General features: G+C 38.6%; 1 protein-coding gene across 1 annotated transcript; it reads left to right on the top strand.

The window, feature by feature from the left end:
• Window positions 1–51316: 51316 nt before the first annotated feature.
• Window positions 51317–248831, top strand: HCN1 (hyperpolarization activated cyclic nucleotide gated potassium channel 1). Its single transcript, XM_059833840.1, has 8 exons — window positions 51317–51699; window positions 75974–76397; window positions 159420–159581; window positions 183876–184094; window positions 212538–212684; window positions 230081–230321; window positions 245864–246028; window positions 248020–248831. Exons 1-8 carry the CDS (start codon window positions 51317–51319, stop codon window positions 248829–248831), a joined length of 2553 nt encoding a protein of 850 aa, XP_059689823.1.
• Window positions 248832–288358: the final 39527 nt, after the last annotated feature.

The following is a 288358-nucleotide window of genomic DNA, read 5'->3' as shown; positions in this document are numbered from 1 at the left end:
TTCAACATTACTTTACAACTCATGCCAGTACTAGCTAGTGTCCCACTAGCCCCATGTTAATTTGTGGCGTTAACGACACTAAGAACATGCAGAAACTGGACTCACCATAGAAAGCCCAGATTAGACCTAGCACAGGTTTGGGCAGTGACTTACTCTATTGTTTCCTGCCTTCCTGTGATAAGTGTAACTTGTATGGCAGAAGGTGTCTCTCCCTGTTGACAGTGGAAGGGCTTCAGCCCCTTTGTTGCAGTTAGGGTGAGGAACATGCCACCTCTAAGCATGGTGCCCTCAAATGCACTGCAGCATCCTGGTCAGGGATCGACTCCATAGCTGTGACATGCAAGGTACAACTGCTTCTCAGTTACATTCCTGCCAGAGCTGTGGCTTCAGGTGTGGTCCTCACTGTGGGGAGTGCAACTGAGGAAGGACTCTTTCGCAGCACATCTGGCCTATGCTCTGTAACCAGCCTAGGGGACGTCAGCTCTCAAGTCAAAAGGCACCGGAGACTGTACCTGGCTAACGGTGCTTGAACTGTAATGGAAGAATTCAATGCTAATGAGCAAATTAATCTCAGTTTCAATTAGGAAATCTTCTTCTCCAGTGAATAATCAAAATCTACAGCTGGCCTAGGCATCTCAGAGCCATAACAAACTGATGAGCCTATCACACAGTCTCTTCTTATGACATATGGGTCTGTGTTAACTGAAAATAAGAGTATGTGAAACATGGCTAACTGCAAGATCAATTTTATGGGGGGAAAATAAATACACATAGCAAACTATCTATGTATCTATTTATACATAGATAATATATTTAACTACATAAAAATAAATATAAACAGAAAAAACATGGATGTATTGATATATAAATATATAAAAAAGTAGGTATCACTAGATATGTAGTAGATACCTATACAAATGGATATATTGGATATCTTTTTCTATATAGCTACCTATTTATGTATATAGATATATCTAGATATACCTATATAAATATAGATGACTATTAAATAGATATCTGTTTAAAATATTTAAACATCTAGATCTAAATATATGTGAAGAATATATATAGAAAATACAGAAGTATATTTTAAATTTTAAAAATATTATATATGGGCTACATTGTACTTATTGCAGAAACAAAGGCTTCAGTGTGAAGTGGGACATGCCAAAACACCTACATAGTGAAAAGTCAATGAAGAAAAATGCATCATACTTTGGATTTGACTAGAATATTTCATGTCAATGGGAAGCTTTTTCCTAGTATTTAATAAAACGTTAAAGTTTTTAATTTAAAATTACAGCATGTTCCCCAAATACTAGACAATATTTTGGTTTTTTTCTCCCAGATTTGGGTTCACTGAGTATTCTGAAATCAACAGAATCATCTTGGGTTTGTGCTAGTGTTTTTGATGGTTATTAATTTGGTGATCATTATTACATATGGCTGAAAAAAAAAAATCCAAGATATCTGGTAAGCCAGAAGAATCTTTCAGCAATGGAGTTCAGATACTGGCCAATCCAACCACCACTGAATGGCTTAAGGGATACAATACTCCTGTTCAGTACTACGTAACTGGTAGAACTTCTCAGCCTTGTAAGTAATCTGTTATTTCAGCCTGGAATCTCAGCCTGCTGCTCACTGTGTGTGACTCACTATGAACTTACAGAGCTAAAAGGCTAGTAGACCACTACGGTATAAGGTATGTACTGATGAAGTTAATGAGCTGCAGGAGGAGATAGCTCTGTCAAAGAAAAAGCAACAGCAAGAGAACTTGAAAGAGGTTGCATAAACACCAGTGCTCAGGAAGCCAGGTGGTTTTCCAAGGATGACCAACAAGCTGTTTTACAAGAAGCATCAGTCTCTGTTTCGAGTTTTGTTTGCTGAGCTCAAAACCCATCACATGGCCCTGGGACCTGGAAGGGAAGACCAGACTCCAACAACCAGGATGAAGAAAGAGCATGCTGGGGGAAGTGGTTGTCACCACACAGAGGAAGGTAGCCATGGTCAGTCTCCTGCAAGGATCAGAGGCTTGGCTTGCAGAGAGTACCCTGCCTGCACAGGGCTAAAATCCAAGTTCTGCAGGATGCTAAGTCAGCTTCCTACCTGTTATGCTCTTGCAGGTAGAGCCTCCCTTTCAAGCTTTTTCAACATAAAATCAGTAAGCAAGTAGTAACAAACTCTTCTCTATCCCTTTCGATTCTGGAGGATTCCCCCCTGTTGCCTCTGAATCCTGGCTGTTCGCTTCCTGCAGTCTCCCACCTCTGCTCACCAGACAGGAACAGTCTCTCCTATGCACTTTTTTTCTTGAATTTACCCTATGACTCATCATCCATAAACATAACTTAAAGAAAAATAAATTACTGTTCATCAAAGAACAGAAGGAAAAAACCAGGATGGGCTTTACAACGTTAACTGCATGACTATGCATATACTATCCATGAAAAAGACTACAAGTAGCAGGCAGAGGGATGAAGGTGTTAGGCACACATGCAATGCTTCTATCAATACCTAAACTTATATGGACCTAAGTTCTTAAATAGCTTTCACTCAGACTTAAGCCAACTACAGTCAAATTATCAACTTCTTGAGTCTTGTGAGACTTGAGGTCTTTCTGAAAGGGTTATTGCTATCATGGCAGTCACAGACGTAAAGTAGCATCTCACTACATCTTACTCACCACCTAGAGTAATGCCCTACCGGTTGATACCCTGTCAGAGATGCTCTGTCAGGATTATCTGCTCATTTCAACATAACATTTAAAAAAAAAAAAAACAAAAAAAACCCACCAAAGCAAATCCTTTTGAGATCACAAATAAAAGGCATACCAAAAGCCTTAGAATCACGAGCCTGACATTTTTTAAGCTGAGAAATAGTTACACAATACTTCCAGAAGCTTCCCTGGTCCATGCAAGACCTCTGTCGTGGGCTAGAACCTTAGCCTGAGCATAAATGGAACACATTTTTTCCAAAGAAAATTACAATTTAAGTTGTATGGATACACAAGCAACCTGGATCAATTCCCATTCTCTCAGAGACAGTGCTGGCATCTTTAGCAGCTAAGGTTCAGAAAGATGTAAGACTTGCTTCTAAAAGGCTTTAATGTATTAAGTAATCCTGCTCTAGGAATTTGTCATTGTGATGATGGGTCTTCTATATAAATTGACAAATACATAAATTATAAAGTGTTTCACATTACTCCTCTACAAGAGACTTAATTTGTCCTGGACACGCCAAGACTTGTACTGTATTTAATATACTGAGTTTCTCAGAAGTATCACAGGTAGATTATCTCTTTTGTATGGTGCACTCAGAAGTAGTGAATGGCTATCATCTACAGTCAGAAGAAACTAAATAAGGGCACAGAAAACAAAAGAGATTCAGAAGAGAAATATTTTGGAAAATAAAGTTCTCCGTCTCGGATAATAAAAGACGTCTGCAAATGGAGCATCTTATTTTATTACAAATACATTCAGCAAGGAAAGTAATTATACAAAGAAGAAACAAGACAGAAACATTTAATTGCTTGTAGTGTATGCATGTTTTGTGAAGAGCAGGGTTAGCAAAATAAGAGAACAATACCTTCCTCAGAAAAATGCAAAAATGCAAAAGGTGGCATTGGTAATGTCACTGAGAGTCAGGTGTCCTAATTATGCCCATCTGTATAGTTTATATTTTGTTTGTGAGTAGAATTAAGTCACAGTATTATTCCCATGCTTCAAATTCTGTATATTAAGACAGCCTTTCCAGGATCAAATTACTTCCACAGAAAACATTTCTCTACCAGAATGCATACATAAAGTTTGAATGGGGCACAAATTATGGACATTAAGCTATCACTCAAAGACTTCTGGAATTACCATGCAAGTACCACTTTGATGCTTAGTTACTTAAAACAAATTAAAAAACCCCAAACAAACAAAACACCCTCACTGAAAAAGAAAATACTTAATAAGCATTTTTCATTGCTTTTCAGGTGCAATGCTTCCAACCCTCCCTCTCACCAAATAAAACAAGTAGAAGTGGAAAAGCTTTAGAGAATGGCTTCAAGGATGAAGAATGCTTTCATACAAAGAGAGACCAGGGGTCTTCGTTGTGTAAGAAGATACCAAGAATGGCAATGATAAAATCCCACATAATCATGAAGAACTGGAGGGCACCAAAATTACTAGCTAGGAGACCAAAACACCCAGAAAGTTTCTATTTCACACACATGTTTTATGTCATGAAACTAGTTAATACAGTCTGGTCAGTACAACAGTCTCAATCCTAGTTCATTGTGTTTGCTTGGAAATGTGTTTGACTTTGTGTTTGTATAATCTACATAGCTGTTTTAATTTCATTGAAGAGAACAATTTGGCTTTTTGCAAAACTGGACTATAATAGAAATAGCAGTATTGTATGAAACGATGTTGAAGAAACCTTTTCTTCATCCTTTAGGGTTTGTTCCCCAGAAGTGAGATATACATATGATAGTTTGTGGAAGTCTTTTTTTTGATACAATTTTTTCCAGCATAAGAATAATTCTGTGAATCCAGATCTTTACTTTTATATTCTGTTGTCTTCAAAAGTGATTATATGCACTTTACCAAACAGCTAAACAGCTATCAGAAAAATACGTATAATGTAAACAATGCTAAGTTACATTAAAGAAAGACATACATTTATTTTTAAATAAAAGTACAAATAATAATTAAATGCATAGCAAACAAATACAATTCTTGAAACAATGTAAGGCATAAAACCATCCTAATCAAAACTAGAAGAGTAATATTGTAATTAATGCAACACCTCCCTGGCAATAGTAATAGGGGCTATTGGGCAATTCTTGAAATAAGCCTTCTCTGGCAAATTGTTAAATTTCCAATAAAGGCTTTGCAACTATTTTAAGACAACTATTTGACATTAGGAAGTACTAGATTTGTGGATTAATAAAATGAAAAATTCTTGCTTTTTTGTTCTGTTTGAATAGCTTAAATACATCTGGAAAACCTAAGTCCATTTTATCAAACTAAACACACCTCAAATCCAATAAATATCATAGGCAATAGACAAAACTAAATCATTTCTCAAGCCACATAACTCCTAGGAACGACTTGTTTTGATCATAGATGACAAATAAAAAGTGACTATTAGATCATTATAAAGCCTCTTTGTGTGAGGTAGTATGAATGAAGTATTTTCACTGACAGGTGTTGAAAGTAAACAATTATTTAGAGGTTACCAGAATTCAGAACAAAAAAATACTACTTTTTTTTAAATTTTTCAATTTGCTTTCATATGGAGGGATATCCAGTACACCTGGAATTGACTGCCCCAGGGGTGGAAACACAGTCCTACCATTTGTCATGGATTGATACAGAGTGCATTGGAACAAGGTGAAGCTCCCGAACACCTGCAGTATATTGATGACATCATTGTGTGGGGCAACACAGCGGAGGAAGTGTTTGAGAAGGGGAGAAGAATAATCCAGATTCTCCTGAAAGCTGGTTTTGCTATAAAACAAAGTAAGGTCAAAGGGCCGGCACAGAAATTCAGTTTTTAGGAATAAAATGGCAAGATGGGCATCTTCATATCCCAATGGATGTGATCAATAAAATAACAGCTATGTCTCCACCAACTAACAAAAAGGAAACACAAGCTGTCTTAGGTGTTGTGGGTTTCTGGAGAATGCATATTCCAGGCTATAGTCTGATCGTAAGCCCTCTCTATCGAGTGATGCGGAAGAAGAATGACTTTGAATGGGGCCCTGAGCAGCAGCAAGCCTTTGAACAAATTAAACGGGAGATAGTCTGTGCAGTAGCGCTTGGGCCAGTCCGGACAGGACAAGATGTGAAAAACGTGCTTTACACCTCAGCCGGGGATAACAGCCCCACCTGGAGCCTCTGGCAGAAAGCACCTGGAGAGACTCGAGGTCGACCTCTAGGGTTTTGGAGCCGGGGATATAGGGGATCTGAAGCCCGTTACACTCCAACTGAAAAAGAAATACTAGCAGCATATGAAGGAATTCGAGCTGCTTCGGAAGTAGTTGGTACTGAAGCACAGCTCCTTTTGGCCCCTCGATTGCCTGTGCTGGGCTGGATGTTCAAAGGGAAGGTCCCCTCTACGCATCATGCGACTGATGCTACATGGAGTAAGTGGGTCGCACTGATAACGCAACGGGTTCGCATGGCAAACCCCGACTGCCCGGGAATCCTGGAAGTGATCATGGACTGGCCAGAGGGCCAAAACTTTGGAGTGTCACCAGAGGAGGTGAATTGTGCTGAAGAGGCCCCTCTGTATAATAAATTATCCGAGACTAAGCAATATGCCCTGTTTACAGATGGATCCTGTTGTATTGTGGGAAAACATCGAAGGTGGAAAGCTGCTGTGTGGAGTCCTACACGACAAGTCACAGAAACTGCTGAAGGACAAGTCTTGCTGAAGCACAAGTCTGCTGAAGCACGAGTCTTATGAGGAGCAGCTGAGGGACCTGGGGTTGTTCAGTCTGGAGAAGAGGAGGCTGAGGGGAGACCTTATCGCTCTCTACAACTACCTGAAAGGGGGTTGCAGAGAGGTGGGTGTTGGTCTCTTCTCCCAAGTGACTAGTGACAGGACGAGAGGAAATGGCCTCAAGTTGCGCCAGGGGAGATTCAGACTGGATATTAGGAAAAAGTTCTGTACTGAGAGAGTGGTGAAACACTGGAACAGGCTGCCCAGGGAGGTAGTGGAGTCACCCTCTCTGGAGGTATTCAAGGAGCGTGTGGATATGGCATTGTGGGATGTGGCTTGATGGGCATGGTGCTGTGTGGTGTGGGTGGGTTGTTTTGGTGTGGGTTGTGGTGTGTTCTGTGGGTTTTTTGTGTGGGTTTGGTTTTTTTTTTTTTTTTTTTTTTTTTTGGTTGGTTGGACTTGATGATCTTACAGGTCTTTTCCAACCTTGGTGATTCTGTGATTCTGTGACAAGGTGAATCGAGTCAGTTTGCAGAGGTAAAAGCCATTCAGCTGGCTTTAGATATTGCTGAATGAGAAAAATGGCCAGTACTTTATCTCTTTACTGACTCATGGATGGTGGCAAATGCTCTGTGGGGGTGGCTACAGCAATGGAAGCAGAGCAACTGGCAGTGCAGAGGTAAACCCATCTGGGCTGCTGAATTATGGCAAGATATTGCTGCTTGGGTAGAGAACCTGGTTGTAAAAGTACATCACATAGATGCTCACATACCCAAGGGTCGTGCCACTGAAGAACATCGAAACAGTGAGCAGGTGGACCGGGCTGCTAGAATTGAAGTGGCTTAGGTGGTTCTGCATTGGGAACATAAGGGTGAGCTATTTATAGCTCGATGGGCCCGTGACACATCAGGACATTTAGGAAGGGTTGCAACATACAAATGGGCTCGTGATTGGGGCGTGGACTTGACTATTGATGCCATTGCACAGGTTATCCATGAATGTGAAACGTGCCATAATCAAACAAACTAAGTGGCTAAAACCTTTTTGGTATAAGGGAAGATGGCTGAAATACCAGTACGGGGAAGCCTGGCAGGTTGATTATATCACACTACCACGAACCCGCCATGGGAAGCAGCATGTGCTTACAATGGTGGAAGCAACGACTGGATGGATGGAAACATACCCCGTGACCCATGCCACTGCCCGGAACACCATCTTGGGCCTTGAAAAGCAAGTTTTATGGTGACACGGCACCCCTGAAAGAACTGAATCAGACAATGGGACTCATTTCCGAAACAATCTCATTAACACCTGGGCTAAGGAGCATGGCATTGACTGGCTGTATCACATCCCCTATCACGCACCAGCCTCTGGGAAAATTGAACGATACAATGCACTGTTAAAAATTACACTGAAAGCAATGGGTGCTGGGACATTCAAGCATTGGGATACACATTTAGCAGAAGCCACTTGGCTAGTTAACACTAGAGGCTCTGCCAATTGACCTGGCCCTGCCCAATCAAAACCCCTGCACACTGTGGAAGGAGATAAGATCCCCGTAGTACATATAAAGAACTTGCTGGGAAAACCAGTTTGGGTTATTCCTTCCTCAGGAAAAAGTAAACCTATTCGCGGGGTTGTTTTTCCTCAAGGACCTGGGTGCACTTGGTGGGTAATGCAGAAGGATGGGGGAGTCCAGTACGTACCTCAAGGTGATTTAATTTTGGGTGAAACTAATCCACGATTTGAGTTACATGTTGAATTACAGTTACAATTACAGGAATTACTATAGCAGGAACCACCTGAACCAATGGAGGACAAGCCTTAGAAGAAGCAGTGCAAATGCAGCAGAGACCTCACCTGAGCTAGCTGTGGTGCCCAATAACTTTATGCAATACAACACCTCTGCTGTCCTGAGTGACCACCATAACAGATGGAGCCCAAAGTCATGGATTAAATGAACTCAGTGGACAGTTTGTGGACATTTGTGTATATTTATGGACCCTTTACAGACATTTCACAGGGGTGATCCGTAGACTAAGGGAATGATATCTGTGTACTACATGAAAGGATGGGAAGGGTGGTGGTAGGTAGAGAATGTGTTGGATGGTGTGCTACCTGAGTGTGACATAAATGGTATGGAATAAGAGGTGGAGAACATTGGGCGCCAAAAAGGACTGTGGTGGTTTAAGCCCAGCTGGCAACTAAGCACCACACAGCCACTCACTCACTCCCCCCAGGTGGGATGGGGGAGAGAATCAGAAGAGTAAAAGCAAGAAAGCTTATGCGTTGAGATAAAGACAGTTTAATAGGTCAAGCAAAAGCTGCGCAGGCAAGCAAAGCAGAACAAGGAATTCATTCACTGCTTCCCATGGGCAGGCAGGTGTTCAGCCATCTCCAGGAAAGCAGGGCTCCATCACACATAACGGTTACTTGGGAAGACAAATGCCATTACTCCGAATGTCCCCCCCTTCCTTCTTCTTCCCCCAGCTTTATGTGCTGAGCATGACATCATATGGTATGGGATATCCCTTTGGTCAGTCGGGGTCAGCTGTCCCGGCTGTGTCCCCTCCCAACTTCTCGTGCACCCCCAGCCTACTCGCTGGTGGGGTGGGGTGAGAAGCAGAAAAGGCCTTGACTCTGCATAAGCACTGCTCAGCAGTAACTAAACCATCCCTGCTTTATCAACACTGTTTCCAGCACAAATCCAAACCGCAGCCCCATACTAGCTACTATGACGAAAATTAACTCTATCCCAGCCAAAACCAGCACACCTGCAAGTCTGTCACCTGTCGTATTATGGATATTCTTCTAACCAAGCAAGGATTCTCATAACTGAAGTGCTACGTGACAAGAAGTCTGAATTGATTCAGGATGGGGATGTCAAGAATACTTGCAGCCTGAATATTACAAAAGGGTAGGGAGAAACAAGACATTTAGGAGGCTATCTTAGTTCTTCTGTTATTAATTTCATCTGTTTCCTTGAGGATGAAAACATTTCTTTTCAATAGCCTCAAAGTACAATACATGAGTAAACTAGAAATCTCATGAATGCAATGAACTTTTTTCTTAGTAGCTTGGTTATCACTTAGTTTTGTCCAAGTTACAATTGAATCAACTACTTTTCATCTAAGTAGTTTTCTGTGTGTATCATAAAATCCTTGCAGTGGTATTAGTTTTTAGGGTAAGTATTTTCATCGAGTATAGGAAGTAAATGAGAAGCAAGAGATACTAAGAAACATTAGAGAGCAAAATAAACTCCCTGTGATGCCGGAGGAAGCAGTTAAGGACCTGCTATGCCACGTGGACCCTGACAAGTCTATAGGGCCTCATGGCATCCACCCAAGGGTGCTGAGGGAGCTGGCGGAGGAGCTTGCCAAGCCACTCTCCATCATTTATCAACAGTCCTGGTTAACGGGGGAGGTCCTGGACGACTGGAGGCTTGCCAACGTGACGCCCATCTACAAGAAGGGCCGGAAGGAGGGTCCGGGGAACTACAGGCCTGTCAGCCTGACCTCGGTGCCAGGGAAGATTATGGAGAGGTTCATCTTGAGGGCGTTCACAGGGCACGTGCAGGACAACCAAGGGATCAGGCCCAGCCAGCACGGGTTCATGAAGGGCAGGTCCTGCTTGACCAACCTGATCTCCTTCTATGACCAGGTGACCCGCCCAGTGGATGAGGGAAAGGCTGTGGATGTTGTCTACCTGGACTTTAGTAAAGCCTTCGACACTGTCTCCCACAGTATTCTCCTGGAGAAGCTGGTGACTCGTGGCTTAGACAGGTGCACTCTTCACTGGCTAAAAAACTGTCTGGACGGCCGAGCCCAGAGAGTTGTGGTGAATGGAGTGAAATCCAGTTGGCGGCCGGTCACAAGCGGAGTCCCCCAGGGCTCAGTTTTAGGGCTGGTCTTGTTTAATATCTTTATTGATGAGCTGGATGAGGGGATTGAGTGCTCCCTCACACCAAGTTTGCAGAAGACATCAAGCTGAGCGGGAGTGTTGATCTGCTGGAGGGTAGGAAGGCTCTGCAGAGGCATCTGGACAGGCTGGATCGATGGGCTGAGGCCAATTGGATGAGGTTCCACAAGGCCAAGTGCCGGGTCCTGCACTTTGGTCGCAACAACCCCAGGCAACACTACAGGCTTGGGGACGAGTGGCTGGAAAGCTGCCCTGCAGAAAAGGACCTGGGGGTGTTGGTCGACAGCCGGCTGAAGATGAGCCAGCAGTGTGCCCAGGTGGCCAAGAAGGCCAACGGCATCCTGGCCTGTATCAGAAATAGTGTGGCTAGTGGGAGTAGGGAGGTGATCGTGCCCCTGTACTCGGCTCTGGTGAGGCCCACACCTCGAATCCTGTGTTCAGTTTTGGGCCCCTCACTACCAGAAGGACATTGAGGTGCTGGAGCGTGTCCAGAGAAGGGCGACGAAGCTGGTGAGGGGTCTGGAGCACAAGTCTTATGAGGAGCGGCTGAGGGAACTGGGGTTGTTCAGTGTGGAGAAGAGGAGGCTGAGGGGAGACCTCATCGCTCTCTACAATTCCCTGAAAGGAGGTTGCAGAGAGGTGGGTGTTGGTCTCTTCTCCCAAGTGACTAGTGACAGGACAAGAGGAAATGGCCTCAAGTTGCGCCAGGGGAGGTTTAGACTGGATATTAGGAAAAATTTATTTACTGAGAGAGTGGTGAAACACTGGAACAGGCTGCCCAGGGAGGTGGTGGAGTCACCATCCCTGGAGGTATTCAAGAATCATGTGGACGAGGCATTGTGGGATATGGTTTAATGGGCATTGTGGTGTTTGTTGGTTGATGGTTGGACCTGATGATCTTACAGGTCTTTTCCAACCTTCATGATTCTGTGATTAGTGCTGGTGGCAGTGTAAAGAAGTGTTTTCACCTAGTATTCTTCTCAGGTCTTTTCTGTGGCCTCTTGCAGCGTAGAGGCTGAAAAAGCACTAGACTCACTGTTAAGGGAATTAACAGATAAAAAATGACTTTCAGAGGTCTTAAACTCAAGCCCATATTTGCTAACATCTATTCATAAAGTCAAAAAAGCTTCAGTGGATTTTCACAACATTCAGGACATGCAAATGTGAAGCAAGCGTTACTCAGATTTACTCTGACGAGTGACAGAACATGGCCTCAGATCAAGTTTGTAGGACACCTCCAATAAACTGCAATGGTCTTCTTTGAATTCACTGCAAAATCAAGTGTGACAGGAAACAGCTGAGAAGGAAGCTTAAAAAGCCATCGCATTATCCGATTTGACTACGTAAAAATGGGGCAAAGTTCAATTCAGATAATTCTGCTATTTTTTTTGTTACAAATGCTTTCTGTTACTACAGCAATCAATACAAGAATGAGAAAGACTGACAAGGTGAACATGAAAAAAAATGTTAGATGGAAAAAAATGGCTTCAAACAGTTACTTATCTAGATCTTGGTTTTCCAAATTTAAAATATGATTTAGATGGACTGTGCAACTAAGTACAGTGTTGCAAGCCAGTGTCATGTTAATGTTAGTATATTGACAAGTGTGAAGTTCAGACCTCACTTTCAATGCACTCTGCAGTTGCAAATGACATTTAAATTATAGGAGCCCAATTTCAACAGATTGATTTCTTCCATAAAGTCTGTGTGTATTGCGATTTGTAGACAGTTGTGGGAAGAAAACTGTGGAAGGTGTTTCAGAGAAAAAAGCAGTTGCCTATACTGAATTCAAATAAATTAACTGACAACTGTGAGAAAGTATATTTTGAATCAGGGACTTAAAGCTTGCTAGACTAAAACAGGTAATATTTTTGAAGGTATATGAAGCAGAAAATGTCAAGATGATGAAAAACATCAAGCTGAACATTAAGTTGAAGAAGAGCTGAACAATTTAAAAATTCAAACTCCTAACTTAGGTTACAAGAGTCATGATTAGTGAGTCTCTAGAAAACAGAGGTTAATACTTTTAGTCAAAGAGTTAAGTATGAAAAGTGCATAAGTATGGCCTCAGGAAACACAGTAGTATTGATTAGTTAACTATTCCATATAAACTTTAGATTAGGCAGAGTCTGAGCCTATTATTTTTACAGCAGTGCTAAATCATTAATCTCTTCCTATAATCTCGCTTTTAGCATTTGAGTGTATTGAATCACGCAACCAGAAACTCTGTCATAAGCAAAATTCACCAAATGACCACGGGTTGATTAATTCTGGAGCTGCTTAAATCCAAAGTCCCAAGTGTCTTACAATATTTTGCATTTACAGAGCCATGTAATGTAACTTATAAAACTACACACATTGAAAGTCATTAGTACTCAAGTACTGTAGACAAGCTAAAATCTCTAAAATTTACCTTAGGAAGATATTGTGGGATAAAACCTCTTTTTACTGCTATAAGCTAATATTGTTCTGTTATTCATCTGAGAGCTGCATAATCACACTACTTATGCAATATAATTTCATTTATATGGCTTTAATATCACATCTAAGTTCCCATTTCATACGTCACATAATGAAATTTGTGGAGAAAGTTTGGTCTAGCTGGAAGCATGGATATTCTGTATCATGACAAAGGAAGGCTCTCTGACATGTGGGACATGAAGGATCTCAAACACTAATCAAATTATTACCAAAAAAATATCTGAGCTACTAGAAAAAAGTATGTTTTCATCCTATGAATAACTGACAGCCATAATTGTAAATTATTCCTTTTTAAAGCATTTCTTGTCAGAATGAAAATTATACACTTTATTCTGCAAGGAATAAATTTTGTTTTGGAGGGTTTATTTTAAACTATTATGTTCAAGTCTAGTGAACAAAAATTTCATAGGTGTCAAATTAAGTTGACTTCTCCTCTGTCCTTTCAGGCAAGCATTCACCGGGACTGAATCTGTAAAGCTAATCCAACTGCTTTAACTTCTAACAATCCTATTACGTGGTAATGGACTTTCCCTTTCTCAGAACAGAAAGTTCTCCAAACTCACAATTTCCTTCCTTGCAGATGGCATGGCAGAGAGCCTGTACTTCACTGCACAGATACCTGCAAGCATCAGGGAACTTGTTGGACCACAGCCCTATGGAAGCTAACACTGTTACATCCTTTCTGAAAATCAACCCAAAATCCACATAGATTACAGTCTGCTGACTGCTTCTGGTCTACAGCTGATCTCAGAGAGCCACTAGAGAGGCACACTCAGTTGACTGGGAATCCAGTTAATGCATCCAGAAACATGCTGTACTGAATTCTAAATATACAAAAACCTGGTAATTTTTAATAAGACTGGAATGGATGAAGATTAGGCATTCTGGGGTCTTGCTCTAGAGCCACCAATCTGGACTGCAGTGGTTTGGCATTTACAGACCCTTCTGTAATTTTCACAGAAAAGGAAGAAAAAAACATACCATGGTGACATCTGTCAACTTCAATGAATACAGGCAGACTGACCTGAAGCGTCAAAGCTTACACATTTCTTTCTGTCTGTCACTGCCACTCTCTGGAGCACACTCACTGATGGTTTCAGTATCAACTCTAGCAAACCCTTCCTTTGCATTTCAGCCACATTCGCATCCTGATCACATCCAGCATGCCTCATGCTGCAGGTTTTTAGGGTCACAGCCCAGACTGACCTGCTGCCTGCAGAGGTGGCAACTGGCAAAAGCTTGCACCCTATCAGCAAGTTTGAGATGTTGTCAGACACAGGGGGATATCCAGCATTTTATAGAAAAGCGATTATAGCTGATAACAGTCGCTGCTGAAGGAAATGCAGCTTCTACTGTTCTTCCTGCTCCCCATCTGTGTGTTCTATACCAGACACAACAAGTAGCAGAAACCATCTTGTTATACCAGTATACAGGTCCTGAAACACTACATTTCCAGCAGCATTTCTCACCATTGTAAAAGCCATATGGAGCAGGCTACTGACCTACATAATGTACCGCAATGTTTAAAAGGGCTGGACTTCATCTTTTTTGAAGGAGAGAATCCTCGCTGCAAAGGGCAGTCAAATTGGTTAAGTGCAAATACCTATGGCACACAGATGCTATGTTTGAACAAGAACTGAAGGACGTTAAGTTTTTAAAGTAATCAAGTGTGAGATGCCTTTCCCTTACCAGACACTTCCTAGTCAATTATGGTAGATGTTTGCAATAAACCAGAGGGAATTTGCAAGACATTCTTCCCCAACTTGCTGTCCATTCTAACCCTCCTGTTCCTTAAGCCTGCTTGTTGGGTGCTGCTTCATCTTTAGCAGCTTTACAGGACAGGACTCTCACTGTGTTAGGAGTACCAACAAAGAAGGTCCCAGTGCGATCCAGAACTCCTAGTCTCCTTAGGACACAAGGACAACACCTAAAGCACTTCTATTCAAAAATCAAAGAACAGAATAAAGCTATAACAGTGTTATAATGGCTTCTGCTTCTATTTATTAAAATAACTCTCCAAGCAAGATCTATCAAATAAAGCTAAGCTTATTTTTGCCACAGCAGTCATGCTTTTCAGCTCACCATTTGATCCCTCTTTTGCAATTCATTGTTCTTTCTTGCAGACTAAGAAGCTTGACTCTGTCTCCCCATCCAGTCCATTCTGAGATTTGCACTGGAATCCGCCTGTTTTGTTCTTCTCAGCTGATTCGTAAGGTGCATGACTTGACTTGATTTAACAATTTCTCTCCTGTTAAAACTTTGTCAGGAAAAGACCTTCCCTAACAATTATAGAATACATCTGATTTTGGGTGGCAGTTGCAGTACTAACCACTACTGATTTACATTAGAAAATTGTCTTCTGGGTAATTTAAAAGATATATTAAACTAAATGAAAACCATGGATGAAAATACATGCAAGCCAACTCAATGCATTCGGGTTATGTCAGACTTGCTACCCAGCCAGATTCATTTGTTCATGAGCAACACTTACGAATAAAAGTTCTTGGACCTTCCTGCATCAAAGTAAGTTTTTCTAACACACAGAACCTGCTAGAGTAATTGGAAACTATGCAGGTGACACACTAAACCGACAGCTAGGTTGTAAGAGAACATGGTGCTGCTTCAGCAGTATTTCAGTTTCATTTTCACAGCATCACAGAATCACTGAGGTTGGAAAAGACCTGGAAGATCATCAAGTCCAACCATCAACTAACACCACCATGCCCATTAAACCATGTCCCACAAAGTCTCATCCACACGTTCCTTGAACACCTAATCACACCTATTTTATCTATACTACTATGGGTAGGAGACTAGAGGAAATTTCAGGGTTACATGTTGTAGAAAACAAAAAACAGTGTCTTCTGATAGAGATCCTCAAAGTTCTCATTACATGCTGAGACTATGCAACACAAATTACAGGACACTTAGGTAAATTCAGTTAAAAGGAGATAATGAGTTCTACCAAGAAAAATTGTATTTCTGCCCTGGAGTTGATTATCCTGGGGCACACAAAACAGTCAAAGAGGTCGGGACTGAGTTAAAATGAGCTTAAAGGTATTTACCTTGTTGCAGCAGATAGCTGAAATTTGAAGCATTGCCATAGTGTGAGCAGATGTTTCCTTAGGTTGATCTAAGGAACCTGAAATTAAAATAGGCTTTACTGTACAGTAGAGATTTACTCTGAATGTTTTCTTAAGTTCTGTGTCTCTCAAGAAGCAGTCGCTCTTTATAAATGCATTAAGAACCAATTTACTTATGTTTACATACAGCCATTTCCAATGTTAGCAAGCACACTTAAATTCTCCCAAGACAGAAGCAACTCATATTAAGTCACAATTCTGCTCACAATTGGTCTCCAAACTGTTGTATTCACTAATGGGAGCCAACAGCTTTGGGAGATGTACAGAACCTACTACTGAGGGGAATCTCTCACTGAATTGGGTCCAGAGAGGGCACATATGCTCTGCAGCAGAGCAGCAAGGACATACATTGACCATCAGAAATGAGGAAGAAAAATTTCAGGTAATTCCTAGATATTCAAAACACTAAACCATTAGCACTTACAACATCTTCAGACACATTTTTCAGTAAGCTTTATTTCCTGCTAGTTTCAGTCTTCTGGACCAGCTAGGACTAGTTTGATTTCCACTACCCCATCCCAAATCTCCCATTTAACAATTCTTATCATACCAAACCAAACAAGGGCTTTATGTCCTAAGAAACCAAACCACCTTGTGTCTGTCTTAGATGGACTAGGGCAGCTCCCACTCCCCTAAAGCTTTTTGCCAGCCCCAAGTTACAGTTCATCCTCTTACAGGCATTTATTCGTCTTGAGTGCAAGGATAAGCAGCTGCAGAAGGTGTTCCATTGCATTTCTGTCTTGTGTTTTTCCATATGTGTTTATGCATTGTATAGTATAGGCACTAAGAGTGTCAATACTTCCCAGAAGCATCAGATTCACTCTTGGTGGACACTACAAAGATCCTCTGTGGGTCTGCAGCTGACAGGGACCTCCAGGTGAGCACAAATAGAAGCACTCATTACCAAGTGCATAAAACCTTCAAATTCTGCCCAGATTTTTAAGCAGAGAAAAGTGTGTCCAGGGAACCCCAGATGTGACAATGATTCACCAGGGAGGCTGTGCGTTAGTCTTTGAACAGATTCAGCAAACTTTTTTTGCACATTTTTTATTTTTAGGGAAGAGATGAAAAGAAGGAAGTCACAGTATGATCTCTAGCATCCCAGTCTTTTTCTTAATAACTAAAATTACCAGACTGTTATATAGTCTTTCAAAGACAGCTTAGCACAGGAAAAATATTTTGCATCCACTCACATGCAATAATATGCATCAGCTATGCAGGCATTCTCCATTCAATATTTAACATATTTTACGCTATGATCTGCAACAGCTAGTGTTTATTTTAAATAATATTTCAAGTGTGTTACTAAACTAACATAATTAATGGCTGAGTGGAACATTTTACAGGTAAAGTAACAAAGGTTTAAATTTAACTAAAACATGGAAACTTTGAACTGTAAATACATTTGTTGTACTTCAACATAGTGGTTAGTAATGGATTTTCCTTCAAAAATCTTAGTTCTCCTTTTATATAATATAAATTATAAGTGACAGATACTAGGTAAATCTAACAGACTACATTTGGTCCAATGTAATTAATCCTACTTTACATTGTTTTAAATCTTCATTAAGTACATTCAATGAAGTGATTGCAAATGTTACTAATACATTGGAGATTCACTTTCAGATTAGTATGGTTTTGAACTTAAATGCTTGTTGCAGGAGAAGGCAACAAGCTAGCAGTGTTGGCTCTACAGTAGTTTTCATAAGTTTGGGCAGATCTTAAAGGTGTGGCCTCATTTGTAGCCAGCTAACTCATTACTTTGAGGTCATTTTTTCATCCCATGCTGCACTAACACATTTAATTCCTCAGAATACTTGGCTCTTGCAAAAAGTCAGCACAAATTGAACAGAATATAAAAGTTTTCAGTATGTAATTTTGCTCTGATTTTCATCTGTACTTTCTTAAAACTGGAAATGTAAGCTTTAGGCAACTGCTGCATCCTTTTGTAGTTTTCTCTTGTTTAAGCACTGTTTGCCTGAATGACAGCCTTCCTGGATCTTATGAGACCCAGTTTTGAAGGCTATGTGCAGATTTCATCTTTTGATTTTAAGACAAGTCTACTCCATGAAAGGAAGCTGTAATCATAGCTGATCATAACTTTCTAATTGCAGCTGCAGAAGTTAAAGGACTATAGAGCTTTTAGAAAAACATGGCACCTCATATTTCACATTTAAGTTTTGCAGCAGAGTACCAATTTAAACCCTAATTTAATTCTAAGTAATTCCATTGAGGGGGCTTCAAATACAGGCAAGTTTGGCTCTATATTGTTAATAGAAATAGTTCATTATAACTTTGTTGAAATCTGTGCTAAAGATAATAAGCCAAAAAAACTAATAAAGCAAATTATATAACTTTGGATATCAGCAAGTCTAAATTGCAACTCTTCATTCCATCTGAAGAAAACCTATAAAAGATACCTATTTAAGTAAAATCAAATTAAGATCTTAGAGTTGGTTGTATATTCAAATGGATTAATGCCATAATGCTTTGTGCTGTCATCATTATCTTTTGTAGCCTGCACAGAGCAATGACTATATTTTTCTTGAATCCTGATTTCTATGCTGATTATATATACTGACCTCACTGAGGTCATCCATCTGCCTTCCAAGTGTTGAATATTTTTGCTCTTCACATACAGCGTTTACTTTGTACTTTCCCTGCAGGTGACTCTTCTCCATACATTCAGTGAATTGCATACACAGCTGTACCCCAGACCTCTTTATATTATTAGTATCTTTTCATTACAGCTAGTGTCAGCTGCCATGGGTTTTACCAAACCAATTCACCAGAGCACACAAAAAAATAACATCCTCAGCACCCAGCAATCTGAAATCTTGAGTTGCCTTCATTTCTCTAAATTCCTTTAAACATTATTCAGAACAGTCACTTCCTTTAAACTTTAGCCTCAATTTTACACCTAAATCCCCTTTGCTCAGGAACGTGCCATGAGCTTATGGTACACTCTGAGGATGTTCCTTATCATATATTAACTTACATAACACATGTTTACTGTGAATAAAATAAATTCAATATCAACCCCTAATGAATAAAGTAAATTCAATATCAACCTCTAATGAAAGCCAAAATTTAAGAAATAACTCTTCGCTATTTTTAGCTGTAGTTATGTAACTCTAGTTTTAATTCCATAAGACAGAGAAATCTACATGGTGTTGCAGATATCCCTTCCAACAAAAATTCCATCAAACTAGTTCTCTTCAAAAGTAATTGTGCACCTTTCACCATTTATCAGTTCTCCGTTTCCTTCTGAAATTCTCTATGGGCATGTGTAAAATGATGTAGAACCCTTCAGGATTCTGGCTTATTGTAAATCATACAGCCCCCTGCAACTATATTAAAGCTAGTTACAAAGATGTCAGAGCCAATGTCTTTCTTGATAATGCCAGATGAGCTAAAAGGGGACAATGGTCACAAACAGGTGCTTGGAAGGCTCAGGGTGGACATCAGAAAAACTAGTTTTTCACTAGAATGGTAACCTAGCAGTTAGAAAAGCCTACTCAAAGATTTCTGCAATTTCTGTCCCTTGGAGATTTTCAGATCTCACCTGGGCAAGGCATTGGAGCAACCTGATGGAGCTTTGAAGCTAGTTGTGCTTGGAGACATAAGGTCCAATAGCCCCACATGTCCTTTTCAACCAACTTTTCTACTTTATGGACCCATATATAAACAAAAATGCCGCATCTTCAATTTTTAATAGCAAGTGTCAAACCGGCACACTGGTCTGCTTAATACCTTTCAAACAAATTTTACTAGTTTCAATTGCAAGTGCTTCTGAGTACATAGACTAGAAGATTGAAAAAGCTGCAAAGAATATCTTTCCCATTACTGTTATCATGCAAAAAGCATCAGATTTGCAACTCAAATATGAAGAGTAGGAAGAGCAAGGTAGTATTGCAGCCAGGAAGGCAAACAATCTGTTGGGAGTTGTACGGGCAGGTACAGGGGGCTGTTTTTCATAGACATTATTGGTCTTGGTTACATAGCATGACTTCAACTTTTCCTGAAATCCAACTTACCAGAAGTTGCATTGGCTAGATAAGTTGGGGAATAGGAGAAATCTCTTGACGATTACATATTGGACTGTGAAGAGCATTTATCTGCATACTAGCAAAAGAATGATTTCTCTTGCATTGTGTAAGATGTGAATGGACTTCCCTAAAACTACTTTAAAAAGCCTCTTGTCATAGCACGAGAGGGAGAAATATGCGAAATCTGTGCCAACTTTTAGTACTCAGTTTGATGCTCATTGAAAACATCATCAAAAAGAAGCTGCAGCCAAAAATGTGTTTTGCCAGAAGCTATGGAACAGTCAGTTACTTTAAACCAGTGAATCCAGAAACAAATTTAGCAAGATTATTACTTCCTTCTCCTGCCTGTAGTATGTTGATGCTCCTTTAGTAACACACCTGGTGATACTCATTCAGGAGTATCCTTCAAACACAACTCATATGCTAAAAGAGTGAAGAGATTTTTCTTATGAATTTTTCCATGGCATTTCAGTCATCTGAGTAGCTTCTAAACTCCTGCACTACAGCAAAGAATTGTCTACATCCACATGTTCACTTTGGAAACAAAGGAAGGTTTTACTTTTTTTTCCCCTTCCTGTTAGCCAAAGCTGAGCGCTGCATACATCACATGAATAAAACATTCCCTCCCTCATTTCTTATGTGCTGCATAGCACATAATACAGGAATCCAATACATTGATTTTCTTTATACAGTATTTCCATAGCAGCTGATTTAAAGAACTTATTTTGGAGCAGTTCCTTATCTACTGTTCCTCTCTTTAAAAGCATTTTCTATTTAAAAAATTGGCTGAGAACATTAAACTCTATTAAGAATTTTAATTTTGCTTTCCATGGTTTTATAAGTTTACAGTTTATAGAGAGTTTGTACTTTATACTGGTCAACAACTTGATGCAGTCATAAATACAATTTCAAAGCACTCCAGCATTTTGGAAAAATGAAGAACAACAACAGAGGCTATGCTACCCAGTTCCACAGTAGCTGTGGAACTCCACCGCAGGTTATTCTGCAGATCATATTAACTAAGCATAGGATTATGTCATAACTAACTATCATGATTTTAACTTAACTGTTTTTTATTCGCATTCTAACAGGTTTACATTATAATTTATCTTTTTAGTAGAGATGCACCATTACAGTTCCAGATGAGAGCAATAGCTGTCCAACTGTACTGGAGTACTTCCAACTGTGTCACTTACCTCACTCACGTTTCAACAGGGTCTCTAAATCCGTTTGAAAAAGCCTTCAGAAACAGATGGATTTGGAAGGAAGCTTGAATGTGGATTCTGAGTAACCAACGTGCAAAACAGACTCATTTACCACTCATTACCACCTGGATGCAAAAATCTAGAAGGGTAACATTGTGAACAAACAGACAGAGATGCAAATTCTACTTAATTTACTCATTATGTTGGGAAAGCACATGAACACCAGTTTACCTCATAATCAAACATCTGCAGGTTTAAAGCAAGCATCCCCTTATCAAAAAAAAGGAAAAAAAATCCCCAACCATATCAGTTTCATCTAACTCTGAATGCTTATCCCCATGTTCAAAACCAAAGTCTTTATCCATTGGAAAGTACATTTAGCTCTAAATTTGAAGTGGGGGCTTCATCACTCCGCATCTTTTCTGTCTACAAAGTAGCAATGTAGTGTAAGCTAGTTATTGAGATTCCCCCTCTACAGTCACTTTGAAAGGTACCTCCAGAGAGCAATTCCACCTGGTTTGGAATGTGAACCGTAATAGACCACTGATAGAGCCTAGACAACTAACAAACCAGAGACCACTTTACAAGGTTAAAGATAAGTGAAGATAAATTCCATGCAATGAAAAAGAAAATGAGGAGGGTTTGAGATGACACTGAAGATCAGAGTTCTGCTTTGCAGGTGCTCTTTTAAGAAAGCAAGCTGTAGCAGAGATTCCACAGGCACGTTGATTTGTTAAACTATACAGATAGCTGGCAAGTATAACTCCATGAATAATCATGAATACAATAATTTGCAAGTACAACATGTTATCTATGGAAAGAATTAGTTCTTCAAGGTCGGTCCTTTGAAGATGCGCTTGTACAACCTGTTGTAAGTAGAGATGACCTGACCTCAAACCAGTCACAGAAGGGCAGTTAAGGTGCCAGGCTAGAGAAAATAACTCTGCAGAAGTTGAAAGGTAAAATAAGCCAAGTAGAAGTTAAACTGAGGGCATTTGAACCACAGCCTTACTGACCTACATCCCAACTACAGCAAAGTATAAAGCTCTGAAAAAAACATAAAAATCCCAGAGCAGAAGCATTGGTTCCAGACAGGGCAATGTGAGAAGAGAGAGCTAACAAATGCAGCAGCTCCAATTAACATTATGTTTTAGTTACTGTCTTTAAAGACCAATTTTACTAAAGAAACAACATTCAAATTTCTGTAAGAAAGATCTAAGACTAGATCTCTCACCTAAAGTCTGGAGCACAGTAAATTATCCACTTCCTAGTCCAAAACAACAGTACACCTTTGAGAAGTAAAAGTTAATAGCCATACTTAATACAGAGGTGTGTTTGTAATAGCACCTGTATTTCATCAGAATAAAATAAAACAATCAATAGATTTCTGTACATCCAACTATCTTTTCAGCCCAAGTGAAAAAAGGAACAGAGTTTGAAAGCTTCAGTGCACACTCTTCTGCTTCCAAAATAAAGGTCACAGAGTCTGAGTGTTCCCACAATATATGTAGTGTCTAAGCATGCCTCTACTTGCAGCTGAGCAGCATAAAACACCCTCAAAATTGAAGAGGCTGTCAGATGCTTTGCTGCTTGTGCTTACGGTCAGTGCTACGGCACACTGGTGTAACCATGGATAACACTGCTCTGAGAAACAGCTGTGAGAAGCTGTGAGAAGTGTGAGACTACCCACCCCACGCACCTCTTTGCTCAGGAGCTACATTTAAGCTAAGGCATGTGCCCTCAGTCCTTGCTTGGGCTGTCCTCTGGTGTGCGTTGGTCTGGACAGAGCCTGACGTGCACATTTGAGTTGGTGACCTGACCTTGGACCTCCCCCATTACTATGAACTTGCCCAGCAATCTGGTTTCTCAGCTGAACGCAGCTGCTACCAGACCTGTTCTGCTCACTGTGTTTGGGGACTGGGCCCTGCTTGGTGAGGCTGCACCAGCTGCACTGCTGGGTTTGGTTCCCTGTCCCTTCTGGAGCAAGCAGCCCTTGGTGCTCTCTGACAGTAGCCTTGGGAGTGACGGGGACTGTGCTTGGAAAGGACAGAGGGAAAGTTGATTTAAGGAGCTGCCTGTGCATGGGACACATTAGCATTTTATTTCAGATCAGGTATGATGCTGAAGCAATCTTCCAGTTCTCCTTGCTGCTGTGTGCATTACAGAGCAGCCTCTGATGGGAGAAAGTGAATTCCTCTCAGGAGATGAGCTCTAAGTGCTAAGAGATGAACAGTCTATGGGACCAGTCTGGAGTGTGCTCACTACATTGCTCACTACATGATGCACCTTTTAATAATGGCAGGGGATACACACCAAGAAAGCATGAAGAATATAAAACATTTTGCATAAACATGTAATTGTTTAATATCCCAGCAATGGGTATGTAATCTGCATCTATAAAGTTAGTTTGGTAGAAGCCAAAAGTTGCAAGCATATTTCTGACATTTTTATTTATAAGTAGAACTACACAAATAACAGTTGTTGCACAATTATACACGTTAGGATTCCAGAAGGAAACTTTGGAAGAAATCTCATTGCAGAAGTCTTCCCAGGTTTTCTGCCATGTTCAAAAATTTAATATTCAACCTCATGTAAATGACCACAAGTTGTCAGGAGCTTGGAAGTACTCTGTGGCATATGTAAATTGAGCTGAATGGCACCACTGACATTCTCAATGGACACTCTCACAAATCATCATTTTCAGTGGCACTAATTTGCAACCTTATTGGCAGCCTCAGAAGACTGGAGACATTATGTGCTGGGTAACATGTACTAAAAGGCAAAAGCCTTAACCCAACTTTGGCATACAAAATATGAATAAACCAATGAATTTCAGCCACAAGGAATTAACTACATTATTGTCTAGAGGTGATCATCCTAGATTTTCTGAATGACACCTTGCTTGTGGGACCTGGATGAGGAGTATTTCAGCATCTGCTTTTACTTTTTTAGAAAGATGCAACGAGAATTCTAGGTCTGTCAAACTATGCTTCCCATTTGTATTTATCCTTTTAGCGATACATAGTTATCACACACATGTGATATATATAAAGGACTTTTCCTTTCGGACCCTTTCCAATCCGCTCATTAAATTTTGTTTCAAATCTTTTAAAGTGAGTTTTTGAGTATGTAATTACTTTTCTAACAAAGCAGGAAAGATATTTTGCTACCAATCACACAGGAATCTTACAAAATAATAATATAGTTCATTTAGTTATTGATGAGAAACACATGCGCAAGCAAAACAGACACAAAAGTAGTAAATTAGCCCAAAATTTCACACTTCTTTTTTTTTAAGCATTGAGAAATTATATTGGAGACATTAATAAATTTTTGGGACTTGGTATAATTTTTTAAATTCACAGAAAAATGAAGATTCTCAGACAGGTCCGTTAAGAAGTAGGAGCCTAATCCAGCTGCTATGAAATAAAATGCAAAGATTTACTATTAAGAAATTGAATTTTGCTCTCAAGAATTAGTATAGAAACATAATGACATTGCTTTGGAAAGTGTCTAGCAGCTGCTTTCAATATCCTTGGTTTTGCCAGGATTTTTTATGATATTGCAAACAGCTGCTCTTCTAATACACACTATGCCTGTCATCTGTCTATCAAATGATTTCATTTTGGCATAAACAAGGAACAGTTTGGTCTCAAAAATAGGACATAGACAGCAGTCAATAAGAGCAGATTCACAGAACCTATTCTCTGTAAAGAAGGATTCATTATTTCTAGCTCATCTGCCTGTAAATTTCTTTCTTGCAGTAGCTGCGTTTTGTGTTTGCAATTGGAGTGACCTCCATCGCAATTTGCAGCTGCAGGCTGTTGAGACTGTGTTATATACAAGGTGGGTCTTTTGGCTGAGGGGTGAGGGAATCAGCTCTCTTTAATTGTGACTGACAGGCAGTTACTTGCTAAGGTATCATCAAAGGGCAGTGCTGATTAAGGAAAGGGCTTATTGGTTGTAAGTGCTCTGTACTGTTTGAGTGCCCTGAGCTTCATTGCCCCATTGATATCCAAGTTACAGTGACTCTATCATTTTCCTTGCCGGTGCTCTTTTACAGGGCTGAGTTCTAACATCCTCCCTGTTAGCAGCATAGTAAGATGGACAATCTAGCAAATAAATATATCACTGACAGTGACATAGTTTCTAAAAAGTAATGTGAGCAATGGCAATGATTGGGAAGCTAGGGTACGACACAGTGATAGGTTTATGAGCTAGCTGCTACCACTCAGAAAAGGAAGTTTAAAATGATAAAAGGCTTATGAAAAACTAATTTTATGAAAAAGTCCATAAAGATGTCATCTCAGTGTGCAGAAGCAGTGAAAAAGCAAATAAAATGTTAGGAATAATTAGGGAAGGAATAGAAAATAGAGAGCATCATTATGGTACTACATAAATCTATATAGCACCTGCAAAAACAGGACCTGTGGTTTGGTTCTTCTGTCTCAAGAAGATTACAGTAGAACTGGAAAAAAGAAGAAAGAGAAGCAAAAAGGGTGATCAAAGGCAAGAAATACCTTCCATAAAAGGAATGACTGAACAAAATAGGTCTCCACAGCCTAGACTGATTCCTTAGTGGAATCATTAAGGTTGGAAAAGACCTGTCAGATCATCAAGTCCAACCATCAACTAACACCACCATGCCCACTAAACTGTGTCCCACAATGCCTCGTCCACACATTCCTTGAACACCTCCAGGGATGGTGACTCCACCACCTCCCTGGGCAGCCTGTTCCAGTGTTTCACCACTCTCTCAGTAAAGAAATTTTTCCTAATATCCAGCCTAAACCTCCCCTGGTGCAACTTGAGGCCATTTCCTCTTGTCCTGTCACTAGTCACTTGGGAGAAGAGACCAACACCCACCTCTCTGCAACCCCCTTTCAGGTAGTTGAGGAGAGCGATGAGGTCTCCCCTCAGCCTCCTCTTCTCCACACTGAACAACCCCAGTTCCCTCAGCCACTCCTCATAAGACTTGTGCTCCAGACCCCTCACCAGCTTCGTCGCCCTTCTCTGGACACGCTCCAGCACCTCAATGTCCTTCTTGTAGCGAGGGGCCCAAAACTGAACACAGTATTTGAGGTGTGGCCTCACCAGCGCCGAGTACAGGGGCACGATCACCTCCCTGCTCCTGCTGGCCACACTGTTTCTGATACAGGCCAGGATGCCGTTGGCCTTCTTGGCCACCTGGGCACACTGCTGGCTCATCTTCAGCCGGCTGTCAATCAACACCCCCAGGTCCTTTTCCAATGGGGGAGGAAAGATGTCATGAGAGGTCTATAAAATCATGACTGGCAAAAAAGGAGGTGAATTCGGCTTGACTCAGTGGGGACACTGCATGGACAGTCATCTCATCTGGCAACCATCGTCTCAGTGCTTGACTGGAGACTCTGAACAAGAATCCCAATGAGTGGTCATGTAAGTGCAGGAAACCATCATGCCAGAAAAAGAAAGAAAATACAGTACAAAAGTTGGTTAGTATTAGGGGCCTAAACTGATTGCAGGCTGTATCTCTAAAGCATGGTATAAATGATTTACACCTTCTGCCAATTTGTGCCTCAGCAAAAAATAATCCTATCAGGTTTAACACCCTTCATCTTTATTGGTATGGTGTATTTCAGGGAAAGGTTATCTCCAAATATAATTGAATGCATTTCTTAACAGGTGTGTGCTATTTGATACTATTTACTTCCACTTTTTAGCATTTCAATTTATATCAGTTTCAAACTAAAAATACTCTAATTCTTTAAAATTATTATCATCAAATGCAATGGGAAGACTTTGATTTAAAAATTAAAAATTAAATGCAATTCGTGTGCATTTGCCAGTCTTATGACTCATGGTTTCACGTTGTTTCATTTAAATTGTTGTGACAGTCAGCTCTGTAGCTACACTAAAATAGAGAGGAGGATCTAATAAGAGTAAAATAAATATTTGTATGTCATTTCCAGTACAAGAACAGAGGATGACAAACAAGCACTTGCAGCTGTTTCCTCCACTCAAAAAAAATCAGGTAGAAAAGAACTGTATTTTAAATTCATGTATTTTAACTTCTTTCATTAAGGGAGAATGATAGGGACAATTACACTGGATGATGAGAGAGGAATATCTAGCCTTATGTTTCAAGGCAGACTAGAAATGGGGACATGTACTTGGGGAAATAAAAATGGCTTGAAAGGTAAAGGAATACAGAAGATCCAAATACCTTCCTCTGTCAAAATCTATACTTTTAGAAAGTGTAAGAACTTAAACCTTACAATGATTTTACATGATTAAGAATCCAATTAAGTGACAAAATATAGTACTAAATTAATTAATCCTATATTTAAATGCACGAATGCCAGCTGCATGTCTATACTCTGATTTAGAGATACAGATTTAAAAATCAACATATAGACATTTAAATTAAAACCTCAGAACCTAGAATCCAAAAATAAGTCTTATGTTTTACTAAAAATCCCCATTTGGAAACTAACCTCTAAGCCATGTTCACAACTTGGAGTTTTGTAGTGTTTCACGGATTTACACTTATCTTTGGGTCCTCATAAGGACCATGTTCAACAACTTCATTCTGCGAGCACAGTGGGGTGCTAGAAATAAAGACAGAGGCTGCGTTCTCAGAAGATAACGTGCTCCCACAGACTGGCCCATGACTATGGAGGAGATGACCACAGGAACTATAGACTGTCACAAACCTCACTATTTTCTGCTGCAACTGCAAAATGTGTTCCTACAATCTGGCTTTATATCAGACAGACTGATATATAGATCAGTCAGATTGATATATCTATTTGTGCACATCAATAGTACATAAAAATACAGAAGACACTTTCCCACTGCATGCATTTCCCTCTCAGGGGAAAAAAATGAAAGAATAAGTACGTAGGAGATGGTAATCAATTTGCTTAATGCATTACTTGAAGGCACTCAGGCTTAAGTGAAAACAATAGCAAGAGTGGATGAAGCCTATATTAGCAGACTAGCATATAAAAATAAATAATTGGTAGAGATGTTACCATCCCACTAACACCTTTTCATAAAGAATATTCATTTCTGTGAAATTACCGTTCTATGCTCATGCAGTAAAAATGTCTGTCTGTTGGTTTGTTTTTCCTTAAGTTAGTTTGGTTTTTTGCGAGTTATTTCACTAAGCTTGACTCAATGAAGTTCTGGACAGCTGTTACAGAAACAATTAAACATTTCCCTCAGTTCTAAGGTTCAATGCTCTAGATCTGAATTTGCATATTATTGTAGCCTACCATAATAGCTTTTATGATCTGGGTATGTTTCTACTCTCAAGTTGTAAAATGCTGACTTGTCAGGTGCTATTCCAGCAAGTGTTTCAAGATTTCTTAACTGTTATTAATGTTCTCTTAAGAATACTACTCTCATGTACAAGCACAAAAGGCAGACAAGATTTTCTCTCTGAAAATTTGGATAAGCAAGTTCACAAATCATAAAAGTCTGGGTGATAGATAGGGAGGAGGTATTACAACAGAGATACACAAACACAGTTCACAATATTCTGTTGCATTTGATGAATAACAATTCAATTAAAACAGGCTGTCATTTATATATCTCACATGCAGCTTCTAGTACAGAGAAAGGTGGCAGAAGGTGAGCGTACCTACATATTCACCCTCCAGTGTTTTCAGGTCTGCAGCATGGGCCTGAAAAACTCAGAAAATACTATTTTTTTGTTCATTTATGTGACGTCATTATGTTTAGCCTTTTGAATATCAGGCAGAGACCCACAATGAAAATATTTAGTGCAAGCACTGTGAATGCAATGGTCAGCATGGGCAGAAATAACAAGTTATTTTTTATTAAGTTATTTTTATGAAGTTATTATTAAGTAGTTTTGCAGTTCATTTAGACAGAAAAACTAAGCTCTGTTATCTTATTGTAATAAAGGTGCCAAACTGAAGCTGTCTGTGACAGTTCTAAATTGTATCTCTTAATCTGAAACACATACATAGCTTTCTGGACAAAAAAAAGGAAAGAAAAAAAAATAAAGAAGTTGGGCCCAAACAGAACTTATCTAAACATAGCTAAATAGCCGCAAATCTTAACCCAAAGCCACACTGAAAGTTATGAGGCAATAACTTTCTCAAGCTAAAGGTGGAAATTAAAGGGGCATTAAGAAGGAAGCATGGTATTTGAAGTATTGCACAATAGAAGTAATTTATCACTGTATCTCAAAGAATCATTTCAACTAAGCTAAATCCTGTATGTTTAGTATTCAGGAAGTTGACAGCAAAAGCAAAGTGGAATTTTGTTTATCCATAGTAACAATTGATGCATTATTCCTGTGCTAAAATAATCAGCTATGTGAGACACTTGTTTATGCAATATTATACGCTATCACTGGGAATTTACTTGATGCTGGGAAATCTTTTTGAGCATCTAGCAATTGCATTTCAAGATTACTAAGCATCTACGTTTCAACAGCATAATGAAAAGATTATTCTGGCTGCTTTTGGAACTGTATGATCTGAAAATAAGTTCACATTGAACATGGGCATTTCTGTTTATTTATAAATCACTACAACTTTTGTTTTCTGCATCTGGATACTCGGTTCCCACTGTGACAATGTAAATGGCAAGCACACCTTGACAATCATCTCAACCCTACTCATGACTCTGAATACCTCCCTGTAATTTAAGAGGAACCCAGAAGAGAGGTGGATGTTGAAGTAGCTTCCAGCAATTACAAGAACCATCAGTTTCAACACTTCTAACTGCTTTGATGATCCCAGACTCATTCAGGCATTGAACTCCCAGTGATTTCAGTAGAGGTTGAAGTGCTTTTGAGGATCTGAGCCAGAGTGCAAAATATCAGTGCTAAATTAGCAGGCAATCTTCATTAACCAAATGGCAGTAGACAAGTTGCCTTTAGATATTTGCCTTTCTGGTCTTTTTAACAGACAGAAACGTTTAATTTGTACTGATATATCTTGGCATAAAGAAGAATTCCCACCCCCATATCTTCAAGTCCAATCAATTACAGTAAACATAAAAAATAGTGGGGGTGTAATATTATCAAGTTCAAATAATTTGTTAGCCTTTGGTTTTAAAGTACAGCTTCACGTCAGTGCTCATAAGTGGGACAATTCCCATCCCTAACCACTGGGAGGTAGCAGATGTACTATGCATTCATTATTTAGAGATCTGTAGAACTGCTTGGTACATCACCTCATATATAACCCTGTTGATCCATGCTGCCTAAGGATGTTTCTGTTGTCTTTAGAATTACTTAGTTTTGTTGAAAATGTTACATTAGATGCAGTACAATTAAAAAAGACCCTCAAATATTATATATATAAAAACTTAGATATAGTGGTTAACATTTCTACAAGAAAGCTAGTACTGAAAATGTTAGTAAACTAGTTCCTTTTTGACATTTGTTTGCAACATCTGTTGGAAAAATGTTTCAACGATTTGGATTCCACATAGGGTTATCTCTAAATATGGTAGCTATTCTCTTTTCTTGCTCTTGTTTTGTATGAATATCATGTTTCAGATGAGAGAGAATTTCTGGGCACTATAGATGTTGCCATTTTACTTAGTGAAATGTAAACAAACAATTAAAAAAAATCGCCAATTCAAACACTATCCTGATAAAATATTTTTCTTTGTATTTTGGTTTTCTAGAGTATAAAAAACCAGTACTGCTGTAACATTAAATAATCAGGTCTACTGGGTGACTAAGCACCTTAATCAAAGAAATTAGTCTAAACATATCACAAGAAAAGGCTACTGTAAACATTTCAACAGTTCTTTGTTGTTCTGCAGATATCATGAGAATAGCTCTTTCTTTCATATTGTTTATTAAAATGTAAAAAAGCCCACTTGCACAAATGAATTATGGATAAGAATGGAAAAAATGTGTCATACTAAAAATGTAGCTGGATTTTGTTTTCTCTGAATAAGATCATGTGAGCAGCTCCACTGACTTAATTTACTCTGTTCAGTAAGGACAGCAAGATGAACAAGAAGTGCTACAACCAGACAGTAATTTAGGGTTACATCCTGAGCTGGTAATGCCCAAGACTTGAATTAGATGCTAATGTGTTGGAGTAAGGGGGAGTTACAAATAATGTGCAATTCTCTTTCAACATGCTAATTCTTATCAACTTAAAACAGCAACATAGCTTGTCTTTATAATTTTTCCTTTCCCTTGAGAAAACCTGTAATTATTTCCTCTACTCGATGTATTTATTAAATAAATCTAAAGTTAATTGCATGGTATATGTTACTATCCCTAACTTGTCCACAATATACATTGCTTCCTGGACAACAGCTGAGTAAAGTGAAAGTTCACAGCAAAATTTTAGAATGACATTTCTTCCCACTCAATTTTATATATATTATCTTATTTCAAACTGAGCTTAAAACAAACTGGGTTTTGCTTCAGAAACATAGTTTGAAGTTGTGTTGTCCTCCTTCTACTAAGACTTTGGTGTGCTTCACATTGCACTTTGAGTAATATAATAATTGATTATTATTAGTAATAAGTGATATCATTATTATGAAACTATGTTTTTATTGTGTGCAGTTTTGACTGTCAACAAAATAATGACTTTGAGTTAAAATCTGCCTATGTTTATGCTGATATTCAGTAATAAAGAGCGCACCAAAAGCCAGATACCTGAATTTTAATCAGACTGGTTTTATTTGATTTCAAATACTACTCCCAACATAAACAAATGTTTTTAGAACGCTATTACTTTGCTCAGCTAGATGCTTATGCACAATTTATTAAAATTCATCTAAAATGTTTTGGTGACAAGGCAGAACTAGAATTACAGAATAATTTCAGAGCTTCCTGAGTTCACAAAGAAACAAAACAAAACATAGTTCTGAAGTAGTTTATGGGTTTAATTTTGTAATTTCCATTTTCAATTCTAGGTGAACGTGGGAAACAAAAAATCTTTAAGAGCTTCACCTTATAGTTTCGATGATTATTTTTTAGTCTCATAATTTTAACTTAATCAGATAAAAATTCAAAGTCTTGCTGGTTTAGTAGACTCCAACACTGGGAAATGCTCTGGAAAATCCTCTCCCTTATCTCTTGTTTTCCCTTGATGTTCTATTTTAAAGTGTTGAACCCTAAGTAACACATCAAAGGTGTGCTATAGTCTTGGTGAAAATCAGTATTGCTATGATATCAGACAAAACACACAGCTATACAGTAAAAGAAACCCCTTTACTGATTTTAGTAGTCTTTCTAAATATTTATATAGTTATTTATTTTATTTTAATTTATTTTAGGGTGTGGAAATGTTGATAAGAACACCACTTAATAAATGCCAGATTCTAAAAACCCAGAAATGTAGAATAGATTTTAAAAGTTCCTCTAGAATTCTTCTCAAATCAAAAGCTCCAACAGACTATATTCACTCTTGAAAAACAATCAGTTTTCAACAACCATCTTATTTCCTAAGCATGGCTGGTTAGCAAATGTGGTGAGGTCCACTTTTTATAATAAAATGAGATCTGAGTAAAATTATTTTCTCAGCTTCATGAGGTTTTTAACCCCTTAAGCTCTGCTACCTGCTTGGAAAGTAGGATAGCAACACCCATTTTGCAAAAAAGGAATTTAAGATTTATTAAGCCAGAAAGAAGGAAGCTGGAGGTCAGTGCTTAGGACTGTCATTCCTGAGGGAGAAAAAACCCCTGTGTTCTATTACTCTTCACAGAATTAGCCCTTTATTTCATCCACTGACCTTCTAGTATTATAATTCCAAGAAGACCTGGCCAATTTTCCATTGAAGTGAAGAAGGTAAAGGGTGGAAGCTCAAGCCTTTCCTTTAGTTCGTTTAATCTCCATATCCTCAATTGTTTTATTACTAGCTTGCCTGTGGATTTTTACAACTCAGTTATTTTCATACCTAGGAAATCCAAAAAGCTTTCTTCACAGTAGTGCAAGATCTGCACAGAAATCACTTCATCATTGAAGATCTCATCACAGCGTGGAGTTGCCTTCAGTGAGGTAGTTCTGAGGACAAAACCTTAATTAGGGGAATGATAGAGGAAGAGACTATTGGATTTGGGAAAAAGTAAGTCTTACTTTTTTTGGTGAACAGCTATGATGGTGAATTCAACCCTTTCTGCAGAGAAATTTGTGGAGGAATGCAGATGACACTGCAATTTTATTATGTCTCAGAAATACTTTTGGTAATTATGCGATCAATATTGAAAACCTCTTGCCATAAGAAGAGTGCACATTTTATTGAAAAATAGTGTGTCTATAAATCATTTTTTTTCTATACTTAGATTTTAGGAAGGCGCTGACATTCACTTCTTATAAATTTTATGATTTGCTTAAGATTTAGAAAGCAGTTATGCCAAAAGGTTTTGAAAACAACCATCAGCATTATTTCTTACTGGTATAAGCTTCAGATAGGAAATACTGGCAAGAGAGGACAAAGCGAGTAAATTAATAATTACTGTTACATGGTAGACTTTTCTCACAGAGTTCTAGTGCTGAATTTGATTTATAATGTTTTTTTGTTTGGCTCTATGAGACACCAAAACCACTCACTTTGTTCTATTGATTTTTCAAATAATATGTTACATTATTTAGCCTAATATGCTGTGTTTGAGAGAATTTGTCTCTCGGCTGTCTATAGAATGTGACACGCTAATTTGAAACATTTGCTAGTAGTTGATAAAACAGGCAAGTAGATGTTAAAGAATACCAGGTAGTGTTTTATTCATTTCAGAAACTTGATGCCAACTGGCACATCAGCTTCCATTTATCCTCAAGGAAATGCTTTGCAACAGAGGCTCAGGAAAAGCTGAATGATTTATTAAGTCTAAGCCACACAGCCCTGGTCAGTCCCTTTCCAAGCTCATTCTCAAGCCAATGCCCTCAGCTACATCCAGTTTTATTACGCTGAAGAGAAAGTTTGTGGAACATACAAAAATCTATTTTAGGGCTGTGAACTCTGTACCATGAACCCTTTACTCTTCCTGTAACAATCATACATATTCTGCTATCACTGATGTGAGGTCAAGGCACACACTGAGCTGTGATTTGAGATTTACCAAATAGGACAGAAGAAAGATTTTAGGGTAATTTCTTCATATTTTGGCATAGTTTTACTCAAGTAGGAGTGAAAGTTATAGTCTTTTTTGTTATAGCAGGAAACTTCCATGTGGCAGCCCTGAAAGGAAGAGCTATTGATGCTACTGCAACTGAGCCACGCAGATGTTATCATTATCCACAACTCAAAAAATTCAGTGACATTTAAATTATTTCATGTAAAACAAAACAAAACAAAAAGCTTTTAATCTTATTAGTAAAGACTGAAGCTCAAAGACTGCAATATTTCTCTAGATAATTTTTGGCAGTGCTATTCTGCCTAGATTGAATTCAATCTGCGTGCAAGAGTCGTAGCTCAAAGATTTTCATCCTTACAGTTTATATATAGAATTTAGCATATAGAATTTACTATCTATTTGAATTTGACTCTATACTTTGTAAAATTTAAGTAAGACACGTGCCTCAGAGACACGATGAAAATGTCTGTTAGAATTAGATTCTCCCACCACTTGTGTTGAAATGAGGCCATTAATTCCATTGATTTCAGTACAATAATTTCTAATATATATATTTACATTTAAGACGAAACATTGCATGTTTTATATTACAGACAGTGAAGGAGAAACCTCTGGACTTGTGGTTGATATATTTAGCATAATCCTGAAATCATACTTTACAGTACATAATCGCATGCAACTTTCAGATTAGCCAGTGGGGTGTGCCAAGTTAGTTAAGAAAAGTGAAAATTTAAAAACTCAACACTGAATTCATGAATTGATTGTTATCAACAGGTTTGGCAGCTGATTAGCTGCCCTTGATAAGGTTAAATGAGACAGGATATGTAAGCTATATAGGTAACCCAGATCAGCAAAGGGAATGTGCAACGGCAAAGGGAATGTGCAATCCTCTTTTTCAAATATTTCTATTGGTCCTCTTAAGAAGTGGCTGGAATTTTAATTTAGGTCGAAGTTGCAATTTAGCACACTTCAAAGGCAAGTTTGGAAGCAATATGAAAGCAGAAGCCTGAAGAGATGTCCGTACAATGGGCATCAGGGTATACAAAGATGCTCACTATGATAAATAGGCAAAGGACTGTATATTGATCTGAAATAACACTGAGATTAAACTCAGAAAATTGTAGCTCTCTTGTACTGGAAAGTAATTCTACCGAGAGTGGGATATTTTTCCACTCATCATCCAACCTCTGAGTCTTTAGAAAAAAGAGTTTGGGGAACAGGAATGACTAAATTAATCTTCTGAACAATCAGAAAGGACTGACTACCATTGGATATCCTGCTTAGATTTCATGATGTCCTGATGTGTTTCTAATTTACTGAAAAAGAGTTCCTGAAAAAGGTTTTGGTCTGGTTTTCTTTCCTTTGATAAAGGGAAATCGTGGTCAATTGCCACCTTTTGGTGTAATCTGTGTCTGTACTCAGAAGGCTAACCCAAACCCAAGGTATGGATGGATGCAATACTGTAAGATTAATATTTGCATCTCAGTTTCCCAAGTTATTGAGGTCTGTGTCAAAACCTGAGCATGTGCATGCTCTCCGTGAAATCAACAAGACAGCACAAGCTTAATCATTTGCTGAATCACAGAGTAAATTACTGTAGGTAGGCAAAATTATGTATGTGATAGTCACCTAAAAATTTCAGGAAACTGCTTACCAGTGCAGATAGATTAGGCTTTAATAATTTATTAAGTTGTAAAAGTTCATTTTAAAATAACATGGTTAAAATGGGCTTTAGTGCTTATTTCTAAAAGTTACAGAAATAATCCTGCAAGCTCTGCAGTGTTACATGTTTCTGATAGATGCCAGTAGAATATCTTTAAAAGTATGACCACAGTGACCTCCCTCTGAGCTTTGAATTGATTATCTTGTATAAGCAAGATAAATAATCTTGTGCAGTATGAGATTTTTTTTTTTTTGTCACAGAATGCTTTGATTTATGACTGAAAGTGAGGTGACCTGTATGACTGCATTCTCTTTCAGAGTTTCACAAAAAAGATCACTTTTTATCTCAATGACCATGGATCAAGGCATACTGATAAAAGCTGAAGAACATTTGCAGTGTATAAAGCCCTACCAAACAGGTCAGTGGTCAAACAGTTGATTTGACGCCCATCACACCCCTCCAAGGTGATTTACCTTCTGGCCTGTTTGTCCTGTTGGACAGTTGGGGTCAGGGAACCACACAGATCTGCTTAGGAAAGATTAGCATATACATAGGATTTAGACGTGGTTTACCCTACAGAAATGAAAGTAGGGGGATCGCACTTAAACAGCAGAAATATATGAATTGCTATCATGACAGAATTCTTAAAGATAGTTAAAAGTATGGCCAGGCTATTTTCCTTCTTTGATGACAGCCAGACCTGCTCTAACTTTTACAGTCAGCCAAAGTCTTTGCCTTGTTTCCAGTGATCATTGGATCCCACAGCCTTTGCAATGTCAACACTCAGTGCTTACACAACATAGCTTGCGTTACTTCGATATTAATAACATTCAGCCTTAAGGATTATCAATAGTCCATTTATCCATATTTACAAGTTAAAATAATGAATTTCTACTGTTTTCTGAGATACTAGCTGTTCACTCAGCATTTCCATATATGTAGTCTCAAACCAGTATCATATTTCAAAATAAAAGCAGCATAGATGACTCACTGTAAGCAGAAGTATCCAAGTCTATTTATGCAAAATGAATAGACCCACATTTTTAAAGACCCACTATTTTAAAGACAGCGTTATATAAAATCCTTTAGTATTATTAACAGTAGAAGTTCTGACCCATTAGATTGCTTCTGTAGATTAAAATTCAAGCTGTGTATTTAACATTTGAACTTTAAAAGCCAGAAGAGAATTTTAATGAATGTTTTTTCCCTGTGAAGATTTTTTCCACAGTCCTATGGGTATTACTAGAATTGCACCACTGCTATTTGTATTTTTTCTTACAGTCTCCTTCTAAAAGTGTATGTTCCATGTTTTTCCTGCTCCTGTTTCCGTGTGGTAGGCAAAGATATTCCATGACTCAAACAGCATTAGCAACTGAATAAGCCTTTGAGTATACTGAGAAAAATGGAGAGATGGTAACAGCCACGTTTCACAGCAGTAGAAAAAGTGCTTGTGTAGCATTCATTGGCATAGCTGAGCATATGCTCTCCGTGGTTCTTTAGTCATCTGCTTGGAGTGGGCAGCAGTGCTGAGGAAAAGACAATCTGTCTCTCTGTTAATAAAAAAGTATCTCTATAAAGTAGAGTTGATTAGTATAAGGGTAAACTGTTCAGTGACTTAGAAACCAAGAAACATGAAAAAAATGCATGATCACTGTAAAAAAATACTACCTTTTCCACTTGAGCAGCTCAGATATTTATGGTATACGAAACACAAATAGAGTAAAGCTTGTAGTACTTGAATACTTGAAGACAGAATGCAAGAAATGTAAAATATTTTAAAATAAATACATCTGGAAACTTTAACAAGTTATAACTTACTTAATTTCCTCTAAGTATAATATCACCTCCTTTTAAAATGTGCCTGCAGTTCAGTACTGCAGGGATGCACAAACCAGCTTTGAAAGAGGCAATGGAATAGGTCTAAAAGTGTTAGCGTGTAAGCTAAGCAACTCTCATTTCTCACCTGAATACCTTGACTCACATAGGGCTCCATGCTGCTGCTACTAGATCGTTTCACATAAACAAGTGCAACTGTGCAGATAGCTTGACTATCTCTGTACTTTTCTGTTGGCTGCAGGGCACGCATATTCCTCATATAGATATGAAACGGCAGGTGGCTGAGCAAATAGAAGTGAAGGTCCTGTTCAGCAGTGCTACCACGTTCGTTCTTACTTTTTCTCTCACGAGAGAACACGCTGCTGGCGTTTTATCAGACAACAATAGTGACAACATAACCACATTGTGAATGGGACTAACACCTCCTTCTTTTAATAAGATCGTCCAACAGTGAAATCCATTTGCAACGCTGAAAAAAAAGGGGCAGAAATTTTGCAAGTTGCACAAACCCACAGATTTTAAATTTTGTATTTTTCCTGTGCCAGGAATCTGCCTTAGGCTGAATAATAGCAGACGGACAAAACAGCTCAGGTATTTTTTTAAAAAGGGTTAGACAAAACAAAGTATACTGCTTTTATATCCAGTTGTGGTAACTTTTTTTTAGAATTTCCAAAATATCCGAGATTTTAAGAAAAATTTCACATTGGCTGAAGTGTCTTTTGGTCAGGAAATATGCCCTGGTCTTTCTTCCAAATACATATTCAAATTTTTCCAGTCTGAGTCCAGAGTCAGGAATGGAACACACTGAACACACTGTACTCCTGTTGCCAACAAATATTTATTAAATCCATTAGCAAAATGTCTCTCCTCCCTGTCTAGCACTGACTCCACAGACAATACCAAGTTGGGTGGGTGTGTTTATCTGCTCGAGGGTATGAAGGCTCTGCAGAGGGATCTGGACAGGCTGGATGGATGGGCCGAGGCTAACTGGATGAGGTTCAACAAGGCCAAGTGCCGGGTCCTGCACTTGGGTCACAACAACCCCATGCGATGCTACAGGCTTGGGGATGAGTGGCTGGAAAGCTGCCCTGCAGAAAAGGACCTGGGGGTGTTGATTGACAGCCGGCTGAATATGAGCCAGCAGTGTGCCCAGGTGGCCAAGAAGGCCAATGGCATCCTGGCCTGTATCAGAAGCAGTGTGGCCAGCAGAACTAGGAAAGTGATTTTCCTTTTGTCCTCAGCCCTGGTGAGGCCACACCTCGAATCCTGTGTTCAGTTTTGGGCCCCTCACTCCAAGAAGGACATTGAGGTGCTGGAGCGTGTCCAGAGAAGGGCGACGAAGCGGGTGAGGGCTCTGGAGCACAAGTCTTATGAGGAGCGGCTGAGGGAACTGGGGTTGTTCAGTCTGGAGAAGAGGAGGCTGAGGGGAGACCTTATCGCTCTCTACAACTACCTGAAAGGGGGTTGCAGAGAGGTGGGTGTTGGTCTCTTCTCCCAAGTGACAAGTGGTAGGACAAGAGGAAATGGCCTCATGTTGCGCCAGGGGAGGTTTAGACTGGATATTAGGAAAAATTTCTTTATGGAGAGAGTGGTTAAGAATTGGAACAGGCTGCCCAGGCAGGTGGTTGAGTCACCATCCCTGGAGGCATTTAAAAGATGTATAGATGTGGCACTTAGGGACATGGTTCAGTGTGGACTTGGCAGTGTTAAGTTTATGGTTGGACTTGAGGATCTTAAAGGTCTTTTCCAATCTAAATGATTCTATGATTCTAACTCTATGTAGGAGTTACCTCCCCTCTCTTAGCTGGAGAGGTTTGGTGATGGACCTAGACCTTTCAGAGTTACAGATGAACATAATTGTGAGACAAAGAAAGGAAAAGTGTTTAACTAAAAAAAAAAAAAAAGAATACATACTACTGCTGGCATTGTCAATCATTAATTTTAAAATCAGAGAGTGCCTAAAGTAATGTCTCCCATCCTCCTGTTTTTGTTAGTGGGATGTTTGCCAGTTTTCAAAGAACAAAGGAGTACAGATCCTCACTGACGAATTCTTAGTAGTAAATACATATGGTTTTATGATATTAACTCGTGTACTTTGATCATAGGCAATTTTTGAGACATATACATATGAATAAACTCATGTCTACACTAAACACATCTCTCACAATCCACAACATACAAAGCCTAGACAAAAGCCTAGATTTTGTTTATAAATGATGGCATAGCACATTTTAAAGCATTACAGAGTGCTTACTGTGATTTTCAGAAGCCATAGTTCTTGCAAATTGCACAATGCTCTCTCTCATGCAAACATAGATAAACATATCAGTGATACACGGATTTAAAAAAAAAATTATTAAGCTTTTAATACTTAGAAGAGTGAAACTCTGAACATAAAATACAAATTAGAACATGATGTTTCCTCCAGTGTTTCAATGCATAAGAGGGATCCATCACAAACATCTAATAATTTTTAGATGGAGAAAGACAGACATGGATAGCACTTGGGGACTTTCTTACTCATGTTAAATAGAAAGTGCTCAAATACAGCAGTACTAAATAGCAGTAGAGAACTAAAAGAATGGTTAATGAATAGCCAATACTAATGAAGACACAGATTACAAAACTATCCAGGTTGCTGAAAATACAGAATCCAAGAATAAAATCTACCAAGCCACTAACTTACAGATTATTAACTGGGAAGTGATTCTTCACACAAGTGACATTCAGAGAATGTACTACTAGATCACCTACAAGATGATAAAAAGTGTTAGGATTCTCATTTGATTAGAAATATTCAGCTTCATCAGTTTTGTAATTATACTAGAGTAAAAACCTTGCTCTTTTGTAGACACAAAATGAGAACAGCACAAGAAGAATCTATTATAGTCCCTGTCCAGACAGGCTATACTTCTTAAAGACGAGAAAAAAGGTGAGCCAAAAAAACAAACCCAAGTTTAGGACATAATAGCTCATCAGCAAAATCATTCATATCCTTTGCAACTTGTCACCTAAAGTTATTCACACATTTCAGAAAAAGCAAGTTTTAGATACAGAGCTTTCCAGACTTTTTTTCTATTGCTACCACTACCTAGTTTCAGGTTGTATTACAGTCTTCCACTTATCAGATTTGACTTTGAGCTTGAAATATTGTACTCTGAAATTCCATGTGTTTCTTACAAAAGGAATTGAGATAACATTGTATCATCTAAGATCAACATCATCTACCATTTGTAGAGCACTACTGTCAGAGAAGGCTGTTGTGCTTTTGAATGCCATTACTAACAAGCAAGATAGGAGAACTCTGTATTACTGAAGTGCCAGATACCCGTTTCCTATGTTTATCTGTGATTGCTGTACATGGCATGTATTTTTTCACAAGCTTTGAAAGTCTTTGAGGACATTCTTCACCTTCAATTTATGCTCCTTCTATCTCAAGTAGTATCTTGTTGCAATCACTTTGAAAGATCACATACACAGGCATGTGACTAATTCTCTAAAGACATTTTCAATTTTTTATCCTTTTTATAATATCTTGCTTCCCCTGATGCTTAACTTTACCTGACAGGACTAATAAAGTTCTTATTAGTTCCTAAGATCGATTGACAATTTTTCAGGTAAGGTTTGAAGGCAAATATGCACTCTTTGTTATTCTCCCCTTTTCTCTGTGTTGATTATCTTATTTTCAAATGGAGGATGTTCATTGTTGAAGATCTGCCCTCTTCTTTTCCCTACCGAAAAAAACCCCACTCACCAAAAAAAATATTACAATGTCCTCCAAGTTTTGCTAAAATAAATTAAATACTGTAGAAACATTGCCCATGTAGTGGGGTTTTTTTCTGGTTAACATTTGAGTCCAGTTCTTTCATCACTCACACAGATGAACAAGGACACTTATATGTGCACAATGATCCCCACTGTTCTGTGTGTCAAACAAACACCTTTTCATATCTCCATGTATGCACAGGCACAAAGATGAATGGTTGTCTAGCAATTCCATCCATAAGTGTTTGTGTCTGTTTAACTTCTATGCAAAGTAGTCTTTAGCAGTAATTTTTACTGGACTGAAAGTCACTTGGGAGAATACAGTAATTAAAAAAAAATATTCTTAAATAAAAGAATAAATATATAGAAAATGCTATAGGAAAATAATATTAAAAGTGACTTCGTTTACTGAAGCTTTATGTATACTTATCTTACTTTACTGTTGAGGATACCTGCTATGCATATCTTTTCATAAAAGTTACAACTGTTATGCATTTTTTCCACTTACTTTCCTTTTAAAAAGACAAAATCTTCATATCTTTTTCTGATAAAGCTTGGAGGGAATGTCTGTAATCATCTTTCCCTTAATTTTCCACAGTTGCCACCCCTAGTTCAGCAATACTTTTGTTACAAGTACATTGATAATTACTGCCAGCATTAAACTTGAAGTCCTCTGAGCTGGCTTGGATGTTATAGTGGTTAAGAGCCTCTTTATGCTTCATGTTCCTAATGTTTCCACCATGACAGCCCTGAGGAAATGACTAACTTACATCACTCAGTTCATAAAGTTTGTGTTTTCTATTCAGTCTTACTTTTCCAGAAGACCTGAACTTGCTACAGACATGCGTGGTCCCTCATAGTTCTGCGGAGTCTTGCATGTAAGGCTCCCAAAGGCATGGAATTCACTAGTTCACTTACAGAGCACCACTAAGGCTGCCCATGTTCCCTCTCCACAAGATTTATCGGCCGTGCAGCCATCTGTCACCAATCACCATAGTCCCACTATTGTCAAAAAACAACTTCCCATCAGCTATCCAACCATCTAATTTTAAGGTGTATGTGTAAGGTCATATGTGTTTTCTTGCAGCAGTGGCCTCGGGAAAGAAAAGAGCAACCGCTTTTTATTTTCCATTCTTGCTGCTAATTGATTTAGATTATTATTTTATTAATATTTCTCTTCAATAAAATGACATTAAGCCTGTAACAGGTATGAGTCCATTACAGCAGTTTCCATTTCTTCATGTATTGACATCACAACTGGAAAGGAGAAAAATAATCTTAGAGGTGGAACTTCTTTATAATCACTGATTTAATCTACTTTCCAAGTAGTAGAAGTCGAAGAGTATGGGAAGTCGAAGAGTATGGGAATCTGCTTTCAAGACTAAACAGCCAGTGTCTGCAGTAGCAGTACTTTCCTCCAAGTATTTATGGCAACTCAGAATATTATGTTTGTTCAGCTGAGCATATTGTATTGTTTGCTTCGGCCAGTTGTGATAGCTTATTCCCCTCCTCTGCAGCAGAGATGCCTTTAGCTGCAAGAAAGTTGCTGGTGTGAACTTGGGAACAGAAAGGCTGACAGCAAAAACTGGGACAATCCTTCCGGAGTTGTTTGTTTAGTGTCACCATTTAGACTGCATCTCTGAGGCAGTGCAATCAACAGGGAATAGTGCTGTGTGTTCTTCTAATTACACATGCTAGTAATTGAAATGCGCCTACCACCAGCACAGCTAGCTATGAGTAATACGAAGTACCTCTGAAAACCAGCTACATAAATAGTTATCTCAAAGACAGCAAGTGAGATACATCTCTAGATTAGTGCTGGGACCATCTCTGGACTCCTCTGGACTCCTTTTTAGTTGCTGGTAAAACTGAAGATTTAGATCAACATTAGAAAGATTTATACATTCCCACTGTTTCCCCCAAGGTACTCATTAAAAATACAGTTTTCCACATTTTGAATTTAAAAAAATATTCTGGGAAGTTGTAAAAACCAGTGTAGATTTAAAGAATTGTTTTGAAAGTCTTCAGTTTGGGTTTTTTTTTTTCCACCTCGTTGGCTTAATAGCTGAAATTCCTTGATTTTCAATAACTTGAAGATCTATCTACAACTTAGAAACAACTGGAGCAGGTCTTCTTTTTTGTAAGCACTTAGCAACCATCAGCTTTCAAGATTTTAGATTATTCCTTTAAGAAAGATTCCAAGAATCTTTTCAAAAGCCATATATTTAACTTAATGAGTATTATATTGAAGACAGATAGTAGTCCTGCAAGACATTGCAGGACATCAACAAGATGGCATTTTCCATCTATCTTTAAAAGCACCCTACCAATTCTGATAACCTGAGCAAAGTTAGGATGAAAAGGTGAACAAGATTGTTGATTTCTGGAAAATCATGACTATGGAAAGAAAATTATTTAAAAGGCAGTGTAGTATTTGTCATAATACATGCATATCGCAGCCAAATATTTGACAACATATACTTAGTCATTCTGTTCTATGCTGATAGTCACACAGTACTGAAATATACAAGTTTAACAAAGCATTTCTTTATTTGGTCCTGGAACTTCCAGAAGGAAGAGATTTTTAAATCACAAGAACTTGTTTTTGTGGAGTGATTACATGATTATGTAGGAACACTGTGTGCAACAGGAGGAAAAAGCTATTGTTAATGCTAAGTTGCACTCCACAGGAATTACAGGTATTTTCATTTTTAGAGAAATGGTATATTTTTTCTTATATTACAGAGAAGGGATCCAAGAAGCCTGAATATACCTGTGGCCCAGCATAGTATTTAGCACTCTGAATAGTACCATGTGACCTTTCACAGCTGTGTACACTAATTTTAGAAATGTTTACAGGATTAGGCTGTGTATTAAACAGGTATCATGTTTTATATAGAAGTTATTCAGAAATGTCTACATCTTTGTGTCAAATCATAGTTCTTCAAAACAATCATAAGATAAATGTTATTTTAAAGAAAGGTAAAAGTTTATACGGAGTCCACTTGCATATGAACTAAATGAAAAAAGAATTATTTTTATCATAGCAAAAATGTAAAGTACATTGTCAAAGCCATTTAGCTGGTCAGCTGAACATTTGTCAGAGAAAGTGATTTCTTAATGATTTCTAAAGCACTGCAAGTACCCAGCAATACAGACAGTAGCAAAGATTAATAAACAATTACCTATACACCTACAACTCCAACAACAATCAAATTAGAACTTGTATTCCACCGTTTACTTTCCTTTTGTGGCGGTGTTGTCTCCATAAAGACTCAATAAAGATCTGGCAATTTACTAAAAAGGTAATAAACATTAGCATTAAAATACTGTTCTTCAAAAAACATAAGCACTCAGAGCACATAAATATTCTATCAAATTTAGAAGTGATTTGCATAAGTAAAAGACACTCCAGAGAGTTGGTAAAGAACAGCAGGAATTTTCTGCGCTTTAATTTCACCCTGGGACATGGGCAACAATAAGACCTTCCGAGTTGTTGTTCTGAAGCACCACACCCAGCGGCTGTAGGAGGGCTTCCAGCATTCAGCACCAGGCCAGAGCTGAACACCAAGGTTCCCCAAGACGTAAAAGACGGCTGTGGCACATAGTAAATAAATATGCATGTATTTCTGTAGAGTAAGTGTAATTGAGTAGACAACTTAGTAGATCTCAGTGCACTATGATTATTCTTGGCTACCAGAGTTTCATATGACGCAGTAGATGATCAATAGGAAGACTATGCTTCTGTTCACACATACCATGGTGTGCTCCTATCGGTACACACGAGTGTGTCTTGCACCCTAGGTCATGTGTCTCTCTCTAAAAGACTTATTTCCCAGAAAACATGTTTCTGGAAAACATCAGATCACTGCTTTTAAGAACAGGCAACAGGGAAGAAGCTGCCATTCACACTTAGCAGCAAATTTAGGTGTTAATTACCTGGTCAGGCAAATTTAGGACTTGAAACTTCTACAGATCGAGCACATCTGCTCTTGTTGATCTTTACAGAAATCAGCAAAACCGTATTTACATCAGTGTTCATTGTGGATATTCATAGAATCATAGAATCGTTTAGGTTGGAAAAGACTTTTAAGTCCATCATGCCCAACCATTAACCTAACACTGCCAAGTCCACCACTAAACCATGTCCCTAAGCGCCTCATCCATGTGTCTTTTAAATACCTCCAGGGATGGTGACTCAACCACCTGCCTGGGCAGCCTGTTTCAGTGTCTGACAACCCTTTCAGTGAAGAAATTTTTCCTAATATCTAGAATAAACCTCCCCTGGCACAGCTTGAGGCCATTTCCTCTTGTCCTGTCACTACTCACTTGGGAGAAGAGACCAACACCTACCTGGCTACTACCTCCTTTCAGGTAGTTGTAGAGCGATGAGGTCTCCCCTCAGCCTCCTCTTCTCCAGGCTAAACAACCCCAGTTCCCTCAGCTGCTCCTCATAAGACTTGTGCTCCAGAGCCCTCACCAGCTTCGTCGCCCTTCTCTGGACACGCTCCAGCACCTCAATGTCCTTCTTGTAATGAGGGGCCCAAAACTGAACACAGGATTCGAGGTGTGGCCTCACCAGGGCTGAGTACAGGGGCACGATCACCTCCCTGCTCCTGCTGGCCACACTGTTTCTGATACAGGCCAGGATGCCATTGGCCTTCTTGGCCACCTGGGCACACTGCTGGCTCATCTTCAGCCGGCTGTCGACCAACACCCCCAGGTCCTTTTCTGCGGGGCAGCTTTCCAGCCACTCTTCCCCAAGCCTGCAGCGTTGCATGGGGTTGTTGTGGCCAAAGTGCAGGACCCGGCACTTGGCCTTGTGGAACCTCATCCAATTGGCCTGGGCCCATCCATCCAGCCTGTCCAGATCCCTCTGCAGAGCCTTCTGACCTTCGAGCAGATCAACAGTTCCGCCCAACTTGGTGTTGTCTGCAAACTTACTGAGGGAGCACTTGATCCCCTTGTCCAGATCATTGATAAAGTTATTAAACAAGACTGGCCCCAATACTGAGCCCTGGGGAACACCACAGCTGTACAACAGGGTGAAAATCACATAAACACATGGACAGCTACCACCTAACATTCACACTTGTAGGTGCACTTGCTTTGTGAAAGTTTTATTAAAGGGATACTAATGATTGCAAAAGTAAGATTCTTCCTTCTTAATAAACACTATGCAATATTAATACAGAATTTATTGGCAAGCATTTGTTGCCAGTGAGTAAGTGTGACTGAATATTCATGGAAAGTAATGTAAGTAGGGTGGGACCAAACCAAAATTATTTTATTGCGAACTTCAAGCTACCAGACACAGAAAATGGTACATATTATGAATTTGGATTAATCCTCAATTTAGCTTGCACAGCTAGTCCTGTAATTGTAAATATTATTTCCCTTCCTTGCTAATCCTGCTTTAGCATTTGACTTGATGGTGATCTGCTGTTGAGAAGTAATCTTAAAAAAATCTCACAGAGCATAAACTAAAACTTGAGAGACAAGAGCTTTGTTCTGCAGTGAGGTGCATCTTACTGTGTCATCTCATTGAAGTCCCGCTACTTCTCAGTGTCCCTGTTTCTTCACTGAACAAACTACATATGCGTCAATACATAGGCTGTTATTTTTTTCATTTCCAGAGCTGGGCTATTCTCAATATGTTCAGGTTATATCAAAATGAGAAAATATGAGAAAATGAGAGAAGCGGGACTGTATTTACCATAGGCATAAAAATTTACTATGTTTTGCAGAAGAGAGGTAAATTCATTTTGAGGTATCCATTAGTATTACAGTTACGGAGTCAATATAAAGCACTGGAGTTAATGATGTTATAAGTTTGATGGAGTCCAGTAAGTAATCAAAATTATTCAATACAAACAAATAAAAGAGCTTACTAAATTTTTAGTAGTCATCCATTAACCTAGGACATAGCAAAGAGATACAAAAGAAAAAGGTTTTATTTTCCTTGTTCTGCTAACACTGATTTCTTGGAAATTTCATTTGTCAATTTCATTTTTTCAATGTCTTTCCTGACATAGTCACAAACTCAAAATCAAACATGACAGAAAACAAGCTACATCTTTAGCTAAAGCGAGCCTGTGACCTTTCTACCATACGTAGCTCTGGTGCAGTCTTCCAAACTATTCACACACACCATGCCCCATTACTTCTCTTTCTGTGAAACCAGAATGTTCTCATCTAAACTAACATGTTGGCCTGGGCCTCAGGAGAGGTCAATTTCCTGGCTGAAAACAACGTAAGTTATTTTGACCTGGAGAAGAATCCATTCTCCCACATAAAAACTACAGGTTATGAAAATCCTTTTTCATCCTTACAATCTCAGGATTACTATTAAAAATTGCAAGATGCTGAGATGTTAAGGCCATTTAGACCATGCAAATTCTTAAGACAAATAGTACTCGAACATGCACAAATAAGTACACATTTCTTCTACTTAGAATAAAAATTATAAAAATCTAATGTTTGCTCACAGGAAGCACAAAATATCAAAATACCAGTTTTACAAAGAGATTTGTACCTGTGTAGTTTATATATATGCTGTGTTTAAGAAGCATGCAGAGAATGTGTTACATATAGTGCAGGTTATTTTCTCTCATTAACAACTTCTCTTAAATCATATAACATTTTGATGTAATACACCACTTTCGGACCTATATAATGCCACCAAAGGAGATACAGTATTTCCAGATTCTTGTACTGTAGGAAGAGGGGGAAGCTAGGCAAGGGTAGTCATTCTGGTAGGTCTGTAGTCCATGCTAAGATAGATAAACATCGACAAAATGAGACATTAAATACAAGAAAAAGCAAAGTTTTATAAAATAGGAAATTGGGTGTTCTTGTTGTACACAATTTTCATGATCCAGAGATGAAGGACCATCACCATTAATACAATGTTACTGCTTCTCCAATTAGAGGAACGTACATCAGAATCTGCTTACTGCAGCTGTAAATATCTCCATTTCACTGTTCAAATTTACTCCATTACAAGCCTATTTTCTCCTGTACATGGCTAGTTGTTGTTTAGCTTATGCTGGGAGAGACCATTCAGGTCAAGGGCTGAATGCAAAAGTCCTCTGAAATAAGGAGTAAAGAGGTAGAAAAATTGCTTGCTTACAGAGAATAAAGTTAAGGTTGCAACATATACACAACTGAAGCGTGGAAAGTGTCAGTTCTGGTGACGCTGATGTGGTGAACTGTGTGAGTACATCTAAGTCACAGTGTGACTTAGCCTTTTCATCCTTTGCCTTCGTGGGTTTCTGTCAAATATGATATGAACTAATTCTTTCACAAAGCTGCAAAACAATAATAATTTCTTACTTTTTAATTATCGTTTGGTGACAGACATTGGATGAGGGAAGGAGGCGGACATCATCTGGGGATAAACCAGTAAGAGGGTTTTGTCTATCAGCAGCTGTGCATGAGGCATCAGCAGCTGTGCACACATTCTTCACTGTTTTAGGATAAAATTATACAGAAAAGTATCACTCCAGATGGGGAAGGTTTACGTATGTCAGCCCTCAACCAATCACACTGCGAGCATATTCCTTCCTATGCCAGTCACTGCCCAGCTTCCAGCAATCCATCCCGGTGCATCTACACTTGCCACCTTCTTCCACGCTAACATCATTTCAATGTTAACATCTTCCGCACTTAACATATTAACATCATCTGATCCTTGTGTGTTTGAGCGCAGTAGGCATAAACATTCTGTTAAGAGCTGGAATTGCTGAGAAAAGCCCTCAGATCCAGTTTTGAAACACAGCTCCCCAACGCACCTGATTTGCACCGTGCGAATTGTGGTGTGCAGATCTGCACATCTGTTTCTCCATCAGGTTTAAGCATCTGTTTTGTAAAGGACAAAGTGGATAACAATGACATGACAAATACCGTTGAAAATACCGGAGCCAAGCTTGGGAGACTTTACTCATTCTTTCTTACAGTACTTTTAATTCGCAAAATGAAAAGTGTCTTGAGAATGTGTGAAAAACAAACCTATGTCAAGCCAAAGGGAGTCCCAGGCCCTACGCATATGTGTTGTAATACCTGCCTTTATGCTTTTGCAGGTATGCGTAACACTATAGCTTCTGTGATACCGTCTGCAGATATTGATTCTCCATCATTCTGTAACCCAAACAAAGTCACCCTCTGTAGGGGTAAACGTCAGCATCTTTCAGTTTTCAGAGCAGAGACCAAGGCCCTCCTCCTCGCTCATGGCTCATAAACAGCTGCTTACTATTGGCAGAACTGCTCTCTTGGATGCTACCTCACACCACAGCTCCCCAAATACTATACACAATTGTTAGCATAATGAGTGTAGGGATACCCAAGGCAATACATATCCTACTTCCTATGAGAGTACTTAGGAGTATCGGGAGCTAGAAATGCCTCCTGCTTCCTTTCTGTCCAACAGCCCTTCTCCATCTCCTGGAGGCTTCTTAATGATAACTGACATACTTCAATGTCAGCTGGAGCGAGCTGAACGTGGACTCCAGATCCCTGTTTACACACAAACAAAACCAACATCACCTCTTGGCATATGTGCAAAGCTTCTCTCCGCACTTGGGTACACCTGCCATTTCATGCCTTACAGCGAGACAGGCGGGTGCCCATCGCGGCACGGCCCTCCCGGCGGGAATCGCACCCCGGCGCGCTCCAGCCGCGTGCGCAGCAGCCCCCGCGTCACGCGCCCCTACGCTCGCACGCTCAGCCGTGCGTTTGCAGCCAGCGTAAGGTTCGGGTACAGGGCAACAGCGGCTCGGAGGTAGTGAGATGCCATCTAACCGGAGCAAAATGTTTTGTGTGTGAAAACGGATGTCACTCAAAAGCCGGCCTTCCCGCCTCACTCACACCCCCTCCCCCTTCCTCGCTGTCGTGCACGCACCGCACCAGCAAACGGCAGGTTCTGACTTCACGTTCAGCAGCATGAGCCCCAAATGCTTCTGCTACCTCCAGTGCCGTCACTCGGCCCCACGACCAGGCAGACGCCCGACTCTTGCTGGCTTCCAGTCGGTCTCCTCCCTCAGAAGCAGCCGAGAGGCTTCGCAAGAGGCAGGCGAGCCTGTGGGACCCCTCCGCAGCTTCGCTCCCCGCCACCCTTTCCCGCTCTGGCTGCGGAGGCACGCCACCACCCCGCGCCTCGCCCCTCGCTTCGCCCAACCCGAAACACAAACCCACCCGTGTTCCTCTATTTCTGTTGGCAGCGCAGGCAGCGCCGCCGGGGAGCCCCGCTCTCCGCCTCCCCGCGCCTCCGCTCCGCCCGGCGGCCGCCGCCTCAGGCGGCCCCGCGCCACACCCGCCGCCGCCTTGTGGCGGGAGGGCAGCCGCGCCGCGCCGGGCCCCCCGCCCCGCGGGCCACAGCACTCGTGCCCACGCGTCGAGCCACCGCCCCGAGGGCAGAGCCCGCCTCCCCCCCGCCCCGCCCCGCCCCGCCGGCTCCGCCCCTCCCCTCCCCTCGGCCCGGGCGCCTCAGCCCCTCAAGGACTCCGGGGCGCTCAATGTCAGGCGGGCGGCGCGGCGCGGCCGCCGGCAGGGGGCGGGCGAGGGGAAGCGGTGCCATCCCTGCGCGGAGCGCGGCTCAGAGTCGGCGGCGCTGGCCATGCCGGGCGGCGCGGCGGCGCGGAGCTGAGCCCAGCCCAGCCCAGCCCAGGGCGGCCGAGCCCAGCCGCGCCGCTGAAGGGCACCGGCGGCGGCGAGGCTTCTCCGCGCTCTCCCGCGGCTGGGGCGCGCCCGCCCCGCAGCATGGAGGCCGGGAAGCGCAGCTCCTCTGCCGGCAGCCGGGACGATGGCAGCGCTAACGCCTTCCCGGCCAAGCCGGCGGCGCCGGCGGAGAAAGCCCAGAGCAGCCCCGGCGGCGGGGGCAGCGGCGGCGTGAAGGAGCATGGCAACTCGGTGTGCTTCAAAGTGGACGGCGGCGGGGGCGAGGAGCCCGTGGTGGGCTTCGAGGATGCCGAGGGGCCCCGGCGGCAGTACGGCTTCATGCAGCGGCAGTTCACCTCCATGCTGCAGCCGGGGGTCAACAAATTCTCCCTCCGCATGTTCGGCAGCCAGAAGGCGGTGGAGAAGGAGCAGGAAAGGGTTAAAACTGCGGGGTTCTGGATCATCCACCCCTACAGCGACTTCAGGTGAGCGCGGGGCTCCCGCCGCCGCACGGGAGGTGGCCCCGTCGCGGGGGGCAGGGCGGCGCTCCCGCCGCCTCGCGCCTCGCCCGGCGCAAACTTCGGCGGGCTCCGGCCTGGAGGCGGGCGGCGCCCCGCGGGGGCGAGGAGCTTCCCCGGCGGGCGGGCCCGGCCTCGCCCCTTGCCTCCTTCCCTCCCCGCGGGCAGCCTCGCTGCCCCGCTCGGCGGCTACAACTCTGCCTCCTCTCTCCGCCTCCCCCGCCCGGGCGGCGGGGAAGGGGCTGGAAGCCGGCGCGGGGCCGCTGCCCTGCCCGCCGCGCGGTCCGTCCGTCGCCGCTGGGGCGGCCGCGGGGCTTGGCCCGGCCCGGCGCTCTCCAGCGTGCTGCACCCGGGACGGCCCCGCAGGCCCCGCGTCGGCCGGGCGCTGCCCGCAGCCCCCAGGGCTGCACCCGCGACGGCCCCTGGGGGCTGCGGGCAGCGCCCGCCCGACGCGGGGCCTGCGGGGCCGTCCCGAGCTGGGCGCGCCGCGGGGGCTGCCGCATTGGCCGCGTCCGTCGGGCGGGGGGCAGGCGGGGGGCGCCGCCGGAGCGGGGCACGGCCCTGCCCCGGGGTGGGAGAGCTCGCCGGGGTGCAGGCAGGGGCACCAACAGAAACGCAATTCCGGGGTCCGCGCTGGGCACACGCCGGCCCCTTCCTCAGCAACCGGCGTAAATGCTTTTTCAAGGGGTCGCACGAAGGAAGCACGTCTCGGTCAGAGTTGCAGCACAATAACTTTATCCAAGCTATCGCGGTGTGGGAATCTATGTTTTCGTAGGTAGACGGGTAAATGGGATGCTAAATTAGCATTGCTTTCGCGGTAGCTTGAAGGTACGCCAAATTGGAATGTTCATATGAAGAGCGGTGCAAAGAAATTCCCGGGAAGAGATACTTCCCTTTAAAATTACATTTTAAGTGAGGGATTATTTTATTGTATTCTCTATGCCAGCTGGCTGTATGCTGTTGTAAATTTAACACTCTCTACGATATTTGCTGAAGGACTATCGGTGTCATTAAGCATATTTAATCAACAGCTTGAAACTGAACAGCCTGCATGTATACAGTAAGGCAGTTGCACTGGAAACCATGTTTAAAAAAGGAAAATCCAGGAGGTTCAATAGTTACACGGATCTTCTAAGAAAAAGTAGGTTAAATAGAACATGCTTCCAGTGAGAACAGGAGGAAATACTTTCCAAGTCCAGGTTTCTGCGGGACTGTTCAGAGTGAGGTGTTATGCAGTGAGCTGTGCTAGCACCTTGCAGTCAAGCCCGAGAGCAGTACAGCTCCAAGAGTGGAGGAGCAGGGCGGCACTCAGTCATGACTCGAAATATGCTTCAAATCCCTGCCTCTTTCCTGGCTCCCTGGAGGCAATAAGCTGCACTCATTCTTTTCCTGGAGTACCTTTTCCCCCTCTCCTGCCAGCTCAGCTGCACTAGCAGGTGCATTAAGGGGGGAGAGAGCCAAGAGCCCACCCACTCCCTTTCTGCCAGCCGGAGGGGGAGACAGCAGGTCACATCTGGTGCTGTGGTAGCATGCGTAGGGGATTAGAGGGGTCTTCTAGCCTTTTACTTACCCGTGTGTGCATGAGTAACTTTATTCATGTAAGGATTCTGTTAAAACGAATGAGATTATTCTTGCGAGTAAATTCTCTTGTTTTGTTGCAAGCTTGGTTTCTGAGCGAGGTGCACAGCCCAATGGTGTTTTGGGCAATAGGAGGTTATGCATCATATTGTGCAGCATGTAACTTTTTAAGCTGATGTGTGAAATAGGTGATAAGTATGTTGGTTCTGTTTCATTACAGAAATACCTTCTAATTCTGTCCTAATTCTTCCTGTGGGAAAGTTCAGAGATTGTAGCGTATGTTTACTTATTTTTTTCAGCAGGAGTAAACAACACTGTATCGTTTTCAGGCCTGTTGTCTGCATATTCTTAAATTAACTGTGTTTTCTGTGGGTTTTATTCTCTCTCTATTTTATTAGAATGGAGGTGTTTGTCTTTTTAACTAAGTTCATAGTCTCTCATTAGTCTCGGGGTGATGTGGCCTGATTCAGACCAATTTTTTAGCCAGTAGGACTGTTTCAGTGAGAAACGAGAGATAACTTGTATTGTTTCTCCTGAAATAATTGCAACTGTATAATGGTACTACTCTTTCTGGGTCGCAGTGTTTATAGAAACAGGTGAAGAAGTTGTACTATATAGTATATTCGTCTTCCTATATGGGAATTGCAACAATGCTAGTAAGTGCCTCCTAACAATGTCTCTGTACCAGAACAATTGCATATATAAGGATGGAGTTGTTCTGATTTAGTTTTGCATGTGATTTTGTAACAATGTAATGCTCTTATGTAGACAAGCCTTAAAGCATCCAAAGAGACAGAGGTATTCTAATTTCACTGTGTTAATGTTGATACCACCAAGGGAAAGAACTCAATTTTCTACCCAAATAGCAAGAAAATGGTAAAAAGCAGAGTACTTTACAGTATCCAAGTGGGAAGATTTAGAATAAGGTTGTAAATTTAGCCATTATTAGGATTTTTGTAGCACATATGAAAACAGACATCACAGTAAATTTTAAATATAGGCACACTTAGGAGGATATTGGGTTAACCATGGAAGACATGGGAAAATTCTGGTACAGGCTCCTGTGGACTCTCATTTACTTTTGTTTTCCTAGTTCTGGATGCTTGTATGCATTTGCTGGGATACTTTGGTGCATTTGATTACATTTCTTGATCTCATTTTCATGATTATTATAAAACTTTGTATGTTTATCTACACCGAGCAATATTTTGCTGTGTTGTTGGGGTGGGGGTGGGGTGGGGGGGGAGCAGAGAGCATCCCTGCACCCTCCTGCCCCTGTTTTTTGATGTGAACAGTGTGTAAGCTGTGTCTATAAACTTGGTGCTCTGTGAATCGTTTACTCGTGTCCTTGTGCGGCTTGGTCTCTTAGTTTTATGGCTCTCCATCCTGCCTGTGTTTCAGGGAGGAATTGGCTCTTCATCAGGCAGATCACCCTTGGAGAATTACATTCAATAAGTATTACGTAATTTTTCCACAAGGGTACCATTTTGTTCCTGGGTGTCTTTTCCCAGTCTTCCGAGGTTAATGTCTAATTTGGAAGCTGTTATGTAAACCGAGCACCTAATGAACATTAAACCCAGCACAAGACCTGTTTATCTCTTCGCAGCTGTGATTACTGCGTCTCTAAACGTGGACAATTCTGTGTAATTGCATGACTCACAAAAGTGAATTTATTGTCAGTGTTTTGGTTCGAGTTGATTGAAGTCCTGCATGCTTTCTGTGAGATATCGAGTGCCTCTGGCCATCCCTGCTCACGTGCGGAAGAATGAGCCCATGGGAGAGCATTGCCGGTCCAGCCCAGTGGCGTTGCAGCTGCCGGATGAGAGCAGCACGAAGCCAATGGGAGATGGGAGCAACTGTACATGGTTCTGCTGCTGCCATACGCTTTTCACGCATTTCCTAGCAGAGTTGCAGTGGGCTTTGGTGGCTTTGGGTGACTTTTACATGTTAGGGCCTTCTGGTATTAGTGGTATTAGTGGAAATGTATGTGGCTGATTTTTCAGACAATTAATTACTCAGTGTCCTTCGGCACGTCAGGAGTCTCTTTAATGCTCAGAGGGCTTGCTTGCATGTGCCTGGGCCGTTGGTCTGACCCTCTAGCATCTCCCTCCCTCCCTGTCTATGGGTACAGAGAGAAACTCATGCTGTCATGGAAGTCTTGGGTTTATTACCACATCAGTTAGGGCATCTGTAGTCAGAAATCTAAAAAGAAAACAGAGTTACTACCTCCAGAGTCACACGGGAGAGGCATCTTTTGACCACAAATAGCAATGTATGAGAGAGACTGAGTGGGAATAAGATGTGTATGAGTAAATGTAGCCTTCGCACTCTGATGGTTACAGTTCTCAGCTTGGTGTTTGGGAACAGCCTTTGACTGGAAGTGGGGACAAAAATTTCAATTGGCTTCAAGATGGAGTGAAGTAAGACTGTGATGTGGAGTTGTCTGGCAGAGTAGCAGGTAAGGAGGTGCAGTGCAGGCAGTGCTGAAGGTCTTTTTCCTGCGTAGATGAATACAAAGTATGAACTGATTTACAACAATAGCAAAAAACTACTGACATTTTATGTCGAGAGAATCTCTCTGGGTAACTTCTCATCTATTCAAGGAGCACAAAGCCTTATTTTAACGATAACAGAAAAGTAAAAGCAGAGTTAATTCTGAAACTTGAACAGAAAATTTTGGAGCATAGTGAATAGTAAAGGTATGCCAGATTTTTTTAACGTGTGGCATTCCAGTATCAAAACCTTTTTGTATACAAATTTGAGGGTTATTATGTACACGTATGAGGTTTATCATATAAATCTTCACAAATCATAGAAAGCTCTATTGATGCTACCTTGTAAGTAAATTTAATGTCAGGTTTCAATGGGTTTTAATCAGTGTGAAAGACACAATAATATTTGCATGTGTACATCTAGGTACTTACGGAAGAATATTTTTGTGTCTGTTGCGATTAAAAATCATTCTGTTATTTTGTGCAGTTTTATGCAACCCATCCATGTTGTCATGCACACGTGCAGCTTCATTTTTCAATTACGTATGTGCCAAACGCTAAATCATAATTGCAACATCTTAGTGTGCCTCTTGTTTTTTATTATACTGCTTTCCATTTTAAACTTACATTTGCCTTATGAATCCATTTTCTTTTTCATTTGTACCTATCTTTTGGACCTGCCTTTGACCACCAGCATTCACCCTAACATGGTAGACTGTGCATGTTATATGTGCAGTTCACATACATATTTCTAAAATTTGTGCATGCATTGTTTTCAAACCTGTTCTTCCTTGGGACTGGTCTTCACTCTATGTGTTATACCTATCATCTATATTTTAAGAAGCTTAGGGTAAGCACTTTGTCCCTCTCTTTTGTCACGTCTGTAATGTCTCAGTTGAAGCTAATGAGATTTATCTTTTTGTGGACTGTCACATACTTAATTTTATACAGAGCAGTAGAGTTGGAAGGTAATGCTATATGCGATGAAGACAAAATGTGTTGTACCATACTTAAGTGTAATTGAGACAGATATATGTATGCAAAATTAAGTCTATAAATCATGTTGGTTTATATTAAATATATCAGATACAAATTCATGTGGGTTTTAATGGATACGTTATGTCACTGGTAGTGTAGGAGTATGAAATGTCTGGAGTTTTGGATTCTGAAGGTAGTCATCTCAATCTTGTTGCTCAGGATTTGTCATGAGGTTCTCCTACAGTATTGCGACTTTTGAATTATTTGCTAATAAACTGATAATCGTGGATTTGTAACTATACCGTACACATGCCTTGCACAAACACATTTCTTTTTTTTTGTTTTTAAATTATTTATGTTTTTATGACTGAAGCACAGTTTTAGCTAGGGCTATCTTTCATGTATCATTTCCAAATACTATTGTGGCAACTATAACTTTTTATTTCTATTGAAGAAAAACTTTGTACAGTTAAACTGCTCCTGTTACTTGAACATTCACTCTTTGCGCATGACTAAACATAAAGAACCATTTAGTATTAAAAAGATTATTAGCAGTGCTTGGCTTTTTATTTGCTGCATTCCAACAATTTTTGCACTTTACTTCTGTAAATGCCCAAAAGGATATAGTGACAAAATTGTAGCATTAATCTAAATAATGCATTTATAATGTCTGAATATTCTTTCTGACAGTAAATTATATATTAAAAGTTACATATTAAGCATTATAATAATTGCAGGTAAAACTCCTGCAGGGAGTTGCAGGTAAAATGCAACTCCCATAAAGGTAGGCTGAAGAGAAATATGATAACGGTCCTCAAATGCGTAAATGGATATTACAAAGAGGAAAGAAATTTCATAGAAGTAATAGGGTGAAATTGCAGAAACAAATATCTAAATTGGACGTTTAGGAAGCAGGACCAAAAATAAGCAACGAAATAGTCTATTGGAAATGCTTTGATGTGGAATATGGGCCAGAAATGCATTAGGTTGTTTTTCATCTTCAGTTCCTATTATTTTTAATATTGAATAATATATCATTATCATTGGCTGTCACTGATTCATTTGTTATGAAATCTAGTTGATGCAAGCTAGCTACTGGCATTTCTTTTTGTACCAGCTGTAAGTATGTATGAGTGAAAATGGATATGTAGAGGTGTACATTGTGCTTTTGGGCTCATGAAGCCATGTGTTCTTGTCCCCTTTGAGATTTTCTTCAAGAACCACAAAAGCAAGCCAGCTGAGTCCACCTGAGGATCCAGCAGCCACTCACCTTCCAGAACTCTAAAGGATGTGGGAAGGATTATGCCTCTGTTTGTTCCAGGAAATCAATTCATTTTATTGATAAGACATCCTTCTGTCTCTAGATAATATAGAATACTAATGCATAGTTTGAGCTCACATACATGTTGAACGTTTCCCAATTTTCAGTATGTTCATTCTAGTCCTGGAATAACAGTTGATTCATTGCATTTTCTTTCACACTTTTGACATGTTATATACTTAGAGTAAAGATTACAGAAGAGACAGAGCTCAGGAAGCGTAACTCAAATAATTCCTCAATTCTCTGACGTACTTTTAATTTAACTTCGGATGTTTTGAAGATCGGTGGCAGCACCTATGAAGAAGTGCACAAGTACATTTTTTTTCTGCAAGATGCTTAATTTCAGAATATTCACCTTCTAAATATTTTAGAATACTCACAACCTAAATAAAGGCAAATATGTTCATCATAATTTTTAGATGTATTTAAAAAACCCCAAAAGCCAAGATCAAACCAAAATGTTACAGAATTCCTGTGAGTAATCTAAAATACGATGTTTTGGGGAAGTTATATGCGAGTCTTTAAACTTTGACCTGGGATGCTCAATATCATGAGACTTCCTCTTCTGTTTTCTGATTGTTTGTTTTGACTGCAGTGAGAAAAAAGTGCTTGATTAATATTATCTATATATACTTATCAAAATTCAGATCTCATAAGATCAGCATCATGCTTGGGCCTGTGGGGAAAAGTACAGATTCTGTTATTCCCATTGATCATTTCAGCAAGACTATACATTTTTGAATGTGTACTGGCACTTCATTTGTTAGCTCACCAAAGTAAGCAACGCTTTTAATCGAGTCAATAAAAGTTTTTTCTTTATATTAGGTTTCTTGGACTTGAGTATATGGAGGGAACTGTGAATTGGAATACTATGTAAAAGCATGGAATAGTAAATAGAGGTCTGGATTTAGGATTTGGTTTGCGGGGTTTGGTGACTAGAAAGCTAAATAAAAAATGAGTAACATTTGATAAGTTGCTTAGGCTTTTTTGTGGTTATATAATCAAGTTGAAATTTCAATGGCTCAGTTTCTGATTGTTTAGCCTGGAGTAGCAGAAATAGAGATGTGTGAAATCAGAGGTCACTTAAAAAGTTTGAATCTTTACCTCTGCATTTCTGCCTACCTATCTAAGATTGGCGACATTGTAATATTTAATTAAACTTTGTCAGCTTTTTTGAGAGGCTCGGTTTGAGGGTACTGAAAGGAAAAATACTGTTTTTAAAGAGGAGAGTAGAATATGAAAATTAGTAGAGAAATTTACTTAATTTGGTTGTAAATAAGAGGCATCCATTCTCACCTCTGCTTTCACTCAACAGCATGCCCCAGAGCTGTCTTCTGTGTCAATGTACAATTTTTGAGAGAGGGGAAACTTTTAACCTACTTTGCAATGTTTAATTTTTAACCTGACAGTGCAGTTCTTCTTAATTGCTTGAAAGTCCTTTAGCTGTCTATTCCCTGATTCTTTCCCAGAGGCATGATTTAATTTTAAAAATTGTAGTGTATTCAGCTCTAATTATTGGAGGGCTCGTTCTAGACACATAGTAAGGTATGTTAATGACCAAAAACTGTATCAGCCGGAGTCAATGTCAGTACTGCCTCAAGGACACTGTCATTTAGCTTCCATAAAATCTCTGCTAATATCTTTTAATCTGATGATAGTCAGATTCAGGCAAGCTGCATGATATTTTGCAATAATCTTATTGCCTTGGTTTGCAGTGCAACTGGAATAAGTCTGCATTAAACTTGTGTTCAGAAAATGTTCATTTGATTACAAAAGATATGCAGTTTGTTTCCATTACATATTTTAAAAATGCCAAAACAAACCCCAAACCATTTTTTATTGACGCCAGCGACGTTCCAACAACTGGAGATGCATCATGTGGCTAAGAATAAGATTTTGTTCTAATTTTATTAACTAGTATGTTGTTTATGTGGATATCTTTTCTAGAGAAGCACGTTATTTAACAAATAATTTGATACACTATTGGAATTTAGCGTGCTGCTGTTATTAATAAATTTTCTATCTCTAAAAATGTCATATTTATTAAAAATTCTTAAGACAGGTATTTTATTTTCAACTGAAAAAGCACAGGTTGCTTTATGCTCACAGTCAAAGCTAGTGTTTTTTTTTTTTTTTTTAAGTATGTAATTTAAAATAGCCAATATACATAAAAATTGTTTTGACTGTAGGGGTTTTTTTTAGGTAGTAGTACTCTTTTTCATCCAATTCTCAGTCTGAAATCCACTGAAGCTTACACTTGTGCTAAAGCTCCGGTATATGAAGAGCCCCACAGAAATAAAATGTGCCCTTATGATATCAAATCTTCCAATTCTATATGTAGCATAGTCTGGTTGCCTCCATTTTTTTTCTCTCCTGTCAGCAAAGTATGGAAGTATTGATGTTTCCTTGGCTCATTCTGTTGTATCTTACAGTAACTTACCAGATCCTCCAAGAAGCACCTCTCTTTATGGCATGACTGCAGCAATAGGCAGTGTGCTTCTGATATGATCTGACATTAAGCACATCTGTAGATTGCAGTAAATTTAGGGTAATATATCATAGGATCCTAATGATAAATGATTATTCTAACTTGCTGTAGGTCAAAGCTATGGAAAATATACAGAACTTTTATAAGATGCACAGAGTAAGATCTATCCGACTCTACCCAGGAGATGGAATAAATGTATGGCTGTAAAACTGTGGGGATGCAATCAAGCTTTCACATGACTACTGAGAGGTTTTCCATCAGGCTCTTGAGTGACTTCTGGCTGTATGTTCATTCCAGAAGGTCTTAGATTTCTGTCTGGTAGAGAAATTACTATGAAACCAGTAACAGGTAATACTATCCTGTAAAACATCTTATTACTGCCTGACAGTACACACTTGCAAGCTTCTGGGTTCGCCAAACACATGCTGCCCTACAGGTTCCTTGGGATGGCTGCATATGAGCTTGTTTGCACTTGATTTCTCAGTGAAGGTAACAGCCAAGCTTGTCTGTCACTCTGGTTCACCTTGTCTTTAGTGCCAGAGAAGCTCAGTAGTAACATAAAGATTTCCTTTTCCAACTAGGGATTAGTCTGTTAGATGTAAACTTGGAAACAAAACATAAGTAGCAAAATAAATCAAGCATATACCTCAAGCTTCAGTTAATAATTGGGTACCTTTCTCATTACCCACCTTACCATGTATACTTCAGAGATGTCCTGTTTTTCAGAGCTGTGTGTCCAGTGTTCTTGGAAACTGTTACCTGGGTGACTACCTAAATACTGAATCCTGCTTTTTCTGTCTTTTATTTATAGTATTTCTTATGGTCTAATTTTCAGGTAGTGAAATCCTGTTATAGGCAACTTGCACTTCTCATTCGAAAGTTAGCAAGAGCATGGTGATGTAGTCCCTGATAGATTTGTTTTTTTTTTTTGAAAACAACTTCTCTTTTCCCTCATTCGGTTTTCCCTTCTCCCTCCCTTCCTGAAGATATAATGAATTCCTTTATATAAATGGAAGTGATGCATTGATTATTTTTTCTAAATTTGGTAGCTCTGCTATGTAGTTTTCCATTCTTACTGAGTCTGTTAGCTAGTAGATACAGAGCTGTTTGTTCAAACTAGCAGGGAGAGGTTAGCCTAGGTATTCTTCATAGTGTCTTGGAGTTTGTAAATAAATACCTTGTAATAATTAAGAAAAATATAATTGTATGCACATTTTTTATTTCCCATGACTTGGGCAGGTTGGCAACTTTATGTTGAGAACTGCAACCTGATGCAATTGAACATGCTATTACCATAGACCTAGTAACAAGATACTTTGCTGAAATTGTCCCCTCAGCCTGTTTATTGCCAGCTTGGGAATTCTAGTGTTGCATACATCTATCACGTTAAAGATATAATTATAAGAAGCACACTTCTGTAATGCAAAGGGAGTGTGGTATCAAGAGTAAGCATTGCCAGATGGTAGGCAATCTAACAGAGCATTTAAAAAGGGTCAAAATTGAAAATGTCTGAAATCCGATGGCTTATTAAGCAATAGATGTTGCATGTGTGGGACAAGTGAGAGATAAGTAACCTAATTTATGTGCCCACATGACCAAAATTGACTTTTAATTGCATGCATTCTGTCAGTAAATATCTGAAATACGTGTTTTTACTAACTTAAAGGTGTTTTTTGAAATTTAGAACAGAATATTAAATGTACTCATAAACTGCTGGGTGTTGAAAAGATGAGTAGGATTTGTACGTGTTCTTATTGTGTAATTATTAAGTAGTGAATTTATTATGATGGCTGATCTCTCTGAAATGGAAGAAGTCATCTAAAAACAATTTCAAGGTTTTTGATGTTGAAAAGAATTAAATCCGGGACCTAATAATTGTATTATTTCATATGCATATGACTTAGCTAGATGTGAACTAAATATGACATAAATGATTGCTGAATCCAGCTGAACGTCTTTGGTTTTAGTTTGCTATTTAAAGGTATGAGCTATGAGTTTAGAATTTCTTGCTTCCCTTTAAACTGTCCTCTGTTCTTGTTTCCTAAAGGTAGATTTTCCTATAGTCTGCCTGTATGCTGTGCTCTGTCTTTCGCATGCAGGCTAATTTTCTTTTGTCGAGAGATGATTCTCGTTAAGACAGGTCTGAGGAATACTCCTTCTGTATTATACAACCTGTCAGTGTTATTCAGCAATTTCCACCTCCACCCACCTCATTCCGCAGGACTGTATGAACATTGCTCGATGTGACCATGGTTGTTTCTGTCAATTCTAAGCTGCAGCCAACTTTGACATTCTCCACAGGATAGACCAAATTTATCTTTCTGTGGAAGGAATGGGAGAGCTGCAGTGAACTTCCACTCCCACACTTGTTCCTCACAGCGTGACAAAGTTCAGACTTGCTTAAGGGAAGGAGAGCTAGCTTTATAGCCCAGGAATGCAGGTACCATGAATCTGCATAAAATGGTAGCAGATGTTCCTGCTGGGGCTACTGACTTGTGATTCCATGAAGTGTCATTGAAAAGCAGCTCATCTTAACACTGAACGTACATACTGTATTATATGCCACTGGTAAAATGAGCAAACGGAATATGATGCTTAACTTGGTTTCATGTTTCCAGTACAAACTTTTCCATTTCTGGAATGGCTCTGAAAATGTGAGTTTTACCCAGTGCTCTGCACAGAGTGTGCAAATCTATAGGATGTTAGATGAAGATCCGAGATGGAAGTCAGAAGCCTGTCTATCTTTGGATTTCAGAACAAGCTAAGGACCTAGATACTTGTAAGCATCTGGACTCTGTGCCTGAACATCTTTCAGAATTCTAGCCATAAGGAGCCATAACGGTAAAGCTGATTTTTAAAAAATGTCACCCATGGGTGATCTGAATTTGCAGAACTAGTATATCAGAATAATTTGAAGATGCTTCATGTTCCATTTCTGTCATATTATATATTTTGATTTGCAGTTTACAGATAAATATATTTTCTAAGATTATGATGACAAGTTCTAGTAATCATTTTTTGTCATTAACTTCTTGCTGTTCTCCACCAGTGAATTATTAACATCTGTTTGGCTGTTCTAATTATTACACGTCTTTAGCTTAAACATGTTTGAACACTTCATAACTCACTGTCCTCCAAAAATGAAACATAAATATTTGACTAAATTAAATTTTGTCTTTCTGAGGAATATTGGCTTGTGGCTAAAACCTCTTCTGAGATCTCCCAAGTAAAATGTTTTCATTTGCTGAAAGCCATAAACCTATTTATTATATTTAGACAACTTCATTTTGAGTGAATATGGATGGGAGATAAAGATGGACATCTGGTGTTTTATTCACCACGGTAAAGGGAAGCTCTTCTTGTTTTAATGTATCAAAGGAACAGTCATCTCTCTGCATGGGAGTAAATAGCTTCCTTGGTACTTTTGCTGTTGTTTATAGTTCAGGTCATAGGTCCCTGACCAAAGTTTCTTTGAGTGCTAATTTTGGAGCCGCTTATCAGTGCCTACGATTATAGGCAACTTTACTTGCAGGCAAACACTTTCCTCTGTCACCCTTAACCTGTACTATGTGGCTGATCTTGAGAGCAGCGCAGGGGCTATGCTGCTCTGAAGGAATATGGACTACTTCGTTTGAATGCCAGAAGATCGGAGAAAGAATTTTTGTACCAAGTGACTTCAAAGTCAATTGTGAAAAACAAGACACGCTACCAAAATATAAAGTGGAGAAGTGGATTATTAAATAATTCCCTTTTATATTTTTTCTGTTAAATATTTATAGGTGAAGCATATAACAAAGCCTGTGGTTAAGTTTGAATGAATTTTCAGATCTTAATATCTTTATCAATCTTTTATTTTTCAGGCTGAAAACTGACATGTTTTTCTGAAGCTTAAAGTGACTTCCTCTCTCTTTTTTGAAAAAAAAAAAAAGGCAACTGTGGAGGAAGAAACCTCATAATATACATATTTTGTATAAGAACTCTACTTTAGATGATTCTGTCTCAATGAAGATAGAATAGAATTTTAAATTAATATATATATTGGTAACAAATATCTTCCAGTGGCTCAACAACCATTTTATATGACTAAATTAAAACAGTAATTAAAAAATTTATTTCAAGCCTATAATCTGCCATAATTCAATAAATACTTTCAACACATAGTTTGTAAATTTAATACATATTGTTTTTAGAAATGGATCTTGACTATCTATTTCAGTGTTGTGTGTACTTGTGGCAAAATGTAATGGAACCTCTTTTTTTAATTACAGCCTAACAATGGATATGACCTACAGTACTGCTGCTGGCAAAGATGTACTGGAAGGAGAAAAGGCTTCATTGCATGTAAAGGCAAACTCTTGGAGTGTTTGATATTGCAGGTCATCTCCTGTTCTGCGGATCAAAAAAACATTTAATAAATAAGTATATGTAGGTTGTTTTGTCAGGTTTTTTTTGAAGGCATTTGACTGTTTGCTTTTTTAAGAATAACCAAAGCCATTTCATTGAAAAAAAGGTCTTTGTTTTCTTATATTGAATTAAATTGCAAAAGGGCCATTCAGCAATCTCATTCCATTACACTGACCAATGTTCACAAATGTGAGAGGCAAATCTGGTTTGTATTCCAAACCTCCACCCTTCACTGAGCTGCTCGCAACGGCAGTACGTAAGGTTTTGCTTAGGCCTGTTTGCGTGGAGCTTGCTGGAGTATTAGAGGGTAAATAGCATGAAAAGACGCCAAGAGGAGCAGAGGTAAAACCACCAAGATCATGATTACTTAGGCCAATAGCCAGAACATCTTTGAACATCTTGTATTCTCTTTCTTGTTTGCTTTGTTTGCTTTTCTTGGTTTTCCTTTTTGTTTTAAACAAGTGGTTATTTGGTCTTTCTGATCACTGCTCTGTCTAGCTGCAAAATCAGCTGATTTGTTTTGGCAATGCAGGCAGAGCGCTATGCTGTAAAAAGGATGGTAAGACTGGAGTGTGCACTTGGTAAACTGGGAAATTTTAAAGAAATGTTAAAATTACATTGCATCTGCTTAAATACTGTGGAAGGCAAATGGCTAGCCGAGAGATCTGGGTACAAGCTGAATAATGAAAAAAATGGGGATTTCTGAGTATAGTTGGTGTAAACAGGAGAAACCTGCAAGAGCTGCATTTTCTTTCTGGTAAGGAAAGATGTTTTAGTATATGAAATATGAAATTTTGTTTTGAAAGATAATGATTAAACTGAATATTAAACTTCCTATATAAGCATTCTCCTTCTTACCGACTCATTAGTGCAGAGCTCCTAAGGTGTGTCACCCTGTAAAAGGGGAAGCATAATAAATACACATGGGGAAAGGTATAAGCAGGCTTGTGGAAGATTACTTCTTTAATTTCTTAAAATATTTTGTGTTGTGTGCATTGTATTTTCAATTAATTGATGTTTTAGGTAGATAGTGGATGGGGTAGATAGTGGATAGTTTTAGTGAATGAGGCTGTGGATGTTGTCTAACTGGACTTTTAGTAAAGCCTTCAGCATTGTCTCCCACAGTATTCTCCTGGAGAAGCTGGCGACTCGTGGCGTAGACAGGTGCACTCTTCGCTGGGTAAAAAACTGGCTGGACAGCCGAGCCCAGAGAGTTGTGGTGAATGGAGTCAAATACAGTTGGCGGCCGGTCACAAGCGGAGCCCCCAGGGCTCAGTTTTGGGGCCGGTCTTGTTTAATACATTTATCGGTGATCTGGATGAGGGATTGAGTGCACCCTCAGCAAGTTTGCAGACGACAACAAATTGGGCCAGAGGTGTTGATCTGCTGGAGGGTTGGAAGGCTCTGCAGAGGCATCTGGACAGGCTGGATGGATGGGCCCAGGCCAATTGGATGAGGTTTACAAGGCCAAGTGCCGGGTCCTGCACTTGGGTCACAACAACCCCATGCAGTGCTACAGGCTTGGGGACGAGTGGCTGGAAAGCTGCCCCGCAGAAAAGGACCTGGGGGTGTTGACTGACAGCCGGCTGAATATGAGCCAGCAGTGTGCCCAGGTGGCCAAGAAGGCCAACGGCATCCTGGCCTGTATCAGAAATAGTGTGGCCAGCAGGAGCAGGGAGGTGATCGTGCCCCTGTACTCGGCATTGGTGAGGCCGCACCTCGAATCCTGTGTTCAGTTTTGGGCCCCTCACTACAAGAAGGACATTGAGGTGCTGGAGCGTGTCCAGAGAAGGGTGACAAAGCTGGTGAGGGGTCTGGAGCACAAGTCTTATGAGGAGCGGCTGAGGGAGCTGGGGTTGTTCGGTCTGGAACCTGAAAGGGGGTTGCAGAGAGGTGGGTGTTGGTCTATTCTCCCAAGTGACAAGTGATAGGACAAGAGGAAATGGCCTCAAGTTGCACCAGGGGAGGTTTATTCTGGATATTAGGAAAAATTTCTTTACTGAGAGAGTGGTGAAACACTGGAACAGGCTGCCCAGGGAAGTGGTGGAGTCACCATCACTGGAGGTGTTAAAGGAACATGTGAATGTGGCATTGTGGGACATGGTTTAATGGGTATGGTGGTGTTACTTGATAGCTGGACTTGATGATCTTACAGGTCTTTTCCAACCTTAGTGATTCTGTGATTCTGTGTTTCTGTGATAAATTGATACAATGAATTAAGTTAATTAATAAAATAACAATTCAATAATCATACTATTACAGTTTTCGGTGTGTATTTTTGCGCGTGTACATGAATGTCTCCTGTATATCCACTCAGGAATCAAAACTGTTCAGACCAGATGCTGGAAGTGCAGAGCAGTTTCCATCCTCTGCTGGAGAGAATATAAACCTGTACATTTACTTTGCATAGCACTTCTGGGATGGATACTTTCAATAACAATATCATGTCTTGGTGTTCCTCTGCTCTGACAGAAGAAAAGGGTGAGAACTGCTCTCCAGTTTAGTGGTTGCCTTCCCTGGGAAGCAGGTTTTGGTTCCCGCTCTAGTTTATATTTGTTTAGGGAAAGAGAAGATGTCAGCAGTGTACCTCACTTCAGGAGAGACAGTATGGCTTGGGGGTAATAAATTTCCCTGAGATGTGGGAGATCCTGGGCTCAGCTGCCCACAGACAGATGAGGAAAGTCAAATGGATATTCCTAGGTGTTGGTGAGAGCTCTAGGTATTGAGCTGTTTTGCAAAAGGGCGATGCGTGTGACATGACCCTAATTATTTATCATTTTGCTCCATTGTGAATTTGACCTTTCTTTTTCCTTTGCTTTTCTAAAAAGTGTCTGAAATCTATTTTAATCCTTTTTCATCGAAGTATAAGTAAAAATAAAGAAAATTATAATTTCAATTTGATTTGAATACCAAATTCTCAGTTTCTCATGTTATTTTCACAACAAACACAAGTTAGTAATATATTTTTAAAATACATAAATATTTTAATTAGATTTAACTACCTTTTGAAGCAAATTATTTACTGCAATATGTGATATTCATGGATTACAATAAAAGAACTTATTGATTCTTAAAATGATAGTTCCGCTTATTTTAAAGGTTTGAGATCTCAGTACTTATTTTTATATTTGAAGAAACATGGGCTTTGGAGCCAAAGATCACCAAACCCCATGACTGAGGTCTGTCAATAGCTGCTGAGCAATGTCTTCTCCATCATCTCCTTCTCTGACAATAAGTAGAGAAAATGGACTTTTCCCCATCAGCAGAAACTTTAAAGATTACACTGATAATTGAGAGATTGAATTGGTTAAAAAAAGAATATTAGGTGATATTTTCTGGCTTTCTGGGTTTTGTGAGGGGGTGTGAGTTAAGTTACTTTCCTTTTCACATGACGCTTTGTTGAGAAGAATTACAGAAGGCTTCTCCCAATTTAAGCCTCTGAATTTTTACTTAGTATGGAGGCATCCTAAATGTCATGTTTCTAAATGGCACTCTTAAAATTACTGCCACTACAAAATTCTTAATTAATGTGAGTGTTCCAACATGAGATACGAGATGATTTTGCAGCTGAAATATTTTTAGATCTGTCTCTTTCAAACTTTTTCTCATGCCTGTAAAGTGGTCATTTCTAATTTGAAAATGTGAATGCATATTTTACAGTGATCCACTACAGAAATTTGCTGACACTTAAAGAATCAGTATGTGGCAATTTGCAATTGGTTTAAGGGTTGATAATACAAAACTGAAACAAACCATTTGGAGTCCCTACACAAAATGTTGCCTGATACTGAAAGGCTATGGTCTAACAGTTTGAACAGGGGGGGCAAATTTGAGGAAGATACGTTACTTGTGCTGTGACACGTGTTGATGCAAAAGCAATCTTGATGTGAAATATGTCTTTTTTGATCAGCATACAGGTCAGCATAGGCAGATTCAACTTTTTCCAGGACAGAACTCATTTGTGAGTCCTGACTCTTCATCAGCACTTTTTCCTAGCTGGTAGCTATCTGGACAGGAGCACTACCCTTCTTTTTCACCGAGAAATGGGGCTGAAGAAAGGAGGAACTGTGTAAAGATGGGGGATTGCAAAAGCAGTACCAGAGCTCCTCTGACAGTGGTGCACTGTTCTTGCCCAAGGTTAAGTGGAAGTCAGGCTTTAATTCTTTCTACTGTAATAAGTTTCTCTGCAGGAAAAGCAACTGCCAACATCAGATGTATTCAGGCACTTGTGGTAGGGTATTATTGGCTAAAACCAAAAAGACTCATTATTAAATAAAGTTGTCATATTACATAAATTTCTCTTTGTCTTCCCCTTCCTCCCCTCCCATATGCAGTGAGGGCAACATTACTCCTGTACCTTTATTTCTCAGAAATATGAGACTTAATTTGTTCATGCATGTAAAATACTATAAAAACTTTAGACAGAAGCAATTGCATGCTTACCAAGAATTAAAAATCTTTTGACGAAATGTCCACTGCTTAAATATTAGTTGAATTTACTAAAAATATACATATATTTATATTAGTGTAATGTTAATTAGTTAATTTTATGGTCACTTTCCATGGACAGTGCTGTGATTTTCTTTTCTAGTAATGAAACCTTTGAAGTGCTTAAGCTTTATACGTAACCACATGCTGTAACCAAAGCCTTTTGAAAGTAGTAAATTACTGTTCATTGGCTTCACTGGGCTCTGATCAGGTCCCCTGAGAGCTGCATTTATCTAATCATCTGCCTTGTGCATAGAATCACAACTGAGCAATAAATTGCAAATCTCCACTGCTAAGTGGGTTTAGTTATCAGCTAAAACTCATGAAATCTGTTTGAAATTGTGCAAGTTTGTAATTTTTAGATATGTTCTATGGCTATATAAAAAAAGGACTCAGTATTGCTGAATTTTATTAATCTCTCTTTGAATTCCTTTTCTGCTACCAGGTAGGAAGTCACATCAATATTTGAAAAATAACAGCAAGGCACATAAATCGAATCTCTAAGTATATATGGCTAACCTTGAAGTGAAGGACTTCAGTATTAGTCTGAAATCAAATGAAGATTTCTGGTGCTCTGAAAACTTCATTATTATTTTATTTTTTTTAATCGCTTTTAGTTTGAATCAGAATGAAACTATTAAGCTGGAAGATTAAGCTGTGGATGCCCCCTCCCTGGCAGTGTTCAAGGCCAGGTTGGATGGGGCTTTGAGCAACCTGGTCTAGTGGAAGGTGTCCCTGCCCACGGCAGGCGGGTTGGAACTAGATAATCTTTAAGGTCCCTTCCAACCCAAACCATTCCATGATTCTGTGATTCCCAGGTCCACCACTGCTCATAATTGGCACAGGGAAACTGTTTTCAGAACATCAGCCTCTGCCTTATCCTAGACTGACCAGTCTCAGGCAGGTAGAGACAGCCTTTCTGCTGCTTCAGCAGGTTACCTAGCTAAGACAGTGGAAGTTCATTAAGCTTGATATGATTTAAATTATAAAAGAATAGAAAATTTTCATGAAAATTTCACCTGAGAAAGTGTCACAGCCTTCAACTTAATAATTTCTGCCCTTCAACCTCAGCACTTGAAGTGTAGGAGATGCTGTTAGTACTCTGCTGTAGTGTGTGCTTCATAATCGAAAGAGATGAGCCATGAAAGGAACTGTCTTCCAGCTTTGCAAGATTCCTTGTTTGTGTTTACTTAACATAAGCTAAAAGCTGTCAGAGTGGAAACAGAGGAAAATAAAGAATATAGATCAACAGTTTCAGGAGAATAGTTTATCTTTTAAAAACAAAAGAAAAAAACAAACCCAAGCTCTTTTCTTCCTAAAGCTTTGCAAAATTAAGTACATTCAGATGAGGAAAGTTTTATCCACACAGAAAGACAACACAACTGCAGAAGTAACCTGTTTGCTAGCGCAAAACTGGCCAATATAAAGAAGTGACACTTCACTAGTCATTTTAATGCATTTGTATTAATGTGTTCACACAGATAGGTTACAGTAAATTCCAAGTCTGGAAATTTTAAAATAAAAAAATTGCTGCTGAGCCAAAAATCACAGAAGCGCTCCATAATAGCTTTGCAACATTTAAACAGAATTTGTTCCATGGAAGATGTTGAATGCGATATTTTTTGTTAAAATAGAAGGAATTTCATATTTAATTTGTATGCCTTTTTCCCAGAAGAAGCATGTTTTCCTCTAGGTGTGTGTATGTGTAAGAGGGAGACAGACGGGCAGAATGAAAATGGATAGCTGGGCAGAGGGGGATATCCTCACTTTCAGGTTGTGAAAAAAAATGGTGATGATTTTTTAGAAAGTTTTCAAGCACAGACACCTGTGCAATCATGAAAAGAATTTGGGTTCCTTGAAGAAAACACTCCCTTCTTCATCATCCTGTCCTTTCTAACACATCCCAGGAATTATCTGCAAGTTTCAGATGTTTTCAGGTGTGTTTAGCTTTGCTGTCTCTTACTGAAAGAGTAATATAGTTGCACCGCAAGAGAAAGATGGCATGGCCTATGAGAATCAAATTCTGTCATGGATAATACCAAATTTAGTGCTTGTTACGGTATGTTGTAATACAGTTTTAAATTACTGTTATTTCTACAAAGATTGTTTTGTTCTGTATAGGACATTGATTTCTCTGTTAGGTAAACTGATGATGCATGAAAGCAAAATAAATAAAGCTGTGTTTGAAGGTGAGATAAAAAAAAGTCCATGTTCATTTCACTGAGCATCTGCTAGTCAATCAAAATACTCAACTAAAGAGGAGGCAAGTTTTCCATGGAAAACATGTGAAAATTTTTTACAGTTCTTGATTCTCTGAACTTGTAGAGTGAAATCATGTCTCAGGTGCGTCAGGTTTGGTTTGAAAGATATCTTACAAGCAATTTCAATGAACGTCTTTTTCAAACACCTTCCACGTAATAACGTGGCTGATGAGTATTTGTGACTGAATTTCATGAATTTTTACTGATAAGTTTTGCTCTTTTTTATTAAATAATCAGACTTTGATGATCTTTCTGGAAACTCGGAAAACTTAATCTTAAGCAAAGCCCTGACTGCTCTGTAGCCTCAAGTCACAGCACCCAGTGCCTTAGAGATGCTGTTCTCTCTGCTGTGTCGTTTGTGAGACCACAGACAACTTCTGCTGGGGCAATCTGGGCATACCATAAGGATAGTCATATATCAAACTACACTGACTCAAGGACATTGAGACTGCTGTGTCAATGGGCAGCAACCAGGAAATAATAAAGAAAGCAAATCTGAATGACTTTTTACACATTTGTATATACAGCAAATTATGCAGCAAATTTAATTTAGAGATGAAATTTCCTTCTTTATGACTCAGTTTTCTTTGTGTTGGATATTTAAAGTGGAAAATAAAATGCCTGTTAGAATTCATAGTGCCTTACATTATCAAGCTTAGAACAAACATTGATTACCTAATACTAAGTAGTTTTTTATCACTACTTGGGTAGGCACTCATTTTGAACAAACTGTTCATCCTGTCTAGGATAGCCTGTGGCAATAAATAAACCACCAAAGCTTCAGCACCATGTTCCAGAGCTGTAAAAACCACCATGTTACTACCATAAGTTTTGAAAGTATAGTAGATAAATTATGAGTTAAAAGAACACTGAAAGAGGGCTATGAAACCAACTAGTTTTATTATACCAAAGTAATAATTAGTGTGATATTTTTTAATTTCTGTATAAAATAATTCTCTAAAATTTTTAAAAAATATGCCTTCAAACTTTTTTATACTTTTTTAATACTTAAACACTTTTTTTGACCTAGAGATATTTAACCTCTGAGCTATTTAGAAGCATTTAAAAGATTTCAGGAATAGTTCAGTACAGTGTGGTGCTGACCTCTGTACATTCAGTTAACGGCAACTAGTAGTAGCTGTACAGAGTTAGCTTCGGAGGAGCATCAAGTGCTATAGCTGTTTGCTGTGTGACTAAGGTCAGTTCTTGCTTCTCATTATGAGCTCTGAAAGATCTCATTACTCCCAGGATCTTTCTTTTTTTTCCTCATTCTCGAAAATTTTATGTCATAGGCCTATCTCTTTCTTACTTTTTGTCAACATTTTATAATACTTTATATAAATCTGGAACTCTGAGGTTGTAAGTTTTAAATTTATAACCATCCTCACTGTGGGGAGGAAAGCAAAAATAAATAATGCTAAAAATAGTTTGAAACAAAGGGCTACCTCTGTGTCTCAATAGCAGCTCCTTGAACCATCTTGTGAAGCTTTTGAGCTCGCTCTTGATTACATGAATAGTAGGATGTTCTGAACTGGTAGGCAAGGAACACATTGTATTACTTTCTCTGTACAGGTCACAAAAGAGCGACATGGGTGTTACATCTAATTTTTCTCACCTGGAGGAAAAATATAACGTGGCCAACAGAATGGCATTTGGAAACATTTGCTTAAAAGAAAATGTCTGATTCACTTCTAAATGAAAAATAAATCGTAACATAATAAGTGTTCTTCTTGCTAACTAATCAGCCTACTATATTCTGGGCTAAAATCAAAATACAAAAGTGGTACAATCTCATAGTCCTTAGCATTCAATCTTAATTTATTACTGAAGCCCTAACGCTAGCACTTCTGCTGACATTCAGCATCGGGAACTCCAGTGTGTTTTGCATAATCACAGTACATAGTGATCCTTTAAACCGTGGATTACTGTAGGATAAAAACACCTGGTTCTGCATTATGTTGGCTGGGTGGCTGGTTGTTGTGCGGCTTTGGTTAGCCTTCGTTGCATAAGTGCTCCCTGTGCTGGTGAAAAGTGAAGGTCAATCTGAAATCAAGCAACGCTTTGCTTAGGAGTGAGCCACAGATACACGTACTCCTGTTGTGATTATTTCCTAGTTGTTTTCCACTAATTTGCAGGATTCCTTGGAGACGTTTATTCTCTCAGAACAGTTTTGTGAAATATTTTGGTCGATAGCGGTGTAAAAGTGCTTGTGGTAATTGTACCTGTAGATCACAGTAGCAGTGATATATTAATTTAGTGTTTCCTTCTATATGGAAATTCTAGATTATTGAAAAGGAATCTAGCACAGCAAGAAGCCTATTACATTAATTTGAAAAGATAAGAGAAATTGGAAAGTTTTTGCCAGATGTGGTACAGATATGGTGAATACCATCACATGCTAAGCGAAAATGCATACAGCCTAGATAAAACCGAATATAGCACTTATTATTCACATTTATTGTAAGATTGAAAATGTGTAAGACATAAATCACATTGTGGTACACAGGGAATTACTTGTAAAGTCTATTTCATGCAATTTCTGAGTGCCAGTAAAAGGTACTTTGCCATCTACTCTTTCAAATGATAGTCAAGCCTAATCTCTGTAGGTTTATCTTGGAATAAAGTATTTTAAAACTAGGAATTTTCATACCACTCTCAATCCTATGCTGTTTTTCCTTTAGTGTGTTTTACAGTTACAGTTAATTATTTATATTCTCAGATCAGCAGTTTGTAAACTCAGAAGTATTTTCATGGATAAACATGAAACAAAGGGAATTTATAAACCTGGATCATTTGGTGAATACAAGAAGTAATCTCCGAAATCTAATGTAATCCATATGCTCTGTGCAAGTCTAGCAAAAACTAAATTCGTGGTTCTGAAATGTTTTGTGGCCAGTTAAACTATTATTGTTGTTGATTGCCATGAACCTTTACCAAGATGAGGGTGTTTTTTGTATGTCAGGAGGCTGGTGCTAGTATCATGATGGATGTGGCCTGGAAGTCAGTGCTGGAGTGGTGTGCTGGTGGCATGTCCATCATGTGTCCATTGTGTGGGGCTCCACTGCGACGGACGGCTGGAGCAGGGAGATAGTTGTGGAGCCATTCCTGCCTCTAGTCTTCTAGAAAGTCTAATGAGTCCATAGGGAACTGTCGACTGGTTTCTGTGCCTCTCCAAATCAAGTTTAGTTGAACAGATCATGTTCTCAAGCAGAACAAGAGGTCATGCGTTGGGTTCAGGCTTTCTCAAGTTCAGTTTCAGTTCTTTTATTGAACAAGAATAACTTCCTTTGACAATTTAACATTAAGGAGTTATCATAATTTCTTTAAAATCTGTTGTGTATATACCACCATCCCTGGGAATTATTCTGTCAGGATAGATGTATATTCTATGTAACAGGTGGATTTACTCACCATTTCTGTAATAGATACTAAAATTATGAGTCTGGCTTTCTACCATCTGTATCAAGCACTGTTAGCAGCATTCTAACAGTGTTAGAGGGGAGCCTTTAGATACTTCTGGAGCAAAATGGTGAAATGCAGTACCCATTTTATACTATGCAAGTTGCAGCTATTATTGTCCAGACTTCTCAGCTAGCTCTGAAAGAAGATAGTCTATGAGGTTGTAAAAATGCATGAAGGTTCAATTCAGGTTGTAAAAGTGGATGAAGGTTTTGATGTTATCTAATTTTTGTTTCTATTTTTTGCTTCAGTGCTTTTTTTCTCATCCTATAATTTTATTCCAGCACTGTAATGGTATGACAACATTTGCAAACAGATACTTACATTTAATATATTATCTGTTAGATACTTGGGTTTCCATTTGGATAGAAGCCTTAAAAAAATACTGCATCACTAAAGCACTTCTGATTGGCACCAGACATCAGTTTTAGTTCTATAAACCCACTAATAGGTTTTGACAGGAGTTTGGATAAGTCTACTGAGTACCACACATGCACACCTTTCAGATATGCCACTGAGTGATAAGCAATAGTACTGTCTTTATCCTAGATGCGTATTCTTGAGAAGGAAGACACATAATTAAATGTATTAATTACTTTGTCTTCTCTACTGACTGTGAATATATTGAATGAGTTAAAATAATGAGAGTTTTCTTAGCATTAACAGAATGTTTAAGCGTCTTGAGGTGAAGTTGGCAGCATGATAGAGACCATTTTTCTAAGCATGTTTTACCACAGTACATCAACCATTCTGTTTCTTCCTTTTTTTTTAGGTTTTACTGGGACTTAATCATGCTCATAATGATGGTTGGAAACCTTGTCATTATACCAGTTGGAATCACATTCTTCACAGAACAAACAACAACACCATGGATTATTTTCAATGTGGCATCAGACACTGTTTTTCTATTGGACTTGATCATGAATTTTAGAACTGGGACTGTAAATGAAGACAGCTCTGAAATAATACTGGACCCTAAAATCATTAAGATGAATTACTTAAAAAGCTGGTTTGTGGTTGACTTCATCTCATCAATACCAGTGGATTATATCTTTCTCATTGTAGAAAAAGGAATGGATTCGGAGGTTTACAAGACAGCAAGAGCACTTCGTATTGTGAGATTTACAAAAATCCTCAGCCTGTTACGTTTATTACGCCTTTCAAGACTTATTAGATATATACACCAGTGGGAAGAGGTAAGATTTATACGGTATAACAACATTTGCTAAGATCTTATTCCTACAAAAAACTAGTCAGATATCTCCGAAGAGCTACACAAGAATCAGAATGGAATAAAGTTTTTACACACCAATTAGTGTGATTACATACAGATGCTAGTAGAAAAGCCTTTCTGGAAAAAAAAAGCACAGAGTAACCATTTTCTCTCTGCTAACAATAGAGACCAAAAATATGTTTGGGATCATCAGCACCATAAGCATGGATGGGCTCCTATTGAGAATACTAGAAATTTTAGCAACCACCTAAATCTGCATTTGCGTTCAGTGACTAGCACTTAAACTTATGAAGTTAATACTTTTGTAATCACAGAGAACTTAAATTACATGTTCATATTTTACTATTTCAGTAGAAATTAAAACCATTTATAGTTGAGTAGATTTCCTAGAATGCGCATTATTTGAAGGCAATATGTAGGCTGAATATATCAAATACTGACCTTCTTTTAAAAAATGGATAGTTCAAATTTTGAGTCATTGCCTTCTAAACTGTCAACTCCACTATTTCCAGACGTGACCTTATGCTGCCTGCCAACTTGGGACGGTGACATTTCTAGGAAATTATGGTATTCCCTAATTTGGCATGCTCATGGCTAGGAAGTGTTTAATGCTTTGGCACATACCACCATGACTCAGTCATTTCATTTCTTGCCTGTCTGCATTTCTGTAGTTCTAAATATCATAATATATTTTAAAAGGAAGTGCTAAAACCATGGGAAAAATAACTACTGTTTTCTAAACCTTTCTTGCAGCAAGTGTAATGAGAATTATTTTGTAAAGCATTTTCATGGAAGCACTATTAAAATCCATTTGCATAAATTTATTTACCTACTTTGATAAAGATTTATTTTGTTAAAATGAATATTGAAGGAAGATTTGGTACCATTTCTAGTGCTTTTTCAGTTGGTTATCACCAGTATTATATTCATTTTCTGGTTTAACAGAAACCTGAATGCGAAGCCATCTCACAAATAAAGTCAGGTTATATATAAAAATGGCATGATGCTGGATGATACTAAGAATCAAAAGTCTAATAAATTTACAGTTGTTTCTCAAAAAGCTCCTGAAATAGGACATTATTTTTTATTATTGTATTTTGTAAATTTTAATTCTTTTTGCCTCCCTGTAATGCAGTGTAACTATGTTTTTGACACAGAAATAGAGCACTTCAGTTTTGTACTCAATTTAACTAAAGCAAATGATTGAGCATATTTTGCAGTTCTACCATAAAGCTGTGCTTTTGTCTCCTCTGTGCTTAACAGAGAGACAACCTTCTGAAATGCATTCAATGACATTATTTTTTGGCAGCTTGAGTTAATAGTTTGCCACTATGAAGCCCTACTAAGCAGAGAAATTAATACTTTTCTTTTTTCTCCCTTCTGTCTGTTGTCAAAAATAGATCAGGTATTCTAAATCAGAAATAGTTGAATTGGCCACTAAGTGGGACTAGAAGTGACCAGAGGATGTGGTCCATTTAACCTTTAGCTAATGGCTGCTTGATTACAGCTTCACCTTTGATTCCACTGGTAAAATTTGTGGAATACTTCTTGTATGTTACTTTATTTGGCAGGTATTGAAAGATAAGCGGAGTCCATCTTTTTGTGTTTGATAATACATTCTAGCACTCCCTGGATGTTCTCAGGAAGGTGAAAGAGGGTCTGAAGGGTTTTTTTGAGGTTTTTTTTTTGAGCCTGCAATAAAGCAGCAAGAAGCTTGTTGGCTGCTTTTAGAAAAGATTTCTGATGACTGTGAGTACGTGCAGGAACAGTGATATGTATACTGAATCAGGTTCTGATAAATCCCCAAATGAAATGTGTGCAAGAAAAAAAATGTTCTTTTGTTTTTTGTTTAGCATTTTACAGATATCAGAAATGAAGGCGGTCCTGGATTTTCATATTTGGCTTTTGTAACCACAGTTGATTATTACTCTGGATGTAGCTTGTGAAAATGTTCTGCACGGTGATCCATTACGACTTTGGAGAAATTGTGTGTTACAGCATTGTAATGTTTTAAAACAAAAAAAACGGGTAGGGATGAACTTAGCTGAATTAGGAAACAATAGCTGGATGATCCCATAGGGGTAGTCAGAGAGACCTTTGCTGCTGATATTAATCTTTTCTGTATTGTGTGTGTTTGCACATGCACAACAGGGAGTAACTGTTAACTAATTTTTATGACACAGAACTGGAGCCTGTTTGTGTGTGGTTAAAAGGATTTAATAGTTTTTGTATATGGGCCGACATGTTGGTTTTAAATGTGGTGCAGATAAATCTAAAATACTATGTATTTGGATCCAGAACAATGAGCATTATTTCAAAAATATTGAGAGGACAGCCAGCAAACTCATTCTTCGTAACCTGCCAAGAGGATACTTCACAGAAAACTGATTGATGAACAAACCAGGTTGTATAATAAGGCTGTTATCCCATTGAGGAATTTATAGGTCCTCCAACAGAAAAGGCAGGTTGAAATTGTTTGAGCTTTTCCTGTTCTAGTATTGCATACCTGGACTTTAACTTGGTCAGTATCCTGAACTTCAAGATGAGTAGGCAAAAATTTAAAAGATTTTTATATAATACTGGTGAAACATGGTTCCTTTTCTCTATTTATTTCCACAACATTTAAATCAAGATTGAGCTGCAAACAGCCACATAGAATAATATTGAGGTAAATAATGTATGCATTGCAGAAGCTTTCTCCTTAACTGTTACGAGGGAACAGAGCTATAGCCTGTGGTGCAATATATACGAAATCTGATTGATATATTCATATCAGTCTGATGTTAATAGCTTATCCAAATGAATAACTCAGTGGAAATGGGAAGAAACACTTTAACAAAGGGACAGAAGATATGTTGGTAAGAATTAATTTACTGAATTTGCAGATTCACACTGTCCTAAAACTGTGTTTTAGCTACAATGTCTAATATTCCAGTCCTTTACAACTCAGATGTTGACAAATAGATCATATACTTACTTAAACAAAATTATATACTATAACATGCAATTAAAAATTGTTATTTAAATTGTTGATTGCAAAAGGACACTTTTGCAGTCATTTCTGACAGTGGGTTTGGTTTGGATTTTTTTTTTTTTTTAGCATAGGTTCCAGTACAGGACTTACTGGACCTAATTCTTATTTACTTTAACTTATTTTATGAGACTGCCTAAGCTGCTGACCCCTGAACATTTTACATAGGTTTGCATGCAACTAGTAAGTTATTCTTTGTTAAATATGCTCATAGATAACTGAACAATTAAAAATAAAAGATATGAACAATTAGGAATAAATACTTTATTACATTCAAATGATATGCCACTTTGGTTTACATTTGTCTATAATATAAATTTACTGATTCTTTCAAATAACAGTATTTTCCAGAAGCTGCTTAAAAACCAGACTTTAATAGCTTTGCTTACAGCTATTCTAATCACAGGACAAGACCTAGTAGATGTATGAGTAAGTAGAAGTGTTACTTCTAAAACTGTACCCTAAGTCTTTCTCGTTCTGAGATGTCTGATTATGTAGAATTAGAACCAATTTTAAAGTGACTGAATGCTTATTGCAAGATGTGCAATAAAGGTTATGTTTTGCAGAAAATCATCTAGTAAAATATGTGATAATTGTAAACTGCAGCCATGTCTTATTTTGGTTTGACTTGTATGCAAATCTGGTTTTCAATTTGCCAAACCTTTTCAAGGTTCATGAACCTAGATAAGTGTTGATAGCCATTCTAGCTGTTGCTAAAGCTCAGGTGTTTAATGAAACATACTTCTGAGCATGTCACACAGGCGTGTCTTATTCTCCTTTTTACTGTTTTATTTCTAATAATCACGGTAATGCTGATCCAGAAAAGCTCATAAATACAAGCTTGCTTGAATGCTAAGTCTTACTAAAGTGCTTAAAAATTAAGTAAGTGTCTAAGAGCTTTGCCAAATCAGGTCCTGCATTTACATTTTCATCTGTTGCATCCACGCCACCAACCCTAATTACCACAGATCACCACTAGGTGTCCTCTCCTCGTTGTGCTGCTTGCTGCCAACACTTGCCAACAAAAATACATATTATGTGCATATGAGGTTGAGTCATTTTTGTTGCCTAAATAAAAATATTGTGAAAGAACACTTGTGTTGTCCGGACAACGGAAGACGACTCTTACTTCAGTAGCCTGCTGTTTCTGTGGTAGGTATACAGATGACTTTTGTCCCTTGCAGAAAATCAAACCACTTTTGATTTCCCCTACAGCCAGGTGAGAAGTCAAGGTTTTTTATCTCTCCTTTTGATTACTGACTGAGAAACTGTGTGGGAAGGGAGAGATAATGAGTTAGGTGGGTACTTGGTGTGTTGGCTGAAAACACATATCTTTACTGATTGGATTATTAATTTTATTTTATTTTAACAGGACTGTGTCTACAAGATGTGGAGTTTTCCTGTCAATTATGGTATTATACAGTTTAACTTACTTTTTTAATTAATGGTCCCATGGAAATGGGAGGTGACATAATAATTTTTTTCTTTCTTTTCATTCAGTTTTAGTTCCTGTCCTCCAAGGAGATAGTTTAAAATATATACTATAAAGTTGTGTCAATTAGTGAAGTACTGCAAATAAGCATACCATTACAGGTAGAGTGGCATTTTTAAAGTAAATTAGCTTAAAGTGGGACACACTTTTTTAGTGCCTATTACAGATGCATCAATCAAAGATGAGTTGTCTAGTTGATAGGGAGTGAGGGGAGGAAATTTGTTAAATAACTCTGGGGGAAAGAAGATGTAGGAGAGCCCACCTTCTCTTACTGGCACAAAGTCTGTGAATTCTGCAACATAGCCTCTGTATTGGTGTCTTCTGCCTTCCTACCATTAAGAAGATGGAAGTAGGAGAAAATCCCTATTTCCTGCCATTTTCTACAGGAAGGAAACAGAAACGTAAGTTTTGCATTCTTTTGGAAAGTCGTGCTTGGAAAATGCCTATTCTGTATAAAGTAGTGAATTTGTGTCCTCCCACATAAAGTCTATGGCTGGGGATGGGTTGTGTGGATCAATGAGAAATATCAAAACCTGAGCTGTTTGTCACTTTTCTGGGTTTTTTTTCTTAAGAAGTGTTCCCCAGCAGGACTAAGTAGATATGCAAACCAGTTATTCATGTTGTTGTTTAGTGTGGAGATACTTGGCTTGTGTATGTACATCTTATACAGCTGACTTCCATTTTGTGCTGGGCTGTATCTCAGACATCTGCGAAGTTTGCTTGGGGCTTCCTCCTTGTTCTGTAGTCTTCCCTACCAGACGAAGCTGTTGCCATGTGTGCTTGACATGTGCAGACCAGCTCCACCTCTTGTGTAGTCTAGAGGGAAAAAAAACTCATGCAGTTTGCTTGCAGTTTGAATTACAAAATCTAAGAGCGCTCCTTGCTCAACATAGCTATGGTAGAAGATGAGCTCTCTAGCTTCATCAGAGCAGAGGGTTGCTCAGCCCAGTTCCCCAGAGGGAATGCATTCCCTTTGTGCCTGGGAGCTGCGCTGGCTGTCAGTTCATTACTGGGTGGGATTTGCGGTGCTTGTATTCCTCCCTAATTCAATTGGGATGTTGGCTAATGCATAGTCTGTCTCTATGAGAGCAAGGTATTTTATCTGCAGACTGATCCTGTAGAGCCAGAACCCTGACTACTAGCCCTTTTCTTTCTCCACCTAAAATTAGAGAGTGTAAAGGCAGTTTCTTTAATACTGTTGAGGCAGTTGATACTATGTCTTAGTAGTGTAGTTCTAGTTTACTAAATACAGTTTGCTTATATGGGTAGAACTGAAATGATAGAAAAGATGCATAAATAATGCCTAAATTCCAAAATAAAGCATTACATAATATGAAGGAACATGTGAATCGAAACATTTTCGTAAGAGCAAAAATCAGTCTTGTAATATATAGATATGTAAGTCTCAGTGCTGTTAAATAATGTCATGTAACTTACAAGCCTGTCTGTGTTTTGCTAAACAGAGCACCTAATATAATCTTTACTAAATCGGTAGTGTTCCAAATGGGAAATTATAATAGATGTCATTTCATGTAAACCTTTTTTTTTACATGGAACTATCCATACTTTAACATTAGATAGATAAATTGTGCTCAGTTATGCCAGTGTTTTTTAATTTATTTCAGTGAAAACTATTTGAGAAAAGTATGTATCATTGCAGCTAAAGCGTACATCCATGAAATATCACTGAGGTAGATGATGGAGCATGCTCTCAAGTTTTTATTTTTCACTCTTTTAAATTCTGTACAACAGTAGGAAAATACACATAATGGATACAGACAATTAGAAGGCATTATGATCCACGGTCTCCTAATAATAGAATACTAACTGCTGAAAAAGAACAGCACATTTGTAGAGCAGGCGATTACTGAAACACAAGCAAGACATAGAGCATTCTTTTTTTTAATTTCCTACTTTATGGTCTACGCATAATCACTTTCATGGAAAGAATAATCCATCCCCCTACAGAGTAAATAGGAAGTGTTATGAGTGTAAAGTTTCTCGCTTCATCTTTTTACCCCCTTTTTAAGACTGTGCAAACTGAGTTGCCTTTCTTGCATGCCTATGCCAAGAGAGTAATTATGTGGCATTGATATTTTCCCTGGGAGATGAACCATGTGGAACATAGTCTGAGATAAATTTCCCTGAACTCAAATGTTGCGAGATAATATTTTCTTCTTTATATGAGTTTTGTCTGCTTCTATGGTAATGGGCCTGTCACTGGGAGTCTTGGCTGTAGAGCCAAGAAGGTGGGTTCAACCCTGCAGTTGCATTTCTAGGTGATGGTAGTCAATCAGTTTTGAAAATGATCCGAACTGCGTCAGCCTGTCTTTGACACTGAAGCGTAACACTGGTTTTTTAGAAGAATTTTTTAAATTCTAATTTGTTGTTCCTTAATTTTTAAGCCATTCTGGATTAATCAAGTTCCTTGTTGTGCACTTGCTAGGGCTTGCACTTATTACTCCTGGCTGCAGATTTGGAAAAAACCCCTTTTGTTTTTCCATCCTAAGCTTTTAACACAAGGAGGAAGCCCGCTTAGCTTTCACACAGTAATGGCCTGATGGATCACCCCATGTCAGGCAAGGGGGGGTGGGTCGGAGATATTTAGTCCTCTTGCAAGGCAGAGCTCCCAGCTGCTCACCATGTCGTCCTGCTCCCTCCCTGAAGCTGAAGAGCCGTCAGAGAAGGTGATGACGGCCAAAGAGGTGTTTGGGCAGCCCCTGGTCTGGATCACGGTTCACTGTTCGGACACTGCGATATTGCAGTGAGCGCATGTGTTGCAAGCTGCCTTTGGTTGCTGCAGTGATGAGACAGAAGGGGAACCTGTGAATTGGGTTTTTCAGTTTTTCCAATGTATTTTAACAAGAATGAAAATTCTAGGTTTTTTCTTTGCAGGCTAAGCACAATCCATACAGGTATCTCTGCATATTCAGCTTTGTATTAATAGTGACCCGTTCAGAATGACTGTTTACATTTCTAAATTACTTAGCAACAGTAATTTAAGTAAAAGACATTCTCAGCTTGTCACTAATGCCTTGTAAGATCATTCCCTTCTGTGTTTGTTTGCATAATACCAATAGATCTTTGCATGTAAAGAAGCCAGTTGAATAAATACCTTAGATTTGCGCACAGATTTTAATTTGTCTTGGTATTCACTTTATGTAGCTGCTAGGGCAAGTCATCTTTAGAGATTGTTGGGGATACATTATGGCCATTTTATACTGTCTTAAATAGACTTACTTTTAAAATAAGTTTTCAGAAGACAAATTTGAAGCTGGGTTGCTAGTCTACGTGGTAAAATATTCCCAGTTATCAGCTGAAATAACATTTCATACATTAATAACATTTAATACATTACTTATTTATTTACTAACGAAAGCAATGAGATGTCCTTACAGGGCGTCATTACTAATTGAAAGCTGAGGAACAAGTTATACAGGAAGAATAAATCAGAAAATTGTATGGGTAGGAGCTGGGTATGAACAATTTTAATCTTTTCCTAACATTTGGCTACAAGGGGCATTTCATTTTTAAATTAAGTAATCATGTATTAAAGGGTGGAAAGATAATTCACTAGATTTCAAGTTGATATAATTCTATGTTCTACTTTAAGAAGAAAGTTGTCAGTTGCTGTGAACAGCTTTTTAAATAAAAAAACCCAAAGCCCACCACTGTATTCTCTCGTTCTCTTATGCGGAGAACAGTGTGCTGGTGAATTTTGTGGGATTTTGTGGGAGTGTTGCCTTAGTTATCTCAGAAAGGTCTGAGAGGTGGAAAAGGGAGATATCTGGAGAACTTCTGCTGGGCTGTACTGGATAGACTGTCCGTGCGCTGTTGCCTTCATTTATTCTCCCAGTCTGCCATGTTTCTTAGCTCATCTGGGCATTTCGTCGAGTAAGACCAGGACTGCAATGATACAGAATTCACTGCATGTCAAGGGGTTGACTATCATGTTCTGATTTTGATCAAATTTGACTACCTTCTAATACAATAAAATACCCGGGACAGTACTTGTTTAAGTAGGTCTCTGTTGTTATGAATCCCATTGAGGACAATGGAATAGTGGTTTAGTAGTTAATTAGGAACAAGGTTCTGCTTTACAAGGATAAAATGGTCTGAATTAACCACTGCGGGAGTAAGGTGCAATTGTATAAACCTATTTAGAGAGGACTGAGGAACTGAGATGGTAGTGTAGAAACAGCTTTTCCAGCTGCAAGTTATATTTAATGAGTTATTTCTAACCTGAATCTCATGGATTTTATTCCAAATAACCATGACATTATCCCACATGCATAATGTATGATTTAAATATAGTTATGACCTAAAAAGAACAGGAAAATAACCTAATTCAGAGATTGTCAGAGCTGTGCTGCTTGCTTCCAAGCAGAAATGAAAGCTGTGATTGAACTGTTAGGCTCTCCTCAACATGCTGCACTGGGAACATGCTCTCTTTCTCACAATTTTCATCTTTCTTAAACCAGACATGTGCTTTGCCATAGCCTTTCCATGTGCCTAGGCTCATAGTGTTTTGCTCTTTATTACTTATTGTCTTAAAACAGCTCTTTTTTGCCAGCCTCTCTGCTTTCAGAACCAATAGCAACAAGCTTAACTATACATCTGCTTAACTCGGTAGGGTGCCTTGTAGTTGTGCTGCCTTTCTTTCCAGTGAATGTTGCAATGTGTTACTGATCTGGCAGGAACTGCTGCCATGCAGTGTATTCGGTGTCATTTCAACCTTGGTTTTGTGTGACAAAATGGTATGCGACATTGGAGATCCTGCTTTGCATACAAGTGGGTGCTCCTAGGGGAGGAGCTGTGACAGTAGAGCCCTGTACAGCACGTGTATATTCTGCCTGTATATGCGTGGAAGAAACCATCTGTAAAAATCTGAAAATGTCTGAATGGCTAATTACAATATAGCTGCTGTAATCTTTGCCAGAGCTATGGGCCTTGTACAATTGAGCTGCCTGTAAAGGAGAGGAAAGATATGAGTGTCAAAAAAAAAAAAAAAAAAAGTGAGAAAATAATGGTAATTCAAACAAATGTGCATATACATATTTATGTGAGTGTGTCTCCAAGTGTGAAGGTTCCTAACAGCATCTCTGTACCTCTGAATAGAAACCAAAGAAAATGATCCTATCTACAATTTTTCTCTCCAGATTAAGTCTTCATGCATCATATGCTCAGTTTACCTTAAGTGACTGGCAACATTCAAAAGCTCAGGACAAACAATCTTTCATCTTCACTAAAAACTGTAAGTTTTGCTGCTGAGTTGATGCTTCCGTTCATACTTTTAAGATATGAACGGAAGTGGCATACAAGATTTATGTCCAAAACCTGAACCTGGAGAGAGAATATTGCTGTGCATAATTTAAAATGAACCTGTTTAAGAGTACCTTCCTGTGGGATTTCCAAAGCGCATTATTGAAAAAGATGTAGTAGTTCTTTTCAGGATGATCAATTCTTCGCTCAATCAAAGACATGAATTATATCTTTATCTCTCTCAAAAATGTCTGGGCATCCCTCATGAGAATTGCATTCCAGATGGAGAAATTTAATGTCAGATATATTTTGACAAGGAAATGGGAAAAAAAATGCAACTAAAATGTAATTTCAGCAGGCAAGGGGTAACTTCTAGAACTGCTGCATTGTTTTGATCATCAAGAAGTTTTAAGATATTGAACCCAAACAAATAACTTACATTTCTCTTGCAGAGACTTTCTGATGAACTAAGTGAAGCATGTTTTTTCCTTCAGTATCAATCATATAAACACTTTTTTTCCGATCACTTATTTATTTTGCCCATGGCAAAACCAACCTATACCATAAATGTAATTTTCTCTTTGTCCTTTTTGCTATGTGACAATTTCAGTAACCTAGCCCTAGGTGGATTTTTATTTATATTTCTGTTCATGTTTGCATATCATATGTATGTATGTTTACTGATAATTTAAAAATAGTTTTAAAAAATCAGTCTGTTTATTTGCGCTCTTAATTGGCATAGTAACTGCCAGGCACTGGAAATGAAGGTGTCAAAATACTTTGGATTAATAGAATTAATCAACACTGTAACTTTTTTAACAAGTAAATCCACGAAGAGATAGCTAGTTTTTAAAATAATTATAAAACAAATTCTGGTAGAACTTTACATGCTTTCTTCCTTTTCATTTAACCTTTCCATTGTTATTCCCATGGAAGCTAGTGAAAATAAAATGAATTGTCACCAAGATTTTTACATATACTATTTTTATGTTTGTAACATAATTGATTGACTCACTAGTTTCTGTCAACTCTTGTTTAGCAGTTAAGTAAGTTTATAATTGAGGTAGAAGCATATTCTTTTTTTTTTTTTTTCTTTTAAATACCTCAACAGGGTGTTTAGAATTGGTAGCATTTGATAGCAGCTATGCTGGATGCTTTCCTGTGAAACAGCAATTCCCATGCTCTCTGCTTCAGCCAATTACTAGTGCTCTTCAGGGTGAGAAAGTAATTTTGACAACTTTGGATTTTGCCTTTGGGGAACTCCCTCTTCCTTTTTTTAGATGTGTAAGGATCCTTTCTGTAAAGTGAACATGGTCTGAATACCAGGTGAAGACATGACCTCTTCAGTTACATGGTAATTTTAAAACTACACGTGTCTGTTTTGAACAACCTAGTCAGCGCTAAGAATTTAAAATTGTTGTGACAGTACAGTAGCATAATTTTTGGGCATTATTTGTTACAGAGATAATGTGAATATCTTTTTATTTGACCTTTCAGCTATTTTAAGATGCTTCATCTAGTGAATCAATTTCGTTCTTATATTTTTGAACAGATAATGAAAGAAACATAGTCAGTTAAATATTTGGTTCACGAATTCAACACTGAAATGCAAAACGAAGCATCTTAAAACTGAAATTTTTAGTTCTTTGTTAGTTAGTACAGAATTTTGTTCCTCCCCTCATTTAAACAGTTTTGAAACTTACAGTCCCACGAGTCATGACCATGGTCCTGTGGATTTCCTTCCACTTTCTCTGAAAGTTTTTCTCTGATATGAAGAATGCCATGATGCTCTCTAGAAGCAATGTTTATGTCATTCAGAACTAGAAAATTTAGCCCAGTAGTGGATTGTCATTTGAGCAGTGTAAAATAATTGCCCACCGATAAAAAACTGTAACTTTTTGCTACATCATGAAAGAGCTGTAGCTTGAAATATTTGAAGCTTGAATTTCAGGATTATTATACATGTTTGAGGAGTCTCATTTTCCTTTAGTTTTCCTTTTTTGATCTTTTGACAGTAAGCTTTTTGGAGCAGCAAAACACTTCTAGCTCTATGTTCCTGTGCTAAATATACTCAAAAAATGTAATACTATTAATCATTATGCATGCTAAACCTGGGGGAGAGGAGAGGAGGTGAAAAAATGAAAATCTGACAAGAGAAGGGGCAAGCAACCTCATACCTGTAAATGACTTTTTTCTCTATGACTGGTACTTCTTATTAACTGCTGCTGTCTAAAAAACCAGTATCAAAAAGCTCATCTGTGATATATTCCTTGACTACCATCTTTTACTTTAAGCTATTTGAAAATCATACAGATGATATGGCTGATGGTAACACAGATGTGTTTGAATTGCATCCACTATCCTGACGTCCAGTTTGTGCCTGGAGGCTGGGAACTCCATTCGTTTCTCCCATGACTGTGTTCTTATCATTGCAAATACTCAGCAGAATCAGTCCAACGAAAAAGAAACAAGACTGTCTCTCTGAATTCCTAAGAGAAAGTATATTCAATGTAACAACTTCTTAATCTGCTAAATAGTGCTTTTATTAATTTTATGTGTAAATATTTTTAAAATATTTTCAAAATATTTTCATATTTGTTATTATGGAAAGAATGACTGATCACAGAAATCATAACTATGTCTGGTCAGGTTAGGCAGTTTAGGACACTGAGGGAACTTACACTGGAAATCACAATGTCTGATATTTTCTCTCTAGACTTCTTGAAGACTTAGTAGCCTTCAACTAGCCTTAGTTTATTTTTTTCTCCATTTTCCTTAACAGCCACCATCTTTTAATCTGTGTTTGTGTTTCGGGACTCCAGTTTTGACTGGCATCTCCAGGATTGCAGTAATATTACTTTCATATAATAATTGAATTAATTAATAAATTCCAAAGGAATATTCTTGCTGGTCATCAGGCCAGTTCAATTGCCTTGTTCTAATTCTTGGATGTCCATCAATCTTTGGCCATCTGGACCTGTTAGAAACAGGTGTAGAAGCAGGTTTCTATCTACCTAGAAGACTTAAGTAGGGTCAGACACACAGAGACCCCATCAGGGGTAAGGCAGCAGCTGAGCTGGACTGTTGTGATCACTATATGTGGGACTGAAGTGTTGCAAGTGCAGTATTTGCACTATTTCCCCGCTCCGTTTGCACGTATGTAACATTTTGCGTGTGTGGTATTCCAGTTGGTTAGCAGAGTAGGTAGATACTATTTTGGAGCCTGACATTGTTCTTTTCACTGTACTTGAAAATCTGATTTAGGAATACAGAGATATAAATCTGTTAAATACTTTTTAGCATTTTCACATTTCTGATGTTTTACATGGATAAAGTTTATCAAACTGTAGTTTATTTTTAAATTGAGCTACAAAAGTACTCGAGCGACCTCCAGCTGTTTTTTCACACGGAGAAATATGCCGCCAGACATTTATCCTCCAACACCTTTTCAGTGCCCCACCTATTTCTTTATGTCATGTAAGTGCCTTGGGAAGACAGAAAGCCTGTGCTCTGTGCTCACAGGCAGCGGCTGTGGAGGGTCAGAGCCTCTTACCAGATTCATAGCTCTGAGTCCCTCAAGTCTGTTTCCATAGCTGAAGATGCAAAACAGGAGAGGTTTTAGTGAGTTTTTGCTTAGACTAGGACAAATAAGCATACCAAGAAGACATGCTTCAGTTTCTTTTCTTACAGTTGGAAACAAAAGAGGGAAAACCAGTTTTCTAAACTGGTCATATTTGCGGATTTAGAGTATTTTTGCAAGCCATCCCAGATGAAATCATCAGAACGTAGGGTTGTTCCGATCATCAAGTTTATTCCCCATTAGATATTTTCCCCTATAGTAGCAGTACTTCATTTTATAAGAAAAAAACCCAAGAAAGTTCACCATATCAGCCACTAGTGTCTTGAAGAAAGGAAGCAGGAGACCGGGAATCCCTTTCCTCCTTGGTCTGAAGAGCTTCAGGCAGGGTTTGTGTGGGACAAAGTTTGCACTGGCACACTGCCCTACCTGACCCGATGTGATTCCTTGTGCTGGACTGAGCACCTAAGGGAGCGTGTGGCTCTGCCCTCATGGTGGGAGCACTTATACTGATGGAGAGGCAGCATAGGTATGTGTGGGTTTTGTGGAACGGCTGTTTCGTGACACACGCAGAAAGAGCAATGCCTCAGCCCTGACGTTTCCCATCGACTAGCTGTCAGTGGATCTGTGCTCCCCCTTATGACTCTTAGCAGCCCCATCTGAAGTGTCCGTCTCTCTCCAAAAATTGGGCAGGGAGCCCAGATACTCATTAAGCACTGGAGAGCAAACACTTCAAAATATGCTACCTAGCAGCCTTCTTAGACTTGGCTATTAGAGCTACTGTCAAGCTCCTAGTCAGTGATAGCATTGAGAATTTACTTGTGTACAGAAGAAATAAGGTGTATGACCTGGAGAGAATGAAAAGGTGAAGCTCGTTTAGTTTTGCCTTGTAATATTTTGAATTCAGTGATCCAGTTTGTTGATCTCAGCTGAATTCAGTGAGGCTGCACTGGTGAAAATGAGAGAATTTTTCATGTTACCAGTGGAAACTCTGGAGTCTTCTGAAGACTTACCTTGCTGACCCATTTAATCAATTTGCAAGAGGAAAAGTAGACATGTCTGCTGAAAAGCTCTTTTAAATTTGGAACAGAAGAACAAATCAACCCTTTTTGAACTTTTCTTTTTAAGTTGCTCTTGAGTTTAAGTGTAAAGCATGTAACCGGCATAGTCTATTCCAGTTCTCAGACTGTGCCAGAGCTTTGCAGGGATACTGCTAGCATTCCGTTACCTTAGATAATGTTCTCAGAATATTTCTAAAGTAGCAGGCAAAGAGTGATTAAGTAAGATTCTACCTCCTCACAGTGTTTTCCATGGCAGATCAAGTATTTGTTCTTGAAAAACAAGTTGTGTATTCTGTGTTATGTGCTTTGAAAGAATTACCAGTTTTATGATAATGCATAAAAAAGCATGTCTCTGTAGGAGCTTGGTAACTTAATATACCTCCTGGTTGAAAGCATGATGAAATAAACTGTTGGTAATTGGAAAATGATAAAAGGTGGTCTAACATTGACACAGATCTTCTGCCCTGATAACTAATCAGTATAAGAAGAAACAGTCAGCCAAAATGGAATATTATATTAAAAAGGCTAAGGTAAAAAATTGCATACCTTCAGAGCAATGCCTGACATGGCATATCTTATTTTATACTGTTCTTCAAAAATTTATTTCTACCCAAAATAACAGCTTTGTAAATCATAGTGCTGTCTTTGCTAGCATGTAAAAATATTGTACTCTGCCTTTTAGTCATGCTAAGTGCACCAGCATCAGTAAAGGCTGCTATTCTGTCTGTTGTAAGTTAATGTTTCTTTCACTGTTTACAATTTCTTCCACTGAAATCCAGTTTCAAATGCAGTTTCTATTGCATTGTGATTATGCACCTTTCCTGTGACCTTGGGTGATTTTGCCTGTACAGGCATCATCAACAAGTTCTAAGGTTTTTTTTTTTTTCCCCCAAAATGACATCTCTTCAGGTTCCTGATGTGCCACATCTTTCCTTGATTCCTTGAAGGAGTGAGGTATGAGTTATCTCAAAGTGGACTTCCAAATCTGAGATTTCTAAAACCAGTGGACAGCTGAAGATTCCTCTGCCTTCACAGGTGCTTGTTTGCTGTGGTGTCCTTGACATATAAAAATGGATTGTAAGGTAGAAGGTTATATTGTCCTGTCTTAGCCAATTCCTAGACAGTCAGCACTTTTTAAATTGGGAACCAGTGGGGTTTGGCATTCTCAGGGTAATGCAGATAGGCTTATAACCTTGACATAGTTCATAGCAATCCAGAATGATATTTAACATATACCAGTGCTTACATTTAATTGTTGTCAGTGATTTTCCTGGTGCTATAGCACCATTCTTCAACAAAGTGTTACAAATTCACTTTGTTCTATGCCTTTTAGGTATGCCATTTGTAAGAGGTTGTGAGACTCAGCAGTGGCCAAAAAAGATCGCTAAAATGTTCTTTTTCTTTATAGTGCAGATTAGCTATCACAGATCCTTGATCCATCAGTATTCACATGTCTGTATCCTTTTACCCTGTTTATTCCTGTAAGATCAATGAGGTTACAGCAATCTTTATATCTAACAGGGAGCAGGTCTTCAAGAACTTGAATAGGCTCTTAGAGACAAGCCCTTTTTGATGCTCTGCTGGTCCTGCTCCCTTGTGCTCACACCAAGACCAGTGTTAAATGTACCCCACATCTACTATAGATTTGAGATTGCTGCAGTTCTTAGGCAAGTAGATTTATACTCTGTTGCATTTGAGTGCAGCTGGTAGGGAACTGCTGTATGCCTCGCAGATCACCCATTCCTTTCTGTTAATGTTTCTGTGAGCACTGCCTAATGCTAGACAATTAAGTATTGTTTCTTAAGTCTTATTTCTCAAGACTACTAAATGACTTCTTTGATATTTTTAGTTTTTTTCCTCCAGAAGTAGTATGTGACATTAATTGCCTTATTGTGGTATGGTTTCTTATTTGTTAAAGACATTTTAAAGAAATGCAAGTTTTATTGATGTTGTGAAACATTCAGTTCTGCTGGGGAGCATCTTTGTTTCCTACAGTCTTCATTTTGGAGCATTTGATCAGGGCTAAAACATGGAATACTTTGAAGACAGTTTGAAGGCTTGAATTTGAATATAGCAAATTCTAAAGAGAAGATAGGATTCATGTGCTTTTAATAACCTGTATTTCTGAGGAGACATATCACCCACCATGTACTATTTCCAAAAGAAATTTTTCAGAGTTTTTCAAGACAAGCAAAGGTTGGTTTGGTCGGAGTTCTTTTTTGCTTCATAATGTCTTAAATTCAGTGATTTTCTATATTCAAGATACAGTTATGAGGGAATCCCATGAGTAAGTTTATAGGGAAGGAAGGGACACTGGGAAACTCCCAGAGAGTCTGTGTGCTGTAACACCTCCCACTAGAGTGGGAGAACTCCAGAATTTCCTTGAAGATGCTTCACGATACGAATTTTTCTTTACAATTCCATAAGTGATATGAAAATAATGAAAAATGCAACTGTGCTGGGGAGCTATAAGACCATTGAGCTTCAGTTTCTTGGAAAAACATATTTAAAATTAGTAATATTTTTGGTCCATTATGAGTGGCATGTTCCATTTATATAAGTTGTTTAGGCCTAGATGTTATTTTGTCCACCTTTTTATTTTCTTTGGGAGAAGGCAGTAGGAAGGTTACTGTAATCAACAAAAAGGAAAATTCCACTGTTAGGCTATTCAATATTCCTCACCCATTAGTAGGGATTTTCTTTTCTTGTTCTGCTATTTTTATGTACTGCAGACAATTCCAGTAACAGCAGTAGCAATGCCTGACCTTGTGTTGTAACACACCCAAGTGCCACGCCAATCTTGCCTTCATTTTGGCAGTGATAAGTTAAGGCTCTGGGATAATTAGAGCTGGCATTTTGTGCAAATAGGATCTTTCAATAAAGGATGCCAATTCATAGTTGCCAAAAAAAAAAAAAAAAATTAAAAATGAAAGTGTGAGGAAAAACCCCAGATCTCAGTATTTTTCATCAAAGCGGCGCGGGAGGGCAGAGAGAGAGAGAGATGCCAAAAAGAATAATGTTCAGTAAATGAGGTAAGTCATCTAGAGCACAGCAGAATTAGATGAAGTCCCTGCCTGGCTACGCTCCTATACTCCCTAGTGAGTGGTCGGAATTATCAGATGACTATCATCTACTCCGTTTTTGATCTGTTGAAGCAGTTCCATTTTGTTCACTAGGCAACTACTTAGGAAATAATTCATCTCTTCCTTATCTCAGATAAGTGATCTGGCCTCCAGTCTCCTTCTGCAGTGAGAAATGCCTCCCTATTTGTTTTTTGTTATGTTGCAAAAATGTCTTGGACCTGTTGCAGTGCACATAGTAATGTCTGTGTTTTGTTTGAAGTTGTAGAGGCTTTTAGGATAAGGAGAACCATTCCTGCTCATTCCTAAAGATAAGCAGATGTTATGTCTGCATCTTATTCCGAAATTTCAGTATCAAATTGAAACTAGCACATTTAATAATTTTTCTGCACTGGTGTTTCCATCTTATTTCCATTGAAAATTAACTTTTCTCCGTTTGCCTTCCTGAGCCTTGCCAGTTGTCACATTACTGTGAGGTGTTTATAGCCACTGGTGACAGAAGAGGTGGAAGCAGTTGCTTTTAAAGTGTCAGTGCTGGCAGCTCATGAAAAGATAATATTAACAGTGGTACAAAACAGCTGCTCATTGCTGAGAAAATGGTCGGTGCCAATGCACTATAATAATTCTGTTTCTCCCTACTATTAGTGAACTCTGTAAAGTGACCAGGCTTTTTGATATATGTTGTAATAGAATGTTTGCTTACTAATAGCCCTTCATATCTAAGCAAATTGATGTCCAGATAAATTTAATCATATTTTCAGAAGTGTACTCAGTTCCATTGAGTTTGATATTATTTGATTGCTGGTACAAAACAGATATAGAGTATATTTGTAACTTTGAAAAGTCAGAAAAGAGCCCATCTGCTTTCTTCAGCCTACAGCTAGAAAAAAGAATCAGGAGACTTGCTTCAACTGCTATTTTTGGGAAATTTGTCTTTTGTCATAAAAATAACAGGACACAGAACCACCATCCTTACAGCCCCTTTGACTGTTCTGTTTTCCTTTTTCTCCCCCTGCTCCTGCCACTTTCCAGTTATTGCATTCTTTTAGCTCCCCCCCCCCCCCCCTTTCTTTCTTTGCTTCAGTAAAGAACAAAATACGGTAATGTCAAGTCTACCAACAGGAAGAATCGAGAAGAATATTCTTCAACTAAGCTAGAATATTTTAGCTTGATAAAATAAAGCCTTTTTTTTTAACCTTTATTTCTCATTTCCATTATTATGTATCAGTTGTTACATTTCAATTTTAATTGAGAGACAGGATATTTCGACATTGTCAACTCTTTAACTTCCTCCTCGCTTCTCCTCCAGAAAATTTTGGAATAAGTGATGTTCTTTCATTTCCAAAGAAATGTGTTACCCAATATTGACAGCCGGCTGAAGATGAGCCAGCAGTGTGCCCAGGTGGCCAAGAAGGCCAACGGCATCCTGGCCTGTATCAGAAACAGTGTGGCCAGCAGGAGTAGGGAGGTGATCGTGCCCCTGTACTTGGCACTGGTGAGGCCGCACCTCGAATACTGTGTTCAGTTTTGGGCCCCTCACTACAAGAAGGACATTGAGGTGCTGGAGCGTGTCCAGAGAAGGGCGACGAAGCTGGTGAGGGGTCTGGAGCACAAGTCTTATGAGGAGCGGCTGAGGGAACTGGGGTTGTTCAGTCTGGAGAAGAGGAGGCTGAGGGGAGACCTCATCGCTCTCTACAATTACCTGAAAGGGGGTTGCAGAGAGGTGGGTGTGGGTCTCTTCTCCCAAGTGACTAGTGATAGGACAAGAGGAAATGGCCTCAAGCTGTGCCAGGGGAGGTTTATTCTGGATATTAGGAGAAATTTCTTTACTGAGAGAGTGGTGAAGCACTGGAACAGGCTGCCCAGGGAAGTGGTGGAGTCACCATCACTGGAGGTGTTCAAGGAACATGTGAATGTGGCGTTGTGGGACATGGTTTAATGGGCATGGTGGTGTTACTTGATAGCTGGACTTGATGATCTGACAGGTCTTTTCCAACCTTAGTGATTCTGTGATTCTGTAATATGAAATTGTTTTTTAATTTTTTGTCAGATCTACTACTGAGTCACATAAAACCTTAAAAGTTTTTTATGCAGACTAATATTGGTGACCATGCATTTGCTGAAATATAGTGACTCATTTTCAGGAACAGATAAAACCATTATACTGCCTCGAACACTTTTGATGCTGTCTGGCTTTTACTTTTCAATTACAGCATACATCATTATTGAATACTTTTCTCATCTTAAGCTCTATATGCCTTCTTTGCTCTTTGCAACAGTAAAAAGCTAATAATATGGAAAGCACAAAAATTACCATGGAAATGATGTTTAGGGAGAACTTATGATACCTAATATTTATGCCATTAATTGTGCCAAGGAATTTGTTTCAGAACAGGATTCAAAACTATCCTAAAAGGTGTGCCCCCAAATGCATACATTCATGTTGACCCAGATGTGCTTGGCTACATTATACAAAACACGGAGGCCAGAGTAGTGTCGGATTCTGCCACTCAATACAGTCTGTACCATTGTGGTTCAGGCATATGTCCTGTGAGTTGGAGGCAGGTCTTTCAGCCTGAAACACGGGCCCATCTCGGTCATCATGAAGTAATCAATTTACTAAACTGTTATATAAAAGCTAGTTACATTGTCATTAAAACTACTGCCACTAATAGTCCCTTATTAATTCTGTGAGGTGACGACTCCTGATGGTTAGTATTCGGCTCCTTTGAGAAGACCTACCAAAGTGGCCTTCAGAGAATTAGGAGAAGAAATAGATAGCATTTATTTAGAATACTCAAGCTGTTTCAAGTTGAAAGTAAGCATTAAGCTGTATGGGCTGTTGCAAAACCTTACATATTGACGTTTTATTATCACCTTCAAAGAGCCTAAGGAAATAGGCAGCAGCTTTAGTGGGACTTTATCCATCACAAATTTATATGACACTTTAGGCTTTATATCATGTCCATAATCACACTGAGTTTTATCTCTTTTAAAGTGACAACAATCCTACCACCCCGTGACTGTATGGTATTTCTGGAACGTGCTCTCTGCTCTGTTGTTAGTTTTGACTTGATGGCAAATAACGCTGAAAATGATGTAAAACTGGGAAACTAAAGTATGTGTTTAGTTAAGGTTAAATGATGTATTTATTAACCCACCTTGCTTTAAATTCAGTCAATTTCTACTTTTGCTTGTTTTGCTTGACTCTAGATATCCCATCATCTAGGTATTATTTTAGATTGTCCTTTAAATTGCATTTGAGCACACGTTATCTGCATGGAACAGGAGCTCACACTATTGGGTGAGCCAACTGTGATTGTATGGGAACTAAACTGGCAGGAAAAAAATGCCTTAGGAAATAAATAGTGCTTCAAAGATGTATGTACATAACCAGAAATATTCCACGACATCCTGTCCTGGGTCTATCCAGGTTAGGTAAATGCTGTAGGTGTAGGTAATCCTACCTTCAGACAGTCTGATCTCTTGGAGTGCTTCCAGCCCTTGCTTCCAGGGGCATAATGAGAATTGTGTCCTTAGCCTGAGCTTTCATTTTCTCTCTTTATCTCTCTTTACAGTTAATCTGAGGTTGGTTTTGAATCTTCATGCTTTTAGTGTTTTAGATTTTGTTGTTTCATTATTATAGCAGGAACAAGAATTTTAATGTTTTTATGCTGCTCTGGTTTTTTTTTTTCTCATTTTCCTTTGTTCTCACTACTCTCTTGTTCACTTTCACCGGGATGTCCATTGCATTGGAAGGTAGGAGCTTCTGTTGGCTCGTCTTTCAGCTACATTTTGCACAGGCTTCACTGATGTGACATCTCTCTTTGCTGTGAGGCTGTGGACTGTGGGACAGGGTGGAAGCGTATGATCTTTGGCTTATAAGTAACTGATAAGAGTCTCTGAGAGAGGGTAAGCCTGTTTGACTGTGTCTGTAAAGAGTTTTTGTAAAATGGACGAGCTACTGGTTGTAAGATCTTTTTTTAGTAGTTCAATATTCATTTAACATTGAGCTCCATTCACTTCCCTATTAAGCTGCTAAACTAATCCTGAAACACAGTAAGTAAAGATTGATATTTTCTAATTAATAAAATGGAAGCTGTTCATGAAGATAGCAACATGAAAGCTTTGGGGAAAATACGTTGTCCTGATTTCTCCACAGTAAGCAATTTGGTATTGTTAGACATTTAATATTTAAGGCCAAATTTTGTCACATCCATTACTTGAGTCATGAACTTCATCATTCATCAGTTTTCCATTAAATGGAGTAAAATCTGCATGTTTTGATTTCATGGGGGAGGAAGTGAAATGGATATGAATAAACTGAACACGCTTATCAGTATTTTCATAGAAGTAACGAAAAAAGTTACATTAGCTCATTAAGAGGCATTGGAGATAATAATATTTTATCTAGTTTTAGTATTACTTAAACAAAATCTAAGTCCCCAAATGATGATATTCTAGTCTAATAATGGATTTAAATACAGTATCATAAGACTGCAAGATGAAAAAAAGCTAATATCACAAGCACTACAGTTAAATTGCAAAAGTAGGCAACAAAGACTTGCTTCAGTTTTTGTATTATAATGGATAATGCAATCTATGCCCTTGTCTTGGTTAAGTAGGACAAAGACATTCACATCTTATGCAATCCATTGACAGTTCTTAAGAAATCTTGCATCAAATGGCGTTCTATATTTGTTCATTAATTTCCTATAGTGCTACCTGAAATACTTTATTTGATGTTGGAAGTCCCATTATTTCAGATGCAGCAAGAGTCTGCCCAAGGTTGTTAGCTGCTAGAGAGGCAAATGGAGGGTATCCTATTGGCCTATTTAGTTCACCGTAAGGGAGTTTTTCAATACATTCAAACTTTTCCCCTAATATACTTACGATATTTGTATTTATATACAGTGTAACAAGCTAGGCTGAATGTATCTGGTCTATTAAAAATTACTAATTACAGGCAAAACTAAATAAATCAAGCATAATTATAAAGCAGTACAGAACAATTAACAGAAAACATATCCTAGTGTACCAGCAGCTGAAAGACATGCTTCCTGATAATTTCACTTGTAGAGTCAATGGAATGGCACAGATAAGCCTTACTGCCTCTCAGTGGAAATAGAGAAAATATGTACTAAATGTACGCACATTTTTAATAAGGAACAAGAAACACAAGGTCAGGTTCTGGCAACAACTTTGAAGGAGTAGCACCAGTAATTTACTCTGTGTCAGTTATTTTTTTCCATCAATATTCTGCTCTACTAGCACGTCAGAAAAATGTAGACTTCTGTTTTTCTAGACTAACAACAAAAGAAACATAAGGAGTATGACTGTGACTGTTCACTTATTTTTAAGCCAGGAACTACTGTGGTTTTTTTAGAAGAGAGAGGAAAAGGGAAAAGTAGGTATCATTCTGTAGGCAAGAGTTTTGTTAGATTAGTCTAACACATATCTAATCTATGGCACATTAAAATTTAAATAATTATGCTGTTGTTATTTTTTGTAACTACTGAAATAGTATAGGCTCCATTTAGAATGCATAAATACATAAATTTTATCTCAGAATTTTGCTGCACATTCTCACTTTTTGTGGTGTGTGCACTGAGCTTGCTTTTATTAATTAATATTTAAAATCACGTATGAACTTACACTATTGATGTTTATTTTGCACTTACTACTTGCAAAGCTTTTGAACAGCAAATATATGACTCTAAAAAACACTGTTCTATTCTGAGAAAGGAAACATGTTTTTATGATTTTGGAAGTAGCCATAGGTAATTTTCTAAACAGTGCTGAGTTTGTCATTTAAAAAGACAAGGAATATGCTTGTACATATCTCAGGAAAGAGCTGTGCAAGATGTAGAGCGAGCCTCATGTCATGTCCATCTGCTTTCTTCTGCCTGAGACAAGACAAAACTCCTCTTCCAGCCATACTTAACGGCATTCACAGTGCCTTAATAGCAGCAGCGTAGATTTCCAAGTTACAGAGCTATAAATTACTTTTCATCCCTACTGTTGTGTTTTTATATTGTAGTCTGTTATTACCTTGGATACATTTTATTAGAAACTCTCTTTTCACGTGGAATAATTCATGGGTTTTTTATTACTTCCTCAAGTAAACGTAGCTGATTCTAGAAATGCTAATTTCCTCACCTAGAAATGATTCCAGAAATGCTAGTTTCCTTATTTAATGCCTGACTGTGCTTGGTAACACTACAGTGCAAATTTGGATTTAGTGAGATTCACAACTAATAGATGAGATGGGACCTGCTACTATTTGAAGAACAGTTTCGTTACAGTGTAAGCATGTCTGCTCACTTAACAATGCTGACACAGAGATTAGTTGATTTTTCCTCTAGATTAATATTAAGCAGTCAAAACTAATTTTCCCCTTTCACTATTTACATGGCATTTTCCCAAATTTATTGAGTAGAAACTGTTTGCTGGATTATTTCTGAAAGCAATTATTTATCTGCTGGAATGGAAAGTGAAGCTGGTCTTCAAATTTCGGCTGATTTTGACTGAACAAACAGGTCATGTGCTTTTGTGTTCCCTGGCCAGAAAACAATCGGTCATATTTCTGGTACAAGTATTCCCAGATACAAATAACAATTCTGTTTTCTAGTGTTCTCTAATACAAATTTAAAATGCCCTGCTTTGACAAATTATTCCTACAATGCAAAGAGATGGCTGTGAATAGAAGTGAAATGGATTTGACAGAAAAGCAACATTAATATTCCCTGAAATTATTTGTCAGTATTCACCTGCTTATAGACATTCCTCTAGCCATTCATTTGTACTTGTCGTCTTAATCCCTGTGACACCACATTAATGTAGTCACTTCGCTAACCTTTTTAGAACCACTTCAGTTTTTGAAATTGTGAATAAAAAAATAAAAAGTGCTTCCAATATCCCTACTCTGATGCCTCTTTCCCAAGGCATTCTTTGAGAAGGGTACTTAGAGGGATGCTATGATAATTTGTTCTTCTCTTGCTGCAGCATTGTACCCTGAAAGCACGCAGGCTGTGGCACCAAGGAGGTTATTGCAAGGATGTCATGAGACAGTTGGGAGAATACAAAGGCAATCTGTGTGTCACTGCTGGAGGGCACCTGGGTTTTCAGGAACAGGGTAATTTCCATCTTTTATTCTGCTTTGACTTCATTTCCCTGACAGTTTTTCTTTTCTTTCTAGTTTGTTTATGCAAGTGGAAACCTGAGTCTCCACTCACTCTGCTAACTTCACGTTTCATTGCTGACTTACTATTCTGGCTCACCTTCGATCCAGCAAGTCTGTTTTGGTCATTTATTCTGCCTTACCTAAATTTTGGAACTTGAATCCTTTGGAGCAGGGACTGTTTTCTTCTGCTGTCTGTAAAATGCCAGCACAGTTCGGTACTGGTGTTCAACTGGGGTTTGCAGGGACTACCACAATATAATTAATAACTGCTATTAATAACTTGATCTGCATTCTGATGGCTCACTCACTGAGATATCACTGTAACCTCCAAAGTTAACAGCGATTATTTATTTTCTCTTCCTCTTAGTGCCTAGAGACTCAAGCCAAGATCAAAGTTGTATGGACACATGGGATAAAATTCATGTGATGAAATGTAGATGTCTACTTCTGGGAAACCTTCAGCTTTCTATGTAATTAAAATTATGATAGCAAAATAGTTGAGATTTTGTTGTTTGTCCCTTGTCCAAGTCAGTACTGTTTATCTACTGTGCTTTTTTTTTTCTTAAGCGTAAGTTCTGTCTGCTTTTCAGAAGAACACTTGCTTTAACTTAGTTATTTCTGAAAGAAAACTAATGAAGTTGCTATTTGAAATGGAAAATGTGAGAAGTGTGATCACTGAGTTTTTAAGGTACAGATACTCTGTTTCAAATAAATTTTTTATTGAGAGTCTCATAATTAATTTTTTTCCTGTATTGCTAATAGCAATCCAGTTTTTTTTTTAGCATGTCTGACTCTTCTGATTATGAATAATAGTGGACAACATATGTTAGAAAGCAACTCTTGCTGAGTGGTGAGTACTCTGTCTCCAGTTTAGGCAAAAATATCTATTTAAGATGCAAGAAAGCCACAGCACAGTGATCTTTATTTTGGTCTCTATTTCTTTCTCATTAACTTCCAACACATACTTACTTTTTTGACCAGAGCTGAGCATTAAGCTGTTCTTTTCTTGGGACTATCATCACCCAAGATCTTGCTCCTGAGATTATAGTTAGCTCAGTGCTCATCACCTTGGATACAAAGTAGAGGGTTTTTTTTAACCTTGGCTGTCACTTTACACTTAACTAGAAATTCTTCTGTCATTTTATTTCTCATTTTTATAATGTTTTTCTGCAGTTCTTCTCAACCGTTCCTTGTCCTTATTACCCTAACTAATTATTATCATCAAACGTTCCTACCCCCCCTTTCCAGGCTGTTCGTGAGTATGGGGATTAGCACAGTCCCAGCAGAGGCGGTAGTCCCTCTCCACTGAGAGAACTGAGCATTTCACAGAATCACAGAATCATTAAGGTTGGAAAAGACCTGTCAGATCATCAAATCCAACCATCAACCCAATGCCACCATGCCCATTAAACCATGTCCCACAATGCCACGTCCACACGTTCCTTGAACACCTCCAGGGATGGTGACTCCACCGCCTCCCTGGGCAGCCTGGTCCAGTGCTTCACCACTCTCTCAGTAAAGAAATTTTTCCTAATATCCAACCTGAACCTCCCCTGGCGCAACTTGAGGCCATTTCCTCTAGTCCTGTCACTAGTCACTTGGGAGAAGAGACCAACACCCACCTCTCTGCAACCCCCTTTCAGGTAGTTGTAGAGAGCGATGAGGTCTCCCCTCAGCCTCCTCTTCTCCAGACTGAACAACCCCAGTTCCCTCAGCCGCTCCTCATAAGACTTGTGCTCCAGACCCCTCACCAGCTTCGTCGCCCTTCTCTGGACACGCTCCAGCACCTCAATGTCTTTCTTGTAGTGAGGGGCCCAAAACTGAACACAGGATTTGAGGTGCGGCCTCACCAGTGCCGAGTACAGGGGCACGATCACCTCCCTGCTCCTGCTGGCCACACCATTTCTGATACAGGCCAGGATGCCGTTGGCCTTCTTGGCCACCTGGGCACACTGCTGGCTCATCTTCAGCCGGCTGTCAATCAACACCCCCAGGTCCTTTTCTGCGGGGCAGCTTTCCAGCCACTCGTCCCCAAGCCTGTAGCGTTGCATGGGGTTGTTGTGACCCAGGTGCAGGACCCGGCACTTGGCCTTCTTGAACCTCATACAATTGACCTCGGCCCATCGATCCAGCCTGTCCACATCCCTCTGCAGAGCCTTCCTACCCTTAAGCAGATCAACATTCCCACCCAACTTGGTGTCATCTGCAAACTTGCTGAGGGAGCACTCAATCCCTCATCCAGATTAAACAAGACCGGCCCCAAAACTGAGCCCTGGGGCACTCCGCTTGTGACCAGCCGCCAACTGGATTTCACTCCATTCACCACAACTCTCTGGGCTCAGCCATCCAGTCAGTTTTTTACCCAGAGAAGAGTGCACCTGTCTGAGCCACGAGTCGCAGTTTCTGCAGGAGAATACTGTGGGAGACAGTGTCGAAGGCTTTACTAAAGTCCAGGTAGACAACATCCACAGCCTTTCCCTCATCCACTGGGCGGGTCACCTGGTCATAGAAGGAGATCAGGTTGGTCAAGCAGGACCTGCCTTTCATGAACCCGTGCTGGCTGGGCCTGATCCCTTGGTTGTCCTGCACGTGCCCCGTGAGCGCCCTCAAGATGAACCTCTCCATAATCTTCCCTGGCACCGAGGTCAGGCTGACAGGCCTGTAGTTCCCCAGATCCTCCTACCAGCCCTTCTTGTAGATGGGCATCACGTTGTCAAGCTTCCAGTCATCTGGGACCTCCCCTGTTAACCAGGACTGTTGATAAATGATGGAGAGCAGCTTGGCAAGCTCCTCCGCCAGCTCCCTCAGCACCCTTGGGTGGATGCCATCAGGACCCATAGACTTGTGAGTGTCCAGGTGGCATAGCAGGTCGTTAACTGCTTCCTCCTGGATCACGGGGAGTTTATTTTGCTCTCCATCCCTGTCTTCCAGCTCAGGGAGGTGGATTCCCTGAGGATACCTGTTATGGCTATTAAAGATTGAGGCAAAGAAGGCATTAAGTACCTCAGCCTTTTCCTCATCCTTGGTGACAATGTTCCCCCCCGCATCCAGTAGAGGACAGGGATTCTCCTTGGCTCTCTTTTTGTTGTTAATGTATTTGTGAAAACATTTTTTGTTAACCCTTACGACCGTGGCCAGAGTGAGCTGTAGCTGGGCTTTTGCCTTTCTAATTCCCTCTCTGCATGACCTAACGAGATCCTTGTACTCTTTTTCACTTGCCTGCCCCTTCTTCCAAAGGTGATAAACTCCTTTTTTTCCTGAGTCCCAGCGAAAGCTCCCTGTTCAGCCAGGCCAGTCGTCTTGCCCGCCAGCTCTTCTTACAGCACATGGGGACTGCCTGCTCCTGCCCCTTTAAGGTTTCCTTCTTGAAGAACATCCAGCCTTCCTGGGCCCCTTTGCCCTTCAGGACCATCTCCCAAGGGACTCTCTCAAGCAGTGTCCTGAACAGGCTGAAGTCTGCCCTCTGGAAGTCCATGGTAGTAGTTTTGCTGACCCCCCTCCTTACTTCACCAAGAATTGAGATATTCTATCATTTCATGGTCGCTAAGTCCAAGACGGCCTCTGACCATCACTTCTCCCACCAGACCCTCTCTGTTCGTAAAGAGCAGGTCAAGCAGGGCACCTCCCCGGTAGGCTCACTTACCGGCTGCGTCAGGAATTAATCTTCCACACACTCCAGGAACCTCCGGGACTGTTTCCTCTCGGCTGTGTTATACTTCCAGCAGACGTCCGGTAAGTTGAAGTCCCCCATAAGAACAAGGACTTGTGATTGTGAGACTTCTGCCAGTCGCTTGCAGAACACTTCGTCTGCCTCTTTGTCCTGGTTGGGTGGTCTATAACAGACACCCAGCACGATATCTGCCTTGTTTGCCTTCTCTGTCATCCTTACCCATAAGCACTCAACCTTGTCGTCACAATCATTGAGCTCTATACAATCAAAACACTCCCTAACATCCAGAGCCACAAGAAGGGCCTTCACAAGAAGGGGCTGGCAGTCCCTTCCTGATCCATGGACTGTGCTTAAAATTAAGCGCATTAATTAGTTTCATCCAGCTTCGATGCACTGAAGCAAAAGCTGGCCATGCATGTTAAGCATTGGGTAACATAGATGTTAAGTTTGGGCTTGATCCTGCAAAAACTTGTGTTTTGTTAAGATAAGACCATATAGCACTTTGCAGAACAGAGCTAAATATTCATAGAATCATAGAATCATTTAGGTTGGAAAAGACCTTTAAGATCATCGCATCCAACCATTAACCTAACCCTGCCAAGTCCACCACTAAACCATGTCCCTAAGTGCCTCATCCACACGTCTTTAAAAACCTCCAGGGATGGTAACTCAATCAGCTCCCTGGGCAGCCTTCCAGTGTCTGACAACCCTTGCAGTGAAGAAATTTTTCCTAATATCCAGTCTGAACCTCCCCTGGTGCAACTTGAGGCCATTTCCTCTTGTCCTACCACTTGTCACTTGGGAGAAGAGACCAACATCCACCTCTCTGCAACCCCCTTTCAGGGAATTGTAGAGAGAGATAAGGTCTCCCCTCAGCCTCCTCTTCTCCAGACTGAACAACCCCAGTTCCCTCAGCCGCTCCTCGTAAGACTTGTGCTCCAGACCCCTCACCAGCTTCGTCGCCCTTCTCTGGACACGCTCCACCACCTCAATGTCTTTCTTGTAGTGAGAGGCCCAAAACCGAACACAGTATATTAAAAACACGGTGTAAATTGTCTTGGTTTTCATACCAGTATGCTTTTTTCCTCTTTAAAGATGTTAAACATGAAAACTGCAGAAATAATCTGCAGTAGAATTTAGCAAGTACATACTGCTTTACATAAGCAGGTCTTCAGTGTTGCTTAATTGTGATCTTATCTGTTCAGTGCATATTTAGATTTAGCCAATAGCAGTTAGAATTAAGTATTTGTTTATCTCCTTTCAACATTGCCTCAGGGTTTATGAAGAACATAATAATATAGTTACATATGCCTTAATATTTTAGAAGACAAGCCATTAATGGCATACTTATGAAAGTGCATTTTAAACCACAGCCAATATATTTACAGGACAAGTAAAGAGATTTGTTTAATCTGCCCTATTTTTAAAGTGATATTGCTATGTGACATAGGGTATTACTATCAGAGAACTATATAAACACATTAGAGTAATTAACCTTCCTGAAAAGAGGGAGCTTCTGATACTTAAACATACTGTTCTAAAAAATAGCCACTGTTTCATTATCAACATCTGTTGGATAAAGACTAATGATCTCATTATATTTTCTTTTAAGAATATTGGACTGATTTCATTTGGAGGCAAGTGAATTGAACTCAGATAAAATCAAGGGAGCTGAGTCAGTCTGTTTACACCAGGAACAGTTTTTCATTCCTATACTTTTTATTAGCTCCACTATGAAGCAGTAAGCTGCAAACAACTGAACATCAGAATTCAGTCTCAGACCTCTTAGCAAAAGGAGAACATTGTGCAGTTGTTTAAGACATGATATTTCACACGTGACATTTCTGCTTTTTTATTCAATATAATAATATAGCTCTTTACAGCTTTTCTGACTCAAGAGTAGTTTAACATGGAGTAGCTGACATTTTCAAATGGCTTCCTGGTCAAAATTTTTTTGACATCATCATACTGACGAACTAGCTGAAGTCTGGTTTTAGTATTTTGATATAAGATTACAAAATATTTAAAATTACTTGCTTTTATCTACCCCTTAACTCTAACCCTTCATTCATTTCCCCTTTTTCTAAGACTGAAAATATCTAGAACTCTCTTGCTGCTTTTATAATTGTTCCAGTGTCACCTTTCCCCAAACCGATTGATTTGAAGCAATATTGTTCTTGATGCCCATCAAAAGAATAAATATTGTTCTGCATATGAGTGTATTTTATTTAAAATGTGACACTGTAACAACCATTTCAACAATTAAATTAAAGCAATTTCCTCTGATTTTTTGAGCACGCTATGTTTTACAGGAGACGTACCAGTCAAACAGAGCTTAAAGTATTCTCTCTCAGCACACTCTCCAGTTCCTTAGAAAATTGCTCAGCGGCTGCAGAGATTTTCCAGCCTTAGTGTCTCATTAATGTACACCTCCACCAAGGCTGAGTGAACTTCTGATGAAAACTGAATTTGAAACTTGCTAATGTGACCACACTGCTGCTTATCTGGGTGTGACTACCACTCTTCTGTTAAAACTGTGCCTGTAAAAACTAGCTGAGTGGGAAGTAACCCTCCAGTGAAAACTGAAAAAAGAGCTCAACATGAGGTTGCATATGACAGACTGTAGGATTTTTTTTCAAAATAAAAAATAATATATTAAATTCCTGTTTATTAATTTTGTTTTGGGTGGTTGTTTTGTAATTTTTTAAAGATGAAGAATAATACTATGACATTATTTTAAGCTTGAGGAGCTGCTCTAGATTTTGTAGAGATGAAGTATAATTTCATGGACTATTGATAAGCCAGAATGACCTTTTTTAAGCTGTCAGCATAGCAAGAGAGCTGGGTACTTTTTGAAATGTATGAATATTGATTGCTAAAATTACTAATACTTAGTGGAGATATCCTTGGGTTTTTTGGTCTTGGAAACACTCGATAAAATGTGTCATCATGAACCTGAAAGTTACCCAGCGTATACTCAATCACTGTTTTTCCTTACCCCAGATTTAAGTGGAAAATAAAGACTCAAAAGGGGTTGATAAAAAATGGTAAGTCTTCTTTCTCAAATCGTATGGCTAGAGACTTTGTTCCTATTTTATTTTGCATATGCAAATATATTCAAATAGATGAATGGACATTTTAATCATCCTTACTCTGAAGCTGTCAAATGAATGACACCTTCAAATGCAAAACTACTGCAAGAATGTAATTTAAATTATTTCCGTTTTGGCTACATGACTTACAAATACAGTAATGACAAGCATGAGGAAAATCCTAAGTATGAGCTCATACGTTTCTCAGCAATGTGTTAAGGATGTCACAGCTAGACTTAAAGCACATTCCAGATGGGGATTAAAGTTGATTGTGTTTGGAAATGAATTGATACTAGACTCAGGCTTGACAGGAAAATGCTTAAGGCTTTTGACCTAACATGTAGTACACTTTGTTCTGTCTACGGTACCATGGAGAAAATAAATGCAAAAAATAAACATCACTTCAGGCATATTTGGAAGTAATTTTGCCATCCTTTGCTGAAAAAATATTTCCAGAACTTTTTAGCTGAGTAAAGGGAGGACACGGCTGGAGTTTGTCTTGAATATGGGCCAGAGCAATGCTATGCTACTTCCAGTTCAAACTTTGAATTAAGACAAATTTTGTACCCAGTCCAATTCAAGGTGTCATTGTAAATGTATGGCGAACCATTCCTCTCTGGCTGTCTGGCACTTTGCCTCTGAACATGATCTTGGAGACACACAGCAAGCTCTAGAGGGTCATTTGCCTGCTGGGTCTCCTAACAGCTGGTACATTCTGAATAGTTAACACCAAGTGTTTTACAAATGTAAAAGTAAAGGATGCCAGGAATAAAGGATGTACTCCCTCGATGTGTTCATTGCAGTAAACAAACCTGAAACCAATAAACCCCTCAGACATTCTGCTGAGTCTCTTGCTGGTCAGGTTCTCCCAACCCACTGCTGAGGTCCTCAGCTGGCAGTCAAGAAGATTGTTCTCTTTAAAAGGCGTTAATTGAGCACAAATGTTTACTTTGTTTTACTCCTGGCACTTGCTTCATCAGTTCATAGGAGTAAATATTTACTCTCCCCATTTATTGATCTTTGCTTCACTTCTCTCCAAAAATATCTTCCTTTTCAGTTGGGTCTGTTCATAAGCTACGGTTTCACCTCTAATATTTTTAGTTGCCAGTGTTGATAAAGTTCTGATCTTTCAACTGCTGAAGCTGTTAATTTTGAAATGTGGTGCTCCTCTGTTTACAGAGTCTTTATGCATTGCAAGATGTACTTAAACATCTCTCTCAGCTCTTTAATCTTGCCATTTAGAAGACACAGGTTAGTGCAATGATAATCTAGCTTTCACCTGGTATTGCTAGGAAAAGTCCACACTGTGTTTTTCCTGCCTGGGCAGCAGCTCTGCAGAAATGGCCCTGAGGGACAGCGAGCTACACAGGAGCCACCCTGGAGCTGGCAGCAGTGAAAGCCAGCAGCATCCTGTGCTGTAGGAGCAGGGGACAGCTATGAGATGCAGGGAAGTAATCCTTCTCCTCTGTTTGACACCTGTGAGAGTGAATCTGGGGTGTTGGGTCCAATCTTGGGCTCCCTAGTACCAGACAGACATTGACATACCCGGAGCAAGAGCAGAGGATGGCCATCGATATGCTTGAGGTGTTGGAGCACAAGATAGATGTACAAGAACCAGCAGAGAATCCAGGGCTTATTTAAGACTTTGGGGGATGTTATTACTGTCTACAACTGCCTAACTTTAGGGGGTCTTTGGGAACATGGAGCTAGACCTTTCTCAGAGGTGCCAAATAAGAGGAGGTTTAGTGGACACAAATCGCAATAACAAACTGGGATTACATATTAAGATGTGTCTGGTTTTTTACTGTGAGACTGGTGAAATACTGGAACAGTGGCCTAGGGAACTTGTGGCATCTCCATCCCTAGAGGTATTCAGAACTTCACTGGATGTCAACCTGAGCAACCTGATGGAAGGTGACCTTTCTTTGAGCAAGGAGTTGGACCAGATGGCCTCTAGAGGTACCTTCCAACTGATGGGATTTTATGAACTCTATTTTTCTAGATGCTTTACATTTATATGCCATTAGTACATTCCCATGGTTTCACCTATTTGCTGTCTTAATACCCAGTTAAATTTGTCTTGGCAAAATACTTGCTTATACATCTTTGTCCAATTTAAAATTAAAAAATATTTTGTGTTGTCAGACTGATAGAAATTTATATTTACTAGTGCAACAGATGACATTATGGCAGATGATGTAATTTGGATGACTTGTCCCTCCTTGCAAATTCACAAAGCCGTATTATTTGTTCCTTTCTTGCACCTTTTCATGTAAGATAAGCATGATTTTTTTATGCTGCGTTGGTTGGCACAACTGTGTATGCAGTTGTGTGGTTTTGGGTAGATTTCAATTTTCAATTCCAGAGGCCTCCCTCTTGTACTCTTTTAGATTCTTTAAAATGTCTATTTATGTCAGAACACTGCCCACACATCACAAGCCTCCTCTCCCCGACTCCTTCAAAAATATGCTGGACTTGTTCTTCAGCTTTTAACCAATCATAAACTCCTTTATGTTCCCATTCTTTTTGCATTCTTTTTTAAAGAGTGTATTGATCACATTTCATTTTTATGCTGAGTGCAGTGTATCTCAATTGTCTCCTGTACAGCTTTAGATTGGCCTCTTCTTCCCAAGTTACCTTAAAATTATAAAGAGCATTATCATGCTCAGAAATGGCTACTGAGAAATATTTTTCTGCATGTCTTACCTTCTGCTGGTGTCTGTTGCAGTTAGTTCTACTTTTAAAGAGAAATTGTTCAGATTATTTTCTGAAGTCAGTGTTGAAGATGGATACAGCTCAAAATGGCTAACTCACCTCATATCCATCACGGTATCTACTTGCATGTAGGTCTCTTAAGCTGTATGGACTCAGTTGTTTCTTTGTCATTACACAATAGACACAAGAAGGATAATGCTAGGCTAACTAAACATTTCCTCAATATGCAGAAACATGAGACAATGAAAAACAGTATATTAAAAGCAAAGTATATTTAAATAGAACTGTAAAGGAAAGATGATGAAAACTGTTATTTTGATTTGCAAGCTTCAGCTCAAAAACAATCTTTCATATACCGGTTGAGTAACTTGATATTGGGCTGTTAATACTCCAGCCTAACCTACTCTATCTGATTGTATTTTCTTTTCAGTGTTTGTTGTGGTTTTGTTGTTTTTGTTTTTGTTTTTTTTTTTTTTAACACAAGTATAATTTTTCTTTCAATATAAAATGAAAATATTTTTTAAAATCTCAACATTTTTCATTAATTGTAATATTCTTGGTTATTGTTTCTGGACAGACCAGATCTTTACTAGTCCATGCTATACCTCCTATTCAAGAATTAATCACTTCAACACAGTGTTTAAAATTTTTTCTTCAGAATTCCTGTTTCTGAGAGGATTGTACCAGATCTGATTTCTGGTTCAAGCCTAGTGAATGATAAACTTTTTTTTTGCATGTTCTTCCCATTTCTTTCATTGTAGAAAGGTTGAACTTAGTAGTTTAAAATAGCTTACAATGTTTAGTTCTGTTATGTTATGGAGTAGTGTCCCTTGAGAGAAATGACAGTTGTGGCATTGTTAGTGTTATTTCAAGAGGCTACAAAAAACCCCCTCAAAATACATCAAGTCAACAAATGTCCATTAGCAAAGAAAAGGTATTTACCACATGAGTACATTTTCTTTTTCCAGATTTCAGGCTTCTATTCCAAGGTGTTAATATCATGGGACAGAAAGCGAGCTTGAAACTTGGATGAAAGTTATTAATAAGCAGCAGTGTGCAGAGAAGATTTTTTTCCCATGACTATGATAAAAAATTTATATGCATCAGATTCCTGCAATAAAGGATATACAACAATAAAGGACTAGTTACTTGAGATCAGAACGTGTCTAGCAAAGAAAAGAGTATATGGTGTATGGTATGTCACTTCTGCACATTCCCAGTGTTTGGATACCTTCATTATGTTTCATTTTAAGCAGTGGCAAAAGACAACCATTGTAAAGTGGTACCTGTAAGATATTTCCACAACAGCAATTTAGCATTGGTATGCAGAACTGTCAGTACTCCCCTGAACTCAGCTTTTTGTACAAGTAGGACTTTGTTACCGTGGTGATGCCACAGCATTGCTTTTGACTAAAACCCGAACTGATTAGACTACATTACATTACCCATTCATATTTCACTACCATTGAGCAATATATTTCTTGAATTTCAGCTGCCACGAATCTTGATATTTAACAGGAAAAGTTCTTTATAAAGGTTGGCTGCAGAAAAAGAGAAGCCAATCTGTTTGTATCTTTCTTTGCTCTTTAATTTGTGCTCATTCAGTATATTTTGAACTCATGCTTTTCTAAAATAGTTTAATATTGTATCTTTGTCTGCCCTCTGTCTTTCATTCCCTGTCCTGTATTTCTCCACTGCATTACCTTAGCCAAGTCATAGCAATTAAGAATTACCTTGTATTCACTGTGTACATCTAAGTGCCCACCCACTCCACATCCATTCTATAACAAGATACTGTATATCAGAGAAGGGGACCCGTATTTCATCAATGCCTCATTTGATCAGCCTGTGGCTCAGCATTTCTTAACTGTGGTGACACAGGGCTTTAGGGAAGTAAAGATCCACTGAATTTAGGTTTTCTACAGCAAAATACGGACCTGTTAAAGCTATGTTATTAAATCCTATACAGGGTTTGTTCTTTAAGACCATTTTAAACCTCTTTAACTCAATGCTGAACAAGATAGAATTTAAGCTTAATTATGATAGCAGGTATGAGGTACTGGTTCAGATGTAGTAAATTGGAGAATATAATAATGGAAAATTATCTGCAATCAAGATAATATTCTATTAATAATTGATTAATATGAATAATAAGATTTTTTAAAATTGTTTTTGAGTGTAATTCCATTGCCATTCTTCACCCAATAATGTTTTGGGGACAAATAAGCATTAGTTGTTTCAGAGACATTATGTCTACTGCTTTTTCTCTGTTAATGTTCAGCAGTATTCTTTCATGCTTTTTATTGCATTTCACCATTTCAGAGTTCTAGTTTATACATTGCAATCTTTTGTAAAATTAATTCCCTTTTTTTTCACTTATTGTGTAAAAAGTTCTTGAAGCCTCCTGACACTACTTTGACCATTTTAAATGAAACATATTTAGAAATCTGCAATAACATTTCCAGTTGACAGTTGAAGGAAATATCTAAAAATAAAAGCACTGCAGTTTTGCGATGGGACTGCAATTAGAGAATCAGCTTTTCATACCTGTAATAGATGCATGCGTATACTATAATCACTAAAATCAGTTCAGTATTTTCTTCCCTCTGCTCTGTTTATTTCATAAAAAACACATGGATATGTAGAACTGTGCTAAGAAATGAAGAATCATGATGGTCTCAGTGCTCATGAAGAAAAGATTAATTACTGAATAGTTATTTTTTCAGTTTTGATGCTATGAGAAAAGAAAACGTGTTAGCTCACCTGAGATAAGCTTAGAGAAAGATTTTAGGACTTTTCTCTGATTTTGATGTTGTTACAAGTAATTGAATCCAAAAAAAGTGAGCAGAATTTTGTATTCGGTCCTGGAAAGAATGCCTGTGTTCTCAACCTGTGAGCTTCAGCTTCTGAGTATCAGGATGGGATAGCACTTTTCCTAAAATCTATGCTGTTAACAGGGGTGCCCAGCCTCACTTAGGTACAGAAATTCTATGTTTGGTGGAGCCAAATGAAGCATCGAAGAGAACTATCTGCCTTTAGCAGAATTTTTCAGAACTGTGAAATTCCTCTTCCCTCATCCACTGTTCTAGGAAAGAAATAGTGGAGGATGTGGCAAGGCAATCCACACCTGTTTTCCTTGCCCCCCGTGAGTAGCTGCTTCAGAGATTTCTGATTCAGAATACCTTCCTCCCCATTATTTCCCTCTGTGTTTGAGCGGTATCAGAGACAGGCTATCATCCACGAAGAGCCAGCTGATACAGCTTAGGAATTTGTTTGTATGAGCTCAGAATGTCCCTTTGAATTTTCAGGGAAGCTCCCAGATGGGCTCTCATACAGTGCATAATAGTCATAGATCTACATTTCCTTCTTGCTTATTCAGCTTGAAGGAAGGGTCGATGAATTGGGGCACTTTTTGCCCTTCGTTACTCTTGTAACTTGTGTTTAACTTTTTCTACACATCACAGACTGTCTTTTCTTCAACTTTCTTCTGTGTGAAATATTGCTTAAGGGAAGGAGAGCTATGGTGTGGTGAACTAATGCCTGAAGCCCTAGGCTGTATTACCATATTGCCGTTAAGATGCCAAAGCATAGTTTCACAATCTTAGTAATGCCTATATATCTTACTAACATGTGGGAATCACCATTTAAATCTCAAATGCTTATCTTAAAATAGTAATATATGTATTAATACATTTTTAAAAATTTAATTAAAGGTTTGCATTCAGACTTATTGCTGATTAACTTTACTAGACCGTGTTCTTTACCTGAACTCTCAAAATGAAATAGCAGAGATAATTTATTCCACAATTAAGAGAAAATAGCACACATGCAAAAAATATTAAACATTTTACTTATTTTAATTATGATCTCTGAATTTGCATTTCAAGTAAAATTGTGTGTAAAATGTCTTTTAACTGCAATGCAGATTGAAGTTAACAACAGCTGAACGGTTGATTTTAAGGGACCCAGAAGCAAACTGTATTGTTGACTGAAGGTTAATAAGAGCAGAAAATTGTTGGTTAGTCTGTCAGTAGAGCTCTTGCTGCTTCCTTTTTACTTTAACATTTTCTGTCTGGATCAGATATAGAATAAACAAGTTTGAGAAATCAGAATAATTGTGGTATGGAATGATCTCTCCTTGCTATATGAAACCACAGAGGAGAGATAGGGCATGAATCAGGTTAGTGGACTGAATGGCATATTCTGAAAGAAAAAAGATGTAAATTAGAAAGCAAGCTATACTTTTTATAAAGCAAAAATTAGCAGATAATGCATGTCCAAAATCTAAGTACTGTAAATGTGCTTGTATTGTGGATGTAAAAACTTTAAAGAAATTATATTTTCATTAATATTGTATTTTAACACTGAATGATGTTGGCTTGAAATTTCCTAATGAATGTAGGGAAAGGATTTTAGTATTCTTCTAGAGTTCAGGATGGAAGTTGTTTCCTTCAAAATAAGAATAGGACTTACTGTGTTCTTTTAAATTGAGGCCAGAGGAGACTGCGGTGCCAGTACTTCTGAGCAATAGCCTAGTGGTTGGAGATCTCACCTGGAATTGAAAAAATGTAACTTGAGGTCTGAAGAGTTTCATGTTGATGACTATCGCTTCTCAAAACAGTATTCTCCTAGCCTATTGATAACTCGGGCATGAAGTATGGAGGGGTATCAATTCTGCCTAATGCTTGATTTGATTTATTTTTTGTTAGGTGGTTAGCTTTTGGAATTCAAATCTGAAAATAATGGCCATCACAATTTCTGTGCCTGTCACTCTCTGCTGGATTGTATAGGGAAACTGTAAGTCTTCTTTATGAAAAAATTCCTATGTCCTCTGAGACTGCATCTGGATTTTTATATCATCCTCAATACAAAAGCATTTAAGAGCTGTGTCTTCCTATAGAAAACTGGAATTGATCTGGGTTGGTCTTGTTTTTCTCAAGTATCAATTCTTTCCACCACCATTTTTCTTTTAAATAAGATAATTCGGGTTAATTAAGTTTTCATTTTATGAACGCTTATGTCAGAAGTGAGCCTATGTCAAAATGCGATGAAATTTCTTCTCTATCCTCTTATAAGTATCGCTCTTGCAGTTGGAGCTGATCCAGAATTGCAAAGCACTAAAATTTCACATTTTCTTGCTGCTTGTACACTGTTTTTCAAACATGAGTAACGGCAACATATTATGCTATTGAAATCCTCAGAGGTGCTGCAAAATTCATCCTTTGATTATTCAGTTCTTTGGTTAGGCAGTAAAAAAAGGTATGTATGTAGGATATTTGAGTACTTAAAAACCTCTAGATCCAGTATATGAAGGCTATTTGAAATGAAGGATAAAAGTGATCAGCAAAATAGTTCTGAACTAGAGATAGGCAAAACTATTAGGAAATAATTAGCAAACAGTAGAATAACTGTTAGAGTGCCTTTTTATCTCTGCCTTGGTATTTGCACAGGATCTAACATCTGTGCTAATTAGCAGATCAAATATCTTTGTAAAGTAGAGGTGTCTCTGGTCAGGATAATACCTTTCACCAGCTTCTGTCTCCATATTGCCACAAAATACCTCAAGCCCATTGGTAATTACTTCTTTCCGATATACAGTATTAATTTAAGCTCTTCTTATACAAAGCTTTAAAAAGCATCCTCTTTTGAAAATACATTATAAATAAATAAGATGGGATTGAAAGAGTAGCTGATCCTTGCTGATCCGATACAGATGATGAAATACGTGAAAGTAGAGCTAACTTAAAACACTATTTGTTATAAAACGCAAACTAATTTGTTAGTTGCATCCTCGCCGGGCTGCCCTCTGTAATCTTTCTACCATTTTTGTCTTTTGCACGTCACTCCTAGAGGTTCCTTTGCACAAGTATTCACAGGATCTGCTCAAAATAATAGTTTCTCATTGGCGTTAATCTTTCTCAAGTTGGTTTGTTGCAAGATATATGTTTTTCTGCTTTTCAGCAGAACCACCACCCTTGTCTCTGCACAGAGCCAGCTTCTCCCCAGCAGCCTGAAAAGCCTTGTCCCCAGCTCTCCTCTCTCATGTTGTTCCCTCTGGCTGGCGTGACACATGTCCATCATATAAAAAAAACAGCATGCAACTTCAGTTTCTTTGGTCAGCAAGCACAGCTGTGCTCTTAAATGCATTTCAGCCATATGCCAATGCCTGGGTTTTATAGTTTGAATGCTACTTTTTCCACTACTAGAGCTTTCTTTTAAATAGAAACATCCTGTAGTTACGGCTGAATTTTTTTTCAGCCTTCAAGGATGTAATAAAAAAACTTAAAAGTTCTGCAACTACAAAATGTCATCGAGTATGGGGAATCTTTTTTCCCCCTCAGCTTGAGGGCTGATTACTGTTTTGTAGTAGTCCATTAAAAAAAAGCAACAACGCTCCTTTGATTTTTCAAAGCTTTACATGTTAGGTGATCTGATAGATTTGACCTCATCAGTTCCAATTCTTAAATGTATTGGAAAAATTATTTGTTTTCAAGTATTCATAGTTACAATAGTGAAAGAAGAGCCCTTTTTTTAATGTACTATCACTTCTCAGGTAATTTGACACAGTATACATATGCATGTGCATGGCACAGAAGAGGTTATATTGGGAGGGTTTCACCTATTTACTTGCCTGACTGAGAGTTTTGTTTCCTTTTTTGATCAGGTTTTCTAGCTGGATTATAACCTGCTTAAAATGGAAAGCAGTAAATATATTTTGTGTTTAGAAACAAATGTATTAACAAATAAGAATAATTTTTCCCCCTTCTCCCCTCCTTATGCAAAATCATTTCAAAATGAGAAGAAATTATTCTAGGCTAAGATACTACATTTTAATCTATACTGCTCATCTAATTGTAAGTAGTAGAATTGAGATAAGATTGGAATAGGCTGTAACTCCCCTAGACTTGTTACAGTAAGCTAATGTATTTGTTTTGATATACTGCCTTCCTTTAAAAAGTAAACTTAAAGATGACTACTATTACATATACCACTAAAGTGTCAATCACTACATCTGAGAGAGTGAAAGCATGAGCAGACTTGGTGAGCTCCGAACAGAAATCGCAAAGTTCCTACTGGTCTCTCAGTTGCAACAGAAAGCTTTTTCAAAATCACAAAGATTAAAATATTTGAATTGTTATGGCATTGTACACGTACATTGTACAAAGTAGTACACGTGGTTGTGTTAAAATATAGTTCTACTGGAAGAATGAGGAAAGCAGTTTGCAAGTGAAATGATACAAAACCCCCTGCATCTTTCAACTTTCTGAGGAATTTCTACAGTTCTTCAATATTCTTAAAGTAAAGATTAGGTTTTTTGTGTTTTATTTTTTTTTTAGTATGACAGGAAGATTTCTTGTAACTGCTTTATAATTCAAGACTCTTTCAGTGCCAAAGACACAAATCTGGAAGACATAACTAAGGATATTTTAGCAAGCAGTCTAGCATAAATCAAAGATCATTCAAGAGTGCCAGTGGAAATGAACAGTATTGCAGCAGTGATAGTATTTCAGAATTTCTAGACGAATTACTTGAGATGAAAGAAAATATAAGGTCACCTGAATTGGAAATCAAACCAACTGAAGCTTTAATGAAATTTACCTTTGTATGAGAGTCCTGATGGAAAAAAATGCAACACATCCCCAGCTTGCATTTAGGCTGGCCCTCAAACATATTTGGAAAATGAGACTCCACAACTTGGACAGATAGTCTGATACTATATAAGCTACTTTTGTGATAGAATAATCTCTAAAAGAAGAAAGTTTTTATACTATGCATTATATCTTACTTGATACGGTAATTCCATCTACACTGGCAACTCTACTATCTAATATCCAGGTGCCTTTTGATAAGCTGTTGCCTTCCCTTGTATTTTCAGTAATGACTCCAAAAGACAAGCCAGACTGCTCTTTGATCAATGTCTGGGTGGGGGTGAGGGGGAAGCATATTGACAGAAAAATTACTCAGGGCCATATGGTAGAAGGTATTTAACCTTTTTTATAGGAGAAAAATCAAAAGTAGTTATAAAGGTAGTTTTAAAACAAGTCCTCTAGTCCCTGCAAATCCATACAACTTTCTCCATTGTCCTTTTTTTTCCAAAATAGCCTAACGGGCGCTTTAAGTGAACCTGCCACCTGTCCCATGTTTATTCCACAGCAGAACATCCTTTATTTCTTCTTTTCTGTTCCATGCCCCAGATTAAATAATGTGTCCCATGTGTCTTATTTTAAAAGCAGGCTGGGTTTTGTGCTCTTAGTACATTCCAGGATTTTGAGAATGCACATTAATTTTCCTTATTCTTTGTGCAGCATAGCATGCATGTACTGATTTTATGAAAACTAAAAAAGATAAAACAATTTTGATTCATTTTTAGATTGTCACTCAGTCTTACAGACTGTCATTTTATGACACACACAAAGCATATCACTATAATTTTATTAGAAATTCCTACATTTTCTTTTCGTTTAAAATATTTATTAGTCTTTGTGTAAATTGCAGTGCTTGTTTTAGATTTGGGCTCTTTTGTCCAGTGGTTATGGATATATGTATACACATGCACATAAATAAGAAATAGTATTTTCTAGTAACAACTGTTTATTTGAAACTCATGCCGTTTAAAAATCTCTGCTTTATAGAGGCTTCATACTGTGGTTAATGAATACTTGAGCATTTCTTACTCTGTGTTGACAGAATATAATTAACTACATAAAGTTCAAGCACTGTGAATCACTTGGCATATTCTTTATTTTTTTTTTTTTAATGTGAGATAGTTACAGTCTAAACTGAAGAATGCCACTGTTTCCTCCTCACTTGAATGCCCTTGTTACACTTCTCACCTCAGTTTTAAATTTGTATTCCTATGGTGAAATTTTGGTCCTGCTGGAGTCAGTGGGTATTCTGCTAATGACTTTGATGAAGCCACAATGCAGCCTCTTTTCTCCTGGGCCGGTATTCAGTCCCCCCTCAAGCCCCCAAAGCGATAAAATGACTTAGTGTGAATTGCTTTTACATTCCTTTACACAATGTCAACATAAATCCAATTGCTCAACATGCAACTGTATAAAGATTTTTATAACTAAGCATTAACTGAAAAACATTTCTCAACTGATAGATGCATTTTCATTTTAAGCAATATTTATTGAAGCATCTTGAACAGTGGGTGCTTGGATAAAATGCTAGTTTGATGTCAAACACTACAATCTAGCAATTCTATTAATGAGTTTTTACAAAAACAATATTCACACTCCTCCTTCCTAATGCCAAGTATTTGTTTGGATTTATTTTGTGATAGCTGTCAAAATTAGTTAATAAAAAGAAATTTTGACTGGGGAATATGTTGCATAGTTAGGACTGCCACATTTAAGGCCCTGATTCTGTCAGACTGAGACCTGTACAGCTTGAGTATGCATTTTCAGGTCCAACCTTTTTATTTATAATAGAGAAAACAAGAGCAGCAACTTAGTGCTGAAGATGTGAAATTGTCCTAAACTATTCCACAAATGAAACATATGTTTCCCAGTGGATTTAATGGAGTTTAATATGCAAACAAACTTACTAATTTAGCACTAACAACTAAACATGAAGAATAAAATCACAACTCCACAGATATGGCTAGTGACTTTGCTAATGATTTCAGTGAGGTCAGACTATAATTCAAGATTGAAAATGCAAATGAAACAAGCACCGTTTGACAACGTGAATTTACAGATTAAAAACTTGCTCAACCAAGATTAAGGACAGTTTATAGTCTAAATTCCTCAGAAGATCAAAGTCAATACATCAACATACAAAAGATGCTGAAGTAGCTAAAATATTTTCCAAAGAAGCACCATCACCACCCCCTATATCTGCCCATTTCATTCCTGCATGAATCATCTACAGTCACTAGCTTTCTTCTGTAGAAAGTAGCAAAGTGAAGGAGGCATCTTGTGATTCATATCAGAAAAGGGAAAGCGAAAACAGCACTTTCTCCTGCTCTGCATTGGAAGAGCAATGGCATGGTGTCATGGAGTTTCTTGTCATTCTCATTCTTTCATGGTTTGCTTATTCAAAGATAAATCATGCAAGAATTAGCAATTACGCATGCCCTAAAGAAAGAAAATGGAATAATCCCTGTCAGTCAAGTTCAAATCCTTATTTTAGACTCCCTAAAAATAGGTAGTTTCAGAACAGGAGTTAGGACAGATTTTTTTTGACCCAGCTGACCAATTTAAATAAAGTTTTAGGTTAGCATTCAGGTTTCTCAAGCTTTAAGGTTGTCATACCTAGCATTTGTTCTGGATGCAGTAGATAGGTAGCGATAAGTTATTGGTTTGGTGTTTTACAGGAAGGTAATTGAGAAGCATTTCCAAAAACTTAATTGGTTTGGAATTAATAACCTTTAAAGTGGATTTGCACCATTTTTGTTACTTGAGCATTTTGGTGAGAATAAAATGACTTAATATTTTGATGATAAAAACTGTTCCACAACAAAATGATACGTAATTTCAATTATTCTTGGAACGCATTGCAATACAGATTCAAAACCTATTAGAAAATGCTGTAGCGGTGCTGGTGATAGATGTCTTTTGGCTGAGGATTTGGGGGGGGCTGTGTGTTTTTTTGTGTTTTTTAAAAAAATTTTAATTTGTATATTTTTTAATGTATATTCCCTGACTATTGAATTTTGATTTCTTATATGCTCTCTTCATCCTGCCCCAAACAAACAAATTTCTCAGGGGTCTAAACTTTTTTTGTTTTTCAAATACAAATACTTCAAGACCAGGCATATCCTGACCATTTCTTTACTCCAGACTGAACCACACTATTTTCATCTCCAAAAACGTAATAAAAGGACCTGTCAGTGTAGCCACTTCTATAAGAAGTTTGAAACATGCAAAGGCCTCCTAACCACTCCACAAGTTAATTTGGATAACTTTGAAACAAACCTAGTACTGGTAGAGGACAGAGAAGTTTGCCAAATGAGACTGTCACTGAGAGAAGTTGAAAAGTGAGGATGAAAGAAATCTGTGTCAAAATGGAATGTACAAAATGGTTATTAAAAAGAAGAAGGGGTGGTAAGGTCAACAGAAGATCATGTCTCAGGGATCTGGGCTATGTTAACAACTTGTATTTGTGAGACTGTGAACTTGCATATCAAAGACAACTTTTTCAGTGGTTATTGATGACTTTTATTGTCACAACAGTAGCATGTAGCCATGCCAGTCCAAAAAATATGCCACCAGTTGACAAATAGTGAGGAAGACTGACTAGGACCATCTGACTTTGCAGTCTGCAAATTACAAACTAGAAATAGAAGATAGAGACTAATATAAATATTTCTGTACACTGAGTAGCATCTTAAACATTTCTGAAAACACTACTCAAAAATTCAGATGACTGTCTGTTAACCAGATTTTTCTGACCTAAAGGATACATGGCCTGACTATGCTGTTCCCTGCCAATGTGAGATACTGTAGTCAACTTCTGTAGGAAGGGATAAAGCACAAAGAAGAAAAGAAGATAAGAGCTAAAAAGAAGCTAAGATTATCATTTTAGCCCAATGTCTGTACAACAGTGAAGAACAGAAGAGACACAGTTGGTAAAACTGAAAAAAGCCACAAACCTTTTTGCTGACACAGGGGCCAAAAGTGTGGTTTTATGTCTGGCTAAGCTGTGTGCTGATCTATATGTTACAGTAAAGCTTTTACAGACTTGGGCTTCTAGGTCAACCCAAGTCTCATGGAGAAAGTGAGTGACACAGAGAATAAAACCATGGAAGATTAAAGGAAGATGAAAGTTTTAAACTTCAATTTCAGTCCAAAGCATCTGTTCAATGCAAGAGGATCTGACTACTTAAGAAGTCTGAAGTTTCTTTTTTTATGCTATAGGACAGGAGAAACAGTTACTTCTGTGAGTGTAATGTCAGGACAATTATGTAAACATCTTTTTTTCTCCACTTTGTTCACAGAAAGACAGAGAGTAAGTCAAGGTCAGTTTAGAAGGCAAGTCACTGTTCCTTCAATGTAGGGTTATGTATTTGAAACCACCATTTTTACTGTATGCATTGGTAATAATTTGTCAGTATATACTGATGAAAAAGAAATTCCTCCTAAAATCAGTTAGGACTCTGAAATGGTACATTAATTGAACTATGCTTTATATAGCTTGTGTACAAAAAGAAATATGTTTGTTTACAAATACTTGGGACCAGCTCAGCTACTTTAATGATAATGCCAAGGAAGTAGATAGATTTCTATATCTGTGCTTTGTTCTTTCTGCTGACAGCTGTAGACTGTTAAAATGCAAATCAATAAGAACAATGCTATGGAGAGCTGTTAGCATTAAATTCTGTTCTTGAAATGCAAAGATTGCACATCAAGAGTTATTAACAGAGGTGTGTGGCAAGATGGATGGTTTCTCTTTCTGCTTCTGGCTGGGTAGCATAATAGCGGTGAAAAAACCCACCTTCAACCTATGTTTCTTTCCTGAATGATTATGGTGCTTGTGGGGTAGAGAGAGTACTTGATGGGAATACAGACTTCCTCCCCTACCACGAAATGTCTTCTGCCTTGAGGCTGGAGAAGGGAAATGCTGTGGGCAGCATCCCTGTTCTTAAATCTGTCAAGGATCCAAATAATCCAGCAGGGGTTGTGATTAGGAGACGCCTCTTTATGGTAATGTTCTGAGTGGTCTCTAGATGCATAGCTGTGGTGTGAAACGTAAGATCTGCTTCATTGCTTTTACTTGAGCTAGTAGACTTCTCCTGCAGAGAGACAAATAAGCTTGGTGAGTGAGGGTTCAAGCAAAAAGGAAAGTTCTGCGAGCAATTTAAGAGTAGATCCAGAAGGGAATAGATAACTGGGTCGTGACATAATAGACTTCTAGGGAAAATGCCTGAAGTGATAGGCCGTCTTCTTGGTAAACTGCTGCCTACATCTTTCACATCCATGGAAGACAAATATATTTAAGAGGGCCGTGTAATTGTAACTGCAAGTATTTTGTGCACTTTGGAAAGACTGGAGTAAGAAAGAGCTGATTTTTTTGCCTGCTTGCAAAAATAACAGTGTTCGATGGAGTGCTTGGTACAAAGTACTTGGAAGCTTTCTGATGCTCAGGGCATAGCCATATAAAAAAGTAAAGTGGAAAGATCATTTACTGATGCATACTCTTTCATTACTGGTTTGCTGTCAGATATAATAGTCTGTCTTTTTGCAGACATGAAATAGAAAATTGAGTATTCCTCTTTTGTTTCTTCAAGGTAGACATAAAGAGAAAATAAAATTCCATTTTAGAAATCCTTATTTGTTCATTGTTGCTTCTGCTTAGAACTGTTATACATACTTCATGGAGGCAAAGAGAGAAATAAAGAAAGCAACACCATATCTGAAAGTGTGCAGCACAGAAGAATGTAGGACAAAAAAGTTTGGTAACATAGCTACATTTATAGACTGGTGAACAGATATAAAAATGCATTGAAAAAATTATTGCAAACAGGTCCCGAAGCGGACAGGACAGCTGGATACTTTAATGTGAGCAAAGCAGCATCCTGATTTTAGAAGGAGCAACAAAAGTTTACAGTTGGTTACCTTGACTAAAACTGAGAACATTCAGGACAGTAATAACTGGTCTGTATTTCACTCTTTCTGTCTTAGATACCTGTCATCTGAGTTTATAAATCCTTCTATACCTCATGAAGGCATCTCATGGAAGCCGATATGACTGTGTGGCCCAACATACAGAAGTATTGCCAGGAGTTCAAAATTCAGGAGTTATGTCCCTTTGAGATCATGACCTTTTCCTTGAGAAAAAATGGTTGCATTTAGATTTTGAGCCTCTGAGACTAGTATTTTTCAAAGCTTTCCTAATCTCTATAGAAATCAAGACACTAAAAATAAGACATTTCCAGGGTATGCTGTTAGGATATGAGATTTAAAAGGGCAGGAACCGTTAGACTCACAATGACCTTGTGACTTCTTGCAATGCAAAGGTTCCTCGGGAGAAGGTCTACAGACTCAGGCCCTTAACAAGCTCGATAAACTTCACTAGTCTTCTCTTGTTTTGAAAAGAATCACCATCTACTGAAGAGCAGTAAACTGCTGAAGTAGCATGTTAGCATTAATAATATAATCAAATTTAAATTTCAAATTAAGATAAATTCTATCCCCTTGTTAAAACAAAGCCTATTGTGCTGAAAATCTTGGGTTTGTAAAGTCCAGGATGCTCTTACGCAATTTGTTAAATCTAAGTTGATAGTATTCCTTTAAGTCTCTCATAGGAAACACGAGCCACCCACAGCTGCAGCGTTTCAGTTGCCTGCGAGGTAAAGTAGCAGATCTCATAGAAGAGAGGAATTGTGCCACAGCTGGATATAATGGAGATGTCAGGTTTAATAATTTGACTTTGCAGGCTAAGAACGTGATAGATTTCACGGGCGTTATTTATAGAATCCAGTCTCACTGACGCAGAGTTGGGAGAGTTTCGGACGTATTTTCCTTGGCAAGCAAGTTTTCTTTTGCACAGGAAGACCTCTAAGACTGTAAGCCTCAGGAGAGACTAATTAAATTGAGGAAGAAATGTCAAAGAAAGGGGAATTAAACTCATAATGAATGTCTTCTTATTTGATTTGGTAATCGCTTTTTCTTCCTTGCAGTCTCCCTTCTAGCAACGTCACCTGCTTTATGGTTTCATATGCCATCCTTTGAATAGTGTCAAATTTGGGAAAAAGCGTGGGGAAAAGACAAATTTAGCAAGTCTTCACATTAAATATTGGCTGCTTTATGATTTGTTTTCCATTTGAAATCTAAAAAGCAAACAGCTGCTAGAAAGCTTTTCAGAGTAAGCCTGAAGAGACTTTGGTTACAGCTTAGATCTGTAGTGGCCAACTTTCCTAATTGTCTTTGAGTTACTGAATGCTACCAAAAGTAAATATAATTGTCAATAATCTACATTATGGCAGAGAATTATGCCATCAGAGCAAAAGAAGTGTACTTTAGCAATCAGACTTAATGTTTCCTCATTTTGAAAGTACAAATAAATATTAATCTATCAGAAAATAAATGTCTTCTATCTCAGTCTTAGCAATAGAAAAGGAAGGCTCCATGCACAGGTGGGTGCTGCAGAGATTCATAACTCGGTAACCTAATAAACCCAAATTCAGCAGGTTACTCCAGAGTAAATAGAATCTGTAATTAGTCAGTGTTGTTAATCAATAGATCAGGTTGCCCAGAGAGGCAATGGGGTCTTCATCCTTGAAGACATTAAAAAGCTGACTGGACACAGCCCTGAGCAACCTGCTGTGGGTGACCCTGCTTTGAGCAAGGCGATCTCCAGAGAAGTCTGGAGACTACTCAGAAGTCAGAATAACTGTCTCAGACCAGAAAGTCCTGTGTGAAAAATCAGGTCAAATCCAATGTTGGACATTGTTCTGAACAGTGAATTATGGAAGCTGAAAAACAGTCACTGTGCAGATTGCAGTGATTATCATTTAGCTGTATTTTTCATATGCAAATGAGATGATCAGAATTTAGGCCTGTATGAGACTAGTCTTCCAAAACACTCTGTCACTATGCTGAGCAGGACTATGCATTTAAGTTAGGCTAAGTCTTAACAAAAACAAGAAAACTGTTCAAGGACATGCTCCTGAATGCCCAGAGAGCCATGGATCCACACTTATACAGACCTGAATTGGTCAGAAACCATACAGGTCAAAAGGAGATAGGAAATCAGTAATACCTGTATATTTCTAATAAGTATGTAAATAAAAGGAAAACGGGAAGGCATTGCATAAAAATGTCAAGTCAGGTAGCTGGGAACTGGTGAGAAGGGCTAAAGAAACCAAGGCTAATAGCGCTAAACATATTGAATACAAACTGAAAATTAAGAAAAGGAAAACCAATATAACTGAGAAAACTAGCATGTTATTAGAAGAATCTGCTCATTGTCCAGTGCTCCTTCATATTATTTGTCAGCAACTCAAATGAAAATATAAAACTTTTGCTTATAAAACTTGATCTTCAAAGAAAAATGAACAGTCATTTTAATCCAGCAGTTAGGAACGTAACAGACCTGGAGACGAAGAGCACAGGCTGTACCTCTGCATTATGGAAGGACTTGTTTCTCAAAAGCTGTAGCTGACAATGTAGTTCAGAGAATATGCTTCGTTAGAAAAACTAGTTTGAAGTGCCTCTCGACCTCTTTTACCTGAATTCAACCCTTTGATTGCACCAGTGTGGGTGTTTGTCAGGTCACTCTGTAGAGCAGATCAGGGAGAGGATCTAAGCTCAAAACCAAAAAAGACTTTTTATCCTTTTTTTTAACCCAATCATTTCCCCAATTCATTTTATGGCAATGCCTACCAATTCTCTTGGGGAAAAAAAAAAAACCAAAACAAAACAGCAGGAATATGTAAGTACTGTAAAAAGCCCTCCACTTACTGTGTACAGCCCAGGTCAGGAAAGGATAGGAAGACTCTTGACCTATTGGGAAGTATTTAGTTAATAGTGTACCTTTGCAATTATGTATTTCTTTCCTCCAATTTTTACTGAAATAAAAACCATTATGTTCAGGGGTAAAAGCATCTATAGTATCTCTTTCTGACATATTTTTTTCCGACCCTGGTCAGAAAACATCCAGGTCAAAAGGAGATATGTGATCAGTGATACACGTATATTAATGATAAGTATGTAAATCATAGAAAAAAAAGGGAAGGCATTGAATAAAAATGTCCAAGTCAGACAGCTGGGAACTGATAAGAAGGTCTAAAGAAATCAGGTTGGATATGACAGATGGGTGTTTTCTTGATATCAGCCTCATTTGCAGATAGTTGCATCATCTTTAATTTTTGTCTTATCCCATTATTTATGAACCACATTTCTGTCAGGACTCCAGGATCAGTCTCTCATTTTATTATTGTCTTTTGCCTCCTTAGACTTGGGAGTTTAGAAAAATGTAATCATTAGTTTCTTTGTGTGTGTATACAATAACACAGAAATTATTTATAAGTAGAACAATCACAAAGGCAGCAATTTGTGAGAGTCAAAAGTTCAAGGGAGCCTCAAAATAGAAACATGATGCTACAGCCCTTTTCTAGGAGTATGTGAAAGTGCTGTCAATTAGGTCTGACAAAGGAATATTTGTAACTAACAGTAGGGGAAAGTGATGAACAGAATTTACATGAGCTATACATTGTGCAGAAGAAGGAGAAAAACCACAACTCCCCCCACAACAACTGTTAATCTGAATGTATTCACTGTTTTGTCTGGAGCTACTGAAATACCCTTTTTTCCAGCACAATGCAAGGATATGTATGTTCTGTACTCTTCTGGAAAGATTTCTGTATGTACATGGACACTTAGTTATGCTTTGATGCAAGTCAGCAAGCTGTCTCAGCAGTTTGTATTTCAGTCTAGCCTCAAAGCGGAACCAGGCTACAGCTTCCCCAACACTCTTGCAGTTTAAATTTTTTGCACTTTAGCTTTTTGTGCTTATGTACAGCATGTTCTGCGTCTCACTGAAACTTCTTTTCCTATAGCAGACGGAAACTATCCCTGGCACACTTTAACTTAGAATAAGAAATTACAGCGTTATAAGGAGCAGTAGCGCCTCAGGTTGAAGAGCCCTTTCTGGAACTGCCCATTACAGGATGAGTTCAGTGAACAGGAGCAAATCAATTTGCCATCACAGATGTCTGGTTTTCTCCCCTATTCATTCACAATGCAGTTACACCCGGCTTTTAACCGCTCCTTTAATGTGTCTTTGAGGTATAATACTTTTCTGAGTTCTTAATGTAAACCTCCAAATCAGAGTTACAGGTTCACGAGACAACTTTTTTCTGCTGCTCCTTCTCTGTCACTGTCACCTAAGCGACATTCATCCCAAAACGCCTCCGTAAAAGAGCAGCAGTGTCCAGCTAGCTGCCAGCTTGAGACAAAACAGCCTCACTCCTGAGCCCTCTCTTTTTTTTGCAGTTTACAAGGTTTGTTTATTGCAAAGGCATTAAGGTTCAGTGAGCTTGTGGTAAGGAAAACAAACGTTACAAAAATCTTGCTTCAACATATAAATATATAACTGTCAAAAAGAGAAGGCACCATCATGTTTATGTCTTATGGTCAAGGGAGAAAGAAACAGTTTTGGTGCAAGCGTCTCCCTGAAGTGGGGAGAGAGGCGTGATGAAGGATACTCATCAAAGTCCCTGAAGAGCAAAGGCATATGCAGAGTGCTGTGGTGCCCTCGTTTCTGTGGTTTAGGAGCAGTCCTTCAGGAGCGAAAGGGAGTGGTTGGTAATTTCTGTTTTGAGAGAGTTTGTTTTTACAACCTTACACGTGAAAGTTCTTGCTGTGAGCCTATCACTGGTGGCTGTTTTTATACCCATCTCACCTATCCTGATTGCAAGGCTATCAAATTGCACAGAGTCATGCTGGAATTAGATTTGCTGAGGACAGTGATACAGAGGTGTCTGATCTGGCTTTTCCCTGCATACCATCATGTGTCCCATGCCCCCTGGGCAGCCACCCCCCTCAGTCAAAAGCTGTGGTGGTGTTGACTCGGATTGATGGGTTTCACACCTGGACATGGGGGCTGAGGCTCTCCTGGGGCAGCGCTGGGAGCAGGTAAAGTATTATTTGGGCTTCTCTGCCCCCCAGCCCTGCCCCCCCGCCCCGTGTCTCTCTGTGCTCCTTTGAGGTTGTGCAGCTTTTATCACATAACCTAACAGATAAGCCTTATAGGGATGTGTGAGGTTGGGTGCAAAAACCTGTGTTGCTTCCAGATGTAAGCTTCTGTATTTGCAAAACACAGTTCAGTGTTCACTGGCTTGAGTCACTGCTACTGTGGAGACCTTTGCCCCTGTGCATTTATTAAGGTCTGTAGAAGAGTACCTTTAAAGAATCAGAAGCTTTAAGGGAAACAGTTTGCATCACAGTATGTAATTTTTATGGTTTCTAAAGAAAACTGGACTTTTTCTGTGAAATGATAAGGTTGTTCTTATTGCTTCTCTGTCTCTGAAATTGCACATAAAATGCATTTGTGCCTGGTCTCTTAATTCCCAACAATTACAATGTTTAAAAATTAATTTCATGCCTCTTTTTCATGCAATTTTTACCTTTTTTTTTCCTTTAAACTCTCTAGTTCTGTCAAATAAAGGAGCAAATTCCTTCCAGCTCAGTAAAGTGCATTCGCAACCTGCTGTCATTAAACAGCTAAAGCTGAAACATCATGGGGACTTTGCTGTCCCAGTCCCTGTCACTATTCTCTTATTCTACAGCTACAAAGAGCATGTTGTTACATAACTAACATAATTTTTAGTGTCACAGCAGGCAGCTAGCAAAATGGAAACTGAGAACTGGGTTATTTTAGTTAGGAAGGAAAATGAATATATAAGATTATTCAGATCCACTTTATTTACAGATAGAAAAGTTCCGTATTTTGAAGAGCTCTGAAGAGAAGTTGTTCTCAGCAGCAAAATTCTCACAAGCTACTTTTGGGCAATAAGAAGTGTCACTGCTCAGGTGTCTCTATTTAAACTCTTGTGCTGCTGTAAGTTAATTTGCAGATTACAATCTTTATGTAAAATCTCTGTGATAGAATGTTTGGCTATTACTTTTAAACACAGATGCTTAAAGTGGTTCTGGTATATTCACATGCCTGTGCCTAAATAGAAATGGCCTGATTTGCAGAGGTCTGATCAATTCTAGGTGCTATTGAAATCAATGGGAACTGATGAGTGCTCAGTTCTTTTGAAAACCAGGCCATTTATATATAGGTGACTAAATATGGCACCCAATTTTGAAAATCCTGGCTTTAAGATCATATACCACCTTCCTCCTTTTGATATCTGGGTCCCTGCTGCAAGAGAAGGTAGGAAAGGTAATGAAGAAACAATTGTAATGAGAAGACGACTTGCCAGAACACCCAGGAATATTTCTGTGTAGTTGTACCCTGTGACTATAAAAATATTTTTTAAAATCACTAAAAGCAAGTTTCCACTGCGGTAAAATTTCCTCTCCTGTATTTCCTCTGCTTTGTATTGAGAAGACAAAGGAAAGCAAATGGCTACTCCTGTTCATCACTGTCTGGTAATTATATTTGTAACAAAATAAAATTCAGATGGAAGATACAGACACAAAAAAACCCCCTGAATCCAGAAAATCTCTCTGTACAGATTTATTTTTTCCTTCTCATTTCCAACAGAAAAATAGATACTGAAATGCATGTGTGTATAAACATTCACTCGCTGACTCTCCTACTATCCATAATATCGTGAAAGCAGCTTTCCTTAAAAAATAGTTCCATTTTCCACCAAGTTTTCACATTTTTCACTCAATATACTGCAAAACAGAAAAGAATTATGATCTGTTATCACAATAAAAGCTCTGGCAGATAATACGGTTAGAGGCGTTTGTAAAGCTCACAGCATCCTGAGGAACTTGTTTCAGCCATGCCATTAGTGTCCTCCTGAGGAAAGCATTCAGAGCCTTCAGGACAGATTTTACTCATGGTTACACAACTGTATGAAACCACGTATAACTGATTCAAGAAATTGAGTACAAGCTGAAGCATTAGAAACAATTATTTTTCATGTTGTGATCATAAGATTACAAAAAAGAAATCGTTTGGGGTTTGTGTCAGGTTTATGAGCCCCCATGTTCTGCGTTTCTGAGCTTTTCAGGGCAATCATGAGAGTGACTGACTTGCATTTTTCAGGTTGTAGACTGGGGAAATATTTATTAACCTGTTTTCCTGTGGCTTTGTTCCATGTGGATCCTCCTACATTTAATAAGGTGTCATCTCTGAACCTCTTTTGGGGTAAGGACTTCTCCGTTATGGATTTGCTAGTATCTAATAAAGTTTGAGATTACTTTGTGGCCTTCCTCTTGGATGAGGAGGTGAGATGGCAGAGGAAAGGTGAACTCTCTTCTCTTTCCAGCTAGCTATTTTCCTGAAAGTTGTAGGAAAGGGATATAATAAAACCTGCCCTTTTGTTCCCTTTTTTTGGATTTCATTTAAAAGTGTAGTGACAAAGGGGCACTAAGAGATTCACAGAAAAAACACTCCTTTTTTTTCCATTGAGAAACCAAGCTAAAGTGAAATTTTATTATTATCACACAATTCTAGAAGCTGATGTTTTGAGAAAAAATGTTACACTACATGAAGTTTTGGGCAAGGATGGAGAATGTTCCTTTCAAGGGCAGAAGTATTTTTTTTTATTGTCCCCTTTATGGCAGGAGGCAAATTTTGAGAATGAATTGGAAATCTTTTCTGGCCAGAATCAGTACTATCTATTTAAAGCTGAGCCTACCTGTAGGTCAGGTTAGTATGGGTTTACTTGTAACAGTAATGTTGGATCATTTAATTAAAGTCTCTGAAGTGCACCTCTGAAGCAAAACTTTTTCTCAATTTAAGCAGCCCTTTGAAGTTGGGTCTAGAAGACAACAGTGAGGTTCACCTTAGTTTAAGGTGACAAATGTTTTACTTTTGTCCGCGGTTGTGTTATGTTCAGTAATGTAAATGCATTTTAACCATTGCATCCCTCCTTTGACTGATATAAATTTACAAACTTCAATGAAGTAAACGGAAATTCTCTGCTTTAAAAGAAGACGTGGTTTGTCGTCTTTCAACATACTTTGGAGCCTGGGAATATTCGGACACTATTTTAGGTATTTTTAGTGGGTTACATGTTTTAATGGGTAAAATATGGAATACTTTCTGGAGAAAGTAAAGCCAAGAGGGACAATTAATGTAAATTATGAATAATGAAACAATTAGGTAATAAATGTCACATAATCTACCTGGACTGTATTCAAGGACCTGAACAGCTCTGAAGACTCTGGTGTTCCCAATACCTGAGGGCTGTTTGTGGAAGATGATGGGTTATTACACAGTAGACTGAGTAGGTATGTAAACTCTTTGCTGTTTTGAGACAGCTTTCCCCCTCCCCCTCCCCAGATCTTCTTGTTCTGAGCAAATGTTCATTTGCTTGTTCAGAGAAGTAAGTGACCTTGTCATTTCTATGATGAGAGGTGCTGGTCTCCGTACAGACCCACTAAGCCGATCTCAGCGGGTGGCGGGATGCTGGTGCCTAAGCCCCCGGTCTGGAGGGAGCAGCCTGGGGGACGCTGCCCCGGGAAGGTGACCGCGGGCAGCCTGGGAAATGAAGCGAGTGCCCTTAGGGAGGCCAGGTGGAGCTCAAAAATGCAATTGATTCAAGAACTGTCAGCCGCACCACTTCCATAATAAGATCCTTTAGTTGGCAATTTTACTTATCTGTATGGAATTATCTTTTATTCACTAAGGTCAAGGAGGAGATCCACCGGCATAACAATAAATGGAATCAGGACAGAGGCATCGGCACTTTTGCACTTTTAATGTGATCTCACTTACCTGCTGCGATAAACCTTGGGATGTTAAGTCATGTAAAAGCAAAATTAAAATACTAGCATCCCAAATCCTTTTTTTCTGGGGTTAACTGAGAGAAAGGGAAGTATCTGCGCAGTTGAGAGACGTTGGCAGTGTAGATTAATTTCAGGACATGTAACCATTTTTAGATTTAGAGGTTGTTAATGGGGATTTACTGTCATTTCATAAAATCCTTGCAGACCACACAGATGATACTTGGTTCCTTTGGCTTTCTCGCAGAAAGTCTGTTCTCTGTGCTTAGCCTTCCTAAGCCCCTCTGTTGCTGCCATTGTCTTCAGCTGTAATACTGGCCTCTGAATGCAGTTATTTTCCATGTCACACTGACAGCTTTACACATTTATGGTATGTATTACCTGGAGAAACAGCTTCTCTGCACAGATAATATTGTTCTTTTAAGAACTACAAAAATAGGTAATGGCAGAACCGCGTGTCCAACAGCTTGTGCACCTTCCCAGCTGTATCAGCCAGTCTGCAAGCTTCGTATTTCTTGTATCATCATATATTGTAGTGTAGCTAGAGCAACAAACATATTAAGCTCTTTTAATTCAATTGCCGTAGTGCATAATACTTTTAAGAATCTTTTTGAGAATCTGTATTTGTGTCAGTGAGTGTTAGAAGTTGCCAAATCTGGTAGGCCAAAAAAGTCAAGGCTGTTGCAGCTCCATGTACCCAGGTCCAGCCAGTAGCGAGACGGTATTGCCAGTAGGTTACCCATGCACACAATACATACATATACATGTACATAGAGCCAGCCACACAGATCAACCCAGGCAGAAAACATAGTACTCACACAAACACAAACAGCACGTTCCCATCTCTTGCAAAACATACCCGTGTATAAATATACACATGTACAATGTGGATCCCACCAGCAGCTGGGCTCAGACACTCAGTGTGCCTGGTAGCTACCCCTGGGTTCTTGGTCTCCCCACTTGCTGACACCTGGACATACAAACCCTGGGGCCTACAGCCCTGCACACTCACACAGACAGAGACACGCACACACGCATGCACGCGCAATGGTTCCCTGCAAGCACTGGGCTTAGAAACTCAGTCTGCCCAGTAGCTGCCCCTGGATCTCCATCTCCTGGTTACCTTGCGCACAGACATGCAGATACATGCACACATTTGCCCAGTAGCTGGTCCAAGCACATGACCTTACCGCTAGCCAAAACCCAGACCCCATTGTGTCTTCAGTAGCTGGCTTGGAGCTCTGGCACCTCCAGGAGCCAATTCACAGACCCTCCAGGCTCTCCAGGACCCAGCCCAGACTTATATTCTCATTGATACTTGGCTCCCCAGCCCCTTATCCTGCTCACCAGCTGTTCCAGCTTGATGTTTGCTAGCAATTACACACCAACATACACACCATGTGCTATGCACACATTCTGGCTTTCCTGTTGCTGGCACCGTGGACACACCTGTGCTCCCAGTCCAGTTGCTGGCACTTAGACCTCCATGCACACACATGCACACATGCCTCTGAAGCAACTTACAAAAATTAGATAACTGGCTCAAAGAAATGAGTAGCTGGTTTATTCTTTTTGATTTATTCTTTCTTAAAACTGCCACTGCTTTCTGAAAAAGTATTTGAAATTCCCAACAGTAGTGGGAGAATCTTTACCTGCTTTCTCTGTTGGCCTCTTGGGAAGAGAAGACACTGGGAAATTGAAAGAGGGAAATGGATTTCTCTACCCTCTTTACTTACCATGGTGGTCACTAAACTGTGAGGATGCTGCTTCCTTTCTCTCACTTTACACTCACAGTTAAGTTTTCCACAAATACACAAATCCAAATGAAATGTGCCTGCATGCGTCCTCATTGTCCTGTTGTCCTCTGTAGCTTTCCCATGGATGGTAATGAATGGCGTGTCAAGAGGAATCTTATCCTCTTCTCTGATGACTGAAAAGAGGAAGCAGGAGGTTGTGTAACTGAACTGAAAAATGCCAAATAGCCACAGGGGAAAAACCCCCTTGGAATACTCAATTAATAAGAAAGTAAACATATCCAAAACTGGATTTTAGTAAATAATATTTAAAATGAATGTTTGCAACATTATTCATATGGTCGTTCTTGAGAAATTGGACTCTATTAGTTAATACCTTAATGTCAAGCATGAATAAATTACAGTCAAATTTTAGTGCAAAATTATCTCTCATGCACAGAAAGATGATAGCAATGTAACCATTTTGGTACTTTAACATGAGCTGATTGTGAGTTCAGAATAACGAGACATCATAAAAGTGTCATTTTCAACTTTCGGAAGGTATTTAGAGGAACGCAGAACATAAAATATCGGGCAGAGATTGTTCAAGTGAGAGTCATGGTGTATGTGATTTTGAATGCCATGTAAACATTAGCAAAATTTAGTATATTTTACGATTTTTAAAAAATATAAATTCCATTTTCCTGACAGTCTTATTTTCTGTATATTGCAATACATATTCTCCTATCCTAGAAATGAGCTTTACCCTGTAACTACAACTTCTGATGTAGAAAATGTAAAAAAGTCTAAAAAATGCCAGCAGATATATTGGAATGTCTTATCCCAATGCCAGCTGAAATCAGTTTACTGTGCTGTGTCAGATGCATGTGAATTTGCTTAAAAGCCATTAGGCTATTTTATAGCATCACAGTTATGAAAGGTAAGAAATAGGTCCAAAGGTCATTTTAGGCATCTCTCTGCCTAAAAAGCATTTTCTAGTGTCTCGCAGTCGTAGTACATTGTGTGGGAAGAAACAGACATGCACACATATCCTCTATTGTAAGCTTGACTGTATTTCAGGGTGTATGTTGGTATAGCTGCACCCTATAGCTGGAGCATACATTGTGAGTACAAGTTACCTAACATTTCATGAGGTCTCTCTGGTGCCTCCCCCAATTTGCTCTTCTTCTCTCCTCTTGCTTTGTTTGCTCGCAGGAGAACAGTGAACAGCACTGCTACCTGCATGACTTGGCTGGGGATAATTTGAGGGATTCTCTTGCTGTCTCCTATTTCCTTGCATGGTAATAAAAGTCCTATATTTGTCTCTATTCTCCGCTCTAAAAATATTATTTGTCCTGCAAAGGGTAAACGTTCTGGAACAGGAGTTTATTCTGATTAATGTATCACAGTGGGGTTCTGTGATAATACAGATTATAACAGCATCCTGTTTCAGTGAAACAGGCTGCTGATACCTTGTTTTCCGTATTACCAAAGGGAAAGTGAGGAGTGAATGAAGTATGTGATGAGCAACTTAGTAAGGTAATGTAGAATCTTACTGTCTTCTGTGCAAAATCATATGTTTCCAAGTGCAAACAGAAAGTCTGTTTGAAAGATTTATGCTGGGGTTACAGTTGAGAAATATCCTTTTCTTTTTAGCTATGTGTCTTGCAGCTGTATTTTGAATTACTTGGAGTCTACTAATCGGCTTTACTGGTAGACATGCTGAGAAAGCATTGCAGTCATCCAGGCGAGGCACAAGAAAGAGACGTATGGATTAGATTTCTGAATAATTTTAGGACACAGGCAGTATAAATCTGTGAGGAACGTTTCATAAGCATTGACAGGCTAATTTAACTGTAGCAGTAATGAGCTAAGAACCAAACGAAGTCGATTATTTTTCCTTTCCCATTTATTCTGAGATTTGTACTTTGGTAATTCTTAGACCTGGATAGAAGGAGCATTCAGTACCATCTTCCACCATCTAATATCAGGGGTCGATGTGTGAATTTAGCTGTTTTGTATTTTCACGTGAAAACCTGCCAGAGTCTGCATCGGATAGGTTCATCTCTGCGTGTTCATGTAAGTGTGTATGAGACCATTCCATTAAAACCCTCAGGTGACCCATGAATCCAAATTCAAGTGTCAAAGCTGAGTTAGATACTTCATTTGAAGTATAACTGATGCCAAAGCATTTGCCCTGGATTTGAAAATGAAACCAAGAATTGCAGTTCACCGTGTATTTTGGATGTGCCAGGGGCTTCTGCACAGGAGTGTGGAGGTGAAGTGCTGGGGTGCAGTCCTGTTTCCTCTCCGTCTGGGGCTGGGTAAATTGGTGGTGGGAAGACAGGAGCTGGGTTCTGGTGCCTGGGACTCTGCGAAAGGAGGGGACTCCTTGTAGCTTGCCAAGAGTGTACAAAGTCCTTACTCTGCTTTGTGGCTGGCTAGGGACAGCCTGGATCTCTATATGATATGTAGAACAGCAATATTTGGCTGAAACTTGGTGCTAGAGCTGTTATTTTGGACAGAGAATCCTAAAATTGTTACAGTTGGCTTCACGAAATAGCCAAATAGGCCTTTAGCTACATATCAAACATCAGGTGTCGTCACTTGCTCTGCCACTACGTCTCAGCAGATTACTAGGTAACTCCAGAGCAGTGAATCTAAATCTGGGATGTTGGCTGGTGCTCAGGCAGGACAACCTTCTCACTAACTCTTCATGTGCTCTGCAGGAAGATTTAAGAAAACCTGTCTTTATATCTGTCCTCTGATACTCCCTTTCCCAATGAGAATGTGTACTGATATTGCTAAATGCCCCTGCCTACGACGACCAAGCCTTCAAAATCTTACCTGCAGGGACTTATCTTGACTCTTCACATGTTTTACCCCATCCTGTCTCACTGTACTGATGTTTTTACTAGGCTCTCCACAGTTGTTATTTATAGGCATTTGTTGTTTAGCACGTGCTGATTTGCAAGATTCACACGCTAACTTTTGCATTGCCTTCTGTTGGTTCTCAGTTTGGTCTGAGTGTGTGTGCCCTTGAGAGAGATAAGAGTTCATACATAAGAAAGCCCCCAAAGCTTATAGCAAGGTGGTTTTTTTCTGTTTTTATGCAGGAGGAGAAATTCCAGATTGAATTTCTGGTGTGATTGGTGCCGTGTGGTCTCAGAGTACAGGCGCTGAAGAACTAAACACATAAATGCATAAAATGTCTCAAATAATAGTCAAAAGGGAAGGAGAGGTGGCTAAAAGCACCGCTTCAGAAACCATTACTCAGTGTGCTACATTGCCTGTACAGACCAGAAGAAGGGGCAAACAGTGTACTAAGCAGAACACGGGATTTAACTGGGACCACTGTACACCTTTTTTGGCAGACTGAAAAATGTAACAGGTTGGGAATGTGGTGGAGATAAGACTGGCCTAGATTGTCCCTGACTCATAAAAATTTCACTTTGGGTAAATGAAGGCAGTAATTCATAAGGGAAGAAACCCAACAACCTCTAAACACTTTTTTTTGTAAGAACAAGAAAGTCAATAAGCAGTGTATCAAGGAGAGGTACTTGTTTGTTTTGTATTTTTAGGCCTTTCTGTAACTCAGAGAGGTCAGCTCAACAAACTCTTAGTTACTGAACAGAATTTCAAATGTAGTTTTCCCTTTATTACTTAGAGTAATTTTAGTTGTCCATAACTTGTCTTTCCATGCAGGGGAAAAGTAGCCTAAGAGAATACAGCAGAGAGGCGTTATTTCCAAATAGATGATTAAACCATTCCACTAGAAGATCGCATTAGATTAGAACGAAATGCAGCTATGGAAATGCAATTAGTTTGGTGAATTGTATGTGAGGACCTTCACACGAGGGTGTAATAGGATTTGCAGGATCTAGGTGCAGGTGTACCAACTTCAGAGAAGAGAAATAATGTAATTGAGGAGGCTCTCGGGTCCGATAGGTGATGTAAAGCAAAGAGTCCTCCACTAGAATGTAACAGAACAAGCTAAAACCAGAATGGATCTACATTTTGACAGGTGACAAGATAACTTCCCAGTGATGCCAGCCTAACTATACAAAGTTAAAATGATGGACAGACCTTGTTTGCGTTGGTTTTGGTTTTTTTCCCATTGAGTCAAGACAACTGCTAATATGCTTAAAATAAAGTACTTGCTAAGTGCTTTCCTGGATTGGGATCAGGGAACCCACCCAGCATTTTGCAGGACTGATCTCCATATAGTCTGTGAAAAATGCAATATTGCCAGGGACTATCAGTTTACTAGTCTTTTTTTTTTTCTTTTTCTTTTTAGTGCTATCGTGAGTAATATAATTTTATTGAGTTAATGTTGTTGTATCATCCGAATGCTTAATAATAGAAGATGAAGATTCCACAGTCCACATTTGCATTGACACTAGTACTTTAAAGTAAGACTTAAATCCTCTCTCTTGTGCTTATGTTTCTAGTTCCTGCAGATTTCTAAGGGAAATGTTGAACAACTTCTTTGGAAAAATCCATTATAATACAGTGTTTCTGAACAGTGCTTTCTAAATAATCCATACGATTTCACAGATTCTTCAAATCTCACAGACATTCTGGTAACATCTTTGAATTAATTGAGCATGGAGATGAGTGGGTGTGCTTGATAGAGAGGAGGAAGCTGTGAAAAAAACCCTGCTATGTGGAACATAGATCATTTTTTAAATGACTTGTCTGGTTTTCTTGTAGTTTGCACTGAAGAGACTCTGCCACTTCTGCACTTTGGTGGTTTTTTTTTTTAGGTTACATCCAGTAAAACTGAATGATGACTATGACACTATGATCCAATATGACTGAAAAATCAGGTAAACTGAAAGTCAATGATAAATTAATTCAAAACATTAAAACCAGCCTTTCTTGCTCCTGTGGGATTTGTGAAAGTGGTATCAGGTTATTTCATAGAGGCGGTGGCAGGTTTGACTGAGAGCAGCACTGCTCTGTTTGGTGTCTGACAAAAGAGGCAGGTTGAGAGAGACCAATAACTGCACACTTTCCAGGGATGCCAACCTTCCTATACAAAGTTAAAATGCTGGACAGACCCCTGTTTGGTTGGTTGGGTTTTTTTCCCACTGAATCAAGAGAACTGCTCATGTGCTTAAAATAAGGTATTTGCTAAGTGCTTTGCTGGGTTAGGCAGAGAAAGCTCATGCCACATCACCTGCAAATGAACACCTTACTGAACAAGTTAATATATAAAGTTCTGGCTTGGTGAAGTGCTGGGGTACTGTTGTGGGGTGGGTCCATACGATGTTCATAGAAAGTGGTGAGGCATTTCCATTGCTAAGGCAGCCTGATCAAAATGTTGTCATGAGTGTGATCAGTTTGGTCATTCAGAGTTTGCTGTGAAAAACAATAGCAAGGATTACTCCTCTGCCTGTATTATATTTCCTGTACTATTTTCTGTACAAAATCTGCCTGAAAAATGAAGCAATCCTTAGCTGTAATCAGTATGGTACATTGAAGGCTCCTTTTGGTAACAGTGTACTTTTGATCAATTAGTGTGTCTGAAAGTAGTCTATTATAGATTTATCCACTATTCTATCCACAGTCTTTCCAGAATAACACCAATATATCCCTCATTAACAAAAACTAACAAGCAAGAGTGAAAAAAAAAAACCCAAAAGAAAACAAAACAACCCAAGAAATAAAAACTGAAGTAAGTTGATGTGGTGGCTGACTTCCCTTTCGGCTTCACGCCGCTGCTGAGGAATCCTCCCACCTGGCCCATCTTTTGTTGGACTGGAGGAAATTAAATGCAAGCTCAAGTATGTGAAATGGAGTTTCACACATCCGATACAGTCAATTAACGTGTTTCTTAGTTTTCCACTGTTTTGGTAAGGTGGGACTTTTGAGGCAGGAGAAAAAGGGTGTTTTTTCCTGATTATTTATTACCTTCTAATACACAGATTATTTATTTTGTAATTTTCATGAGAGCCAGTTACTTTAGAGTTACTGGCTGAAACAGAGAAAAAACTTAATTTCATGGTGTTTCTGGAAATAGCATATGCCCTACTGTCAGGCTGGCAAAACTAAATTGCATAAACTTCCTTTAACACATATTTTTATTCCTAGGAGTGCAGATATGAAAAATAAACCTAATTCAGAATATTTGAGCTGTCAAAAATTCAAATTCATAAGCTTATGAATACCCCTAGGTGGCACTACATGCTTTTTTTGTTCAAAAGTAATCAAACACTTTATATGTAAATAAAAGCAAAATCATAACAGCTTAATGCACATGATGATCTCTAAAATGTCAGTTGTGTAACAGATTCCATGTTTTCTCTAATAAAGATGGCTAACAAGTTTTTTTATAGCTCACAGAATAAAACCGTTGTGTGAGGATTGCCTGATACTATACTAGAGTTTATTTAGAATTTTGTGAAAAATATGTACAAGGACTTGAATACAGGTTTTTCTTTAAAAAAGTATAAACATTTCACTAAAATATGTTTGTATTTTTTATTTAGATTTTAATATGTTTTAAAACTTCCCTGGTAAAGCCATGCGAACAGTGAGAGAAGGGACAAACAGGAGTGGACTGGGTCTGAGTGGTTGACCGGTTTGATCAGAATACAGGCTCTTACAATAAAATTCAGATATAACGAGTTGAAAATGTTATAAAGAAATAGTGGTTTTACTACATCAAGATACTAATGAGTTGGCACTTTCACCAGGGTTTGAAGAAATGTAGACTTTTTAAAGGTAGATAACAGGCGTTACATAAGACAAGGTTAGTCATACTGTATCAAAATTAATAGGAAGTTGGCAAACCATTAAACTGTTAATCTAGAATAAATTATCCCAATTTTGTTTTTATATGCTTATGTATTTCTTCACATCTATATTTAGGCTTTTTTAATGGAAAGTCTGCCAAGGGGGCAGAGGAGCTACATCTGTTATTTCCTACCCTCTCCATCCCACACAACCAGGAAGAAATGCCTTTGCATGTTGGTGCAGCCCTGTTTCAAGTTTCTTACTGTAGGGAACAAAGATCTTGCTGGCCCTTGGAGAGAGGAGAGCAATAAACCCAACTAACTGCATAAAATAACCTCGAAAAACCTCTGTTAGGGTATTTAGGTGCTAAGACTAGAATAGGAGTCTTCCCAGGTGTCTTTTAAATTCAGTGGAACAGAGAGACTCTTCCAGAGGGCAGTTTCCATCATGCAGGTTTCCTGCTGTAGCAGCACTGGAGGATTTTTCCATTGAGGTGCCCAGATGTCTCATTTAGTGAGAAAGTCAGCAAGCTTAGAGTTGATCTGTGTTAGCGGTACGAGAGGAGAAACAGATGAGAGTAGTCTTCTCTGGTTCTTTCTCGTGGCTTTTTACACAGAGGTGTCCTCCATATGAATCACTATTATCGTTGTGCTCCAGATGGTAAATGATACATACAGGTATAGGTCTATATATATTTACATGTGGTCTTTTCAGTGTGATCACAAACATCAACTGTATTAGTAAGTGTCAAAAGGTAAAGCATGACAGCTGAACTGCTAGTGATACCAATGAGGAATCTCTGTGATAACATTTCTTAGCAGTCATTAGTAGTGGTGACACCTGGGTCATTGCTGAAGTAGCACTTGGGAAGGTGGCTTCAGTCCTGTTGGCTTGGGGATAATTGTTTCTGTGACATCTGGTGTAGAAAAACTGAAGTAACCAAAGCTAAAAAATAAAAAAATCCCTTTAACTGTGTCCTAAAATGGTTAATATTAGTCACAAGGCACTTTTACAACTAACGCAGTGTTTCAAAATAGTGTATGTGGGACCTTTGTCACACCAAATGCAGTAATGGAAAAATAAGTCTGAAAGCTGATTGGGGAAAAAAATGAAAAAAGGCACCCAAAGCCTAGTGGATTAAAATGAAATAGGCTATGTGTTGGAGAAGAACAAAATGGTCAGACATCCTGGATATTCATCTTATGCATTAAGCTGCATGGTATTTTTTCTGAATCCTTAATTAGCCAGGTCTAGGTGATGTTGCAAGTTGCTTAGCAGGGCAGTTTTTGTACCTTTTTTAAAGTGAAGGTGAAGATACAAGAACAGTAAATACCCACTTGTTGGTTAGATATGATCCAGTTTCCATGTGAATCCTATGTAAACTGCAAAAGATGCAAAATCTACTAATTCATCTCTAGCTTGCTTTTCAGAATAGAGCATATTCACCAGCATGGCCAGTTTTGCTGCCACAGATAAAATAAATGGAAGAACATGTAATACAGACCGGTATAATGTTACTGTTTGTTGACAACAAAGAGACATGCATGTTCTTGGTGCCAGGAGTACAGACACAAAAATAAAACTTGAATTTACATTTATTTTTATGTAGAAGATATATGAAGAAATATTAATGGATCCTTTTGCTATTTCAGGCATAAAAACAAGATGTGCGACAACTGATAAAACAGGGAATAATACTTGAAACAAAGTAAAATCCATATGAACCACAGCTCTTCTGTTTCTACCATCTTTACCACACAGTTGTCTCTCCCTCTTGGCGCTCTGTTGGATTCATGCCTCCCAAATCCTTTTTCCTCTTATGGCTGGGTCATACTAACTGCCATTTAATTTAATTCAGCCACAAGAGGACAGGGAAAATTAAGTGAAATGCTGGATCCACTGAAGGTAATACCAAACTCCTACTGACTTCTAAGAGACAAGGATTTCCCTATGATACCTGGAGGTATATATATCCTCCGAAGGAGCTCTGTACATTCTTAAATAAAGCACTTTTTGAAAGTGAAAAGGAAATGGAGCAGGTGGAAAAGAATAGTGAGTTGAGCGTGGCATCAATTGATGCTGCATTTATAGAGAGAAACGGTGCATTTGGTAGTAAAACACTGTTGAGGAGAGTGGGGCTAAGTAGAAGATGGGGTTTTGATTGCTTAAGAGCTTCAGGCATGTATCAAAAGTCCAGTGTTACTTCTGCATAAGTCACTGTCATATGTAATCTGTATATATTTATGTATGCAGATATATGTACGCACAAATATACAGATGATACTACATATTTGTTAGTAAATTATATCCAGCATCAAAAAACAAATTTTACACTGTTTTCCCATTTTAACAGTTGTATTTGAATGAAGAGACAAGATCTAACAGTACACTAATGGAATAGCATTCTGCTTGTAGCTGACAGGGAAATACTGAGAGAGCAGATAATTGTTTTATAATTGTTCTCCTTCAGAAGGGAAGAATCAATAATCACTGAAGTGCAAAGGGAAGACAAATCAATTGAGAGTAAAACTAAAGATTTTGAAAGGAAGATGTTGGAGAGACCTCACTGTGATTTAAAGATGATTTAGTCTGTGATTACAAAACCTTTTCCATCTTTTTGAAAATAATGATGTACTTCATTAGTTGTTTTGTTTTGACTTTCAGAGCTAACATTCATTTTATTGTTACCACGATGCAATGAACTCCTTGGTTCTTGAAAAAAAAAGGAGTGTAATTAATTATTTAGTCTTGTTTTTATATAAATAGTATTTACCACTATTTCTCCTCATGATAACTGGAAAGACACTGAGTGCTCTCACTCCATAATCTCAGGGGAGTAAAGGGGGTGAGCATATGTGGGAAATATACGACCTCCTTGTGCTGGGTGCACAAGAATGGGTGTAGCAACACAACAGGGGTCCTCTGTCTGCTGTGCAGCCGCTTTTCGTCCAGGCAGCTGGTAGGGACGAGCCGTGGTGTCCATGTCTCCTGCTTCTCAACAATAAGCCATTCTGCATTTAGTATTGTAAAGACACGTGCCTGAGCAGAACAAGTGGAGGTCTTGTGCAGAGCACAGTCTGAATATCTAACATGAGGCATGTTAAAAAAGTAAGACAACCTCTTTATTTATTTTTAATGTGTTTATTCCACAAATAGAAGTCAGATGGTAGCTGGTCAGACCGTAAAGGATTTCCCAGAACGATTACGACTGTGGTTTGTTTTTTCCTTCTTCTATTTAGCAGTGAAAATGATGACATTTTAATGTCTAGAAAACATGTGGGTGACCCAAGAATGACTATTATTTGTTCTGGGCATCAGACAGGGAAGAAAAAACTGCATTTGACAGGTTGATTTATAAAAAATGGCAGTTGTTTATTGCTGCTTCTGGGGCTGGGAATATTAGAGCAAGTTCCAGGCAGATGGACTAGTCAAGTGACAGGGTCATTTGGGCAGGTGATAAATTGTCCAGAGTAATTTAAAAATTGTACTTCAGGGAATACTCCTGGTAGAGAATTGAGTAAGTGCTACTCCACACTCAGCAGTCTTTCAGAAAACTCCCTGCAGCCTGTTTTTATTGCTTATGGCCTGTCTCTGAAGGGCAAAGACTGGGTAGGCAAATAGTTTTCACAGCTCTGTAAAACCACAGCTTCTCCTTCCTTCTCTCCTGCCCTTTTCTCTTCCTTGAGTGATGCCACGCACACCCCACAGGCACACAACAGTTATGCAGCTGGAAAAGCATTCGAGGATAAAACAGTAACTGCCTTGTGGGATGGGGTGGCTTGGGAGCTCCTCATATTTTATTTTCACCGCCTCATTCAAAACAAGAGGGGCTGGTAAATAAGAGGGTCTGCCACTGTCCCCACACAAATGTGCTTCAAGACACCCCAACTCTCTGCATAAAGGGCTGAGCTTACGTGCCCAAGGCATGTGGGCAAACCTATTCAACTGGAAAATAATAACAAAACCTGAATGTCCTGGCGTTATTACCATATTATCGACGTCAGAAGAGGCGGATGGGGAAGGGGCAGCCTGCAGCCCTGATGGCGGCAGGCTGGTGCTCCTCCCAGCGCTCACCACCTTTGTTGCTCAGGGATGCGCTTCAGCGCTGCTGGTTTTTCCATCCTTGTTGACCACGTGAGACACTGTCACTCAGTGCTCCTGATGGCGCTACCTGAACAGTGTGCAATCTTACTGTATCCATTTCCACGTGTGTTGAGTTGGTTTTTGCATGTGCTGGTTACAATTCCCCTCCTCCCTCCTGCCACCTCTGCGTTTTTTATTGTTCTCTTCCTGGGCTATTAGCTCTACCATGTGCAAACTAGGCTTTTTGAAACACTCAAAGCACCTAGTGCTTAGCTGGTGCTGCCAAACTCAACGATAAAAATAACTCTCCATTTCACTGTCACTCTGCAATTGCGTAAATACTGTTCTTGCTATTCAGTCTCCGTCACAGCACTGTCCCAAAGATGCAAACTGCAGCACAGAGAGCACGCAGGATAAACATTTCCAGGATATAACCTTCTGGAAACAAAGAATTTCTGTAGTTTAGGACTGAGTTAGTGAAAGTAGGATGATTGAAATATCATCGCAAACTTACAAACTCTTCCAATTTTATTGTAGGCCTTACAGTTGCTTTTCTCTCTACGTCCCAGTTCCTGTAGTTGTGTGTTTTTGTAAGCATCTCAGATTTATTACTGTTTTCTTTTTTTATAGCTATTTTTAGCCTTCCATCAATTTCTGTTTGATAGGCATGCAAATAGCAACAACCCAAAGCATATTTTAAAATTAATCTTAAGTTTTATGGCATCACCTAAATCACAGTTATATTGGCTTGGAGTTGGCCATATTGGCATGATATGGTAGTTGAAAGACTAGTCTTTTAATGACAGCCATTGGACACAATCACTCTGAAAAAGGATGGACAGGCTTACTTGCTCTAAATTGAAGAACTGGATGTTTTTTTGGATGTAGTGTTCATCTTCTCTGTGCAAGTGTATGAAAAAAATGAAAAACAAAAGAGGATATGGCACAGGGGCAGGGTGTAGAAAAATTAGAACATTTGGAATGGATGGACTGAAAACGTACTGCAGGGATGCCCTGGGGAACAAGAGGAAGAGAAAGCACAGAAACCAGAGGGAAATTCTAGTCTACTTACTGAAAGTAAATCCTTTTCCTCCAGATGTTTAGTAACAGATAAATATACAACTGAGTCAAGATCTCAACACCAGTTTGGAATTGCTTATAATCCACAAAGAGAAAGTAAGGATACCCTTTTTAAAAAAAAAAAATTACATGATAACTGCTTTAGCAATCTTTCTTTTGTTTTAAACGTGAGCTATATATAGAAAGCAGAAAAGGAAAACGTCAGTAGGTTAGAGTTGTATAAAATAAGGGCTAAACAGAAACAGACTGATGGAGAAGGAAAGCAGTAGATCGCAGCCTGTATTGTAGAGGAAAGCACTCAAACAGCAACAAGAAAAATCTCCATCTTTTAACAGCAATGTAAATGGAATGGAAGATAAAAAGTATTAAATATCCCAAAGGAAATGTCCCAAAGTTTTCCTTCTGTTGAAGGAAGAATTAAAAAAAAGCAGGGGTACTTGGGGTAATTCAAAGAAGAGCATGTTTGCTTCAAGTTCTTATCCTCAAGTTTTGCTTCACCATGTGTCCTCATCATTGGCTGCCAATCCTTTGGCTGTCATATTCGAGTTATGTTCTTGCTCAATAGCCGGTTTGATTCCAGCTGGACCGTGGTGTCCTCTTCGGTGTCAGCAGCCAGAGAAAGCAGAAACAGGAGACTGGAAAAAGGCTGGGTGGGGGCTAAACCCACTCAGAAGCCAACCAGTGAATTTGATCTGTTCATAAGAAAATGTGAAATGAGATACGGTTTTGCTTTGCACTGTTGACAAACATGAGTATTGCTCGGTGTTGCGCAGTATTGCAACACAGCATTGAACATAGTCTGTGATGTCAAGGAAGAGGTAACGCTAGCATCAGCCTGCAGTGACTACCCTGCTGTGGGAGTGCTTTAATTGCTGGTGTGCTTTTGTAACAGGTAGGTCTGGAGATGGGAGTCAGACAGTAAAAGGCTTCATGAAGTACTCTTAAGAACTGACAAAATTCTGTCACTTTTGCTTTTGTAACTAATAAGCTGTAAGAAAGCAACCTAAATTACTGAGCCTTCAGCAGGTCTGACAGTAGGATATTGCCCAAAAAAGCTCACTGCTGCTAAACCTGTAAGTAAGGTCCATTGCAGAACACAGGATGGATTAGCTCTGTGGAGCAACATGCAGTTGATTTTTTTGGCATACATTTGCATCCATAGGAAAAGGCTGCAGACATCCCACAGACAAACTGCTGGCAGTAAATCAGTGCAAGATTGCAAGCAATGAGTGCACGGAAGATTGTTCCTGTTACCAAGTGCAGGATGGGCTGAAATACTGCTCTGAAGGAGATCTGGGAATAGCATTTAGCTAACAGAAATGTTGCTACGCTAAATCAAAATACATGAGAAGACAGAGGTTTTCCTGGGACAAATTTGGAGGTATATTGTCTACCACAACATGTGTGGCCAATTGAGAGTATACACAGAAGTAGCAGTAATTGTGCAAAAGGTATTTATTTGTATAGTGTTCAACAACAGGTCACTCAAGGCTCAGTAGTCTCATAAAATCTGAATGCAATGATAAAATGTTCAGATCAAACCTCTGAAGATAGGCCATAGATGATCACCTGGGGTGACTCCAATGTCAGCAAGAGCTGAAGTAGGGAAGCAGAGCCAGCCTTTGCAAAGTGCAACCTAGTGGATATTCTGTACTTAGAAAATGGGGCAAAATAATCTGCAGCAAAGTTTAAGTGACTTGTATCCAAAGAGCAATTTGAAAACAAGACATGTTCATCAGATCATCTAGAAAATGGTATAAAAGCCACTGCTAAGACAGCCGAGAAAGTAAAGGCAGGGAGACAAGTACAGATCTGTACCTGGAAAGGCTGGACTGAGGGTGTGGTGATGCACTGGAACAGGCTGCCCAAGGAAGTGGTGGAGTCACCATCACTGGAGTTGTTCAAGGAACGTGTGGACGTGGAACTTTGGGACATGGTTTAGTGGGCATGGTGGTGTTGGGTTGATGGTTGGACTTGATGATCTTACAGGTCTTTTCCAACCTTAGTGATTCTGTGACTCTGTGATCACATTAAACCCTCAGCAGGAATAAACCTAACACAGTGATTGCTAAGCTGGGGGCAACCTTCCCAGGAGAGATGGTGTGCTGTGGCCCAGCAGAGGCACTGGGCAAGGCTGGTTCGTTAGGCAGCTCACTGTGCAAATGGACCCGGACAAGGAGCATGCAGGAGCACCTCTGTGTGAGTGGCATGGAAAGCACTGACAAAAGTAATGTGCAGGAGAGCACAAGGCAAGAGGAAGGGTGTCGTGTTGGGCTGGCCAGGGGCTCGGTGCACATCCTGAACCGATTCTTACCGGCGTGCTAGAAAAAGTGCAAGAATGGTGCAAAAGAAAGCCAAAAAATAGGGAGTGGGGGTGTAGAAATGTTAATTTAGGGTAAAAAGAAATTACGTGGTATTGTTATTTTTCAGTGCAGCTTTCTGACTCTGACCAGGCTTACCACATCTTTGTCTAGTTTATGATTTGCTGTTGATGAGTTTTGGTAGATAATTATTTCAGTTGTATTACTCACATTTTAGTGTATGTTTCAAATTCATAGGCTGACATGTTGTGTCACTTATAAAGTAATCTGTCTTGTTCCATTATTCATATGGTGAACTACAGCTAGGCATTATGTTTAACAAGGTACTAGGAAAAAAAAGAAAGATACTAAATGTAAACTTGTCTTGGAGAGACTATAATAGCAAGTACTGTGAGAGGTACCATGGTGTTACACATTAGGCTTGCTGTGCACTAACAGTTTTCTTTTTCAAAATACCTTAATGTAGTAAAATAACCATGTTAAAATAGAACTAATTAATTAATTAGTCATTATTAATTTATTTGCTCAAAAAATAAGGGGAAAAAATCATTCCAGGCACAATGTCCTGTCATCAGCTCTTCATCATTATAACTGATAGCATTAAAACACAAAGTCTAAGTTGATCATGTATTGAATCTTGACAAATTTTACCCATCAGAAGCAAGTATTATTTTAAATAATATTTTGGAAATAGGCAAAAATCAAAGAACCTAAACAGGACCATAGAAGAACACTTCTTTCTTCTTACTGTAGTTCCTCTTTTCTGATATTACTTGTATGTCTTTTTTGTCTTTTTTTTCAATCTCTCACTTTTTCATAGACTATCCTTAGAGATCTGTAGAGACTTTTGAGCATTCAGAACTGTATGCAAATCATGTTTGTGGGTATGCAAGCCTACACTCGCTTTTCATAATAATGGTAGTCATTTATTTACCAAATGTTAAACACAGTTACAAAAATAGCATAATTTAGCATCTGAAATTTCTGCTCAAGGTAGTTTTATGTACTAAACCGAGTAAACATAATATTTTACAAGAGACGGTATTCTATGCAAATCTCCAAAGTAATTTCTTTAAACTGGTAATGTTTTTCTGACTAGATGAAGTTTTTATCAGGCAACTGAATTCTTAATTTCTGCTGGGAATTTTGAAGCAAATTATTAAGACTGCAATTCTGCTGTGTTCTTTATACCTTGGTATTTAACTTTTAAAACCCCAAAAGAGGTCCTTTAAATGGTTTTGAGTGACAGTAAGATTTTAACTGTAGAATTCATTTGCACTTCCCAGAAAAAAGTTTTCTATAATGCATTTCAATTAGCCATATAATTTTAAAAATCATTTGTCAATATTGTGAAACATTGACTTAGACCTCAAATCATTGATATGTAGTTAGCACAATAATGTATTCACATATATACTTTTAGACATTATTTCTTTGATTTTTATGTGTATGTGTGATTATGATATACGAGTGACTTTATCATATTTGCCATTACCAAGATTTTCAAAGGAATAAATGTTTTTTCTGTGTTTTGGGCTTTAAACATCCAGCTGATGAAGAGTTCTGACTTTCACACAGCATTGTGCACTAATCATCTGCTTTGACTTCTACTGACAGTCTTGGGTTTTTTATAAGGATTGGCTTATGAACTCTTAGATTACTATGAAAAGCAAAATTTAGATTCTAATACAGTATGAAATTTTACATATTTTATTCACAGCTTATATTTAATCTTAACAACCCAAATATATAAACATTAAAGTGTAAGATTATGCCTCATAAACCGACATTTTGGGGCTTTTAAAAATAAAGGTATGACATCCTATTAAAAGAAAACATTGTGAATCAATTTGTTCTCAGAACTTTTATTCCACAAGAAATCGAACATAATGACTTTAATTTTCAATTCCTTGCCCATTATTTCCATGTTTGGTAGATTAACCTCAACAGCTTCAGTAAGACACCAACTTAAATTCCCCAGGACAAATATTCTTCATTATTTCAGTTGTTTGCTATTAGATCATTATGTTGCTGTATTATAATTAGGACATTTAGTTTGAAGCTCAAATATGCAGCAGTGTGACTTTGGGGGTAAGCATCATGTAAAAAGAACTGGTGATTTAATAACGTTAATGAACCATCCCCTTGAATCTCAAACTGATTCCTTCGGGGGTTTAGGATGATGTAAGAGAAAACTTTCTTTTCCTTTTATTCACACACTTTCATTTGCTTCCCAAGCCTGGTTCTGGCTGAGACAAGAGAAGCTCGTTGAAGTAGCCTGTCATGACATACTGATCTAGTGAAAAGAAAAAACACCAAGAGAATTGTGTTATAGAAACAATAGTTTCAGATACAATTTTTGTAAATGTGCAAGCTTTCTAGTTTCTGTGTATGTCCAATCTTCTCGTGCGTCTTCTGCTGCCAGAAAGTATCTGATTTCACTTCATATTCAGAAAGTTTGGAAGTTAAAACATGACTACCTTAAAAAAAAAAAAGAACGAAGTTTAGGAAAATACTGAGGTTGAAAGAGGTTGCTTACATGTGTCCCATTTGTACAATGTTGATCGTAAAAATATATTGTTTCGGGATATGCTGTTACTTCGTATGTACTTATAAATACTTCCTGCAGTGTATCTGCTTTGTGTTTGTTCATTTTTATTGAATTTCACTGTTGGATCCAGGAGTCTGCGAGTCTGGATCATGTCCCACTGGTTTCAATGGCAGGTGCAGCCAAGGCACTGCCCTGTTCGTCTCTTTTAAATACGTTGCTCAGAGGAAAAGACCTAGCGTGCTGGGGGCAGAGTGTCATTATCTGCAAAGTTATGCTTTAAAAATGGAAATCAAAAGGGTTCAGGGTTTGTGAGATTTGAATGATCAATAACATCATAAAAGTTTGATAAGACGTGGCACTTTCTGTGAAGACTTTGGTACTTCCTAAGGTTCTCCCTAAATTGTCTCAGCATTTTTGACACATTTTATGGTAGATTTCTTTACAAATATATGTCTGGTATTTATTATTTCACATTCATTAAGGATGAAAACTGCTTGTGTAAGTATGTTAAAACTGGGGAACATAAGCTTCAGAAGCTCATATTAATTCCTAAAAATGCAGTTAGGTATCTGACTTTATGACCTTATATTTGAAATGTTGTAGGCAGTGATATTTTTTAGGATTCATGTTGGTCGCTCTGCTGCCCTTTTCAGCGCTGTGGGAGTCCCTGCCTTGGCCTTTCTGTGGGCAGATGAGTGATGGTGAATAACTTATTTCTTGTCTCTTGTTGCCACCAGAGTACGTCTGCACATTAGTATGAGAACCAGTTCCTCTCGCTCAGCTAGTGAGAAAAATCATAAATGATATTTCAGGCCGTTTAGAAACTGGTTGTATCTTCAAGCTGCCTTCTTTGTAAGATATAAATAATTATAAAAGATAAGAAATGAAATGTTCCTTCTAGCTCAGCTCCACCCACAGAGGTCTCCAGCTTGAGTTCAGTGATGCTATCACTTGAGATACTTGGCCCATCAAGAAGCTTGAGCTGAAGGTCAGGCGATGCTGATGCTTGAAATAATGCTGAAATGGAAATGGAGCTATACTTCAAGCTGACAAAAGTCTCAATCTCTGTGCTCGTGTACAGTTCAAGTATCTTTTTGCCATACGTTCACTCTCAGTTCGGTACTGCGATTTAAGGAGAACTTTGGATAAATTTTGTCGTAGAGGCAGGCTGTTAGCATTGCATGTTTGTGTCTTTCTGACAGCTGTGAACTGTTTTTTCTATGTTTTTACTTTGCTTCAATTAATGAAGATAAAAGCTTAGTCTAATAAGGTACTTTCTGTCATCAATATAAGTGATGAATGAGACCTTCACCTCTGTAAAAACACAGTGAAAATTAGCACTGTAATTTTTATTTCAGGATCCTGAGGTTTGTCATTCTTGGCTTGTTTTCTTCATCGTAGAAGTAAGGTGACTGCTTCTCTCTATTTTGATGTCAAGGCAGGTCACACACATTAGTCACCACAACAGGATAATAAAAACACACATATTGGCAGTGAAGTCATGCCCTTGTTGTGAGAGGTAATATATTAGTATGGCATTGGCCATTTTACAGTAGAAAATACATATTGCAGAATTTATCTGTAGTAAATAAATTTTGTTTCCTGGTTATATGTGACCTTCCCAATGCTTGCATAAATCTTCCTTCAGCAAAGTGGTTTTATTAATGCTTTCAGGTTTAACCTGGACATAGCACACTGTCACATTTATATGTCTTTGTGCTGTTCTTTTTGCTCCACACAAGCTGGCTTCCATTTGTACATGCCTTGAAGTGGAATAAATGGGACTTCTATTATAAAACCTAATGTCAGATTGACTCTATCTAGAAAATAACAATTTTTAAAGGTCAAATAAAATAGGCCATTCTCAGCTCTTTTTTCCAGATATGTTTGATTAAAAATAGTTTATTCTGTTTAGTAAATCACTGGTGTTTTCCCTTCATGGCCAACAAAAGCAGAAGCAGATCTTTGCGTTCGTCATCAGCTTAAGGTCACAAATACGACTAGATTAAATAATGCTATATACCTTTCCCCACTACTGAATTATCAATGATGAATTATTTATCGTAAAATTAAGCACACACATCAGGAGCCAGCTGACTATAAAATGTTACCCTGAGGGCATAGCCAGGCATTTCAATCAATGTGCTGCTCTATTTCCTGTGTAGAGTGTAGTAAACTGCAACTCCCAAAGAAATTGGCTTTCGTAGGAGTTGGATCAGACCCATAGTATCCCAGGTGATATTTACGAAGAGTGTCTTTTGAAATTGATTTGTAGAATATGAAATGACTAAACAAAAAGCTATGATTGCTTTTCATTGTTTAAAGCAGATTGAGAGACAGATGCTCAAAAAGAGGCATTGTGCTCTCCTCTCCCTTTTATATTATTTCATTTCCTGGGGAGCTTTGTTACAACTACTGTCTTAAAAGCGAACATTTAGCTCAGGTAGGAAAATTTGGATCCTACAGCTTATAATCTCTGTCTAGCTGGTGCTCTGAGGGATAAACCTAATAATTCTGGACTGACCCAGAGACTGAACCAAAAACCCCTTGTCATTTTTATAACTGTTATTTTGCCCTGCAGTCTAGCCTGAAGTTCCAGCGTTGCCCTTGGTACAGCTTTCATCACGCTTTCCAGAGCTTCCATGCACATGTGCAGCTCTTTCTGTCTCCCCATTGTGGCTATTTAATATTCCAGACTCCACACAGCTCACTTAGTATGAGTGTCATTTCATATTGCCCAAGGCATGATGCAAATCCTAATTTGAAGATTAAACCCAAGCTAGCTTTGTGATACTGAGCACCTTTAGTACTTCTGAGCGGTGGAAGTGAAGAGGTGTCTAGATGAACTCAGTGATGTGAGATTTGAATAAATTTTCCAGGCAGTCCTAAGACTTACTTTTTCTTTTTTTTTTTTTTTTTTTTAAATCAGAATTAAATTCTGATCATAAGTCCAAATCAATTTTTATATAAACTGAACCTAAAAATCAAACTGAACTAAAAATCACAACTGAGTAAATATTACATGCCAATTATCAGAAGGCAAAAGAGGTAACCTATGCCTTCCACGACAGCAGTACCACAGATTTTTTGTTCGTTTAGTTAAACTATGTGTGCACTGTTAACATAATATGACAGCCCTCAAATACTGTTAAGCAAGTGGGTTGGTAGGACTGGAACAGTTTTTCTGTCTGAGGCTCAGAAATCAGAGTTAGCATGACTAATTTAAAGTATATGCACCATTATAAGTGTCAGGAAGGAATAGTCTGCTTCATGCTTCGCACGTGGGAACAAAAAGAGTCATTAACAAAATGTGAGTAAAAACTGAGATAAAACATGTGAACTCTGACTTCTTCAGCAATTTCTTATTCTCTGTGAGCAATATTTTTCCAAAATATTGGAAACTATTAATCTGTAGTTACATTTCAGCTATTGTCAAAGACATTGTCAGCTCTTTAGGCAAAAATTTAAGGTTTACCGAGTATTGAGAAAAGGTTATGAAAATAACATAGGAAGAAATTATGAGTTCTCAGAAGTGAGGTCATGAACTAAATTTCTTATTAAACATGATTTTGAAGCATATGGAAACTACGAAAAATGACAGTATTATAGCCAACACCCCCCAAACAAACATGAGAATAATAAAAAGTATCATGTGGAATTGAAATGAAACTGAGTAGCATGTAAAAAGGAGAGATAGCTATTAAATCTTTCCTATTATGTGAAACAAAAATGTGGAAAGAGTTAGGTTTTTCTCAGTTGCAGTAATCTCATGTCACTCTAGTAATTTTTTTGAAATAGGTTGTCCAAAATTTGCACCTCTTGCTGGTTAAGCTGAATATTTAGGTATGAAATTAGGAGTCTAAATAAAGTGGTCAGATTTTAAAATGTGTTTATAGCTGCAATTCCTGCTCTTTTACATGGCATTTGTGGATGGTAAGCATTTAATCAATGTGCAGATCTATTTCCTGTATTTAACTACCCGAGTAATGGGTTTAGAAGCCTAACTTTAGTTGCGTGCAAGTGTTTGAATTATTTTTGTTATGAATATTAGCTTGATAGAACATCCATTCAAAATACTGCAAAATCAAGGTAAATTGATTTGTGGTCTTCCTATATTTCTTCCTATCCCATCGATGGGCAAGCCAACATCTGCTGGAATGAGTGGCATTAGCTTTCTGTCCTCCAGTTCCTCTCTTAACAAACTACTCTTCACACATCTACTAGGAGTTTTAATAAGGTCTACTTCATTAATACAGGAACTGTACCTTGTGATTGCAAAAAGAAAATGCTGTAAAAATATGGCTTCTCTTACTGCTCCTGTTTCAATGTATCACAATCAGTTCTTGAACGGAAGAACATAAAATATTAAACATGCAATGTATGACTCCAGTCTGTAGAATAGTTTCGCTATTAGTTTTAAAAAACCAAACCCCCAGCTTCCAAATGTAAATATGTCAATACAGTACTATGAACAAATATTATTGTTCACTTACAAAGTATGCTTTAGGTATTTAAATACTTTTTTTTCCAACTAAACACACATTTCCATGATAAGTTCCTTTTCGGAGGAAAAAACTCAGCTTTTATTTACTGGAGAGAGAATATGCAGGGATGTTTAAAAGGTTTTTTTCAACATTTGCTTAAGGTTTTTCTTATGAAGTTATTTTCTTTAATACAGAGTTATCACAGTTATTAGAATAGGCTACACAAATATTAGACTATATAAGCAGAAGGGGAGCAATATAAGTTTTGTACGGTATGGTTGGAATGCTGATACAATGTTACTACGTTAAGCAATCCAGATAATATCCAGAATATGTTCATGCATTTTTGATAATACTGACCCCGAATGCTAGGCTGCACAGGAGCTATTTCTGGAGTGAAAGGATTCAGAAATGATGGAAAGTTGCAGTGTTGTATATGGACTGTTGCAATCATTTCCTTTGCTGGATTTGCTTTCATGTAAAATTTTCAACATGTTCTTGCAGTACGCGACCATTTCCGCAGAGCTACACTACTAAAGAAGAGGCTTTGAAGAAAAACAATAGCTACACAGTCACACCACTGTGACGAGATAGAATAGTCCTTGCAGAGCCCAAACCCAATGGCAGACCATTTTGTTGCAGCAAGGCCCTTTAGTTTGAACTCACTGTTTCAGCTGCTTAGTTGGAATTTTGGTCTCCCTTTGTAGTATCTCTTTCTGTGTCCTGGTTCTACTGGCTCGTTTGGGAAGCCTTACTGAGCCATCGCAGAGTCTCATGGGGTAGGCAGGGAGTGATATATCTGTAAGAGCTAGGCAAGATCTCAGAAATGCTGAAATAAATACCTTGGCAAATCTGTCCACCCACATTTTTTTTTTTGCAGTGCACATTACCCAATTATATAATTTTAAAATTTGAAATGGAAACATACCATCACAAAATGGTTTAAAATCTTGGGAAGTCTATATCAAGATACAAGCTTCGCAGGCCATCTCTGCAATCTGAATTGATGCTTGAAAATGGGCTCCATCCAAGTGGAAGAGTCATAGAATTATCATTTTTATGCAGCTATGATCACAGGATTCACGCATAATCTGTCATGGTGCCTAAGCCCATAGTTGCAGAGGCAGGATAAGGATTCAGGAGCCTTGGGTATAAGCAAGTGCTGTTTTTTGGGCTCTGGAGGGTTTTGGAGAACGAGATCTTTCTCTGTTTATCACATACACCTAGGGGCATGTTTTCAGAAAAGTTCTCTTTCTAAGTATTAAAATGAAGATATTAGTGCTCAGTTTGCCTCTGATTGTCATATTTGTGACCTATTTTTTAAAAAACACTCAGTATTCAATACAGTGAATTATTCTGAATATCTGGTCTCTTACTGTAAAGCCTAATGTGAAGCTTGAGGCAGTATGAAAACAGTGTGGGTGGGAACTTTGGTTTTTTTGCAGCCATAGTGTAGAGATGTGATAACTTGCTTTTCTGGAGCAATAGAAAATTCCTGGAGAAGTTGTGATCTCTGTTTAAAATGTGTATTGTTTCTGTCTGATCTTCTGCACTTTTTCAGGCAAATATTCTAGGAGAAATCCTGCTTTCTCTGGCAAAACTTCTGCAACTTTTCATGTGATCAGCAATTCATCTGCGCTTTGCAATTGTAGTATAATAACCATATGGATAAAGTGTAAGCTGAATGAGTGTTAGTGTTCCAAAACAGTAGTAATCCTTGCTATTTTTTCCAGTTCTTTAAAATAAAATTATTTCAGTTCACACATCTACTCTCGTGGTTCATATCATGCTACTGAAACTGTAGCTATTGAAATAGCTCTAACGTAAATACATTTCTTAACAAGACAAATGTGTAATGGTGACACTTTTCTGTTTATTTCCATTTACAGTATCTCCTAAATATCGGTGTCATCTTCTCAATTTTGACAGGAGCTAGATGGTATTTGGATATGACATGACATTTTGAATAATGCTACAAGCATCTGTTTCCAATGTCTATTAAACTAGGATTTGGAATATATTATCTTAAAATGGCCTAGATTGAAAAAATATTTTGTACATAAAATTAATGTCTGAGGTATGTTTCTACTATGCAGGTTTTGCATTTTGGGACTCAAAACATACACCACCATTTTCAGACAAGGACAAACTCCCACTAACAGAAAATGATGTTGAAAGATACTATATCATGCTCTCCATATTTGCACTTGCACTCATTTGCAGTGTAGGCACTTAATCTCTGCTTTTAGTTTAGATATGTAGAAGTTAGGATACAAATATTCCCTCTTTCGTACGTGAATTACTTTATTTACAAATGCAAAATGTCACATGCCAATATGCCTGTGTACCTCTAGCAATCTGGTGTTTTCAGTACTAAAGCCTCTGATTTCTATGTCTATCTCTACAGTTAAATAAAATTTTCTACTTAAAATTGCATGAAATACCAACTGGACATTCTTCACCTTCTAAATGGAACTCCTGCATAGTTATAATTATGCATATTAAAATGTGACATATTTATCTTGAGTTGACTGAATTGTGTAGTAAGTAAAGAATATGCCTGTATATGTAGTTTGGAAGCGCTTTAAAACCAATATTGCAGAAAAGTGCTAAATACTGTGTTTTTCTCCATACTATTTGGCAGCTCACTGCTGCTGTTCATGCTAATTCTGTCCAACAAATTTGCCCATGACAAACCTGAAAATGTCTGTGTTGTTTTTAAGAGTGTATGTGTGACTTGCTGTAAGACATTTTTCAGATGCAAATATTTTTTGTCTAAGAATGGAGGAATATATTGAAATCCAAATGATTGTATTAGTTTGATATAAACTTAGCTACTACAGATGTAGTAGCCACAAAGTTCTCAGTATTTTAGTAAAACTGTTAATGATTAAGAGTGATGAACTACCTTTTTGTCATTTTGCTTGGTGAACTGGTATGTGCAAATTGGATTAATAGTATAGAAGACCAAAAATATGTAAAATTACTTTTATTGTTTCTTCACTCAAACTTTAATAGTTTTAAGAAGGTAAGAAATGCAAAGGTGAATCTTTTCTGAAAGGTCATTGAATTTGTATCTCCCACAGCTTTGTGAGTATTTAGACACCAAGTTCACAGACAAGTAATGGTGTCACTACCTTTACCAAGCTTTTTTAATTTGTGAGACTTGCTTCAATTGGAAGAAGTTATATGCTTTAAGAAAACACTTTAGTTGTTGAGTTCTTATCCAAAATATGCCTTTTTCAGCAGCGTATATAACACCGGCATGCAGCCAAGAGTCAGGTGTGTCAGCACAGCCCCCTTCCCAAATTAGTGTGCCCAAATTAATGGTCCTTGCTGAGAAATCTCAGCTTTTTTAGAAGTTCAGCATGATACTTCTTAGACTTTAACCTGTCCTATGAGAAGTAAATGTTTTACATTTCTGATTTGCATCACATAACGTCACCTGTAATTTTTGCCCACAGATTTTCCACATGACGTATGATCTGGCCAGTGCTGTGGTGAGAATCTTTAATCTGATTGGAATGATGCTGCTGCTGTGCCACTGGGATGGTTGTCTGCAGTTCTTAGTACCATTACTCCAGGATTTCCCACCAGATTGCTGGGTGTCCCTAAACGGTATGGTTGTAAGTATTGTTCATTTTTCATTGTGCTTTCTAAACATTATTTTTCTAAACAGTTAGCTTCAGACTTAAGTGTAAAAATACATGCCTAGTAATACACTGCCCTGCAATTTATTCAGGGTTGCTTTTGGTTTTTGTTGGCTAGCTTGCTAATGAACTAACCCTGATCACCGATAAAATGATATTGACTCATTACCAACAAATGAGCCAGAAAATACTTTCAGTTTTAAGGTCATTTTAATTTATTAAACCTCATTCCCTCAAAAAAGCTGCCAAAAGAAATTTGGAAACACTCAGTTCATTGGTACTTTCAATTTAGCCTGTAGTTTCAGAATGCACCTGAAGGTATATTATTGGTGTTTGTTTCATCTAATGTTGTCCTCAGTTTGTTTTGTAAATAACTTCTGGGTCATCTCATGATCCCTTTACCAAGTTGTTCCCAACTTAACAGTCGACATGAGTTTTTTCTAAGTAAAATAAGATAAATAGATTTACTTCCATGATACTTTTGTGTGTGTGAACAGGCTGTTCAAGGATGGAATGTGGCTGTTCCTTATTTCTAAGGAAGGGTAATGATGTTCTGCTTGCTTGAAATGTGCCTTAAAGATCAATGGCTGTGAAAAATTAAGTAGTTTTTATCAAGTCAGATAATGAGGTAATACAAAGAACATTTTTATAGGAAACACACTGAAAAAGTTGTTGAAATGTGCCTATACCAAAAAGAAAAAGCCCCAAGCAACTCTCTCACTGGCCATCTGAAAACATATGTCTCTCCAGGTTTTACAAATTTAGAATCCATAAAACAGCACCTTTACTGTAGATGGGCATCTTGCTCAGTCCCACATATTTCTGTTGTAGAAACGTAACAGTATTTGTTCCTTTAAGAATGTGATACTGCACATTATTGTGGGAGCTCGTTGACTAAGATTGTCAGTCACACAGACAAGTATTTGCAGTCATCAAGCAACATCTTTAATGATAAACAGCGTCTTTGCTGACACCTCATTGTGCAGCTTTCCTGAAAAAATATAGAGACATATCTTCAAAAATGGGATTGCTACAATATAAGTAGGTCACCGGGATGCTGACTGGCACGTCTATGCATTCTGCTGCATTCTGGGTTCTGCTTTGTAACATCTTCCATTCACATTTAGAAAGGGTACATTTTCTACCAGCTTGTTAAAGATCTGGATGAAAACCATGCTAGCAAGTGAAAGGAAGGCTTGAATTACACTTAATTGAAGTGTTTAACTTTTAAAGAACACTGAACTATTAAATTCTCTCCCTTCCGTAGTAAGAGCTACATTTAATCTAAGAAGGCAGTGCACACTGTGCACATGCTCAGGGAGACCCTTCTTTCTGCCTGCCCACACTCAGTTATTTTTATGGAAACAGTACTGGCTCCTTACTGGCCACATACTCTTGGAAAGATCCTTTTTGAAAGTTGTACTTTTTTTTTTTTTTTTTTTTTTTTTTGTCGTCTGGCAACTGAATCCGTTGCTGTTAATGAACGTTGTCTGGAAATCTGAAAGTTGAGCAAGATTATGTTCACAGTGTAGGCAGTCTTTTAGTTCCATGGCAAGAGAAAGAGTTGTGGACAATGTTACGAGACATTTCCAGATTGCTTTCCAGGTTCTGGAAGTGAATTCTGTAGCACTGAATACACACAGAGAAGCCATCATGGAATATCAGTGCTCTGAAATGACAGAGGGAATAGAAGGAGGATGATTATGATGGTGATGATGGTGATATGCTTTGCTGGTGTATTCAGAATCTAGCCGACCGCTGACTTTGAAATTTGGAAGGGCTTCAGGTTCCTGATACTGCAAGATCTTTGGGAATTGGGGTACCTTACTTGCCTGGTATACAGTAGCATATAAGAATTTAATCTCCTCTGAAGTTTAAAACTTTTGTTACTGAAATGACTGCATCTAATACTGGGGTTTGGAACTCAAATGCTGTTGAGACAGAAAGTTAGATAAAGAACCTTATTATTTCTTCTGGCCTTAAGTTCTTTATCTGTGAACTGGTAGTGTTTGTGATGGCAAAAGGCCGATATTTTGAGGAAGAGGAGTTTTTTCCCTAGTCCCAGGTAATGCACCTTTCTGTCAAAGTATTCACTTCAACTCAGGTTTTGATCAGAGATTTTAGTAGATTAGTAGGTAATCTGCACCTCCATACATTTGTAGTTTTGTTCGAATTTCTGAGTCAAATATTTCTGAAGTACAACTGCTCTAAGAAAGGCAAAATTGCCCTTCTTTGAGTTTCAATCCTTTTTTGAGTAGGGGAGGGTCTGTGCGAGCATTTCCTGGCTTTCACACTGTGGCTCCAATGTACATTGCTCAAAATGACATTGTTACAAGAGCTAACCTCAGGCTAATACACCAATTTTACTTTGAAGTAAAACTTTAACACTTATTCATGGTGATCATTGGCTTGAAGACTTACTCAAGCCAATGTGTGCTCAGCCAGAAAAAGTTAGTTTTCCAATATGCAAGTTAGTTGCAAGCCAGAGCATTTGCAGATAACCTGATGCTAAAGGAAGTAAGGATGCCATGAGGATGACGTGCTGTCTCCTCAATTGCCACAGCCCAGCATACTCTTCCAGCCCATTGTTCCCTTCTGTCTTGCACATTAGTTGCTTCAGGCTGCAGAGTGCAAGAACTTCTAAAAGGCTTTTCCTGAAAGCTGTTTCCTCTGTACGAGCTGATATGTGAAAGTATTCAAATTCCACAGGCATGCTCATGGTTTTACTTCATAAATAATATTAAGAAAAATAACACAGGTTAAATTTAATGTCACAAAGGAATAGGATAATGAAACCAAGCTGAATTTTGCTTAATGCTTTTCTGAACAATGTGACCAAATGCAATTAAAGCAAAACAAATCAGCTGGATTTTCATCTTTGAAAGGATGATAAAAACGTCGTAATGCATCATGAAGTAGACTATGAAATGAATGGAGAGCCTTCTCTGTAAAAGGGAATAAGGCCATGACTGGTTAATACTGCACCAACCTACAGCCTAAGTAGTTCAACAAAAATATTCAGATCACATTGGGATATTATTTTCAATAATAATAATAATAATAATGAACCCGTACTGTATCTGTAGTCTCAGATTGGCCTTCTTGGCCAGTTCCTAACATTGGCCTTCATGTTGCTATGAAATGAAAGCCAGGCATCTTCCTTTAATTTTTCTAAATATGATCCCACCTGCCCACTTCTGTAACTTTACTGCCATTTGATTGCACTAACTTTATTAATGCTGAGTTACTATTGACAGGCAGGATTTTGTGCTTTTCCAGAATATCAATGCACTTCTCCTTAACAATAAGAAAACCAGTAAATACAATATAAAAGTAAGCAGCAGCTGGTTTTTTCTGCTCACTTTGTCATGTTCCAATTAATCCATTACAGACAAAATAACAGTCAATTACTTCTGCGAGGCTATATGGCTCTCTGATGCTGTTCCTAGTTTTTTTTAACACTAGGATTGTGAATTTCATTCCTAAAAAAGGTCTTTTCTGAAGGAGTGTCACAGACTTTCCTAATTATGCTGCCTAATTTCTCCTTGGCTCAGAAAGCCTATTATCTGCAGCTCCTTGTGTGATTTATCCTCAGCTTTCTGATCTGCATTGCTTCAGACTCGTGTACTTCCGTAATGACTTATAGACCAAACATATTTATCATACCTCAGAGTTTGAGTCAACGGTTCTTTAGAAAATTAGAAGTAAAACTTGCAACTGAAACCAGGGGAGGCACAAGTACAGAAAAGTACAGTGATCCTCTCCTATAGTCAGTCTGTGCAAACCGACATTCTGCATTTCGCATTCGGTGTCGGCGCAGTGAATTACGACAACACAGTGTATAAGTGCCAATTGATGAACACTTATAGCCCGGTCTTATATGGAGCAGAGATTCTAGGCAAGTAGAGATGAGAGATGACATTTTTGCCACTGATGCCATGTAGCCAGCTAAGCGTGACTGCCTGCAATAATGCATCCCTTGCAGTAGATGATTAGTTTTTGTTGTATTGGAAGTTTGCTCTGGCTTTTCATATCACCTATGGCAAAGATTCAAAGGCATGTTAGTTCTTGAAGTAACAGTATCTGAAGATCCCTAAGCTATATTTTTCTGTCTATATTTACAATAATTGGTTGTATGGTTAGGAAAACGTATGGTCCTTTACTTTAAGCAAGGTACCTGACATTTCCAGATTTTTCACGTATAATGTTCCCTTAGTGAGACAAAAATCTAACAGAGAAGTATAGAATTTAACTTGAAGGGTGAGTTTTTTAAAAGCCAAGAGGGATTGTAAAGCTTTTGGGAAGGGCTTGCTTTACTGGCATTTCTCATGGCAGTCAGCTGATGTTTGCTGAGCAAGAACCCTTCAGGTACTCTGGTTTCTTTGTCTTGGCTTTTCCTTACTGTCCTTGCAGGATTGTTTGCAGCTCTTGCGGGGGTTTAGGTTTTGGATTTGGTAAAGTGGGATTTTGTATTATATTAACTCCCCTTTGTGTCACATCGTTTCCTCAGGGGCAAAGGAAATCAGACGTTAGACTTCAGATCTTCATCTCTGACAGTATCATCATTGCTAGGGAAAGAATTGGGGAATTTCTGCTGCAGAATCTGAAAGTCCCTCTCATTATAAAATGACGTAAAGAATACTTGATAGGGCAATTCAGAAATGCAGGATATGGTGAAGATGTATAATGCTCTAAAAACTCTGCTACCATATATATAATATGCACAAAAGCTAGTAATTACACACAGAACTTTAATTCTCAACATTTCTTAGTAATGAACACCATTTTCAATTACACAATCGCATGTTTTTTTAGTAAGATCTCTGCTTTACTCAATGGAGCTCAAGGAATGCATTATAGTCATTTGATGTGTTATTCAGCATTGGGTTTTCTCCTTTTTGATAATGCATCAGCTTAGCATCTTCTTCCCTATAGTTGGCCATTAGGGTAGCTAATTTTCTCATGAGATTTTTCTACATTTGATCATTATGTGATAGTCATCATTTAGAGCTCCACAGATCTTTTTGAGTGCCTTTTTATTACATGGCAAGGTATTGCAGAGCCACGTTTAAAGCATTAGATTCCTCTGACTTCATTTGCAGTGCTGAGCAATAAATGCTTATGTAAATCAAATTCCACAATCTTAAATTGGGTGCTTAGAAAATATGGAACATATGGGAATCATCTGATTACTAGAGGCACTGAGGATCTCATGAGGTATACTACTACTTTAATATATTTTATACTCATAGATTTATATTTATGTATGTCTATTTAGTCATAGCAAATGCTTGTAGGAACAGATAAAAGATTGAAATTACCTATCAGAGGTGGACCGTGATCAAAATAAGGGGAATTGCCCAACTCAGATAAGTGGTCTATTTACAACACAATTTGGAAATATGGTAATACCAGTAACAACAATACGTAACTGACATTCTTAGGACTAACATACCCGTATTTGGGGAATCTACAGCAAATAATACTATCCCTTCTAGTATGTGCCGCTGTTCAGAATTCGGTTATTGCTCTCTCATGCACACAGCACTGACTTAATCACTGAGGTCAGTCCTTTTCCCCCTGCGTTAAGATGATGAAGTAATGACCTGTTTCAGTGGGTTGGTATCAAGCGTTAGGCCTAAAAATATATTAACTTAGGAGAATATATTAGTTCATATGATTTGACATTATAAGAAACTGCAGAGGAAAATTTTGTAGATGTGCAGTGCTAAATGACAAGGTATGTTTAATGCAGACTGAGGACATGTTAATTGCAATACCAAAGTTTTATGCCAAGCTAGCGAGGACCAGAGAAATGGTGTAGCTGAGGCCATTGTTGATTTAACTCAGTGTGTCACGATCAATGAAGAGGAAAACAAGTTCTCATTTTTACAACAATTGCTGAGACTTTAGGAAGACAACATAGGTTTTAGCTTATGCTTTTTTCTGTTCTCTGATAGGTTAGCAGGTCATCCGCTATTGCAGGGCTAGAATGGGAAGTAATAATAACTTTCCCTTTCTATCTTCTTGACTTTGGTGTAATATTCTGTATAATTTTGCTGATATCTTCTGTACTTTTGGACTGTGTATTTTTGACAGTAGATTTCTGATGTGCTTACCTAAAAACAGTTATTAGATTTCCTGTGCCTCATATTTATTGAAAATATTTCGTTGTTTCTATTTTTTTCTGTTTATTGATTTCTGCCAACAGGAAACTGATTTCAAATTATAAGGAAGTTCCTGTGATCAAACCCAGCATCTATACAGTATGCTTTATGAGATATTTCGATCATGGCTGCTGTTTCTTGTCCTAAAAATTGTATTCATTTGTTTCATACTATATTCTTACTGTTTCTTTTATGTTTTCTGGTTGAGATTGTACTATTGGTCTCTTTCAAGCCATGAAACACTGGTGCAGAGCAGTGTTTTTCTTCTTGTTTCTAAAAATCTGAAATATAGCAGAAACGGTTTTAGATTCTGTGAAAGTCAGGCCTCACTGGTTCCCTAACCAAAACCAGTAACAAAGGCATTAATCCTCAAGACTTCCTACCATTGGTGTGTTCTTGGGTTATCATTTTGAGCTCATTGTGTTAATACCATGAGCTAATTGAGATGTAGAACCTTTGAAGTTCAAAGATAAAGGTGCAAAATAATTTACAGGGAGGTTTAAAAGTTCCTAGAAGTTTAACATTAGTGAAAGTATTCACGTTATCCATGAATATTTGTATTACAACTGAGACAAAAGTGAAAACATTCCTTCAAAGAAGGTATTCCCAGTTGTAATCTCCAAACTCCACCAACTTTGGAAATTGTTTAGCATTATGAACTTGACTACTGTCATAAGACCTGATACCTTACTTTACTCTCACTAAAATACTTTAAACTCAATGTTGTAGTAATGATATAATTATTTAATGCTGATGGTGATAATTATTTCAGTAGATACTGGTGCTCACTGCTACAGGAAAGGATCTAAATTAGGACACCTGTGTTCCTAAGTGTTGATTGTAGCTCTCTGTTACTGGTGTGGCAATAGGTGCTAAAGAGGATGACTTCTGTAATGAATTAGCTGGCTGCCTTGCACGATTCTGTTTCTTTCAGATAGAAAGCTGGTCTTCCTTATACGAGATAAGAATAATGGAACAGTTAGAGGAAGCATGCAAAAAACAAATTGATGTACCTAATAGATACTAACTTATTTCCACGCTTTTTGTTCATTATCGTAAGAGCCAGTAGGAAATTATCAAGATGTGGATGCTAGGGGAGACTTGCCCATTTATCATCAAAATTTAATTTCCGTGTTTCCCTCTCAAGAATCAACCCAACTTATAAATGCTTATACTGCAGTATATTGTGAAGGGATTTCTGGTAACTGTAAATTACAAAATATTTTATGTAAGCCTTAAACTTGAAAGAATACAAGAAACTGTACATAACATGGTTAAGTCTGATGTGTTTGATAGACATTCTAGGAAAAAATAATAGACACCATAAAGCATGCCTTAAGCCATTTCTTTATTAAAGAATGTGAACTAAAGCAGAAACATAAGTTGGACCTGCCATATTTTAGAACCTTGCAACCCTCATTTGCCTTAGGATGAATATTCAGGAGGAGTTATAAAGACCTCATGGCCAAATGCAGCTTCTCTGTTGTAGAAGACAGTGTTCCTTTTGTTCTGTGGGAGCTATAAATTTAAGAGTAAGTGTTTATCTGCATGTGGTGGTATTCCAGGTTGAACTGGGATATCAATGTGGCACAGTTATTCTGAAGTACCTCTCCATGGGTGGCCTTTTCTCCTGTGATTGGAATATCCAGAAACTGAATCCTTGGAAAATTGATGCCGAAGCAGGTTTCCCAGAATAAATCCAGATGTAGATACATCCAGACAAATAGCATTCATATACAGCTGTTTTTCAGCAAATCTTTCTCTTTTTCATTGCAAACCTATATTTAAGAAAATAATGTAATTTAATAGACATGATGGAATGGATTTTCTATAGGAGAAATACAGTAATAGTCCACAAATATTACATTATCTGAAATGTGCAGCATCTTATTAAACATTATTATTCATGAGTAAATTTTGTAGAATATCTTCTAGATAGTCTATGTACAGATCTCTACGTATTGTATGAGCAAGCAGTGAGCACTTCCTTGTATCAATTACTTCAAACATTAAATGCCTCTTAAATATATTTTGTTTTCTTTTTGCTATCTGGATTTTTATGTCTGTTTCATTTACTGTTTAGAAGATACTATTGATAACATAAAGAAAAGAACAAAGCCCTGTGGTGAGACTTTCTCTGGTCCATATACCACCTTAAATAATTTGCAGTGGGGTGTTTTTTCTCATGTGGAAGGAATATCAATCTTACCATTAAAAAATTGTTGAGTATCTATTTTTAAAAACTGCTATAAATCATTTACTAATCTATTTAATCTAGTTGTAAAAATAAAAAACAGTTTTCCCTAAATTTCAGAAAAACATTATTGACATTACCTTAATATTTTTTTTCTCATTGTTTTGAATGGCTGGGGTTTATTACAAAAGGTTCATGACAATCTCATATGAATAGGATTGGAGCAGAGAGAAATGTACACTAACAGGTCTAGGTCAATAACACAATTTTACCTGCATTTTGCACTACTGCTAATGTAATGAGACACATGCTTTGAAACAATTTCTTTGAAAATCACCAATTGATATTTGAATAAGACAAGAAAATAGTTCCTGTATTCTTCCGAGTAGACTCATGTACCTTTTCCAGTCCATCTCATGTATAAATTTAGTCCATCCAAGATGCCTTAATCTGTAATTAAATAAGATAATCTAATTTCTCTTGGATTTCCATAAAATATTTTTGTCCTTTTCCATATATTAGGCAAAAATACATTAGAGTGTAGTCACTGTATTTGTTCTTTTATAGTTGGAAAAGAATGAAGTTAGCTTGCGTTTGAGGGTAGCCTAGGACTTTGACAATAGTATGTAAAAAAGGATTATCTATATTGATATAGATAGGGAGGGACTTACATGACCGTTTTGAACAACTTTCTACTTAGAAGTGATATTTTCAAGCAGAGTCTACTCAGACTGCTAATTCAGTTTTACAAAGAGTAATTGAGTAGTAGTCAGGAATAAAGGTGTAGCACCAATCATTTGTCACACTCTGCAATAATAGGTAATAACCCTGTGCTTGTCTCTAATAGTAAAAAACCTTTAAAATTTATCTCTTACAAACAACTAGAAAAATTATGCCAAATCTAAACTCAGTTCAATGTTCCTAAAACAACATTGACAGAAGAATATTTGAGGGAGTTTTCTATTTGTTTTGAATAGCTTTTTCCAGATGTTCAGAAGTAGTTTATGGTGCAGGTAAAAACCTTTGGTGGGAGCAAAATATAAATTTAACTCAGATTCTTGTGAAGAGAAGATGCAAGAGCTCACCCTGGAAAGGCACACTCAAGGGTGTGGACAGGTGTGCTACATTTCCAGTAGGTGAGGGCAGATTTGGCTCTGGAATATTTGGTCCTATGCAGATGTCTCTCTACAAGCTCTCATAACTCCTACCACTCACCTAACGGCTGCCTGTCCGTTGCAGTCAACTCCGTATATTAAACACAGATGCAATACAGAATATCTAAAATGTGCCTTACTTTCTTGTTATTCTCTAACACTGATTGTCATGGCTTTACTGATGCAACAAGACCTTCTTGCTGCTACGTACTCTTTCATGCCTAATTGGAGTAGTATGAAACTTACTCCAAAATAAATGGGTTTATTTCTGAGTTGTATGAAAATGCAAAAGTACCCTTAGGCTTTTGCAGTCAGTATCTTTACAAAGCAGCTGTTTACGGAAAGGATAACATAGAAATGCTGACAGGAAGCGCGTCTTGGAAATGCCACATGCCCTCAGATAACGGTGTAACTGCACTGTTCCTAATTGAACGTGTTTTGCAGATCAGTAAAATATATTAACTCTAAACCAGCTTTGTTGAATGCGAAGGCAAAACACATACACATAAAAATAATGTGGGGAGGAGAAAGAAAGAGTGAGGCAGTTTAAATAGAAATATAACATCTGAAGCTGAAGTCTCTTTTTTGTTAAAAAAGTATGAGCCAGTGCACTCGTCCATCTCAACACTATTTGAGGAAACATAAAGTTGGCATGTGTACAAATACATAAAAGATTAAGGATTTCTAGGGTTTAACAAAGCTTGTTGATTTTACTCTTTTGCTTTTAAAACTTTTCAGACTTCAAGACAGAAAAAATACCATTTAAATTATTCACTTACAGTGGTGACATTGAAAGCATAATCTGAATGAACAACTAAATATACATGGTATCAATGAAAACTCACCCAAATACAATATAACCTGTGTTTTTAATCAATAATGACTCTCAATTTTATTTTAAAAGACAGTGGAAAAACATGTAATTTTGCTGTTTTGAAGAATGAAAGCTCCTTTGATATCGTCCTCTGATGGTTCCTCCCATAGAGTGATTTTGGTCCTTTTCACAGGTTTGATTCTAAAGGTTGGATCTGAAAAATACTATAACGTGTTTTCCTTTTTTTAATAAATAATTCTGGTATTTTTAATGTAAACTTCAGAAAGAAGAAATAGCCATGTGATATGAAAAAAGAAGGGTGGCCAGCAGGTCGAGAGAGGTGATTCTGCCTGTCTACTCCACTGTTGTGACACCCCACCTAGAGTACTGCATCCAGCTCTGGAGTCCTCAGCATAGGAAGGATACGGACCTGTTGGAGCAGGTCCAGAGGAGGGCCACGAAAATTATCAGAGGGACGGAACACCTCTCCTATGAGGACAGGCTGAAAGAGTTGGGGTTGTTCAGCCTGGAGAAGAGAAGACTCTCGGGAGACCTTATTGCAGCCTTTGAATACTTAAAGCGGGCTTATAAGAAAGATGGGGACAGAGTTTTTAGTAGGGCTTGTAGCGTTAGGACAAGGAGTAATGGTTTTCAACTAAAAGAGGGTAGATTCAGACTGTATATAGGGAAGAAATTTTTTATGATGAGGGTGGCGAAACACCAGAGCAAAAAGCCCGGAGAGGTGATAGCTGCCCCATCCCTGGAAACATTCAAGGTCAGGTTGGAAGGGGCTCTGAGCAACCTGATCTAGCTGAAGATGTCCCGGCTCATTGCAAAGGGGTTGGACTAGATGACCTTTAAAGGTCTCCTCCAACTAAAGCTATTCTATGATTCTATGAGATTAGATTCGATTCAAGACCATTTTAAACCTAATTTCAATGAAATGAGAACTTCAGTCTGTAACTTTCTGGTGGGAATTATGAAACTGTTTCTGTTTGTAAGGCAGCTAAAACTTGTCTGTACCTATGTTCTTGGAGGATGCAAAACATAGTTGCAATAAAAATAAACAATTGTTGTTTATCACTATTCATACCTAGTGCCATACATAATGCGGTGGGTGGCTGGATTTATTAACATAATCAACGTTGACATGGTACTGGTTTCCAGGCAAACTTAACTGAATTTCTCTTAAGTGAATGGTTCGATTACTTTGTTTCAATGGACCAACTAATAGCAAAAAAGGCTATTCTTTTGATTGTACTAAACATATAATAGATATCAGATTTTTAAGATCAGTCTTGTCATTTAGCCTGTGCCCAGTAAATATGAAGCTTCTAGTTGAGAAAGTTTTCCGATCATCTGAAATTTAGATAACACAATGTTTTGGTAAATGTGTGTTATTTTCATTAGAATCTGAGTCCTTTAAGATCTTTCCAATTTAACATCCTTCTCAACCTTTTTCAAGCAAAGTAAATGCCATGCCCTCAAAATGTGGATATTCAAATATGTGCCCTGAATCCAAGAAAACTTACTCTCATTGTGTGCTCTCTGCTCTATAACTTTATCCATATAATTGAATAATTATGAAGTTCGCATTCTGAACATTTCTATGTTCTCATTAGTTTTTTTTTTTTTGTCTCTCGCTTGATCCTATCTGTGGTTTATGATACCATCTCACTGTAGTATGCTTACATTAAAGACACTGTGCTGGAACTGAATTCACCTAGTCAAATCTCCAGCACCTCTTACAGACTCCCACTGCCTTTTTTCAGCCTTTGCATTGGCAAACCCATATCCTAATCCGAGTGTCAGATTCAATTGCAAGAGCAAAACCATGGATCATAAACTAAAATCATAGCTTGAGAGAAGAGACTGTCGTTAGGAATTTTATTTTCTCCACTGGATAGGAGCAAGGAAGAAACGGGGAGGCATGTCCATCCACTAAAACACTGGTCTGCTCAGCAGGGTAGCTCAGGGAGCTAATGGAGGTGGCTTTAGCTGAATAGGATCCTGCTGCAGCTGATGGAGAGAGAAACTCTCCCCTGGAAATAATAAAGAGCACCTGCATTAAAGTTCTACTCTGAATCACCATCTGTAGGAGTCTGATTTTTGCTGACTGTGTAGGGAGCCTAGGGAGACTCGCCAACTCACTTAGCCATCAAAGTGAATTTCCTGAAGTCAGCTGATGTGAAATTTTATTATGCCTTCCTCCCTTATTGCCCATTCTTGCAAACAAAACCCAGGACAAGTTGGGCCACTGGTCATTGTAGATACCCATGTGTAAACAACAGAAAATGAAATGCACTGTTACTATTCCTGTTCATCCTCCATTGCTCAGGATCGTGGTGTTCTTCCTGTTCCTCTCTCCCTCAGACATCAATCCCACACCTCCCATGACTGGCCTGTCCCCAAGATTCGTCCTCTGGGCTGAGCCGTCTGCCTCAGCTTTACCCATTTCAATCTGAGCATTTTCATCATCGGTATCTAGACTGAGGAACCTGAATTCCTTTAAACTACTCAGCAGGTGGATGTTATAGTTGCTCTGCAGGATAATTTTGTGGATATTCCCATTATCAAAGCGTGCAGTTTAATTCTTAAATGCGGCGAGAGACTTTTTTACTTTTTATGTTGCAGCTATGAAAATATCCCATATGCTTTCCAAGCATTTCTGTGCAGTTAAACGGCATTACCATTGCTATGTGGATGGAACAGGTGTCTCATAAATACTTACTATGGACCTGTGGAAAAGTTAGACCTATGAAAAGTAGGTGATTTATGACTTAGTACTTTTCTGTACAACTAAACTGTGGAAACAAAGTATAGAACAATGAAGCCTGTATGTGACTTGGCCATAGCTCTTTCCAAATTTGACTTACTCAAAGTATGTCTTTTCCCTCTTCTTTAGATAATAAAAATCTTAGTGGAGGTAGGTAGCTTAGAACAAGGAACAAGTATCTTTGAACTCCTGTTTCTCTGATCAGCAACAAATAATCTATTTGTTTGAACACTACACATTAACGTAAGAGACGTTATATCCCACATGCTCACTAATCAGGTAAAAATAATGCAATGAAACAGTCCGTACAAATGACTGAATATGAAATTACAATTATGCATCAATGGCTTTGGTGCGCCTCACTTTTGGGTGCAGAATACAAGAGGTTTTGGGGAAGAAGTAGGAAGGTGGGCAGAGGAAAGAGAAGAATAAACTAAAGACAAAATTAATTCATGGCTGCATCCAAGTTAATGGTGCAGCTGTTGAGAGTTCATTCAAGTGGGACCACAGGACCAGCAGAGTGGCTGTGTGAAGTCTGGCCCGTGGTCTGTTTGGCCTCTTTCCAAGGGTGGCAAGGAGCAGATGCCCAAAGAAGGTCAAACCACAGCAAGCATGGAGTTACATTTCCTTTAGTATACCCTACAAGGTTTCAGAAATTGGTGGCTGAGGGACTTCTGGATCTAGAGCTAGTATCCATGTGTGTAATAGCCATCGATGTATGTTTCTTCCAGTAGTTTGTCCAATCACTTTTTGAGTCTATGTGAATTTTGCTATTAAGCCAAAAGCATGGGCACTACGTCACAGCATCGTGACTCTGCCGTACTGCTGTGGTTTCGAAGCTGGCCTTGCTGGCTGTCCTTGGCGCTGCACCCCATGCTGGGGTGACTTCATCTGAGAGGGCCCAGAGTGACCAAGTGTGCGTGGGATACTGGTTGTACAGGGGCATCCCTGTCTTCAGAGCTGGAACTGGGTCCTGGGTGCTCCTCATATCTTAGGTGATCTCAGGTAGGGTCGCTCAGGTGATCTGTCAACTCCCTCAAGGGCATTAAAAGAGAAGAGGAGCATGTTCCCCTTCCTTCCCCTCAGAGTATGAAGTTGGTACCCCAAAAGTTAGGACATTCTTCTACGATTTAGGTTAATGTCCCTCTGGTAGAGGAGGGAAATGACTTTTTTATGAGTCACTCAGTCTATATATTATTTTTTTTAATGCCTAGACATCATTTTGTGGGTGGCGTTTAGGCTGCTAAAACATTTTTTCTTTAAATTATTTTATTACTTTGAAAGTTTTGCAGACTGTCGTAAGTGCCTGCAGTTTTAGGGTGTCTGATTTTAAGAACAGGTCATCAGCAAAACTCAGGTGAGTTCTCAGAAAAAGAAAAGCCTCTGACCTAGATCCAGCCTACTTGCTTTGACACTGAGGTTTGTTCTTTTCATAGAGCCAAAATAGGATTTCAGCTGCAAAACTCCTTTGCCTCCTGCTGTCACTGCCTAATAAAATAATGCACAGCTTTTTGTAGGAGGTAACACTTGATGAAGGACTGCAATTTACGAAAAAAGCAGACCAGCCTCTTGAGGGCTCAGATATTTAGTAAGTTAATTTCCTGAAGAACTGTAAACTAACCAGATGTAGCCTAAAGTCTCAAAGGCATCACATTAGGAAATAAATGGAAAAACTGCCAAGAAAAGTGTTGCCTTCAATACCAGCTAAGTGAAGAAGAATGGTTAACACCAGTACTGAACCTCTGCCTTAGAAACTACATTACTTAAAGAGAAAATAAAACATGATAAAAATTATATCTTTAGACTAAGGAGAAAAATATTTGAATTTGCCTGTGTGGTATGAAGCATCACCTTACCAGGGAAAGAACCTGTTTTTTAAAGCACTGGAACTCCTGAATCCTAGTCTCAACCTTTACACTGATTTCCTATGTGGAAGTAGCATTGGTTCACCTTGATTAATTTTTAAGCAGATTAAAACATATTCAGACCCTACGTAGACATATTTGCCTTTATGAGTGGATTACATTAGACTGGTTTAATCTACTGTAATCCACAATTATTTTTTTTTTCCTAAGGACACATTTGTACAAAAAAAAATATTTTGCTGGAGTATGTATGTATATAGAACAAGGATGAAAGTATTTCTTGGAAAATCAGGCTTTGAATGTTTTGAGATGTTCTTAGTGAGGAAGCATTGTGATACTATGGTTTTGTGCATGTCTGTCTATGTACCTTTCAATTTATGTAACAAGCTTGCCTAGCCTTTTCCTAGTAATAGCCTTTTCTGCTGCTTGCTAAGTTAGTTATTTCCTTCCTTGTTTTTATGTAGCTTCAAAATCACTTTGATTCAAAGACAATAGTGATAGCACTCAGAAAGCTTAAATGTCCACTGCCAAAAATGTATCATTTTCATTTGTCATTTTATTTGGGACCAGATGCTTCACATAATTTGCTGTCTAGTCTGAGTTGTTCACAGAATAGAGAGATACAGTTCCTTCTGCCGAGTTCTCTTTTCTAAATTGGTTGCAAATATTGTCTGTGACAGTGGAGATTCTTCCTAACAGTTTTCAGTAAAGCAGTACACTGTGGAGTCACGAGTCAGGTTTATGTCACTTCACTCCTTCAGCCATCTCCCAGAACTGTACTATATTAAGCCCACATTATCGTCTGCCTGTTCTTGACTATCAGATAGCTACTGTTGAAAATTCAAAGCTTTTCTTGATGGTTGCATTATAAAAGCATTTCACAAATGATTTGATTGAATGCTTGAGGCTTGTTAAGTACACTGTTTTGCATCATATCCAGCTCCTTTCACCAACTGAAAAAAGCAGAAAAAAAGGTATGGTGTCTTTAATGCACTCTGTTTTTTTACCTCTCCTGAACAATGCTATTTCATGAGCTTCAGTTTCTCATTGAAAATGCTTCCTTGTAGGATTTATGTATTCTTTTATTAGACATGCCATTGTTTTGACTCTTTTTTTTTCTTTTCTTATAAGAAAGTGTTTCTCTCTGGGATGCCTTGTTTGCTCAGTGAAATTATGTTTACTAAAAACCTGTAGATGTACTTATTTGTTGTAATCACTTAATGTGACCACACAATACTTACTGTGTATTTATTGTGATTACAACATATTTTCCCTTTGGCAGACAATGTGTATGCGTTCCACTCAGTCACTTGTAAACAATGGCATTATTTCAGGATCAAAAAACAGTGTGATTTGAACTTCATCAAACTTTGAGTGTGCTGTGAGAAAGGAGAACAAAAGTCAAATGTCTTCATTAGATTTTTAGATTATTTGGTAAATTTCAATAAAAGGATCTCAAACATAATGTTCAGCATAGAATGGCATGTTAACATCTGCAGTTTCAGTGGTATGTACTTGCAAAAACTTTTTTTTGTATGTATTTTGTGATAATGAAATTGATTTCAAAGGAGGAGAGAAGGAATACTCTCCAGTGGTAGTAATTGTTACTAAAGACGATGCTACCTAATAAGTTGGAAAACAGATGTGTAAAACAATACTCACAACTGGTAGGCAAAGTCTAGAGCCCCCCGATATCTCTCTTGCAGAAGCCGTTCGCATCCTGTGAGAGTTCTTTAAGGAGCTGAAACACAAAGCCTTTAAAAATGCCTGACTGCTTCACTGCATTCTGATCTTGCTTTTCCGGCAGACGGGCATGAGACAAAGCAACAGGTACATTTTGGAAAATTTCTTCACCAGTATTTGCCCCTTAGTTTGTCACTGACTGAATGACATGGGGGCTGTATTAATACTGGTAGATTAGACATGCCCAGGTCTGTTTTCTTTCCTAGAATCAATTGCCTCCACAGCCTGCTTCCGTACAACTGGACTTCTTAGTTACCAAGGTAAGGTGGCCTCAAGTGAACCTGTGCTAATTCTCAGGCTGTGTTCAGGAGTTGTTCTGGAGAGTATTAATTGGCCTTAGCCAAAACCACCACTTTCTGAAAAATTACAAGTACAGACAATGAATTTCCACAGTAGGAGAATGTTTCCTAGCACCGTTAAATTTTCACATGGAAAAAATAGACATAGTCTGTACTTTTAACATTTTACTCTAAACTTTATAAAAGCTATGTAACAGCTTTGTAAGCTGTAATTCCTTAAAAATTCTTATGACAATAGTCCTTTGGAATGGAATGTTATTTTAAATGGGTTTTATGCATTACAAACTTTCTTCAGTCTTCTGGGTTCAGTTAAGGGAGCACAGTGACCAGATAAAAGGATGAGTCAGAGTGAGCTGATTCATACGCAAAAGAATAGAAACAGTGTTTTTTCCATAAGCTTTAATTTATTATTTTGTAACTTTATATACACAGCTGTAGGAATTAATGATTTTGTCTCTGATTAGGTACAGATACACAGAACAAAGAGCAGTACTGAGCAGTGAACAGGGAAGCCTCCCCTGTGAGACTCTGAGCATATCTTCTCATGTGAACTGTCTTTTGAATGCAATGGGCCTATTCATGCAAACATAGTAACTCAAATATATGTGAAAGACTAGGCTGTGTGCATAAGCCAAATATCTGCACTTCTGTTGCTGTTTGTGGATTGCCACATGGATTCTGCAATGAAAATTATTCATCCTTACCATGAAAAGGTGATCACAGGTAGATATTCTTGCTGCTTGCTTTTAAAGGGGGAATGTATTAGCAGATAAATGTTTTTCTGCATCAGGAAAAATAATCAAAGGAAAAAGAAAGATCTGATACACTACATTGGTTTTGTTTGACGGCTAGTGCCAGAGACATAGCATCAAAATATGAATAAGCTGTAATGACAGTAAAGTCATGTAATGACTCTGAACAAAGTAAATATGTAATATTTAGTCATTGCTCTTCCAGTCAAACCTCTTTTCCTGTGGAATGCAATGTCAAACACTTTCTAAAATTTTTCTGCCAGTATTGGGCTTGAAATTATATGCTGAGTCATTTGCACCTTGTGTTGTCTGTGCATGTATCAGCAGAGAGAAATGTTGAGAAGTTTCTGAAGACATCTGCTTATTCCACTGAGCTTACTGATTCAGGTTTTTTTCCTTAAATCATATGTACTTTCACATTTCCTAAAATATAGTCTTCTTCCTTGCACTTCTTAAGATTTTTAGAATAACAGCAGAATTTTTAGTCTTCCAAGTCTGATCCCACCTTGTCCTTGTTTACTAGTTTTAGAAAACAACAAGATATTCTTAACAATAATAGCTATGATATGAAGTAGAGGTTTTGTATGCTAGTACATTCACCATTGCATGAGTTTTGAAACAGTAAATATTGCAGAACTTTCCCATTGGCCAACTTGGTTATTCATTGCAGTATTCAAAGAACTTCTTTGAAAGTTGAAATGCTGAAATGGTATTTTGCTGTCATTTCCTGTCTGAGATTTTAACTAATGTGAATGAACCCAGAGGCAGTAAATTATGTAGCTGACTGATGGACAAATATGTAAGCTATAGATGTATATCAAAATGTACATATGGATTACTGCTGAAATGATAGATTTCATATAGAGGTCCAATTCTAGTCTCATATCAGTGTTATGTGCATATAACTGGTTGACACAGGGAAATTACTGCTAATGGATATAACTTGTATTCTGAAATATGAAAGCAGAGCCAGAATTTGGAGACGTGTAGGTGCCAAATCCAAAGCATGAGAAACTTTTCAGGACAATAAAACTTCTATGGAAAGTTAAGTGTAATAGTTGGGAGGATTTGGCCATTGAACTTAGATGATGCAGGGTTTGGTAAGAAACAGATATCTTTTTTTCTAGTTTTCTCTGACAAACCTATTAGAAATGTCATTAGCATGAAGGTATAACCTTTTCTTAGCACGCCTTTTCGATTAGCTAAATTATATTTTAAATAATTCTTAAATTTAAGAAGTCTTTAAGAAACTGTTGGAAATAATGGCTTGCAAATAAATATATACAAATAACTCATATTATGTCTATATAAGACACAAATACAGTTTAATTGAATTCCTGTCAGAAAAGACTGTAGTTTTTACAGTCACTTCAAACAGCAGTGGCTCATGTCCTCCAGATTTTAGGCAGATGTTTCCTTGGGGTCACTACTGCATTACAGTATGTGCTACCATGTAAGCAAGGATGCTTTGTGCTTTCTTCAACCTTTGAAGCTCCACCCTGAACTGTACATGCGTTTTGTGCAATAACTTTCTGTGACAACACTAAAACCAGAGGGCTTACTTATGGACTGTCTAGCTGCCTCCATGCTCATAAGTTAAGTGCCCACTTTTAATGGGCGCTGGGGTAGGACTGGGATAGGAGCTACCTACTGTGGCCATAGGTTTAATCTCATTTGGGTTTCAGCACAGGACAAGTTCATGCCAGCTGCCTAGAAGGAATGGTTCCTCACCCACACCAGCTCCAAAGTAGACCTGCTATTTCTTGGGAGAGTGCCACATGGCTAGTGCCACACCAGAGGCGTTTCTAACAGTATACCCATGTGAACCAAGTTGTAGAGCTTGGAAATGCTTTCTGATACTTTCTAATTTACCAGGATAGAAGCAAACCATCTATAGCCTGTCAAGATTTATATCCATCTTCGCTCCTTTAGATATCACTTACTTTCAGAAGAACCTAAAGACAGTGGTAGGCATGGATGGATGTGTGTGATTGATTAGAAGGCAAGCTCTTTGGGGCAGGGACAGGCTACTTCCCCACACCTACTGCAGTTCTGAAAGGAAGAATCAGGATTGTGAGTTCAAGATACCTGTAGAAATGATTTCACTTAATTCCGAAGTCAATCTTTGCTCCATGATTCTAAAGCATGTCCTTGCAAACTGAGAGGAAAATTTCTGTGACACAGGCAATGACAGTGATGTGAAAGGAAAAAGGAACTGAGTCAAAAATGTGGAAACCGCTAATGTCTGTGCAATAGTCTACTTGTTACAAGATTTCTAAACCAATTTACATCTCAGTGCAAGGGTATGGCTGAGGGAAGATAAGCTGTGCCTGAGGGAATGACTACAATATGGAAGTGAAATTGATTTGTCTGATGACAACAAAATCTCCTGGTGAAAACCTCCACAGATTCCAGTAAAATAGAAACCCCTTCTTAATCCACTGAGAAAAATAATTTACCTTTTATTGCTGTCCCTTAGAAGGTGCTGTGTGACCTTTCTGTGATTTATTTCTTATGAGTTGAAAAGTTAATATTACAAAAAGATATTTGTAGCAGGTTCTTGTGAAATTATGAGACAAAGGATAGCATCGTGCAGTGAAGGTAGAGTCTTGGGAACAGACTTTTAAAAATCAGAAGTGCTCTGTGATTAATGTATTCTTCAGGGTAACTGCTAAGTTAATGTATATACTGACAGAACTAATTGCAGATGATCAGTGATCATTGCTTTCACAAATGTGAGGATTTCCTAATGTCATCAAGTTAGATTATGTAATCAATCCTTGGATAAACAGCTTTGGTATTTCTCACAAGTACAGTCTTCAATAGTTCTTCCAAATTAATGTCATTTCATTTAAAACATTTTAAACCGATTACTGCTAATCTGGAAACAGTGATCAACCCATTGTCAACTAAGAAATTAAATACCCTTTTCTACTGATTGGTAGGAGATTTTTTTCAGCTCATACAGGTTTGTGTTTTGGGATTTTTTAATCTATACATTAAAACCAGAATATGACCATTTAGGGAAAAATTTAACATGTAATTGTATAAATATTAATATTTAACAATTAAAGAAAAGCTGACTGTGTAAACACAGGATTCCTTATTTCATAGGATAGGCTTTTATTAACTTAGGGATATTATCTGTGAATGTGTTATGTAAAAGTCTCCTTATGATGCAAGTGCAGAAATGCTTCTTGTTAAAAAGAAATCTCTGCAGGCTAGTAGCAGAGGAATGGCCACTGCTCACTTTTGTACAGCAAAGAGCAGCACATTGGAATGGGGTTGTGGAAAATTCCAACCTTTCACATTGAAACAAAGTTAGAGTTGCTCCTGCCAAACCCTTAGGTTATACAACACAAGTAGAAAAATAATTAAATAATAATTATTTCATATAGTAATGTAGGTAGTAGCATACATGATTTATAGGATTTGACATGACAACCAATGTTCTTTTTAAGTGGTTTCTATATTTGGGATATATCATTGAACAACACAAGCAACTGTACTGAAACTTGTACCCTCCACAGTGGTATTTCTTCAGCATCGTTTAAAAAAAAATCCCCATAGAAACTAAAAAGACCAATGTTTGCAATTGATCCTACAAGAACTGATTGATTATTAGGGAAAAGAAACAAATAAAAAAACATTGGCAAGTATTTTCAGCAACAAAATCCTCAGACAAATCCAAGTTGAATTCAAATGTTTTGTCAGGCTTTTTCACCACATCTTTTTCTCCTTCTGCTAAACCGTTTCTACCCATCTGAGGACCAACTCCTCAGGACCATCTATTCACAAATGTCTGAAATGTGCCTAGCCTGTAACAAGGTCTATCACAAGCTACTTAGTAATATCTAATGCTGGTTGTATAACAAGACCTCCAGTCTGGATTCAGAGCAATCATGACTGTTAGGGGTGTTGGATCCTACTTTGGCTTATATATAAAGGTCAATACATGTTTAAACATACATTTGTTTAATTTGTTGTTCATTTTTTAGTTATTTCTCTTCTGTCATTACAGCTCACTTCTTCCCTTATGGTACTACTTCTCAAGTAGTATTTGATTTGTTTTTCACTCACCCTGTTACATACTTAGTAGAAAGCTCTCCTATTTTGTTTCTTCTTGCTTCTCCTTACTTCCATTTTCTTATTCTTTCTTAAAGACAATGGTATTTTACTTAAAACTGTAATTCACAGACTTGGAAAGGATATCAGTCAAGAAATAAAATCAACCAGTGTTTGGATTAACTCAAAGACTGATGTAAAAATATAATTTTACTGAAAGAATTTTAATTGAGATTTATCACACCAAGGATATGATAGAAAAGAGTCATAGACAAGATCAAAATCAGCTTTTATTTTTATTTAATATTTGTAGTAGTTATGCTAAAAAAAACCAGTTTAGGAGCAAGATCCACTGTATGGAGCCCTGCAAGAACTGAGGTTTTGATCTTACAGTCTCTTGCAAATTGTGGCTTTAATAATGCTACTTGTAGCCTTAAAAAACAGATACATTTTTTTTTTCCAGCATGCAGTTTATTGTTTTCCCCAATGTAGTCTATATAAAGCTGCAACTACTAAAGAATTTGATATGGGCCTCTAACAATTCCCTTATTAATTATTTCCACCCAAAGAAGATTGATACCAGGTGGAAGGAAAGTCCTTCAAAATGGACCATGCCTTGATTGCTGTAAGCTGCTTTCCTGAGAGACAGGGAACTTGCATTAAAATACCTGCACTGACCCAGATACAAGGAGTTTCTGTGCTCTCCAGCTGGGTATTTGAATCTTGAACTGCATATTTTTCAGGGAAGCTTCTTCAGTTCTTTCGAGTATTTTTTAAAGCCCCAAAACAAAAGAAGCTTATTTCCTTATGACTCAGTTACCCTCCCCGCCCCCCCCCCCCCCCGATTTCCAACTGTCTAAGATAGTTCAATTTTTTCATTTTTTTTTTAAGTGCGGACATTGCAAACCTTTTCCTTAGCAGTATTTACAACACAAAATTTTCAGTTGTGAAGACAGAAGGAGCTCACACACAAATCTGAAAAGCTCTAACTTAGAAAGTGAAACATGTAAATACAGAGGAACCAATAATTTGTAAGTTATTTTATTAGTGAATAAATAGTAACTTCGTCATCTCAAATCCAAGAGTTGTTAGCTTATTTCCTATTACCAGTTATTTTAGCTAATAGGGCATCTACAAGAAGCATTTTAATAGATGAAAAGAACAAGAGTAGTTAGTAACCTTGGCATTTAAATGGCAAGAGAGCAAGCCTGAAGCTTTTTGAGAAACAGCATTTGGGCAAAGCTGTATGGATGGAAGAGAGACACAAATATTGGTATTGCATATGTAAATTTTATATATAAATGCTACTGCTGATTTAGAGATTTGTTTATGTTAACAGAATTGTTATTTTTGGTCCTGTATATTAGACACTGTACTGGGTAACTGTTTAATCTTACTAATGCCATCCCAGTTCTTCCTTCTTCACTTCTTCATTTCTGAAATTATTCTCAGTTCTTTGTGGTAAATACTGTGTTTTCTCATGTACACTGTGTGCCTCCAAGCACAATTTGTTTTCCTGGGCACTGAATGATCAACAGCTATAAAACTGTTCTCATTTCATTCTTTTGGCAAGGAAAATAGAAAAAACTGACAAGGACTCCTAGGGCTTTTTGGAATGTGTTTAAGCGTCTGCTTTTCTCTGGGAACAGCCCCTTTGACTGTCTCTATGTAAAGCTAAAGGGAGGATGCTGACAACACCTTTGCAATTTTAAAAGCTTGTGAGTGAGCTGTCGGGTCCTTCTAATCTCCCAGAGAGAATGGGAAGGGGTAGCTACACATCAGAAATGCAGGACCCAGTTGCTCACCTTTTATTTTGGGCTGTGTTTCACAGAACATGGCTATGAACATGGTTTTGCTATGATTGCACAATAAACAGACTTCTTTTGAATTGAGATGCTTCTGGTAAAAACATAATATTACAAGAAAAAATAGGATAAGCAGACATTACAACAAATAACACTTTTTTTTCTGTCCTTGGGAAGTGAAACAGCTGGTAAGATGAAATGTGGTTGTGTGTTAAAATGGACAACTCTGAAAAGAAAGAAATGGGGAGTATGTTCATGCATATTGAAACAAAATACTACCTTCTTGCACTTGATAAGTCTGCATGCTCAGCTCTTTCAAATCTATCTGACATGGACTGTAAAATAAAATTGACCTTTAGTCTCCTTGTAATTAGGTTAACACCCATGTTTAAGAATACAATCATGTATAAAAAGTAGTCAATTTTCTTTTATCTCACTGTGCTAAGTATTATCTGGCAGAATCTCTGATGCTTTATCTAACAATTAATTTAGAAGGAATATCTCTTCTCATGCACAGAAGATACATTACCAGACTGCTCTTTCAGAGTCAGTAATCTCTGATCCCAATATACAGCTACAAATGTGGTTTTTCCTTCAGCTGCTTGCTGGCTCAGTCACTTGTCTCTTTTCTTGCAGAATGATTCCTGGGGAAAGCAGTATTCATACGCACTCTTCAAAGCCATGAGCCATATGCTCTGCATTGGTTATGGAGCCCGTGCCCCCGTCAGCATGTCCGACCTCTGGATAACCATGTTGAGTATGATCGTGGGGGCTACTTGTTATGCCATGTTTGTCGGTCATGCCACTGCCCTCATTCAGTCTCTGGATTCCTCACGGCGACAATATCAAGAAAAGGTAACTCATTGTAACATAACTCCTTAAGTTTTGAAATAGATTAAGGGGATGTTTTAACTGTGGAAAAGGCTGTATGATTTTACATGAAATCATAGAATCATAGAATGGTTTGGATTGGAAAGGACCTTAAAGATCATCTAGTGCCAGCTTCCCTGCCACAGGCAGGAACACCTTCCAGTAGACGAAATTGCTCAAAGCCCCATCCAACCTGGCCTTGAACATTTCCAGCATTGCAGCATGCATAACTTCTCTGGGCAACCTGTTGCAGTGCCTCACCACCCTCATGCTGAAGAATTTCTTCCTAACATCTAATCTAAATCTAACCTCTTTCAGCTTAAAGCCATTATCCTTTGTCCTATCACTACATGCCCTTGTGAAAAAAGTCCCTCTCCAGCTTTCTTGTAGGCCCTCTTCAGGTACTGGAAGGCTGCTAGAAGGTCTCCCCAGAGCCTTCACTTCTCCAGCCTGAACAACCCCAACTCTCTCAGCGTGTCTCCAGAGGAGAGGTGCTCCAGCCCTCTGATCATTTTCATGGCCCTCCTCTAGCTTCGCTCCAACAGGTCCCTGTCCTTATGTTGGGGGCTCCAGAGCTGAATGCAGTACTCCGGGTGGGGTCCCACAAGAGTGGAGCACAGGGTGAGAATCACCTCCCTCGACCTGCTGGTCACGCGTCTTTTAATGCAGCCCAGGATACGGTTGGTATTCTGGGCTGCAAGCGCTCACTGCTGTCTCATGTTGAGCTTCTCAGCAACCAACACACCCAAGTCCTTCTCCTCAGGGCTGCTCTCAATCCATTCTCCCCCCAGCCTGTATTTGTGCTTGCGATTGCCCTGACCCATGTGCAGGAGCTTACACCTGGCCTTGTTGAAGTTCATAAGGTTCATATGGGCCCACCTCACGAGCCTGTCAAGGTCCCTCCGCATGGCATCCCTTCTCTTCAGCGTGTCAACCACACCACACAGTTTGGTGTCGTTGGCAAACATGGTGAGGGTGCACTCAATGCCACTGTCCATGTCACCGACAAAGATGTTAAACAGCGCCAGACTCGATACTGACACCTGAGGAACGCCACTCATCACTGGTGTCCACTTGGACATTGAGCCATTGACCGCAACACTTTGTGACCATCCAGCCAATTCCTTATCCACTGAGTGGTCCAGCCATCAAATCCCTGTCTCTCCAATTTAGAGACACGATGTCATGCGGGACAGCGTCAAATGCTTTGCACAAGTCCAGGTAGGTGATGTCAGTTGTGCTTCCCTTATCCACCAACTTTGTAACCCCATCATAGAAGGCCACCCAATTTGTCAGGCAGTTTGCCCTTAGTGAAGCCATGTTGGCTGTCACTAATCACCTCCTTGTTTTCCATGTGCCTTAGCATAGTTTCCAGGAGGATCTGCTCCATGATCCTGCCAGGCACAGAGGTGAGACTGACTGGCTTGTAGTTCCCTGGGTCTTCCTTTTCTCCCTTTGTAGAAATGGGGGTTATGTTTCCCTTTTCCAGTCAGTGGGAACTTCACCGGACTGCCATGACTTCTCGAATATGATGGATAGTGGCTTAGCAACTTCATCCGCCAGTTCCCTCAGGACCCTCAGATGCATCTCTTCAGGTCCCATGGACTTGTGCACCTTCAGATTCCTTAGATGGTCTCGAATAATCTACCACTAGATTTCTAGATCTGAATCCTGCAGCAGATTTCATTGAACACAGAGGAATTCAGAATGAGCCATGGGCTCAACATAATCCTGCATGAACCCACTTTCATTAGGGAGCAGACCGTTCTGCGTTTCACATGCATTGAATGAAATCTTGGATGTGAAACTTGCTTTAAACTCTGTAAAATCTTCTGTGAAAACTCTATCCCCTGGTTCAAGCTGTGCTTTGTACCCTGTGCTACACCCTCTAGGTACTTGAACTAGGTAGCTTGAACAAGGGCCTTGAGCTCAGTAACTTGGGCATGTCTATACAATTTCCTGTCATTCCTTTGGATTGCGTTTTAGGGATAAGTTGATTATGTCAAAAGAATCGCCTTTAAATGAGGACTAGACTAAATCAATTAGTTTTGTTTGGAACTGCCTCAGGGAAGTTCTCAGAAAAGGTCTTAGTTTGCTTTATAATGGTATTGTTTACACACTAATCCATGACCTGTTAGGTCTTCTCCAAGGACAAAAGCAATGGTGGCCAAAGGGTAGAAAAGTAGAGAGAGTTTAGTGGAAGAAAGAGAGTTCTTCATGAAACAGGAAGAAAAATGTTGTTTAATTCCTTGTAGGTATGATTGGAATTAAAAAGACATGTATGGGTACAGGGTGGGAACTTTCTGGATGAGTACTAATTAACACTGTCAGTTGTGTAATAAAAGGCAGAGGCAAGTGTGGGTGAAGCTATGAAACCAGGAGATGAGGCTCGGCATGGTGGCATAAGGAAGAAGGGATCAGAATGAACCTCAGCAAGGGACAATAAGGATATGCAGAGTTATTGACGTGCTTAAAAGAAGCCAAAATGGGTTATTACAGTAAATGGGGAACTGGAGAGGCTGTGCCAGGAGAGAGGTCAGCTGAGCAAAGTAGTGGAATCAGAGAGTTCACATCAGCAAGTAAGAAACAGAGCCTAAGTAATAGTATTTGGCACATGTCCATAAGAAAGTCCAGAAAGGCAAACTGGGCAGAAATCCCAGTGTGATGGAACAGAAGCCTGGGGGAGAAACCTGGTAGAGAGTAAGCAGAGGAGAGGGTGACCCTGGCATCTGCTGAAGATGAAGAGAAATGGCATGAGTTTGCTGGGTAAGAAAGAGGGAAAAGTCAAAAAAAAATTTGAGTGGGAAGGATTGGGGTGTTTTCTTTACAAATAAGCAAAGAGGGAGGAAACGAGAGTGTGTGGGAGAAAAAGAGTTTACATTCAGTTTTGTTAAGCTCGAGTTGCAACAAGACTGCGGCGTCAATACATCAGAGACAGGGAGAGGTAAGGGATGAGCTGTAAGTCCAGTAACAGAAAAATTAGCCAGTGGCTGACACATTAATCTCACACCTGTTTAAAACAGAAGTTTGCAAGCAAGAAAACCCACAAAGTGTTATCTTGGCACATAAGTGAGAATGAGAGGTTTAGAAGGAGAGGATGAGTGAGCCTTAAAACCTCTCAAAATCTGAGCTCTGTCAGTGATCATGTGAAACCCCCTAATCCATCTCAGTATAAAGTCACGGGGCTAATCCTGGCAGGTCATGTAACCCAAACTAACTGGCTTGTTGGGTCTGTTCTGCCAGCTGAAAAGGAAGTAATTTTATTGAAATGGGACACTTGTAGGGAGCTGTGGGGCAGAAACATCTTAACCATGGACATGAAGGAAGACATACAGAAGGAAATTCTAAACCTAGTATAAATGCAGTTTCATTAGAGGTTAGGGTCAACATATATACCCATATACATACACAGATGTATGAAATCAGCAGAAATGTCACCATCCACCAGAAACCTCATCTTAATCATTATCCACAGACCTTGCTGGCTGCAGCATGATATTACAATATTTTGAGAATAAAAAATACAGTGCATGTGTGAAGATATTACATATTTTAAACTGTGTTGAGTAAAGCCAGTTTCATTTGTGTTTTTGTTGTAAATTAAAACACAGCAGCAGTCAAGTGGTATTGCATTTCTCATGTTTTCACATAACTGCAAACAAAGCTTTTTTTTTCCCCCTCTGTTTTTTATGCACACACTTTATTAAACATTAGCATAGAAATGTCTGGCATTTTTCAGTTCCTGCAGTTCTCAATATTTTCATTCTTCTTTTTGTTTTTACTTCTTATTTGTTTCCTGACATCAGAGGCAAAAGCATAGCATGGCATTGACAATCAGGAATGAAAGAAATGAGCCAGAAATGGCATATTTCTATGCTTGAGAAAAATGTTTCTTTTTTTCTGGCAGCCATTTGTATGCCAGTTATTGTGGGCTAGAGCTAAGGACGTCTTCATTAAAGAGTTTTTCCAACTGATTTCTGAGACCCTGAAATCATACGTATGTTATCAGCTATAACAAGATCAGCTATAACTATACTGACACATTTGTATATTGTTGCCCATTGCTTTATCATAGTTTAATCATATATATTGACATAAATCTTTGATTATACCCTAAGAATTACAAGCCATTGCTATATACTGCTAATGTAATATTTTGTGTATTTTTCTTTACTCTGCAAACTAGGTAAATGGGTATTTCAAAGACCAGTTTGTGCTACCCATTTAGTCAGCATATTTTCTAAATTATTGGCAGATAAAAATAGCTTATATTTCACTTACCTGAGACTTGAGAAAAAGATAAATCAAATTTCTAGCCACAGGTCTCAGAGTTTTAATATATATACTGCAATATCTATTTTTGCCTAGTGTATTTCTTTTTTTTCTCCTGGAATTAAGAAATTGGAAAAATCAGAAGACTGTGACTTGTTTTGATTTTTTGGGCTTAAATACTAGGATCAACTTCTTTTTTTAGTCTTACATATATAGGATTGTGTATTTCTTGTCTCCATTGTTTTCTTTATGAGAGTTACAGAAAATAATGTAATTAACATGAATTGCTAAGCAACATAGAATGATAGCAGAGGTGAAGAAAGAGGTTGTTCTTTGGTTCTTCTCTGAGTAGCATCATGCTAAAATCTTATCCTCCTTTTTTTTCCGACTGTTTTTTCTCCTGTAGCTAAAATAATATTTCATAAATGTATCTGTAGAATGCAGCTAATGGAAGGAGAGTTCTGGTCCTTCTCACACTGAAAGCAGCCAGAAGTGACATATTTGCTGAAATCACCGTATCTTCCTCATTCAGATCCTCCGAAAGCTCAGGGTATGCAAAACTAGAACAGGCATAATTCAAAATGGAAGAAATAAACACAGGAAGACAAAAGAGAGCTTTCATTAAGCCAAATACGTCAAACACCATCTAAGAGCACCAGCTAAGTATCTGACATGTACCAAGCATTGCATGCTGAGAGAAATCAAAGTATGGTAAGAAAGCAAATATTGCTCCATGTGTTCACTGTTATGGGCCAAAGACATCATTTATCAGAGGAAATTAACAGTGATTGTAAACTGTCCAATGTAGAAGGTGGACAATAAAATCACATACCAAGAAATGCTACAAAAAAGGACGCATTCATACATTCTGGTCACTTTGAGGAAATTTAGATGTTTTTCTGCTCAAGTGAGTGGAACTGTTCTCAAACAAAAAATACCTCTCAAATTGAATACATAGGTCAGATCTTGGTATCAATGAGTGAAGGGCCAATGCCTGACAAAGGAGAAAGACATGTCCAAGCCAGGTATACTCAATCCATATTCCCTTTTCAGTAAGAAAGTCTGGCAGACCATTCTACCTTATAAAAGGACTGAATAAATCAATTAATCAATGACATCTTAGCAGTCTCCTTCCTGTCTTTGGTATAAGTCAAAGATTAATGCAGTGGTAAATAAAACTAGTATTTTAAGGGATAACACCTTTGACATTTTCTAATATCTAGGATCTCACCACATCTCAAAGACGTTTGTTTGCCTTTGCAAAGGCAACATTTATTTGAAACAACCAGAAGTGCATATGCAGAACTTGTTAACAAACTGGTGTGAAACAAAGCAGCCAAATGAACAGTCACTTGACAAGGAGATGAAGATCATTAGTTAAATATTTCTTCCTTTAGATGTTGGCAGTTTTTAATAGGAAGATGTTCACCTAATGCTGTGGGTGTTGTTGAATAATCTTGATTGAAGACAGGTTAATATTTCCTCTGTTTCAGTCTGTCGTGGGCATAAAATATCCAGGAACAATGTCACAACAAGCTAATAGAGGCAAGCTTTGTAGTAGCATACAGATTGTCTCACAGCATAAAGATTTTTAAATTGGTGTGATAAAAACGGCAGCTATTAGATCCATTTTCATTATGCTATCATTTTGTATATTTTGGTTTTTCTCTATTGGTAAGCGACTCAAACAATGACACAAGGTTTCAAAAATAGAAAAAACAATCAAATTTATTTTACCAATTGCAAGTAATAAAGAGGCATAAAAGATATTTAATTCAACCATATACATATCACAGGAAATGGAAAAAAATGGCAACTATCTCCATATAGTGGATGCTGTCCCAGTCATGGGAAGATAGTTAAGTCATTATTAAAGTTGTGAAAGAATTCTGGGCTTGACATCAACTTCAAATGTGCCAAAGGGCATCTCCTTCTAACCCTATACTCTACTTTTATCTTATCTCTTAATTTATGGTCTTTTAGCACATCTTCAGTTAAATCAGTCTAGTTCAAAGGCAGAAAAGGACCTAAACATGATTTCTACAGAGAAAAAGCAATAATTGCATATAAAGGTAATTTAAAAGCAACTTACTAATTAACATTGTGTAGTTTTACATAGGAAGTGTCAGGATTTGAAGCACAGATTGCTCATTTTTCATTTCTTAAGCATCCAAATATATGTTTACAAATGAATAACAGAGTTAGAGCAGGAGGGCGGCTTTAGATTTTGCAGCACAAGGCCTTGCACCAGCTTTTCAAGTCTGCCCCTCACAGCTATAGTTTGGATATCTGAATTGTCCATGTAGTCCATGGGGAGACACTCGACATGCACTTGCAAGAGGCAGAAAGGTCTCAGGGGCAGCTTTGGGGCAGCAGTGGCCAAAGCGTGTTTCCATTTGCCTTCCCCTCCACGAGGCTGCAGCGCGTACTCGAGCACCTTGTGCAGTGAGACATCTGAGGTCCTCCCTTCAAAAACTGGGGATGGGGACCACCTCTTTGTGCTTCTTTCTCTGAGCCATTATTTCAGGGTGTGGTGGATGGGGTCTGCCATAGTGTAAATCAAGACTTGGTAGCCACTCGTTCAGCCAGTGATGCCTCTGCATTTTCTTAAGAGGAATAGGAGGCAGCTCTTCCATGTTTTCCTAAATTTCAAACACTTCATGGTTAAACTGAAGGTTGAACAAGGCAGATACCAATTTCTTGGCATGCTCATTAGTACAGGCTTTGTGCCTAGGAGACTTTTCGGAAAATCTTAGATATCTGTTAAGTATCTCATCTGTAAGTATCAGGGGCTTGCGTATTTCCACAGGAGTCTACGAAATGACAATTCCGGTCATGATGCAAATGCATAGGAAAGGAAGAGCTATGGCAAACTCAGGACAACATCACTGTTTAACTAGGCTTCTGCCAGCTTTTTTGTATATTTTTTATATATTTGTCAGTTTGCCCTTGCTGAAGTCCAGAGGCAGATGAGATAGATTGAAACAAATAAAGAAGAGTTTCCACTGCCTACATATTATATATACTATTCATAAAAATATTTTAAAATCTACTTGTTCTGGCTTTTTTTGCTTAAACTAGACAGATGTTCAAAATACAAATTGAAGAAGTTGAATTTTAGACACCCAGCTGAACTTGCAATACTGGAGTTTTAACATGTAATTCGTGGATCTGATCTGATCTGAGCAGCGAAGTTTCTCATGAAATACTGATTTCTAAGTTCAATAGCTTTTCATGGTGTTCACTTTTTTTTTTAAAATGGACCTCTTGCTTTTCTGACGCTGCTAATGGTTTTTAGAAAGCCTGAAAATAGTGTAACAGAAAAATGTTGCGTGACTGGTCGCGACTCCTTCTCCTTACTTAACAATAGTCCATTTTCACTTATACAGCATAATTTTAGCAGTAGGTCTTGTCATGTTCAGATTGCTGGAGAAGGTGAGCCACTTGGCAGATAAATCTTCTCTTTTTTGTGCAAGATATGTTACAGTATACATGCCACCCCAAAGGAATTACTTATTTTGGAGAATGAAGGTTGGTTTACCTTATCCTGTAGTTACATCTACTAGCAAGGAAAAAAAAAAAGGAAATTAAAGCAAAATCTTGTCACTGACTATGAGCCTGTAGTTTTGCAAGTTTTTATAAAAATCTCACCAGCTTACACAGATATATCTTATTTAGCTTTGCCGCAGCACAGTATTTTAAATAGTAAATAATTTTAAGTGTGTTATGAATGATCAGGTGCAAGAGTTGCTAAAAGTTTTGTACAGTCTCAGACGTTCGGGACCTATTGACTGCCAAAAGCATTATAGTCATCATAGCATTACGAAGTAGAAAACTCATTATTCCCGAAATATTTAGGCATAACTGAGAGTCATTGCCTGAGATGGTATCTGTGGATTGTTTCTGGTAGTTATAAATCTTGGTTTTGTTATTTTATTTGGAAGTCCAGGATGTCTTATGGTTAGAAAAGGGTCTGTAAGTCTTGACTTTTGGATTATTTCTGAATCATCTTATCATCTTATGCTGTTTTGGCAAACATCAGGTGACAGGCTGCTAAATGGATAGACATTGTATTCCTGTCTTCTGTGAGCCTTATTAATCCTTGTAGAATGTGCTGAGATGTCTTAGAATAAAGCAAGTTATTGAAAGATATTTGGTATAACTGAATTACAAAACATTCTGAAAGGGAAAAAATATGTGGCTGCAGCTCAGAAAAAACTTTTCAGATACTCTGTTTCACAGGGTGCATACTGTTATTTAAAAGAACATGCACATAAAAGAACTTGTAGATAAGTTTCTTTTATTTGTGTGCATTCTTTTCAATATTTTGATGCATAATTAAGACCATTGTGAGCTCAACCCTGTGACATATAAATGAATATGTAAATACAGCCATGAGAGCCAGTGTGGGTTGCACAGACAGAGATTTATTCACTGAATATGAAAATATTTGTTCTGTCAGGATAGGGCCTCTACTGGCATCACTTGCTTTCTCTTTCTGAAAGCTCATCTTTATCAACTTGCATTTATTATAATTACCTGCATTTTTGCTGCATGTAGTTGTGATATTTCATTTGACCTTGATCTTCTCAAGTTTTGAAATGGGAAAGAACAAGAGATACTGTTGCAACACATGGACAGAAACTATTTCCCCTCTCCTGCTAATCAAAGATCAGAAGTTACTCACCTTTAACAATACAGCAATAACAAAATAAATGTGTTTGTTTCTTTTCAAGTGGAACTGAATAGTATGCTCAGTTTGAGGGTGACTTCAGGAGGGAAATATAAATCAGTCAGAACGATCTCATAAGGCTGCTCTCCTCTTTTGTCATGCTACTTCATTATTGTGTTTCAGCTTCTCGTTACGGTCAATCTTGAAGTAATCGTGTTGGTTATTTTTGCCTTGTATCTCTAAAAAGGCAATTGGTTCCTCCCAGTAGCAGGTACTGGGCAAGCCAAGTGCTATCCACCCACTGCATCATACCTGTGCCAAACTGTAATAGACTCCCACCGCTTCTAAAATGACAGATGGGACTTACTTTGATTTATTGCTGTGTTGTGGGTAATTTACCTATAAAGTGTTCTGCTGTCTTGCATTATGGATTAGGTTTCTAACAGTTTTCCATACGAAATTGCAGAGCAAGCTCATTACAATTTCAGCCATGTTCATGATGACCATGTAAAATTAGCTGTGGAGACATGAAGTTATACCAGAGCCAGATTTTACAAACAACCTACTTTATTTTCACAGTAATTATCATAGGGTAGGTTACACATTACATTAAAAATAATGAAAAGAGAAAAGGAAACAAACCACAAGAAAGTAACTTTTGTTTTTCAATGTCTCTGTTCACGTATAGCACAAATTACCTTTTAACAAGAGAAAACTCTGTGATTCACACCAGATAGATTTAACTGGTAGCAATTATCCCCATTACACTAGAATGATTGTGCTTGTGTCCTGTATGTGTAGAAGGAAATAGCACTCAATATTATCTAATATAATATTATGAGTAAGAAAATCATCTTTGCTGTGCAGATTCGTTTGTTTCCTTTGCCTTGTTATCTCCATGTGTTTTCAGAAAATGCACTAGACTTAACTTTTCCACCAAAAAAAAAATTCAACAAAACCTTTAGAACACACTGTTCTAAACACTAAATATGTACTAAAAGCATAATGAAAACAGATCTTTTCATAAACAGGCACAATGCTATAATTTGCATTATACAGTTTGGGGTTAGGAAAATGTCATTTTCACATAAGCATCTATACAATCTCCTTCTAGACAAAATTGTTGTTCATCAGTGGCCTTTTACTATGGGCAGTGCTGGACGCTTGTATTTATTCAGGCAGACCTGGCCGAACATACTTCTTCACTGCAGAATTTGATGTAAATGTAAAAATAATTTTATAAGGTTTTGAAGGAAACACTGAGCAACTTTAAATGAAAAGTTAAGGCAAGTTTTTGTGTGTTTCTTATTAGACATTTGATAGGAGATGGTAACCAGAGTTTAATGGAGTTAATGAAGATACCTCCCTATCCTTTTTCCTTTTTCAACAATATTTTTTTGGCACAGGCCATTCTTTTCCTCTGGCTTTGTAGACAAAGTAAGCAAGTGAGAGGAGCAGGTGATTACCTGGCAGAAGAGTCTAGCTCTCTGTATTGCTGCTTCACTCCAGAACAGCATCAGGAGATTTTCAGCCCGCATTTGGGCAGCATCAGGCAGCATCAGAAGATGGACATGGCCTCACCTCAGCCAGGAGTATCACTGAGACAAGAGGCATCCCAAAAGGCTAATGCACAGGGAAACTAAGGCAGAGATCCCCAAAAAGATGACTGATCAGTGTAACAGAGGTAGTGGTAAGGCATCCGTGACTTTTTCCTATGGTATGTCTGTGAGGAAAAAAGCAGCTGAAAGCAGCAAGAGCCAAAGGGTATGTGAAGTGGGAGGCAAGGAGGAATGAAGAGGGGAAAGAACCAGGACTGCACCAGGGGGTGAGGCTGTCGGCTTGTTTTAGGGAACTGTGATAGATATAGGAGCTTATAATGGGGGATTTGTTGGTGGCCCTTGAATTCGTCTGCTGAGCAGAGCCTCCCATTGGGCAATACATGACCTTATGTGGAAGAAATTTGGAAATATCTGGGGTGCCCTCTGATTTTTGGGCAAAGGGATAGAGAAGAGCCTTTTATTTCCGCCTGTGTCTCCCCCACTTACTTTGAGCATCAGCAGCTTCTGTAGGTGGACTGTGCAAATAAAAACAGAAGAGACTCAAAATGAGAACGATCGATGGTAATAATTACCTGGACACCAGCTCCCATCACCTGGTCAGCTGGCTGCGAGGTTTTGGGTTGTATGAACAGGATAGCAGTTAATAGTCCCTGCTCCCTCAGGTGCACCTGTAAAGCATACAACAGCATTTACTGTTCGGGCAGTTTTGCTAGAAAAAAGTCCTGAAGGGAGGTAAATGAACTACTCTAAAAAGGGAAAAAGAGATTAAAAACTCTAATGGACTATATTGGGCCATTCGAGCAAAACTATAAAAACCAGTGAGTAACTCTGACTGAAAAGCAATGGCACAATAAAACCATTAGTATATATAACTCAGTAAATGAAAATATAATTCTTTATTGCTGAAAGATTGTGTTTTAAATTTCTTTTTCCAAAATATTTATGGAACTGGTGCTCTGTAAGAGTTCATGATTCAGGGAAGACAGCAAAGAACAGTGTAACCTTGCCAAACAGTGCCAAACCCAGAAATTATTTGGGACAGACATAAACCTTAACTCTTCCTTGTTTTTACCTCATCTTTATTTTCTTTCATAGTTTCTCAGTCTACCAATCTTCCCCATAATCCCTATGCCTGCGTCCAAGGCAGTCTCTGCATCTGGTAGAGAACATTTGTCCTCTTTCCTCAAAACTGTCCATAGAAACTGTCTGTTTTGTGGGGCTTAGAGAAGATAGGGCCCTCATCTAAACCTTCCACCAGTCTTGCCATAGCAGGAAAAGAAAGCTTTCACTTTCTGAAGGATGCCGTGCCGCTTATGCCAACAAAGTGAGAGCTTCCCGAGGGAGGGTGCAGCAGTGTAATTACACAGAATAATGTGACAAAGCAGGAAAAAGGAGAAAAAAGTGAATAATGAAAGCATTGTACTGTGGCATATCCATTAATATTAGGTGTATGCCCCATTGCATGTGACATTTAAATTTGCAGTACAGTTATGAACAGAATACGGAACAATCCTGCGGCAGGCTGAGAAAATGAGCTGTCTCTATCTGCAGCAGCTGAAGGTGATTCCTCAGTGGGGTGGCCTGGGTTTCTATGTCACACCAGGGCTAAAGGCACAAAATTGCTCAAAACAGAGTTTAATTTATAATTTACATTATATGCAACTTCTAACATACTTTCCCTGGGTGGCAGAGAGGACTCTTGTGCCGGCCACCAATTTGAGAAAATGTCAGTATCAGACGTGAAAAACAGAAGGAAATGCCAGCTTATACTTGATGTGGCTGCTGCTTTAGCCCTTAAAATCATTAGGTTACCACAGGTAGTGATTATTTATAGTGAGGTTCTTACATAACACTGAAGTTTTAGCTGAACGAACATTCTGTTTCTGTAGTTCTCAGGAATTAGTGTCGTAGAGCCCATATTCTATATTTGATTATGACTACTCAGAATGTTATTTTACTGTCAATGCAGCTTTAGAACATATTGATTTGTTGTCAATGCATTCAAAATTCTTCAGTCTCTGTTTTCACATTCCGTTAAGAAACAAAATATAAATGAAAAGCCTTTCCTTGCCTTAGCAGCTTGTTACATGTGTTTTTCACATAGCCTGGCTGTTGCTTTCTCTGTAGGGGATGCACGACCATTCTCTTGGGAAGGTTTCCCTACAATTTCATGGCCGTCGCATAAAATGTTGTGGTCTAGACAACAGGTCCCTTGAAGACTGAAAAGGGACCTGGTGATCTTTTATTTATCTATTGCATGCTTAAAAAACAAGCCCCTCTCAAAACAGAACAAAACAAACAAACCAAACCAAACCAAAACACTTTGCGTTGCCCACCTGGAAGGACCCTCCTCAGCAGGGCTGTGCAGGTGCCAGGTCAGCTTCACCAGGCGTCCTGCACTGCAGCCTTTCAATGGGCTGCCGTTGTCAGTGCTCGTAATGGTGTTTAGAGCACTAGTTCAGAATAAAAGTGGACTTAGATTTTCAATTGCACATGTGAAACAATAGCCATTGGAGGCTATCATACTCACAGCCAGTGGTACTATAGTGCAAATTGCTTCTCTTGCCATGGAAACAAAGGCTCCTTTATTCTACTCTAAAGCTAAGGTAAATTTTGCTAAAATTTCAGGTGCTGAGCAGAATACTCCTAAAAATATTTAAAAGGAGAAGAACTAGATAGGTATTTTATAAATCTGATTTCTGTTAATTCAAAGAAAATGTAAGTAATCCTTAGGTCTTTTTAATTTAGAATTGTTTGTAGAATTTTTTAACAACTCTTTGCTAGCCTTTCACTACTTTCACATTTTTTTTCATAGCCTCTTATAGATGTTTTCCACACTTCTCTGAAGCTCTCTATATTTCTCCTTCTTGTTATGGAAGAAGGAAAAAAAGAAAATAAAGGTATTATTTGACAGAAGTTCCATTATTTCTCTTTAGCAGTGACTTTACCTTTGGGTGAACCCAGTTGTATTAAATAAAACACTTTCCCTGAGTGTTTCTGCAGAAATTAGCAGCACAGAAATACAGTATCATCATTTGTTTGAGAGTTAAATCTCCATAGAGATGTGGGAAGTAATCTACTATTACTAAGAACTTTTTGTCTGTCTTTTTCGAGAATAAAAAATAAGACTTACTCTTTATGTAAGATTTGATGCATTTGGATGATTGAATGGTTGGTGCAATGAACTGTTTCTTCACAACCAGAAATATCAAAAGGATTGTTGGTCTATTTGTTTGAAGAAAGCTATAAATTGCCTTAAAATATGTTCTTTGCAGAATGTGTTTCATTGGCTTTTCTATCGCTGATAGGATCTCTAGCTCACTTATTTCTCATTTTTACTCTAATTAAAGTATTACCTTTAAGTCTTATTAAAACTTAGTAAGTTTCTTCTGTACCTAGTGAATAAGTTCCATAATGCTGGAATACAAGAGGATATATCCTGTCGCTCACAGGCGTTCCTCTGGAACCATCAGGTCTATAATGATGCTTTTCAAGGGAGTACAAAAGGTTGCTTGGAGTATTACTTTACTGCCATGGCTGTCATTTATCAGAGAAGCCTCCAGGTGCCATAAATTCATTTCCCTAAGGATGTCTCAGAAGTGTTTATACTTCAAGGCTAGATAAAGGCAAGGTGAGGAGAAAAAGAAGGTGAGAAGATTACAGGTATTTTTTAAGAATGAATGAAACATAACAGCTGGGAATGTGAAGAGGAGCAGTTTGTCAGACTGTTGCAGTTGCTGGTGCAGAAGGCTCAGAATCGTGAATATTGTGTGATATTGTGTGTTAACCTCAGTGATTCACGTGAAGCTGGAGACTTGAACAGGCTGACAAACAATTTTAGATTATATAAAAAAAAATTATAATCTCAAAGTGTCCTTTATAAATGGAAGGGCTCTTTGCACATGCAGTAACAAGCTGTATGCTCAAATAAAGTACGCAAGAAGGTTTCAAACTGTATATGTTAAACAATAGATCATAAAGTAATAATAGTATTAATGAGGTTACCTTCTCAGAGCAGAGCTTTTCTGGTCTCCTCTAAGCTCCTGTGGATCTTAAAAAAATCTTAATACTGCAGCTGTGTGACACTGACTCAGGTATTTACATGTGAAATGCCTGCAAGGAGGTGGATTAATTGCAGCTAATAGCCCTGTGCAGACTCTTCTTTCCCATGAGTAGCATCTGCATGGGATGAGTCTTTGTCAGTGTTTCCCACCACCTTGATTCTGTGTAAGTGATTATACTTTATTGGAAAAGCAAGGTGAAATGTGATCATCTACATCACTATTTCTATCCCTGTGATGAACAAGAGAACTTTCTGTCTCTCTCTACCTTGATACATACTTGTTAGGTAAAGCAGAAAAGACACTGAGAGATGCCCAGCCTAGAAGAACCATTTCCTCATCATTAGGACACTCATGTGGAATGAGGGAAGGCCAATTTCAGGTCTCTGATCAGAAGTCAAGAAAAGCAATACACGCTGTAACTGAGCAATTGGACCATCTTTGTTTACTGAAGAATCTCCTTGTCTCTCCCTTAGCTTTGGACAGACCTTCCCATGCATGATAAACTTATTGCCATGCAAGTGTCTTTGAAATGGATCCATTTAAAAAGCAAGTTCTTTTTGATGAATTGGCATTTTCCACTAATTAATACAAAAAGAACTGGTAAGCCATAATTACATCTTATCAGAGCCAGAATTTCCAGGATCAGCAGCTATATCATGCCAGTGTTTCTGTCTTGCTTGTGTTGGCTCAATACCAAGCAGATGTAACAATTACGGTGCTAATTGTTACTGCTTCTTTTCATTACAACTATTAAACAATAGATATAAAGTTTATAAAGATACACCTTTTTCTCTATTACTTTTCTAAATTAATACTTCAGATTGCTTCTTGAAATACATGGATTTCCTGTGGGCGAGATGCTAACAATTTAACATGCCCATTTAGCTAAAGGCATTGTAGGATGTGCCAAATTTAGCATTATGTTTCTGTATTGCAGTATCAATGGGGTAAGGTGAAGCCCATACCACAGGAAACCACTGCTTCTTATAGGCAGACCCAACATGCATCTCTAAAAACATTTCATTCAAATGAAAATAGGCGATAGACACTTGTCACCCTGTGTTCAGAGTCAGCATCGAAGGTGGCACATGGCTGCAGCGTGCGTTCAGTGCCTAGGGACAGACATCCCCATCACAGGTCCTTGAGCTGCAAAAACTGCTGCTCGTGCCCAGAACTGAACTGAAGGAGTGAGCAAGCAGAGATGAGCTGATCTCCCTCACCCCCCACTTCCTCCAGAGTGTATGTATGTGGGGGATAACTCCTGCCTCCTCTCCCTCCACTCCAGGCACCTTTTTTAATGTATATTCTTTTTTTACTGGCACAGGCAAATGAAAAAGAAAAAAAGAAATCCAAAGCATAGAAAAGATAAGGAAAATTTTACAAGATGACTGGATAGATACTGAATTTCACTTTGAAACTGGCAACTTTAAGGAGACCATTACAGATATTTTTAAATAAGCTGTCATCTGTACAGTATTTTTCTCATTAAAAAAGAAAATCATCCTGTCTTAGACTCGACACAGTTTCACCTATATTAGTATGGAGGGAGATGCTTTTCTTTTCATGCCTCGGGGCTTTGATAGTTGTTTCATTAAATCAGAGTTCTGTCATTGCCTCTGCCTCTTCCCTCCCCTCCCCTTTTTAGAACAGTAAAAAGCAAATTTGCGCAAGGTAAAGAACAGACTAAGAAAACAAATCCTATTCAGAAAATTCCCTATAACTTCATTAATTTCTCAATTACACTAATTGAAAAGAACAATAATAAGAGATTGTGTATTTTGTGGCAATTGAAAGAAATGTTTAATTACTGCAAGTAAGTAAAATGGCAGCTTAAAGCATTCTTGCAAGCAACAGTACTCTTTGGGGGGTAATTAGTGAAAAATAGGGAGTAAACAGATGATAGCTTTTAGGCTAAACAAATCACTTCAGTTCCATCTCATGATAAAGAACTGTACAAGTAAACCTATTATACCATTCAGCAGGAAACTTGCTTTTTATTTTGATCTATAGTTGATGATAAACTGTTTTTTTTTCTTTCTGTGAAAATATCTGTACACTAAGCAGAGTAGCAGTGAAGAAAGCAGATTGTAGAAATATCTCTGGATTCATAATGAATTCAGCCATTCAGTGACTGTGGGATGGACAGGTGGGCTTAGTACTTTGCCACTACCGAGATAAGATAACCAAATAGTTGATTGGCTGTTCACTGTTTGGTGTCTTTTCTGAACACAACCAGATCTCTGGTCATTTGAGAACCATCTGTGCTTACTCATTTTTGGTATATATGGTTATCATCACAGATAATCATCCTATGAGTAAATGTTAAGGTTAGTGCTAACTTCAAGTTTGACCAAATACTCGGTTAGCAATTGTCCTTTGGTGCCTCAACAATCAGATCAAAAGTTCAGGTGGCTCATGAAATAATCTGCTGTTGTAGGCCAGAGGACTACACATAAATGAGAGGTGTTTGTGAAATGGAAGTCGTTCCTTTTTCCAATGTTGTTGGGGAACACATACAAGAGAGGGACAGGGATTTGAGTCTTGTCCCATTTGAAACATGGAGATATTTCAACATGAAAAAACCTTTGTTTCTTTTCCTAATAATCCCCATCAAAGCTAGGATGAAAAGGATTTTAAACAGATGAACTGTTGAAACACCGGATATACAGTAACCCTTGCAAGGGGTACAGCAATGTTTCTTGATTCCTGGTTGAATTTCCAGTGGAGGACGAGAGTCCTCTTCAGCCAAGTGCGTGGAAACCGGCTGTAGCCCTCTAGTGAGTATGAAGCAGGAGCCTAAAGAGATTATTTTTAATATTAGGACAGAATCAGTGAGTCCCCTCCTATACAGATGAAAAACTGTTGTCATATGGAAGAGAATGAACACTGCAAATAGCAAATACGTAGTAGCAGCTGCTGAAGATAATGTTTTTAAACATTGGGTGAGACTGAGTAGGAGTTGAGCTTAAACACTTTAGGAACATTTATCCAGAATTCTTTATAGCTTGGGAAGTTGTTTTTGACCTTTGTCTTCTTTCCATCCTCCAGTAATCTAAAAACCATTCAGGTCCTCCACCAAGGTCAGTAGGTAAAAGCTTAGACCTACGCTGCGTTTGCATATGTGAGGGCCTTGCAGTAGTGAGGAATACTCCTTAGCGAGGTAGGAATCCCTTACTGTAGAAGACAGCTCATCGGCGATCATGTTCTCCACTCTATTTTAGCTGCCAGTAGCTGAATCTCCAGGCTAGAGGCATCAACATGGCTAATACAGAGCAGCAGTCCCAGTATGTTATTATTTGGTTCTGTAACTGTGAATCGAGGCACACAAACAGTTGGTGAATGGAGTGTATGACTGACAATGAGCACAGAGAAGAGAGAATAACTTTGGAGACATTTTATCACCCAGCTGATTGGTTCATTAAATAGCACTGTTTGCAGTCTGAGATGCAAAAGATGCATGTAACAGTATCCTGCAGTATCTACATGCCCTGCCCAGACTCCCACAGTCAAACAATGTCTGGGCCAAAAATAGGGGTTCCTCATGTTCTGTGAGCTGGAATACTGGTTTTACCTCATTTACACCACTGTGTGTCAGGAGTGGTGCTTGCAGCTGGTGACAAGTTAACGAGTTAAAGGAAGAGAAAAATACCAGGTACTCGGAATAAATGTGACATGAGAAAATGGAATCGCAAATCTGTTAAATAGCCATTTATAAATATAAGTTATACGATTCTTCTCATTCCTTTCCCATTAATCTGTAACTTAATGTCTTTTATTATTATTTTAACATAGAACCCAATTACGAAGTTAGACTGGAAGTTCTTGCAAATGGAGGAAAAAGTGTAGCCTGCTGTCTATGATTGTCTCATGTTATTCAAATTCTTCCTGGGAGAATCAAGACTCAGGGATTTTTTTCAGACATTATTTTTACTTATATGGATTAGATTATTCATTCATCAAACAGAAGCAATATCATGTGATACTTGGACATAGAACTGTGCAGCTCAGCTAGTGAGTTGGAACTACTGAATACTGAGTTAAGAGATAATTTCAAAAGCTTGTAAACAATCTGTTACCTAATTTCTCAAATGATTGAGTGAAAAAAGCAAATTAATTTATTATTTCCTGTAAGAGGGAGATAGATACCATAAAAAGGGGGAAACGTGCCATATGAATTTACACATTGTTTTTTTGGGCAGGGACAACATGTAATTTGTACAAACCATTTTAATAGCATTGCATAATAGAATATATGGAATTTAATTGAAATGGCTTATAAAGTGTTTTAGCAAAGTATCTGCTTTAAAATACACAATGTTTTCATTCAAAATAGTATCTTTAAATGGAAGTTATGTATTTTCAGTATGTGGTCTTTGCACAGACTTTTGCAAATCCTATCCCTTTAATTTTAAAAAGTATAGTTTGCTGAAAGACTGTTTTTAAAAAGTGTTGTTACTCCTTTTTCATAAGGAGAAAAACTGTTCCCCTTTATATTCTGTCAGTAATCATTCATTGCACTTGCAGTTATCCTGCTGCTGCAGAATGAAATCTCAACAAATGAAATATAGATATATTGCTTAAAAATTAATTGCCTGTGAATTTTTGGTCAGACGAAACTTCAGTTTTCATTTTTTAAATTCCTTCATCAATGTAATTTGAGTGATAAGTCAACATTCAGTTGCATACCAAATTTAAGCATAGTAGACATTACAGATATTTCCGTGAATTGTAAACCAGAATGTTATTTTTGTATGTTTCATTTTTAACTAGGAATTGAAGTTTCCTGCATATTTAATAGTTTGCGTAATTCCATGATTATTTGTTTTCCGAGTCCACTTATGCATATGAATAATCTTGAGAAAGAGGCAATAAAACCTCTGTTTTATTGTAGGTAATATGGCAAAGCCTCTCCTCAGCTGCAATTCTTTGCAAATGTGTGATCATCGTTTAGTTCTGTCCATACAGTTCTCATTATCTCCAGAGCTATGTATTACCACTGCTTGAGGCGGTGGTATATATTTTTAATACCAAACAGACTTTCCACAAAGCAATATTTTCCACCAAAACCATTAACTTTTCCACACTCCAGGAAAATTATATCCATTTTCCATCAAAAAGCCAAAAAACCCAAAATGCATAATTTTTTTTTAGCTTAAAACATTTTACATTTCATTTTGGATAGCATCAGTATTAAACTGTATTTGCTTAAACAACCATTGCAAATGCAATCCCTCCTGTTCTCTGTCTTGGGATGCCTTTTGAACCTCCCCTCTTTTCCTGAAAGGTTGTCTGTCTCGTACCTACTGCAGGGAAGTGAGGGACCTAAAACTCCATGAAGAAGCAAATTAATGTCAAACTGAGACACCATTAAGTGTTTAGATACTTTGAAACAATTCTCTCGCCCTTCCGCACTGCTCCCCCTACCCCCCACCCCTGAACTATTTAGGAAAGTTTTTCACCCTTTTCTTCACTGGAAGAAAAAATTTAAAAATTCTGTAGGTAGAAAATAAAATCTTGTGCCCAGCAAAGTTAAGCTCAAGAGGAAAGGCAAAGCTCCTTGGTTCCTTCAGCTCATTTCAAGGCCTTACAGCACAATAGCACAGAGAAAAAGGATTTTGACATCAATGATGCCTGCTTGTACTTAGTGGAAAGTGCAGGAATTACATTTGAACTCCTGAGGTGTAAACCCAGTGAACTTTCACAGGGATTAAAAAATACTGGCAAATTGTTTTGTAACATTGTAAATGGTGTGTTTATAGAAAAACTCTACCAAGAAAAAGCTGTTTGAATAATATGAAAATATTTGGGCTGTGCCTTTTTATTCAACACTTACTTGAAAACCTATTAAGATGAGCTAGTTTTTGAAATGCCATACGCTCTGCCAGGTAAGATAGCTGTCAGTAACCTGAATCATGGGTCTAGTCACCACTAAAAAGTTAGACAAGGGAGAAATTTTATCATTATATTGCTTTGTTAGTATTAAATCCTTTCGACATCAGACAGTTCTGTAGTTCAGTGCATTTTGTCAGTTGTCATTCAGTGATGTGTTGGCATACTAACTAAGTTTCCCTTACTTTGATTCAGAGAGAACCTCATTTATTGCCCTTCCAATGCAGAGCACCCATCTGATTTTTTCCATAAGGAATCTGAAACAAATATAAAATCCTCACCTGGCATTTGATAACTAAAGATTCATCAGTGCCTCCCTATAGCATTCACTTTCTTCTTTAGATAACAAAATTTATTAAATGTCTTCCTTTAAGTCTAAAATATTAGAAGCACAGTTATAAGGGCGAATGATTGAATTTGAAAGTAATCCTATTTTCCTGTTGGATCAGATGCTATATATATCTATATGACAACAGAACGGTTCGTATTTTAGAATCTTTAAATAAATTATTATTTTAAACTACATGGTTACAGTTGATGCTTAGCTAATTTGTCAGTGCTAGTCATTTAGACCTCCCCTAGGGTCAATGGAGAGAGAGATAAGGAAAACAAAGGCAAGTTTATTCCATCTATGCAGGACATGAATTTTAGAATGAGATTAATCTCCCCTTGTTATCTCTCTCTGGTTATGAGAGAGAAAGTCAGGATAACTGGTTTAAATTAGACACTTGACTTTTAGAAAGCTGAACTAAGATATTGCACTAATAACTTTCCAAACTTTGTTGTCAGTTCACATTTTTCAAGACTGTTTAGAACAGAAAGAGAGCAGTCTTAATTTTATAATTCTAAAAGTTTCTGTTCAAAGTCGAGTTTTGGTGATAGTCAAGTTTGCTGCCTTTTGATTCACTAGATTTTTTTGAAAGTAGCAGTAGGTGAAAATTTACAAAGATGAAAATCATTTCAGTATTAAGATGTATAAGAAGTTTCTGGGATCTCTTCTATGTGACACCTGCTATGTAGACTGTAGCATCTCATCTACAAAAAACTGATTTGCTTTAGGGTTTGTAGACCTCATCCTGCTCTCACAAGCAAAGCTGGTGTAAGACAGCAATTTTCTTTCTTTCACATAGACTACTGCCAGTCCTTCCCCCAGTTTGATTGTGGTACCACTGCAAGTTTTCCAGATATCAAGCTGGAGCAGCCTAGTAGAAAAATACCTAAAGGCATGATATTGTCACTAGGCTTGCACAATGCCTTCAGGAGCGTTCAATGATGGTACGAAGCTTAGGATGGTGTAAAGCTTCAGACACTAATATTATAGAAAGAATGAGTTGAGTTTTGAGAAGCAAAGTGATAGGAATAGGATGAAATTCAGAAATTCAAAATCTAAAGACTCAGGTACTAGTACAAGCTGCTGCTATAAACTGGAAGATGAGGAGCACAGCAATTGCAAGTGGCAGGAAGAAAATGAGGAATCTGAGGGATGAAGTTGCTCATAGAATGACTGTAAACAACCATTTCAATGCATCTTGATTTTCCACTAGATAGGAAAGAAATAATAGTATGAACTACAGATCGGTGAGACTTCCTCTAAAATATTATGTACAGTTCTAGTAATTGCGGTTGGAGAAAGATGAACTCAAACTGGAATGGATGAAAAAGAAGAGGGCCATTATGCTGTCTTCTGAACAAAAAGAATAGAGTACTTGGACGAGGCTGGGAAGAGACACGATTCCCATCTATAAACACTCCAGAGAGAAATACCAAGGGACAGGAGCTTTTGGAACTGCTAGATAACTGTGTACTAAGCACTAGTTGATCTAAACTGCATCTGCATACATTTAGACTGAAATTTAAAATAAGGTTCAAAACCACGTATAAGACTAGTGAGCTTCTTGAAACAATATTCTTAAAAGGATTGATGGACAGAGAAAGTGCAACTCTTTTTGAGATGGCTTGATTTGTTTATAAGGAGTTATATGATGTGATGTTTCGCAATAGCGGAGGAATAAATTCAGTAATTCAGGGGACACATTTTTCCTAATGTAGTTTAGAAACCATGCAGAATTGTGATGGTTCTTCGCTTGATGTTCATTATTTAGAAAGGCTTCATCTTGACCAAATTGCCTCACTCTTTCTCAGTGAGTTAAATCTCCTGCATATCAAAATGCTGCTTAGATTCTTGTTTTATACGTGACAGGTAAGTGTTTTCAAACCATTTTAAGAATACTTACTAATTTATTGCATTTAAATTCTGGCACAGAACTTGCTTAATTCAGCAGAAGGATTTTACAAATTATCTCTGCTTTCTTTTTACATTTGTAATCAGTATATAGGATTTTTTTTTTTAACACATCATTGAAAAGTTTGTATTCATAAGGCTGTGGCTTTGACTGGATATAAACCTCCAATAAAGCGCTATTTCTTCTTTCTTTTCTAGCTTGTCTGTATGTGATTCATTTTATATTAACATCCTATACAGTATGTTAAAAATACAATTGAAATATTTTATTAATGTACTTTAAGGGTCAGGATTACATTTGTGGTAAAAGGAAAGAGAACCTGAACATAAACATTTTTACAGATGCTTACAGATTATTGGGGGGAACTTCCCTGGAAGTGAGGCTCTATTTCCTAGGACAAAATTGTTGTACGAACATCATTCATGGTGTATCATTCAAGCTGGATTTTCAAGTGAAGGTACAGGGACCTAGGTCCTTTGAAAAACTAGTCAGTTATCAAAGTTGGTGGCTGTTGACATTTTGGAAAAATCTGACATTGGCACTTGTTCCTGAAAGGTATTCAGGTAGTTTGGTTGTAACCAGGTCCAGGTCCAGGTCCTGTATAAGAATGTCATTAGTTACCTGTTTTCTAACTGATACTATTCATGTATTTTACATGTTTATATGGTTTATTGTATCAAGGACTGAATATTGATCTGTAAAGATTATTAGGACTCTGAGAATTTTTTCAGCTAAAAAGGGCAACTTGCTAGTTATGAAACATTATGAGGAAAGGATCTGGTAGACTCAACTTATGTACTAAAATATGTTGTGAGTGATCAACATTCAGGTTTCTATTTTACTGGTTTCATTGGGATATTGCCTGTATTGGGATACTGTCTTAATTCTAAAATATTTTCCCTGCTTCAGGTGCAAATCATTATGAAAAAGACCTCACTCCTCTCCTTTGCCTTTTTCCGTACCTATTTTTTTAAGGATAACTGTAGTTTCCTAATCAATTCTACTAAGGACCTCATACAATTGATGTCATACTACTCACCTTTTGCTGGAGGAACACAGTGGTAGGATTTTGCTACATACAAGGAGCCCATGAATAAGATTATGGCTGAAACAAAAAGAAACAGTTATTAATGGATGGTGCTTTGCAGTAAAAATCTGTGAAATATTACTTAACTTTGAAATCCACTTAGCTCTTGACTATTTCAGCAATTTTATTTCTATATTTGTGTAGCATTTCTGGGCATTTTCATTTCAATGATGACTATAAAACACTGGGATAGAAATTACTGAAATAACAGCAGTGCAGTCTATAAATTACATTAATATAAATACTCCTTTTAGGACAAACAATTCAATATTCATCTTAAAAAAGAGATAGGTGTGGAGTGGTCAGCAACACAGTATTTATCTCATTCAGTGAGATATTGAAAAGACCATGAATGCATAGTTGTAACAGGTATGAAAAACAGCATCAGCGTTCACAAGTACTGTTTACTTTTATGAAAATATAAGACAACGTGTAATGAATTTGAGACAGAGCAAAATTGAAGTGCAAAAAGAATATATTCTTTGTACAGGCCAAAACCAGTGTAGATAGTGTAAAAGCACAGCAGTATACAAAAATAGGTATTTGTATGCATAACAAAAGCATTTAAGATAGCATCAAGTAGGATCAGAGGCTTGTGATCTCCATATTTCAGAGTGTAAGCCAGCTGATCTAGGGAAAGAAAAAAAGATGACAATCATCTTTTTAATTAATTGCAGTCACTTAACATCATTATGCATTAAGAAGTTTTTTAAAACTGTATGAAAACATTTGATTACCAGAAAACATTGAGGTTAGCTGGACCATGTTTAGGGTTTTAGGGAAATAAACTCATACTTGGGTGTAGTAACATTAGACAGAACAACAATGTTCTCATTTTAAAAAGTTTATCTTAGCTTTCCTTTGTCATGCCATGTCTCCGTCCAGCACAGGCTCTGCTGAATACCCTGGATGCCTCTTCTTTTTATTCTCAGAACCCTGGGATCGGAGTCAGTTTGTCATTGCCTTTAGAGGCCTCTGACAACCCTTTAGACGTGCACATGTGGAGTCCCTTACTAAATAGTCCGCCCTGGAAAATCAGGTGCTCCTTGGTGTCAAGCAGGAGCAAGGATGGAAAGGCAACTTGAAATTAAAAAAGAGAGTTTTAACACAGTCATTTATATTTTGAGTGTAGTCTGGTGCTTCTCACGTGGCATAAGAAAAACAAAAAAAAAAAAAAAGAAAACAAAGTTAAAAATTAAAGTCAGTTTTGAGGGAACTTGCTGTGGCTCTGAAAGTTATTTCACACAAATGTAAGAAAAGCATCAGAGTTGCTTTTGTGAATTTGGAATTAAGACATCTATTTTCTGAATAAACAAAAACAAACAAGAAAAACAAACAGACAAACAAAAAAACACCAAGCAAACCAAAATTTTCAGTCTAGGAGGGAGAAGATACAGCATACAGTGCGATGAGAAAAGTCATTACAGATAAATGATTCCACATACATATGAAGATGCAGGTTCAAATGTCAGGTCTGATGGATGACCCAGAATCAGTTACAGCTCTTTTAAATATGATTAAAATACAAAGTTTTGACAAAATTTAACTTCACTGACAACTTTATCAACTTCATATGTAAAATCACACTTAGAAAAATCAGGGGAAGAAGCTACTGAACTTTCATATTTATTCAAGGGATTCACAGTGCTAATGAGAATTTTTAAACCTTTTTGACTTTTAATTTTTTTCCAGAAAATAATTCAGTTCTCTTTAAGTTATTTTCATTTTTTTTCAGGAATTAAACAACAAAAATCAGTGTATTTATTTAAAAGTTAAAAATGTCTCCGTTTCTAACCATTATTGATATCTGTGGTACCCACAGAGAAAATGTTCTTCAAAATTAACTTGGACAAATTAGTTTTTTATTACACAAAATGAACAAGACCATATCAATTTTGCTCTCTTTGTATCTTCCTTTTAGCACACTTTTTTGCAACCGGCATGTGACACACCACAGTGACAACTAATCTGGGAAACCCTCAATATTGCCAATAACATATAGCAGGGTGAAAAAATGAACTTGCTTTTCCGAGACATAAAAAAACAACCATTACTTGAACTGAGTTAGTGCATGATATCAGTTGCTGAAGAAAAGAGTAAGTTAAAAGTTTTGAGAGAACACTTCACATGAATGCTAGACAGAATGTCAAGAAGGGAGTAGCAGTAGAATGAATGATACAGAACAGAAGTCAAAATCACACTGAGAAAGATTAGGAAAAGAGCTATTACAGGGTGATAGTGATAGTATACTGTACACTCACAGGGTCAGATATTTTGACATGGAAAGAGACCTTAATAGTATTTCAAATGGTTAAATACTTCTGGGAATTGTGGGAGACACTAACTTCCTTGTTGTAGGTTTTTTAAAGAAAATGTTGCTAATGTGCTGCTGTCCCTATTATTCTGTGTATTATTGATTTGGAAACATTTTGAGACACACCAGTGATAAGCACTACATTCCTACTAGTTTTACTTTTTCTCTTTCCCTAAAATTCTCATGTGTAAGCATAAAACCCTGGTAACGAAAAGAACTCGCTTGTGTGGGAGAAAGCACAGATTCAGATAACAGCACCAATGAAAGGGAGCAGTGTAAATTGCTGGCAAAGCGAATTGCTTTTTGCATGAATGTTCGCTTCTTCAAGGTCATTCTGGTACAACAGTCCTTTGCAGCTCTCTTGCATGATGCATCTCAATTGATGTGTATTTTTTGTTAGCAAGGATTACTCTCCATTAGCTTTGCTCAAGCACATTTGTATGCAAATAGGACTGGGTAGAGCGGTGCAGCCCCTGTGCTAGGGAGCATAGTGAAGTCCTTTCCCTGTCCATTTGTGCTACAACACATGACACATGTTACCCATCCTCACATGACACCACAGCAATGGAAGGCTGGACACAGACACAGACACGAAGGGGACTTTGTGCAGTGCAGCACCTTCTCCTTGGCTTTGCTGCAGAAAAGCTGGGCACTGCACAGCAGCTGGGACTGTATGACCACCTTGGTGAGATATATAGAGCCCTGGAAGATCTCATGTCACTTCCCTCTAAGTAAATCCGTGCCTAGATTAGCTGTAACTGATTAGTAGGGTAATTTTAGAAGCATATGTTGTTTATGCTAGAGCATGTCTGTCTTCTGGTGACCCAGAACTCTGATTCAAACCCACAATGTATGGATAAATTTCTCCATATCAGAACAGAAATCAATGATGAGCATGCAAATTTAAATCTCATTTCTAAAGGATGGGGGTGAAGAATTCTTGCTTCAGAGGTGCAAAACAGCTGTACAGAGGTTAAATCAGATCTACATATCCATCATACATTGTTAAATAGTCCCATGCAAAATTACTTTCCTCTTATTTGTGGAATATATGTTGTACATGTGGCCTCATCTAATCTTTTGCCACTTCATAAAGCAAAAACTAATTTCAGTTTCAAAGGATGGAGGAGCCTTCAATTATATAAGTTAAAGGATATGTGCTGCAGTTCGTAAGGAGTGCATGTACATTATAAATTCATTTAATTGCTCTACAGAGATGCTGCTCCTAATTAAGTCTTCATTGGCTTTTTCATTGAAAAGAGTTAAAATTGCCCAGTTAAGCATCAAAAATGAAGAAAAAAAAAATAAATTAAGACTCTTTACATAAGTAAACTAAGTTTCTGTCAAGTTTTAACTCACCTGTAAGCCTGGGCGGGGTTTTATCCTTCTGTGTCTCAGTGCCTTATCTTCTTCAACTGAGACAAGAATGGGGGGTCTGAGGAGCAAATGTCTTGGTCAGGCAGTGCTTGTCCATTTGTGGTTTAGGCAACTTCTCCATTTTGTGGGTCTCAGATGTATCATGCAATTTAGTACAGTAACTCTGTTAGTTTGGGACTTTATATTCTGAAAATTATGCTATCCAAAAAGGCTTCTGAAGAAGGGAAGCAAACAAAGCAGAAGACAGGACAGAGGACTAGCAGAAACAAGGAAACCAAATGCACAAGGTAAATGAAGTGAGGTCCTCTGAGTCTCCTGCGTGCTGGCATCTCTCTCTTCCCCACTTTCTATTTCCTGATGCCATGCCTATTTTTCCAGTTCACTTCTCTCTTCTCTTCGTTCGTCCCGAGGATTGCTTTCTACTTCATTATCTCCACAGATTTTAACTTTGTTCTTCAGTCACTTTATAAGCATACACAACATTAATATGTTGCATATTAATACAGCATAGCCAGTTTCTGAAATTCCACACCTTAAACTCTCTCTGAATGCAGCAGTAGAGACGTAGATACACACTGTGTACAGTTTCCCTGTCTGCTGCATGGAATGAGCTAAAAATGGTGCTGGTGTACTTTCACAACTTCTGTATAGCTAGGAATTTAGGGAACACATGACAAGTGTGAGCGTTTGGCTTCTAAAACTTATATATTAATGTGGATACTAGCATCACCACTAAAGGCAGGTTCTGTAATTTATAGTTCTGCTGTCATGTGAGTAATACCAAATTAGCTAATATTTTTGTGAGTGTTCTCTGACATGCAAATAAAATGTTATTTTTATAAAATATGTGAAGCTTAAGTGGATGCATGAATGAATTTTCATTTTGTAGGTGCCCTTAGGTAGTAAAAAAGTGATGTTTTTTTCTGATTCTTCCTTTTATTGTCCTGACAGTACAAACAAGTGGAACAGTACATGTCATTCCACAAGTTACCTGCTGAAATGCGCCAGAAGATCCATGATTACTATGAGCACCGGTACCAAGGCAAGATCTTTGATGAAGAAAACATTTTGAATGAGCTCAATGATCCCCTCAGGGAGGTAAGATTAAAGTATTTGACTAGTTCTTCACGATACAGAAAACTTTCATGTCTTTGCTCTTTCTGTGTTGAAATGCTCCTTCTGATTCTATTCTGTAACATGTAATCTTATTTGACCTAGTCAATAAGTGACCAGGAGAATGAATTTTATATTAGATCGACACAAAGAAATAAGCAGATTTACACTCCATTCTGAACCAGTTTGTCAAAGTCACTGCCACACAAGGATGTCAAAGAGTAAAACCCTGTCTTTAATTGTTGAGAGAAACTCATGGTTTTCTGCCATTCTTTAAAATAGAGAGGGGCTGGACTAGAATGATCCTGGGTGAAAGGTTTTTTCTGCTCTCCCTGCTTGCTAACCATGCATCTGTGTAGATGAAACCACTGAAAGCCAGCAGTGAAGGGAGAGCTGCTTTGTTTCATTCTGTGAAGTAGCATCCTTGGTTAAGATGACCTTTAGTTGAGATGAGGAAGCTGAAATATGATATATAAGCCATTAAAAAATCTCTTTTGCTTAAACTCTAGCCTGTATTCCAGTTTTGGTGTTTTTAAAATATTGTGTTATGCTGTGTTGTGCTGTGTGTGGAAGCAGTTGGAATTTTCTTTGGCAAGGTGCTTGTGTGGGAGGAAGACAGCATTCATCTTGCTGTAACAGAGGTAGCCGCTTAATGGGAATATAAATCTGACTGTCTTCTGTTGGGTGGTGCTTACGCCTGACCTGCTCAATGATGATTGTGTTATCAGTTGGCTGATATCCTCTACTGAAAGGCGGAAAAAAAACCAGAGGAGAAGAATGAAATTGAAAAATGCAGAGAGAAAAAAGCATAAACAGGGAAAAGAGAAAAGGAACAAGAAAAGAGGAGAATAAAGGAGGAGCAGTCTGATACGTGATGAAACCTGTGTAAATTTCAGTGACACCAAGTGATGCCTTCCAGTATCCTCTGCCATGGGAGGAGTGGTGTTGAATATATGTCTGTGTGTCTATTTTTATATATATATTAAAAAAAAATGTTTATAGAACACCCAATAGAGCACAGGATGACATCCGTAGTTTTGAAAAGATATATGAAAGTTTGGGTTTTTTTTAACAAGTTTTGTGGCATAAGAAGAGCGTAGGGCTGTGATGGATTGTCTGTACCATTGAATCCTGCTCTTTGTTGTGAAGGGAAACATGTTATACAATCTATTACCAAAATCAATCAAGTTTGATATTTAAAATAGTTATAAGAAACAATGCCTTGCCCGTTCATGGGCTCTGAGGGCAGCTGGCACAGTTTTGCCACGTCTGTGTTATGAAAGTCCAATAGTGGCCTCCCTCCTTACAAACTGCCAACTGGGAATGGTGAACTGTGCCCAGAATTGCTGGGTCATTGCTAGATGGTTCAAGTCAGAATCAGGCCAAACCATGATTGTTCTAACAATTTAACAATACAGATGACTGAATTCCAGTGCCTGGGACCATTTAATTCCCTAACACTGATGTAGCCTGAGTCCTTTTTTTATATTATGTTATAAATTTGTGTTTTGGAGGGTGGGTGGAGGCCTCTGGCTTCTGCACTGCCTTTGCCAGTTTACCCTGTGCTCGCCTTGATAGCTTTTGAAATGTCAAGAGGAGAATGTACTATAAAATCTATCATGTAGGACAGGAAAAGTGTGGGAATTATCCCTAGAGTACAGTGACAGTCAAAATGTGAATCTTGGCTAGTATGAAGCTTTTGTTTTGTGAAAAAAGCAGAAGCATGTACAGACACATCAGTCACTGACATCAGAAACAGTTTAATCTATTTCCACTTTTAAGGAGAGCATCTCCCCATAAATGAAGTCTAATACCCTTCCATTGCAAAATCTTATTTTACTAACAATAATTTACACTTATGGCACTCTAATTACCTGTCTTTTCCTCCTTTCTTCCCTCCCTCCTTGCTTCCTCCCTGCCTCCCCCCCTCCCCTAGTTCTGTCCCCTTCCCTTTCTTTTTTCTTACTGCTTGAGAGCAGCAAGGCAAATTTGGTCAAGCATAAAAAACAAAAAGCACTTCTGGGGAGACATCAAGCATGGAAAATTTCAAAAATTAATGAGCCACTAAAAACATGGAGTAAGAATAGAATTTCACAGAAGGAGTGGCTTCTAGTTTTGCTGTGATCGTGCTGTACTTAGCATGTCTTCTTTGTTCTCTGTATTATCTAAGAACAATGTATTTACTCAGCTACAGTCAGGTTGCACATTGCCCTGATGACAACATAGTAGTTGTTCCAGAAAAAGATCCAAAAAACCAAAAGAAAAAGTAGAACTGGACAGTGGCAATGGCAGAACAGGTTTCCCAACAAATCTGTCCAAATTCTGGCAGCAGCTCACGCACTGTGCCCTGAAAACACCATTTGGGTGTTTGCTTAGTTTAGCAGCTTCAAATTCTGTTTTAGTTACCACTTCAGTATGTGCAGCTTGGTAGTGCGGGTCATGGCTTTTTGATGTTACTAATGGATAATAAGTTAGAGCCTTTTAAAGGCAGAACACAATTATTCATATATTGAATGGGATATACCATCTTACGTGCCAAAAATAGCACAAGGCTATAACGTCCAGGTGATAGCACAGATACCCTAGTTCATAATTCAAGAATAAATATTTACTGCATTTCTTAACTTATTAATGAACCCTGAATTTTATTATACTTTGAGTTTAGCATAGGGTAAGAATTAAACATTCAGAGTCTCCACAGGGTATACTTAGCTTGATGAAAGTAGCTTCTGATGAAGACATTCAAAACCATTATTTCCTCACTTACAGTAAGCAGAACAAAAGAAACCTCACAAACTAGTGCATAATTATAGCATGAATATAATAAAATGTTATAAAAATGTTGCAGCATTTTCAGTTCTCCTTGTTCTCAGCCATTCAAGTTTACTGTATGGGCTGAAATTTTCCACAGCTAGGCTCTCTTTAGGAGTGATGACCTTTTTTTGGTCCATATTTTAAAATTTTGGCTCACTCTTTTTTAGCAGAAAAGTAATTATGCATGAGATAAATATGATCATTCAACCATTAAAAATAGCTAAAGGACCTAGAATTAGCAGTAAATATCTGGTTTAAAATTCATTCTTACATGATAAATACTACTAATAAAGCTGTATATGCTTATAGTAATTGTAAGACTTTTTTGGGAAAAAAGGATGGATGTTTATTTTACTGGGCTTCTGAAAATTATATATGGAACATTCATAGTAGATTGGATGATTAAAATAATGAAAAGCTAAGAAAAGCTTTGATGTACATGTGTGAATGGCTAACTTTTTTGGGTAACAGGAATAGAGTCATGTTTATTGTGGGGAATTAACCAGAGCTTCGTAACAAAGGAAAAAAAGAATCCTGAATTTTTTTAAATTTTGCAAGGCACTCTCTAGGTGCTTCATAGCTGAGTAAAGCAACTGGTAGTTGACCTGTATCACTGAAGGATAAACTTGTATTAGTAAAAAGATCCCCTCCAACTAAGGTAGACACTTATTAGAAAATGGGACTTAAAAACTTTATCTTCTTCTGCAGTTAAGTTAGTTGCACAATTTGGGTATATTAGTCCCATGGTAATGTAATTAATTGGATATCCTCAGCTCTACACACTCAAACTGAATTAACCATGCATTGCTATATGTGTTGTGCTACTACCTGCTCATAAGGGAAGGTGTCCTCTGAAGAAAGTAAAGAATTAAAGGTTTCTTTTCATTAAATTCAGAATCTTCACTCTTACTGAAAAGCATATCCCTTTTTTCACTGTTAGCCTTATCTGGTAATAACTGTCCAGCATTCTTGAGAATCAGATAGTCAGGAGACTCCTAGCAGTTACAATTTCAGTAGAGATGGAAGTCTTTAAATTACTTCTTCCAGGCCACACAGGGTTGGATTCATCAAACCTATCTGTAGCCCCACAGAAGTTGTGCAACAAGCCTGAGCTAATCATCAGGCTTTCTCTGCATACACTCTCACTGTAAAAAAAAACCTAGCTGATTAGCTTAGAAAAAAGGCTATATCTTCAAATGGCAGTTAACATGGGAAGTAAATACTGCCTTAATAGCATTTGCAATTAACTATCTCCCTCCCTCATTTCTTGAGGTAGTAATTAGCAATTAGTTGCAATTAACATGTTTGCCTTATATAAATATCATCTCTGGTTCTTTAGCAGACAGCAGTACTTACAAAGTTTTCTAAAGTTTGCATTTTTTAGCTTGGAGTTCTTGCCACCTACATGCTTGAACACCATTTGGCATCAGAAGGCCCTAGTCCCAAAAGTGCTGTTTATAACTGTCGTGACATGAAATGGAGATGGTACAGACAACAAGAAAAAAAAAACAAAAAAACCCCCACAGCTAAGGGAAATCTATTCCAAAAGAATACCTGAATTACTAAAGTTTAAAGACATATACATAAGCAGTTTCATCTAAGAATATAGTGTAAGAAATGTCAAAGTGGCTTAGCTCTGGTGTTTGTCCAAGCCACCAGCCAGCCTCACCAGCAGTGGCTGTAGGTGGTTGTCCATAGAAGAATGAGAACAAGGCAAGTATGGTATTTCCTTTAATGACTTTCCTAGACTCCCAGTGTTTTCAGTTCAAGGGATTCTCTGAGACCAATGTGATTTGTCTAGTGGGTAATCCTTAATACATATCTCTTCCAGTTACTTATTTACACTCCTCTTGAATCCACATGCTCTCTCTGCAACCATACCATCCTTTGGCAAGGAGTGCAGACCTGTACCTGGCTGCGTAAGAAACCACCTCCTTGTTTGGGGATTGAACTGGCTCCTATTTTTTTGGTTTTGATGGCCATTATTTCTTGTAGCAAAAGTGATAGTACAGTCAATTCCTACCCACCCTTTGCATGCTGGTTATGATTTTATAGACTTCTATGATAACACCTTTAAACTGTAGTTTTTTGAAGGTAAAGAGACCTAATCTACTTAATTCTTTCTTGCATGGAAGCCAGCTCATCCCCATGATCATGCTTCTTGCCATTCTCAAAATTTTTTCCTGGCTCTAATATAGCCTTTTAGAGATGAGAGCACCAGATCTGCAGACAGCATATTGATGCTATAATAATACTAATAATTCCTTTCCTAATAATTCCTAACATTAATTTGCTTTTTTAAGCACTGCCAACCACTGAGTTCACTTTTTTTTTAATTTTAGCTGTAAGAGCTAATTCCTAAGAGGTAATGGATACATTATTTTATGTATTTGTCTAGGTGTATCACTTAACATTGCTCTCCATCCGTAATTTCCAACCAGCCCATAAGAAGCTGCTTTTAGTTTCTTTTTAACAAGCTGCTTCATTTTTACATGGTGCTGTTTCTGAAATTGAGCTGAACTGTGTGAAGTTCTTGGCCTTTGTTGTTCCCATAGGGATAGTGAATGTAAGTACATTATGGTACCTATTACAGCCTAATGAGTCAGCTGTAAGATTCTGAAAAAGAATCTGCACAGTGCTTAGTTTTGCATCAAGGGTGGCATTTTGAGATGATTCTTGTAAGAAGGGAGGCACTCCCACAATAAAATAATGCAAAGCTTCCATTACTGGATTTATAATTGAGAATAGTAATGGTATCTAAGTGAAAACAGGACTAAAACCACATCAGTTTGGTACATGTAGACAAATGGAGTATATTTTTAGAGAAAATATATGGTCCTTCCAAAATCAATTTTAAAATTATCAATTTAGTCACTTCACTATTTTTTTCCCAGTTGTTAACCTCCTCCTTTTCCCCATTAAAACTTACTTCCTTTTGTATTATCTTCCCATCTATTTAATATTTCTCTTTAGAAATCACAAAACATTATATTCTTATTTGGACTATACTATAATCCCATGCAGAAAGGATGAAACATCTCCAGAGTTAATAGTATGAGGCCAAATGTGGTGTGATTAGACGATAGTATGCATCAATCCTTTTTTAATAGTGTAGTCATTATGATTTTTGGATACAGGCCATCAAACATTAAAATAATGGTAGAAAATCAAATCAGTTTATTAAAAAATGATAACGTTTCAGAGTCAATATTAAATTATTGGAGATTTCAAATATTTTGCTTCCTTAAGAACTTATGTCCATAAATTTAGCTCATAAAAGGCAGAGAGGTAATTCTTTCCTTATAATCCACTGTACTTTTGTGCATTTTTACATGCAGTGAATCTTGGTATGAAGCTTAAATAGGGGAACTAGGGAAAATGCATCAGAATTATACATGTAGTCATACTGGAACTCATTTAACTATCTCTTTAAATAGCTCTATGGAGAGAGTGAATACCTCTTTACCTAGTGCATTAAAGTTTTTTTTCACATAAACTCAGATAAAATGTAACTTTATTTCATACTCTGGAGTACTGAAGTCATGAATGAATTATGCAGCATGTCAGTCTTGCAGAATAAATGCTTATATACCACAGCATTATTTATTTGTCAAATGCTGAAAAAAAAAGGTATTGGTATTTTTCAAAGATCTGTCTAAATATACAAGGCTTAAGCAACGCCCTGAAAACCTCTTAGAAAGGACTGTAATTAAGTTTTAAAAATTAAAAATAGTAACAAGTGGGCCATTTTAATTTTGGAAATGAGCAGACAATCACCAGGTGATTGGATTATTGTGTTTTAAGATGCTTTGCCCCAGCGGGTGTGACACGTTAACAGACTGTGTGCACACTCAGATCTGTTTTCCAGGGACGTAAGACAATGTAGTTTGATTTCCTGAACTATGGGGAGTGTGTTTGCTCCTCGATGTATGCACATACACGAGGGTACATGCTGCAGTTGAGACACTACTTTTGAAATGTCAACCACTTTCATTACTGTTGCACATATTCAAGAAACTTTGATCACAGCCTTTTCTGTGTTTGACATGCTTTGTTAGCAAATCCATCCTGAGCTGAGACGTGCTTTGGCAAGTCCAAGATCTGACTGCTTCCAATAATGCAGATAATAATACACCAGCAGTTCTCAGTAGTTATGATTTTGAACAGCCTTGTTACTGCACCTGTGAGATTCCTTTCTCATAATTGTTTACTAAATATTTCAGACTTGACAGTTCTTTCATGAGCTCTTCAAATACACTAATCCAAATCAAATCATAATGCAGTAGTTGTCTTTCATAGAAAGGTAAGTTGTTTGAGAAAAGGAGCAGGCTGTTTAAATGTTGAGAGAGATGTCAAATGCCGTTACAAAAGAGTAAATCCAGTCTGTGCCTGTTCCTGTCTCAACTGCTGTTCAGGCATCTGAAAAGCAGAATCAGAAAGGTTTTTGTGGGCACCAGGTCCAGTGCACTGAGAGAACAGCAGCTAATGCAACAGGAGTGCTGTCCTGCAGAGGAGAATTTTGCACCATTGCCTTACTCAGTCTGAAATCATGCTTCCAAGTATCTGTCATATCTGTTTTTAACGGCCTGAGGAACTGTTCAGCTAGCTCATAGCCAGGTAGTGTTAGGGGCAGCAAATGGAAAGAGTCAAGCACTTTTTTTTCCTTTGTGCTGTTTCTGCTGAAAGGCAGGAAAGGTTACCTCCTTTTAGACAATGCTTACCACAGCATGTTCATTCCTATTAGGTCTGAATATGCTATTGCAATTATAGATGGCATTGCTGATTTTTAGGAGGTTAAAAATAATAACAAAGTACTTCAGATAAATTCTGAGTTAGTTGTCCTTACGTAAATACATTCTTTTAACACTGTGCTTGCTTTACTTGGCCAGTGTCCTCTCAAGAAGGATTTGGAAAGTTTTGGTTTATTTAGCTAAAAACAAATGATCTTTTACCCTAATCCCTGAATTGTGACTATGAGTCCATTACATTAAAACAGCAGAAGTTAACACATATTCCTTTGAATCCTTTAGAGAATAATTGAAGATAAATGAAAAATAAATAAATGAAAATTCTTGATGCAGGGTTGGAAACTACATGGTCTGTTTTAATTCAAGGTTAGGAGATGCAAGATCTGGCTACAGTAAAGCAATCTGGTACCTGCCAGGGTTCTCCATTTTCCCTCGTGGGCTTCTGCAGTAAAAAGTCATGGCACTTACATAGGGGGAGCATAGGAAGGGGAAGGGGAAGAGCAGAGGGCAGGATGCAGCCCTGATCCCAGTAGAAAATGTGGTGCAGACCAGACAAGGTTGCACGGTATGGACGTGTCCATGTCCCTTTCCTGTAAATCTCATCTTTGGAGAAGGTGAGAGGGAACAACTTTTCCTTCAGTTTCCACTGTGGAATTTAAATTCTGGATCGAGAAGCAGGCTAAAGTATTTTCAAGTGTATTTGTTTAGCAACAGTAAAAGTGCTGTGGTTTTCATGTAATACAAAATTTTCTGTGTTGAGTGGGCACCCTTTAAACATGCCAGTGTCCATGAAAGTCACCACAAATAAAGATTAGAGTTGTGACTCACCACTAGCAAGAGGAGATAAATATGCCATGAACTGTCTGATGCGGAAGCAAATACATGTGCCTATTTTTATGCACTCAGTTGCACATTATGATTATGGTAGTAACAGCATACAGAACGGTACACAGAATTTCCCATGCATAAATTTGGAGTTGCCTTTTAAAAGCATGTGATCTCAAAGACAAAGACAAGGAGAACAAAAAACAACAAAGCACAAAATCTGTTCTGAATGCGCATTTATGAACTTAGTTTCCAGTTGGTACAATGGTGGTTTAAGAAGGTAAATCTTGTTAAAGCTGTGGGAGATAACCAAATTAAACTCTGAAAATCATAGCAATGCTAGATCATTATAGTGCTTTTTTCTTAGGGCCACTTGGACAAAAAATTGGACATTATTTTGAAACCTGCACAAAGCTCTGTTGAATCTGTAGTTTTGGACTGTTGCTGTTATCTAGCAAACACAATAAGCAAATACTTACAATCTTTTCTCCAAAAATTGTCTTGCAGGTAAGCCAAAGGTGAAATACTGTTTTTTTTCTAATATCTTAGTACCTCAAAAATCAGGGGTCTCCTTCTCAGTTTCCAAATAATCTTTTGAAAGTGTAATCTCTTTTGATGAAGAGTCTTTATATAAGAGATTAAATGGAAATGGGAATTTTGAAAAAAGTTTTGAAATTACTTATAAATGGACAGATAATGAAACATAGCATAGATATGGATGCACAAGGTGTTGAATTACACTTGTTTAATTTAAAGATAAGTGTCTAACACTGAAGGAACTTAGTGTCTGATATTTTTAGTGATTAACAAGAGTCTTCCTCCCCTTGGGACTGAACTACTGTGATACTGTTAGAGATGAGTGGAGTTAAAGCTGGTGCAAAATGCAGAGTCTGACACTGTGAGTAGTGGTACAGACTTCCTGATAACTCCTGGGCTGAGTTCAAGGCAATGGTTTTTGTCTGTTTTCTCCATCTCTTTCATGATACCTTCACACAGTCCTGCTCAGTGGTAGCACTAGAACCTCAGCCAGCCTCCGCAGGAGTAGAGCACTGACTGGCAAGGAGTTCCCCTAAGAGGATTTTAATCTCCCAGCTTGTACTGTGGAGTCTATGTTTGTAAATTTTCTTCTGAATAAATCCATTTTTCTTTTCCTTCATTTGCGAAAAGCAAAAAATCTGTGGTTGGCTAAGAGAATACTAAAAAGGTGCCCTAAAGCACATACATTTGCAAGTTTTATGAGCTCATCATTGCATGTTTGTGTGCTCTGATCACTATATTACATTTGAAGCAATGGATGGTGCCTTGCTAGAAGGCTAAACTATTTTGTAAATAAAATAAATATCTGTACGGTTATATATATTTTAAAGAAAAGCCATGTTCTTTGTAATTAACAGTTTCCATTTTAGCCTGGATTGCAGTCATTAGTTAACCATGCAACTGAAAACTGTTCCTTATTTCTGTGATCTCATTAATGTCACTTGCATGTATTAAAAATAAGTTTATTTCATAGTGAGGAGTTTTTTCTGGACCTAAATTGAAAATCAGGAAGCAAAGGTGGGACTGTGTCTATTAAAAAAGTAAAAAAAGGGTAAAACTACTGAGAATCATTTGAGAAATATACCTGATGAGAGCATTACGCTATGGTAGATGTAACAGATTATTTCGGAAATACAGTGGCTAGTACAGACATCCACAGTCCCCGAAACAAAAATCTAGCTTATCATTGTACCACTCATTGCCACACATTGTATAAACACTTGTGTATTTATGAAAGTATGAGTTTTCATTATCATCCACATTTCACCAAATGTAGAAAGTCTCCCATCAGTAGGGGCTGGAAATGAAATTGTTCATGCTTTTTAACATCTGGCACAAATAGATTCACTATGGAGAAGAAGATAAGTGCTGTCAATATTATGTGTGGACAGCTGAATATATAACAGACCTTGAAAGGAATTAAGTGGCAATGACATCTGTAGAGAAGCAGAAATGGAGGTGTATGTAGCTTGCTTTGTCATTCTCTAACACCAGATACGTTCTTTATAATATTGATACTTACAGCAATGGGACAAACTTAGAATGTGAGAAAGAGGTTAATACCCTTCCCAAGCCATTATTTAAAGTTCATGGCTGGCCTATTTTTAGGCCACCATGTGAGAAGATGTTCGCTGAAAATAGATACAGATCATGTGTCCTTGCAGAATATAGAACATCAGGACATTTTATTTCCAAAGAACATAATTGGTACTGGGAGCAGAATCTTCTTTCTTCTCACCTTTTTGCTTGTAGATTATAACTTCATTTATACAAGCACACACTCTTATGTGAGTTATATTAACCTCTAAATATTTAACTAAAACTAAATTGAAATACAGTTCTAATGGAACACATTAATTGAACTTCGATTTTTTAGCATTAAATGTACAAATATGTACATTTGTATACATATAGATATGTTCATGTACACATATACATATATGTGTGGGAGAGCATATATATGCGCATATATATACACACATGCATACACAGACTTTCAGGCACGTACATGCAAACACGTGTCGAAGTTGTATGTGTGAAAAGAATACTATATACTCTGTTGACATCTTTGCATAGTACATGCGTAAGTGCATACATTGCATCATGTACTCCAATATGATCTATGTGTTTCTCACTGTTACAGTATATCTCAACACATATTTCCTATGCCACTAGTCTACGTTTATAATATATTACCTTAAAATGAGCTATAATGATAAGGGTTTTAAGGGCTCTCCTATGATATAAAATCAAAATAGGTAAATTTATTAATAAAAGTAGAGATTAAGATATAGTCTTAAGAAAGTTTAAAAATCTTTCTGAATAAATTATAGGAACATATTTCTTATGGAAATAATCCTCAGCCTATATTTAGTTCATGAAATGAGTAATGTAACTATAGTTAAATGCTACTAATGGTTAAATAAATATAAATCTTTGGGCAAGCAGAAGAACTGAAATTGTTTTGAAAAAGAATATTTAACTGAGATAAAGAATGTGGCACTGCCTACACACCTGCATCCTGTGGCTGCTGGGTCTCATGCACAGATGCTAATGGCAGCTCCCAAGTGCCCTGCTGCCATCAGGCCCCCTTGCTTTTACTGCATTTCTAGTCTTGGAGAGAAAGCACAAGCACAAATATTTAAGACCTTAGTGATTGCATGCAGAGAGCAAGCATAGCATAATTACTAAATGTAGATGACAGAAAGCTACAGGTATCTCCCCTGGTTTCTTGTTTATTATTTACATAGATGCTTCCTCTCCCTGCTCCCTAGAATAAAAATTTTCAGGACATACAAATGCTGAGGATGTCTTATGCATCCTTGATCTGTCAAGTCTTGACCACGGTTTGGCTCCTATTTGTAATGTGACTCTCTCTTTGTTATTCGGATACCATGCCATTATTAAGCGTGTCTGCCTACTTGATATTTAAAGAGTTTGATGCATTACTTTTACTCTAGCTCTTATTGCTAATCCACATTGACTAGTCTACTCCTGCCAGTTTGCCTTCTTTTTCCTCCACATGATCTGCTATCAAGGCTGTTCTTGCTGTCACCATGCCTACTTGCTCTCCTCAGAATTTCTTCCACTCTTTACACCTCCTGTGCCATTTATGCATCTCTTTCCCCTGCAGCTACCAGTATTAGCCAAAGTGGCACTCTCAAGGAAATTCTATCTTCAGGGCTGTCTGGCTGTCACTCTACTAAGTTATTCCCAGCAACTTGATCTTCATTTTTACCATCCAATGATACGTCTTCTGGAGCCGGCTCTCCATGTCTCACCCTTACAACTGAGCATCGTCCTCATGTTTCACTGTAAAACTGGGCTCTAGAATCAGTGCTTTCAGTATTTTTCTATTTCTGCATGCTTGCACTCTGGTGCAGCAGCTTGAATGTGGGTCATGAGCTCCTTACACTCGTGTTACAAGCTGCTCCTCATAACATCACTGAACCCTTGCACCTGATCCCACTCCAGCACCCTTTTCAGTAGTTCCGTTTAGAAGGCAAATTCAAATGGTCTCATAATTAGTTTGTCCCAGTTCACATAGCAAAGCAGTGACGAAGGCTGATTCAGAATTAGAAAGGGATTGTGCATCCTCCTTATCTTTCTTTTTATATCCTTCTGTTATATATAGATTTGTACATCTATAGCTGACATTGTAAATACTCTAGCACATACACACACAGGCATTTAGGGTTCTGTCACACATTTGTCTAAGAAGTCTAAATAAATCTTCTCATTGTTTACAAATGCTCTTTTTTGCCACTTTAAGGTGTGGATTATACATAATGTAGCAATGTTCAGATTTTGTGTGTAGGATAAAGTTAGGAGTTTGCTGTTTCTCCCATATCATAATATAGAGTAGGCCTTCATTGAATAGTTACAAATCAAATTAGATGCAAACAGAAATGTACTTAAAAACTCTAAACATAATTTCAGTGTGGATACTTCAAGCTCAGCTAACTGGGATTTATCCAGTATAATCAGTAAGATTTAATTTAAGCCACTTAATAATTTTATATAGAGAGGCTTTGAACCCATGGGTTTTTAATTCATAATAAGAAGTAAGTGTTAACCTAGCAATTAACAAGATAACAGTATTTCTGATCCAGAGCTCTTGGAGAGCTTTAAAATAACTCACCACTGATTTCTAAATAACTGTTTTCCTGGTTGTTGTTACTGTGTCAGCTAAACCATATACACAGAGTGTAGATAAAGCACGTTCTCTTGAGAATTCAAAGAAAATATGAGTGAAATATTTTTCTCTGCACAAAATGTCGACTTTTACTTTGGCAGTTTGTTCTTTTGTTGCCTTTCTTTTAAAACACAAAGATATTTCTCCTAGTACTTTCTGAGTTACATAAAACACGTTCATAATCTGTACTGTTTCTTTCTACCCAAGATGATATTTAAAGTAATGCACAAGAATCTGAAATCATAGCACTGCCTGTGATTAGGACTCGAGGAAATGTATTTTATTTGCTCTGAATGATCTCATCTTTAAATAAAATAACACTTTAAAGTGAAACAAAGCACTTAAAAATGACACATTTCTTTCTCCCTCAGTAATTTTCCACCTTCTAACATCTTAAATAAGGAAAGTTTGTACTTTAGCATAAACTTTCACAGAAAACTAATCAACAAAATGAATACATTACTAGAATATAACAGCTGAAATTACCACAGCAGGGTGGTTTTGTATGCGTAGCAACATAGGTTGGTACCTTCGTTAGGCAACTCAGGCGGAGCAGGTGATGTTGTGTACACATGGGTATATCCAGATACGGATTACATATTGAGAGAGAAAGGTGGGCAGAAGATGAAGCCATAAGAGAACATGAAAATCCAAGGGCGAAAATCCTGTGACAAGGGTATGTTTTGTTGGGATTCCTAAAACGAGATTCATTCCTTTCTGGTTGGGCTGGACTGGCTCTGCACAGAGGAGTCATGCAGGTCTGAATTCTCCCCTCTGTCTATATCATACTCTGCTATGTTGCAATTAAGATACGTTACTGATAATTTATCTTTTTTTTCCAATTTTCCTTTAGCTTACTTCATCTGCCCTACTTCTCAGCCTTCACTCCAGACACCTTTTCTCCAGGTGTTGTGCTCCTGTGCTCTGACTTTTCCAGGAAATTCAATTTCTCAATCTGTTTTTAAAGTCAACCTGCCTGCCTTCTTTTTTCCCTTTCTTCTAGGTCTTTGTGTTCCTTCTTTTTGTTTTTCTCCCATTCTCTCTTAATACTACTCTACCTAGGTCTATTTTACTCTTTCTTCTTGATCATCACTAGAGCTGAACTTTGCACTCTCCCAGCCTTTTCTGTGCTTCCCCACCAGCTTCTATATAATTTGCAGTCAATTTTTGATTTCTTTAGCAATTTCCTTTCTTTGCCTCCTGGGCATGCAAGACGAGCTATTCACTTTCAGAAATAGAAAACAAGCAGCAAGTCTACTGAAATGTACCTGAGCAAAGCAAGACAAGTAATAGTTATTGTCAGCTTTCCAGCATCAGTTGAGACTGCAGTAAGGCAGTCGCATCTGGAGCTGAGGTTGTAGTCTGGGACTCCTTGCGTGATGCCACCATACTGCAAGCAGTGGGGGCAGGGAACAACTTTCCTTTGGGAGGGAGGAGGTGGCTAAAGCTTTATGGAGAAATGGAGTATTTAGACGAGAAGGAAAACAGGCTTTTCCTCATCCTTTAGAAAGGCAGTCAGTTCGAATCTCTTTATAGTATTTATTCTCTCATACAGAATATATTTGAAGGGGTAGCCTGGGATTACTCCTCTTGACATAAAGACTCAGCAGGATTCACTGATCTTGAATGCCAGTGACGCCTATCTGGTAGTTCACTCCTTGCAGTGGTGTTCTTTGAGATAATTTTTGGGTTCAGGCAAACAGCACACATCTTGCATCAAATTTTCCGTGTGTTTTTAAAAGCAAGACTAGTTTGTGGGGCTTTTTTAAGCCCTGATTCTGATGTCATGTGCGTAGATAGTATTGTCCAATAGTGTCACACCAGTAACATCCATGTCTTTGCCTGCTCTGGGTGGGAGTCATAGCCAGACTTGCTCTTCCTTTCTATAAGTAGGAGTCTCCCAGTCATTGCAAATCTTAGTGCTCTTTTCCTCACATCTTTTCTGTTTCCATTCCTGCCATGTATTCCCGTATATTTCAAGTTTTATGCAGCCATGAAGAAGTCTGCTCTTGGTGTCAGGTCTGTCTCCTCCTGTCTTAATCCAGCCCATTTATGCTTATGGAGTCCATACATGATGCAGTGTTTCAGGGATGCCAAAACACTCATTAGAAGGGGAAGTTATGGCAATCAGAGAGGGTGAAGGAGAGTAAGGCAGTACAGTGGAAAGTGATGGAGGAGGAGTGTTGTATTTCCATCGCTTATAAATAATCCTCAGATAAAGTGTTCTTGGTGGAATCATATCCCCACTGAATTCAAGTGGAGTTTAGTGATTGACTTCAAAGATGTAGCATCTTACTCTCCATTCACTCTATCTTTAACACACTAATTCTGGAATTAAATCTTCATTAAATTATAATTATATAAAGTTATATATTTTTTGTATCTCCTTGGCTCATTCTAGAGGAAAAAAAAAGAGAAGGGGGAAAAGGCTTATATAGTATTTATCTAAGTATATAGATGTGGTGCTATTGAGACCAGGGTTAAAGAGAATCACTGTACTGCCCTTTGTTAAGAATCAATGTTCATTTCAGCTTAGAGACACTTCTATTTCCACCTTGTCATTATATAATGATACTTTCTTGTGGGATTGTCAGAAGATACCATCAGTCTATCCTAGAAGTAGCACTAGGAAGTAATTTTGCCCTGTTTTTTCTTTCTGTAATGGAAAATAAGACATTGCTGGAGATAACAGCTTTCTGCTTCCCAGATACCTGGTGAAACATTTTGTTTCACATTATTTTTCCAAGTTCCATTGCATTTATTCTGACAGAATTTCTCAGGGAAAGGCAGTTGTTTCTTCACTCTTAGATCATGCCCATACTTCTTAATTGCCTCAGTGGCCAATGGCTTCCCTTCAAAGGGAGATTTCCACCTCCTTCCCAGATACAAGGGGACTGATTTGAAGAACTCATTATGATTTTGTTGCTTATACTGTGGAATTAGTTGAACTTTCCCATCATGTCTGCAAGCAGGATATGACATGGCGGGGGTGGGAGGAGGAGAAAGGAATTTGTCTGAACTGTGGACAAGTATATCTGACCTTGCTGCTCAGAGAGCTGGCTACATAGGATATACGAGATATATGAGACAGGAGATGCATGGGAGGTTGAAAAAACAACTTCCAGCAGGAGTGCAATGGGCCTCAGTCAAGGGGCTGAGAGCACTGGTAGGTGGGATGTCTCCTTTACATCAATCACAAAGCCTTGGTTTAGTGTAAGAAATGCTAGGGATACTCCACTGACAATGAAATTATATTTAGTTTTACAAAGCAGTTAGGTGACTGCTGGTTGTATTTTTCTTTTATTATTTGCTCTGTGTGTATTTATATACAGATGATCATATATGCTCTTCCTGTCATGTTTGGGTTGCTACCTCAGTAGATGTTGCCTGCCTGAGCCCCTCTCCATGTGTAATACTGATTAGTCTCAGCTCTTCAATACACTGTTAAATCTGTATGACAACTGACCATGTTAATTTTCCTAAGACAAAGTAAGGTCTGCAAGAATGAGCTTGAAACTCTTTCAGAAATAGTTCATTTTTCTTATTTAAAGCACATAGGGCATTTATAGCTTTTTGGTACTAATACTTTCATGCATATGTGCTCATATTTGGCTCTGTAAATGTAAATATTCTTGGTGGGAGACACCCTTAAGGCAGTCTTAGGAAAATAGCAGTGCTTTCTGCATATAAGTGTCTACTATATATGCATTTCTTTGAAGGGCAGGAATGTTTATAAAATGAATTAAATTCTGGGAAGGAAATTTTCCTGTTAATTTCAGCTAGCCCTGCAGCTAACTCTAATGTATATTTATATTACCAGTGGAGTTGTTCTGGTCAGAAAGATGTTACTGGTGCAATATTTGAAAACACAGGGCTTGCGTAATTTTATCACTTAATACAGTTACTGCAACAGCTAATCTTGTTGTCTGGCAGTGTAATTCCTATTTAATTTTTATCTTTCTGTCATGTTTTTCCCCTTAAAATCCAAGGGGAATACGAAAAAACATGTGAAAATTGCCTGAAGAAGACAACCTTTCACTTCAGAAATACAAATCAGACTGCACTGTTGTTTCAATCACTTCACTAGAAACAGATGAATATATAAAGAAAAGATTAAAAAATTGGGCACAGAAAGAAACACAGAAAAGTCCAATGTGAGCATAAAGAACTTCTTTGTGAAGAAAGCAGAAAATCTTTCCTTCAATGCCCATCATATTGTATATATTTGCTGATCATTATTATTATATTTCCCTCCCCTTTAGGAGATTGTCAACTTCAACTGTCGGAAGCTGGTTGCTACAATGCCTCTTTTTGCTAATGCAGACCCAAATTTTGTGACTGCCATGCTAAGCAAACTGCGATTTGAGGTGTTCCAACCTGGAGATTATATTATCCGAGAAGGGGCTGTGGGTAAAAAGATGTATTTCATTCAGCACGGTGTTGCTGGTGTCATCACCAAATCCAACAAGGAGCTGAAGCTGACAGATGGCTCTTACTTTGGAGGTGAGTAGGAAAAAATGAATGATAACATTGGAGTGAATGCACTAGAAAAAAACATGTTCAGATGCCAGAAACATAGAGATATCAGAATACATCTATTGAGTGTCTTTTGCCTAGACAATTCCAACCTCGATGAAGAGTGCACAAAATATTTCTGAATAAGACATTCAGAGTCTGCTTACTATTGTGAGGATAGCTATTAAGGATGAAGAAGAATTACCTTCCTGAATTTTGAACTTATTTTGAATTAAGAGCACTGTTATTTAACAGACAGTATTTAATTAAAAATATAATTTGCATAGTAATTTTTTAGCTATTTAAAAGTAAAATAAACAGGACTCATCTTCTTTGAAAAGGGATACAATTTTTGAGTCATAAATGTAAAGTACTTCTAAAAGGTAAAAATCACTGTAAGAATTACAAAATTAGGCAGTGGATAAAAGACCATTATTTATATGGGATATTTTGGTATTCATGAATATTTCAAGCTGTTCTTAGTGCTTTTTCACTGAATTTTAGCACACAGCAATGTTTATCCTTCCAGTATACACTGTGACACACTGGACTCCCTATCTGACTAGATAGCTCTCTAACAGATGTGTATTAAACGAAAACAGACATGAATTTTGATCCAAATTAAATTAATCTGGTAATCCTAATGAAAAATAGGTTTTTGTTTAGTGAAGGCATCTGAATATTTGTATTTGGATGAAAGCAATCTCTTTTTTTCCATATAATAACTGACCGGCATGAAAATGTTGTTCCTTGTGACTGTAAATTGTCTTTGTGCAATGGAGTAGGTGTCTGCTTCTGTGAGTAGTAGCAAGGCTGGTTTCCAGAAGCTGATTCAACATTTGCGTGTGCCACTGCTGCCCATGATGGTTACAGTTAGTTGGTCATTGTATTAATTTTCTGTTGAATCCCATGAATCATCCCAGAACTGAGTCAAAAGCCTTTCAGAAAATGTTCTATTGAAAGCCTAATCAGTGGCATTTAGCTGGTATACAGAAGTGGGAAGCTTAGAAAAGTGAATTGGGCTCCGTGTTTGAATTGGGCTATAGAGTTACCGAACTAATCCCATTTTAGAATACGCTACAGCAACTGCTACTGATGTGGCCATCAGGCCTTGTCACTCTGCAGTTGCCTCTGCAAGGTGATTTGTACCAGTATTTGCAGAAGCACGTCAGTAAAGAGGTCTTGTACTTATCCCATGGGTTTAAACTGTAGATGCTGAACACAGGAGATTAAGAAGAAAGAAAAGGTAAATGCTGAGAATGAAGAAACAGAGCAACCTTGGTCTTGGTCTTCTCTATGCTTAGCAGTGCCCCAGTTTATGAAAATGAGTTTGCAAAAGCCTGTGTGCTGAATCTGGCCATAATACTCCTCTGAACCAGCAGAGGATCAGAGGAGATTGCACATGAAAGTATTTTACATAACTGTCAGCCTGTTGTTGCAGTGCAAACGACTGCTTAGCTCATCCTGTTCATCTGCTACCCTGCTAAGCAGGAATGCAGACAAAAAATAAGCTATTTTGCAATATCCAGACACCACAAGAACTTGTTACACTGTACACCAAAGCAGTTTTGCTCATCCAGACTGCAGCTGGGATGAGACAAGGGGTGCAAAAATGGGGACAAATTAATCCAAAGCCTGGCAGCTGCTGGGGCAAATGGGAGATAATAGGTCCTGCTGGATGTAGCCTGAAGAGGTAAGGCGAGGCGAGGCGAGGCAAGGTAAGGCGAGGCGAGGCGAGGCAAGGCGAGGCGAGGAGAGGAGAGGAGAGGAGAGGAGAAGAAGGGCAAGCGCACAGGGAGAGAGAACCTGAGAAAAGAGGTGCCCTAAGATCCAAACTGGTGCAGTTCAGATCTTTTTTAACAAAATATCATATAACATTGTGAATTCCCAGAAGGGGATTTCAGACTCTGGAGAAGAAAGACCTATTTGAATGCAGCTGAAATGAGAGGGAACAAGCTACACATCGGGTAACTGTGAATTGAAAAGGTTTGGTTTGTCAAAGCAGAAAAAAAAATTTCTAAGATTCTCATCTCTCTGGAGAAGACACTCTTTCCCCTGAAATGTATATCAGAATCTGAGTAAAGTTTCCTGACCAAAGCAGACACAAGAAATGTTTCACAGTGATAAAATGACAAGCTGGAAGAGTAAGCCTTTGTTCAAATCCTAAGACCAATAACCCCTTTTTTAGAATCCTATCCCTTAACCTTCATGTGTGTTCATAAATCTTATCTTCTTGAACTTTGTGTGCAGGAGCATTGCTTAGCCCAGCAGTGTGTAGGATGCTAATTTTCATCCCAATAAGTTTTTTTCAGACTGCTGATGGAAGGATATTTTCATCCTACATAGACACTCCAAGTGCTAGTAGAAATTTGAAAGTAATTTTTGGTATTATCCTTTTCCCTAGGCCATGCACCCCCTACCCTTGTCCCCACTCCGCCTTTGATGGAATACACAAAAAGTGTAAGGGAGCGCATGAGAAATACTGACTGGTCTACACTCCCTCAAATCTGCAGTCAACACACCAAAAAACAATATCCCCCAATTATTAGAAGATAAATATGTTCAGAAAAAAGTGTGATTTGAGGTTGACTATGTTCTTTCAAAGCTTTCAGTACTGACCACAGAGGAAATGTTTTAAAGAGAGTGACATAAATTATGTCTGGAATAGACATGGATCAGTGACAGGGTTGTTTCATAAAGATTCAGGCCAATCCATTTTCCTTTGTCTTTCACTGGCATTTAAAGAAAACAGTAACTTTTTATTGCCTTACCTTAGAATCCCTGTCCTCACATGGTGACTTGTGTGAGTTCTTACAAAAGGGACAGGAATTAGGTAATGAAGAATACGTGAAACTAATTTTCACTATATTGCACAGCTATATAGACATTTTTATATATCACAGAATCACAGAAACACAGAATCATTAAGGTTGGAAAAGATCTATAAGATAACCAAGTCCAACCATCAACCCAACACCACCATGCTCACTAAACCATGTCCCGAAGTGCCACGTCCACACAATTTTTGAACACCTCCAGCGATGGTGATTCCACCACCTCCCTGGGCAAACTGTTGCAGTGTTTGACCACTCTCTCAGTAAAGAAATTTCTCCTAATACCCAGCCTAAACCTCCCCTGGCGCAACTTGACGCCATTTCCTATTGTTCTGTCTCTGATTACATAGGAGAAGAGGCCAACACCCACCTCTCTGCAACCCCCTTTCAGGGAATTGTAGAGAGCGATGAGGTCTCCCCTCAGCCTCTTCTTCTCCAGACTGAACAACCCCAGTTCCCTCAGCCGCTCCTCATAAGACTTGTGCTCCAGACCCCTCACCAGCTTCGTCGCCCTTCTCTGGACACACTCCAGCACCTCAATGTCCTTCTTGTAGTGAGGGGCCCAAAACTGAACACAGTGTTCAAGGTGCGGCCTCACCAGTGCCGAGTACAGACTCATGATCACCTCCCTGCTCCTGCTGGCCACACTGTTTCTGATACAGGCCAGGATGCCGTTGGCCTTCTTGGCCACCTGGGCACACTGCTGGCTCATATTCAGCAGGCTGTGAACCAGCACCCCCAGGTCCTTTTCTGCGGGGCAGCTTTCCAGCCACTCTTCCCCAAGCCTGTAGCGTTGCCTGGGATTATTGTGGTAAGTGCAGGACCTGGCACTTGGCCTTATTAAACCTCATCCAGTTGGCCTTGGCCCATTCATCCAGCCTGTCCAGATCCCTCTGCAGAAACTTCCTACCTTTGAGCAGATCAACACTCCCGCCCAATTTGGTATCGTCTGCAAACTTGCTGAGGGAGCACTCAGTGCTGGCTGGGCCTGATCCCTTGGTTGTCCTGCATGTGCCCTGTGAGCGCCCTCAAGATGAACCTCTCCATAATCTTCCCTGGCACCGAGGTCAGGCTGACAGGCCTGTAGTTCCCCGGATCCTCCTTCCGGCCCTTCTTGTAGATGGGCGTCACGTTGGCAAGCCTCCAGTCATCTGGGACCTCCCCCGTTGACCAGGACTGTTGGTAAATGATGGAGAGCGGCTTGGCAAGCTCCTCCGCCAGCTCCCTCAGTACCTTTGGGTGGATGCCATCAGGCCCCATAACTTGTGAGTGTCCAGGTGGCATAGCAGGTCATTCACTGCTTCCTCCTGGATCATGGGGGGTTTATTTTGCTCTCCATCCCTGTCTTCCAGCTCAGGGAGATGGATACCCTGAGGATGCTTGGTCTGGTAATTAAAGATTGAGGCAAAGGAGGCATTAAGTACCTCAGCCTTTTCCTCATCCTTGGTGACAATGTTCTAATGTATCTAATGAGTCTAATACTAATCTAACTTACATTGTACAGATATATATTGGTGTAAATTGGTGTAATGCCACTGCTATGAGGCAATTCAGATTTTTGCTGGGGTAAATGCTATCAGAATCTCTCCATAATAATAGTCTATATTTTGGTGATTCAAAATGTCTCATGATTAATTACAACATCAAACATATGGGAGTGTAATAGGCTAAAGAGAAGTTTGCTTTAGTAAAAGAAATCCTTTCCAACAATTTCCTTCCTCTTACTCAGTTGGCTCCATGTGTGGCTTTTAGGGCTTCTTTAGTCATCACAATAAGATCTGGCTCTGCAATTTATCCTTCCCTTCTGCAAAGGCCGTTTGCTCCCTGATGCCTTGTGACCCTCCACTTCTCTGCATATCCCTAACGCCAGCCCCAGTCTGCTGGTGTTCACATGCACTCCACTACGGACTGAAAGCTCCTGCTTGGGGGTCAAAGGAGAAAAGCAGCTTTTTGCCATTTTATATATAACTTGCATCAGATTGTTACCCTTGCAAACATAAAGGTTAAAGCTATGCCAAAGCTACTACAGAGCACGTTGGTGAGCGGGAGTGGTTTCATGATGTCCTGTTTCTCTCCAGCTGCCAGCCCTGTGGAGTCAGAGGAAATACTCAGGGCATGCAGTCCTGATCCAGCTAAGCATGTGCTGAAGTGCCTTTGTGCTGAACTGGTATATTAGAGTGGGGCTGACATGCCTACAAAGAGAAAAGGAAAGGAATAAATCCAACCAGTAAGGCTCAGCACAGCTTTCTAAAAGGAGGATTTCTGGGAACGTGTTCAGGACTCTTCTGTTACTTCATTTGCTTTCTTGCTGGTGGATCAAGAACTCACTGTTCACTGTGGTCTCATCCTGCTCTTGCTGTAGTCGCTGGCAAAATTCCTCTCAACCTCAGAGGACACAAGATGTCTCCCTGCTATCTTTTCTTTCCTCCATCTGTTTTCCCACCTGTGTTTACACAGGCTTTCCTTCATTCAGCAACCCAGGCGTATGTTCCAGGAAATGATAACCCCTTTTTTCTGTTTTTAACAGATACTGTGTTAGAGCTGAAGGAATGCCGATATTGCTAGGGAAATCCAAGCTGACTGAGTAGGAAGTGTAGGTATCTTTTTATGAATTAGGTCTGGGGCCCTCATGTAGGTTTCATTTTGTTTGCAATTGGAGGGAGTTTCCTAGTTCCAGTAGGTAAGTGTGCAATAATTCATGGTACCCAATTTGTTATGTGTCCATTGCAGTTCCCCCTCCCCATTATATGAATATGAAAATGTAATGGTCTACCTCTTGTGTTGTAATATGAGACAAATACATGGTTTATTTTACTTATTCAAAGGCAGATATCACTAACTGTGCTAAATATCATCATTAATCTATAAAATTATATATAAATTAAATTCTCGTGCCCATCTTCCCAGAGTATGTCCCAGAGACATATTATGGCATCTTTTCTTTTTCGGTTTATTTTTTATAACATGTAGTTCATGGAATACTATAGATTTTTAAATGTTTTATTTCACTTCAATTATGTAATACTCTTCTAACAGTTATCCTTCCACACTTGAAATTCTAATAAGTTGTATCTTGCATTTGCTTCAGCTTGTAGAAGGCCAATTAGACAGAAATTCTTTGACCTACCTATTATTTATGGAGCTTTCCCCCATTTCGGAACAGCAACTGTCAGTATATTTTAGACCAGTGCAGTGGAAAATAATACCATGGGAAATGTTGAGTCACTTTAGATTATATTTTGCTACTTTTTTTTTTCTGTATACACTTTAGATACTTCCTTTTGATAGACTGCTTTTAAAGATTTGCAGTATAATACTGATTATAAATAGAGAAAATGCTGTTAAAGTGCCTGACTGTTCAGTGCTTTACACCTGGACAATATGATAGGATATACAGTTTTACATTTTGTAAAAATACTGCATATGGCTATTCCTTATTGAAGATAGTGGTGAATTAAGTCTCTTAGTATTCATACTCCAATCCAAATAATTAATTATAAGTAGCCTCCCTGAGGTATGATTTTTCACATTCTTGATGGCAAGTACACAATAAAATGCTTTAATGGAGCAGGATCTCCAGATCTCCATACCAAATCATTCATAAAATACTTTTCAGGTGAGCAGTATAGAACATTTTTCTAAAAGTATTGTCTGCAAGAGGTCCTAAAAATGAAATGCCTTTTTCACACAGACTAGTGTGCCATTTTGAGGATACATTTGCTCATGTTATAGCAAAATTTCTTGTTCTGCATTGCATTGTTCTTTTGACACCGTATTTTATATAGAAAATACTATGAGGTCAGAGTAACTTGCTATTCAGACAGAATATGATTTTTAAAAGTCTAAGAGACTTTTTAAGAAGGTAGAATGAAAATTAATTACTCTGTGATGCTAAAAGGTAGAAGTGGGTTTGGTTTTAGGAGTTTTAGTAATTAGCAAATGTAAATATAAATTTAACAATATTAATAATAATAATTGTAGTAATAATTCTTGCTATCTAAATAACATATTCATCAAACCAAATTATAATTTTAATTCTGTGAATTCATGAACAGTATAAATTTTTATTTTAGACTTTATACACAAAAAAACTAGATGCAAGCAAAATATCACATCAGCATAGGCTGGAATTCTGAGTTGGCCAACACAAATAAACCAGAAGATGATTTTGCAAGTACCTTCAATTTTACACAGTAGAATTTAAACTAAATATTTAAATTTAGATTAAATATTTAATCTAAATATTTAATTCAGAACTGACAGTCTCTGATAATTTGTTTAATAATTTAATGGATAAAAAAATGAAGTGCAATATTTTTACAGTCCTCTTAAATTCAAGTTGAATAGTTTAATTTGTAACTGTTATTGTTTGCCAAACTCAAAATGACAAGAGCATGACACTGAATACAAAAGGAACTAAGTGTCTTTTTTCAGCAGGGAATAGGCATCCATCTGAACAAAAGTAGGCATAAATGAATTACACAAAAATCACTTTTGGCCTTTGACCCAGCCAGTATAAAAGCTAAATCTCTACTTAGGCACATTATCTTAGATTCTAAGCTTAATTATTATTTTTTAAAAGAAAATAAAATTAATATCAGTCAAATTATGAGGTTTTACAATGTAATAAATAGACTATCTTAGTTTCCCTTGGTAGAAAGAATACTTCATTAAAGTAGAATAAAAATGTATGGATGCTGTGTTATAAAGAACATTGAAGATAAAATAAGAACTTGCATTTCTATTTTATATAATGATCCCAAGCTTCTGTTCTATCAGACAGAGCTTTCTCAGAAGAATTTGAATTAACAAAAGCAAATAGGTAGGACATAAGAAATGTTACTGGCCTCTGTTTGCTCTCGTCATGAAAACTTGGCCACAGCTATTTTCAGTACTTTCATATAGAAAAAAGAAAAGACAGATCAGGGTGGAACATAAAATGTCTCTGGTCATATAACATGCCACTTTTTATAAAGGCAATTGTATTCTAACCATCTATATTCGGCTATGACTAACAACCTTTCTGAAAATAATTATACTGTCAATATATATTAAGCATATTACATTGAATATCAGCATTAACTTTACAGGAAATAAGAGGACTTAAAAAACATCCAGTTATGTATCAGTCTTGTCAAAAATTATGAAAGTCATTAGAGAATGGCTAAAACGCATTGGCTTATTGCATCCAAATGTGCCTTGAACATTAATATATGGCCAAAATGTCTTTTTCTGTATCAACATTTACTTAAATCGCAGCAGATAATATTTTAAAGGCTCTGCCAAGTTGTTTTAATGAATGTCACATGGAAATAATAAGAGACCTGCTCTGAGTAAGTCTCAAAACATCCAAGTTAGTAGCATGTTATCACACTGCTTTTCTCAGAGCTGCTATAAAGTAGTGTATTAAGCTGTATTCAAGGAAATGGACTGATAAGAACAAGAATTGTTTCAAGAAATGGGCTTCTCCTAGGTAGGTGGCATAAAAGAGAAATTTGGGGCAAAGTGAAGAAAGGAGCATACTTTCAGGCTTGTTGAAAAACCCTAAATAAAAATGAAACATTTTTTAAAATAAATATTCCTCTATAAATCCTATCAAAGTTTGGGTCAATAGAAGTTAGGTAATTCTTTTCACAATTATTTTTCCCGCAGGAAATTTGTGCTATCTCAAATGAAATAAATGTACCTCTCTGCTAGTTAGAAATACTATTAGGAAAAAAATAAGAATAGAACCTCTCTAATTAGACCACTTACTGTACCAAACATTTAACATACATATACAAAGGTTAAGCAAATGAGGGCTTGGGAGGGAGACCTTTAGGGAAGAGAACAGTAGAAAGAAAAATAGCAGAAGAATTAATCATCTTTCACCTGTATTTTAGATCAGGAAAATGGTTATAAAATGCTCGTCATGGATACCTATCCCCAGCTGCTTCTAACTCATCTGTTTTGAAGGATTCCTTCTTGTCTCATGAAAGTCGCTTTTTCCTTTTTCCAAATGTGGGGATTGTGTCCCAAGAATAGCATTGTGGATAAAAGGGACTGGTAAAATACTGTTTGTGGGGGGTGCTGATATCCCTTAACATCTACTTCTTTTCCTACTGACCATTTCCTGCCTCAAGAAGACTAAAACCCCTATTACTACTATTGGCTATTACACTGTAGCATCATGTCATCCTCCATCATAGAAGCAAATATTCCTTTCAGTCCCCATTGCATTCTCTTCCTCTCTTCAAATATATGACATAATACATATGGGACATCTTCATGGTGGAGAAGTTATCTCAGCTGGTGAGGGTGCTGGCAAGCAGGGACAGATATTTGCAAACAAGAATTGTGTTCCTAACTTGCAATGAGGGGACAATTCCACAAGTCAGTAAGCATGAGTCTCTAGCTTACTGAATGAAATACATTTTTGCATTTTTGATTGCTATATTAATAGCGGTCTAATTCACCTTTTTCTAATCTTTTTCTGTTTAAAAAATTTACGATTTCAACCTTGCTGGTTAGGGCACATTTTCTATTTCTTTTATTTGTTCTGTAAAACAAAACAAAACGAAACAAAACGAAACAAAATGAAACAAAACGAAACAAAATGAAACAAAATAAAATAAAATAAAATAAAATAAAATAAAATAAAATAAAATAAAATAAAATAAACAATGAAGATGCTGAGCACTCATATGACAGGGTCTTCAGAGCCAGAAACTTCAAATGACTACAAACAGGCAAGAAAAATGTGAAATAAACTAAGCTGTTGGGGTTTTTGTTTGTTTTTTTTTAATAGGATGACTACATAAGGGCAACAGTTATCACAAATAGATAAATTAAAATTAGGTTTAGGTAAATAGTTCAAAAAGTGATAGGAGACTGAAACTGAGGCATTAAGCAAGTTGCTTTGGACCCTTAATTGTAAATGGCAATTTTCAGTCCCTTTTCAAAATAGTAACTACTCAGAAGTGTATCCAGGCCTCCTTAATGAACCCTCTCTCCGGTTGATGAATCCAGATATCTGAAAGCAACTTTACAGACAATTGTTGTTGGCATTTTTTGAATGAAGAGGTCATGCAGGCAGTGTCTGCTGTTGCTCAATCTGAAAAGCTCAAACTGTCTTGTCTGTAATTCCATATTTAGCGTAAATAAGGTGGGAAAGGGTGTAGGTTTTGGTAGCTTTCTTTTAGACAGTCCAGATTACAAACCTGGCTGTAAAAGGCAGTAATTGTCTCCATTTTCCTTCCTCCTTAAGTTCTTTCCTTTGCTGCAGGAATGTTCCTGTTAATCATTGACTGTATTTTAAGGTTTCTTAAATATAGGACTGAATTCAGAGCTAAATGTTACCTGAGCCGCCTTCTCATTTCCATCCACTCCACAGATCTGGATTTGGGGGATATCACTTCCTTTTTTTTTTCCTCCACAGTCATAACTAATGTGAAAGCAAAGACTGTTTTGCAAAACAACTGCAAAATAAAATCTGCATAGCTATATGGCATAGCATTTAATCTTCTTTCGTTTTCCTAGAAAATAGATTGCTGAAACTCATTTAATTGGTGTAAGCTACACTCCAACTAACCATAAGATCTGGTGCTAGTCATTTTAGTATCTATAACAAAATGCAGCATATCCCTGGGTTTTCCAAGGATATGCTGCACCAGTGATAATATATAGAACGATGAAAAAAATACATTAAAAAGTTAGAAAAAAAATTACAGGTAGATGCATTTGATGTTTTCCAGAGTTTAACAAAGGAGACAGAAATGCAGAGGTATGTGTTAAAGCAATCACATTTTTAGCACTTGAAACAGTTTCTCCCTGTTTTCTGTGTTAGAGATTGTTAAGTCAACGTGGAACTGGGAAATCACTCCATTTCTGAAAGAATGGAGTGTCTAGAAGCTTACTGATTTTTTTTTTTTTTCTAATTGCTTCAAGTTTATATAGTCCTTTCCTGAAGAAAAAACATCACTTACATTACTTGTTGTAAAGCTGGGAGCAGAGTGCCCTGAGCTGAAGGTCTCTTCCTGTGACTGGCACACCAGAAAGTGCCCGTTAGCTGGTTTCTGGTCAGTGGACAACTTCAGTAGCTTGAAGGAAATCAAGAACTATTGATATTTGCACCATGCCCAAGAGTTGCTGTTATGAAGAGTTACGTTAGAAAAGAAGAAAAACCTAAACCTGGTAGTTCTGGAAAACTTGCTCTGAAAACTTAGAAGATGGGTGAATGGAAAGAGCTTTTGTACATATAAGTTTTGTCTATAATAGTTTAGTAACTCATTGCTCTCTGTAAAACAATATTCTAATCCACTGTCCTGTTCTTGTAAAACTTTCCCAAATACGTTAGACTGACTGACCCGAGCCTTTGAATTGCTTTGATTTTCCATCTTTCTTCTGCTGCTGAAAGTAACCAGATGGTCTGAAGAGCTGCTTGCCCATTTACACAGCAATGTATATGCTAAAAGATGAAATAAGTTTCCTGCTGAGGATCTGAAGCAATAGTCAGCTGTCCTCAGCTGGAAGGACACTTCATTAGATCCTGTAATGATAAATCTGACAGATGATGGGAAACCTGTTACAGCTTTGGAAGGGGACAGAGCACTTAATAAACTGCTGTAGCTCAGAAATGCATAGAAAGTGCTGATTATTTTTACTTGATTTTAATATGGAGATCACTATATGGCTAAAATACTAGTTAACTCATTTATTTGTTACTACAAAAAATTAATTCTTGCACCTGGTAAAGTGAACTTTTGCTTTAATTCTGGTCTTTGTGTCCTTGCAAAACAAAGCTGTGCATACGATAATAATTATATTAATTTTCTACATATTACTATATACCATCCTAAGCTAAGAAATATGTTCCATGGAGACAGGACCAGTTTGGTGTCCTTTAATGAACCAGCTGGACTCATAACTGTTTCCTTTATCAACACAGTTTATCTGTTGGTGGACACATTTTGTCTGCAAGGCAACTTTATATTGTTATTTTGATTTTTGCAGTTTTTCAAACTCTAGTCAAATCTTAATGTGACATAGAAAGCTGAGTAATTACATTTGGAGTATAATTTATATGGAAAATGAGCTGACAGTTAATGGATAAGTGCCACACTGTCAGGTGAACTGTACTGCCTCCAGGAGTAAAAAAGGATTTTTCCTAGATCTATATAAAGTGGAAACAGGAAATTATTGCTAGGGTAGCCAGTCCATGTAGTCATCTAGCAATGACTAAGAAAGCAATGCAACATCACAAACGGTGCTAGAGGTGAATTGTTCCCACATCCCCAGCAGTTATTTTCTAAAAGAAAAAAGTGTTTAGGAATCACATAGCAACAGGGGAGGGAGAAAATTATCACCTACAGCGCCATATCAATACAGTCCACAAGAACGATGAACCTGATCTCAGCTGGAACCAAAACTGTGGCCCTCACAAAAGGTCTACTAATCCTAATTCTTTAAAGGTCATCCTATGGTTTGTGTCATTCACCTTAACTCATTCAGGTTCTCCTGAAATCAGTCTTCCTTAGTGCTGTCTTTCAGGTATGTAGAATTTCCTATCCAGAGTGTTCTGTCAAATTAATGTAATAATAAAATACAATCTACATGTCCCCTGTTTTATGAGATACAGACATGGGCAAGCTTCTTTAGAAATTCATGGTGTTCCAAAAACTGAACCTGATGCTTTTGCTGAAATACTGCCATAGAATCATAGAATCATTTAAGTTGAAAAAGACCTTTAAGACCATCGAGTCCAACTGTTAACCTAACACTGCCAAGTCCACCGCTAAACCATGTCCATGTATTTGTGCAACTGATATATTGGTGATTGGTTTTGATTATTATCGTTATAGCCTTCAGAACAGGTTTAGCTTTAAACTTTTATTCTTGTGATTCTTAGTCAATGTCTTGACAGCAGAAAGCACATTGTAATTGAGCCCCTTTCCATGTTCTTTTGAGAGCTGCATTGTTCTGTGGGAAAGTTCTGATGCTAGCAGAATACAAATTGTGATTTTCACAGACAAATTAATTACATTTGTATTACATATGTACTGTTAGAAAAAAAAGAATGGTTTTAGCATTGTTTAGTGCTTTCAAATAGTCATTTTTCATCAGTGCAATGATTGACATTTGTTTCAGAATGTTCTAGGGAACAGTTGTCCAAAGAAATTAAATAATTAAAGTAAAACTTGCATTAAAAGTTGATTTACAGGTTCATTGTAGCCTAATACATAATTATTAATAGGAATTGAAGACATTCTTTTGTTTGGAAAGGAGAGATAGACGTATTTGACACTTTGAAAGTGTCAGCATGAGGGCAATGCACCGTGTCAACCGCAGGTGGGAATATAAGGGGGTAATACACTGCTGCCGCTTTCTTTCTATGCTAATAGGGAACCTTGTTTGTCCAAGCTGTTTGAAAATAATCTGTGCCCTTTGTGTTTTACTGCACACTCCTGTGCTATTGTTTGTATTTCATGGTCTGTTTAAATCAATTGAACATCAAGGAGAGCATAATCGCTGAGGGCACCTGGTGTACTTCATGCCACTAAGACTAATTTTAAATATATCATGGATATTTTCATTACTTTGTTCTCTTCATGAAATCTATTGCTTATTTATTTGTAGAAGAAAAGTAATAATTACTTTGATTTATTTAGAAGAACACAAGTGTTTGATGGGAACATATTTTGACATTCTGTGTTCTTCCTCTCCAGTCCAAGTAAATGAGATTTCATATATTATGTTTTATTATGCTTGAGAGTTTGTTCCAAACAAATAGCTAACAGACGAAATGAACTTAAATGCAGAACACATACAATTAGCAAGCACATTAGTCTTATCGCCAGAGTACAAATGATGCTATTGATACATATAACAAAGCAATATAGATGATGTATCAGTGACTATAATACAACTCTAATCAGTCAAGAAACATTGCTGGAAATTCATTATATGGGTATTCATCACATGGTACTTTTTCTGTCAGAAGGCTGTAGTTCATCTTTTGAATGAGACCATTCAACTGGAGCTGAGAACACGAAGCTTTCCCTGCTTCCTGAGCAGCCAGGCTCCATGGTGGCACTCCCTGATGAGCTTCTAGGTGCTGGGACATTTGTCACATCTTTTCTGACCCATCCTTTATAATCTTATCTAACTAGAAGACTCTGTTATGGTTATTAAGACCCTTCCAAAAAGATGTTCTTCAACCAGAAGTTGTGGGCTGACAGGGTTTGCAGAATACAATGTATAATTTTCAGTGACTCTTTCCATTCCCCTTACTTGACAAGAATAACAGAAGATGAAAGAAGAGGAAAAAATAATCGTATTTATTGCAGTAATATCTACGAATTCCATGGTCTCATTGTCTTGTGATGATTGTCTCTTACGGTTTCTTCCCATCCTTCTTGAAGTAACCTAAAATATAGAGTTCTAGATTAACAATGATTAAAACAGTACTTTCTCCATTTTTTTTTACACTCTTCAGAATGGTTGGAATCCATAGTCAACATTTGTTTTGATTTGGGCATGTGATGTTTTTTAAACCCAGGTACTCTTATTTGTTGAGTTTAGCAGAAGACAGCTCCTTATGTCTCTAGTATTGTTTGCAGCAAGTTTAAGTGAAGAAAGCTGAAAATCAAGACGTGATCATTAGTCACACAGATTTTCCAGTTAGTTAAGTTATCTCTAAACTCAACCATGTACTGTAAAACTTTATTCTGTGTGAGATCTAAAGAATATTTTAGGAAGTGGAGCAGGCATTCACTGCATTTAACTACTCCCTTTGGGCAAAATGTCTTTCTCACTCTTGTAACTAAAATGCAGTGGGTTCAATCAAAGGAGAAGGGGTCAGCGTGAGCTAGGATATAGAAGAGGAAAGGACTGACTTTTGCTTGGTCTGGCTGGCTCTTTACAGTAATCTGTCATTATTTCATGGGCATCAAGTTTTGTGACGGACATTAGGTCAAGACTCTTACAATATCCATTAGCCTCTATAAATTCTCCCCAAAGCTGTTGGGGTTTAAGTACATTCTGTGCTACTACTGGTCCCACATTAATTTACTTTGATTTAACCACTATTATTTAAACATTTCAGCCCCTAAGCCTTCAGGGTTAGGTGGCATGTGGAAATTCTTCAACAAGTAGTATGAGACAAAAACCCATCAAGTTTCTTTACATTCTCCATTAATAAAAAATGTATTTTGTTAAAGACATACAAAAAAAAGTACAAACTATGCTAGCACTTTGTAGATCTGAAATAAAGATGATGGAAAGTGGTATCATGTATTAAATTAGTTTAGTAAATCTGGTGAATGATTAAAGGAATTTGTCCTCTATGTCAACTGGATATTTATAAAAAATCAGTAGAATCACTTGGGTTAATTGAGTCAGCAAGCTGTGTTTGAAAGCTGGTGGATCATTTCCTACAACTTGAAGAATTTTTTTAAAAAGGCTTGATAAAATCAGAGTCCAGACTGAGAAAACCTATAAGCAGGGCTCTTAAACAACATTAGTTATTTTTTCAGAGTAGCAAAAATAGAATCAAACACCTTCAGAATTGTCCCTGGAACCTTGCAGCTATAGAAAAATTGCCGCTAAGTAGTGAATTATTATGTGTTAGCACTGAGTCACTTCCCAGCTTGTAAGTAAGTTTCACATGGTTCGCTAACTTGTTTGTTTTCTGTGTGTGTTGAATTTTTCCCTCCCCAGAGATTTGCCTTTTGACCAAGGGCCGTCGAACTGCCAGTGTACGAGCAGACACGTACTGTCGCCTGTATTCCCTTTCGGTGGACAACTTCAACGAGGTTCTGGAAGAGTATCCCATGATGAGAAGGGCCTTTGAAACAGTGGCAATCGATAGACTTGACAGGATAGGTATTTTTTTTTTTTCTGTATTAGGAATTCTTAAAAAATTTCCACCTTTTCTTTTCCTTGAGTTGCAGGATAAATTGCTCAGGTTAAACCCTTCTTAAAAGTTTTGTTTCTCTTATACTGCAATAAATGTTCTATTGATCTATGAATAAGACGTGTCCAGACAAGAAATTCTGCAATCTCATTTTTAAATAAATAAAAAACTGACCTTCAGAAAGCTCTCATACTCCTCTAAGGATTATTTTGTATACTTCAATTATCATTAGTATTATTTATTAATCCTGTATATTTCTTTTGCTGCCCTCAACACTTGGTAGGGTTTATGCTGTTTCATGACCAGTAGATGACATTTTCCTACATAAATTGTTTACAGATGACATCTATAATGCTGGGAAGAGCTGAAGCCTCTCAGCACTCAGAAAACCAGTGTTTGTTGAAGTGAATTAATCCTTTGCAGCAGCGCTCTCATTTTCCTCACAACATGGGCACTGCTAGCATTGATGGCTGCACACTGGCATTACTCATCTGCTTGCAATCAAAAAAGCAGGCCAACAATATCCAAGTGAAAGGCAGAAGGATATGGCAGATTATCAAAACAGGGTGTGTGAAGTCTGCTGTTGTGCATCCAGACATTCTGCACCTCTATAATAGGACACGCTAGGTAAAATATGTGGTCTTTCATTGGGAGAACTGCGCTCTGATCATCATTGTTGACACTGGTTTTAAAATGCAGCTCTGCATAAATAATCATTTATCCTCTTTGGTGGTGTTTCCTCATTTTCACAAGAAAAACCCAGTGTAAGGATTTCTCCACATCACTCTTTCTTAATACAGTTATGTCTGCAGTTTCTTCAAAGTTAATACACAAAGAATTGCAGAGCAGTGTAGTTGTGCTGTCTATTCTAAGCTGAAGATGTGATTTGGAAGCATGTTTCCTTTAATATAGCAAAAGTAAAGAAATGAAATACAGGTATACAGATTTCTAATATTTAATAGACCTGTTTTAGTATTTCACAGATTGTAAGCACTGAGTGCATTAATTTACCCTATCAAGACTTTTCAGACTCTTACAACCTGTCTCTCAACACTCTCTGGAAATGTAGTCCAACTCTAAGTAATATGTGCTTAAGTAATATTAGTAGTAAAGTCCAGTCTGCTCTTGGAGTAGGAATCCTGTCTGAAGTGCTGTGTTCACAATATGAAATCTACACAGGACAAAAGATAAAATGTGAACCATTTTATCCAAAAAAGGAACAATTGCGTGCAATTGTGTTCCTCTGCATCTGATGACACAGAATACTGTCTGCATCGTTCAGACACTCAGAGCCAGCAAGCAGACATCAGGACAGAGTGTACAGCAGTTTTTATTTTGCAAGCAGGTGTCGCATTATCTGTGAGTTCATGTTAGTTCACAAACATTTAAAAAGAAGATTCCTTGCAAGCTAGTGGTCACTGGTTACTGATGTCTAATAATTAGTTCCAGGGAATGTGCTAAATGGCAGGTGTATTTATAACTAATGTAACAGTTTAGTGGAGATTAGGACAGTTTTGCAACGAGAGAGAAAGACGTTATACATGCAGAGCTCAATGGCTTTTTCCACCCTGTTGTTCGGTAAATTACCATGGTTACATTTCCAGAATAATTGTAGTAATAGCGATACACTACAAGTGAAAGAGGCACAGAAAATCCAGGTGCCTTTGAGTGCAGTGGTGTTATGAAAGCCTACTGTGCTGGCGCGGAGAGCGGGGGGAACGGGTGTGTGCGTAGCCCAGCCGTCGAGAGCTGCCTGCCAGCGTGAGTCACTGCGGCGGTGTCCGGTGTGGCACAGCCTACTGCAGTGGGCTCACCACGGAGCTGTGGCCCCTGCTCAGCCTGGTGTTTGCTGAGGCTTTTACAATATATAACCCTTGGTGATGGGGGCTGAAATGCAAAGTCGGAGCGGGCATCTGCCCCTGTGTGTCAGGCTCGCTAACTCTCCTGCCTCTCTGTGAAGGGAAGAAGAACTCGATCCTCCTGCAGAAGTTCCAGAAGGACCTCAACACTGGGGTTTTCAACAACCAGGAGAATGAGATCCTGAAGCAGATCGTGAAGCACGACAGGGAGATGGTGCAGACCATCGCCCCGGTGAGCTTGCAGCAGATGCCCGCACTAAACTCCAGCACCTCAGCCTCGTCATCACGCGTCAGGACGCAGTCCCCTCCCGTGTACACCGCCAGCAGCCTGTCCCACGGAAACCTGCACTCACCCTCGCCCAGCACGCAGGCACCCCAGCAGGCCGTCATCCTCTCGCCCTGCTCCTACACCACCGCCGTCTGCAGCCCGCCTATACAGAGCCCTCTGGCTGGACGAACTTTCCAGTACGCCTCGCCGACGGCCTCACAGCTCTCCCTCATGCAACAGCAGCAGCCACAGGCGCCCCAGCAGCCCCCTGGGGCCACGCAGAAGAACGAGGTCCACAAGAGCACCCAGGCGCTCCACAACACCAACCTGACCCGAGAGGTGCGGCCCCTCTCCGCCTCACAGCCTTCCCTGCCCCATGAGATATCCACTCTGATCGCCAGGCCTCACCCCACCGTGGGGGAGTCCCTTGCCTCCCTCCCGCAGCCTGCCCCCGGCCCCGGCGTGCCCCCGGCTGGCCGGGCCACCGTCCCACAGCGGGTCTCGCTCTTCCGACAGATGTCCTCGGGAGCCATCCCCCCGAACCGGGGGGCCGCGCCAGCCCCAGCCCCCCTGCAAAGGGATTCTTCTGCAGTCTTAAGCACAGAGCCCGAGGGAGACAAACCACGGTTCGCGTCAAACTTATAATCCCTGGTAACTGTGAGCAAGAGACTTGTAACCAACCAAGCACCATCCCCGGAACTGTTTTAGCCTGTTTCCTAATGTACCCCAGCAGCCTACTATGAGAAAAATACTTTAGACAGCTTTGCCCTACATAACGAATGTAAAAATGATATATATATATAAAATATATATATAAAAAAAAGGAATTAAAAAAACTTGTTTGAATTCATATCTTCCTTTCTTGCAACCATTAAAGAAGTCTAAATTCAGCTGTAATGTTATTTTTAATGTGTCAACTTTAAAATCAGTCTAACAGATTTCTCTCTTTATGAGGTTTGCTATTTTCATGGGAAAATTGTCAACACAATAACAAACTTCAAACAAGTATATTAAAAAAAAAAAGAGAAATTTCAGTCTAACTAATACATAGCACTGACCGAGTGATATTCTGAAACCTTTGTTATTTCGTTTATTGCATACACATTGTTAATTTCTCGTGAAGAATTCAGTTGTAGTTTCCCATTGCATTTCATATGTTAGCACTTCCCATTGGGAATTTGATTGGAAAAGACAAAAATTGCAAACACCTGCAGTCAAAAGGCTGGCACTAGCACTCCTCTGGATAGGTTGTAACCTCATGACATGTCAACCCTTCTGTTGTTTCAGAAAATTGGGTGGACTTTGATCTTCACATTGCTAAAGACTTTTACAAAGACTATAAATATTGCCATTGTAAATAACTTTTTAGACCCAAACAAAAATAGCTGCTGTGTGGTGTACCATTGCAAGGTCTTTGTTTAGGAATTTAGGTTCCGCTCTTCACTTCAAAATTTACAGTTTTAAAATTTGTTAAAGCTAAGTGCAACACAACTGTTAAATTGTAATGCAATGGCTTAAAACCTACAATGTTACTTTTACATGCAATGTTTTATGCAAAATTGTACGCTTGATCCTGCAAACCGCTTGTACTTCACCAGTACCATCACTTTTCTTCTCCTTGCCCTCAATAGCATCTGAGAATATTCCATGCATGCTTTGGAAAAAAAAAAAAAGATGATAAAAATAGGTTCAGTCAGCTATTGTAGGAAAGGCTTTACAGTATCTTAGAAAATAATAACCATTCATTAATTGTGTCTACCTGAAAATTCCTATAATGCTGACTTTGAATCTCTGGTTAAGTCTAGAAGTGAGGTTTTTCATTTAAAGAATTATTTGTAAACCACAGCTTGATTTAGGCTTTCAGGTGCTTTCTGTGTCTTCACTGTAGTTTTGTAGTTGACTGTGGTGTTAATTTACAAAAATAAATATAATATAGCATCAAGTCTGTCTGGAAATGCACGATTTGCTCTGTGTATATTGTAGTTAAATGGATAGTATATCCTAAGGCATGTAGTGTCAAACATAGCCCATAGGTACGAGGTTTATTGTTTTTTATGTCCTCAAAACAGAAAGGATATGGTGACAGAAAGCAGGGTTAAAGCATACTGTTTTGTGAATGTTTTGTTTTGTTTGCTCAAACCTTCACGTTATCTTATCCACAAAAAAAAGTTCTGTCGTAATCATTTGTGCCTGATTTGTCACATTAAATAGAGATTGAAACTAAATGTGTCATAATTTAACTAATTGAAAAATCAGCATTATGGATATGATACAAGCATATATTCTGTTCTTTAAAACCCAGCTGACTCATGTTAAGGAAGTGAATGCAAAGGAGTTCTTTTCCCATTAATGCTGAGTTTAATGATGCATGGAAAAATTAAATAACATCACAAACTACGTAATGCAGTGAATCCAGATGTACTTGAGAGCCAAGTAAATATTCTAAAGCTAACAGAGCTTGAACCCATGCTGCCTGTTATGCCTTTCACTAAAGTGGTACATCAAATAAAAATTTTTAAAAATCTTCCAGTTTTTGCTGACTCCCACTCACCGGTAAAAATCAATGTAATTAACCCATTAACATGCTGCTGCCATTAATTTAAGTGGCCCAGAGTAGTATATGGGGAAGTGATTGTTTAAAAGTGTTTGAAACATTATGGATACGCTGCAAGACCATTTATTTATCAGTACAATACCCCTTATATTATTTTAATACTAACAAATTCTGTCAGTTAATTAAGATCATTTAATGATCTTTCAAACTGTTTAAGGTTTACATTTGATAGGAGAAATGGGGTTAGTAGCAAAATATTTTTATATATATTTTTATTTTATTTTAAGCACTATGAAGAAATATTAATTCACATGGTCTTTCAGTGAAACCATAAATAATTTTTAATGACTTTGTAATAGAGTGGACAATATCTAGGATTTGTATGTTAATTAAAAAAAATGGTACAGGGTATAAAATTATATACGTATATATATATGTATGTATGAATGTATATATACTTAGATTAAGAAACAAATGACTCACATTCCTGTAATATAAAGGTCCATTGCTAGTTTCAGAACTGAGCTATTTTCTCTGTACATAAGTAAGCCCATAAGTATGAAATCTCACATCTGTACAGGATGAAATGTATTAATGAAAAAGGTTGGATCTTACTGCTGCTGGGAAGACTATGGAGCTGATTCTTATAATAATTGTATGATCAGGGATGAGTTAGATTTTTTCTTTTGTCTTTGCTCAAAGCCATAAATAAATATATATAAAAATTACTAATAAATTGAAGAAAATATATAAAAAATAAAGCCATGAATATTTTTTGGTTCCGATATCTTTATAACTGAGCAAGTTTTGCTTCACCGTGAAAGAAGAACTGTTTGCTTTTCTCTTTTCTTTGTTCTGAGCCCCAGAATTCATATGCACTAAGCATGGGGAGGTGGGGAAAAAACTGCCTGAGTAATTATATGCACTGTAGGAAAAAGAGGTCTTAGAAATTGGTGGTTACTACCTGATTTACTCAAGCAATTCCTAAGCTATATTTTCTCCGTAGATTAGAGGAATTCATTATGCTAAAAACGTTTTCCCTGCAAAACTCTCATTTAAGCCACTACCACTAACCTGTAATATTTCTTGGGTACAAATATTTGAAACTGAAGTTTACTTGTATATAAAATTTGAAATATCCTGGGGGTGAATCCCAAGTAGTTGTTAGTGTAACTTAACGAAACTGTATTCTATCATATTTTCACTTTATCTTACTATGTGTGCCAATCCTAGATGATGTACCTCTGAACTTGTGTATAATAGTTGAGATGCCAAGAGAAAATTGATGTAAGTAGTGTTTGTTAATTACATTTTAGGTCATTGTAAATGAAAAAGCATAGTCCATTCAAACCAATCGTAGATTTTTTTTTTTTCAAAATAATCCAAGATTGAGAAACTGTCATTTTAAGCAAACATAAGTAGTTGCATTTTCAAATTGCACCCTAAAGTGTATTGTGAATTCTTTTCAGTGGTATTTAATTTTTTTTTTTTTTTTTTTTTTTTGCATTGCTAAGATATAGCCCCAGTCCATTGCAGTCAATGAAACGATTTCCGAAAGGACCAGCATTGTACTAGAAAATTCTTGTTTAGCAGCAAAGTTCAGTTCTCCTGTCTACATTTGACCACTGCACAGGGTATACTTTGCTGTTTGGTCCAGTCTTATTATTTTGTACATGTTTGTGTACAGAACCAAAAGAAACAAAGTGTTAAGTTACATTTCATATTACTATATATGATATCAATACATACCTACACAACAATCCATATATTTTTAAAATCTGCCCATTTATAGTATCTATATCTACTTCAGCTTACCTCCTACCTTACCTTAATTTTAATTTAAAAAGTGGCAGCAGAACTGGAATTAAAGTAAATTTTATTTTAAACAGCGAACTTTCATGTCTCGATGCATGTCATTAAGAGTTAAGCTTAATATTTCTGTTTTCAAAATTTACTCACAAGTTCTTCCACTGACTTCAGTATTTCTATTCATGTGAGTTCTTTTCTACTTTATAGGTGACATTGTCCAGTGAAGAAAAATGTTTTGTTTTAAAATGAAGTTGTTTGATTTTTAAACAAACCTGCAATTCAACTGGTCTGGGAATACGCAGTGATATTAGTAATTTCTGCTGCTCCAAAGTCCTCTGTTCACACAAAAAAAATGTTACAAGACAGGAACAGAAAGTGTTTGTTTAGAAATCATGGGTCTGAGCTACAAGCATCATCTGGTACAGTCTAGAACATGCAATAAGAATTGGGTGTGCAAATTTATTTATTTAGTAGATTTGGCCTTTCCCCTCCCTTCTTTTTTTAATCAGGGAAGAGTAAGAGCATTAAAATTGCCCTAGACAATATCCTCTGAGAAATACATGCTGTAAATCTTGAATCTATACATTTTTACCAACCATCAGTACCCAGTTCTCCTTTGCATGCTTAGCAATTTGAATCACCTACCTGATTGGTGTCATGGGTTTTAGAGGCAGATGGCGTAATTTCTGGTCTATGGTTACTTTTCCCTCATCTCTGTGAAGACATACAATAACTTAACATGCAATATCTTAAGAACTTATGGTAGCACTGAATTTTTCAGGTCAAGATATGGAAACATCAGAAAGAGAAACATAGTGATAGTAGACAAGCAGAATATCCAACTAAATCAATTGATTTTCAATCTACCTGTGTATCTTCCATATGAATTTTAAAATACTGCTGCGTGTATGTGCACCCAGTTTAAAAAGATATATGTTGTAACAATAAAAAACCACATTTACCAGCTCCATTAGATGATTTAAGATGTACACCATGGCTCAGGTGATCCTTGGCCTATGAATTCACAGACTCAAATGCACATTTGAACTGAAACTAAACTGTGCCCCAACCTTGAAACTGTTCCAGTTGTGTAATGTTATTTCACCTGCTTGCGGAAGATACCATATTTTTTACCATTCTGCAGTTTTATGTGTCAGATTTGCAGTATGGTTCCCCCTATGCTGTGATTTGAAGACAGTGTGCAGCGCTGAGTTAGTTCTTGCTGAAAGGTCATTGGCAAATTTGGATTGAGTAGAACCACAGACCAAAACAGAAGAGATGGTACCAAATGCCAAGTCTACAACCAGTCCAAACCATCCTGTGCACAAAAGGGAAGAAGGTAATTGAACCATTTTTCTGGAAAATCAGCAGGCACCCGCAGGGACTCTGATACAAACCCAGGGTCCAGTCTGAAAATGCATCTCCAACGTCAGCTCCTTCTGGACTCCACAGTTACTAAAAAGTTTACATAGAAATAGGCAATAGTTCCTATAGCATTAGCAAAGCATCTGTCTTCTATTTAATGACTACTCTACTCTTTACAGGTTCCGTATTGCACTTGACATCACAAAATCTGAGATGTTCTCTGGGTGGTACACTGAGTGTGATCATTGCTCATAGATTCACTTATACCCTTTCTTTAGGGAGCAGAATATGTGCAGTCTGTGTCCTGTTTTGTCACTGCAGTGTGGGGGGTTTAAGTCGAGAGATCTGGTTTTGAAGTAAGAAAAGTTCCTGTGTATCAGAGGGCAATAACTGTAGATCTCAGTCTTCATTGTGGACTGTTAGGCATTTCGGGGTTCTAGACCAGGCTCTTTTTGAATTGGATTTTTTATTTCTCTGTGAAGTCAACATAAAAAATGGGTTTGCTGTGCTTGTTACACCAGAGGTATAGTTGTTGAGGAGATGCCCGCAGCGTTTTATATGGATTAGATTTTTCTAAGTGCTGGAGGATTTATGTCCAATTATATCAGTTCCTCTAGTCCAGCCAAGAGGCAGTGCGAGCAGTAACTGATGCCAGGTCATTGTGCACTGCAACAGGCAAATCTTCTAGGTAAGGAGAGAAGATGGACAACAATATTAGAGGTGCTCTTACAAAGAACTGTAAGTATTCCTAAATATGACCTGGACTGATCAATTCACATCTGAATCTTCTATGATAAAGTAGATTATGTCATTGCAAACTTTGCTTTATTGAAATCTGCTAATCGATACCCTTTCTGCCTGTGATTTGTCTTCTTCCTGTGCTAAGTCATCTTGGCAACAGAAATGTCTACCAATATTTGGAGTGATGTATCTCAAATGTATTTCAGTTTAGCTGATACCTGTATGTTGATATTCAAAAAAGATTAAGAATTTTTTAAAAAAAAAACCCAATAAAGGAAGGGCATTGTGTGTGTTTTACCAACTGGTATTATGCTAATGCCTTCCTCCAGGAAGGGCTCAAGCAGTTTTAATGATTCACTTGGACCTTTGGTATTATCTCACAGATAACAGTGCCCTGGGCAGAAATGGTGAATGCCATGGAAAAATCCAAGAGAATGATTTGGACATCTCCTTTCTTTTCTCCAGTAGCAAGAAGTTGTTAATCAGATCCACCAGACAAATGAGATTCTAGACAGGACAGCTCAAGGCTTTTGCTTTTGTTCGTGTCTACTTTGCAAAACGAAAAGATGTGGACACAATTCAGAACTCCGAGTCAAAATCTTGACTGAACTAATGCACATAGAGAAATAAACTTCCTTTATAGAGCATATGATAATCTTTTGTCAACTGGCACATAACATCAGAAAGCAAGCTTTTAGACAGTGGAAAAAATTCATTTGTTCACCACTGTATACATGACTGAAGAGTATGTGCTCTCAAACACTGTAATCTACTGTGTGGGTTAGATCAAAGATAACCTCTGAGCCAGAAAGTGAGAAACTGTTGCTTTGGGCTTTATCTCCTGTTTTATAGCTATACATTTAAATCTCCCAGAATAACGAATCTAAATGCAAAAAAAAAAGATCTGTGACTTTACGAATCCCTTACGTTTTGATCACCTGTAAGTAAGCATTACAGTTGTGTTTCTGGTTTCTATGAAAGCTGAATTAATCTGGATGAAGATGTCTCACATAAGACATCTCTCAGATTTGGAGTTTGAGAAGATGAATAGTTTATAGCCTTTATTTTCTTGCTCGGGTCCTTGAAGGTCAAGTGTTCTGTGAAAGAGGAGATGTGTTTTTAACTGGGTTTTTTGCCATTTATTTTACAGCTTGCTAAGAAAAAGAGAGTTGGCATTGTTAATAGCTGGCAAAAACTGACATATCTGGGGTGAACTTCCATAGCGTAGGCAGCGTTATTATGGAAGATAGCACTGCGCACAGAGCACCATATGTCATGGTCCTGGTTATGCTGACTGCTTCAGGTCCGTGATTGTCAATGAGCTCATGTATTGTTTATTGCTGCACTCTTCTGGGTCACTTTTTGCTCTCTTATCCTGTCCCTAATAGTCCTGTGCAAGACAGAGGTACTGACTATCTGGAACATACAGAAATTATTCTGTCATCTAGAACAGCTTTTTAATGATTTCAGCTGTGATAGGTGGTAAAATACATTGTGTCAAGTGGAATGATCGTTCTCTGTTTTTCTTTTTTCTCAGGCGTTTGGGGGAGCTTCTCAATAGTAATGGGACATACTGATGTCGTTGCCAAAAAACAGTGAAAAGAGCAAAAGTGACAATAACAATGAGTAGAAGAAAGGCACAGAGAAGTGCCAGAGGCAGAAAAATTTTATTTCCTTGAAATAAGGCGTTTGTGTTGAGATTCCCTGAAGCACATGAAAGGGATAGGGGAGGAAAGATGACAACATGTCATATCCTATTTAAGGCTGCCAAGCAGCTCTGTCATGAGGGTAGCAACAAAGCAGGAAGAGCAGGAGAAATCAATCTCTCTTGTTTCCGCCAAAAATACATTACTTCTGTTAGGTAATTTATTTCATTTATTTTGAGAACTGAAAGCAGAGAGACCCACGTTGCTAGCTGCTTCTGTTGATACCAGAGCTGGGTCTGCTAGAAAAGTGGAAGAGAGAGCATCTGGAAAATCACAAAACTGGTGGGTATTCTGGGCACATTTAGTTACTGATCCCATGCACCCTTTTAGCACTGTTTGTATATTTAAAAATGCTGTAGTAATTTTTTTGTCTTGTTATAATAGCATTGCACTGTGTCTAACAATTACTTTTATGAACATGGAAAACATGCACAAGCTTTGTCAACATGGCTAATTAAACTTCATGATAGGCTGAAGCAAGCTTACTATGAGTGGGTCCAAATAACTTGGATGGAAACCACAAAAAATACTGCTGATCAGGACTTGGTGGAGGCTGCGACACAGCACAACCAGCATACAAGATTTCCAAAGATGTTTCTTCCAAAGATTTGTTCTAACTTAGACCAAATCTTACCCTCCCACACATTCCTCTACCTTCCTTATTTGCTGTGGCCAATGTGCTGTGGCTTATCTCCCATTTCTTTTTTTGCACATCCTGTAAGTCATTTGTTGGCTTCTGGGACTGAAGCCAGAACATCACTGTACTGGTGGTGAAAGGCAACAAATCATGACAGTACACCACAAAACTATGATAAACCTGTCTTTGGCAGCCAGAGACTATAAACAGAAAAGGTTACTTGTTTGCTTCATAGTATATCCTGCAAACATTAGGGGTAAACAGAGGCATGCATTATTTTGAAATCCATCTAGAAGAAAAGATCCAGAATATGACTGAATTCTATCTATGTGTACATTAAGTTTTGTTTTAACACTACAGTTGGGGGAAGGCGAGCTCGTTATAGGTAGTAATAGCAAGTCTACAATGAATAAATGTACGACCTAGTGCCTGTGCTTACCACCCTACAACAAACAAGTATTGGGAGAAAAAGAGGTGTAACTCATTTAACTATTAACATCTAAGAACATTCATACAAATTGCATTTTGTGATGGAACATCTTATCTCAATAAATATCATGTAAATTTGTTAAAAGTTTATTGGTATTAGCACTTTGAAGATATGCCCTTAGAGCAAAATGATGGAAAGCTATTCAGTAATTCATAAAGAAAAAAATTAAACTAAATGATAAAGAATATAAAAAACCTGAAACATATTCAGTTATCTACATATATCTAAATTTCCTGCATGGGCTTTTATGCAGACAGCAGTGCAGCCCAGCCTTCTACAACTTGAATCTGAAGAATACCTGTTGGTTGTTAAGTTGGCTACAACCATCTGTGATCTCCAACCATTGCTAAGTGGATGCAATACCCATCTCAGTGGCTGAAGGGACAGTTTTTCAGCCAGCAGAAGAATGTTGGGAATCAAAACTATTGCTTTCAAACTTTAGGTGCAGGGAAATGTTTTAGCCAAAAGTATTTCCTAAGCTGAAGCTGTTAACCAGTTATCAAAATATTAAATATAACACCTTATACATTTTATTTTAGATTTTTTCAGCAAGTAGTATCTAGAACCCTCATTTATATCATATATTAAGATTATACCATATACTAAGGTTAAAGTTCCATCGGTAGGCATAAGTTTTGATTATTACCTTTATTTCTTATATTTCCTGTTGGCACTAAAGAATAGTGTTTGAATGCAACAAAAAAACCCCTAACTCAATAGAACTGAACAGAGGGATTTCTTTAAGGGCCAGAGTAAAGAAATCTCACACTCTACCAAGCACTATCAACAAAAATTCTTCAGCTCTGCTACCACAGTCTCACTGCAGTAACAGCCCTTCAGCTTTGGTGCATCTGTTCCGCACAGGATTATCCATTTAGTAGTTCATCCACTAGCCTTTTTTCTAGTCTTCTAGAAGTCTAGCTTGAATTTTCACTCTCTTCTCCAGGACAAACATAGGCCATTTACAGTGATTACCTGCCCAAGTCTAGCTTGAATTTTCACTCTCTTCTCCAGGACAAACATAGGCCATTTACAGTGATTACCTGCCCTTTAAGGCTGTTTAAATGGTGTGTACACCCATTGCATGGGTTGTGGGACTGGTGCACAGTCCAGCTGGCAGTCAGTAACTAGCAGCATCCCTCTGGGATCACTATTCAGTTTAGTGTCTCAATTAACACTGATGGCGGGACAAAGTGCACTCTTGGCAAGTTTGCCAACACCCCCAATTGACAGGGGAGGATGGGGGTGGTAGGTGCAATTAGGAGGACAAGGGTGTTCAATGGGCCCTCAACAAGCTGGAAAAATGGGCTGACATTGATCTCTCGAATGTCAACAAAAGCAGGTGCAAAGACTTGCATCTGGCGTGGAATAGCCTTATTCAACATTACAGGTTGGGGGATGGCTGTGTAGAAAACAGCTTTGCAGAAGAGCTGGGGGACCTGGGGATCCTGTGGACTACAAGGTGAACATGAGCCAAGGTTGTGCTCTGGCAGCAAAGGCAGCAATCTGCATGCCAGGCTGTATCAGCAAGGCAGCAGCCAGCAGGCTGAGGGAAATCACAGAATCACTAAGGTTGGAAAAGACCTGTAAGATCATCAAGTCCAACCATTACAAAAAAAAACCCAAAAAAACCAACAACACCCACACCACACAGCACCATGCCCATCAAGCCACGTTCCACGTCCCACGTCCCTGGGCAGTCTATTCCACTGTGTTACCACTCTCTCAGTAAAGAACTTGTTCCTAATATCCAGTCTGAATCTCCCCTGGCACAACTTGAGGCCATTTCCTCTTGTCCTGTCACTCATCACTTGGGAGAAGAGGCCAACACCCACCTCTCTCCAACCCCCTTTCAGGTAATTGTAGAGAGCGATAAGGTCTCCCCTCAGCCTCCTCTTCTCCAGACTGAACAACCCCAGTTGCCTCAGCCGCTCCTCATAAGACTTGTGCTCCAGACCCCTCACCAGCTTTGTCGCCCTTCTCTGGACACGCTCCAGCACCTCAATGTCCTTCTTGTAGTGAGGGGCCCAAAACTGAACACAGGATTCGAGGTGTGGCCTCACCAGGGCTGAGTACAGGGGCACGATCACCTCCCTGCTCCTGCTGGCCACACTGTGTCTGATACAGGCCAGGATGCCGTTGGCCTTCTTGGCCACCTGGGCACACTGCTGGCTCATCTTCAGCCGGCTGTCAACCAACACCCCCAGGTCCTTTTCTGTGGGGCAGCTTTCCAGCCACTCGTCCCCAAGCCTGTAGCGTTGGATGGGGTTGTTGTGGCCAAAGTGTAGAACCCGGCACTTGGCCTTGTTGAACTTCATCCAATTGGCCTTGCCCACAATTCAGCACTTGTCGGACTGAACCAGGAGTATTTTGTCCAGCTTTGGACTCCCCAGTGCAAGAAAAACATTGACCAACTGGAGCAAGTCCAGCAAAGGATCAGCAAGATATTGAAGGGGCTGCAGCAAGTGAGGTACAAGGAAAGGCTGAGCAAGCTGGGCTTGTTTAGCCTTAAGATGAGGTGGGGGGGTTGGGGGAGGCCTTGTTGCTGTCTATGAATACCTGATCGGAGGACACAGATGAGGTGGAGACAGACTCTTCTTGCTGGTGCACAGCATTAGGTTGAGAGGTGATGAACATAAGTTGGAACATAGGAAGTTCCAATTAGATATAAAGGAGAAATGTTTTTTACTAGTAGGGTAGACAAGCACTGGAACAGAAGCTGAGTGAGGCTGTAGGATCTCCATCGTTGGAGGTGTTCAAGACTTATCTGGGCATGGCCCTGAGAAACGATCTAATTAGACCTGTTCTGAACAGGGTGTTGTACTGAATAGACCGCAGAGATCACTTCCAATCTAAATTATTCTACAACTGTATGATTGCAATGTCACCATCTGTGCCCACTGCTCCTGCCCCCTCGACACCATCCACTTAGTTTGAACAAGCTTGCATCCAATGTCACAAGTCATAGCCGCTGCTTCTTTGTTGTTAATATGGAGCCTTTTCCTGGCATGGAGGTTGTAGAGCAGCCCTTGTACAAGGAGCCTTAGGAGAAGTGGAATTTCATGAAATTGCTCCTCTAATTAAAAGAAAGGGATAAACAGAAGGATGCAAAAGAGTGGAGAGAAAGAAAAAGCAATAAAATGTCTCAGGCAATACAGTGGACTTCCTGCTGGAAAATGCTTAAGTAAAACTGCCAATTCTTTCCTCAGGCAATGTTATTTCTGCATGCACTCAAGCCTCTTCTGTTCACTCAGCTGACAAGTATCTTTACTATCTCGTGCACTTAACACTACGGTGCCAGCAGGCTGGGCTGCACTCCCTTCTGTCTCCTGCTATAAACCAGAACAAAAACTGACAGCAAACTTGTGGCTGTAAAGCCAAAACTCAGTCTTCATTTGTGGCAGCAGTGCAACAGGCAAAATTAAAGCTGCTGCAAGTATCTTTCTTATGCTTCTGTCTGGATTATAGCCCAGCATCTTCATCTGTAATACAGAAACCAGGGTACACTTATTTTGTATGCATGGTCACTGTTTTGCACACAAGCTGAACATGGCGCTGCATGTTCACTCTGCATTGAAGGGGATGAACTGTTTTGTTCAGCTACAGATCAAACTGATTTTGTGTGTGTCCAATGACTGCTTATGGCCCAATAATTCTGAAAAATTAAAGGTAAGAAGGAGAGCTAACATCTGTAAACGCTGTTATATAAGGAGACAAGTCTTCAGCTGGTTGTGTCTTTCTTCCAGACATACTGGGATTGTGTTAAAGCCATTGCTCTTCATTCAGGCAGGAACTTCAATTAGGCTTCAAAACACTGGTTATCAACTTTGTTTCATTTTTGAGGATAAAAGGTGCTTTCTGTTTGAAATCTGAGCAATAGACTGGCCTCTCTGGATTTGCTGGCTGAGTGGCATCCTAGAGGTTTCTACAGGCCAAAGTAGTTTTAGTTACTGAGATTGTTTTCTCATTTCAGAGGACAGACTCATGGCATTTTGAAATACTTCATTCCAGTCCTCAGAACTTGCAGCCAGAAGCATGTGGTAGTTAACAACATCTGAGCCGGCTAAGAAGAACCGCAGGGAGGAACCACTGCCCGATGCAGTTGCAGATTGCTCTTGGTAGTATCTTATTTTATTAGGAGATTAAATATTAACATGAAGCAGTGGTATAGTGCCTACTGCTGCAAGTTTATTATGTATCTCAAGTTTGGTGGTAGACTCTCTATGTCAAAGGAGGAGTTAGTCATTTTTAGGTACATGGTGCAAAATTCAAGGCTGTATGCTCAGTTAGTTACTGAACAGATAACCATGGTAGCTATATGACCGTTTTAACACCAGCCTTCAGTGAATCTAGGTAGCCAGGTGAGATGCTGCACTACTGTTCAGAGTCAGCTCTGAGTCATTGTGCCATAGCTAAAGATTTTTGCAAGTAGTCAGTATTACAAGAAACTTCTGCCACTTTCCTTTTGGCTCACATATCATGCTCAGAAATATAGATTCAAGGGAATCATTTTTCTCTGGATGATGCATAAGCCAAAAGGAACACAGTGGAAGTTTCTTATCCCAAGGGAAGCCTTCTGGCCATGTTTTTGGAAGAGAAAAAAACAACTTGTGCTTTGAACAAATGTGATTTACAGCCACTGAGATACATAAGACACAGAACCTTACACAGCTGAGTTTTTACAGTCATTTTTTTCAGAGTGGAACTATTTTGATGATTTTACCCAGTTAGTTACATCTTGGACTGTGTGGAACCAGTCTTTATCATAGGACATAAAAAATTGCAAAGTGCTGTGTTACACTTTCTGGCCCCAGGAAGGAATTCTTAATTTCATAGAATCCACAGTGGTCAGCTTCCTTTATTCTGAGCAATAAACAAATTATGAAAATCTGAAAATTTAAATACGAAGATAATTGTCTGCCACTTTTTTATTTAAGACTTCTTTTTCCATGCTCCCTTAGCCTGTCATACTTGCATTCATTTCTTTCTCCATTACTAACACAAGTTAGTAATAATATCCCCTTTTATTGCTTTTAATTGCTTTATTTTGTTGTAAACCTGTGCTTTTGGTTATTAAGTTCTCTTTTTCGTAACAGTCAATGGATGATTTGATTTATTTAAGGCTAGCTTTACATCTGTAAAGATAATTTGCAAGTCCTTGTAATTAATTAAATTGTAAAGTCAATCTGGCAATTTCATTCAATGCCATCAGATTTACTGATTCTACTTAGCCTTAAATAAATTGCCAGAGCACTGATGCTGAAACAGACATCTTAATAGCTCTGCTGGCCTGTGTGCAGACAATCAGAGTCTACACCCAACTTCGAGAAGAAAAGCCAATTGCATTAACTGATGATGTGCAGGAAACAATTTGTTCTGTGATGTGAGAACTGCCTTGCAACTTTTGCTTCTCTGGTTTCTATCATATGCAATGTGATGAAAGAAAGTCCTATGGATTATACTGATATGGGGAACTGAGGCTGTTGTTTTTTCCTATAGTAAGACTATGAGATCACTGAAAAACTGAAAGAGGCAATAGGAAATGTATGACTAATGCCACTTTTTTCTAACACAAATGTGAGTAGATACTGTCTATGTCTGCACTGAGATGTGAATGTGGTTTCCCAGAGAGTTGTTCTAATTGGGAAAGATACGGTTTCAGTCTATACTGTCTGCAGAGTGTTCATCCCACAAATGAAGTAAGCAACTCTGTTAACAGTAGAGTTTTGCTCATCATTTTTTTGTCCAGGAGGGATCCTGCAGCTTAGGGACTCCATGTATACTTGTTGCAGCTGCATCAGCAGAATCCTGTAGTGCAAGCTCAAGAGCAACTTTAGCAATTGCATTTGAACTTTCAGATTTAACCATTTGAACAAACTTTCCAGCAGAAAATGTTTCCTGAGCTGTGATCTGAAGATGTGTATAGTCTGTTTCCAAAAAAGAGTCAAGCTTTATTTTTCTCTGGCCTGGAAATCTTTGTTGTAAGAATCGTATACAGCTTTGTAAAGAAAGGGAAATAATGATATAAAGTAAACTTACAGTGTTTGTGATAGTAGCTGTGCTCATTCTAGGTGAAATAGAAGTCAAGCAATGAATTAATTACGTATCAGGCACAGTTCGTATCGGTGACAGAATAGTTCAGTGTTGAAAAGGCGGCGTCAGCAAAGACCTGTTAGTGTAATGGAAACTGAGAAGTTGGGTGTGATTAGCTCAGAAAAGATTGCTGTCCTTTCTCTTAATTGCCCTCTCTGTGAATTGCAGATGGATCATATCTTCAAAGTTTTTTGTAGCATCATTAAAGTCTTGTTACAGGAGCAAGTATGGGCACTGGTTTTAGTGATATGACAGACAGCATTTAGATTTGGGGTTTCTAAAACTGAAAAGAGCTGAGCTGAAATGAGATACTTGAATTTGTTTTCAGTTCTTACTATTTTACAGAGAAAAAAAATTAATAACAGGAGAACAAAGTTGATTAAGAAAACTGTATGACTAAAACACATACCTTCTGATATAATTTCCAGTTTGCCTCACCCAAGAAAACTCTAGGAAGTGGTACAAATTTTCTTTTGTTCATATTAGTCAGTCCTGTTTCACAGCACATTTAACTGCTGCCTTAGGGAGCTTACAACAGTGCCAAAAGCATGCACTGTCCACTGTTTCTACAAGATATTTCTTTACATTGAGAAAATATTTTATTAGCTAATTAGCTTAAAATTAACCAGGGTTCTTTTCAGGGATATACAGTCAGCTGTCTTGAAATACAGTTTTTAAAAAATGCACAGAAAAGGTATGCATTACACAGCCCTAGAAATTTGAGGGGAAGAGCACTGATGAGATACTTGCATTTTTTTACCTACTAAGAAAGAGTTCAAAGGCATGTTCCTTACCCATCAGATCTATTTCTGCTGGATCTCTTTACTAATTAGGGGATTTTATCCTTAACCCGTTCTGTTGAAAGAATATTGTACAGCATCACATATCTCATGATTAAAAATCCCACCCCATCTAACATTCATCCCACAGTTCTTTCTAGACAGTTTGTATTTTGTAAAATGTCCTCTTCCTGTCTTACAGGAAACATTTAATATTTTCCTAGCTAGTAAACATAACAAAGATATTCTAAACAGTTCTTGGAATAATCTGGGAGACAAGGAAATGTCATTATCCTCAATTTACAGATAGGGAACAGAGGAATAGGACTAGAAATTATCGCCAGAGTCAGGACTCAAACCATATCTTTGATTTTAAGAGAGTCCCAAGTTCACCCTGCTTCAGACAGTGCATGTGGCTTTTACTGTAAGTCTTTCTAACCTTTATCACACACCTCCCCTGAACTCAGGCTGCTGTCCAAAACAAAATCCAATTGGTTTAAATCCTGAATATTTTTCAGCATATTTTGATGGTGATATATGAAGCCCCAGAGATGCAAAATAAGAATAAAGTTGGAGTTTCTCACAAAGAATTAATTCATCTGAGAAGCAAAGAAAGGGCTTTGTGAGCCACTGGAATTTGAAGTTGCCAGGCTCCAATATAACTCGCTACAAGGAAAAATAACTCACTGCATGTGCGTACATTATGAACAGCAATAAAGAAATAAATTCCCAGTGCCTGTGAGAGCACATCTGCTTAAATGCAGCCAGAATTATCTTCATGGATGTGGTTGTACACCCCTAATCAAACTGAGATTCATGTAACTAGACAGTTTATGTTAGAAAAGTCAGAGTCCAATGTCAGCTGGGTATAACTTGTGCCCTGTATTTCATGGAGTAATGCTAAGTGGAAGGAGTGTCTTTTAATATTTCTCCCAGAATACATGGGCCTGATTGAAACAGTAAAACAAACTCCTCGGGCCCAGGTGCCCCTCACGATTTAGATACTGGACTCCAGTCAAAATCAGCTCAAGAGGCAAAAGGCACAGAACAAAAGAGAACTAGGAGGTAGTATTTTATTTTCTATGAAATTAACTTGGCTCCTTGAAGACCAAGGTCCCTTTTACAGGGTTTCTTTGTTAACCAGAGAATAGATCAACCATGTTTGAGATGTAGCAACATGAAAGGAAAGTGCATGAGTAAAGCATAGGGAAAACATCTCCTTTTTTTTCAGCTGGTTGTGTCACTTCACACCAGTGCTCTGCTACGTCACTTATCAGTTGTATGCCTCTGCCAAGGCATTAGGCTACCTACCGAGCATGCAGACCACAGAATTGCTCATAGGCTTAAACCGGTATGTCAAAACCATTAGCAGCATCCAGGCATATGTTGCTTCCCTTCTGTGTCTTGGTTTTATAGTTCTCATTTTAGGTCACATTCTGCAAGACTTTTGGGCAAAGAGTAAGGTAAAAAGCATTATTTCAACAAAAGAGTAAGTAGCTGCTCAGAAAATTGTTAAGTAATTACTTAAAAGAAATGCCCAACAAACAACAAACTTGTGTGCTCAGTCAAAACCTTTTCCTATCTTGAATCTTCCTAGAGAATTAGTGCCAACTAATATGCCTCGTTTTTATACCTAAATGGATCCCTTTTTAATTCAAACAATCTAAAAGTATGCGAAGCACCTAGTTAATGGAAGTTCGTATAAAATTTTTATGCAAACAATACTCAGTGGTGTTTGTTATAGTCGTCTTATTATGATACAATGTTAGCAGTCCTCACTAGTTTACTGTGAGTCTTCTGAGAGTTCATACTTTTTTAACAGCCCCAAAACTAGATTAATGAATGTATCAGTATGTCAGCTTCACTAAAAGAAAAACAAACTAAATCTTATCGCTCTATAGTCAAGCTGAAAATATGCTCAGGATGCGAGGTAAACAAAAAAAGGAGCCCTGAATGTGTTACAGGCACAGTCTCACTATTATTCAGCTCTTATGCATGATTTTTAAAAGCCTAAGTTTGGCACCATCACTATTCTTTGAATGCAACAAAAACAAAGCCTGACAGAGAACCCAGTGCCCAGTCATTCCCTGGCTGCACTGCGACCTGCACAAGCAGGGATGGAGGACCAAAAGCCGTTTTTGGCTTTCACCTTGCCACCTGACTGCTTCATTTTGGGGAGCAGCCTGTCCCCAACATGGGTCATCCTGATAATTATTGCCAGTGGGCTATTTTGCAGTACTCAAGAGTGCTAGTACTATCTGTTTCTTTATACACTGGCTATGGTCAAATAAAAAGTTGGTTATATTTTCATACTATCTTGGGCTCAGTATTCAACCAATTGCTAGTTTTGCACTGATGTGATTAAATGTGAATTGCTACAGTGAGAGAAATTTCAAAGTTATTGATGGATGACAGAGAAAGTCCTTAACTTGTTACTGTAGCAAATCTGCAGCTGATAAGGATGTAAATATCTATCACATTTTAAATTCAAATCATTTTAATAGTCTAAGCAAACAACATTTGTGAAAAGTAAAAATGGCTTTTAAAGATATTCAATACATTAATTTGATCTGTATTTACTTTTCAATGAGGTAAATTTGATCTTTATTACCACTGGATAAATAATAGGGGATTTTAATAGAAACCTAGTTTACAGAGTTGTTATATACACATTGTACACCTGATGAAACAATGAAAGTTTGTAAACAATTGCTTCTTATTTTGATATTATTTCCTTTAATTTTTTTAAGAAAAAATCAATAACTTACAAAGCAATATTAAATATTTATTGATAGCTGTGTTCTAAGTTATTCATGCAAGGTAGGCCAGGTCTCCAAATGCTATGCTCTATTCTAATATATGGGTCTCATCAAATGTTGACAGAACTGACAAGGCTCACTCTCCATTAATTCAGTGAATACCAAACTGCATCTACAAAAAGCGAGATGTGCTTCTTTACAATACAGAAGGAAAAAGGATTTACACGCCCTGCATTTCATAAGCTTTGGGAAAAGACCAAAATTATGCATTTGCACATACACACAAATATATGTATACATATATATACACACACACATAGCCACTCCTTACCTATTTCTCTAGACCCTTATTCCTCTGGTCCCCCCTCAGAAACTACTTCCTTATTCCTAGAGATAAATGAGGTAAAGATGTTAAGGACAAAAATATTTGTTCCCTCCCAGGTTTAAGACTAATTTTTTTACTGCATCTTCTGGAAAGGTACAACAATTTCTTCCTCTGCTGCCTGTGATTTAGGCTGTGCCTGCATTAGTGTTTTGGTTTAGAGCAGTTGTGGTTTTCAAGCAAATCCCCTGTTCCTCCCCCATGTTGGTTCTGGTTGCAGAACGGTTTATTTTCCTTTGCAAACTGAGTTCTGGGCCTCAGCACCAGCTGTTTCAATCTACTGATCTGCTCCTATCATAGAAAATTACTTGTTGGTGTAGATACAACCTTTGAGGTGAAAAGGGTTGGGTGGCTTCTTTTGCCTTTTCAGTCTTTTCTCCTTGGGCATGTTACATTTGGTCATACTGGGATGAATACTCCTGTTCTTTGGTCTTGGAAATTAAATAGTTCTAGACTGTCTAATGCATGTTTAGGAAACTGCCTAAAAATACAAAGGTTTGTAGGAGTAAGTCAAAGTCACAGAACACGAGACCACAGAAATCGAAACTTGTGTTGAAAGACTCCGTTTGTCCCCACCAACCACCTGCATTGATGGATGTGTATAAAGAAGATTTATATAGTAGACAATCTGATCAAAGGCTAGATTTTTACCACTTTGCTTTATTCATTTAATACTTTACCCTTCCTTCAACATGAGATGCAGCTTCCCTCCAATACCAGGACCAATCCTGTTTAACATCCTCATTAATGACCTGGATGATGAGGCAGAGTGCACCCTCAGCAAGTTTGCAGATGATACAAAACTGGAAGGAGTGGCTGATACACCATTTGATCGTGCCACTATTCAAAGGGACCTTAGCAGGCTGGAGGTATGGATCAACAGGAAACTCATGGAATTCAACAAGAGGAAATGCAAAATCCTGCACCTAGGGAGGAATAACCCCCGGCATCAGTAAATGCTGGGGGCTAACTGGCTAGAAAGCAGCTTTGCAGAGAAGGATCTGGGGGTTCTGGTAGACAACAAGATGGCCATAAGCCAAAAATAGGCCTTTGTGGCAAAGAAGGCCAATAACATCCTGGGCTGCATTAGGATTGTTACCAGCAGGTCAAGCGAGGTAATCCATCCCCTCTGCTCAGCACTGGTGAGACACATCTGGAGTGCTGGGCCTAGTGTTGGGTTCCCAGTACAAGAAAGATGTGGACATACTAGACAGAGTCCAACAAAGAGCTACTAAGATGAATGAGGGCTCAGAGCATCAGGGGTACCAGGAGAAACTGAGAGAGCTGAGATTGTTTATCCTTGAGAAGGGAAAGCTCAGGGGAAATCTTATCAACGTGTAAATGCCTGATGATGGGATGAAGTAAAGCAGATGAAGCCACACCCTTCTCAGTGGTGTCTGGTGACAGAACAAGAAGCAATAAGCACAAATTGAAATTACACTTGAACATATGAAGGAATTTTTTTTGCTGTGATGGTGATCAAACACTGGATCAGGTTGCCCAGAGAGGGGTGTCAACTTCCCATCCTTGGAGATACTCAAAACCTGACTGGACACAACTCTGTGCAACCTGCCGTAGGTGACCCTGCTCTGAGCAAGGGGATTGGACTAGGTGCCGCCCAACCTCAGCTATTCTGCAAGTCTGTGATCTTGGTGCAGAAAAAGTACTTCAGGCTTCCTCTCCTAGCTCTGGAGTTGAGATGACATCCTTCTATGCCAATACTTTAATGACTATTTCCTCATGAACAGACATATCAAATCTATCTTCACTTCCAGATGCCACTCCAGTATTGCAACCATGGAAGACAATACATCTCTGCACCTACCTCACTCACAATAAATTGAAATTGTTCATCAACTTTTAGTTCCAAAATATCCCAGTAACAACCATTTTCTGACTCAGAGCATCACTTTTTAGTAACAAGTTTTGAAAACTTTTTAGCTCTGGGTTACATCTCTGTGTGTTTACATTCTCCCTGTGGTATGTTGAGACTTACAAATGCTCTCCTGCTTATCTATCTCTGAGGAGCTGAAGGGGAGCACTGGGAGAGCCGCCTTGATTTGGGAAGCAGCCAAGGTGGAGGGAGATCTGAGAGATGCTGTTCCTGCAGAGACAGAATAGGCTGCGACCATTTAAAAAGCCCCCAGTCACAGGGGTGTAACTGCCTTAATGCTGAGCACAGGTTGCTGCAGAGTTCAGACCCTTACAAGGCCTTTCTGTAAAGTGTAATAGATTTTTCTTGATGGATTTTAAAGGCACCATGTAGGAAATAAGTTATAGCACTATACTGACAAGCTGAGAGCCTGCAAGGTGCCCCACTATTCCTTGAAAGACAGACCAGCACCTCAGGGAGCCAAACCCAAACGTTGCTTCCGGAGGCCATTATATGCTTCCCCCCAACATTTGGAGACACTGAGTGACTGTGGCTTGGCAGAGGACTCCTAAAAGTAATTTACATTAATTTCAGAAATTTCTAGGTTAAAGATGGTTAGCACATGATTTTTCCTCAGAAATACCCACATTTTAGGAAATGCCCTGTCCCAAGACCAGACTGTTATCCTTAAGTCAATTACCAATGCCTTAGGCAGTGCCATACTCTCCATTTGCTAGCGACATTCAGGTGGAAGCCATTCTTGAGGGCACTTTTGAAAAGCAGAACACCATTCTCAGAAGTGCAGCTGATGGAAATCTGCAGTAAAGGTGTCAGCAAGCTGCACTTTGCCTTTGCAGGTGCAAGCTAGTTAGTGTTGTATGGACCAAGTCTGCACTCGGGCTCTGTCACGCACACAGCAGTGCAAACCCGCAGTAGAGGACCATCTCAATAACACTAATGCAACATGGGCATGGCAACAGCTATAAGTCACTGCAGTGGGGTCAGGGCACGAATTTTTAGTGTCAGCAGCTCTGTGCTAACTTAATCTCATCCTTTGGTGAAGTCAAAGGAATGTCCTCCTTTGAAAGGAGGTGAAAGGTGGAAGACTACCTTTCACCATAGCGTAGGAGTGTGCCCAAAGACATCACTGAGACAGTGCCAATTCACATCTCATGTCCACCCATTGCAACTTGTTTGCGTGTTTGTTTCCCATAGTGCTGCTTGCACTGCAGAAGCACACAGCCTAGAGTGTCCTGTTTGTTTCCATCATCTGGTCCATTTGTATGTGTGCATGTGGGCATGCTGTACCAGTTTAACCCAAGAAGCACTTTCTAATATTTTAGCCACATACAGCTTCACATGAAAATACTCTGTGCTAGCTTAAACCAGGTCTTTGCCACCAGCATGCCTCAGTAACATATGGAATCCCAGGAAAGTGTATAAAAAGGAATTGGGGGCAGGCATATCAGTGTCTCTGTACTGTAATTCATATCTAAATACATATATGGTATTGCTATAAAATAATTAATATTTAATCAAATTTAATCATTGCTTATGACTGTCATATTAACGAGTAGTTATGGAACTGTTACCTGTTACACACTTAGCATTTTCTAAAAATCTCAGCATGCTAAACTCTGAATTACTGAAAAATAATGTAGTGAAGTACATCAAAAACAGAGGTGGCTGCTTTAAAAGAAAAAAAAAGTAAAGGAAAAAAGTCTTTCTTGGGTAGTGAAGTAAATATCTTTGAAAAATCTAGCCAGAAACACTCTGAAAATCTGACTCTTACTATAAAGAGGGCTGCATGATCTCGGTGAATTTATGTATTTAAGTTAGAACAATAAAGGATGTATGCCTACACTGGGATCCTAAGTGAGACTCTGGTGACTTTGACACGTAATATTTTGTATAATATATTACTCAGGTTTCCATTTTTTACAACAGAGGTTCATTTTTCACTGCAGTAACAATGGCTGTTTGATATCGCTAGTTTTCAACACCGATGTGCTTTATGAGAAAAGAAATATATGCTGTTGCGAGCAGTATTGATTTAATGGAGGAAAGTTGATTAAAGGACAAGAAATGATTCAAAGTGTTGGCAGTAGGTAGACCTGTGGGATCCAGTGGGGAGTTTTCTGGGCAAAAATGAATTGCTAATGAATATTTTAAAATAAAATGTGGCTGCTTTAAAGTTGGTGAAATCGTAAATAAACCCACAAAATAGAATGGCTGTCTTTCTTTAATTCTAAGATTGCAAAACTGTAACAGGCAACAGGCAGGAGATTGCTTTCAGGACAGTACTGGGGGGAGGAAGTGGGAAGGTAGTGAGTTACCAGCATTCCTGGTGGCCAAGATGCTGCTTGCCTTGGGCTTGGTCCACAGTCAAAGGGAAATTTCCACTGACTTCAATAGACTGCACATCCAGTCCCCTTTTAACAAGATATTGGGTTTTTTAATTCACCATATGGCTCTTAATAACCAGATCACTACTAATAAAGCTCAAAAATTATATTAAGAATTCAACCGTGAAATTAGATGCAACCAGCTAAGCCAGAAGTTGAACAACAATTAACAAAATATTCATGAATGTAAATCTTGGAGAATCTTGTAATACCTTTATACACTGCCAAGAGCACAAGATCTTAATTTCTTTTTATTAAAAACCTCTTGTGGTAAACAATTAAACAGCACCAGCAATTCCTTTACTCCAGCTGTCATTCTGATGACATGAATGCTTGGGCAACTGACATCTAATTTCAGTGCCATCCAACTGTAAATAAATTGTGAAGCCTTTGCGCCTGTGTGGTAATATATAGCCATCTCTATGCAGGCATGTATGGAGATTGTGTGAGTCTCACCCCTTTAAAACTAATATGCTTTCAGCCAGACAAAGAAAAGTATGGGAAAAAATAGCTTGTGAGAAATTTGAAATAATTTTTCAGTGTTTCTTTTTGGGGCAGTAATAAAAGCTTAGAGTTCTAAGTGTCAGAGTGAGAATAATAAAGCTGATTCCCAGCATTCAGGCTTTTTGTTTGCTGCCTTTTTTTTCCCCGTTTCACTCAGCTTGAACAAGGAAAACAGATTGGGCAGCTTTGTCATGTACAAATGCAAAACTACAGGTACAAGTGAAAATATTCTTTATTAATTTCTAATGTCCATTCAAGGTTGCCTATTAATTTTGCATGTGGAATTGTTGAAGCTTTCATTGCCTTTGTTCCTTATTCAGCCATTAATATGATGTATGTCAGTTACAATTATACGTTTTGAAACAAATGTTTGATTTCTATCACGTGTGTTTGTTACACAGCTACAACTTTGTTGTCTCTTCTGATCTCCAAATAGTTGCCTACTTAAGAGATTCTGGTGCTTGTGGAATTACCTTTCCCCAGCAGCCTAGAAGTCATATTTAAAAACCCAAATAAATAGAAGTCTCAGTAATGAAAGGCTATTTACAAGGAGGTGAACTGGTCAAATTCAGGTTCTGTGTCCCTGTTAGAAATATTTCACATACATTTTTTAATATCTGTTATCCTTATATACACTTGGAAACCATGCCTTGGATAGGCTGAGAAAGTATGATATTCATTGGAATTCATTTCATTAGCAATGTAAATCACTTTAGATGACATATTTTGGCAGTGTCTCTTGACAAATGCTGCTGATTAGCTGAGAAAGAAGCAAGCACTGTAGATTCACTGTAGACGACCAAATTTTTAGGCTGTCCTTCACAGCATCCACCTTGACGGGGGTCTCTGGTACAATACATGTGACAAATTATGTGCTTACAAATAGGCTCATGACTGAGCAGGGGGAGGCCTGAGCCAGAAACAAAATTTCAAGGAGAAAAGAGAGCCAAGAGAGTCAAAGTTCTCCCCAGAGGAAGCAATGCTGAGCGATGTACTTCTTCCTAGGCGAAAGAAAAGCATTTTCCTCCATCCAGGATTCAGAGCTGAGAACCCTCATCTGGTCCCTAAACAAAGCCAGGACTTCAATTCTGGCTGAAGGCTAGGGATTTTTGCCAGATAAATGAATAAAGAATCATCTGGGATATAAAGGATTGCAGCTCAAATACCCACTCTCTAACTGGGCAGCAATGTGACAGAGGTGTCCTGAGTGCCTCCATCACCAGGGTATTGCATGGGGAGATTTTCTTAACACTTCCAGTTGAAACTGGTCCAGCATGTTTATCTCACATCCTGCTGGATAAGAAGTTTTCCAAGGAGGTGCACAGTCTGGATTAAAATTTCTGTTCAAAGCAAGTGCAGAGCCTTCCTACATCCCAGGTGTGCAACCACATTGCAGAACTCTCAGGGCTTTAGCGTGAATTAGATGCACAGCCCAGCTGTTCAGTTGCAGTTCATATTAGTTATGGGCTTTCCCATCACCAGGAACTCATTCATTCATGGGAGAAGTATGTAGGTGAAGAAGTCTAGAAACAATAGGCACTTGTTTAATAGCTGATGGGCTCATGGTTTAACAGCAGGGCTGCTAGGAATACCGACAACTTCTGTGTGTAGAACCTGGGCACCTATAGTCCCCCTGCGGATCAAACTGCATCTTCTTCAGTCACAGCTCAGAAGTCAGAATGAATTCTAACACATTCTTTTTTTTCTGCATAAATCATTATCAGTTCATTACATTTTATCCCTGTACTTCTTTATATGGTCTCTGATCAGCCATTGTCCATCTACATGTGCAGCAATATCTCTTAGTGATTGCCAGGCTCTTCAACACTGCTTCTTTTTTAGTTTTCCATTTTGCATGTCCCGTTTTCTATGGCAAAAATGCATTTTAATGTGCCGATGCTGCAAATACTTGATCGAAAGTGACAGTTGTCAAAAACCAGGCAATTTTTCTGATTTGAAGGCTTCAATTAAGTGCATTAAAGGCAAATTATTGCTTCACCAGGCATTCAAAGATGTTGCCCTCCTTGGCTATATAAAATAATATGCTTGAACAAGACCTGCACTCTATTTTTTATTATCACATAGCTGAGCCAACCATTGCTAGTTGCTTTTGACTCAGGACAATTTACAGATTTCAATGATGGAAAAGCTATATTCTCACTGTTGGGGTTTTTCTATTTTCTACTGGTTCCTGATGATTTCCTGGTCTTCTATGGTTTGCTGTTTGTTACAATAAAAGCGTACCTACAGAGCAGTGCTTCCTGCAGAACATTTCACACAGCAAGATTCCTAGCTGAAATGTAGGCAATGCCTATTACTGAATCAGGTCTGGAGACTTGCTCCAGATGAGCATCTAAGAGTATGCTGCATAATGCCTTCATCAGTCTGCAGCACTAGTTCCCAAGCAGCGAGACAAACTTCACTGATAATGCATCCCAGCATAAGGTGCAGTTCAGTTAGGCTTATTACTTTGCGCTTTGTGACGGTGCTGAAGCAGCTGAGATTGGAGCAAGGGTGGCATTGCTTGCTTGAGGCAGCTTTGGGGGTGTGAGGACACAACTGCAATGCTACATAAGACAGTCCAGCACCCAGAGTTCTGAATGAATGACCTTTGTGTGGGCTAGCATAGACAGCAGTGCACAGGGAGGCAGAAGCATGCAAGCTGCCTTGCACCCAGGGCTGGCCAGGACCCAGAGTGCAGTGGGCGAATGTCAGCTGTACTGACAGGGTGCACGGGCTCAGGCTGGGAAATCTGTGTGTTAGCCAGTGGTGGGCATTTGCACAGTGCAACTAGCAAGTGTATGGCCTCGCATGAGTTTGCAGTGGTCAGTTTATCAGCCTCCACTTCCCATGGACCGTAGCCCATGGGATGTGCTCAGCGTCAGTAACAAGACCCTAAATTCTTTAGGGACAAGCTCTGTTGAAGATGAAATAGTGATCTGACATGCTCTGTTTTTCTTGCTCCTTTATGCATGCAAGCAGTATTTATTTATCTTTCGGGGATATTTTCTAAGTTTTGAGGAAAACTTAGCACTTGTGCAATGCTTAATGGTGTTGATTCTTAAAAACATGTTCTAATTCACATCTATTTTCTGCAACTCTGATATTTGCCTTACCCTTGCTGCTAAACATATATCAAATTTTCACTCTCAGATATCTGAAGCTATTTTTCTTCAGATTTTTTCCACCATCTTGATAGAACAATTTGTTCAGTAAGAGAAAGAACATACTGTCATATATATACACAAGTCATTTGAAAAAACGACACATTCTTACTGATAGTATTTATGACTCATTTTATCCAGTTTTTCCTGATGTTTTATAAAAAGCTCTTCTATTCATGAGACATCCACAGAAAATGGGCATGTACGCTTTCTAATCTGTATGTATAAAACTATGCAAGATTTTCTTGAAATGTCTATTTCCTCATCTTACTTATAAAATATTCCATCTCTGTATCAGAGAAAAAACATAACAAATTAGTTGTCAAGTATTTACCAGAAATCAAAATTGGCCAACAAAGTGACCTTTTTTTCTTTATGTTGAAGTTTCCTTTGAATTTCCTTGATCTTTCCTTGATTCTTTTTCGAGAATTTTTCCTGATCTACTACCAGCAGAACTGTTGTGAACAAGGGTAGGTTACATAGCTTTAACTCTCTAACAGTTGGTGCCTGTTCTAAGTACACATGAACTTAACAGACTGCTGTAGGTCCTAAAGCAGTTTTTTAAGTCAACTGAAGAAGTGATGACCACATGAAAAGTCAAGGAGCTACACTTATGTATTTCCTTTCCTCAGATGTAATCTTAGGAATATAACTCCTTTGTTTACACAATTTTACATTAAGTGAGAATTCACAGAATCACAGAATCACTGAGGTTGGAAAAGACCTGTAAGATCATCAAGTCCAACCATCAACTAACACCACCATGCCCATTAAGCCATGTCCCACAATGCCTCGTCCACACATTCCTTGAACACCTCCAGTGATGGTGACTCAACCACTTCCCTGGGCAGCTTATTCCAGTGTTTCACCACCCTCTCAGTAAAGAAATTTTTCCTAATACCCAGTCTAAACCTCCCCTCACACAACTTGAGGCCATTTCCTCTAGTCCTGTCACTAGTCACTTGGGAGAAGAGACCAACACCCACCTCTCTGCAACCCCCTTTCAGGTAGTTGTAGAGAGTGATAAGGTCTCCCCTGTGCCTCCTTTTTTCCAGATTAAACAACCCCAGCTCTCTCAGCTGCTCCTCATAAGACTTCTGCTCCAGACCCCTCACCAGCTTCATCGCCCTTCTCTGGACACACTCCAGCACCTCAATGTCCTTCTTGTAGTGAGGGGCCCAAAACTGAACACAGGATTCGAGGCGCAGCCTCGAATGATCACTTCCCTACTCCTGCTGGCCACTCTATTTCTGATACAGACCAAGATGCTGTTGGCCTTCTTGGCCACCTGGGCACACTGCTGGCTCATATTCAGCCGGCTGTCAATCAACACCCCCAGGTCCTTTCCTGTGGGGCAGCTTTCCAGCCACTCATCCCCAAGCCTGTAGCATTGCATGGGGTTGTTGTGGCCAAAGAGCAGGACGCGGCACTTGGCCTTGTTGAACCTCATACAATTGGCCTCGGCCCATCGATCCAGCCTGTCCAGATGCCTCTGCAGAGCCTTCCTACCCTCGAGCAGATCAACACTACCGCCCAACTTGGTGTCATCTGCAAACTTACTGAGGGAGCACTCAATCCCCTCGTCCAGATCATCGATAAAGATACTAAACAAGACCGGCCCCAAAACTGAGCCCTGGGGGGCTCTGCTTGTGACCACCAACTGGATTTCACTCCCTTCACGACTCTCTGGGCTCGGCTGTCCAACCAGTTTTTTACCCAGTGAAGAGTGCACCTGTCTAAGCCACAAGTCGCCAGCTTCTCCAGGAGAATACTGTGGGAGACAGTGTCAAAGGCTTTGCTGAAGTCCAGGTAGACAACGTTGACAGCCTTTCCCTCATCCACTGGGCGGGTCACCTGGTCATAGAAGGAGATGAGGTTGGTCAAGCAGGACCTGCCCTTCATGAGCCCGTGCTGGCTGGGCCTGATCCCTTGGTTGTCCTGCACGTGCCCCGTGAGCGCCCTCAGGATGAACCTCTCCATAATCTTCCCCGGCACCGAGGTCAGGCTGACAGGCCTGTAGTTCCCCGGATTCTCCTTCCAGCCCCTCTTGTAGATGGGTGTCACGTTGGCAAGCCTCCAGTCATCCGGGACCTCCCCTGTTAACCAGGACTATTGGTAAATTATGTTTACCTGAAGCAGGACTGCATCCAAATACTTCTAATTGAAGGAGCTGTCTTGGGAATACTAAAAAAAAGTCATGATCCTTATTTTCTTATACAGTAACGCTCCAGTCATGTCATTAAACTGTTCACAATTAATGACAACAAGATTAATTGGAATAGTGAAAGGAGGAAAATCAAATGTCACTGCTACCTTCAAAAAGGGCAAGAAGGAGGATCCAGGGAACTACAGGCCCCTCAGTCTCACCTTGATACCTGAGGAGGTAATGGAGCAGATAATCCTGGAAACCATTGCCAGGCACATGAAGGACAATAAAGTTACCAGGAGTACTTAACACAGGTTCACAAATGGGAAGTCATGCTCGATCAACCTGATAACCTATGATGAAATGACTGGCTTTGTAGATATGGGGAGTGCAGTGGATATTGTCTACGTGGATTCCCAGAGTAGCATCACAGGGTGAACACAGATATTTTCACAATGTTTTATAACGTCAGACTGTAGCAGTACCTTCAACTACATTTATAAAACCAAGTTACAGTTCATTACAGTCAGATGAAAAGTAAGAATAGTATTTGGATGTCTTTAAATCCCATTGCTGAACAAATGATTGATCATATACAGTCCTAAAAAACCAAAAGGATTAGTAGTTTTCAGGAAAGTTGCAAGTCAAAAAAAATACCACAATTTCTTTTTTTAACTTTATTTCAATATATTCATTAGGATTTTAATTATCCAGTGTTGGTTATCTCAGCAAAAATTGCACCTCTGTCTTAGCCAACAAGAGGCCCAAGATAAAACTACACCTTAGGGTCTAAGTGAAGTTAAAATAATTTCAGCATAAAAAATGAAATGCCTGAAAATGATCTGAAAAGTTCATCTTTCCTCACCTAGATTAATGAAGAATTATGGTAGACATAATGTGCAGTATTACATGCAGTTAACTCATTCTTCTTCTAAGAGAAATGAGAAAGACCAGGAAATGGGGAAACTATGCATCCACTCAAGCTTTTGTGAGTCTTTGCCATTAATAAGTTTTTTCTTCTCAGGAGTGTTCTTTACTAAACATGAACTATGTGTATCACAGGTTCTGCATTTTTTGTGTATTTTTTATAGATAACGTATTTAGGCTACTGCAATCTATCACTCTGACAGAAATGGCATAAGATAGGTTTACTTCAATGTGCAAAATAGTTTTTCTTTTGTTCATGAACAAATTCATTGTTTGTCAACCAAGCTACAATAAAGTCATGCACAAAATAGTCAACAGAACAGAAAGGTTTTATTTCTTCTGCAGGAATGTTCTGCCTGTTGAAATATCTACTCCTGTTTAGGAATATCATAATAAACAGAAAGCACTTGTAAGTGCAGCCTAAAAATAGAATTTGGTATTAGTGATTAAATGGTTTTAGGGTTATAAATATTGTTTATCTGTCTGTAGCTAGTGTTGAATCCAGTTAACAGATTCCCAAACTTATAAGCCTTGAAAACACCTATTTTTATACTTTAATCATACAATATTTCATTTCCTATATGTGTCCCAATATTTCTAAATATTTTCAAGTTATCTATTTCCAAAGATACGTCTTTTGTTCATGATATTTTTGGCTTCATCCTGTTGTCCACCAGGACCCTCAGGTCCCTTTCCACAGAGCTGCTCTCCAGCAGGTCAGTCCCTAACCTGTACTGATGCATGGGGTTATTCCACCCCAGGTGCAGTACCCTACGCTTGCCTTTGTTGAATTTCATCAGGTTCCTCTCTGCCCAACTCTACAGCCTGTCCTGGTCCTGCTGAATGGCAGCACAGCCTTCCAGGGTGTCAGCCCCTCCCCCCAGTTTTGTGTCATCAGCAAACTTGCTGAGGCCACACTCTATCCCTTCATCCAGGTCATTGATGAATGTATTGAACAAGGCTGGACCCAGTACTCACCCCTGCGGAACACCACTTGTTACAGACCTCCAACTAGACTCTGTGCCGCTAATCACAACCCTCTGAGCTCTATCAGCCAGTTTTCAATCCACCCCACTGCCCATTCATCTAACCCACAGCTCCTAAGCTTGCCTGTGAGCATGATGTGGGAGACGGTGTCGAAAGCCTTGGTGGAGCCAAGGTAGACAACATCCACTGCCCTCCCCTCATCTATGCATCCAGTCTTGCCATCGTAGGAGGCTATCGGATTGATCAGACATGACTTCCCCTTGGTGAATCCATGTCGACTACTTCTGATAACCTTCTTTTCCTCCAGATGCTTTGAGATGATGCCCAGAACAAGCTGTTCTATCATCTTTCCAGGGATGCAGGTGAGGCTGACTGGCCTGTAGCTTCCTGGGTCTTCCTTCTTGCCCTTTTTGAAGACTGGAGTGACACTGGCTTTCCTCCAGTCCTCAGGCACCTCGCCTGTTCTCCAGGACCTTTCAAAGATGATGGAGAGTGGCCCAGCAATGACTTCTGCCAGCTCACTTAGCACTCACCGGTGCATCCCATCAGGACCCATGGACTTGTGGATGTCCAGTTTACTTAACTGGTCTCTAACTTATTTTAGTGTGCTGTTGCTGCAAAGCACAGAAACCCTGTAGCGCAGGGCAATGCAGACTGAAAGCGGTGTCTACAGCACTGCACAGTGGGTGCAGTGTGCTGGTGCCCAGGACCTGCTGTCTCCAGGCACTCACAAGTCTCACAGAAAACACAATACCAGGCGACTCCCAAGCGCATCAGTACAGGAGAGATTTTACATGGAGGCATGACCAATGTATGTACACAAATCTTGCTCACTAAGTAAATCAACACAGGGGCTGGCTAATGGGATTATGGCTTTTTCCCTGTTTGTCTAGTGGGTTTACTAGATTTTTGTGTGTTTCTCCCTGTTTGCTCTATTAGTTTTCTTCTTACTGTGAAGATAATCTTTACCTCCAGACATGCCATGGGGACAGGTGAGCATCCTGACAAACCCGTCCTTGGGAACATGTTCACAACTGTTCAGCAGTGGTGGAAGCGATGTGGTGACACTGTTATTATAAGTCCTAATGACCTCCTCCCCCTTCTGTTTTTTTATTACATCTCTCCCTTCCAACAGCTTCAAGAAGCTTTAGGAATTTATCATATAAGAGAATTAGGACAAAGCTGTGCCAAGCATGTGTGGGTGGGAGAGGAGCGGCAGTAAAGGGAAAGTTACTCCAAGGGCTGCTAAAACCAGTAAAGGGTCCTTCAGTTTGTTCTTATTCTTACAAAGGTTTTTTAATGACCAGGGAGTTTGTAGGAGAATGTTGTCTAAAAGCCTACATAAAAAATCTCTTCTTTGTTTTTTTGGTTTGGTGTTGCTAAATACATTTTAAATAGTCTTAAAAACTGTCTATGGAGAAAGACATGAAGAGCTTAGCTGATCTTCAGCTTCACTGAAGACATTCCTGTAACATCTGATTTAGCCACACTCAGGTTTTTCTGCTTAAAATAGAACACAAATATAGTAAGTCAATAACTAGATGTCCTTACCCAGGAAACACTCAGAAACATGAACAATTTCAGTGCAAGTGCTTAAAGAGATTGGGGCTAAAGCCATGTTTTTTATATATCAGATGATCTGTCTCAAGAAAGAAGATGAGCTAAAATAGTAACAGTATTGAGGACTAGGTCTGGCTTAGTAATTAATTCTATCTTTCTATAAGAATTTACAATGCACGTATCTTCCTCCATCTCCCACAGTGATGGTCATTAATAAAAAAGCTCCAGAGAGCTTGTAGCAGCTTTCACAATTGAATCCAACCCTCAAATCAGCCACGCAAATAGTCTTTTCCTGAGCATCTGGTTCATCCATAAGTTTAACAAAATAGTTAAATTCGTTTGATCAAGGAATGACTCCATGGAATGTTATTAAAACAAGTCCAATTTTGAGCCTTTGCATTTTTCATCCTTGCAGACTGGAAAGTATTGAAAATGATTGTGTACTTACAAAAAAAAAAAAAGAAAAATGATAAAAAAAGTTATAGGGTAGTCAACAATTTTTTTATCCAACTTCTGCATGCACCTGTCTTTGATATTGTACTAGAAGTCAGCAGAAAAAAACTGCAACGTTGCAAATATATTTTAGCACATAGAACGACACATCTGGGACAGCGTACACCAGTGTAAAGTATCAAACGCTGTGAGACTCCCAAACAGCAGTACTTGCAAAACTAGAAATAGAAATAGGCTAAGATCATTAAACACCAAAATTCTGCTAAAATAGTTGCACAGGGAAACATTACTTTTTTGCTCACTGGACACTTATTCATTAGTTTATTATGCTTTTTAAGTATATTCATTAGCCTTTCACTAGTGTTTCTGGGAATGAGTTGGATTTTTTTGTCTCTAAACTGAAGATTGTACTTATTAGGAAAACAAAATTGAAACATGGTGGCTTTTTTTTCAATTTCTAAGTCTAAATCATTCCTCTTAAATCTTACTGTGTGCTTTGGCCTTGTATGTATGACTCTGTGCTGGTCAAACATACACTCTAGTGGGAATGCTCAGTTACCAGGTGGTACAACATGGCATTGAAAAACATCAAGCCTTCTTACTAGAGACTGTACTACATATTTAATCCCTGCATAATCCAGCTAGCATTAGCACTATTTCTAATTAATTGAAATTAAATGCACAGATGTAAGAAAAGATTCATGCTGCTTAAACACATGTTAACACAAATACATTCGTAGACTGCAAAAAGCATACAGATTAATGATTACCTTCAAGTTTAGAAGGTCACGGTACACTGTGCCCTCCTCCTCTGTGAACATCCAAACTAAGAAGGAGGCAGAATGGATGTGTTTTCTCTTCCCTGAAGTGCCATGCAGGGAATACTAGTCCCCTGGCTGGTGCAGCATTCTGCTTTGAAGTAAATCCCTGTTAAACACAGAGATGAGAGATGACCAGCTGTACAATCCCTTTTCTTGGAGAGTGCTCAGTGTAACCATCAGGACTATAGCAGCAGTAACAGCAGCAGCATCCTGCAGTCATTTCAGAGGACTAAAAGAATAATTGTATGTTGGTGCCCCCCCTTATTCTCTGGTAGCTACAGTGGGACCATTCTGCCCTCTGAGTGGAGAATCTGCATGTCTGACCCTCACGCAATTTCTGGAAGTATGTTTGGTAGGCTGCTAATAACATATCATCATATACAAGCAAAGACACCCAGCACTCAAATCTCATAAATCAAAAATGCCTGGCTTAAAATAAGAGATGGTATAGTTATGAGGTTTACAAAAGTAAATAACTCCTCTACCCAGAATCAATGAGCCGTTCTGCAAATTCTTATAAAGGATTAGTTTGTTGTGCTTCAATGTGCTTGGGGTAGTCAATGTGCTTGGTATTTCACCAGTGGCCTGCTCCACCTGGTCTGAGACTTACTAGCCTATCTGCTTGTGGCAGTTATTTTGTTGAGCTGTGCTAGATGGATTAATCCATTCACTTGGTTAACCTCCCCACTGAAAATTTTACAAAAGCAAACAAGGAGTCCCTTGCAGAGAAGTTCAGCTAATACCTCATCCTTGTGAAGGGGCACAAGCACTGAAGTGGACAGTTTGAATTGAATGAACTATGTTATTCTCATTGACTTGGACTACCAACATGTAGAACATAAAACTGCTCATCCCCAGGTTATGTCTAGACCAAGAAACAGATTATCCGTTAAAGTATGTTAGCTCACACATTTCACAAAATACATTTTTCAAAAGGATTTTATACTAAATGTGTTTAACACAACCTATGCAGCCTTTATAATAAGCTACATTCAGAGACATTCCTCTCTCACTTGTTGAATAGCCTCTGCCCTGCCTGTAGTGCCTTGTTCCTGATTTCATTCTCTCTTACTCAGCTAGGACTTAATTGGTAGTGTTGCACTGTGGTCCTGCATTGAGTCAAACCTACCAGCAAGTTTATAAAGCAATAAATGAATCTGCAACAAAGATTCGTAATGGAAAAGCCCATTAGCTCTACATGGTTAAAGCAGTGAAGAAAACTGTCTCTTCCATTTCATTTGCCTTTACCAACAAATTATAAGTTGTGTCAATTATACTAGAGCAATCAAATGTTTTGGACTTTTAAAAAATCTGCTCTATGTAGCAATATCAGGTTTATGGTTATGCTACTGTCATCCTTCCAAATACATTTGTAGTTACTGTAGGCAGAAAAGCCAAATTTATTACATTTTGTTTGAGGAGAGGTCATTGCAACATTGGTGTTATTTATTCTGGAAGTCTTTTAAGCTCTTCGAATGCTAAATGGAGTTTCAGTGAACTGGAACCACATACTGAATCTTATTACAATTCAATCAGTATTGCTTCTAGCATTTACATCTTTAGCAGGGTCAAAAGTACATACTGAATGTCAATACAATTGTTTCTTTAAGTTATTTTCCAAATTAAACTTTCATTTCCATTTTTCTCACCTAAAGCAGAAATATTCTTGCAAACGGTCCACACTGTTTGTACTGAGCATGTTTATTACGTACTGTAGCACAAATGCTGCACTTCATGCAAAGTTCTCTTCAGCACGTGGGTTGCAGCCCCAGGGCAGTACAGAGAACACAGGCTACAGCTTTCTGACTGGCCATAAAGGGTGACTGGTTGTCGAAGAGACAGTGAAATAAGTTACTTCTTCCCCTAGAATAAGTGAGTCTTCAAGCCGCCGTTCATTTTGTGGTCTGCTGAAGACATTGAACTACAAAAGCACTGACTGTGGTGATATTATCTGCTTCTGAAGAGATCTGCTCATATTTCTATGTTAGTGCCTTGTGTTGTTTCATAAGAACTTACAGTAGGATAATGTCTCTTTGATTTCAATTCTGAAGAGAGTAGCACAAAGTCTTTTTTGAGCAATAGCATTGACGTTTGTAATGCTGTGGATTCAAGATCTGTGTTAAATTTTGCCTTTGTAATTTTATTTCCTTTTTTTATTTATTTAGAGATATTTAGCCATAATGAATCTTTGAGCTAAACTGAGAAGCTGAGCTTCAAATACAACTTATTTCACCACACTTTATTAATTCATTTATTTAATTTACCATTTCCTTCTCCCTTTTGCTAACATTTCCAAAACACATCTGAGCAAAGGTGGCATCTGTTTTCTACTGAGTGCTCATTCTTTCCAGGGGAGCTGAGAGTGAAAAATGTACATGAGAGAAACATTTTAATTGGGTTTATTTAAAGAAAAAGATCACTCCTGTCAAGTTTCTAGCATTTTCTCCAGTTTCTTAGTGCACAGTAGTAGTCAGAAAAGTGGGGGCAAAATGCTGCCATCATGTGGCTTTGTATTTATGATCTCATATTTTTTCATTTGTCTCAGTAAGTTTTGCTCATCTTTTCTTTCCTTCTCTCTCCCACCTCCATCTCATTTCTTGGATCAGTAGCTCCCAATGTGAGTGAGCATTGTTATGAGTTAGGTCAGCAATCTCATCACCTTCTTGAAAGATGTGACAGTCATTGCATACTAAATAAGGAAATAAATTGCCCTTTATCTAGCCACTGAAGAAACTATTAATAGGCAGGCATCAAAAACTAGACTATGCAAACATGGGCAGTGCCCAAGCCTTCCTTCTAAGCCTCAGAACCCTGATAATAAAGAAAAATAATAATGCAAAGAGTAAGGGATTGATTTGCTCACAGCTGTATGTCTGGTTGCCCGGAGGGAAAAGTGGCAAATCACCACAGAAAAATTACAAAAAGGCAGCCAAGAAACTGCAAAGCAAAGGATTAGAAACATGTCTCTGGGAGAAAGCAGAGAGGTAGAGCTTTTGTCTGAGTGCTATCTGTAAGGCCTTTTGGATCATTTAGCAAAGCAGTGCCTTCCCACAGCTCAATCCCTGACATTTTCTAAGAGCCCTAGGGCTGAGAAAACAGCGTGGGATGGAGCTGCAGGTGCCTTGGTTTGGTCTCCTACTCCAAATCAAGATCAGTTATTCCTAAAGCAGTCCTCACAGAGGTTTATTTTAACGAGGTCTTAAAAAAAAACACATCCAGAAATAATGTTTCCCCAGCTTTTGTCTGCCAAGCGGTCAGTTTCCAATGCTATAGTACCTAACTCTCCCTGCTCTTTTGTAATTTCCAACCTAAACTTATCACAGAATCATAGAATAGAATCATAGAATCGTTTAGGTTGGAAGGGACTTTAATGATCATCTAGTTCCAACCCCCCTGCCATGGGCAGGAACACCTTCCAGTAGACCAGGTTGCTCAAAGCCCCATCCAACCTGGCCTTGAACACTTTCAGGGTTGGGGCATCCATAACTTCTCTGGGCAACCTGTTCCAGAGCCTCACCACCCTCATGCTGAAGAATTTCTTCCTAACATCTAATCTAAATCTAACCTCTTTCAGCTTAAAGCCATTATGCCTTTGTAAAAAGTCCCTCTCTGGCTTTCTTGTAGGCCCCCTTCAGGTACTGGAAGGCTGCTAGTAGGTCTCCCCGGAGACTTCTCTTCTCCAGCGTGAACAACCCCAACTCTCTCAGCCTGACTCCATAGGAGAGGTGCTCCAGCCCTCTGATCATCTTCATGGCCCTCCTCTGGACTCTCTCCAACAGATCCATGTCCTTCGTATGTTGGGAGCCTCAGAGCTGAATGCAGTACTCCAGGTGGGGTCTCATGAGAGCAAGAATAGAGGGGAGAATCACCTCCCTCAGCCTGCTGGTAACGCATCTTTTAATGCAGCCCAGGATACGGTTGGCATTCTGGGCTGCAGGTGTGCACTGCCAGCTCATGTTGAGCTTCTCAGCAACCAACACACCCAAGTCCTTCTCCTCAGGACTGCTCTCAATCCATTCTCCCCCCAGCCTGTATTTGTGCTTGCAATTGCCCCGACCCATGTGCAGGAGCTTACACCTGGCCTTGTTGAACTTCATGAGGTTCGTATGGGCCCACCTCACGAGCCTGTCAAGGTCCCTCTGCATGGCATCCCTTCCCTCCAGCGTGTCGACCACAGCACACAGTTTGGTGTCGTTGGCAAACTTGCTGAGGGTGCACTCAATGCCACTGTCCATGTCACCGACAAAGACGTTAAACAGCGCCAGTCCCAATACTGACAAACTCCACTCGTCACTGACAGCCATTTAGACATCAAGCCACTGACCACAACTCTTTGAGTGCAACCACGCTGCCAATTCCTTATCCACTGAGTGGTACAATTTAGAGACAAGGATGACATGCGGGACAGTGTCAAATGCTTTGCACAAGTCCATCAAGGTGATGTCAGTTGCACTTCTCTTATCCACCAACACTATAGCCCCATCATAGAAGGCCACCAAATTCGTCAGGCAAGATTTGCCCTTAATGAATTCCCTTGATGTAATTTAAAACTATTGTCCTATTCCCAAGAAATGTAGACTATTTATTCCCCTAGTTTCATTCTCACCTTTGTTTGATCATCTCTTCTTTTCCCAAACTACTCCACCATCTTCTGTCTTGTCTTGTAGGTCATGTTGTGTAAAATTTTTTACCATCCTTTTGCAGAATTATGGTCCCTTTGCAGGCAGGGTGTTGTGTATAGTCAGTGTAAACAGACAGTTTTTTGCTAATGTCTGATGTCCACATCAGTATTTACTCCTAACATATCCAAAGAACCAAATATTACTACTCTATTTGCCCTTGAGCCAACATTTTCCCTTAGCCAACATTTTCTAGAGGGTGTAGTTTGTGGAGAATTTAGTATCATTCACAACAAATGCAGAAATGTTTGATACAAAAGACTGAGTACACATTCTTGACTCAAAAGACCTTCTAATCTCCAATGCAAGTCAATGTGCAGATCAGATAGTTTTCTGCTCATACTGGGAGAGCTGGAGGAATTGAAAAATATCAGTAATATATTGAATTTCCAGTGCAGTCATACAACAGCCAACCTATTATCTAGTTCAGAGAAATTTTGATATCACTTAATCCTTTGGCTGTTTTTTAATTTTTATAAAAGCTCAACGTCTGTTTTTTTTCATCTGACTCTTGGTGTAAGACTCCACTGTGATTGTCAGTGGGTGGACCCTGGGGAAACCCTGATTAGAAAAACAGAAAGAAAAAGAAAAAAAAAATAAGGTTCTCTTCAATATTTTCCTCAAAATCTTAAGCATAATCAAGACTATAATGTGTTGCGCTATCTTATCCATTCTGTAGTTATAGATGCATGAAAATATTCCTGCAAAGTAAACTGTGATGTGAGTTCTTAATTAGCTATTCCACATTACTGGGCTAAGTTCAGTCTCTTCCCTCTTTTCCAAACGTAAGGTCCCCTCCCACTCGATAGATGAGAACTAGGGTACCTTGTACTTAGTGAAGCTGCGTACGCATGTGTGCTTACCAGGTGCTGCCTGGATTTAATGCTGTACCCTTGCCAGTAATTTATAATTCTGTATGGCATTTACATTCAGCACTTGATTCATCATCCTTTTGAGTAAATGGCTGTACCCCACTGGGTACTGGCCTTGACCTTGAGTGCACTGCAGTAATACATCTTCCTGTGATTCTCTCAAGCCAGCCTGGATGATAGCCAGACAGTTTCAAAACTGTATACATGTTTTCCTTTAGAGCCTTAAATGTAATCTCTGATTAAACTTTTCAGTTTTCTGTTTAGATTCTATCACCATAAATTGATATGTATGAGACTGCTTTGGGAGTCTTTAGAACTTCTGTCACTGGAGGATTTTAAGGACAAGTTGGAGAAACATCTGTCAGGACTGGTTAGGTATAGTTGATGTAACCTGGAGGTAAAATAGGTGACCTTAGTTCATTTTTCCTCTTTTTTCTTTGATTTTATAATTGGCCACTGAGAATAC

The sequence above is a fragment of the Gavia stellata genome, chromosome Z (assembly GCF_030936135.1).
Source record: "Gavia stellata isolate bGavSte3 chromosome Z, bGavSte3.hap2, whole genome shotgun sequence".
Lineage (NCBI taxonomy): Eukaryota > Metazoa > Chordata > Aves > Gaviiformes > Gaviidae > Gavia > Gavia stellata.
Note: the sequence above shows the minus strand (reverse complement) of the source record. Positions and strands in the feature narration are given on the sequence as shown.

Excerpts from the sequence above, each read along its gene's own strand:
- HCN1 (XM_059833840.1), top strand. The coding sequence starts at position 51,317 with ATGGAGGCCGGGAAGCGCAGCTCCTCTGCCGGCAGCCGGGACGATGGC. Across the intron at positions 51,700-75,973 it reads CACCCCTACAGCGACTTCAG|GTTTTACTGGGACTTAATCA; the intron begins GTGAGCGCGGGG and ends CTTTTTTTTTAG. Across the intron at positions 212,685-230,080 it reads TCAATGATCCCCTCAGGGAG|GAGATTGTCAACTTCAACTG; the intron begins GTAAGATTAAAG and ends CCTCCCCTTTAG.